The sequence below is a fragment of the Neofelis nebulosa genome, chromosome 15, assembly GCF_028018385.1.
Source record: "Neofelis nebulosa isolate mNeoNeb1 chromosome 15, mNeoNeb1.pri, whole genome shotgun sequence".
Classification (NCBI taxonomy): domain Eukaryota; kingdom Metazoa; phylum Chordata; class Mammalia; order Carnivora; family Felidae; genus Neofelis; species Neofelis nebulosa.
The window spans coordinates 63,669,560-63,957,917 of record NC_080796.1 but is presented as its reverse complement, the minus strand read 5'-3'; the positions used below and the strand labels follow the sequence as shown (position 1 = coordinate 63,957,917).

The window sequence follows — 288,358 nt, the reverse complement described above, 5'->3', positions numbered from 1 at the left end:
TTCTCCAGCAGACTGTCTTTGGACTTAATCTTTACCTTCAGCTCTCTTGGGCCTCCAGGCTGCCAGCCCACACTGCAAATTTGGACTGGCCAACCCCCGTAATCACATGTGCCTATTTCTTTTTCTTTTCTTTTCTTTTCTTTTCTTTCTTTCTTTTTTTTTTTTTTTAAGTTTATTTAGTTTGAGAGAGAGCAGGAGGGACAGAAAGAGGGAGAGACAGAGAATCCCAAGCAGGCTCCACACTGTCAGTGCAGAGCCTGATGTGGGGCTTGAACCCACGAACCATGAGGTCATGACCTGAGCCAAAATCAAGAGTCAGAGGCTTAACTGACTGAGCCACCCAGGTGGCCCATATGAATCAATTTCTTATAATCTATCTAATAATCTATCTATCTATCTATCTATCTATGTCTATCTGTCTCTTATTGGTTCTCTTTCTCTGGAACACCAACTAATACATCGTTGAATTAAGAACACAAGAGAAAAATGGTCTAGATTTCTCAGATGTTTAATCTCAAGAAGCCATCATTGAAATCCACTCCAGGCAATATATGATCTCAATATACACTAAGAAGAAAAGTCTAGGAATTCAGCCAAATGTGAATATGAAATTGCATCAGACTTTAAAACAAATCTAAGGTTGATGATACCTAGTGGTATCTTGCTTTCAATATGACTCTGATTCATGAACTTGACAACACATTTTTTAGAAATTAAGTGTATGATGATCAGAGCTAGGTGAGAATTTACAGGTTGTTAGTTTGACCCTATTATTTTTTAGTTGTGAAAAATGCCTAATTCCATCAGCATTTATGAGCACTGCCCAGGATTATATAGCCAGGAGGAAGCTCTGGGATGTAGCTGATGGCCAGCTTAGACTCGAGTATGGCCCTCCTCAGCTGCGTGTGTGGAAAGAAGGGACGTGGGGCATGTTATCCATGGTTGATTAATTAGATCAGTTCAAACACAGAATTAATGATGCTGATGTGATGGGTTTTAGTCTCATGAGCTAATTAACATCAGTTGTATTATTTTGTCACAGGCGGAGTTACTAGCCCTTAGTGGTTTGTTCCTCACTACTATGTGCTATGGGTCACAGTCTGCAAGAGAATGTGGCTGATTCAGAACAAGTTCATGCCACCACTCACAGAAATAATTACAATGAAAACGTGTAGATTTTTACTTGCTCAACATCCTTTCTTGCCTCTTGGAAATAAGTGACATTCTTACCTCAGAGGAATGCCCCTTCTGTTGCATGAAGTTCCAGTGGGGCCACCTATCAGAGTCCCTCTCATCACCTATGGTTGCACGGCAGACACACCGGATCCCAGCCAACCAGATCTCTCTTGGGAATATGAGTCTTGATGGGGCACAAGGACCTGAAAGCTGTTAGAGCTGAGTCATCCAGTGGTTGTGTCCTATGGTTCCTGTTGTCGACCACCATTGTAGTGGTCTGGGGGTTTCTACACTAGAAGTCCAGCAACCGACCTAGTTCTGATTTTTCCTGAGGTCAGGTTGCTCAACTTGTCCTGCCGTCGTCTTCCAGTAAGTGTCCATTTCTTACTTAAGATGAGTTTTTTGTGGCTTTCGGCCAAACATCCTGATGCAACAACTCAACATGCCTATTTTTCAGTGAACCATATCTTATTCTTTTATTCATTCATTCAATACAATGATCACCGGCCATATTTTGGCACAGTTTTAGATGTGTTGGATTCTTTTTATCAGAAATGTTATGCGTGCATATACACCACGCAGAAGGTACACGTGTCCTGGAAACACGCCTCTCTTACGGAGTAGTCACCGCATTGTACAGTTGATACACGGTAATCCAAAATTTTCTGAAAACGGGATCATACTATAAATACTGTTGTGAAACTCATTGTTTACTTTTAACGGTATAGCAATAATATCTCTCCACATCAGTGTCCATAATTCTACTCATTCTTTTAATTGGCTGCATATTATTTTATTTTATAGATTGTTTTAAGGTGAGGATGCGAAGCAACGGGAATTCTCATTCACGGCTGGTGGGGATTCAAGAAGACACACGCAGCCACTTTGGAAGATAACTTGGCGGTTACTTACAGAACTAAACATGTTCTTACCACACGATCCAGAAGTTGCGCTCCTTGGCATTCATCCAAAGAGCTGACAACATATGTCCACACAAAAATCTTCACACAGACATTTATAGCAGCTTTATTCGTAACTGCCAAAACTTGGAAGCAACCAACATCTTCTTCAGTGGATAAATGGATAATAAACAGTATACATCCAGGCAGTGAAATAGTATTCAGTGCTAAAAAGAAATGAACTATCAAGCCATGAAGAAACATGGAAGAAACTTAAACACGTGTTCCTAAGCAAAAGGAACTAATTTGAAATGGCTACATACTAAAGGATTCCAACTGTATGACCTTCTGGAAAAGGTAAAACTATGGAAACAAGAAAGACATCAGCGGTTGCCACAAGTTAGCAGGGAGAGAGGGAGGAATGGGCATAGCGAAGAGAATTTTCAGCAGTGAAAATACTCTGTATGATACTATCATGGTGGAAACATGTCGTTACACATTTGTCCAAACCCATAAAATGTACACCACCAGGAGTGAACCCTAATGCAAACCATGGGTTTACAGTCTGGATGGTTAGCGATGTGTCCGTGAAGGTTCATCAACTGTAACAAACGCGCCACTCTAGTGGGGTTGGTAATGTTGGTAATGTTGGTAGTGGGTGGAAGGAAGGAAAGAAGGAAGAGGAAAGCCAGCCAGCCAGGAGCCTGGTGGGGGTGGGGGTGAGAGAGCAGGTGGCACCATGAAGGCTTTGGTGATGCGTGCTCCCAGCTGTGTGGGCCTGCTGGTCTCGGTCACAACCACTGGCCAACGCCTTCTCCCAGCCCCATCTTGGAAATGCGATCCCTTTCACATGTACTCGGTGAGTGCACTAGATATGACCCCTTGATTGGAAGTGCTGAGATCTCCGAAAACAACCTAGGGCAAGATTGGACGCAGCCAGCCTTGGATAACGCCGTTTTCTAGCACTTGCCATTAGCTCTGTCTAAACTGACTCCATGTGGAAGACTTGGCTCCTGTGCTCCAGAGAAAGTGCCTCGAGTCTTGCTACTATTTGATATTCAGGCTCCAGAGATGCTGGGTCTGCTCCTAACATTTGGTTTGCATTACACATATGTTGCACAGATCTGCTTGAGAGAGTTACGGTCTCCCTTTTAGGGTGGCCTCGCTGAGAAGGCAGAAGGAGGCAAAAGAGGAATTGCTTTTTGGACTCAGACATGGCCAACCGGTTGCTGACATGGCAGAGAATACCTTAGGACCTGGTGACTCGGTCATCTCAGAGTGCGTGAACCAAGGAAGGGAATGCTGGGAATGGTCTAGCACGGAAAGTGGAAGTCAGACCCTCAGAGACAAGGCAGGTAAAATTCCAGGGTCAGAAATTCCTTTTCTATTTTATTTTGTTTTAAGTTTATGTATTTATTTTGAGAGAAAGAGCACGAGTGGGGCAGGGGCAGAGAGAGGGAGAGAGAATTCCAAGCAGGCTCCGTGCTCTCAGCACAGAGCCCGGTGTGGGGCTTGAACCCACAAATGGTGAGATCATGACCTGAGCTGAAATCAAGAGTCAGACGCTCACCTGACTGAGCCACCCAGGCACCCCCCGTGGCCAGAAATTCTAAAGGAGAGTATGGTTAATAGAAGATTTACGTTTTCCAGAATCATTTAAATATAATTCTAATAATGCAATCCCAAACAATCCCAGTGATGATTTCAGCGGGGCTGGGACAGATCATTTGCGTGTGATTTACTCAGTTGACATTTATCAAATTCTTAATGTGTGCTAGGAACCATGCAAAACCCTTCACAAGTATTTTCTCACTCAAACCTCAGATGATCTATTTGTTAGGTACCATTGTTCTGCCCATTTTACAGATGAGAAAACCAAGTTTCACATGGTTACATGAATCGGCCAACATCATACAACTGGTAGTTTCTCAAATCTGGATTTGAACTTAGACAGTCTGTAGAGTTTATGCTCTTGACCATTTTCTACATGAAAGAGAGGCCCAGACCTGGAGGGTAGTATCAGGATACACAAAGCCCAAATGAAGCTAGAGGTTATGAAAATACTAGCTTGTTAACAATTTATATTCAAAGCAGTACTAATGAGGCAACAACAGGCCCATTTTGGGGGGGAAGCAAATAATATAGCTCAGGATGACAAACAGGTTTCAGCTTGCACGACAATTCCGGGTGACTGATGGAGACTCTCTGGGACATGCTGTTGAAAAGGTTTCTGAGGCAGCGTCCAGGCTGAGGTGGAAAGAGTGCTAAGGGGCTCCTGGGTGGCTCAGTGGGTTAAGCCTCCGACTTGGATTTCAGCTCAGGTCATGATCTCACAGTTCAGGAGTTCAATCCCTGCATCAGGCTCTCTACTGTCGGCACAGAGCCTGCTTCAGTTCCTCTGTTCCCCACCCTCTCTCTCTCTCCCCCTCCCCCGCGCACTCTCTCTCTCTCAAAAATAAATAAACAGTAAAAAAATAAAATAAAAAAAGAAAGAGGGCTGAGATTAATTAACGATAGCTGCTAAGGGTGCAGGGGTTGGGGAGAGGCAGAAAGTGCTGTGTGTGCATCATTTTTTTTTTTTTTTAATTTTCCTTTTCATGTTTACTTATTTTTGACAGAGAGAGAGAGAGAGAGAGAGAGAGAGTGTGTGTGAGCTGGGGAGGGGCAGAGAGAGAGGCAGACACAGAATCCGAAGCAGGCTCCAGGCTCCAAGCTGTCAGCACTGAGCCCGATGCAGGGCTCGAACCCACAAACCGCGAGATCATGACCCGAACCAAAGTTGGACGCTTAACCGACTGAGCCACCCAGACACCCCATCGTCATTCTTGGTAGAAGCCCACAGGGGTCACAGAGAGAGCAGGATTTCTTCAAGGAGTTAGGCAAAAGTTGAAATAGATATGTGGCCAGCATCAGAGCGGTCTAACCATGACAAACGGTATCTGTCCTGATGCCACACTGCACGTGGCCTCAGGGGAGTCTGCACTTATGTGGATGCACCAGCTTGTTCTTCAGAGTCAGTGGCATCCAAGGGTTCTTCAGAGTCAGAGTATCCAAGGGTAACTAGTAAAGGTGAGATTCCTTTTCCAGAAGAACAGGATCTCGGAAGAAATTAGGCGGTGACTCAGTGACTTGGATTGTGGTCTCGAAGGAGAAAGCAAGAGCTAGAGGCATGGTCCCAAGAGGACACGTTGGAGTGAGGTTGGCAACATGGCTGTAACACGGTTCCCCAGAGCTATGGGGCTCCAGTCTGTAGGTATCTGTCCATCCAGGGTCTGAAATTGTTCTACAATACAAAGAGGGACAACTGGGAATTAGGAAGCCCTGTTTGTTTGTGAACCTTGAGAGAGAACAAGGCAAGAAAGCAGTATGCCCTCACACCCATTCCAGGGAGAGAAAACGGGGAAACTGGTTTGGCAACCAGTCAAGGGACAAAGGCCTAGAGGCTTTCAGTTGATGCTAAATTAAATGGAAGCAACAACTAACATGCTAATGCATTAAAAGCTAACGCAGGGCACCTTGGTGGTTCAGTCCGTTCAGCATCTGACTTTGGCTCAGATCATGATCTCATGGTTTGTGGGTTTGAGCCCTGCTTCGGGCTCTGTGCTGACAGCTCAGGGCCTGGAGCCTGCTTTGGATTCTGTGTCTTCCTCTCTTTCTGCCCCTCCCCCACCCACACTCTGTCTCTCTCTCTCAAAAATAAATAAACGTTAAAAAAAATTAAAAATTAATGCGATCAGCTCTAGCTCTCTTTTTGGGGATTGTGGCATCCAGATTAACCAGGAGTAATTTATATTTTGCATTTGTTTATTTTTTATTTTTTACAGAGACATAGCATAAGCAAGGAAGAGGGGCAGAGAGAGAGAGAGAGAGAGAGAGAGAGAGAGAAAATCCCATGCCATACAGGCTCTATGCATAGCATGAAGCCCGTTATTGGGGTTCAATCCTACGAGCCTGGGATCATGACCTGTGCCAAAATCGAGAGTCAGGTGCTCACTCAACTGACTGAGCCACCCAGGTGCCCTTATATTTAGCATTTGTAAAGCCACATCTGGGGGGTTGTGCCCAGGTCTGGCCACTTCATGGTAAGGAGGCCAGGAATATATAGGTACAGTTGAAGTGACTGAAGCTGGGTATTGATTTTATTTTTGTTTTCTGGTTAATAGCGGACCTTTGAGGAACATAGGGGCTTCTTCTAGCCAAAGGGCTGGCCTTTGGAGGAAGGATTTGATTTATTCATAGTAATTCCTAAGGAAAGAATTGAAAACAGTGGCCTACTATTACAAGGGGGCTGATTTCTGTTCAATAAATGAAAGAATTTCTAACCATTAACACAGCTTTCCTCCAGATTATTTCCCCATAGAGTACTCTTCCCCTGGATATTATTAGCATGCACCATGGGGTAAATTTAGGAATGTCTGCGTTAGACAAAATAAACAGGTTTCTTCCTGGCTGGACTCCTTAAATGCTTTAATGTATTAGTATTAATATGCTTAAAATTTCTCCAAGAAGAATATTTCCCAAACTTCACTGACCACAGAATCAAACTCAATCTTATTTATTCATTCAGTTTTCATGACTCATCTGTTACTATCTCCCAAAGCAAGTACTCTGTGAAACGCATTTGGGAATGCTGGACTAAAGCTATCAACAAGGAAATCGGTTGCTTAATGAAGAAAGTTAGCGGCCTGTCAGCATTCAAGCAGATATCCTTCAAATTCTAGGAAAACGGTTGGAGAGGAAAATACCTCACAGAGACACATTTGGGAATAGACCACTCTAGAGCGTATGGTTCTATGATGCCACTGCCAGCCTTAATGACGTTTGTCCCATAAATGTTTTCAAAGGTGGCTGAATTAATTTTGCAACCTCGACAGATCCCTATGACAATATAAAGGTCGTCACATGAGGCTACTCAACTGGTGATACCTCCTGAGATTTTGTGAGTCTGGCAAGAGCACGCCGTTGGCAAATTCAGGTTTGTGAAATTTTGCAAGGCTGTTGCTGCCCCCACAAAATGCCTTACTCGTAGAACATTCTAGCCGTCTTGTCCTGGCATCTCAAGTTGATCTCTGAAAGCTTTTTTTTCTGCTCTTGTTGCAGAGTAGCTTTTGTCTAAGTTGTATCCACGACTTCCCCTAAAAATGATTCCGCTCCTCACGCTTTCATACCATTATAAATCTTTTTAGAAAGAGAGAGCGGGATATACATTTTAAATAATTTAGCTTAAGAAGAGTGTGTCTGTCATGTTAAAAAAAAAACATTTTTAAAAAAACAGAAAGGGGCGCCTGGGTGGCTCAGTCGGTTAAGTGTCCAATTTCAGCTCAGGTCATGATCTCGCGGTCCGTGGGTCCGACCCCCGTGTCGGGCTCTGTGCTGACAGCTCAGAGCCTGGATCCTGCTTCAGATTCTGTCTCTCCCTCTCTCTGTCCCTCCCCGACTCATACTCTGTGTCTCTCTCTGTCTCTCAAAAGTGAAAAAATGTAAAAAAAAAAAAAAATTAAAAGAAGTATGTGTCTGTCCTAAGCATAATGCATGAGCATAAGCATATGACCAGTTAAGAAAAGGTGGGCCTGGTGTTGAATCTAACATCCCTGGGTTGAACAAACAAGACCCCAACCCTTTTCCTTTCGAGTAAACGACAGGGCTTTAGTTACACAATGTGAGGTTCTAGGGACTTCTGTAAACATCCCAAGCGGCCAAAGCCTATCGTCTGTCCAGCCGGTCAACATTCGGGGCAGCAAGGGGTGACTGCCTTGGGTTTCCCTGTCTGGGGATGTGCTGTATACACAGCCTAGCCTCACATGTGCTGCATACACGGGCCGTTATATCCACAGCCCTAGTCTCAGCCCCCACCTCTGGACAAGAGACAATGGTGACCCTTGTATATTTCTCTCAGTCCTGTGCACCCCCGGCTGCTAAGGAAGGGAGGGAGAACAATTTCTTACCACAGCCCCTGAGGCCTCCTGTGATCCGGCCCCCATCCAACCCTGTGACCTCATCTCCCAATACTCTCCCTTTTTTCCCTTCCAGCACCTGCCTTCTTGCTGCCTTCTACCTCACCAGGCTCACTGCTGCCTCTGGGCCTTTGCATGCGCCCCTTCCCTCCGACTGGAATTCTCTTCTCCCAGCCTTTTGCTTATTTCACTCTCTCACTTTTTTTTAGTCTCTGTTTAAAGGTCACTTCCTCAGAGAAGTCTTCCCAGATTACCCCGAAAAGCCAGCGATTGTTTTACTAGGAATCCTTCACTCGAGATCCCCTTACCCTGCTTGATGTTACAGTAGCATTTGCCACCGCTTAACACTTTATTCATTGATTTGTTGCCTCTGTTTACTTCAGGCAGGTCTAAAGCCTAGGTCTGTGAGGGGGATAATGTGCCTAGAGAATGGACCCTGAGGAAGTGGACTTCGATCCACTCACCCTGCAGCAAGCTCTCTGAAATGGCCCGTCACCTGGTTCTGGTTGACAGACGGGCATCAGTGACAGCCTCTAGCACAGCTGAGTGGGTCCCGGAAGACATAAAACCCTCATCAGAGTGGCAAAAAGACCATCTCTTAGCACTTCCGGTCTAAACAGTTCATGTGGTCATCAGCTGCTGGGGCTCCTCCCAGGGCCCAAAGCCCAGGAATACGGCCCTGTGGCTTGAACCCCCAGCTCTGCAGAGCTGTCTGCGTGGGTGAGTTGCATCCCTCACATGAAGGAGAGCCCCCGGATTTTGGCATCTTTCCATCAATCCTTTTACTGTCTCATTTGCACAAGTGAACAGAACTCAGTGCGAAAACAGTGTACATAAAAGGCGCTCAATAAAAGCTTTTTCATGGCTAAAAAGAGCAGTGGGAGACCCTCTAAGAGTGAGAGGAGAGAAAAGTATAAGATCAACAGGGAGGACTAGAGGTCAGACTTTTTGGTTTTTTTTAAAAAAAATTTTTTTTTAATGTTTATTTATTTTTGAAGGAGAGAGAGGCAGAGTGTGAGTGGGGAAGGGGCAGAGGGAGAGGGAGACACAGAAGCCAAAACAGGCTCCAGGCTCTGAGCTGTCAGCACAGAGCCTGATGCGGGGCTCAAACCCACGAACTGAGAGATCATGACCTGAGCTGAAGTCAGACGCTCAACCGACAGAGCCACCCAGGCGCCCCTAGAGGTCAGCCTTTTTGTTCAGAGGGGAGTAACCCCAGAGGTGCCCCTAACTTTGTGACAATGGTCTTTGATGCTGACCAGCAGCCTCCTATCTGGGTGTGCTGCGTAGCCTTGATGGGCCAACGGCCCAATTACAGTATTGCCTCGGTGGTTCAGCTGGGAACCACCTGAAGGCTCACACCTGTTTCCTGGTCCAGCTCTGCTCCTGGAGCGCTCCTCATCTCTGGCTACTCTTCTGGGTTCTTCCTTGCCCCCCCACACTAATGGGAGCTGGACTTGTGCCCCATAGGGTGTATATACCGCTTTAGGAAATAAGACCGTCTCTGGAAAATGGGAAGGACTCCTGGGGAAGCAGGCTGATTATGGGGAAATCATCAGGTTAGAAACGAGTACTCGAGCATCAGATGTAGAGGCAACGAAGTTGAACTCCAGAAGCTGTAAGTTACAAGCCTTCAATCAATACAGGAAACAGGAAAGACTTCTATTTGCTGCAAGAGAGCTTGTTTTTAAAAGACGCCATTGAAAACCACACTCCATTAGAGAGGGTTTGTGTAGGTGGGTTACTCTGAGAAAAATCCTGTCTCTCACTAACTTTCCAGGAGGGATAATGAGGCAAATAGAATGATCAAGCTGACCTTCCATAGTGAGGTCAGCAGAAGGGAGTTTTCTTTTCTTTTCTTTTAAGTTTATTTATTTATTTTGAGAGAGAGGGGAGAGGGGAGACAGAATTTCAAGCAGGCTCTCCGCAGCCAGTGCAGAGCCTGACACAGGGCTTGAACTCAGGAACTGAGAGATCATGACCTGGGCCGAGATCAAGAGTCTCACGCGTAACCAACTGAGCCACCCAGGAGCCTCCAGAAGGGGGTTTTCTAAGCCCAACTGAATTTAATTTTTTTGACGTGTATTTAGTTTTGAGAGAGAGGCAGAAAGAGAGAGAGAGCAAGCGTGAGAGGGGGAGGGGTGGAGAGAGACACACACACACACAGAATCTGAAGCAGGCTCCAGGCTCCGAGCTGTCAGCACAGAGCCCGAAGTGGGGCTCGAACCCATGAACCTCGAGATCACGACCTGAAGTCAGATGCTTAACCTACTGAGCCACCCAGGTGCCCCTAAGCCCAAGTGAATTTAAAAATAGATGGAGGTGATGCAAAGTGTCAGAGAGCGAAGAGCTGCCCTTCACAAGCTCCCTCATTGCCCTTGTGCCTGGGAGTCCCTTGGGGTCTGAGGGTATCACATGCCAGTCTGTCTTATCTATTCAGGGCTGGAGGTGTGTGCCCTTGGTCTGGAGGGACATCGGAGTCACTTGGTTCTGATGCGCCCCATCATGGCCCAAAGTCACTGGGCCTATTCCAGGGTGTTCCCATCACCCTACACGTGTGCACACCCACACGTACGCACCTGCAGCAAGATGGTGACTCCTTCAGGGGAAGGGACTGTCAACATCTCAAGAGGGGAGATAGAACCTGGTTTTAAAAAGCATGTTCAATGTGCTTCTGGCTTAATAATACAAAGGACAGGAAGTGGAGGTTCACAGAAATCTCTGTGTTGGTTTGCTTTAGCAGACAACAGAGCGAGAATACAGTAGGAAGCCACCAGGCTTTTTTTTTTTTTTAATTCTTATTTATTTTTGAGAGAGAGAGAGACAGAGCATGAGTGGGGGTGGGGGAGGAGCAGAGACAGAGGGAGACACAGAATCCGAAGCAGCCTCCGGGCTCTGAGCCTTTCAGCACAGAGCCTGATGTTGGGCTCGAACCCACGAACGGTAAGACCATGACCTGAGTCGAAGTCGGACTCTTACCCGGCTGAGCCACCCAGATGCCCTGGCTATTGGGCTTTAAAAAAAATCATTGAGAACCACTACTTGAGTCTGTAGCCTGTCCTTGGTGAGGGGATCAGAGATGGACAGAGCAAAGCAGGGTGCTTCAGGGCCTTCAGTCAGCAAATAGTATGTAAGCCTCTGTGTTTGGAGAAAAAAAAAAAAATCTGACCCCTAAGCAATGGAGGCCACAGGCAAATCTGCCTGCAGTAACCAGCTGGATGCTAGAAAGTTTTGCCTCTGCCTCGTAAAAATTTATTTCACTCGCAGATGTCTGATCTCCACCTGAAAGGATTACCGAGCAAATAGCAGATTTGCCTCAGACAACAGCTTAGTGAGTCATCACTGATGTCAGGCGACAACGCTCAGGCTCAAAACATCTGGGGACACATAGCTGGATGGGGGCCGGCTGCGGACTCTGGTAATGTGGCATCTCGAAGGGAAGACAGAGCGCTGGAATCTCTGTGACTGGAATTCTAATACATTGAGATTTTCATCAAGGACTGTAGGGTGTCCAGGCTCGTTCACTGCCAATCGGAGCATTGATTCTGGAGCTGAGAATAGTTCTCCCACCTAAAAAAAAAAAAAAAAAAATCGAGACGCTTCAGACCGTGACTGGCTTTGCTTGGCAGGCGACATACAGTTTAAAAAGAAAAAGTTTAGGCGTCAAGATTGAAAGGGACCTCAGACAGGATATAGTCTAAGCAATCAAGAGGCCAACCTCTCCAGCCCCCAAAGACATCGAATTTGAGTAAAAGAAGTTGAAGTGTTATTCTGTTTCAACGCTGGGGAAAAGATGTCTTGAACATATTCCAAACCATCCTAATATACACACACACGCGCACGCGCTAACACACCTCACATACATGTACACACATAACTCGGATTCTCCTTCTGTCAATAGCAGCACTTCTGCTTTATTAGATTTATCTGCGGAACTTTTGAAAATCCTGACACTTAGTCCATACTCCAGATCGATTATGTTGAAAAGCTCCGGGAGCGGGACCCAGACGTCAGTAAGTTTTAAAACCGCCACTGGGAGATTCCAATGTGCAGCCAAAGTGACGAACAGCTGCTTCAGAGGTTTGTTATTCAGTCATTCAACAAACATTTATTGGAAATTTAGTATGTGCCGGATGCTGGGAATTCAGGCATTGTTCCACTATACGACACGGTGGAGTTTTTCTATAGGCAATAAGACAAGGTCCTGCACTCAAGGAATTCACCCGTCTAATTAGGGAGACAATGAAGAAGTGAGCCCAGTGCAGTGGGTGCCATGACAACACCCTAACAAAGGTTGGCACAGGGCTCCAGTCTCCTCACATAGGTGACTGAGTTGACCGGACAAGATTACGTCCATTCATTCACCAAATAGTTGTTGAATGCCTACCATGTGCCAGGACCTGCCAGGAAGCTAGGGATCCAGGGGTGTCAAAAATAGACAAGGGGGCGTCTGGGTGGCTCAGTCAGTTAAAGCGTCTGACTCTTGATTTCGGCTCAGGTCACGATCTCACTGTTCGTGTGCTCGAGCCCCGCATCGGGCTTCATGCTGACAATGTGGAGCTTGTTTGGGATTCTGTCTCCCTCTCTCTCTGCCCCTCCCCTGTGGCTCTCTGTATCTCTATCAAAATAAATGAAAACTTAAAAAAAAAAAAAAAAGAAGAAGAAGAAGAAGACAAGTCCCAGGCCCTCACAGGAGGCGAGATCTCAGACTTGGAAGTTACAAAGATCTGGGCTCAGATTTCATCTCTCCTCTAGTAGTTAGGTTCCCTGGGGCAAAGGGTATAATCTTACCAAGCCTCTGTTTATCTATCAGGTGGGAGTAATAATAGTACCCAGCTCTTACCTCATTATGAGGACAGAATGAGAAAATGCATATATTTGTCGCCATTTTTGACACGTAGTAGGTGCTCCAATGCTTTTTTCCCCATTGTCCGTGTGTGTGTAAATAGAACCAAGGATTTCTCTTTGGACGTTGGCCTGAAATAAAATGGGAGGGTGGAAAGTTCCAGAGAGATGGAGGATGAGACAAGGTGTCTGTATGTGACTCAGCATGGGGCTCTGGATTGCTCAGCACCATGAACATAATGTTCTGTCCCCACGTGTGCATTTCCATTTGACTCACAGGGAAGATATGTTTAGGGAAACAATCTTTAAAATTATTTTTAATCATAGCCAGGAGAATACCAGAATCTAAATCTTACTGTTTATCTGTTTAAAGAATAAGTCCACCCTTGGGGTGCCTGGGTGGCTCAGTCGGTTGAGTGCCTGACTTCAGCTCAGGTCATGATCTCACAGTTCGTGGGTTCAAGCCCTATGTCAGGCTCTGTGCTGACAGCTCAGAGCCTGGAGCCTGCTTCGGTTTCTGTGTCTCCTTCTCTCTCTGTCCCTCCCCACCTCGTGCTGTCTCTCTGTCTCTCTCAAAAAAATAATCGCTAAAAAAAAAAGTCCACCCCCACCTCCAGAAGGCTAGAGGGATTTTTCCACATGGCACAGATAAGGTGGACAATTTCTTTTTTAAATTTTTTTTTCAACGTTTTTTATTTATTTTTGGGACAGAGACAGACAGAGCATGAACGGGGGAGGGGCAGAGAGAGGGAGACACAGAATCGGAAACAGGCTCCAGGCTCCGAGCCATCAGCCCAGAGCCTGACGCAGGGCTCGAACTCACAGACCGCGAGATCGTGACCTGGCTGAAGTCGGACGCTTAACCGACTGCGCCACCCAGGCGCCCCGTGGACAATTTCTTAAAAAGACAAATCAGGACATATCTGATAGCATGGCCACACCATACCAAAAAACAAAACAAAACAATATAATAAATAACCATTATTATACACATAGGGTGACTAATTTAGCATAAAAATATGAAAAATAGGCATCAATTTGAAGTTATATATTATTCTATATTACTTGCCTTCCTGTTACATAAATGTTGTTAACAAAACAGTAACAGGACTGGGTAAGAGTGAATTACTAGTAATTGAAAGTAGGAATAATTTGGGGCGCCTGGGTGGCTCAGTCGGTTAAGCATTCGACTTCGGCTCAGGTCATGATCTCGCAGTTCCTGAGTTCAAGCCCTGAGTCAGGCTCTCTGCTGACAGCTCAGAGTCTGGAGCCTGTTTCAGATTCTGTGTCTCCCTCTCTCTCTCTGACCACCCCCCCCCCCACCGTTCATGCTCTGTCTCTCTCTGTCTCAAAAATAAATAAACATTAAAAAAATTTTTTTAAAAGAAAGTAGAAATAATTAAACAAAAAATATGTGTAGGAAAAATATAACAATATTTTCATAGTGTTTCTTCCAATGCAGCAATTTATTTTAACTCGTCATTGGATAAATTTTATAGGCTTTTTTATTGTGTATTCTTAAGCTACATAAATGTAAGTCTTCTAAAAAAAAAGAGAACATAACTACAACAGGACTAATTAAACCACTATCAATAGTTGACAAAAGATGACAGTGACATGTTTCTTTCTGTCCCGTGATGCAGTAGGTTATTGTACACTTTGTGTTTCCTTTTCTTTTCTTTTAATGATTATTATTTAAAAAAAAAATTTTTTTAATGTCTATTTATTTTTGAGAGAGACAAAGACAGAGTGTGAACAGGGGAGGGGCAGAGAGAGGGAGACACAGAATCCGAAGCAGGCTCCAGGCTCAGAGCTGTCATCACAGAGCCTGATGCGGGGCTTGAACACATGAGCCATGAGATCATGACCTGAGCCGAAGTCAGACGCTTAACCGACTGAGCCATCCAGGCACCCCCAGCAAAATTCGCTTTGACCTGCAGCTTTGCTCTTACCAAAGTCACATTACACAGAGTCCTGGTGTCAATCCTATGTGCTAACATCCAACTGAATAGCCTCACGAGGAATGCATTTGAACTTGGAACTCATAGGACTTTACTTTTTAGCAACCCCACTTCTACAGTTCATTTCCAGCTCTTCAAACATGTCCACCCACTTTGTATTTACAGGCTTGTTTTGGTAGACCAGATTTTGTCTTTCAGGTCTTTGGCATCTATAAATTCCTCCCATAGGCTACCATGCCTAAAAGGCCCATCACTTGAGAACACTACAAATCACACTGTATGTCATTGTAAGTAAAACTTCTCCCTCTCGGGGAAGATGGTTTTACAGCACAGGGGTGGTTTAACCTTGGAAAGGAGAAGCTGGATTCTAAAGACATTGTAGTTTTAGTAAAGATATTGAGAAATTTCTGTTGAACTTGGTTGTCCTTTACTGGTGACTTTTTTTTTTTTAAGGCTCTGAAGCCATCTTATTTCCCCGAAATGAATCATATTTTAAAACTATGAGTTTTTTAAAAATGTATGTTTATTTATTTATGAGGGAGAGAGAACGTGTAAATGAGGGAGGGCCAAAGAGAGAGGGAGGCAGGGAATCTCAAGCAGGAGCCACACTGCCAGCCAGAGCCCAATGCAGGGCTCGAATCCACGAATTGTGAGATCACGACCTGAGCCTAAATCAAGAGTCGGATGCTTAACCAACTGAGCACCCCCGGTACCAAAAATTTATGAGATTTTTTTTTTTATCACAACCAACACAGAACATCAAGCATCGCAGGCACAGTCAGTTTATCCTCTTCTAGGCTCTTTGGACTCTTTAAAGATAATCTTGCTCTAGAGAAATAGCTTGTAAATTTCTGTTTCACTGTAATCCTTTTATCCACTCTCATCCTCAATGCTTTTCCCAACTGGAGGCCATTCTTGCACCACACTTTGAAAATGTGATTTTACAGCAGGCCAACATTTTAACATCTTTTCAATGGCCAGCACGAATGATAGCAAACCACTGGTAGGTACATGTCTAAGGATACCTCCTTCTACTTCTATAAAGTCAAAAATCTCATTAAGTGCTTTGGCATATCCTGAAGGACTTAACTCGACCAACGGCTTTCATGATGAAAGTCTCAATATCACGGAAAAGCAAATCATACCCCTTTTTTCGGCAGTTCGTTTTTTAATTTTTGAAGATGTATCTGGATTTATTAGACCATTCATGAATCAGGTGACAATCCATCTAGCAAGTAGAGAAATGCTCTCTGTAGCAGTGTTGCATGGAAGGTGTGCAGGACCTTTTCAGTAGGTAAAAGCTTTTCGTTTTATTTGGTAACAGGTTGATAACCTGAATGGAATTTGCCAAAACTTACATTTGCACCGTCTCCCGATTGCATGTGGATGAGTCAAGTCTAGCTTTTGTTTGGAAATCAGCAGTCTCAATCATGTTTTTCTGCAGTTTCATTAAAAACTTCATAGAAATCAGGAACACGATTTGAAACTCCAGTTTTCACATCAAAGTACCTGAAAGCTAGGGACAAAACACTTGTTGGATGCTGTGATTTGATGTATCACTTGTTCTACTGTGGAAAGCATGATGGTTGGTGAGTTCTTGCAAAATCAGTTCTACACTGCAAGATGCTGATGTATTTGTGGTCAAAACGTCTTCTTTTGTTCACCCAAAGGATATCCTAGTTGCAATCTCTGAATCAGAAAACTTATCTTCACAAAGTTTCATTGAGCAATCGAGAGAAGGATGGATAATGCGTGTTAGTGTTTTGCCCAAGCTAATTTAGTGACCACCGTTTGGGGCTGAGAATTAATGTCTTTTGGGGAGATGCAAAACGTTTTATTAAATTAAAAGTTAAAGCTGTGAGGTTCAATATCTATATGTGCTTTTTAAAAAAATGTGCTCTCAGCACAGAGCCCTGACACGGGGCTTGATCTCTAGAACTGATCTCTAGAACCGTGAGATCATGATCTGAGCTGAAATCGAGAGTCAGATGCTTAACCGACTGAGCTACCCAGGCGCCCCTCTGTATGTGCTTTTAATTCTCCTCAGCCATTCTCAGCCACAAATTCTTCTCTGCATATTATGTAGACGGTTCTCTTTGGATCACTCACCTCCCTCCTCCAGTTGCAAGCGTCCTTCCATCAATCATAAGAAGAGCACAGTCAGTGAAGTCTGGGTCATACTGGTGCTGGAACTGTCATTGTTCTCATTTTCATTGTCTGAACTTTTAGCAAACGCGGTCACAATATTCACAATGTGAAAACTTCAACTACCAGTTGATAGAAAGCATGACAATTAATCTGCAAGCAAAGCCAAAGGTGAGCTCTTAACACTCATGATTACAACGCCCTTGAGCTATACACTTAAAGTCACATCACTCAGGGGCACAACAAGGGGTGATCCTTTAGCGAGGACTGGAAATCGTCCTTGTCAATACTACAGCTCGGGTGAAAAAACGACAGTCACTTTGGAAGGTGGGTAATCTTTGTCGGTTCTTTTCACACCAAATCAGTGCTGCTTTCAGCTCCCATTTCTGGGGTCACCGTATGGGTTTCGTATTCCCTCCCTCTCCCGATCTTTCACACCCATTGCCAAAACCCTAGGACCTTTCACATTCTGGAAACGTTTTCTGGGAAGCGGGACTTTCAGTGCTAAATCCAGGCCACTGCTGGACACCGCAGAACTGTTGATCACCCTATAAGGTTGGTCCTGACAGCGGTTTCCTGGCTCTCCCGCAGCACGTCACCACAATGCTGAACAGTAGGATCTCTCTCGGCTCCAGACTCCAAGCTGGAAGTCACTCATGCCTCTCGGGGCTTCAGATGCTTCTTCCCTCTCCCCAGCTCTGAGGATCCCCGGAACACAGATGAAGAGCCCTGACTTAGAGAGACAGAGAGCCACAACATCTTGCAACCCGTCTTTCTGAGTGCAATGTCAGGCGATGTATTTTGAGGGAAAAGAAAGCTCCCCCTAAACACAATCATTAAAATCTTAGTAACCAGGACTTTAGCTTGAACAAATTCAGCAAAATCCTTTTGTAATTAATAGCTGGAGACCTGGTATAGAAAATCAGCATGCTATGTGACAAGGGGCAGGGATCTTCTGTGTTGTGTGCGTGTATATCCAAGAAAGTTGAAAACTATGTACCCCCTTACACATTTTTAAGAAAATTTTTAATGTTTATTTAATTTTGAGAGAGACACACACACACACACACACACACACACACACGTGAGCGGAGGAGGGGCAGAGAGAGAGGGAGACACAGAATCTGAAGCAGACTCCAGGCTCTGAGCTGTCAGCACAGAGCCCGACACGGGGCTCAAACTCACAGTGAGATCATGACCTGAGCTGAAGGAAGCTGCTTAACGGACCGAGCCACCCAGGCATCCCCCTCCTTGCACATTTTTAAGCTGACACAGAAAAATTATACATACTACAATGTCATTTCTGGTATACGATAAACAATAACATTTTAAAATAAAACAGTCACATTACCCAATGAAATACCATAACCATTTGATATACCACCTTTTACTTCAAAAATATGGGAGTTTGTTTTTTAACATTTGGAAATATAATATCTTTCCCTGCCCTATTTGAATTCATAATTCTGCTTCTCCACACACACACACACAAAACTGTCCTAACATCTTTTATGGTTAAAAGTCCTTCATGGTTAAAACGCTCTGATCATCTCTTCATACCTGTAATAAAAATCTGTATATTAATTGAAATTTTAATATCCGTATCACTTTTGGTGACCTAAGGTGTTAAATGTTTAAACAACATTTTAGATTACATTATCATTACACTGATTACTAAATGCAATTGATGAAGACAAAGTAAATATTTTTATTAATGTTAACTATAATGAAGTATAAAATTATATTTTATATATACTACATTTCCTTGACAGATGAATCATGACCAAACGTTTCCTGTACATAGGTGTGGCCACTAGCCCATAATTTTATTTTTTGCTAATGAGTTAAAAATAACTTAAACACCTTATGAAATGAAACAAGGATTGATTGTAACTGGAATAAATATTTAATAATATGATTTGATAATATAGATTTTAACTACTAGTTCTGTAAGAGAAATCACATAAAAGTTTTATCTATGGGTTTTAGCTAATGTATCCTGAAAAAGCTTCCTGTTACCTTTAAAAGAATTAATGACACTCCTTGTATTGTTCTTCAGAGTTGACTTGCCTCCCAGCCGTAAAGGAGTAAGCAGTACTCCTTTGAAAATGGCTGGAAAAAAGTTAATATTTAAATGTCTTAAGAAATCTGTTTCAGGGGCGCCTGGATGGCTCAGTCGGTTAAGCAGCTGACTCTTGATTTTCGCTCAGGTCATGATCTCATGGTTCATGAAACAGAACCTCACATAGGGCTCTGTGCTGATAGTGCGGAGCCCGCTTGGGATTCTCTCTCTCTCCCTCTCTCTCTGCCCATACCCTGCTCTATCGCTCTCCCTCTCGCTCTCAAAATAAATAAACTTAAAAAAAAAAAAAAAGAAATCCATTTTCAGCACTCTATATTTTTTTATTCATGTTCTCTGCTTCACTTTTACAAGACTTTCTCTCCATAGTCAGGGAATGCAAGGGGCAAAGCTATTAAGCAAATTCTTGCTTCCCCTACCGCTCCACACTGCCATATCATCTGCACCAGAGTTCCCAGGACGGAGAACGCCACCCTCCACCTTCATCAGAACCAAGAGTAAAACCAGGAAAGACAGGAAGCCTGGGGTTCGCAGTGCCTTCATCACCGTCAAAGGAAGCCCTCCTTTGGTTGGCACCCAGGCGTTTTTACATCCCAGGGCAATGTGCCCATAGCGAGGTATAAAATGAGTGAGGATACGAAGAGCTTTTTTTGTTTTTGCTTTTGTGTGTATGTGTGTGTGTTTTAGAGAGAGTGCATGGAGGGAGAGAGAGGGAGAGGAAGAGAATCCCAAGCAGGCTCAGTGCTACCAGCACAACAGAGCGGAAATCGAGAGTCCAACACTTAATGGACTGAGCCACCCAGACGCCCCATATGAAGAGCCTTTGTGAACACAGCTCTGTTCTCTAGGAAAGAATATCTCAGAGGGGGATTGAGTATCCGGAAATTCATTTCCTTAATACTATACACTTTATGCCTTAAAAAAAAAACCCAACTTCTTTCACACCCCAGAGGTGCACATATCATAGTGTCAAGACCACTGAATAGTAGAGTTTAGTGTTGTGGTAAGTCATACGTAGATCCTAATCTGAGCACTGTCATACTAGCTGTGTGACCTTAGGCAGCTTGTTCAGTCTCCCTGAGCCTGTTTTCTTACCAGTAAAATGGGCATAATGAATACATATCATAAAGTTATAGTGACAATAAATAAGATAAGATATGTGAAGCTACTTATATACTACCTAGTTAATACAATGGAAGGCAGGGCACCTGGGTGGCTCGGTCAGTTAAGTGTCCGACTTCGGCTCAGGTCATACTCTCATAGTTTGTGAGATCAAGCCCCGCATCAGACTCTGCACTGACAGCACAGAGCCCGCTTGGGATTCTCACTCTCTCCTCCCTCTGCCCGTCGCCCACTCGTGCTTGCGCGTTGTCTCTCTCTCTTGCTCTCGCTCTCAAAATAAAGACACTTAAAAAATGCGATTGTTGGTCCTGAATAAATAGTGTTGGGTTTTTTTTTATCACTATCATCATTTTGATTTCATTACATTTTGATTTCAGTACAGAAGTTACTATTATCCTTCTGCAGGTGGCATAGGATTACAAGCATAAAATGGGCACCCAAAGAGGAATCATAACAAAACTAAGTCTATTTTGCTAAAGGCTATAATGCCTTAAGATTTTACTATTTGACAGTGGAGAGGAATTAGTGACTGGAATCCGAATCTGTTGTAGAGCTATTTGGTATAATTTTTAGTGCCAGAGAATGGTCTATGCATTCTCAATAATCCTACTGAAGTCATTGTAAAGTCTCTTGTTTAATAAAAACCCCTTTATGATTCTACTTCATTATTATAATCAAGGTGCTGGTGCTTGTTGAGCATACAATTAGGTAAGTAAAACACTTTACAAAAATTATTCCTTAATGAGACACAGGCCTGAGACCATTCTTCTAGCCTATGGGTTTTGGAAGCAGATTCTCCAGGGTCGAGGTCTAAGGACCATCCTGGTTGCCATTTTTACCAGCTAAGATGCTTGACTGATTCAACTTCTTCCTAATTTGTAAAGATGGATAATAAAATTTCTTCAGGGACACCTGGGTGGCTCAGTTGGTTAAGCATCTGACTCTTGATTTCATCTCAGGTCGTGATCTCACAGTTTGTGGGTCTGAGCCCCTCATCAGGCTTTGTGCTCTCTCAAAAATAAATAAATAAATATTAAAAAAATAAAACTTTTCAGAATTAATGAGAAAGAAGTGTGTAAATCATCTAACAAAATACTTAATATGTGGTCGGTGCTCAACAGATGGAGGTTAGCATTACTAAAAAAGACAAAAGAAAAAACACGGCAAATCATCATATCAAGCAGAGTGTTAAATACAGTGAAAAGCAATTGAGGGGCTATGAGGGTTCCAAGAAGAGAGAAGGACAGTTTTAATTCTGGAGAGAGGAAATGGGGAAGGCCGCCTGAAAGAGGTGGCATCTGAGATTGCCCTCAGAGGACTGGTTGGGTTTAGATGAGTGAGTTGGGCAGAAGGGACATTCATGGGAAAGGGAGGGGGTGAGAAAAGGCAGAACTGGGAGATTCTATGGACAAATTTAAGGAATGAATAATTTAATGTGTATAGGTAGATGATAATGAGAGGTGCAGTTACGGCCTTGTCTGTTTCTATTCCCGCCTCAAACCTCAGGTGATAAAACGGGAGCGGTAGCTTGGTGAATCTGGAATGTTGGATCTAGGAGCTGACAGAGGGAGAGCTGGAGCCAGACTGACCGAGATCTCAGGCTGAGTGAGTACCAGCCTTTATCCACAACATGGAGGCAGAGAGAAACCACAGAGGTTTTTTGTTTTGGTTTTTTTTTTTTTTTTTAATTTATTTATTTTGGGGACAGAGAGAGACAGAGCATGAACGGGGGAGGGGCAGAGAGAGAGGGAGACACAGAATCGGAAGCAGGCTCCAGGCTCCGAGCCATCAGCCCAGAGCCTGACGCGGGGCTCGAACTCACGGACCGCGAGATCATGACCTGGCTGAAGTCGGACGCTTAACCGACTGCGCCACCCAGGCGCCCCTGTTTTGTTTTTTAAATGTGTATTTATTTTGGGGGGGGTGGCAAAGAGAGAGGGAGAGAGAATCCCAAGCAGGCTCCACACGGTCAGCGTTGAGCGCAATGCAGGGCTTGAACCCACAAACTGTGAGATCATGCCCTGAGCCAACAATCAAGAGTCAGATCTTAACCAGCTGAGCCACCCAGTTTTAAATTCCTCACCCATTCCTCCCCTGGCTTGGATCACATAAGGAGAGATTTCAGAATGCTGTTTGGGAAATGTACTTAGGCCAGCATTTCCCAAACCGTCTTTGGGGTACACGGAAAACTCCTAAAGTTAACACAGACACACCACGAAGTAGTCCACTGTGATCACACAGATTTAGGAAACTCTGATGCTGTGTCCCTCCTTGTTGGTTACACTGTGAATTAACATATTAAGGATCCCGAGAAGTCCTGAAGCCAGTGAACTGATCCCCCTTAATTTAAGTCAGCATTTTCCACACCCTTTACAGCAGGTCATACTGTCGTCTTCACAACACGGGTACTAAAAGCATGTGGAACAGGGTTTTGCAGAACCTAGTTTTGGGAAATGTATCTCAGGCTAGACCTACTTGGGCACCTGAATTATGATTTGAGCTTGGAGACGCAGGGAGAAGAGGGTGGGAGCAGAGGAGGCTGTTGGGGAGAGTACCCCACGGTGTATAAACCAGACTGATTGACCCACAGGTCACACAGATAAGCTTCCTTGTAGAAGATTAATGAGCAGACGAAAGAATTTGATCATCCTGAAATTTGGCAATAGTGACTAACACTTTCTTCCTTGAACTCTAATCCTTGTGAGTTTTTAAACTAACTCTTCTAATTCCTTTTGCTGGCCCTGTTAAAAGAACCCCAGACTGCTTTCTCCTGGTTTTGAAGGACAATTCCGTACCCTGCCCTAAATTGGGTGCGAAATAGGTAAACAGTAAAAATCCAAGGTCTCGGAAGCCAGAGAGATTTTTGATCATTTTGCTCCTGGCATCCCTGACTTCTTCCTGATATCGGAGGCCTTTGCAGTTCAGATTGGAGCTACGCGCATTTCTTCCCACTGAACATCCAGGGGCCATCAACGAGTCTCCCCAGGTCCTGTCACTCTGCCTTCCCTTCCTTCCTTCTACTTATAGCCTGTGGAAAACACTCACAGGCAGCAGTTAAAAAGCATTTAGAGAGAAAAAAAGTTGGCAAATGATAAAAATATAGAGAGATGTCCCATTTGAGTAATATGTATCTAGTAACAGGCACTTTTCACATAGTACTGAAAGATAGCAGCTCTTCTAAACTGCCATTCATATGTTTTCAGTACTTACAATCCGATTTGAGCCACTGCTGATAACAGAAACTGAAAATTCTCTATTGATAATATAGGGCCCTAAATATAAAAACAGCATAAGACATAAATAAAAGCATCTGTAGAACCTGGCCCAGAATGAGCAAATCAGAACACAGACTACTCTTATAGACATGGCTGGACAAGGACTTCAATAATTCCCACCATGGGGGATTTTGAGATGAATTATTTGAACCACAATAGTTTATATGGTTTGCTGTAGATCATTACGTTTGCTTAAGTTGATTATAAGGCAAACTATACATAGCTAATTTGTATGCAAATTCAGTCATTCTGAATTCATGTTGTCTGCTGTGTTTATGAAGTCTATAGTTAAGTAATCTCTTTAAATAGGTATATTGATACTTATATCTGTAGTAGTAAGTAGACTTTCTCTGACAATTGCAGACAAGATTTTGGCTTTTAGAATGAAGAACAGATAAGTTACATGTCTTGCGATGGGCTACCTTAGTCAGGCTTACTCTGGTGCACTTTTTGGTGGTATGGCTTTCTCCAAACACCTATGACTATACATGAGCTTTAGAAACTCTAAAACTGAGGGGTGCCTGGGTGGCTCAGTAGGTTAAGCGTCCAACTGCAGCTGAGGTCATGATCCCATCGTTCACGGGTTCAAGCCCCACGTCAGGCTCCGTGCTGACAGCTCAGAGCCTGCTTCGGATCCTGTGTCTCCCTCTCTCTGACCCTCCTCCGCTTGTACTCTGTCTCTTTCTCTCTCTCTCTCTCTCAAAAATAAATAAATATTTTTTCAATTAAAAAAAAAAAAAAGAAACTCCAAAACTGAGTGTTAGCTGTGTTTGGCTGAAATGAAACCCTAAAGGAGATCATGGATCTCCATCTGGAAACATTAATGTTCTGATCTAAAGGGCATTAAGGCCTCATCAGTTTCCTTCTATTGCATAGAAGGGTATGTCACAAGACTGGTTTTGATTTTGAAAAGTGGCACTGCTGTGGGATGCCCACTCTCCCTCATAAAAATGGAACTATGGATATACCTAAGAGCAACTTTAGTCACCAAGCCCTCAGAGCCGATGGCAGCTTTCATAAAGTACCAGTAAGAGCCAGAAAGGTGTTCTGTGGATATGAAGCATCGAGTCGATGTCCAAATAGGAAATAGAAGCAGCAACCACCACTCAAGGGTCTCAGTGTGCTGTTGACCACACAATACAAATCTGATCTCAGAGAAGAAAGGTCAGAAATAACAAGAGAATTTCCCAGAGGCACGTGACAATTCAGGGGCACAGGTGGCGAGAAGAAAGCTCTTCCTTCCCAATTCACTGTGCCGTCCTTAGTGCCTTACACTTCCCACAGAGTATTTTCTTTCCAGGTCGTTCACTTTGCTCAGAGAACGCAGGGAAAATACATTCACCACAATCGAAGCAGCATTTGTGAGGCGTGATTGCCCACTCTTGCTTCCAATGGCTTCTACTCGATGTAGGCAGAGAAGGTGAAAAACAAACAAAAAAAAACCAACCAAAATTGGGACCAAGACAATCACACTTTGAATGTCCAATGCTGAGGGCAAGGAAACCCTGCAGAAGTTCCATTGGTTTCTCTCCTTTCTCCCTCCTAGTAGAGAAATGTGGAATGCTGACCAGCTTCGTCGGAAGGTGTCTTTCCTTTAGCTCTTATCCAGCAGTGATTCCTAAAGGAAAACTTGTATTGGCTTTAAAGAAGGCTTGCTGCCCTGGACATACATCAGAAGCATCTGGCGAAGGAGAAAAAGGTGTATTTACTGTAAGACTTTCTTCCCACTCTGGGAGAATTTGATATACCCTCCTGGGGGCTTACTCAACATTCTCTGTCCACTCCTGTTGAGGGTCACTGTACTGGGGAGACACGATCACTGATGACATTACGCATATCCCTCAGCTCTGCTGAGTCAACAAAAGCAGACCATGAACCACTGCTGAAGAGACTCTTCCCTCAACTTCAAATAAGTTGAACAGTTTGCTCAAAGAGAAAGCTAAAGCTCTACTGGGAGGGCTGTGTCTAATGAAAACAGTTGAGTAGAGTCCAAGGTCAGGAGTGTCTAAACCAGACCACAGAGGACGCCAAAGGATCTGGTTGCCAGGTGGAGGAAAGAACTCAGAGAACACAGAGCAATGAACAGGCAACGAGGTTAGTTAGCAACACAAAGAGTGGTTAGGGTCTCCTCACGGGATTAACTTCAGAGCAGCGTCCAGAGTCAGACAATGGGTTGAGAGCCTGAGCTAGGGTAGATTGAGGCAGAGCAGGACCAGGAGCTGAGGGCCGGCAAGAAGGAGTATCAGACGGATGTAAATGCCTGGCTGCCTCAGTGGGGAGTCTCCCTCTTGAAGAGGCCCTTCTTCTTCGACAGTTGGGTGACCTGAACCCGCTCATCTTGGGGGCCAGATCTGCTCGCAGGACTACTGAATTACCCTCAGGCCTCAGGTGCCTCTCGGCATCCTTAAGAATATCCTGTTACTTAAAGAAAAGAAGGTACATTTTTCTGTTGTTTGCTTTTGGCCTTCTATGTGAAACCATTGCAAAATCTGTTGTGTTAAGGGCTGGTTTTTACGGCAGAATATTCAGCCTTTCCCTATGTTAGATTTGACCCCACGTGTAGAGGACGTTGGCCTGTTGATATACAGATTGTGTTTGTGTCCCCAAGTCCACATTAGCATCTTTCTGTGAGCTCAAGAGCAAAAAATGTCTTAGGCACCCGTTTTCTTCCTGTCCCCTGACCCTACAAATCTCATGCCTTGCCTGCTCTTTAGCTTTGCACCGATGTAAATGAAGATGAGACAAAACACCTGTTTGACAAGCACTGCCAGTCATGTGACAGGCCCCACGGATGTCTGATGACTGGAGGTTAATGTTGTGATAAGCCTAAGGAGTGACAGGATTCAACAAGGGATGCTTGGCTCATGTTTTTGCAATGGTACCATCGCAAGAACAAACGCAATGTTGTGCCATGTGTCTGGGCTTCCACTGATACTTTGCTCCACAAGGCAGATTTAAGGTAGAAGAGCTTCTGGGGTGCCTTGGTGGTTCAGTCGGTTAAGCGTCCCCCTTCAGCTCAGGTCACGATCTCACGGTTCGTGGGTTCGAGCCCTTCATTGGGCCCTGTGCTGACAGCTCAGAGCCTAGAGCCTGCTTCGGATTCTGTGTCTCCCTCCCTCTCTGCCCCTCCCCTGCTTGCACTCTTTCTCTTTATCTCCCTCAAAAATAAATAATAAACATTAAAAAAACAAGAAGAAGAAGAACTTCTGACCCAAAGGCTCTTGACATCTTATCAAGCCACACTGGATTTGGACCATTGCTTCTGGGTCTATGTCACTGAAGCTCAGTGTTACTTGTAATTAATTTACTACAAAGTATATTGGTAGATAAAATGATTACTTCTTCCTACTACAATGACTAATTATTATTAAAATAAAATGCAGTAGGGGCACCTGGGTGGCTCTGGCAGTTGAGCATCTGACTCTTGATTTTGGCTCAGGTCATGATCTCATAGTTTGTGAGCTTGAGCCTCAAGTCAGGCTCTGTGCTGACAGGATAGAGCCTGCCTGGAATTCTCTCTCCACTCCCGACCCCTCCCCTGCTTTGTTTCTCTCTCTCTCTCTCTCTCTCTCTCTGTCAGAATTAAGTAAACATTTAAAAAATAAAATAAAATGTAGTAAATGAAATCTGTCAACAGAAAGATGTCATTAGTTTTATATTGGGATTATCAACTTCTAAATGACTGGAATAGAATTGTGCTGAATGTAATTTGGCTTTTTTAATTATGTAAAAGGTACTTTAGAATTGTCATTATAAACACTCATTGAACTGAGGTTGGGTCAAAGCACTATTTGGAAAGTGTTCTTAAATTCAGTTTGTTCTAATATTATAAATTACTGCAAATGAAGAATAAAAGTTAAATATCTAGGAATAAAATAGATCAACTTGGCACCTAAGTGACAGCCCCAACATTTTTTCCTCAAATACCTCTAAGAGGTCTGATAAATATTAAAAAAAAAAAAATCTAACATTACCACCCAAAACTATGACTCTCAATTGTACTATTACAAATGTTTCAGAGGTATTTTTATTAATAAAGTTGATAAAATGCAATTTACAAAACAATCAGTCTCTCATATTTACTTTTGCTGAAAAGATAGCAAACTTGTCAATCTGAAAGAAGGGAGGAAGATGCTTTATGGTTTTTCTGACTACTAACTCCAGTTTGAAATGGCCAAATCTGGATTAATGAGAAAATTAGGTATGAAAATCCAGGGGTAGAAGGTTGGGGTGTTAGGACATGGTGAGTCAAGTCATGGGGGCAGGTTATCAGAATAGTGGCTGATTACAGACACAGTCCACACAATTCTCCATAATGCTTTTTAGAAACACAGTCGAAATTTATCAGAATTCCCAAGATTTGGGGGCGCCTGAGTGGCTCAGTCGGTTAAGCGTCTGACTTCGGCTCAGGTCATGATCTCGCGGTTGGTGAGTTCGAGGCCCTGATCGGGGTCTGTGCTGACAGCTCAGAGCCTGGAACCTGCTTTGGATTCTGTGTCTCCCCTTCTCTCTGCCCCTCTTCCACTCACACTCGGTCTCGCTCTCTCTTTCAAAAATAAACATTAAAAAATTAAAAAAAAAAAGAATCCCCAGATTTTTAGATTGTTAAGCACTGAACAGCAGGGATTCTGTTTCTTATTCACTGTGACATCCTCAGCATCTAGTAGAGTATCAGGCACACAGAACGTGCTCAATGTAAAATGAAAGAAAGAACAAAAAGGAAGGAGGAGAGAATGAGAGGGAGAAAGGGGAGAGGCAGAGAGGAGGGAGGAGTGGGGGAAGGAGGAGGGAAGGGGTATCGACTTGCTTGCATCCAAAGTTGGATTCCAACACCTCTTGGGAGAAAATCTTCTATTATTTCTGCATAATGGCTTACCTAACATGTGTGGGGCTAACTACACACCCACACAGCACATTATAAATTTATATTTGGAAAATATGCCCCTGTGCTATGCCACATTATCCTGCTGGTATTCTTGGATCTACTCAAAATATAACCAGGAGGCCAGGCCACTCCAACCTGATTCTTCCCGCTTAGCTCCTCTTTTCGGGGACATTCCTATCAGGAATAAACTAAAACCTCCCTGGCTCCTCCCTACCTCACTCTGCCTGCAACCTCATTTTAAGGGGAGAAATTCAAGAATGCAAGAGATATCAAGTCGAGCATTGAGCCATTCACCCCAGAGAGACCAAACAGAGGCATGTGGGGCTAATGAGAAGGCCTCTGTAAGAAAAAGGAAGTCAATGAATCTGTACTCTAATAAGGCCAGGATTGCTATTTTATAAGAACTCGGGTCAGGGGCTCCTGGGTGGTTCAGCTGGTTAAGCGATGGAATTTTGATTGGGGCACAGGTCACGAGCTCAGGGCTCCTGAGATCAAGCCCTGCATCCAGCTTCACACCAACAGTACAGAGCCTGCTTGGGATTCTCTCTCTCTTTCTCTATGCCCCTCCCCACTTGCAATCGCACACATTCTCTTTCTCTCTCTCTCAAAAATAAATAAACATTTGGGGCGCCTGGGTGGCGCAGTCGGTTAAGCGTCCGACTTCAGCCAGGTCACGATCTCACGGTCCGTGAGTTCGAGCCCCGCGTCAGGCTCTGGGCTGATGGCTCAGAGCCTGGAGCCTGTTTCCGATTCTGTGTCTCCCTCTCTCTCTGTCCCTCCCCCGTTCATGCTCTGTCTCTCTCTGTCCCAAAAATAAATAAACGTTGAAAAATAAATAAATAAATAAATAAACATTTAAAAAATAAGTAAATAAAAAGCTTTGCTTTGTAAAAAAAAAATGAAGAAGAAGAGGTAGGGTCAAAATCATGTTAAAGAAGGTTAGCGAAAGAATAAAACTAGTGAGGCTCCTGGGTGGCTCAGTCGGTTGAGCTTCTGACTCTTGATTTCAGCTCAGGGCATGATCTCAGAATTGTGGGATCCAGCCCCGTGTCGGGGCTCCATTGAGCACCAAGATTCTCTCTCTCTCTGTCTCTCTCTCTCTCCTTCTGCCTCTCTCTCCTGCTCATGCACGTGCTCGCTCTCTCTCTCAAAAAAAAAAAAAAGAGTTCTCTCCATGATGGGGTAAAACTGCTCTTGGGTAACTTAAGAGAAATTGGCTATGGTTCTTGCTGCTGGAGAGAAGCTGGAATGGTATTGGCTCACCCTGGTGAGCCAGCCTAGCCCCTCCCCCATCGCATCCCCCCCCCCCCCCCCCCCCCGCCACATTTGGCTAAGAGGAAACCTGAGTTCAGCCACACACCCCTCAGATCCCGCAGAAACCTATGGGAAGATTTTACTGACTCCAATTGAAGCCCGAGGAAGCTGAGTGTATGAGGCACAGAGGGATTGGACCTCGGATACTTTAGCCTGTAGGGAGGTACAGTGTACCCAAAGGAAGAAAGGGGGTCTTACAGAGAGCATTCCTCGTGCAAGAAGAACACAGGGAAGATTGGGGAGATGGAGTTAGGGAATGACAGACAACTCAATGAGGCTCAGCACTGCCCTCAGTTCACCCGACTTCATCTACCCCTGTGTATTCTAAGGCATCAAGTTAACTAAATAAATTCACAGCTTCTGAGCCTACACTCTGTAATTCTTTGGGACACTTGGTTCAACACTTCATTCACATTTCAGTGCATGAATTTGGTGTGGGGAGGATGAGAAGGGCAATACTGAAGGCACCTACGCGGTCACCTCCAGAAGACCGCACACCCCTACCTTATACAGCGTGCCAGCCTCAGCGTCTCTCAGGAGGAGAGTTAGTTGACTGGGGAGTCTGTCCAGGGTCCACTGGCAATATTTCCCCATGGAAAAGAAGAAGAGCATTCCCCACCAGACAGAGAGGAAGCTCTCTCAGAAACTCTTCAACACACCTTCCTGTGACATTTCACCACAAATAAGGGAGGGTTGCAATACAACCTCTAATGCAGTAGCTATTACTACGGTAACTCCCAGTGTTCAAGGAAAGATGCTCGTGCAGTCATGTGTGGGAGATTACAACCAGCCATAAATGCTCTCAACTTCTCACATCAAAAGATAGTGCGTTTTCTAACTCCTTAAATCTGGATTGGCCTTGTGACTGGCTTTAATCAACAGAATGTTGTGGAAACGATATTCTACAAATTTGAACTTAGGCCTCCAGAGGCCTTACAGCTTCTACTCTTCTCCTCCCAGAACGTGATGCTCTGTGAACAAGCCCAAGGTAGCCTCCCTAATGATGAGAAACCACATGGAGAGAGAAGCCACCGGCACGAGGAAGCCAGTTTGTATCATGTAGAGCCAAGACGACCCGTGTGAGTTTAAAAGAAATCTGGAAATTTTCTGATACTTCTCAGGTAACATGGTGGAGTTGAATTCCCTCTCCCCTTGACAATGGGTTGGCTTTAGAGACTCCCTGGTAAGGAATACAATGGAGTCAAGGTGGCACTGTGACTTCTGAGACTGGGCTAGAAAAAACAATACACTGCCCACTGGGCTCTCTGTCTTTAGACACACGCCATGGGTTCACCGAGCCAACATTCGAGAGGTCTGGCTACCTTGGAGCCACCACGCTGGAGAGAATACATGTAAATAGAACCGGGTGCTTGAGGAGTCTGCTCCGCGTCAACCAGCAGACATGAGTGAGTGAGTGAGCGGTCACGTGACACTCACTTCAGATGAGCCCCCAACTTGGAGACACTCTATGCCGACGCCGGGTGAAGCAGAGATAAGTGGTTCCTGCCAAACTCAGCCTGAATTGCAGATCTGTAAGCAGGATACATGTGCTCATCGTAAGCCACTGAGTTCTGAGATGATGCATCAGCTAACAAGATATAACAAACATGATATTGCATTTTCTTAATCTGGTCTGTCATAACTTGGTGAGTTCTGGTCAGGGGTGTGCTTAAGCCTCATCAGCATGAATCAGTGAGGAAGAAGCAGCTAGAACAGGAAGTGAGAGGGATGGAGGCTAGAGATACCGACCTTGGTCGCAGAGGTCGCTGCGGGTTCCAACACATGATGTTTGAAGGTCAGGGGTACTCAGGTGGAGGGGAGGGGAGAGGTCACAACCCAACAAGTGTAAGTACACATTTTCAGGGAGGCCAGCAGATACCACGTGGTAGCCATCCATTGGCGGGCCTCACAAGGTCTTAATAATTCTCCTTCCCCAAGGGGCTTTCCTTTTGATTTTATTACCCAGTTGGAAGGACAAAAGTAACACACGTGCAACTTTTAGAGGCAGAAGTAAGTGCTCAATCACTTGGACTATGTGTTCAGAGAACAGAAAGTTAAACACGAAAATCACCTTCACACCATACCAGTCGTATTCGTTCACCTATCACTAGCTGACCCTGTCGTAGTCAGCTAAACTGAAGGTGGGTCACTATGGCTCGAAAGTGATTCCAAACTATTTCCTAGAAATGAATGGAAGGGATTGGTGAAAATAAACCACTACTTTTCAGAAAGAGAAGGGTGTAGACTATGCCGTAGTTTCAATGTGAGAGTGAAATCTCTATCTGTCCCAAATCTCATTTTCCCTTCCAGCATTGGTTTTGGGAAATCCATTGCACGCTGTTGCCTTCATGGACTAGGCACTCAGGCACCAGCGTCATGTTTTTGTATAGGTTACGCTGCACCTCTACCCATGAGAGAATCTTGTGTACTGATCAAGCAGGGGTGGAAAATAATAATGGAAGGGAAACCACAGACACTGAGCATTTATCAGGGACTGAGGGGTAGTGTATCTTGTGTCTATGACTATCCGGAATAATCTCATATTCTCATTGTGGAATGTTACTACAGATTTTCTACCCATTTGCCAAGAAGAATATGGAGAAAGGCAGCCGTTTCAGAGAACTGTGTTCAAAATAATCTGTTGCTGTTGGTAACTAAGACTTGGAATAAATTGAACTATAGGAATCTATGCTCCTTTTTGATGTTCAGATGGTTGAAACTTTTAGAAAAGGGACTTAGTTTATTTTTGGTTTTTATGGCTCAACTATTTCTCAGAAGGTCAGTAGGCCTTGGGAAGGTTTATATCCCATATTTGGATTACTAGATCTATGTTTTAAAGAAGAATGTTTGGGACTTCCAAAAAATTCAACTTACAAAAAAGAATTGTAAGATAAATAAGATTTCAACTGCCGAGCCAACCGCTTCACGTCTCCATTCAAGGGCACCATCACACATCATTTCACTTCATGGCAGCTATTAGTAGATCACACTCCAGAGAAGTTTCTGGGGTCCTCCAGTAGCTTGTCTGTTTGTTTTTTTTTTTTTTCTCAATCCTCACTCTCTGCTCACCCTTTGGACTTGACAAAGGAATTTGGCTAACTCAGTGTATACATCGGGATTTTTCCAGTTGCATGTCACAAAGTATTTAAACCAAACTGTCCTGAACCAAAAAGGGAATGGATTGGCTCATGTGACTAGAAATTTCAGAAGTTCCAGGTACATCATGTTTCAGGAGCTCAAATGAGATCTCTCAGTCACATTTTTTTTCTCTGTCTCATGATTCAACTTCCATGTTGATTCCTTTCTCAGATAGCCGCCCCCCCCCCCCCCCGCAATGGCCCCCAAGTAGCTGCTACCTGCTATGGGAAAAGCTTCCTTCTAGGTTTAAATCTGGTAGAAATAATCTGATAGAAAGTCGAGAGATCCACATCAATTAGACCAGTCTAGATCTCATTCCCACCCTTGAACTGAGATAATATGATGTGCCAATTGGTTTAGGCACCAATCTAATACCTAGCCCCTAAGCAGGATCTCCACCTATACTGCAAGAAATGAAATGGGGGAGGAATGGGTTCCAAAATGAAAACAGGGCCTGTTGATAGGAACACAAGGTTGGATACCAGGAAGGCAAACAACAAGTACCCATTACATCTAGTTTGGGCCATTAGCTCTACCCAGGCTCAGATCCTAGGCTCTTACAACTCTCCAGCCATACGGAGCTCTCCACACCCTTAACTTGCTGTATTTTCTTTCTTCCTCTGCCTTCCTGCATGCTGGGAAACTTAGAATGGAGTCTGGCCTATTGCGTGCCTGTCATGAAAAAGTGCAAATGAAACTAAACTCTAGGACCCAGATCTGCAATTAAGGTCTTGGACTCAATCCAGTGAAACAACCTAGCAACACCAGGATTGCTACAGATGTATAGAAATGAGCATCATTGCTCCCAAAGTGTATGGATCATGTAAGCCAAAGCACATCTAATTTGAAAGATCTATCCTGATGTAGGAAGAAAGATGATAAAACATCTGTAGCTGACACCCAGTGCCCAGAAGCCCTCACCACGGTGGCCAATACACCCTGGAAGTGCTTCCATCTCTGTTGTCATCTTGAAAATATTCAAGACTTCTCCTCCAAGCAATTAATCCCTTTGAAACTACTAGACACCTGACATGGTCATTCATCCTAGAGAAAAGAAGTCTGACGTCAAATATATGAAAGACTGTGAGCTAAATAATCATAAAGTAAAATAAATAGACTTTTTTTTTTTTTGGTAATTTTTTTTAAGCATGTGACTAGAGCTCAAAAAACAGCACATCTCATTCAACGCACATTTACGAAGAGCCTTCCAGGGCCAGAGCTGGGTATACAACATTGAAATGACACAAGTAAGATCTCTGCCTTCGAGACTAACCCACATGAACACACACATGAATACACACATTAACAAATGCCCCCTCTCTCGCCCCAACCCCTGCTGGGGCAGCAATAACCCTAGGTGAGACCCACTGCACCCTTTCCACCTCTCTCCCAACACTCCCACCTGGAATGAAGGTGAGCAGGCTTGGGCTTTGCAACATTCTAGGCCCTGCTTGGCAGCCTCCAGCTGATGACTCCTCCTTCCCTGTTTTTGTCCTTCCCGTTAAATCCCTCTGTGTCAAGACCATCATGGCACTTTCCTGCTGCTTTCCCTGCTGTTGCGAAAGGGCTGTGAACTGGAGCAAGGCTCGCTGAATAATTTAAAGGCAGTTTCTCACTTCCCGAAGCAGTTCTCCAGTTACATAAGATAGCATCGGGCCACCCAGCTCTCGGCCTGGGCCTGAGGCAGGTGAGCCCTGATGGTGGCTCCAGCTGCAATCACCATGAATCAACAGTGGCACTAACTATCCCCCGACTTTCATGAATTATGGACGTCACTCTAAATTGAGGGATGTGGGTGGAGGAGAAGCTGCTGGGGTTGGTCAGCAACAGGATCGCAGGCAAAAAGGACCACCTACTGGTGCTATGACAACAGGTCATGTTTGTGTTAAAAAAAAAAAATTCAAGTCAATAAACATGAAGAGCTCACTGGCTTTATTAAAGGCTCCATGAATCCGGCAGCATCCCACCTGGCAAGTAGGGGATGTCTAGAGGAGTTGTACAAAATGGAAGGAGAGTACGGTAAGCAGGTTATAAGCAAAAGAAAAGAAAAGATCGTTCCAGGGTAAGATCACTTTCCCTTAGGGGGAGGAGCAGGCGGGGGGCGGTCTTCCTGTGCACATTACCTCACCTTCCTTTGGGGGATAGATTCCTTCAATAGTGCTCCCTGGAAAATTCCTGATTGTTAGGTTAGGACTTAGATTTCTGGGGCAAGGTGAAACCGCAGTTAGGGTAGGTTCTAACCCCCTGTTTGGTGATCTGGCCTGGCCCAAGGAATGCTCCTTTGGGGCCTGTGGTTTTCTTTTTAATAAGTGTTTACATTTTCTTTTAAGTTTATTCATTTTGAGAGAGAGAGAGCGTGTGCTGCTGAGTTGGGGAGGAGCAGAAAGAGAGGGAGACAGGGAATCCCAAGTAGGCTGTGCACTGTCAGCACAAAGCCCAACGCGGGGCTCAAACTCCCAAACCTTGAGACCATGACCTGAGCCGAAGCTGGATGCTTAACCGACTGAGCCTCCCAGGAGCTCCAACGAGTGTTTCTAGTTTACAAATCAAGTCTGGAATTTCACCTACTTCCTTCTTCCTGCCACCAGCATTCTCTGTCACTTCACTAAGGTCATTCCACCTTCTCCAGGGAATTCAGAGAATCACAAATCACCAGTGTACTGGAATCCTAAGTATGAACAGAAGTGAGACTCCTTCTGTGAGGAAGACAAAATGCAGGAAGGTCTAGGGTTCCCCAACTAGCTTTGTTAACTCAAATCTGCAACAAAAATTCGTTCTTAACATTGCTTAAATGATGATCATACTCGCAAGATTTCTGGGTGCGATGGTTGAAATGTGATTTTTTTAGTTTTTTTAACTCCAGTATTGGTAACATACAGTGTTGTATTAGTTTCGGTGACTCAACAATTCCATACGTTACTCAGTGTTCATCAGGATAAGGGCACTCTTGTTCCCTGTGCCTGTTTCACCCATCCCCCACCCACTCCCCTCTGGGACCATCAGTTTGTTCTCTATAGTTACGAGTCTGTTTCTTGGTTTGATTCTCTGTCTCTCTTTTTTTTTTTCTTTGCTCATTTGTTTTGTTTCTTAAATTCCACATATGAGTGAGATCTTACGGTGTTTATCTTTTTCTGTTTGACTTATTTCACTAAGCATTATACTTTCTAGCTCCATCCCTGTCTTTGCAAATGGCAAGATTTTGTTCTTTTTGATGACTGAGTAATATTCTATTGTGTAGGTATATACCACATCTTCTTCATCCATTATCAGTTGATGGACACTTGGTCTGCTTCCATAATTTGGCTATTGTAAATAACACTGCAATAACATAGGGGTGCATGTATCTTTTTGAATTAGTGTTTTTGTATTTGGGGGGAAAATGCCCACTAGTGTGATTACTAGACTGTTAAAAAAAAAAAAAAAAAGAAATATAATGATTTAGTTAATACTGAACAGAAGCTAAAATTGGAGGAAGAATGGAAACAAATCCAAGACATGGGGTCCTCTTTATATCCACCTTATGAAGGTTGCTCTTATTAGTTTAACTAAGCTCCTGGATTAATTTAGGTAAGCCCCTCTTGACTCATTCCTTACTCATGTAGGGATCCCAGCATGAGCCTAAGCTGGGTTCACTCTAGGACTCAAGCAAGTCAAGACATGTTGCAAAGATAGGTGGGGGTGGGAATGGGGGCAGTGTTCAGTAGGGCTTTACCTACGTGACAGATAAAGGAAGCTTCTGGAAAAGAACTTTTCAGGAAAGAGAGTTGTAAGGCAAATAAGTATGATCCAGAATGAGAAGGGTAAAAGGGCAAAAGGAGTGAAGTGGGAGGTCCTCTGAGAGGTTGAGGGAGCCCCAAACTCATGTTTTTGAGACTCCTAAAATATTACACCACTAAGAAACACCAATACTGGTTTATAAAAATGGGCACATTTTTACAAATTCACATTTACTATTTAAATTTACATTTGCATTTAACATGTTCATTTTTTAACACCAAAACAGAAGCAAATCACAAATAATTGCACTCTTCCAAGATAATGAAAGGATTTATAAACATTAGTAATTCATAATTCAACGCAGGTAGGGTGATCCAGTTCAGGAGCACCAGGGAAAGGTATGTTGAATGCTGTCCGGTTTCAGTTCTGACAGCATCTCTGAGACCGTATGAACGACTTCGTTTGGAGTCATCCCCATGGCTAGCCTGCATGGGGGACTCCTACACCGTCCATCTGTCCTCACTGACCCAGCCTACAGCTTTTGCCTAGGGAGCTGCAGGGAAAAGGCAAGTGGAAACCACAGGAGCTCTTTATCCAGAAGCTCCGAGAGACGCTGAGCTCGCAAACCTCTGGCGCCAACAACTTCTCCAGCGATTTTGCTGACTTTGGCAGCCACAGGAGTCGGCTCAGACATTATTGCCTCAACTGGGCGTCAGCAGCTTTGGCACAGGTGTGGCTGGGCCATCACAGAAGTGGGAGTGCCTTCTACTGACACCAGCAGTGGCTACGTCTTCCAGGCATACTGACACAACTGTCGCTTTCAATATTGGTTATAAGAAAGAACACCAATGGGAGCCAGATCACCAATGGCGGAGGCCGTGGCATAACCAGGCGGATGGTATTCCGTCAATTAATCCTTCCGTGTCCTCTCCCTTGGGGCCAGACTTCCCGCAGAGGGCACATATTCTGTTTCTCCATGGCTGATTTTCAAGGGGCAGACCATGTGGGGAATCACTGCCTGTGACTGGGTGTGTAGGTCTATTTAATTCTGGGGTTTAATATTTAGAAGCCTTCTTGTCCACAGAGAGAAGGTTCATTCTTCAATACAAGCTTTACTTAGGAATTATTTTGATGTTATAACTTTGAGTCTACATGCTGACTCATCATCAGTGTATTCTCGGGGCCAGGTATATTATCTGACCCTAGCAGACACATAAAAATATATTCGTGAGAATGAATGAATGAGAACATATGTACAATACTCACCCCAGGGCAATAGCAGAAATATCTGGTTAGAATTTGAAGGGTGTGCCATGAATGGGAAGAAGGCAGATCCAGAGAAAAATTGTTGGTTGCAACAGTGACTCAAGTTTTTTCCCTAAAGCTAGTATACCCCAGGAAGCATAACTTATTCATTTATTGACTTATAATTTCCAGAAACATCTTTTGAGCACTTCACTTGCACCAGAAAGAGAATTGTCACCTTTAAGCGGTTCATATTCTAGTTGGGTACACAGACCTGGATGCGAGTAATTGGGTTTCAGAATGACAAATGGTTTACCGACAGTGTAAAACCAGTTGCTACAGGGGCTTAGAGAAGGTGACAACCCTGCCTATCAAGAGAGTTAGAAAAGTTTTTAAACGCTGAGGACCAAAAAATATCAACTAAATTTATGGATTCACAATAAGGAAGAGAAAGAAATGCGTGTGACATTGAACAAACTTCCAAGTAACTGCTGAAAGGGTATGGAGCTTCTAAGGCCTCTTGGAGAGTGTCACTCTCCCCAAATCTCCAGGTGTTTGCCAACCTGGAAGCTCTCCACACACTGTCCTTTTGGGTTTGTATGGAGGCTTCAACATATAGGAATGGTTTATTAGATTAACCCATTGGCTATTGGTGATTGATTTAACCCCCACCCCCTCTCCCCTCCATGAAGGCCAGGGGGATGAGAGTAAAAGTTCCAACTCTCTAATCCTGTGGTTGGTTTTCTTTGCAATTTGCCCCCATCGTTAGGTGCCATCCAAAAGTCACCTCTTTACAAAACAGAGGACAACTTTATTGCTCTCGTTGTTTAGGAAATTCCGAGGGTTTTAGGACCTCTGTGCCAGGAACAGTAGACAAAGACCAAGTATATATATATTTCTTACTATAAATCACAGTATCACACCATTCAACCCACAAGGTAGATAATGGCAGAGAGGTTTATTGCACATAGACCCTTTCTACCTGGGTTAATAGATCAGTAAGACAAAGGGCAGCCATCTAAGATGGACGTCTGTCTCCAAAACCAGAATTGGGCCTAAGAGATGCTTGCAAATTGCTAATGGCTACAGTTCACACTGTGCTGAAACGAAATATCTTAATAACATTATAAACTTGTGTATGGAGAAGCAGAGGTCACTGTGAAGAGAGAAACCTGATGCACAATGAGAAAAAGCCAGAAGGAGCCTAGGTGCCCATAGCTTAGTCCCTATGACACGGCCTCACCTCCTACTCTTGGATCCTGTTGCCCCATAATAAATCCTTGGCACACCACATTTTTGCTTAAGTTAGTTTAGTGGAATCTTCTGTGTTACCAAAAGAGCTTTAGGCTTTAAAAAAAAAAAAAAAAGAAAAGAAAAGAAAATAGAGCAGAGACCCTCTTCTGGGATGAATGGTCTGTAACTCACTAGTTGCAAAAGTTTCAGTTGACTTACAGGGTTCTATAAAGTCTGTGTAGTTGTGGGGAGATAACTACATATGAACTTGGACACCTCACCCTACAAACTATTGCTTGCCTCTGGGAAATGCAATTGCTTAGGTAGATGGGCTGCTGAGCCCCCAACATAGAAAGGATATGCAGGCATGGATGTCACCTCCAAGAAGAAAAACTGAAAACAGACTGGACTGGGTTTAGTGATGTTACTGTAGACCGGACTGATTGTGCCTTGTGCCATTTATGTGGTGCTCTTTTAACCCAGCTGAGATAACACCAGAGTTTCTCTCAGCTGTGGGATTGGTTCAGGGGAGGGAGAGATGGATGGGGCAAACACAGGCACCAAAAGGAACGTTTGGGTTTTGTTGGTGCTCATGGGATCAAGATGGTCCCCAGATAGTGTCGCTGGTTTTCAGGGTTCTGGGATTGGTTTGTTGATTTCCCTGTGAAAACCAGGAAGAAATCCCAACTCCCCCAGTCACTGTTCTCTGAGCATTGCAAGGGCCTCTTCCAGCTGGGGTCCTAGCCTTATCTCACTGTCACCTTTCTAAAAGTGACTGTACCCCACCTCAGGCAAGGTCACCCCCACTGGTAGCAGAGCTGGGGGGGGGGGGTGCTGCGTGGCGGTGGGCCAGGCCAGAAAATGCTTGACAGTGCTCTCATTTTGTTCATAACATAAATTATTGCTGTCATTTTAGAAAATTTAAATAAAGAGTTTCAAAGCAATTAAACAAATAGTTATTTTCTAAAGAGACTCTGTTTCTGAGGACAGAGACCACCTTCTATGGGGCAGGGGTTGATCATTTTGCTAAAGGGAATGATAATTTCCAGAACCTGTCACATTGGGATCGGACGATCCAGAGGCAGAAAGAAAAGACTCAGAAAGCAGAGAACATTTAACCTTTGAGGAATCTGACGATACCGAGGCCGATGGCTCAACAGAGGGGGATGGGCTCGAGGTCTTTCCTCCCTGTGGGAAAAAGAAAGCTGCCATCTACTACAGTGAGATGGGCCAGAAACTATACAGGCTTCCATGGGTGAGCTCTGAGAACAGTCATATCTATACTGGTTTTACGTTTCTCTGCATTGTAATTTCCTTCTGTGATATTAAAGCCTTCAGTAAATTTTTGTTGGTACAGCCTGGCCTTGACCTAATTCAAGTAATGAATGGAAGGGTCTGTGTAGAGTAGTAAAGGGGAAACAGACTTTCCTCATCTTGAGGTCAGCTTCATGATGGAAGAGAGAAGTTTCTGGAACTGCATAAAGTGGCCATCAGGAAAGTTGAAAGAAAGCCCATGGTGGAGTGGAGTTCACCAGTCTGGAATAGTACAAAGCAGAGGCATGGGTACAGCCTGATTGGCCTGGGAACCAACGTGAAACAACCTTTTTCCACCCACCGCCTCCCAAGTATGCTACAGGGGAAGGAACAATTATGGCAGAGACTGGGTAGGTGCCAAACAATAACATTTCCCCCTCTTGAGCGCCCCCTCTTGAGCCCACAGAAGACTACATCTTCCAGCCCCCTCGTAACAGCCAAAGGAACATGACCAGAAGTGAAATAAACCACCACTTTCAGGCCTAGACCCTAAAATCTCCATGATACACTCTGCTTAGTTTCTCCTTGCTTGCTGGTCAGCTCAATTCAGACTCCGGGAGCGTTGTAGAGGACGGCAAACCCAAAGGATGGAAGGAAGAGGAATCCCTGAGTCATCGCTTGGAGGAGAGCTGCCAGACCTGTTTTGAGTTGCAATGTGAGTGAAGAATAAACATTTACTGTGTTCAACCACTGAGACTGTGAGGTTGTTTTGTTCCTGCAGCCAACATTCATTACTCTAACTGATACAACAACATAAAGAGATGCCTCAAGTCCTGTTATTACTCGGATGAGGGTGTTTGAGCCATCGGAGATCCAGGTTACAGAAACATGAATCAGGTATAGAGCTTTCCTCCAAAGAGCTTGCGATCCACTAAGAGGGTTAGACAAAAAGTGACAACAGAAGGGTAAACGGGACCTAATAAATGATGTTGTGATGAGGCATAAGGCCACCAGGAAGTGTTTAAGCAAAGATTCTTATAACACCATTCCTTTGTCAGAATCACTGAGAGTTTCACTAGTAGTGAAGTCAGGGAGATCCTACCCATTTTTCTCTCAGATGAGCTCATAGGGTTTTGTTTGTAACCTCTATTTTTTCATTGCCATGGTTTTATCTTTTACTTCTCCATGGTTATTGGAAAACAAAACAAATTAGAGAGACAGTACACTCAGTCAGTTCTCACTGAACCAAGAACCAACCTTTACTAACACAGTGCTTGTTAATGGCGTATATAACTACAAGCCCAAATAGGACTGAAACTTTTTAAAAACACTTTTAAATGTTTATTTCTTTTGAGAGAGAGTGAGCACATTACATGTGTACGCGAGCAGGGGAGGGGCGGAAAGAGAGAGGGAGCAAGAGAATCCCAAGTAGGATCTGTGCTGTCAGCACAGAGTCTGATGCAGGGCTCGATCTCACCACCGTGAGATCATGGCCTGCGTGGAAATCAAGATTTGGACACTTAACCGCCTCAGCCACCGAGGTGCCCCTAAAACTTTTTTTAAAAAGGTTGACCCGGCGTCCTTGGGGAAAGAGCTGTTCACATGGGATATATAGACTTTATTTCTTTTAATCTCCTTTTCCCGCTTCCTTGGGACCTAAATAACGCACCAAATCAGAGGTTTGTGATGGCAGTTCTTTCTCTCGTGGACTGCCAAGTAACACTGGGTGAAAGGAGAAATCCAGCCAGGTGATGTGGGTTGGTGACTTTTTAAAAATTTTTCTTTTAATCAATTTTTTTTAAATCAAAAGTCACTTACGATATCTGCTAACCATGGATGAACCTTGAAAACATGAAGCTGGGTGAAAGAAGCCAGACACACACAAAAAAACCCACATACGGTATAATTCCATTTATATGAGATATCCAGAACAGGCAAATCCGTAGAGACAGAAAGCAGATTAGCGGTTGCCAGGGGCTTGGGGTTGGGGGAGGGAGGAAGGGAGAGGAAAGGAGGAGTGACTGGTGCTTAATGGGTACAGGGTTGCCTTTTGGGAAGATGAAAATGTTCTGGAACTAGATTACGATGGTGCTTGCACAGCAGTGTGAATGTACCAAATGCTGCTGGATTACACACTTTTAAATGGTTAAAATGGCGAATTTTACGTTCAATGACTTTTACTTCAATTAAAGATATTCTGATTTTTTTTTTAAAGTTAACTTGACATAATCTGTCGCCTTCCTTGCCCCACATACTCCTGCTCTGTCTCCTACTCATCCTTCCTGAAGTTATAGTATTCATAATGGTAGCACTAATAACAGGAGAAATTAAATGCAACTCTCTGCAGCCACACTGGCAAAAGCACAAAAGTCAACTTTAGGGGAATTGACCGTCCGCCAAATCAATGGAAGCTCTGAAAGGCGAAATCACATGCTGTTTCATCAAGTCCTGGGGGAGGCGGTGCTTCCAGTCGGGGCGGACACACAGCTGTAGGTTCCTGGATGGGAGATTAATAACCAAAGAGTAGAGAAGCGTATCTGGGTCCCGTCTAATTCTCTCCCAAATGCATGTTGGTGTTATTTATGGCTCAATCATTTTTACAATCTTCTTCCCTCCCAGCACTGGTTTTTGTGGCAAACCAGACTCAGACAGAGAAGAAGAACAGAGTAACCGAAGGACAGGAGAGGATCTGAGGTTGGATTGTGATTGTCATGCTGCTCTCCCGAGAGCCACCCCGTCCCTGTCACCGATGCTGCGCCAGGCCGGGTAGAAAGCCATGTGGTTTGAAGAAAGTAGACTGAAGACGCTTGATTTAAACCCCTGCCCTCCCCGTGCACCTCGGCCACACCTTCTCCTCAGGGAGACGGCTTAGCATCTTCAGCTTGAGTTGGGAGATAAAGGGAATGTTGGCAGGAGGTTTGTCACTTCATAAAGAGGCTCATCTCCTTCGCAGAGGCCCCGGTCCGTTCTGTGAGATGGTTTCCAGGCATCTCCGAGTGTAAAGGTAGCATGATGGCAGCCGACCTTCCAGGGTCCAGCACAACAGAGAGCGAAAGCCACGTGGTAGTTTTGACGATTGAGCCCTGCTTTGAAGAAGACAAGAAGGGAGTCAAGCCAGGTCACTGCCAGCCTCAGAGACAGACGCATGCTGGGGCTGGCTTGGCTCGCGGGAGGCAATGATTACATTTGAGCGTATTTTGCAAGCCAGGTCTTAAAACCAGTGTTTAAAAAATTATATTACAAATATGACCAGAACTGAAAGAGCTCTCAGTTTAATGGTTGTAATTTGCATACAGGTGATTACTACTGGACAAACTGTAGGTGACATAGCAAATGTAATGGCAATCAACAGTGGGGAAAGCTTTAGCGGATTGGAATGTGACTCCATTTGTCACATCATGGTTGAATTGCAACCATAGGTTGGCTAGGGATATGTGAATGCAGCAAAAGTCAACAAAAGCATTTTGTGAAAGTCAATTGGTTGTATGGAATTTACAGTAAAGTGTGCCATGCATTGTGTTATTGTTTGTTAATTGTATGAGACACTCCCTTTATATCAGTGAAATTCGTAATAAACCCATAAACGCATTCTTTTTTGGAAAGCCAGTGGTTAAACATTACTAGCTCACCACTGCCCGAAAGTCGATAATCCTAGGAGACCCGAATCGAGTCATTTGGAAAATGAAGAAGTGAAATCAAAGAAAGAAGGAAGGAACAGAGGCAGGCAGGTGAGCAAGGAGAAGAGTTATCCTAAACAATCCTACTCCTTGCGTTTCAAATCTAAAGTAGTGAAGGAAATGATAGATATGAAAAAATAAAGGGCTCTCTCTGCAAAGGTAGAGTAGGTGGCCTCACGTCTGGTGTGATTTGAGAGGAACTCCAAAGCTTGCCAGCCCGGAGATATCTACCCCTCTGGCTTGCCTGAGCCTGCTTCTTAAAATTCACAGGATGTGAGTGTCCTTCCTTTGGGTGAGCGTTGCCTCCTGTAGCTTTCTCTTGCCTCCAATATCACTCATTAGCACCTTGCCCACATTTGTGTATAAATAACCACATATGACCTTGAGAAGCACCGAACTTCTTCCCAGGGAAAAGAGACATAATTAAAAGTTCTGATGTGGGGCGGGAGCTGGAAAAATCCCAGACCTTGGGCTTGCCTTGGCAGTACAGGCCACAGATGGGGAATCACGGACAGCCATGGATGTAGCCACTGAGGGGACCGGGGAGTGAGCATCAGGGTTTTGCAGAGACAGGTGCTCCAGAGGCCGCTTCATCTGTGGGTCAACTTGATGTGTATGCTGGCATTGAGCTTGCACGTTGGACCCCACGTGAAAAATAAGGAGGGTAGAGTGATTCCTAGTGTAAACAATGGACTTTGGGGGATAATAATGTGTCAATGTAGGTTTCATTGATTGTAACAATTGTACAGGTCTAGCGGGACATGTTGATGGTGGGGAAGGCTGTGTGTATGGGGACAGGGGTGTATAGGAGCTCTCTGTACTTCCTGCCCCATTTTGCTGTGAACCTAAAACTGCTCTAAAAAAAAAAAAAACAAACAAAGCCTATTTCAAAAAAATAAGGGAGTTAGGATTCCAAGTGTTTACCTTGTTTACTGTTCTAGTCTGAAGCTGCCCGCCCAGGAGTGTTCTTCTCACTTCTCAGCGCCCCTCACCATGTCAAGATCCTAAAGTGTCCCATTCCATGATGGCAACATTGACAGTTCTTGGAAAGACATAATTATAACTTAATAAATAAGCTGACATGAACGTGTAGAAATACATCCAAAGCGAGGGGAAAGATGAGAGAAAGCATGTCTCCTGCACTCCCAGCAATCACATAGCAGAACTAATAAATACTCTTGGGGTGCCTGGGTGGCTCTGGTGGTTAAGCATCCAGCTTCAGCTCAGGTCATGATCTCGCGGTCCGTGAGTTCAAGCCTCACGTCGGGCTCTGTGCTGACGGCTCGGAGCCTGGAGCCTGCTTGGGATTCTGTGTCTCCCTCTCTCTCTGCCCCTTCCCCACTCGTGCTGTCTCTGTCTGTCTGTCTATCTCTCTCTCAAAAAAATAAATAAATAAACATTAAAAAAAAAAAAAAACAGACCCTAAAACTCATGCGAGAATAGCCTGGTTGTTCTTTACTCCCTTGAGCTCTTGCTGCATGTATGGAAAAGTCACGTATTTTTAAAAAGGGGTTAGGAATGAATCACTGAGGCCACACAGGCGAGGGTAGCTTTTAGTGGTGATTACAAATGCCAGGGTCACTAGTGCAAGGCAAAGTTGCTCCATTGGTATGGGTCAAACTCCCTCCTGCTGGGCCTGACCTGTCCTACTTGCCACAGTGCTAGCCTAATGAGGATTAAACCTTCCTTTCTGGGTCTGCTTCAGTCCAAGAGAGCTCTGGGATGGCCCCGGGCCATCCAGATCCGTCTTCAATACCAAGGTCTCAGTCAGCAGCCATTGCCTCACCCGCCAGGTTTGGGCCTTGCTAAACCAAAAATGCAACCAAGTGGTCTAAGAAAAAAACTTAAAAACATTTTTTTTAATTTAAAAAAAATTTTTTTTAATTTATTTTTGAGACAGAGCATGAACAGACGAGGGGCAGAGAGAGAGCGAGACACAGAATCTGAAGCAGGCTCCAGGCTCTGAGCTGTCAGCACAGAGCCTGATGCGGGGCTCGAACTCACAAACTGTGAGATCATGACCTGAGCCAAAGTCGGACGCTTAACCGACGGAGCCACCCAGGCACCCCCTAAAAAAATTTTTAATGTTTATTTTTATTTGAGAGAGAGGAGAGACAGAATGAGAGCACGCATAAGTGGGGGGAGGGGCAGAGCGAGATAGAATCTCGAGCAGGCTCTGTGATGTCAGTGCAGAGCCCGACGCGGGGCTCGAACCCACGAACTGTGAGATCATGACCTGAGCTGAAATCAAGAGTCCGACACTTAACTGACTGAGCCACCCAGGCGCCCCTAAGAAAAATAGATTTTAAAAGACATCGCTGTGTCTTTTCTCACACAGGCCGTTGCCCTCATGCTTTGGCCTCCACAGACACTCGCACTCCATTGGCAGAGATGGGACCACAGGGCACCCAGCCCTTGCCTCCAGATGGCCATGACTTTCACAAGAAATCACCTTTGAGAAGTCACCTCCACGTTTCAGTCTGGGCGGGAATCTTTTTCCTTCATGCCTTCAACCCTCAGACAGAGCCAGTGAGTGGCTCTCTCTTCCCAGGCGTTAGCTCTCAAGTGGACGATCTCTGCTTGCTTCACCCACAACGTAGAGGAAGCAATCCGGTGTAAACAGAACACCCAGAAACTGAGTTGAGTTTCTGACACGTGTGAAAGCTGCCCACTTAGTTACAGGATAGCAAGGCAGACGATGGCCTGTGGGAAGGATTCTTAGTCAACAAATAGAAGCCACAAACATGATGAAATCATGATCACCAGTGTATCTTCTGCCGTCTGCACACGGTCAGGTGTCTCTGGGAGGCTTCCCGGGAACATCAGCCCTACAATTGCCACATAGAAGAATTGCAGGAAGCAGGTGACTAAGCAACTCCGTGCCTAGCGGCCTCGCTCCTCCAGAAGTAAAGAGAGGCAAGGGAGGACGAGACCAGGGAAGGGGCGCTGTGCTTTCATGGCTCTAGCCGTTTCCGAGCACAAGCTCTTCTGTGCTCAGCCCTCTGCCAGGCAGCGTTCACAGGAGCCCCAAAACATCAGGCGCATCTCCCTAGAGCAGAGCTCACCCTGAGCAAGAGTGAGAGAGGGCTGTGCCTGACAGCCATCCTTGCTGAGGTGTGGCTTCTGGGCTGTAGGGAGAGCCCGACGGCAGAAGCTAAACCAGGAGAGAGTTAACCCAGAGCCTGCAGATGGCTAAAAAAATACAAATAAAATAGTACTAAAGTAGCAGTTGACTGTTCGCTTTGTGGTTTGTATCTCTGTTCACTCAGAAAGGACTGTGTTCCCTCAGAGCTGCAATTAGCCCAGCTCACGAAGGATACGCCGAGGCCACTCCTGGCCGCCAACCATCGCTCCTGCTGTGACACCCTCCAACTGGAGAAGTTCACCAACGAAGAAGGGCAGGAGGCAACATGGGCTCAGTCCCTACTTCCAAGGCTGCTTGTCTTTGACCTTGTTTTTCTAACCCAAACTCTGGACATGTGGTCTGAAAAAGGATTTTTGTGTTCCCAGGGGCATGAGTCAGTTGGGAGAAACATGGTTTAGAAGGACAGATGTTGGAATTTCTGGTACATTTTAAGAATAGCAAAGAACAGTAGTTTTCAAATCAAAGGGATGTGATTAAAAATTCTATCTCCACTACTTAAAAACTGCAGTCTTGGACAAATTATTTTACCGTGACACCGCTTTCCTCTTGTAAGAGGGAAGAGTGATACCTATCGCGTACAGTGGCTCTAAGTGTTGAGGTAATATGTGCATTAGGAGAAGAGAAAAAGCGTCACAATAAAGTTGCCACAGATGCTTTCTAAGGAACTGGGATCCTGTTACAGACGGCCCTTTTATTCTCCTGAACTTCTTCATGGGTCTGCTGGCTTTTCTTAGTAAAGAAACAAGAATTTGGACTTTGGGAATAGTCCAGGAGTGATTCCCTGAGGAACGGGATGGAAATAGAGAAAGAAAATAGAATCTGGTGAGATGGTGTGGGGCTGGGGGAGGAAGCTCCAAGCCAGGGGCTTTAATGCTTGATAGACAGACCAGAGTCCAAATTCTGCTTCTTTTTTTTTTTTTAATGTTTAAATTATTTATTATTTATGTTTGAGAGAAAGAGCGAGCGAGAGGGGCAGAGAGAGAGGGAGACAGAAGATCCAAATCAGGCTCTGTGCTGACAATAGAGAGCCCAACACGGGGCTCGAACTCATGAACCGTGAGACCGTGACCTGAGCTGAAGTCGGATACTTAACCGACTGAGCCACCCAAGAGTCCCTCAAATTCTGCTTCTAACACTTGCCAACTGTGGAACGTTGGGAAGTTGTTTGCCTTTGCTTGGTTCAGTTTCCCCATATAGAAAATCAGGATCATAATTCTTCCCTCTCGGGGCTGTTGTGAGAAATAGATGAGATAAGATTGTGGAAGTGCCTAGTATGTAGCATCTGTTGTTGCTATTGTTGTGAATGGCACTGAGAATATATGGTCCGATCTCTGCAACAGGGGACAGTTTGGCAAAGGCACATTCCCTGCTTGTTCAGCTAAAACTGGGCACGTGCTTGGCCCACCTTCTCCAGAGTCCAGTGTCATATGGGATACAGTTGGGAGAGCCCAGGGAACATCTCCGGATACCGGCAGTAGCTACCACAGCCAAAGCCCTACCCGAATCTCAGATACGTACAGTCCACACTCTCCCCTTGGTATTTTATTTTTGAGCCAGGAAAGCAGCATTCTATAATGGGATGACAAATGAGAAAGGCCTACATTTATGCAAATAAAGTAATGGGGGCACCTGGGTGGCTCGGTCGGCTGACCATTCAACTCTTGATTTTGGCGCAGGTCAAGATCTCGTGGTTCATGGGTTCGAGCCCCCATTGGGCTCTGTGCTGACAGTGTGGAACCTGCTTGGATTCTCTGTCTGTCTCCCTCTCCCTCTGCCCCTCTTTCCCGCTCATGCTCGTTCTCTCTCAAATAAAATTTTTAAAAAGATTTTAAAAAGTAAACTAATGTATGTGAAAGTATTTTGTAAACAAACTTGGGTGGGTGTATTACGCAGAAGTAAGTCACTGGAATTATTTTATCAGAAGACAAGGGCTTCATACACACAAGGCTGGATATTCCTTTTTTATGTCAAGTATGGTTTTTCTCAGATACATCATCTAGGCATTAAGGAGTTAAAAAAATCATCTTGGGGGCACCTGGTGGCTCAGTTGGTTGAGCACCCCACTCTTGATTCAGGCTCAGGTCATGATCTCAACGGTTTGCGAGATCAAGCCCCACATCTGGCTCTGCACTGACAGCGTGGAGCCTGCTTGGGATTCTCTCTTCTCTCTCTCTCTCTCTCTCTCTCTCTCTCTCTCTCGATCTGCCCCTTGTTACCCTCCAGCAAATAAATAAAGAAACATTAAAAAATAAAATAAATAAAATCAAATAAATCATCTCTGGAGCTCCACTTAGTTTCTGCAGGGTTGCTGAGAGTGAGTGCCACTTCTGTGCATGGCAGAGTTGTGTGGCTTGTGCCCAAGCACAGGGGACCTGCCCGCTGTGCCTGGAAGGGCAACAGAAGTTGTGTCTGCCTCCTGTGTCCCTGCACTAACGCCTCCATGCTGGTGGCAGCAACTGTCTGCTGGGCCCATAACACAACAGTGAGTAAAACACAGTACGTACGAGTACACACAAATATCGTTCAATTAAATGTCTAAATACATGTATACAAGTGCATTGCAAAACAAAAGTTAGGGGTGCTTGGGTGGCTCAGTCGGTTAAGCATCCAACTTCGGCCCAGGTCATGACCTCACAGCTCCTGGGTTTGAGCCCCGTGTCGGGCTCTGTGCTGGCAGCTCAGGGCCTGGATGGAGCCTGCTTCAGATTCTGTGTTTCTCTCTCTCTGCCCTTCCCCTGCTCATGCTCTGTCTGTCTGTCTGTCTGTCTCTCCCCCCCCCCAAAAATTAATAAACATTAAAAAAAATTAAAAAGAAAAGAAAAACAAGAGTTAAAAGAAATATGTCAAAAGATGGGATTAAGGAAGATTTTCTTACAATGTGTGGTTGCTATCTTTAGAATAGAGGAAAAAAAGAAAAGAAACCAAGCTGTCTCTGGCTTATTAATTAGCATCTGGTGACAAATAAAGTTTCTTTACATATTCTCTTCCTCCATTTAGATTTGTGTACCTCAAGGTGCACCTGGGTGGCTGTGTCAGTTAAACATCCAACTTCGGCCCAGGTCATGACCTCACAGCTCCTGAGTTCAAGCCCCACATTGGGTTCCATGCTGACAATTCAGAGCCTGGAGCCTGCTTGAGATTCTGTCTCTGTCTCTGTCTCTGTCTCTCTCTGTCTCTCTCTCTCAAAAATAAATAAACATTTAAAAAGTTAAAAAAAAAAAAAAGATTTGGGTACCTTGAGACTAAAGACCCTCTCTGCTATTTCTCTTGTTTTCTCCCTCCTGGTACAGGGTTTTTTGCACTGAGGGGCAGTCAGCCAATAAGTCTAAAGGAAGGATAGGGGCAGCTGATATCATCAGTTCAGTGATCACTTCTGTAAAGGCCCTGTGGTCAATCTCTCAGCAAAAGGACCAGCGGGTCACTGGGTGAAATTCTACAGCATTGAAGGTGATGAAATACCCAGTGCAGAGGAATAGCAAAAAATAAGTAAACAAACAAACAAACAAACAAATAAGTAAATAAAAATAAATTAGGGTCAAGCACACCTGAGTTTCAATCCCAACTTTGCCACTTAATAGCTAAGCAAGCTGACTTGGCCAAGTTACCTACTTCTGTGAGCCCCAGCTTGACCACCAATGATAATACCGCTCCTTGAGGTGGTTGTACAAATTAAAGGAGGTACAGTGCCTGGCAAATTGTTGGTAGTTTCCCTCCTTCTTTTGGAAGCATGGATCATTTTACTAAGAAAAGGAGATTGTGAATAATTAAAATTGTCACCAGCTCTCACGGTTCATTAAATATCTTCTTTGGGGGAACTCAAAGGATTTAAAATGAAAATTTAAATGGTATCTGTGTGGACAGAATCCACCCACACGTGGAAAACTAGACGTTGAGCCTTTGTTCTTGCTGCCAGCAATTAGATTGTTCAGTATTCCTCTGAAAACCTCTTGCTGTTTCATCAAATCTGATTGGGGAGGGACACTCGATTCCCCAGGGTCTGAGGTTAAGCGTTAGACAGGAAAGTCGCATAGAGACCAGAAGAGATGAATAATATGCCTCAGCTCATTTATTTTCAAAAGATTTTTGAAATCTTTTTTTCAAAAATGAAAAGATTTTTGAGGCAGGAGAAGAGGCGGATGGGAGGAACTTTGAAAGACTACCCAGTTTGATGAGGCGAAAGGATATCGTTTTCATAATTTAATCCTGGAAAGCAGGATTATCTTTGAAGAAATAGATGTTGGAACGGGAGTAACTGTTACTTCTTTTCTGTTTCTCCAGGACAGCACAAGGACACCACAGTGACTGCCATAGGGCCATATGCAAGTTTATTTTCCTCCTACACCTCTCTCTGTCCTCTCTTTCCTTGTGTTGTGACTATTTGGTTAAACAGTGATTTTCCAAAAATTATTTTTCTTAGTTATGTGCTGTATACGTTTTCCATTATCAAAATAATTCTATATTCTTTCATTCTGGCTTATGAAAATGGAATCTTTGCATTGCCCCTACCTTGAAGGTGGTGGCAATAAATCGTTTGGTCTATTTGCGCACTAAGCAAAGCAGTCATTTTCGCAAAGAAAAATGGTAGCAATGATGATTGGATTTTGGTGTGTATTATTCAATGTTATCTAATGCCAATCTGTATAAATTCCACTGAAAATGACCCTATTCCCACCATCCTTTGGGAAACACTCCTTCTGTCATGGTATCATCCATGTTCCAGAATCCTTGACCCTTATACTGTCAAATCCTTAGAGCCTGGCTTTTGTTCTCATGGTCTCAAGATGGCTCCTCCACATGCTCCAGATACATCCTCATTCCAGCTGGAAGGAAGGGTCAAGGACCAACACAGTGAGTATAACGGCTAATCTTTGATTTTTCATTGGGAACCAGTACTTTAACTAGCATTTCCACCCAGTTGAAGGCAACTTGCCTCTCACTGGCCTGAGTGATGTTACATGTCCATTCCTCACTGCAAAGGAAGGCTGGGGCGTCGTCCTCATGAGATGTGTTTCCTGTACAAATGTATCAGATATTCCCAAATCTATCTTCATCCTTGGAGACACCGTTCCCGGTGTGCTCTAATGCCCGCCTCCAACCTGCCCAGGATACCAGGATATGCTCTAGGCTTGGTGCTCAACCAGAAACCCGGGACACTGCCATTATTTTCCATCCCGGGAACCGTATTCCTCTTGGTCCTGTGTTAGATCCTTTGTTTCTCGGATGATTACTTCTTGGGTTACTCTCCCTTTTTTGATGGTGTGCATGTTTCCCCGGTTTTGGAAAAGGCAAAGTAAATTTTTGAGAGCTTACATGTCTGTAAATATCTTTTATCCAGCGTCGTGGTTGACTGATAGCTTGGATGAGTACAATTCCGGATGGATTACATACCATTTTTTTCTTATTTGTTATTTATTTTTTTTATGTTTTGCTTTTGAAGGTATTGCTTCATTGTCATCTAATTTTCAATGATGTAATTGGGAAGTGTCATGCCATTCCTATTCCAGAACTTTTATGTATGTTCTCCTTTTTCTTTCTGGGGCTTTCCAGTATGCTATTTCACGTGTTCTAAAAGTTGGCTCGGTTCCTTATTTATTGTGTTAGGCACTTGTGAACCTTTCCATCTGGAGATGTATGGCCTTCAAGCCTACGAAAAGTTCTCATATTATCTCTTTGGTCATTTCTTTCTCTCCCTTTTCTCTGTTTTCTTTTTCTGGAATAACTGCTAATTAAATATTGCACCTTTTGGATTGCTCATTTTACGTTCTTGTTTCTGTTTTCTCTCATGAACCATTGCTTTTACTGTTTATTCTTCTTTCTTATGATTAGTGTTTGCATATAAATCTTTTTCCATCACTTCACTTTTAACTTGTCTGTGTCTTTCTGTTTAAAGTACATCTCTTGGGGCACTTAAGTGGCTCGGTTGGTTAAGGGTCTGACTCTTGGTTTTGGCTCAGGTCATGATCCCATGGTCGCATGGCCCTGCGTGGGGCGCTGTGCAGGTGGTCCAAAGCATCCTTGGGATTCTCTCTCTCCCTCTCTCTCTGCCCCTCCCCCAAACGTGCTCTTTCTTACTCTCTCTGTCTCTAAAATAAATATATAAATAGGCCTTAAAGTATATCTCTTGTCGGGGCACCTGGCTGGCTCAGTCAGTGGAGCATGTGACTCTTGATCTTGGGGTTGTGAGTTCGAGCCCCACATTGGGCATAGAGCTTACATTTTTTAAAAACAGTGAAAAATAAAAAGTCAAGTACATCTCTTGTAAACAAATATAGTAGGATCTTGCTTTTTATGCAGTCTGACAATATTTTTCAGATTTTGATTTCTATTTTGACTGGCTGCCCAGAGACTTCCAACATTTGCCAGAAAAATGATTCTGAATGTAGGAATAAAGAAAAGATTCTGTCAGAATAGATACACACAGAGGTGATTATTTTCTATTATAATTCCAACACGTCACTAAGTGAAACAGTTTGTTGAGCCAGAGAGCTCCGACAGATCATGAAAAGCAATGTTTAAGATAAAAGGCAACTTACTCGAACTCTGATATGTGCTGTGGATAGAAACACCATCTGGGCTCCTTTTCCAACAGCTGCAGAGCCTTATGAGTCCGTATTTCTTTGATCCAGAAGGTTATCCACGTACCCCTCATATGCCCCCCCCCCCCATATTCTGCTTCTGCCTTTCTCAGGTGTTGAAAGACCAGTGCTGGAGGGCCTGTCAGCACAGGAGTATGGCCTCTGGGAAATGATCCTCTCTGAGCCTCCGTTCTTCACCTGAAATATGGCAGAAAGCACTGCTTTTTGAGACATCATCTGCCTCTGTCCTGCCAAGTGGTTGACGCCAAAGCCGACTTGCGAGGGGAAGTGCATGGCCCAGAGGGGCATGTTCGAGACCCTTCCTCTCAGCAGGGGAGGCAAGAACTGATCTCCTGCACATACACCTGCTACCTGACTTGCTTAGAGTAAGTGGTAAACCACTGCGTGCCCTGTGGGTGTTAGCCCCGAGAGGCTGCACCTACTTCATCGCTCTTGTTCTGTGACAGTACCTCACCCGCTCTTTCCCTCAGGGCTCTGTACAAGCTCCTACTTCTGAGAGGAACGTTCTTCCTTCTCAGATCTTCACTCAGACTCGCATCCCCAGCTTGATGCTTCCTGGTAAACTCCTACTTTTTTTAGATCTCAACCCAAACATCCCTTCCCCAGGGATCACTTCTCTGACCTCGACTAGACTCAAATTCCCCTGCAGTAGGATCCCCTAAAAACCTGCCCTTCCCCTCATGTAACCTGCATCACAAACGAGAGTCTTTATTTAATATCTGTGCTCTCTGATAGGACGGAGAAACTCCCTGAGGGCAAGGATCGTGTGTGGAATCTCCAAGACTCGATCCTGATCCACAGAGAGTTGCCCAATGAACCGTTGCTGATGTGAGGGGTTAATTCTAGTTGAAACGCACCCCATATATTTGGAGCACGTTGATGTTTGAGGACCCAGGGTGGAGTAGCGGGGTGACTGGGTGGAAGCTTAAGTTGGGGTCCAGCAAGAAGATACTTTTGCAGCGTATCTTTTTATATTAAAAACTCCACACATTGAGGGAGTCAGATGGCAGAGGAGGAAAAGAAGGTTTCGGAGCTGAGCAGTGAGGCGCTCTGCCTGTGAAGGTCCTTGTGGAACATCTGCTGAATAGAAGACGGAACAGAAGATCTGTGTCACAAAAGCAACCTCTGCTCGTTGGTACAAAAAGGTGGAAACTGAAAGTCTTTGAATCCTGGCCAACAATGGCCAGGACCAGTTACATGCCCAGTGTTTCCCTTTCCTCTCTGGTGAAAATCAAGAGGCAGAAAGTATGTTTGTGGCCGTGATAGTCATTTTCTTTTTGTACCGCAGCGGTAAAAGTGCATCGCTTGTCTTCAGGCACGAGAGAACCAAACACGGGAACAGATGCTTCCATTAAAAAAAAAAAAAAAAAATTCTCAACAGCGGGGAGGGGATTAAGAAGCAGTGACATTTGCTTTGAATAATTTGGACAGTTTATCAGAACTCTTCAAAAAATTAGATACACATGAAAGAGAGAGACAGAGAGAGAGGGCACTTGATTTTTCTCTATGTACTCTGCGTGTATGAAAAAAAAAGAAAAAAAACAGATATGGAAAATGTTATTAATTGGCGAACTTAAGTGAAAGGTATCCATGGGTATTTTAGTATTCTGTAATTTCTCTCTATATTTGAAATTTTATAATAAAAAATATCACCATGATTAATAAAGGCGAAGCTGTGTATTTTTAAAATATTATATTTAGTCCATCCAGGGAGTTTGTAGAAGCTTTATTTGCTGACCCCCGCATTCCTCTCCCCGAGATTCTGTCTCTCTACCCACTTAGAATGCATAAGAATTTCTGCTGGATCGACGTGTCCAAACCCTCCCCCTAGACATCTAGCTAGTCCGACTAAGAGCCACTGCTCTAAAGGTAGTGACACTCTGGAGCCACTTACCAAAGCAGGTTATACGCCATCATTCTCCTGGAGAGTTTCACATGCTTTGAAGTTTTAGATATAATCTTCCTTAGAGGCAGATGGTTGAACCAGATAAGCCTCCCTAGGTCCTTTGATTATAAATGTGTCTGAATGCTGAGAGGTAAGGGTTTAGAGTCTCTGGAGTAAGTATTACAACTCCCTTTCTTCTCCCTTATGATTTGACCGCTCAGATTTTTGAAGCTGGCACATACCTTTTGTTTTGCTCTGATTTGTTTGCTTTTCTGTCTCCTGAAAGAGCTAGGAGCCAATCTGCCCAGCAAAGTTGCCAGTGGCAGCATTCTGGGAAGCTCCCACCTCCGGATGATGTCAGACTTCATGTGACCCAACCACCATGCATCCAGAAGCATTACATCATTCCAGGATGTGATCCCTTCTAAACGCAAAGCTTGTTGTCACCGTGCTGCTGTTGCCTCTGTGGCCACTATGAGCAGTAAGCTATAACCTCAAGTGGAGTCGACGTTGTGCAGGTCAGCAGTCAAGGCTAGGTCAACAATAGGTTCGCCTGAAGGTCAGAGTGTCCCCCACAAGATACAGTGGCTTCTGGGGCAGGCCACACAACACATTCAACGTACATGAGACATTCTACGATTGAAGATCAAGAAATGAAAGGAAGGTGGCTTTTTCCTGGCCAAATGTGTTAGCATGCGGTTCCTGTTTTGTTGAGTCAGTGTTTTGGTCTGTCAGGTATGGGCAAATCATGTAGGCAAATGTTAGAGTGAATCATCACTGTTGACTGTCTGAAGGGGATTGGCTCTGAGTCTAAAACTCACATACGGACAGGAATGGGAAAAGAGGACTTTTGAGGAGCATTAAAAGACAAGGCCTATTTTAGAGCCATTTGTGGGGTGTCTGGGTGGCTCAGTCAGTTGAGCGTCCCACTCTTGATTTCCATTCGCATCATGATTCCAGGGTTGTGCTATCGAGCCCCACATCAGGCTCCGTGCCAGCATGGAGACTGCTTAAAATTCTCTCTCTCCCGGGGCACCTGGCTGGCTCAGTTGGTTGAGCGTCCAACTTCAGCTCAGGTCATGATCTCCCGGTTTGGGAGTTCTAGCCCCACGAAGGGCTCTGTGCTGACAGCTCAGAGTGTGGAGCCTGCTTTGGATCCGTGTCTCCCTCTCTCTCTGTCCCATCCCCACCTGCACTCTATCTCTCAAAAATGGCCAAATGTTAAAAATAAAAAAAAAAAAGATTCTCTCTCTTTCCATCTGTCCTTTCCTCTGCTCACACATTCTCTCTCTTTCTAAAAACAACAACAACAACAACAACAGCAACAACAACAACAAAGTAAAGACGTCTGTAATCCATAGTCACCTCAAAATAATTAGAGACACAATCTGGGGTTGGAGGGAGAAGATAAATAGTTAACACCCATCTGTAAAGGTGAATGTAACTAGAACAATAGAATTTTAGCTCTTACCATGTGCCAGGTGCTGTGTCAAGCACTTAACCAGATAAGGAGGCCACCCTTTGCCTTTTAGCCTTGTGTCCCAGGGGGTTCCCATCAGTTCCCACCTCCTAACACTGAGCTCTATTGGATGAGCCTCTTGCCATCTGGAGCAATTCAAATACATCTGCATTTGGATGAGCTTCAGTGCTTCCCAGAGACAAGCTCAGGCCCAGGAAGGATGGCCTCAGTCATGTGGATCTCAGTAGCCACAAGCATTTGACCACCATGCTGGATCTGAGGAAAGCAGGGAACTGCGAGTTCCAATCCAATTCCCCAGGAGCTTCAATCAAAATGACTCCTTCTGCCATTATTTCCTCCGAGCAACAAGCCTTTGGTTTCTTTGCCATCTACACAACCTCATGGAAGTTACCTCGTATTGGTGCCTCATCCTGCATCTCTGCCTCTTATCTATAAGCTCTTCCCCCAAAGTTCTTCCTTTCTCTTCCCCAGCCAACCCCCACTTGTACTTGAACTCAGTTTTGAAAAACTGGATCAGGAGTCCAGGAGGGATTTGCTCCTCTACTTACTCAATGGTTGTGTTCATCCGGCTAGCTTCCCCAGTGAGCTGAGGCCCCTGGATCGCTGCCTGCTGCCTCAGCTCTGGTCTCCTAGCAACCGTCAGCCTTCACAGTTTGGGAGGTAGAGGTGTCAAAGGGAGCCAGGGTGGCGGAGGTGAGACTGTGAGGAAAACTCCTGCTCCCGGGCCCTGAAGTGAAGAACTGTTGATTCGCAATCATTGCTTATTACAGAAGGGATTGGCTTTCCCTGGCATATTTAAGAATCAGCCCTAAGGGTAACAAGTCGTTCGCCAAGGAGTGCAGGGTTGCACTTTGATGCCAGAAGCAGAAACTTCTATTTGAAAGATGTTTAATGATTCCTTACTTAGTCTGCCCTGAGGACCGATGAAAAAACAGTGGGGGTTGAATGTGATTTATCTTTTTTGGGACAAGAACAAGTTGGACTGACTTGTCTTCACTTGCTCTTTGAGAATAATGCCATTTTAAAGCCAGATGATATCTTAGGATCACACTGGTCAAATATCATAATTTTTGTAACCTGGTAAAATGAAGCCCAAAGAAGTTAAATGACTCACTTGGGGGGTGGGGGTGGGGCCTGTCTTCCAATGAGGAAATGCTGGAGTTGGAACCAGAACGCTATCACCCAAGTCTCAGTCCAGTGCTCCTTCTATTACCTCACTCTCCTTTCCGGAGATAGTGTCAATATGCACTGAGGCACACTGGTTCACAACATGGTCAAGGTCATGGGTTGCAAAACAGATGGATGTTTTTAGGGGTAAGTCTTATGCTATAGACAGAACAGAACTAACTGAACCACATGACCCATGCAACCTGGCCTCACTAACAACATGTTCTTCCTGGTTGAGCTAACCAGGACAGGCAACAGGGAGGAAATATTTAAAAATAAACTAATCACTACTTACCCATGAGTCTGGTATTGAAAGATGGGACTCTTGGCTTGATCTTTAGGTTAGGGTCAGAGGCATGGTGTTATGACCCTACCCCAAGTTTGCACAGTCTCTGTAGTAGTCAAAATTCTTCACTGTGACAAAAATCTAACTCAAACTACCTTTAAGCAACAAAAAAAAGTGGGAATTGATAGGCTGGTGTAGGTAGGAATAATAACTAAGGTGACTCAAAAGCCTGAGGAGCTGTAGGAGCCAGGGCTAACGGACTGAAATTAGGATTCGTTCCTCCATGTGGCTTTTGTCTCTGGTTCTATGCTTAACTCTCTTACCTCTTCTGGTTGCAAGTCTTCTCTATTTGGTTAGGAGGCTGTCCATGCTTGTCCAGTGCTTCTCATTCTTCTGGCGTCATGCCCCCCGAGACATGACAGCTATTCCTTCAATTGCAAACTCAGAAGTGTCAGGGAAAGGACTCTAACAGACCCGGCTGGATTTCCTAATGGAGCTCTCCTGAACCATCACGGTGTCTGGGAGGGACAGGAATCTGTGGTTAGGCCGACCTGTGTTGCTGACCCATGCCTCTGCGAGTAGGGGAGGGGAGGACAAGTGGTTACAAGAATGAGGGGTAATAGGAAAGGCTGCTCTTTTGTGGAACTAAAAGGCAATAGCTCGCACCGGCACCCTTCACTACATCTTGTTTTCTCTAAGCGCTGGCATTCAGCACGGTTGCCATTACATCATGCTACTCCTCCCTCCAGCCCACATGCATAGATATGGACCATTAATAAACTTGGATGATGACATTGGCAGTCCCAGGAATTCTTGGCAAGTTCATCAGCCTCGTCAGAAGTGATCTCTCGGTGGACCCCACACGAATCCTCCAGGGACTGGCGGGCAGGAGACAGTGTGCTGCAAAGAGGAATGCTGGAAGGAAAAGTAAGTGATCTGGGTTTTGCCACTGGCCAACTCTGTAACCTTAGGCAGGTCCCTTCGTCTCTCTGTTTGTTTATAAAACTGGAGAAGTTGGCCGAGGAGATCACTAAGAGCCGTTTAGCCTTCATATCCTACAGGTGCATTTCAGGTGCCCTAACGGAGCAGGTCACTGCCCCCTCTAGTGGCTAATGTAAAGTAGAAAACGAGTTCAAGTGTATTTTCATTTCAAGATGAAGACAGGAACAACTTTCTCCGTAGAGTTTGACAGGCACATTCCGGTGGAACAAGGTGGAAAGGCAAACTTCTGGGAGCAGAAGGATGCCATTGCTTTGTCAATGGCAGCCGTTGAGAAGTGCAAAAATGAGAGACCTCTCTCCTGCTGGGAAATGTTGTAGCCACTCTGACATCCATCCACCAACACACTATGTATCCCAACTGTAGGTAGTAGGTGTGTTAGAAAAAGGAAACTGATAGTAGAGAGAGGAGTAGACAGAGAAGGAGAGCGAGAGAGGTTAGTCTCACAAATGCTATTGATCAAAACTCACTTATTCCAGAAATGTTTATTGAACATCCACCGTGTCCTAGGCACTGGTTGTGATTTGTAGCACTGAAGAAAAGCCTAACACAACAGGGATGCAGCCCTTGACTTTGGGATCAGGGGAGGTCTCTCTGAGGAAGTTATCCTTAAGCTCACTTTTGAGAACACTAACACTGTGATATTGTGATTTATAATAAGAAATATATACATTGGGGGGCTCCTGGCTGGCTCAGTCAGTAGAGCATGTGAGTTTTGATCTTGAGGTTGTGAGTTTGAGCCCCATGCTGGGGATGAAGATTACATAAAAAATAGATAGATAAATAGGCAGGTAGATAGGTAGATAGATAGGTAGGTAGATAGATAGAATCTCTTTTAAAAAACATTTTTAAGAAATATATACATATATATTTCTCCAGTTTCTGACACGGGGCTCCTAAAACCCTTGTCATTTCCTAAATGATAAAAGCACTAAGAACATCTTTTGTTCTAATATTTGGTCTTTGACCCCAGTTCCTGACACAGGGCTCCTGAAACTCTCACAATTTCCTGGGTGATAGGTGTGTCTTTTGTTCCAATAAGCGAGCTCCTGGATGGCTTTTGGATGAGAGCTGGCCATTGGAAAGACCAAGCCATCACTAGAAGCTTGGAATTTTCAGCCCCACCTCACACTCTCTTGAGAGGGAAGAAGGGCTGAAAATAGAGTTAAAGACCTCTCATGCCTATGTGAGGCAGCTTCCGTAAAATCCCAGTAGTACGGTGTTCAGACAGCTACGTCTATTTTACCACAATTTAAAATTACTATTACTTTCCTTTTTATACAGCAGCCAAAATTCTCAACTATCTTGGTGTATATCTTGCCCAGAGTGTAAGAATACTTAGTTAGAAGAGAGAAATCATAAAAACAATGGCACAGAACCCAAATCATAGAAGTCCTTGCTCTTGGATGAGGAAAGGAAGGAGCTCTTTTTCCATTAACCCAAGGAATTTATCTATTCCTAATATATGTCTACTCGTATTTCCTATAACTTTAAGAATTCTATCTTATTCCCTACATCTAGGACAACAAGCTTGATCCAGGACATAGGGAATAAGATGCTCAACATAATTTAATCATAGTATTCTGTGAAGAGTTTAATCCAGCCTTTAGCTTTTCTTAAAAAAACCATTAGGGCTGCCTGGAGGGCTCAGTCAGTTAAGCGTCTGGCTCTTGTCTTGAGCTCAGGTCATGATCTCACGGTTCGTGGGTTCCAGCCCCGCATCAGGCTCTGTGCTGACAGCTCAGAGCTTGGAGCCTGTTTGGGATTCTCCCTCTCTCTCCCTCTCTGCCCCCCACCACTCTCAAAATAAATAAATAAACAAACTAAAAAAGAAAATATTAGCAACTGGGTCAGCCCAACGCAAAATTCTCAGAAACTTTCAATACACGAACTAGAAGTAAGTGCAATTCGCCTCTCCTGTTACTGTGTGAACATGTCTAGTAGTCACGATAATTTGCATTGTGTTCTACAGACCTCAGAAAGCTGTGACCTACTGCACATTATTTTATCTGACCCTCATAATAACCCTGCAAGGGAGTTAAACAAGTATCATTGTTCCCATTTTAAAGGTGAAAACGAAGTCTCTCAGGGGATAAATTACATAACCAGGGTTAAATAAAGAGTAAAAAGAAGGGCAAAACTCAAACCCAGAAGGCAAAAATCCATTTTCTTCCACCGCGTTATGAGGCCTCCCCTAGCACTTGGAGAGCAAACTGCTTATTGTATTAAGCAAGCCAAGGATTCTATCCCTTTTAAATGTATGCACTCATTTCATTTTCATTCAGATTTTCAGGCTTCGTGCTTTCATTATGTATTTTTCTTCAAAATGGAAAAAAAAAATACCTCAAAGCTTTATTCTGAATAAAAGCCAAATGTGAAGGTCTTAAAAAGAAAGACTTTGAGAGAGTTCCGTTTCCAGCTAGAAGGAGGACAAAAAATATCTGGCACTCTTTCAGCTCTAAGCATCTCAAAATGCTGGGTAAAATCTAAGAAATACTCTCTAAAATTTTTTTTAATGTTTATTTATTTTTTTTAAATTTTTTTTTTCAACATTTTTTATTTATTTTTGGGACAGAGAGAGACAGAGCATGAACGGGGGAGGGGCAGAGAGAGAGGGAGACACAGAATCGGAAACAGGCTCCAGGCTCCGAGCCATCAGCCCAGAGCCTGACGCGGGGCTCGAACTCACGGACCGCGAGATCGTGACCTGGCTGAAGTCGGACGCTTAACCGACTGCGCCACCCAGGCGCCCCAATGTTTATTTATTTTTGAGAGACAGAGAGAGGATGAGTGGAGGGGGGGCAGAGAAAGAGAGAGACATAGAATCCTAAGCAGGCTCCAGGCTCTGAGCTGTCAGCACAGAGCCCGACACAGGGCTCGAATCCACAAATCGCAAGATCATGACCTCAGCCAAAGTCAGACACTTAACCAACTGAGCTACCCAGGTGCCCCAGGAAATACTCTTTTAAATCATAGCTGAGGGAGCATGAAACAAAAGGAAAATTGCACGTGCTACAAACGAAAGAGAGGCTGAAACAGAGAAGCAAGCTTGCTTAGCTACACTTGAACAGCAGGCAGTATGCATCAGCCTTGGTTAATCAGGGCAACTCCAGTCCCCACCTGGTAAACGATGATTATGCCTTGGGCTTGTTCAATGCAGGGTATTGGCCCTGAGACTGCCCTCACTAAAACTAAGATTTTAAAAGGGGTGTCTGTCCTCTTAGCGAAGCACTAGTTTAGAAACAAGGCACCTTCCAGCACAGCAAGAGAGCTTATCTGAGTAGACCTGGTTCAATGTGGAAAAAAATCCTCCCTGAAAAGTTAACACCACTGCCACAAACAAAGGTTGGGAGCTAATATTTATTGTACCCTACTGTGTGCCAGTCACCGTGCCAGGACCTCCTCCTAAGTCCTCTCATTTAAGAAGCATGAACTTCATTCAGTGGGCACTGAGGGACATTCAGAAGCAAGGCAGTGACACAATTATTGAGGATGGAAGAATGTCACGCATTCATTTGTGTCTTCGAGCTTCCTTTCAATGCACAGAGTGGTAATATCTGGGAAATTGACTGAATTCTGGAAATGTGAAACAGTGGGGGTAGAACCACCCAAAGCTGGGGACTTTCTATGTTAACTCCAAACTTCGCTATTTTCCGAGGGCCCTCCAGGAAGCTAAGTACCATTTACTCCTTCATTTCCTTGAATAAGTGCAGTACAGCTATGGAAAAGTATACAGACTCGTTAAGAAATAGTGCACTTGGGGGTGGTCTAATCTGGAACCCAACCCAGATAACTCATGTCTAGTTATAACCTCCTTTAACAAACAGTATGATATCTTAAAATATAGGATTCCCTGGGGGAAGGTATACCAAAGAATAGCAAGAATCTTCTGTTTCTTCATCATCATCATCATCATCATCATCATCACCATGATATCTTCACATTTTATATGTAGATGTAGCATAGTATAATCTATCTATATAGTGTGGTATAACCTCTCTCTAGAGTATAGTACATTGTATACAAACCATGTACGCCTTGCTTGGCAATCCCTTTATGTTGCTGTAGTTCTACAATGGTTATTACATTATTCTGCCTCCGTTTATTCAATTGTGAGAGGAGAATATTGGGCTAAATGGTCTCTAGATTTCTTTCCAGGTCTAAATTTCTACACGTCTATGATTCTACTGCAGTCCATAATTATTTAATTATCTTTTGTTAATGGTGTTTTCGCTAGCCAAAGAAATTGTATTCAAACTCTATATGTTGTGTGAGCAATATTTCAAAGTAGCACACTGTATTTACCAACATCACTTCTCTCCACTGTGTTAATATCGGTCTATGGAGTTACTTTACATTGAACCATATACATTTACGCCTCTCCAGGAGAAACATCTCAGGACATTTGATAAAATAAGTGTTGCTTTTTAAATTTTTGATCATTTACAGTTACAGAGTCATTAGTAGTTATGTTGGGGAACGAGTGGTTCTTTTTTATGTGTAGCAACTATAATTTAGGATTATGCAGCCTTTCAGTAGGCAACCCATTTATATGGAAACCAAATAAATCTGTCTTTAGTTGGTTGCTTTATAAAAATAATCTCATAAAGACTTACTTCAAATAATGAAGTCCTCTAAATGCAATCTTTATGGTGCTTCTGTCACAAAAAGTCTATCTATCAAGACCAGGATAAACATATATATATACATACATATATGTATATATACATATATATATATATACACATACATATATATACATACATACATATATATATATACATACATAGATATATATATACATATATATATACACATACATATATATATATGCTTCGTGTGTGTGTGTGTGCATACAGACACATGGACATATATATACATATACACATACACACACATATGACAAAGTGCTTGTATCCAGAATATATAAAGAACTCTTACAATTCAACAACAAGAAAGTAACCCAATTCAAAAATGAACAAAAGCCTAAACAAAAACTTCACAAAAGAAGTTGCATGAATGATCCATTAGCACATAAAAATATGCTCAACATCATTAGTTATCAGGAAAAAAGCAAACTAAAATCAATGCGTTACGACTACAGAATCATGAAAACAGCTAAAATTAAAATGGCTGACAGGGGCGCCTGGGTGGCGCAGTCGGTTAAACGTCCGACTTCAGCCAGGTCACGATCTCGCGGTCCGTGGGTTCGAGCCCCGCGTCAGGCTCTGGGCCGTTGGCTCGGAGCCTGGAGCCTGTTTCCGATTCTGTGTCTCCCTCTCTCTCTGCCCCTCCCCCGTTCATGCTCTCTCTCTCTCTGTCCCAAAAATAAATAAAAAACGTTGAAAAAAAAATTTTTTTAAATGGCTGACAATACAAAGTGTTGAGGAGAGTATGTAACAACCGGAAATGTTATGCATTGTTGGTAAGAGTGTAAAATGGTACAACCACCTATCTTTGAAGGTAATAAAACACCTATCTTCTGATACAACAATGCCAACTCTAGGCGTTTACTAAGAGATATAAAAAATATATGTCTATACAAAGGCTTGTGCATGAAAGTTCAAAACAGTTTTGTTTGTAAAAGCCCCAAACTGAAAGCAGCCCCAAGTCCATCAATAGGTGAATGAATAAACAAGTTGGGTATAACCAAACAAATGGACACTACTGAGAAATAAAAGTGAACAAGGGCGCTTGGGTGGCTCAATCGGTTAAGCATCCGACTTCAGCTCAGGTCATGATCTCGAGGTCCATGAGTTCGAGCCCCATGTTGGGCTCTGTGCTGACAGCTGAGAGCCTGGAGCCTACTTTGGATTCTGTGTCTCCCTCTCTCTGCCCCTCACCCACTAGCGTGTTCTCTCTCTCTCTCTCTCTCTCTCCAAAATGAATAAAAAACATTGAAATATTTTTAAAAATTAATAAATTTCTAATATACACAACAATATGCATAAATCTCACAGAGATTTGGTTGAGTGAAAGAGGTCAGACACAAAAGAGTCCAAAAGAGTCCATACTTGCTTGTTCCATTTATATGAAATTCTAGAACAGCCAAAACTACTTTATTATGCTAGAAGTCAGTGCTTCTCTGGGAGAGGGGTTGGATTAGTGTTGGCTGGGATTGACAAAACAAAGTGGCAGGATGAAAACTCCCTAAGGTGATGGAAACGTTCTATATCTTTTTTTTTTCTTCAAATAGTCTCTATGCCCAATATGGGGCTTGAACTCATGACCATAAGATCAAGGGTCACATGCTCCACAGACTGAACCAGCCAGCCACCCTCCACCCCCAGAAATGTTCCATATCTTGACTGGGGTCAAAGCTACATTGGGTGTATATATTTGTTAGAACTCATCAAACTGTGGAATGAAAATCTATGTAATTTAATCTATGTAAGTTATATTTCAATAAAGTTGATCTTACAGGATTGACCAGTATAGACTACTAGGCACTTTCTGTTACAGTAAAGGATTTTTGACACTTTCTTGTGTTATGACTCCTAAGTTCCTTCTAGAAAAAATGTAACTGTAAAACCAGTGGTTCTCGACAGGGGATGATTTTTATTCCCCCAGGGGACATTTGGCAATGTTTGGAGATACATTTGGTTGTCACAGCCAGGGGCAGGAGCAGTTAGTGGCATCTGGTGTGTAAAGGCCAGGATACTTCTCAACATCCTACGGGGTACAAGACGGGACATGTTATGTTTCTCCATAACAAAGAATTATCAGGCCCAAAATGTCAAAGTGCCCGGCCTTAAAACAGTTTCTGAAATCATAGTCTGCTGTGCACACACGTTAGTGAGATTATCAGACTTAACTGATTGAATGTGAGCATGTGTATGGTAACACTAATGCGTGGTACAGTGACCCAAGGGACAGTTTGCAGTTGACAGTGCTAATAAACCCGTCATCCTACATGATATTGTCAGTTCTGCTAATTGGGAATGCAAGCTGGTGCAGCCACTGGAAAACAGTATGGAGGTTCCTCAAAAAACTAAAAATAGAATTACCCCACGACCCAGCAATTGCACTACGAGGCATTTATCCACAGGATACAGGGGTGCGGTTTCGAAGGGACACATGCACCCCCATGTTTATAGCAGCACTATCGACAATAGCCAAAGCATGGAAAGAGCCCAAATGTCCACCGATGGATGAATGGATAAAGAAGATGTGGTATATAAATACCATGAAATATTGCTCAGCCATGAAAACGAATGAAATCTTTCCATTTGCAACTACGTGAATGGAACTGGAGGGTATTACACTAAGTGAAATCAGTCAGTCAGAGAAAGACAAAAATCATATGAGGACTTTAAGAGACAAAACAGATGAACATAAGGGAAGGGAAACAAAAATAATATAAAAACAGGGAGGGGGAAAAAACAGAAGAGACTCATAAATATGGAGAACAAACTGAGGGTTACTGGAGGGGTTGTGGGAGGGGGGATGGGCTAAATGGGGAAGGGGCACTAAGCAATCTACTCCTGAAATCATTGTTGCACTATATGCTAACTAATTGGGATGTAAATTTAAAAAAATAAAAAATAAAATTAAAAAAATAAAAAATAAAAATAAAAACTGAACTGCTAAAGATGGAAGTAGTAAAAATAAAGTATGAGTTTATTTTTTCTTTTAATTTTCTTTAACATTTATTTATTTTTGAGAGAGAGAGACAGACAGAGCACAAATGGGGGAGGGACAGAGAGAGAGGGAGACACAGAATCTGAAGCAGGCTCCAGGCTCTGAGCTGTCAGTGTGGAGCTGGACCCGGGGCTCGAACTCACGAACCATGAGATCATGACCTGAGCCAAAGTCTGACACTTTACTGATGCCACCTAGGCATCCCTAAAACATGAGTTTAAAAGATCCATCTGAAGACAACGTTTCAGGGACATATATGCAACATAAAGAGAGGCTATAAGTTTATTGACATAGCAACAGTCCTCTTAATATTTGTGTTCAGAATTCACCCTGATGCTTTATTTTAAGTAAAAAGAGTCCTGGTAAGTACAATGAAATCAGAGTGAGGGTGTGATAAATACATGTCTTTGCCTTTGAATGTCTTCTACTACTGTTGAGTTCATTTATTAAAACATCTGTAAAGTGTTCTTTTCATATTCATTACTGACTTCTGTTAAATATTTTATCTATAGATCCATGGCCAGTAATACTAAATAGTTTAAGTTGTAACATATAAAACATTCAAAGAATTTCACTTACTAAGATATTAACATGCATTAACCAGGACTCCACTCAGCGCTGAAATATTTATTAATACATTAGTGAATTATTTATCCCCTTGCTTTATTCATTGCTTAACATCTCAGTACTTTTGAAATTTAATTTCTTTAGGAAAAAAGAATGTCGAAATGGATTTTTGCAGGTTTACGGAGCTTAATGTCATACCTTACAAAAAATATTGTTGTCCAAAGGGTAAATATGGGGGGGGGGGGGGAGGGAAATGTAATTTAGCTAGAATGGCTGTATATACTATAGAGTCATGAACTCAGAGAGTACACAGTCAGTGTGGAAGATGCAGTGATCAAAGTGGGGAGAGGAACGGGATAGATAAATGTAAATAGAATGACAGCAGTTGCCCAAGGAGTCATAATATGTGGCTAAATTAGTTAATAAAAATGTAAGATGAGATTATACATATTTTTAAAAAATAAAATGTAGGTGGCTCGTTTCCACACAACATCTATATTCAGTTCATAGCAACATTAATGATAGTAACTTCAAAAATCGACAATTATTCCACAAAGCACACAATACAAGTCTCTTCTCCGATTAAACGAAGGTCGGCAAATAGTTTCCTTATCCTAATGGTGAAACGACATTTGGTGTGCGAGACTCCTAGAATTACATAAAGCATAAACTACATAATAAACGCTCCTTGTTTTTACTTCTTTTCTATATTATCATCACTCATTAAGCATCTGGAGGTAATAGCAAAACTGTTTCATAGCTAAATTCTAAAAATTACTAGTTGCAAAGAAATTACTGGACAATCTAAAAGTCATAGCGTTGGTTTTTCAAATTCTGCAACCACAAATGATTTATTTTCCTGCTTACAAATGATTACTGGCCGTTTGTCTTTTCAAACACAACGTTTATTCAGAAGAAGTGGTTTTTAAAATGGATTCAACACTTCGGTTTGCTTTGACTTTTGATCTTTTGAAAACCAGTGTTTATTGTCTCCTTGCATTTTTGCCATGTACGTTGTTACTCATAAGCCACCATAAATTATCTGCTATTTGTATTTTGAATTTAATGAATGTGGAGTTCGTATAATCCCTGATCATTTTTTTTCCTACAATGTCACAATTAAGTTTCACCCTTTAAGTAGCAGGCAGACATATCAATACAATGGCTCTTTTCCCAAGAAGATATAAACAACCTAACTGGCAAGAAAGACAACCAAATAAATATGTAGCTCTATGTTACTGTTTTTCTGTTAGGAGCAAAGAATTTACCATGGCTCACACAGAAAATGTTGAAATATGTTTTAGTTTCGTTTACCTTTTAAATTCAGAAGCGACTCAGCAGAAAGAGGGAGGGCGTGATTATCGAGAAATAAATCATTGTAATCAACATCACTTGTGATTTTTTAATAAATTGACTAGCAGGCCAGAGTAAAGTATGGATGCAGGTGCTGCTACCAAAATTAATTCATTTAAAATACTTTTGACAATGTCACAGAAAAGTGTGGTGTTATCTGCATTAAAAAAAAAAAGAAAATGCGTATATTGTTCCAAAAGTTTAGCAACTAAAAGCACAGCAGTACTTAGATAAGAATGTGATCGAATCATTCCAACCGGATTTCTTTTATATCGGTTAGTCCAGAATGCCCCCTAAACTACTATTCCCACAATAGATGGAGCCTACCGAGAAAATTTCTCATTGTCACGTGTTCTCATTGTAGATAATGTTTGAGAGTTCATTGTCATATACCATTGACCCTAAGATATATTTTCCCACATTTTAACACCTCTGAAAGGGAGATACAATTTACTAAAATAAAAAAAAGGGGGCACCTGGGTGGCTCAGTCGGTTAAACGGCCGACTTCAGCTCAGGTCACCATCTCACGGTCCGTGAGTTCGAGCCCCGCGTCGGGCTCTGGGCTGATGGCTCAGAGCCTGGAGCCTGCTTCCGATTCTGTGTCTCCCTCTCTCTCTGCCCCTCCCCCATTCATGCTCTGTCTCTCTCTGTCTCAAAAATAAATAAACGTTAAAAAAATTAAAAAAAAAAAAACAAAACTATGTTATAGTTTAACTGACAATGTTTCTTATTCTTTGTGGTACATAAAATAATGGTCCATCCTTTAAGCAATGACCTCTTGGATTCAGTAAAACAGAGTCAATGCCAGGTAGAATTGTGCTGAGTGGTTTACATGCATTAGGTAATGTTAATATACCCATGGTACAGGAGATGACATTGCATTTAGAGAGATTAGAGTCACCTGGCTGCTTATACCGCAAATAATATTTGTGCTAGAGCTCACATTTAAGATGTTCTGACTTTACAGCAAGCCCTTGCTCTAGCCGAACGACAGCATCCTATGCATTCATAGAAGTCTTACCAAGAGGACCAGGAACTAAGATATTGTAGCACAGGATGAATTTTATGTAAACATAAATGTCCCATAATCACAAAAGCCTATTCGAGACATTTTTAAAAGCTCTATATTAAGAAAGCACAAACTACAGATCTATTTTTTTTTTTAATTACCTGAATGATAGTCAGTGGTGTGCTGGTAAATATTTAACAACTGGTTTTGGTAGGGGTAGAAAGAATGAATCCCAATTTGTAGGGTTTGCTGATTTCTCTGGTATAAATACTCTCACCATGGCAGATTTTAAGACACTAAGCTAAAAGCAAATGGTTTATAAATTTCTTCAAAAGTTAATAATAGCCAGCTATGGCAAGCTGGTAGGAGGCAGCTGGAGCATACCACGGCTTGTAAATGTTACCTAATGATTAAGAAATATTTTTATCATAGTCCTATTTTATAAAATCTTATTTGCAATATTAATTCAAACTGACTTGGAAAGGAGGATTAAAACCGCTAAAATTATCATAAAGCAAATATAACAGTATGTTTAGCCTGTTTAAAAGGAGGATGGGCAGGGAAATCATAAATCTGGTCAGGATTTGTCTGCAAGTATATTTTGAAATTCTAGAGTCAGCCCTCCCTTTTAAGTCATAGTCTATAAATAAACAGCATGAATGCGATGGTCAAAATTTAAGGATTTTCTAAGAGAGAAAGGAAGAAAAAGCTCAATAAGAAAATTTCGGGATTATTCTAAATTTGGGAGTATTGCAAACAATGGCCAAGACTGAAAAAGAATGCCGAAAATCTTTAAAGCCTAAAAGAAAAAAAAAATGAGGGGAAAATAAGTTTTAATTTCATAGAATATGAACCATTACATTCAGAGAAAATAATTTCACACACTAAAATTGGAAAAACAAAAAGTCAAAGACCTCCAACTGTGACACGCAAGTTGCAACAGGAATGTGTTTACACGAGGAGAGACAATGTGGCAGCACATCTAATAGAAGACTTAGCCAGGACAGTAGAAGTCAAATTCCATTACACAGGCTCCCAGGAACTATCCATAGACTTGTTGATCTAGAATGTTCTTGGTTAGCTATCTCTTGAAATTGGCAGGGTGTTGGTTGCTTTTGCAAAACCAAGATGATCCTGTTTGGAAAATGGTATTTTTATATTAGCTGAACAATGAACACAGAGCACATTTTGTATATCCGTGCTTCTTTTTTTTTTTTTTTTCTTTTCCGGAACACACGTCCATACTAGAAAGTGTGTTCACTTCAGGTCAAGTTTATGAACCTGAGTCTCTTGGGCTCTGATTCCATGAGCAGGTCTTCCTAGACAACCCCATGCCCTATGCGGTGGGACCTCTCTGCAAATGTGTTGCTATCCTCAAAGCGTCTCTTCGTTAGACAGAGGTTGACTGGAAGAGGAACCGAGAAAAATTTGCAAGGGATTTTCTTTCTCCTTCACCTTGTCTCTCCATGCCCTCACCTCCACGGGGTAAAATTCAGAATGTCCTCTTTCTTTTCTTCCTGTTTAAACCATACTCATCCCACAGATGCAACGGGTCCCGTTTTTTCTTGACGTAGGCTTCCTGGGCGTAGGCTTCGTAGGCCTTGGCGTAGGCCACGTCCTGGGGACAGCAATCTCTCCAGAGATAACCGTGTTTGCTGAATACCACTCTCTTTTGGTATTTAATCAAATGGGGCCTGGTTTTATTTACTTATTTTGACAGATGTGTCTTGCCTTTCCCATGGCCTTGAGGGCAAATGGGTCTGCATTTCATATCACGTATGCACCCTACTGGAGTGCTGGACCATCCCTCCCTTCCTCTCCTCCACAGACATCGGTCAGCTACTGGTTTGTCAAGTACTTTGCTAGGCACTAGAGAAACAAATCTGAATAAACCAGAGAACCCATCCTTGAGTCCTTTTATGATTTTGCCCCCTTTATGTCTCTAGCTTTATCTTAACACTTTCCTTTTAGCTCTAGATAGGCTAAAGGATGTTCAACCTCTACATACAATATGTCTTCTCCCCTCTGGGATTTGAGCTATTTCCTCTGTGTCTCAGAATACTTTGCCCTCCCTGTTCCCATTCTATTCTCCATCCACTTTATATCTGACTAACACCTACCCAATCCTTCTGGGCTCAGCTTAGATGATACTTCCTCCAGGAAGCCCTCCCTGGTCCGCAAGGTGAGGTACCCTTTTTATGTGCTCCTTTTTATGTTCAACATGGCACTTTCAAAATGGAGTTAAAATTACCTGTTTATCGATGTGTGTTGCTGGAGCCCGTCATGTGTTTCTTTTGTATATGGGGAGGAGATGTATGTTTAGCTCCTGATACGTAGTAGGTATTTTAAAAAAATATATTGAGGGGTGCCTAGGTGACACAGTCAGTTGGGCGTCTGATTCCTGATTTCGGCTCAGGTCATGATCTCGCGGTATATGAGTTCAGGCCCTGCATCAGGCTCTGTGCTGACAGTGCGGAGCCTGCTTGGGCTTCTGTCTCTTTCCCTCTCTCTCTGACCCACCTTCTCTCTTTTTTCTCTCTCTGTCAAAATAAAGAAATAAACTTTAAAAAATGTATTGAATGAATGAATGAATGTCACAAAGGTAAACAGGTCATAATCCCTGCCCTTGAGGACATCACCATCTAGTGGGGGAGACAGAAATATAAATAGTTAACCAGAATACAAAGTGCTAGGTTTTAGAATAGATACATAGCTACAAAGCTAGGGGGGGTTCAAAGTGACTGGTTTTGCCTGAGGAAGTCAGCTCTTTCACCAAGGAGGTGATAGGTGAGCTGAATTTGAAAGGATTTCAAAGTGTCCTGGGTAGAGAAGCAGCATAGAGCAGGTGCTCGATAATTAACTACTTTAGAATGCTCCAGCATACCTTTGTGCAGGTCTATGGTCCTGAATGGCTCAAATCTTCCAGGTGCCATCTGGTGCAAGAAAGAGAAGAATAGAGTATGGCTGAGAGCAAAAGATTCAACTAATTAGGATAGTGGTAAGGATTGGATTCGTAACAAGATTTGACAGATGTGTCCAATATAAATCAAATCCGTGGCTGCTGGCAGGACTATTCTCACTGACTACATCTAAGGGAACAAAACCACATCACGAAGAATGAGACACGGGGTCTCCCAATACCAGTCAATGTAAGGAGAAGAAATTAAAGGAGCTAAAAGAGGAGAATGCTTCACTGATCACATACGGGAAAGTTCTTCAACTCTAGACTCTAGTTGTCTGGGAAAGCTTTACCGAAGAGAAACGGAAAGCCAACATTCAACGCAAATCTAGCTTCTGGTAGAAATCGTCAAGGAGGTCATGTGGAGTTAGGCCTTATTAGCACATTATGACTCCAACCTACCAAGCCCTGTCCCCTCCCTGCAGTCCTTTAGACTGCAAGCAAAATATGAAAAGTGGCATTGATGAAGAAAATAGACAAAAGGAGACTTTTCTCACTTTTAAGCAAACTAAGCAAGGTTGATTAGTCCTTAATTTCAGGAGGAAGTGAAATCTGAAGATGTTTAAGGTCACACAGGCCACCTCTCTGGACTCACCCCCTGACCATGGCGTCACACTTCACATTCTAGAAACAGCTGCTTGTGTTTCTCTCTACACACAAGTCATTGGTGCTCCCAAGCCTTTGCTGATGTTTCCTTTGCTTAGGTTACTTCCTCCCCTCTCCCTTCCACCATCATCAGCCGGCCAAAACCTATTCTACGCTCAGGACTCAGCTCAGATATTACTTACAGAAAGCCTTACCTGAATCCCAGAGCTGTGCTGTCATCCCCTGCTCTGAACCCTTGTAGTATGTTAACCTGTTTGTGCCTTGGTAAGCCACCACCTGCGCTAGCACTGGGTCTAATTTATATTCATGTGCACAGGGCCCCCTGTTATTCACAGTACCTCGTGGGCATCTAGAAAATAGCTCTTGAGGGGCGCCTGGGTGGCGCAGTCGGTTAAGCGTCCGACTTCAGCCAGGTCACGATCTCGCGGTCCGTGAGTTCGAGCCCCGCGTCAGGCTCTGGGCTGATGGCTCGGAGCCTGGAGCCTGTTTCCGATTCTGTGTCTCCCTCTCTCTCTGCCCCTCCCCCGTTCATGCTCTGTCTCTCTCTGTCCCAAAAATAAATTAAAAACGTTGAAAAAAAAATTAAAAAAAAAAAAAAGAAAATAGCTCTTGAATGAATGAAAGTGTTATGGGAAGATTTATCAAGTCGCACTGTCAGGAAACAATTCTGGCAGCAACGTGTAGGACGACTGAAGAGGGAAGACACCGGAATCAGAAGTGAGACGAATCAACGGGCTATAAAAACTGTTCAGGGGAGTGGTCATAAGGGTCTGGATTAAGGAGAAGGAGAAGTGCAGAGCGCCTGGGTGGCTCGTTCGGGTAAGGGTCAGACTTTTGATTTCAGCTCAGATCATGATCTCATGTTTCATGAGATCGGTGAGATCGAGCCCCATGTTGGGATTCTCTCTCTCCTCTCTCTGTCCCCTCCCCTGTCTCTCTCTCTCTCAAAACAAATAAATAAACATTTTTTAAAAAAGGAGACGGAGATGAGGATGGAAAGGATGTCAATCCGAATGACATTTTGGAAGTTAAAACAATAGAACTTGGTGGCTGGCTGGTGAACAAGGGGAAGCAAAGGATATTTTTATTTTATTTTATTTTTAAAAATAAAAAACCCCAATTTATTTATTTATTCATTCATTCATTTATTTATATTCATAAAAGTTTATTTATTTATTTTGAGAGAGAAAGAGAGAGAGAGCATCGGTGCACATGAAAGCAGGGGAAGGGCAGATAGAAATGGAGAGAGAGAGAGAATCCCAGGCAGCCTCCACTGCCAGTGCAGAACCTGACACAGGGCTCGAACTTACCAACCATGAGATCATCACCTGAGCCGAAACCAAGAGTTGGATGCTCAACCGACTGAGCCAAGCAGGTGCCACTTTTATTTATTAAGTAATCTCTACCCCCAACATGGGGCTTGAACTCAAGCAAGTCACGTGCTCTCCTTGACTGAACCAGTCAGGTCCACCAAGGGTATTGTTAGTCTTTTTGTTATTAAATGATCCACCAACAGAAGGTTAATACTATTAACAGAAAGAAAGGAGTCTGGAATAAGATCGACTTTGAAGAAGGGACTGGAGGAGAGCAGAAAGATGAGAAGAAGATAATAAAATATCCAGAAATAAAATGATCAGAGGGGAAGAAAGGGGCCGTGAGGACACAGATTCATTGAAGCTAAGGATTGGGAAACACTTAAGGAAAGGATGAGCCAGGGCATGGAAGCCACAGGGAAGAAAGATGTTTGCCTCAGCTCTCATCATTCACAAATCCCAGTGTGATGTCCCAGGTTTAAATAGCACTCCTTCCAGCAGTTTGACCTTTTATTGACCTACCCTTGATTTTCCATTATGAAAACCATTGGTTGGAACTTTTCACACTGCTACTAATCATAACCTGGGGATATTTATTTCACAGAACCTTTTACGGATCTATTTGAGTTATACCAAAATAAGACAACAAGAGATATTTGGTCATCTGGGATATATTAAAATTTTTTTAATGTTTATTCTTGAGAGAGAGAGAGAGAGAGAGAGAGAGAGAGAATGAGCAGGGGAGGGGCAGAGAGAGAGGGAGACACAGAATCAGAAACAGGCTCCAGGCTCTGAGCTGTCAGCACAGAGCTCATGCGGGGCTCGAACTCACCAGCCGTGAGATCATGACCTGAGCCGAAGTTGGGATGTTTAACCAACTGAGCCACCCAGGCGCCCTGTGGGGTATGTTTTTATGTACAAATGAAACCAAAAGTATTTGAACAACTCAAAATGTCCAGGTAGTTGGTCTAATTTCTTCTTAACTACACTGGAGAAAAAGAACATCCAAGAAATGAAAATGTTTTTGTTTAAACAGGACATATGGAACAGACCAAGCTTCCTTCATGAAAAGTTCTTCTTGGTTATTTAGACCATACTGTGTCAGGATTAGGTTCTTTGCTACAATAACAGAAAACACAAAATAACAGTAGCTGAAACACATAAAATTTGATTTTCTCATGTAAAAGAAACCCAGGTGTGGCTCTCGAAACATGACATGGCATCTCCACAAAGCAAAGGATACACAAGCTCCTTGTGCTCTACCATAGCTGAGGTCATTTCATTGTCTAAAATGGATGTTGGAGCTTTAGCCATAAGGTCAAATTCTACGAAAGAAACAGAAAAGAAGAAGGAAAGATCAAAAGGAGTTTTCTTAGCTGTCTGTTCCTCTTTTAAGTAAACTTTCTGGAAATTCCTTCTGACAATTTTAACAATTTGTGCTCCATCTAATTGGTCAGAACTCAGTTGTATGGATACACTAGGAGTCCAAAGAGATTGGTAAATCTGAGAACCAGATTGGGGAACCAGAGAGATTTGTTTTTAAATCTGGGTACCTAGTTGCCCCAGTAATAGAGGGTTGTCTTGGTAAAGAAAAAAGGAGAATGGATAATTTCTTCCACAAATGCCCATTCTCATTGTTTTAAAGATGGTGGCTTACTTACTAGGCAAGTCCCAAATGCAGGAAGGTCAAGAAGTTGGAAACTTATATGTGGAATTAAACCAGAACAAACCAAAACAATACTGAGCTCACAAAGGGACAACACCTTGGTGGTTGCCAGAGATGGGGGTGTGGGTGAAATAGGTGAAGGAGGTCAAAAGGTAAAACTTTTACTTGTAAATAAGTCAGGGCGATGTAATGCACAGCGTGGTGACTACCATTAATACTGCGCTGCTTATTTGAAAGTGGCTAAGGGAGTGGATCTCAAAAGTTCTCCTCACAAGAAAAAAAACTTGTAACTATGTATCATGATAGATGTTAACTAGACTTGAGATGATCATTGTGTAATTAACATACATAAATATTGAGCCATTATGTTGTAAACCTGAAACTAACAGGTTACATGCTGATCATATCTTTAAAAAAATTTTTTTAAATGTTTGTTTATTTTTTGAGAGAGAGAGAGAGCGCGAGAGGGAGAGAGAGAGAGCGAGAGAGAGGGAGAGAGAGAGCGAGAGAGCGAGAGAATGAGCGGGGGAGGGGCAGAGAAAGAGGGAGACACAGAATCTGAAGCAGGCTCCAGGCTCTGAGCCATCAGCTCAGAGCCTGACATGGGGCTGGAACTCAGGAACTGTGAGATCATGACCTGAGCTGAAGTCAGAGGTTTCACTGATTGAGTCACCCTGGCGCCCCTATGCTGATCATATCTAAAATAAGTTATGAATCACACACACACACACACACACACACACACACACACACACACACAAAGATGGAGATTTAAAAGCACTATAACACCTACGTTTTTTAGCTAATGATGTTACTATATTTTCTTATGCCATTATAAAGTAGATTTTGGCCCAATATAAATACTGGAAAATATTGAAAATATAAACATTTTCTTACCTTCAAACAAGTCATAAAACACTTAAAGTTCAGTGAAGTTAGTTCTTTTTTCCATACTTGTTAAATGCCAGTAAAAACAAAATTCTTTCTCTCTCTAAAAAATTTCTCCTTTAGTCAAAGTTAATTAAAGACCAAGATGCCTTAGCTAGCTCCTGTGGCTGTTAGAAAAATAACCTACTTCTGAAGTTAGGTAACAACTTATCTGCCAAGGAAACAGGAGTTTGGCTGTTCAATAAGCTGGAGAGTCACCTTGTTACTTCCTACCTAGGAAATGCAATCCCCTCTTCTCAGACTTTGCTCCCCTTAAATTCTTTATTGAATTCAACACAATAGATTCACCTGGTCATGGAAATTTCTTATGCCTCCCTCGGCCTCTATGGATGGTTCACTTCTTTGCTTTTTTTCAACCTGTGGCCTAATTCCATACTTCTAACTTCTGTTTATAACCCCCTCCCTTTTTTAAAAATGTGTATTTATTTATTTTCAGAAAGAGAGAGAGAGAGTACTAGCAGAGGAGAGGGGTAGAGAGCGGGGTGGGGGAGAGAGAATCTTAAGCAGGCTCCATGCTCAGTGTGGAGCCCCATGTAGGACTCGATCCCACGACTGTGAGATCACGACCTGAGCCAAAATCAGGTGGGACACGTAACTGATGGAGCCACGCAGGTGCCTGCCCCCCCCCCCCCGTCCACTTTTAAAAACCTATAGGCACTTCAAATGTAACATATGCAATACTGAATACATCCTATTCCTGTTGGCCCCCAAATCCACTCCTCCTCTGTCATTCTCTCTTTTGGTTGCTGACATGACATTGCCGACATCTCTCTAGTTCTTTACACAATGCACTTGAACGTCAGTCACCTTGGCTCTCATCTTTTCTTCCTACCATCCGTATCTAATCACACACTGAAAATCCATTGATTTGGCCTCCAGAGTGGCACTGTCTTTCCACTGTCATTACTTCTCATTTAGAATATTTTTATGGTATCTTGAGGTATCTCTGTCTTTAGTCATGCTATACACTGCTACCCCAATGCTTCTAAAACACTTTTCAATTGGGTATACCTTGCATACAGAATAAAACTCAGATTGTAGTATTTGGACCTTGAGGTTCTCTAAAATCTGGAACCAATCTGTTTATCGCCTTTCATACGTCTTCCCCACCACTCCTTTTCCACTGGTCAAGCCCACCAACCAATATTAATCTCTCCCTTATATCTCCCACAGCCCTTTATGAGTACCAAAAGTCACCCATAGCACTCATCACACTTAGAGTCACGTGTAGCTGTCTCCCAGTTAGGCAGTGAGCCTCTGGAGGGCTCGTCCTCACCACCTCATTGTGCTCACATCGCCTTTACTGTGATAAATTAGATGTTATCCTCCGAGGATGCTGGTTGAATAAAAACTGGTTGTATATAGCCTTTGCTTCTGCTGACACTTCAATTCAGATGTGAATTCAAGGATGACTTTCTGCATGGCTCTGAGGTTTCAGTGTCCTTCCATTCTCCTTCTCTGCTCTCCTTTCTTGCACTTAAAGAGGCTCAGTGCCCTCATGTTCATTCCTGTCCACCCACGCCTCTTATCGGGGAGCCTACATAGATCACTCCTTTTAAGGAACTCCAGCTCCCAGACCCTTTCCTTCCTAATTTCTTGCCAAAACTACACAACCCTGAGAAAGACTTTGAGTCCATTCTCTTCATTTTACAGATGAAGAGACAAAGGCCTAGGAAGGTGACATGAATTGCCCAAGTTCATGCCACATATTAGTGGTCTCGCTAAGACAGACCCACGGTCTCCGGACCCTAAGCCATTGCTCTTTCTTTCGTACTTTGCCCCCCATTCCGTATCTCAACACCATCAGCCTCAGGCTGCCATTAAAGATGGGCAAGGACCCGCTTCTGACAACGTTCCGGAAGCATCTCTCTGTCACCAACAGTTTCTAGTGCGCTAACTCAGAATAATGGGTTTGGGAGAGTTCGTGTTAGTACCCTCCTGTGATTATTTTGGTCACAAAATCTGGATGATTTTGGTGCTTTTTCTAGCTCCTGAACTCATACCTCGGAGAGACACGGTCTATTCTGAGATGTGTAAAGCCTGCACATTTTCTGCAATGCGCTTCCTTGTGACCGCGTGGTTGGTGATGTTCGCTGTCTAACACAATCCTCCCACACTCGCAGAAACCATGGCAGGCAGAGCTACAGCTTTACAACTTCCTGGGGGAAGAGTTCAGTTCATGAATGTGTTGTAATTTCTGTGAAGGGTATCTCAAGTCCTTCAAAACATTCATGAATGAGCCTTTTCAATACCACTTGGAAGGAAGTCAGGGACTTCACCCGTTGAAACCCAGCAGTAATGAAATTCAAGGCAGCCACACAAGGGATACATGAATGCCTCGGGGCAGAACAAAGGCCAGCTGAATCAGCGGGGGGCAGTCACTTCCACAAAATGCGTTCACCTGAATAGGAACTCAGATGGTTTTCAAGGAATGACACTGTATCCTTCCCAAAAGTATCACGTGTTCTCTATTTTTCCTGTAAAGCTAGGAATATAGATTTACATTTTATTCTTGTTTGGTATTGGTGCCATATTTTAGGGTTTAATCACTAGGACTTGATGATCTGAGGAAGTGTTGCATTTTTTTTTTTCAGAGGGAAAACAGAAGCCCTGAAAGCTTGCTTTTTCTGCAAGCTTGCATCACAGAATTACAAGTCCCTGATGCTTCAGGAACCTTATAGTACATCCAATCCAACCATATATTTTGTAGGGTTAGAACTGACCCCGTTAACCTGATAGCATAGATTATCTCATTTTGTGCAAATCATTCTACTCTAGAAACAGGAATTGATCGAGTAGGAACTTGGGCACTAAATTATGGTTATATTATTAGGACGAAGTGTGTACACAGGCCTGACAGACAAGAACGCTCTGGACTTCATCTATTTGCCTTCAATTTATTTCCATCTCATTTTCTGTTGTACAAAATGGATGACCACTTCAGGTTTTGGGAAATTATGTGAGTGCCAATGGTGCTTTGCGCTACCATTAAAATCATTCTTTTTTGGTTTTTACTTTTTAGGAAAAAATAATGTAAATGAACTTCAAGATAACTTGAACTCAGTGACACGTCAATTTTTTCATTAAAAAAAAATGAGCTAAGACACACTTTCAAGATGGTGTTGTGACTATCCAGTTAAACAATGGACAGAAAAATACTTTAAGAAATATAAAGTGCCTTGTAAAAGAAGCAGGCTACTCTACTTACTTTACGTACGCATTCCATTCATTTCCTCAGCAAATGTTTATTAAGCACTAGGCGCTAGGTCCTGTGTTAGATACCGCCGACATGAAGGGGAGTTAAATGAGCTCTCACCTTCCTGGAGTTTGCAACAAAGTCTTCCTGATCCTGGTAACTCTCCACCCCCACTCCCCAAAACCAAAACAACCACCAGGTAAGGTTCCCTGTTATGTACTGTCTTCCCACTTCGTACTTCTTTCCTTCCCAGCATTGTCAGGATTTCAGTTACATAGTTGAGTAATTAATTGCCTACTACTTGTGTGCCACTAAAATTTTAGCTCCGTGGGAACAAGCCTTTCATCTTTTATTCTTTTATACTCAGCGCCTCACGTGGCTGGCATAAAAAAGACGAGCAACAAATACTTGCTGAATGGCTGGATGAACGAGAATGAATGAAAGGGCAAATGAATGTCGAAAACTTAAAGAGTATGTAATACATTATAACCCGTACTATATTAGGCGTGCAGAGTACTATGGGAATTTGCAGCAGGAGCACTTAAAGTTAGGCTTAATGGGGCTGATTTCCAGATGAGAAAGTAATCTCTTCAAACTCTGATGTTTGCAGGATACCGTTCCCCGCTGGGCTGCCACGAGTTTAACAGGGATTCTTCTCTGAAATACCAGGACCGTGCCAATAGTAGGACATCAATAAGATTGGTTAAATGGTTCAAAGGCTGGCGTGGACAACGTCCAATTAGGTCATCTCTGGCTCAAAGCCAGAACAAATAAAAGCGTTCGTTCCCGGCTGTAGGCGCAGAGCTGGGATTCAAGTCGGCAGCCAGCCTCCACGTAGACGTTGGCTCCCCAGGGCCGCCGCCGGTCACGTGACCCGGACCTCGCCAGGCCCTGGCGCCTGGGCCGGCCCGCGCATGCGCAGCGCTCCGGGGCGGCGGGCCCGAGCGCGCTGACAGCTTCCGGTTTGGTTTCCCCGCCCCTGCGCGGCTAAAGCAGTGCGGGCTCGGCGGCGGTAGCCGTGGGGCGGCGGGGGGGCCGGGCGTGGCGAGGTGAGGTGGGTGCCCGAGCGGGGTTCCCAGAGCCATGGCCTGCTCCATTGTCCAGTTCTGCTACTTCCAGGACCTCCAGGCCGCCCGGGACTTCCTCTTCCCTCATCTGCGGGAGGAGACCCCCAGCGGCGCCGTGCGGAGGGACCCCAGTAAGTGCCCCCTGCCTGGCCGCTCCCTTCCCCCGCTCCGCCCGCGGTCCCTGCTGGGCGGCTTCGGGTCTCCTCCCCGCCCCGCCACCGCTGCCCTCGGGGCTCCTAGTTTTCCCCCCTGCGCTTTCCTTCTTCGCTCCGCGCTGATCCCCTGCCCTCCTCGTCCTACACCCCGTCAGCCCTGGCCCTCTGGCCAGAACTGCGCCTTGCTTCCTGACGCGTCTGCCTACCCCCCTCCCCACCCCCTACCCCCAGCTTTCTGCCCGAGGGCCCTCTCCATCTCCCCCCTCCAGCCCGCGGTCCCCTGTTCCGCACGGCTTGCTCGGCGTTCGCAGCCTCCTCCCCATGCCTTGCCAGCTGTCAGCGCCTTCCCCGGGTGCTGCCTCAGCCCCTACCCCTCCACCCCCGGAACTGTGGCCTTTGGCCACCCTCCCTTCCTAAAGTGTTTATCTTCGCCCACCGCCTGCCTTCTTCCGGCCCCTTCCCCTCCATTCCCCCCCCAACCCCCCCCCCCCATTCAGATGTAGAGAATAAATGGTCTGATCGACAAGTGAGTGACTCCTGAGGTGGTGAGTAGGCGGCTCCCAAATAAGGAAAACCTGACAGGAAGCGAGGGCGAATCCACATCAGGAAGTAAAATTACCGTAACTTGGGCCAAGAAAAGTTAATGTGCTTTATTGAGACGAGACGCCCTCCCCCTGTTTATTGTCATCCAACAGTATGAAGTGAGTCCTTGCCCAGGTAGTATGCAACCCCGAGTCTGGTTTGTTAGAGACTGCAGAGTTTCTCGGAATTTCCCCACATTTCTCCCGTTGGAAGGCTGTGCGTTTGGTGTCTCCCGGTTGCTCCATATTTCCCACCTGGAGCGCCCGCCTGGTTTTGCGGTACCGTGAGTGCTGTCATTTGTGCTGTGCTGGAATGGTGACAAAAGACCCGGCCCCGCTAAGTAAACTCCTTCCCCTTTCTCCAGCGTGGAAGGTGTCAGGACTCTCTGTGCCAGTCAGTAGTGGCGCAAATCAAGGAGGGTAGTGTCTGCCGTGTAGGTAGGAGCTGGGACCGAGAAATGAACACGGAAAGAGATCTACATTAACACCCCTACGTGCATGTATGGCCATCCACACGTGCGTGTGCATGTGGCACTAGGACACTCCTTGAAGCTGCGCCCGCCTTTGAAGTAGTAGCTACGCGCAGAGGGGAGAGGTGATAGAATGTGCAGAGGAAGGGAGGCCTGAAATCACAGGGCAGCAAGTTGCATGGCTGAGGACGAGGAGGCGAGGGAAAGAGTGGGGGAGACGAGGCTGTGAAGGTAAGCGGGAGGTTGATCGCGAGAAGCCCGTGGAGGTACTGGGAAAGGCCTTTGAAAGACTTTAAGCAGAGAACTGACTCCGCCGGGCTTCTACTTAATGTATGCAGCAGAGTTTTTGAATACCTGTTACGAGCTTCCCGTAGCAGTGTGGTGAGATGGGAAGCAGGGAGGCTGTCCCAGAAACGCAGGAGGTGATGGGAGCTTGAACTAAAAGAGCCTCGGGGGGACTGGAGAGGAAGAGAGAGATTGGAAAGCTGCTAAAGGAGGTAGGATCTGCAGGACCTGGTGCAGATCTGGTGTTGGCATTGGAGCTGATGAGTGAGACGGAGTTGAGAATGTCTTTGGCTTGGGCAGGGGTGTGTAATGAGAGAATGAAGGGGATGGGTTTTGGGCCTTTTGCGTCTTACGTGTTTGTGGTACGTCCAAGGGAGGGGGTCCGGTCGGACGCTAGATCTGGAGGTCTGAAGCTTAGTAAGGATCCCGGGCCAGCGATGCTAACCTGGAAGTTACCAGCCAAAAGTGTCAGTTGAGTCTCAAAGATCACGTATGCAGTGAAGTGAAGTGAGTACTGCAGATGTTCCTTAGAGGAGCAGTGGTGTTCAAGAGTCATGTGGTGGGAAGAAGACTGAGAAAGGAAAACCCGGTGAGAGCATGCCCGGGAGCTGAGGAGGGACAGGATTTGATGAAAGGGAAGAGCAATGAGCAGTTGCAGGCGCAGCTGAGGTCAGCTCCGGCAAGGATGCAAAAATGTGGGGCGCCTGGGTGGCTCAGTCGGTTGGGCGTCCGACTTCGGCTCAGGTCACGATCTCGCGGTCCGTGAGTTCGAGCCCCACATCGGGCTCTGGGCTGACGGCTCAGAACCTGGAGCCTGTTCGGATTCTGTGTCTCCCTCTCTCTCTGACCCTCCCCTGCTCATGCTCTGTCTCTCTCTGTCTCAAAAATAAAGGTTAAAAAAATTAAAAAAAAAAAAAAAAGGATGCAAAAACGCTCGGTGGTTTTGGGCAGGTGGGGGTGAGTGGGACCTTAGGGCAGTTTCCATGGAATGTGGAGACAGAAAGCATGTTTACAGGATATTGAAGAGCAAAAAAAAAGAAGTTGACTCTTTCAAGGAGCCAGGTGTGAAGGATAGTAGATACAAGACTGTGGACCGGAAATGCGGCGAAAATGACCCATTCTGTCTATCCCGCTGCTGATCCCCTCTTTTTTCACCCGGCCAGTGACACCGGCCTGCTGATTGATCTTCCTGCTTCTGACCTTGATTTCTTGTCATTCTTTCCCCAAAGTAGTCAGAGCGAGCTTTTAAAGACATTTTAGATCATAGCATTGTCCTTTAGAACGCCATGGCTTTCGATGGCGCTTAATATAAAAATCCAAAGGCCTTACATGCTTTATAAGGCCCTTGAGGCCCTGCCTCCTGCCACTTTTTGGCACCTCATGTTACTCTCCCTTATTTCTTGTGCTTCAGACACGCTGTTGTTAAACCAGTCAGGCTCCTTTGTGCCTAGGGCCTCTGCCCTTGTTCCGGTCTCTTCTTTGGATGCTGTAGGCAGAGCTTTCATTCTGTCTGCATCTTGTTAGTCACGTCTCCCCTCGGATGTCAACATCTCACGGAGGCTTGTTCTGACCATCTCATCTAACGTAGTCACTCCTGCCCACTCAATTGCCTTTGTTACGCCCCATCATACCATTTATTTTTATCACTGTGTCCCGTCCAGTATGGTAGCCTCTAGCCACATCTGGCTCTTGAGCCCTTGAAATGTGGCAAGTGCTACCGAAGAGCTGAAGTTTTAATTTTACTTAATTTAAGCTTCAGATGTGCCAAATGTGCCAGTGGCCAGATGTGGCTAGTGCCTACCCTATTGTGTGGCACAGTTGTAGGTGCTAGGATTTAGGTACATACAGAGTGAATACTTGTCCAAGGTCGCACAGTGAAGGCTAGCCTTACAGTATCAATCTGGGCAGTGGGGATATAGAGTCATCTGGGGATATAAACATCTAGATTAATTTGCAATATGCTCATGACTTTACAAGGGTGATTTAATTTCTTACCCTTTTAAATCAAACTCTCAGGTTTGTGTGTGTTGGTATTATTGTGGCTACCATCAATTCAAGTAGAAAATAAATAGAGACGGAACCTCTTACCCAGTTGAGCCCATTTGCCAAGCCAATATTTTACCGCTAAAACAGTGCATTAAATTAAAAATCATCAAATATCTTGTCATACTGTTGATAGTTTACTTCAAATTCTTGGAATGACTAAGGCTATGGTTTCCATAATCACTGCAGGTGTTTTTTGTTTGTTTTTTTACAAAACCTCCAGTTTTGTGAAGAGGTCTTCATTAGGACAACGTGAACTAAGGTTTTGTGAGGGTGCAAATTTACAGAGTAAAAAGAGCAGGTAAGTAGGACCTGCCTTAACCTGCGGATGGTGTTTGGCTTTGCGTTTCTTCACTTTATTAGTGTTATAAATGATTACTTTATTAGGAAGCAGAAGTCATGAGATCATTTTATTTTCCTAGCTTATATAGTTGTAATTTCTTATCCCAGCTCATCTCTAGGGGGTATGTACAACCAAAACAACAATAATAACAAAAACCCCTCAACTACTTGTCATGAATTATCTGTTGTAGGTAAGTGATGATCTTGAAGGCTCATTAGTTGGTTCAGTAATTCTTTTAATGTGGACAGCTGCCATAGACGTAGTGATAACCTGGTGCCTGGAGACCCAGAACTCTGTACTACTCTCTTCTATGTTTGAATTGTCAGAGAATAAGAGTATGACTTCATGGTACTTTGTATCTTCAATTATGAAATGAGAATGTCTTCTATGGCTTTAAGAGAGGTCTTGAACCCTGGGGCACCCGGATGGCTCTGTTGGTTAAGCATCCAACTTCGGCTCAGGTCATCATCTCACGGTTCAAGAGTTCCAGCCCCACGTCGGGCTCTGTGCTGGCAGCTCAGAGCCTGGAGCCTGCTTTGGATTCTCTGTCTCCCTCTCTCTCTGCCCTTCACCCACTCACACACTCTCTCTCTCAAAAATAAATAAACATTAAAAAAAAAAAAAAGATCTTTAACCCTTCACTGTTTCCCATTGTTTATATTAGTGATAACTATTAGTAATTGTTTCTACTAAATCAAATGCTATTTCAGACAAAAATTTTGGTCTCATGCTTTGAAATTTCATAGATGGGTAGTAGTAGGGGTCTGCACATAAACTATGGTGGCATAATTTCCAGTGAGACTGGATTTCTGGACCAGAGCTTTCTGATATTTATAATTGAGTTGGGGGGGGGTAGAAAATAGACATACAGAGAGGGAGAATCAGAATATTTGGAGGTAATTTGGATATTACAGTATTGTGGATCTCATAATTACCTGATAATAAAATAATTTCCAGGTGGCATACTAAAAAAGTAAGGCAGCTTTCCTTCCTGCCTCTTTTACCGGAAAGATAGAAGATAAAGCAAGCAGGAAATTACCTTGGAGTCGTCAATTAAAGTCATGTTTTTATACAACTGCTGAGCAAAGTGTGCTTTTTAGGATAACCTAAAATCATGGAATCACTTTACATGATGGGATATTACAAAGGGCATAAAATACCCATTTTTTATACCTTGTGAAAATGCTTTCTCTTGTTTCAGATCATACTAGGGGTAGAGATGTAATCTGAAAGTGGAACGTTTATAGGAATTTCAGAAAACTTATGGGATTGCTGGATTTTGTTAGCTTTTTAAAATCGGAAGAGCTCTTACAGATAAAATGTGTCAGTGAGGAAATTGAGACAGGCATTGTCTTGTTTCATTAAGCTAGTATTTGTTGAGTACTTCCTGTGTACTAAGCACAAAGTAGGCATAAAATAAGTCCCTTTGCTCATGTCCCTTTCAGCCAGTAAAGGAAATAAGCATGTAAAAGGAGTGTTAAAGGTGTTGTGCTGTAACTTGGCACATGACAGTTGGAGAATGAAGGAGTGTTCATTCTATATAGGGGACTCACGGAAGTCTTCTTAGAGCAACTGTTACTTTCACTGAGTCTTAGTTGTTTAATGGATGTCCGTCAGGTGGAGAGAAATGGTCAGCCAAGGGATGTGAAACAGGATGAGGTTCAGATGCTGCAAATAGAAAATTGCGGGAGAGTGGGGTATGGTAAGGGATGAGCCTGCAGAAATTGTCAGAGGAACTTCAATTCTATGCATCATCAGATGGAAGTTAAGAGTACCTTGGGGTTACATGGAAATTTGCCCAAGAGTTACTTGGCAACAGATAGTTTTAAGTAAACTAATTTCTAGGTACTCTTTGAAGTGCCTTCCTTTCTACCCTGCCTTTCTCCCACTTTACTAAATAAAGGCTCACCTTTCATACATTCTGAATATTATTATAGTAAGTTGCTCCAGATTATTTAGAAAAAAGTCCCCTTTAATCAAGGCCCGATAAACTCTCCATGCATCTCGAGACATTTCCAAATGATTTTTGCTATTTAAGTTTAATAGTCATCAAAATTTGTGATATATGTATGTTGTTATTCTCTGTTTTTGGCTCCTAATAATAATTGAAATAGGTCAAGAAGAAAAATTCTAATACATAATTCTAATAAAATTCTTGTCACAGCAAAGATTTTTCTCAATTCATGTTTTTGCGGAGAAATTTTTGGATTAATAATTAGAATAGCATTCTGTGGAGGAAATGGAATGGAAATAGGCATTTAAGGAGAAGAAGGGAGTACTTACTACCTTTAGAGAACATCATTTTTTAATGGATATTGGTATCTTTTCCCTATAGTGTATGGAATCTACTGAATAAGTTTAAAAGGATGGTATACATTTATATGAAAATGTCCATGTTTATCATATATCAGAAATTGTATCTTTTATGCAAGGGATACATACCATTGAAAAACTCTTGGGGGTGTATATAAACAAAAAGTTTGAAGGTAATCTTCTATAGGGCTCAGTCATTCCCAGTCTTTTTTTTCATCATAGGACACATAAAAAATGAAACTTTGTATCTGAATAGTGAAAACAATTTGAAAAAGAAGAAAAAAGTTGGAGGACTCATACCTCTTGATTTCAAAATATTACAAAACTGCGCTAATCAAAACCATGTGGTACTGGCATACAGACAAATAGACAAGTAGAATAGAGTCCGGAAATAAACCCTTGCGTATATGGTCAGGTGATCTTTGACAGGGATACCAAGACCACTCAGTGGGGGAAAGGACAGTTTCTTCAACAAATGGTGTTGAAAAAGCTGCATATCCATATACAAAAGAATGAAATTGGACTTCTTAGACCATATACAAAAATTAACTCAAAATGGATTAAAGACCTAAATATAACACCTAAAACTATAAAATGCTTAGAAGAAAACATAGGGGGAAGCTTTATGACATTGAACTTCCCAGTGAGTTCTTGGATATAACACACAAAGCAGAGGCAACAAAAGAGAAAACAGGCAAATGGGACTATATCAAACTTTAAAACATTTGTGAATCAGAGGATGCGGTCAACGGTAAAAAGGCCACTTACGGAATGGGAGAAAATATTTGCAAATCATGTTATCTAATAAGGGGTTAGTATCCACGATATATAAAGAACTACTTCACCTCAACAGTAAAACCAAAACCTGGACAAAGGACTTGAACAGACATTTTTCCAGTGATGTCATAGAAATGGTCAATAAACATGAATGGATGCTCAATATCCGTAATCATGAGAAATGCAAATCAACACCATAATGAGAGATCACCCCACACCCATTAGGATGGCTACTATTAAAGAAAAAAACCCCAGAAAATAACAACTGCTGGCAAGGCTGTGGAGAAATTGGAGCTCTACGCTGTTGGCAGAATTGTAGAATGGTGCAACTGCTATGGAAAACAGTATGGAATTTCCTCAAAAAACAAATAGAATTGTATAATTCAGTCTCATTTACGTCTCATTTCTGGGTGTATATCCGAAAGAATTGAAAACTGTCTCAAAGAGATATTTGCACACCCGTGTTCATAGCAGTGTTGCTCACAAGAGCCAAGGAGTAGAAGCAGTCCAAATGTCTATTGTTGAATGAATGCATAAACCAAATATGTATACGTACAATGGAATATTATTCAGCCTTGAGGGGACTCATACAGCATGCTACAATGGGAATGAACCTTGAGGACATTATGCTATGTGAACTATTAGTCACAAAAAGACAAATGCTACATGATTCCACTAAAGTAAATAAATTCATAGAAATGAGAATTAGAATGGGGTTACTGGGACCTGGGAGCCGGGGGTGGGGGGTGGGGGAGGGGGAAAAGAGCCTTGTTTAACGGGTGTAGCATTTCAGATTTGCAAGATGAAAAAGTTCTAGAGATCTGTTTCACAACAACGTGAATATATTTTGTACTACTGAACTGTACACTTAAAAATGGTTAAGATGGTGAATTTTATGTTTTTTAACATAATAAAAATGTGTATCAGCATGGTAATAAATTGGTCATACAGAATAAATAAAGGTGCTCATGGTGGGAAGTGACCTGCCAGTAGTTCGAATAGCCCCAAGCCCTACCTGGCTGTCATAAGAGATGAGAGATACCGGTAGCCTATTTGTAGTTTACTAGGAAGTTCTACTACAGGCAGGGAGTCGACATTGATGGTTTTAAGCAAAAGCATAGCATTTCAGGATTTGAGTTGCGGGTAGATGGATTTGGTGGCTGTGAAAAGAATAGATTGGGTAGTTCAAAGCTAGAGGTAGATGACCATTTGGGAGATGTTTATAGAAGTCAGATGAGGGCCTTCAGAAGTAAAGACGGAACTAGGGCTGTAGCAGTGGTGATGGAGTTTGAAACTTGCCAGAGTTAGCAGTGGCAATCTATGAAAGGAATTTGAGCTGCGAAGAAGCATAACCGGCTAATATCCTGGCGACATTGTTTTGTCAGCAAAGAAGAGAATGGATGGGACTGGTGGGTGAAGTAGAAAGACCAGTTGGGTGGCTGTATTCCAGAAGGGGAGGTAATCTTCTTAGCAAGGTATTCCTCATGTGTTATTTAGTATTATTTAAAGTGGCCATCCTGGAATTATAAGACAGGAAGTATTTTTTTGCATGACTGCTATGCTGATTACCATTTGGAACTATAGAGACCCTAAGTGAACCTTCCTGATGGAAAGGAATCCTTGAATCTCTTAGGTGTGCGCCATGCCCATATTTCTCCTTGAAAAGAAGAACAGAAATAGTCTTCCAAAGACAGATCACTTTTCTTTGTGCCATGTGAGCCGAGGTCTCACAAATTTCCTGGAAGAGAGAAGGTTAAGAGAGACTTAGTTACTCATTGTCACATTGCCTTTTTTTTTTTTTTTTTTTTTTAAGTATATAAAATCAGACATGAAAGTCACCTTCTGGCTGCTCATATCCCACCTTCTAGGTGTTAAAACTTCAGTGCTGTGCTGTTCAATATGGTAGCCATTAGTGATATGTGGTACTTTAAGTTTAATAGAAATAAAAGTAAAAATTCAGTTCCTCCGTCATGCTAGCTATATTTCAAGTGCTCAGTGGCTACATGTGTCTAGTGGACACCTTATTGGAGAGTACAGATGCAGAACACTTCCATCATCAAAGTTCCATTGTAAAGTGCTGCTGTGGTAAGACTCCTCTGAGACTCTCTGCTTAGACAACACACATGCTGCTTGGGTATTTATTTTAATTTTGTATTATAGTCTCATTTTTGTCAAATATGTACTCTGGAACTTTTCTCTTGTGCTTATCTGATGTGAACATCTTTCCAAGTTTGTATACGCAACTCTATAGCATTTTTTCTAATGACCACACAGTGTTCCAATGAAGACTCTACCAGGCTATATTTATTCCCCTATCAATGAATATTCAGATTATTTCCAAAATTTTTGCTATAAGAAAATGCTCTAGTAAGCATCCTTATGCGTGTGTTTACGTATGATATCAGTATTTCTGTGTGTACATTTCTAGGGTTGGAATTGCTGAATGATAGACATTCACATTTTAAATCTTGGTTACAGTTGCCAAATTACTCTAAAAAGTGGTTGGGTTCACTCCTATCCGTGGTAAACAGAAGTGCCTATTTACACACATACTTGTCATCATTCTTTGTTACAGTTTCTTTGACTTGCTTTCCTGATAAGTGAAAAACGGTTCTCATGCGATAAAATAAGATCGTTATCAGACTTTATCTGTATTTTTTTAAAGCGGCAGGTAATAGCAAAGTTAATCTGGCATTAGAAGAATTTACTTCAAATACAAGGAAAATTTTCTCACTAGTACTAGTTGAATATTATAATGAGTTAAATAATAGTGTTGAATTGGCTTCTTTAGAATATGCAGGAATTAGCTATAGCTAGCAGTATTTACATACCTTCACCCATATTTCACATCCTCACCTTATTAGCCATGATTGTCTTTTTCTGAAGCTTTGGATATAATAAATCAGTAATACGTAAGTATGACATTGTAGGAAACAATTATAAAACATGTAAAAGTTTTTTCTAACATACACATTATTGACCTCATGATTTCTTTTGAAAAACAAAATGAATAGAAAATGGACTAGGGCAATTAAATCATGTTAAGTCTATGTAGATTTTGTTGTTTTTGTTAAGATGGGTCTAAAGAGTTCTTAGGATTTGGGGCAAAGGGAGCATATTTATTTTTATAAACTTTTTAGAGGAGGAGGATATTTTAGACCTTAAAGATATTTTCAGTTCTGTCATTTTGTGAACTATTAAGAGCATACACTTACTTGACAACAGAAGTCATTAGAATTCTAGAACTGAAAGGACCCTTGAAGAGCTAGTCTGATTTAATCATGGTGTTCTGAAAGAAGCTGCTTGTAGAAATGGGATGGCCTCTTCATTTTAGATTGCTGCATATTTTATGTGCTGAAAAGAATATGCTAATATGCAATTTATTTTACCATTTCCCTAGAAATAGAAAAAGATGAATAATTCTGAGGCATAGGAAATTAAGAAGCAGTTTCTCTGTTCTTTAGTCCTTTTTTTATTTCGTATTGCTCTGTGATGGGTTCTTTGCCTTGGCCAAGAGAGCCAGCTAATTTTGTTGAAGTTTCTGAATTACTTACAAGCTGTGGGTTCTAGAGGTTCTTGCTCTTTATAGAAACAAGTACATTCTCTCTTTTTTTCTTGTCTCAGGAAGAGTGGAAACGAATTTGCTTCTGTGCTAATAAGATCTTTTATTAGACCATGGAGATTAAATTAAGTTTTTCTTTTTCTAACATTTAATGATTTCAGTTTCTCATTTAGTTTTTGATCTTGACATGCTCATATTGGAAAAAGCAAATACTGCCAAATTAATTGCCCGCTTCAGGATTCAGTTTCCTTTCTAGCTTCAGGTTCTTGTTATATGAAAAACATACACTCAGTTTATGAGGACAGACTGTTCAGAAGCAAATCAGACTAAGGTATTTTTGGAATTAAAAAGAGCTACAGAAAGCAAAAGTTGAATTTCTTATTTGAGCTTTTGTTGGTAGAATAATTCATTCACTGGGAGTACCCCTAAAAAAAATCTATAATTTTTCATGTTTGAATTAAAATGTGTTTTCTCTGTGTCAATAACTATATCATTTATCAAATGAGGGACTGAACAGTTCTTCTATACCAGTATAATCTGATCTCTTCGGGGATAAATTCTCTCCAGAAGGAGATGTAGTTACATTTTACATTTTGAAGTCACTGGTTTTATTCATTCAGGCAAAGTGTTGAACTTGATCAGGATAAGACCATCAGTTTGTGCTTATGTTATCAACCCCTGTAGACAGTTCAAAATAGTCATCTTCAGTGACGGGTATAAAAAACTTCAGGACTGAAAAGTCAAGTTACTAATCACTGAAGAGGTAGTTGCTTTTTGTTACTATTATTATTATTACTTCATCTTACTTGTTTTTATTTCTCTCCACATTATATAAGTTGTGGAGACAAAAGAGATCAGCTTATGAAATTTTCTTTTAATGTAGAGAACAAGAATGATTCAAGATGTGGTATGAAAGCAGGAATGAAGGGTAATGTCATCAAATGAAGTAGACTAACAAAATATTTTAAGCTGGCAAACTTTTGCAAAGAATCAAAATCCTCAGCATAGTCCTTGATTTTCAGTGAATTTTAAGGGAAATTGGCTAAAGAGTGTGAAAATTTAAAGAAAGCTCACCTCTCCAGAAAGGTTCTTCCCCGCCCCCTCACCCCCACCCAAATTAAAACATTCAAAACTAAGCAGAACTGTCTCCTGTACTTGGAAATGCCAGTTTTTCAGTAGGTTGCTCGGGAAATGAAGTGGGAAAACCCAGTTAAAACATGAGCCTTTGAAATATTTGGCTTATAGACGGAGGCTATGCTGATGTAATACAGTTGTAAAATTATTGTTTTAGGAGCAACATCTGGTACATGAATCTCAGCATGAAAGTAGCAAGACGAGGGTAGGAGTTCCATGATCTATTTTAGATTTTTTTCAGTAGGCACTATTTGCCATTTTTAAAAAAAGTTTTTTTCCAGGTAAGTGGATTTTTATTATTTTTAATTCCAGTGTAATTAACATACAGTATTATATTAGTTTTAAGTGTATAATATAGTGAATAAGCAATTCTGTACATCTCCTTAATCCTCATCTCCTATGATCTCCCCCATCCCCCGCATCTCCCCACCTCTCCTCTGCTAACCATCAGTTCTCTGTAGTTTCTTGGGGTTTGTCTCATTTTTCCCCCTTTGCTTGTTTTGTTTCTTAAATTTCGCATATGAGTGAAAGCATATGGTATTTGTCTTTCTCCGACTGACTTCGTTTAACGTTACACCCTCTAGATCCATCCATGTCGTGGCAAATGGCAAGATTTCATTCTTTTTATGGCTGAGTAATATTTCATCGTTTATACCGCCTTTTTATCAGTCATCTATTGATGGACACTTAGCTGCTTCCATAATTTGACTATTGTAAATAATGCTGCAGTAAACATAGGGTTCATGTATCCCTTTGAATTAGTATTTTAATATTCTTTGGGTAAATACCCAGTAGTGGAATTACTGGGTCATAAGGTAATTCTATTTTTAATTGTTTGAGGAACCTCTATACTGTTCTCAACAGTGGCTGCATCCATTTACATTTTCACCAGTCGTGCATGAGGGTTCCTTTTTCTCCACATCCTCACCAACACTTGCTGTTCTTGTGTTTTTGATTTTAGCTGTTTGGACAGGTATGAAGTGATATCTCATTGTGGTTTTGATTTGTGTTTCCCTGATGAGGAGTGATGTTGAGCATCTTTTTATGTATCTGTTGACCATCTGTATGTTTTCTTTGGAGAAATACCTGTTCATGTCTTCTGCCCATTTTTAATTGGATTATTTGTTTTGTGTTGAATTGTCTAAATTCCTTATATATCTTGGATACTAGCCCTTTATTAGATGTGTCATTTGCAAATATCTTCTCCCATTCAGTAGCTTGGCTTTTAGTTTTGTTTGCTTTGCTCTGCAGAAACTTTTTATTTTGATGCCATCCCAACTGTTTGTTTTTGCTTTTTGTTTCCGTTGCCTCAGGAGACATATCTAGAAAAATGTTGCTTTGGCCAGTGTCAGAGAAATTACTGTCTGTGCTCTCTCCTAGGATTTTTATGGTGTCAGGTCTCACATTTAGGTCTTCAATCCATTTTGAATTTATTTTTGTGTATGGTGTGAGGAAGTGGTCCAGTGTCATTCTTTTGCATGTAGCTGTCCAGTTTTCCCAACACTATTTGTTGAAGAGTGTCTATCTCCCGTTGTATATTCTTGGCTTCTTTGTTGTATATTAGTTTATCATGTGATTGTGGGTTTATTTCTGGCCTCTCTATTCTGTTGACCTATAGGTCTGTTTTTGTGCCAGTATCATACTCTTTTGATTACTACAGCTTTGTAGTATGCCTTTTTTTTTTTTTAACGTTTATTTTATTTATTTTGAGAGAGCGAGTGAGCAGGAGAGAGGGAGAGGATCCCAAGCAGGCTCCGGGCTGTCAGCGAAGAGCCGATCAAGAGTTGAATGCTTTACTGTCTGAGCCACCCAGGTGTCCCTAGTACAGCTTTGTAGTATATCTTGAAATTTGAGATTGTGATACCTCATGTTTTGTTTTTCTTTTTCAAGATTGCTTTGGCTATTCACCGTCTTTTGTAGTTCCACACACATTTTAGGATTGTTCTAGTTCTTGTGAAAAATGCTGTTGGTATTTTGATAGGGATTGCATTAAATGTGTAGGTTGTTTTGTCTAGTATGGACGTTTTAACAATATTTGTTTTTCTAATTCATGCACGTGGAATATCTTTCTCTTTGTGTCATCTTCAGTTTCTTTTATCAGTGTTTTCAAAGTACAGGTCTTTCACCTCCTTGATTAAGTTTATTCCTGGGTATCTTATTATTTTTGATGCAATTGTAAATAGGATTTTTTAAAAACTTTTTTTAATGTTTATTTTTGAGGGAGGGAGGGAGGAAGAGAGCAAAGGAGACACAGAATCTAAAGCAGGCTCCAGGCCCTGAGCTGTCAGCACAGAGCCCAACGTGGGGCTCAAGCTCACAAACCTAAGCTGAGGTCAGATGCTTAACCGACTGAACCACCCAGGTGCCCCTACATAGGATTGTTTCCTTAATTGCTCTTTTGGCTGCTTCATTTTTAGTATATAGAAATGCAACAGATTTCTGTATATTGATTTTTGTATCAATATACTGAAATTCATTTGTCAGTTGTCGTTTTTTGGTGGAGTCTTTCAGGTTTTCTATATATGGTATCATGTCAATTGCAAATAGAGTTTTACTTTTTCCTTACCAGTTTGGATGCCTTTATTTCATTATGCTAATTGCTGTAGCTAGGACTTCCAGTACTATGGTGAGTAAAGATGGTGAGAATGGACATCCTCTTAGGGGAAAAGTTCTCACTTTTTTCCCCATTGAGTATGATGTTCTCTTTGGGTTCTGTCTGTAGGGCCTTTGTTATGTTGAGATATGGTCTCTCTAAACCTACTTTGTGGAGAGTTTTTAATCATGAATAGGTGTTGTACTTTGTCACATGCTTTTTCTGCATCTATTGGAATGATACAACTTTTACCCTTTCTCGTATTGATGTGATGTATCATGTTAATTGATTTGTGAATATTGAGCCACTCTTGCAATACCACTGGATGGAGAATGATAATTTTAACAGCCGTTAAGAGTGTCTATGTGCTAAGCACTGTTCCTAGTGCTTTGGCTATATTCTAACAACAGTATGAAGTAAATATAGTTATTCACTCCATTTTGCTAAAGACGAAGCTGAGACAGTAAGAGATTACATAAATTGCCTAAGGTCCTATAACTCTTTAGGGGGTAAAACTGGGTATCCAACCCAGACAACCTGACACCAGAGACCTAATAGTTGTTTTAGATTTGTGCTGTCTCATACTGTAGCTGCTAGCCACATAAACTTTTGAGCACTTGAAATGTGCCTCGTCTGAACAGATGTGCTCGAAGTGTAAAATATACATCAGATTTTGAAGATTTAGTGTGGGGAAAAAAGTAAAATATCTTCTGAATAATTTAACATTGATTACATATTGAAGTGGTATGTTGGCCATATTATATTACATAACATATCAAAATTTCACCTGTTTTTTTCTACTTTTAAAATATGGCTACTACTAAATTTTAAATTGAATGTGTGGCTCCCATTATATTTTTATTGGAGAGCACTGCTAAAGACTGGCCACCAATGAGTGAAGAGTCTAATTGGAGAGAATAGAAGGGTGGTGGCAGGCAAAGGAAAAAAGGAGAATTAGGATCAGATTAGATTGGCATTAAAGTTTATCTTTGAAGCCGGTGTTCCTCAGAGAGTGATGCGTGGACGGTCTGCTTCAGATTTGCAGGGTGAGGCCATCCCTGGAACTTCAGTCATCCCTGATTCATTATTTCCACCTCTTGCAGCGCTGCCTAGAGAGAGGAATCTGCAGAAGAGACAGTAACTCTAATTTTATAAGGCAGTGAATGTGAATCCCATTTTCTTAATTTTCTGATCAATTTTGTTGAATTAGACTTTAGCGTAATGAAAGGCATAGGCAGTTGCTGACAGTGTCATTTAAAGATTTGCTTTCTGAAGATTGGATGTTTGCTACTTATTTAATAAATGGGGAAAACATTTAAAATGACCTTATAATCTATAGTCTAGCCTTTGACTAAAATGAGTGCCACTTAGCTTAGTAAGCAAACTAGGTAATTGCCAATGGCTAAATGATTTGGTGAATTGTGGAGCGTTTGGAATTTTCATACTGGACCCTGACTGCCCTAAAGAAGTTGTATGTTCTGGTGTCCTTAGTCTAGAATACACTGTTAAATTGGCTTACCTCTTAAGTTATACCACAGCTTGGGCCTTTAAAATTACCCTGCCCCATAGAAGATTTTTGTCTATTTATTCTAAGAGACAATCATGGTGAATGATTTTTAGCTTTTCTTTATAGTAAGTAATAATGAAAAGTTAGTGTTATTTCATTATGAGTACATAGAATGTATAGATCTTAAGGTCCTATAGTAATGTTTCATATTGACACTGAATAGTGCACAGTTCTTTTTTTTTTTTTTTTTTTAAACCTTTGTGCTTTTTTTTTTTTTTAATTTTTTTTTTTCAACGTTTTTTATTTATTTTTGGGACAGAGAGAGACAGAGCATGAACGGGGGAGGGGCAGAGAGAGAGGGAGACACAGAATCGGAAACAGGCTCCAGGCTCCGAGCCATCAGCCCAGAGCCTGACGCGGGGCTCGAACTCACAGACCGCGAGATCGTGACCTGGCTGAAGTCGGACGCTTAACCGACTGCGCCACCCAGGCGCCCCAAGTGCACAGTTCTTAAATATATTAAATACGTTGGTTTTGTTATCTACAACTTTGATTAAGGATCATTTAAAAAAACGCTGACTACGGGATCACTTGTAGAACACCAGCCTTCATAGAAAAGTTACCAGAGGGAAAGACTGCCTGAACAAAACTATTCGCCTGAATGGCAACTTGATTAGACATTCATCAGATATTTTTTTAATATAAACCATTTTTTTTTTTTAAAGAATGTGCTTGGCCTGCTTGCACAGTTTGAGGGCATAAGAAATAACCTCAGTGAAGTGCAAGATTCCAACACTTTTTAACAGCTGACAGTAGCCGTCAGACAGCACTCTGCAAAATGGTATCAAATGATTTTCAGCAGACTTCAGGAGGCTGCAAAATTTACATCACCGGCACAGAGTAGAAATAGCCATAAGGGTAGTACCCAGTTTCCAAATGTCTCCCTTTAAAAAAAAACGGTTTCCACTTTTGAGTTGATGAGAATCAGAATTCATTTTCTTACAGTATTCTAAATAGGCTTAGGATTCTAGACCAACCTTCAGAAACATCTTTGACCTTCCTGAGTAATAGTTCTGTTTCACCTTCCATTAAGCTCTGACTTCTTTAGAAAGTATATTCCTACGATAGGGGGAGATGCCTGATTAAGTCCCCTTTCCCTCTTGTTAATAGAAACTTCTATCAGGGGCCTCAAGAAATGGGTAAACCTTCATGAACACAAATATCTCGTATAAAGAATTTGTCAAGGTCTTTCTCTTCTTGGATGTTTCTGATTCTGCTATGAAGAGATACCAGGTCTCTGCAGGGGCAGGAAATCCAAATTGCTGCTGTCTTGTGTTTGATTGTATGAGTCATTTTTGAATTGAGTCAGGTGCTTTTTATTTCAGTATGGAGGAGAAATAAGACATTTTTCATTGTTTTGTTCAGAAGTTATGTGCACAAACTAAGCTTTTTTTTTTTTTTTTTTTTTAAATTTCCAAACTAAGCTCTTTGAAGGCTTATTTGCTTTTGTGTCTCTAGCACTTAGCACAGTGGCCAACACACAAAAGATGTCATGTTTGTTGAATGAATCAGTGACTGACTGAGGGAGTGAACCATTAGCTGACCCCATTATGTGCTTGCAATTCTACATGGTCTTTCTGAGGTTGTGGTATTTCGATATATTCATTTTATAGCAGTATTAAAATTGAATTATGGACTTTAGAGGGATAAGCTTTTCAAGGTACTTTCCTTTCTTGAACAAGAAAAATAGTGCATTTTCTAAAACTCTGTAGATGGGATGGCCTAGTTGCCATTGGCCCACAATAAGGCAATTGGTTTTGGTCTAATGGAAAAATTAGGAGAGTAAAGAAATTGCCTAACTGAATTAGATTGCCAAAGAACACACTGTAATTTTCCAATTTAGAAAAAAATTTCCAAATCTTGATATCAAGGGAATGTTTCTATTTTAAGGTTTTTTTTTTAATGTTTATTTATTTTTGAGAGAGACAGAGACAGAATGCGAGTGGGTTGGGGCAGAGAGGGAGACACAGAATCGGAAACAGGCTCCAGGCTCTGAGCCATCAGCACAGAGCCCGATGCGGGGGTCGAACTCGTGAGCCGTGAGATCATGACCTGAGCCGAAGTTGGACGCTCAACCGACTGAGCCACCCAGGCACCCCTTCGGAATGTTTCTATTTTATGCATTTAATTTTTTTTAATGTTTATTTATTTCTGAGACAGAGACAGAGCATGAGTGGGGGAGGGGCAGAGAGAGAGAGGGAGACACAGAATCCGAAGCAGGCTCCAGGCTCTGAGCTGAGGGCTCGAACCCACAGATTGTGAGATCATGACCTGAGCCGAAGTTGGACGCTCAACCGACTGAGCCACTCAGGCTCCCCAGGAATGTTTCTGTTTTAAAATAATATGTCAGGTGGCTCAGTCGGTTAAGCCTCAGACTTCGGCTCAGGTCATGATCTCACAGTTTAGGAGTTTGGGCCCCGCATCGGGCTCTGTGCTGACAGCTTGGAGCCTGGAGCCTGCTTTGGATTCTGTGTCCCTCTCTCCCTGCCCCTCCCCTGCTCATGCTCTGTTTCTGTCTCTCAAAAATAAAACATTTTAAAAAATTTAAAATAATATGTCATCTTGCTTTTTGGCCTTAACTGTAAGCCCCACGTTTCCTAGTTTTTATGCTCCTTCATAAGCCATAGAAGAGTAGAAAGTAAGTATAGCAGAATATGTGTGAGCGTGGGCTTTAGAACTCCAGGAGCCCTGGTTTCAAACCCCACTCCACCACTTAATGCTCTGTGATCTTGGTCCAGCTATATAAACTAAGTGATCTGGTTTTCTCATTGTAGTAAAGGGAAGATAAAGAATCCTTGGCATGTGTAAGTGAATTAATATCTATAAAGCACTTAGACACATAGAAATCTGAATATGTTAGTTGTTATGTGATAACCCCTATATGTGAGTTGCCTCTTTTTGCCTTTGCTCATGTTAACCTTTTTTTTTTCACGTAAATTTGAAAAGTTCCTGGCTGCTCTTGAAAGACCTACGGTGACTCTTCCCTGCATTTTGTGACATCTCTCTCACTATCTCCTCTTTTTTATATTAAGTAGTTGTTACGGCACTCACCATGTACTATAGTTATGTGTTTGTCTGCATTGGGTCACACATCCTCTAAGGACAAGGAATATGTTTGAATTTTTCTCTGTTCCCAGTACAGGGCATGGCACATGCACGTGGTATTTAACAGCACTTGTTAAGTTGTTTATTTGACGTGTATATGGAGATCTACAAGCTATGCAGTGTTAATCAAATGATAGTGCTGCTTTAGGACTTATAATATGGCTAGGAATGTGCTTGGCAATTAGGAAGTAGTTACCTGGTATTTCAGTACCAAAGATGAGAATATTATCACAAAGCTAATTGAGCCATGATTCCAGGTACCAGACTGTTACTTTCTTATCATCTATATGTAATTGAGTTTAGCAACTTTTAAAACCTTATATATAATTGAATGTTATATATGTGTCCTTCTCACTGTAAGCATCCTAGATATCTGGTTTAGTCCCATCTTTTAAAATGATTCTTTGCTAGAAATATGAAGCTTGACTGGTTTAAATACAATATTTTGTTTATATTTTGTAGTATTTTAATAACTAAATCTTGATTAGCATTGAGAACTTACTATGTGTCAGGCACTGAGGATTTTAGTATGCTATTTGATTTAAATCCTTATAACAATCTGACGAGATAGTAAGCACTTCTGATTTACATGCTTTTACGGAGACAAGTAAAGTTTGCAAATATGGGCTAACTTGCTGGTAAGTCCTAGATCCAGGAAGTGAACCTAGGCAATCTGATTCTGGGGCCCAAGTTTATAGTTATGCAACTGCCTGCTCTTTTCACGTTTTCTTTGAACTTTATCTGTTTTTTAATTTAGTTTGAGGTAACATATATAAAATGTTTGTCTCAGAATAGTTGCTCAAAAGTAATAGTTTTATTTCTTCTGATGTGATATATCATAAGAGATAAATTCAAAGATACTCTCCATACCTTTTTGAGATTTTAATTCCTTGTTGCGGTGTTTCCTGAACATCCTATTTTAATCTGAGCAAATGTTCTCATGTGAAGGAAATCACAGAGTGTCAGAAAATATCAGAAATTATAGACCTCTTGTTTCAAAATTCAGTTTTTTTTCATTGATACTTTGTTTTATTAAAAAAAAAGTTACATTAAGGTATCCGTGTGAAATGGTAGGTGTGTTTTTTGTCACTGTGTGCATTTAATTTGTCTCATGTCTGAGCAACAAATATTTGTAATTTTAAAGATTTTTAAAATTCACCTTTGTGGTTTGGTTTAAATGTGGAAACTTGATATCCAGTATCTTAACATCCAAATAACTTGCACAGTTCTACATAGATTTGGAAATTCAGCCCGAATGTTTCCTAATTATTATGCACAGCAAAATTTTGCCATTGTATAGTTTACCTTTTTCTTCCTTAATGCCAACATTATATTTATATAATATGTATTTATATATATATCAGGTGTTCTATTATGTTTAGAGAAATGTTTTTAAAAATATTGTTAAGCTCTTTGTTTCATGTAAGCACTTTTCATCTTTTTTAATAATAGGTAAATCAACAAGCTGGGAAGATGATGGTTGGGGAGCATGGGAAGAAACAGAACCCCAAGAACCTGTAAGTCTTTATACATGTATGCATGCTTTTTTAAAGTGGCATTTTCCTTTTGTAATCATGGTGACACATTCCAGTGTTAGGTCGACATTTGAAAACCTTTGTCAAGGACATCTTTGTGCTTCCTTAATAGTACTTAAGCAAATATTTTTTTTTTTTTTTTTTAAATTTTTTTTTTTTTCAACATTTTTTATTTTTGGGACAGAGAGAGACAGAGCATGAACGGGGGAGGGGCAGAGAGAGAGGGAGACACAGAATCGGAAACAGGCTCCAGGCTCCAAGCCATCAGCCCAGAGCCTGACGCGGGGCTCGAACTCACGGACCGCGAGATCGTGACCTGGCTGAAGTCGGACGCTTAACCGACTGCGCCACCCAGGCGCCCCTGTTTTTATTTTTAAGGTATATATTTATTTATATTGAGAGAGGGAGCATGTGCACGTGTTAGCAGGGGAGGGACAGAGAGAGAATCCCAAGCAGGCTTCGTGCTGCTGTCAGCATGGAGCCCGATGGGGGGCTTGATCTCACAAACTGTAAGATCATGACCTGAGCCGAGGTCAAGAGTCAGATGCTTAACTGACTGAGCCACCCAGGCGCCCCAAGTAGATACCTTTCTTAAGGATTTAATGACTTTAAGTCAGCCAGCTAAGCAGGCTGAATGGAGAATAACTGTTTTAGGATTCTTTCTCCTTGATTAGTTATTATTTTAGACTCCTCTACTTATTCAACACATATTTGTTAAGTGCCCATCATAATCTAGGCATTTTTCTAGATGCTGGAAGTATAGCAATGAGTAAGTAGAGGAAGTCCCTGGATGTATTTTCATCTATCAGTAATAGACAATCTAACCTAAACTGGCTTAAATAACAAGGAGATTCATTAGCTCATATAGAAGGAAGTCAGAGGTAGTATGGACTCATAGGTTGTTTGATCAGGAGATTCAACTATGTCATCAAGGACTTAAGTTTTTTCCTTCTGTCTCCTCTGCATATACAGTACTGACTTAATCCTAAAGATTGTTTTTCTCTAGATGGAGTGTGGCACCATGTTTCTTCATTCGTGACCAGAGGGAGAAAACAGACTCTTACAGGAGCAGGGAACAACTTTTTCAGAAACCTCTAGTGAGCCTTGCCTGTGTCTTCTTGGCCAGAATAAGGCCAGACACTCATTTTTGAACTAGTCACTGGCAGGGGATAGATTTTTCATCAGTCAGTCATACCATTCCCTCGAGTTGGAAGATAAAGGGTCAACGTCTCCTGAGGCCCATGACTGAACAAAATTACAATTTTTTATGAAGAAAGAAGAATGAACATATATATTGGGTAGATCTTCTTATCATCCCTGTTCTAGCAGCTTATACTCTAATGGCGAGAGAAAATTTTTTTTCAAAAAGATAGATAAAAGTATCAAATGGTGGTAATCAGAGTTATGTAGGGGATTCAAACGGTGATGTGATGGCAAGTGATCAAGTGACTACTATAGCTTGGGTGGCCTAGGAAGGCTTTTTAGAGGATGCCACATTTAAGCTGTGGTCTGAAAGACAACAGGGAGTCAGTGACGTGAAGATCTGGCAAAGAACATTGCAGGCCAGGGCAACAGCTCATGCAGAGGCCCTGTGGCAGGACTGGGCTTGGAGTTTGGAGGACATAAAGAAGGCCAGTGTGGCTTGGCAGGACTGGAGGCTATGAGATGGGGTCAGAGAAATTGGTGGGCTTCATGTAAGGCTTTGTGAAGTTGGAGTTATTGTAAATGTGATAGGAAACCGCACATAGCTGATTTCTCACTTTTAAAATTCATCTTCGCTGCTTTTTGGGATAAGTTGAAATAGGGAGCGAAAGTGGAAGCAGGGAGAGCAGTTAGGAAGCTGTTGTGGTAGTGTAGCTGGGAAAGGATGATGGCTTCCACTAAGGTGATATTAGTGAAAATGAGATAGTGATGGATTCAGGATAAGTTTAGAGATAATAAGATTTTGCTCTCAGTTGGTTGTGAGGGATGAAAGGGAAAAAAACCCGAGGATTTACTTCTGTGATCCTGGGATGTGATGAAGAGTAGATGAAACATCCTTGGCAAGGTGTTGGTACTCCCTAAAGCCGGGTGAAAGGTACCAGTCTCTTCATTTTTGGCAGTGTTTGAAAATACCCACTACAAGTTTCTTTCTAAAAAGAAAACTTACTTTTGGTTTTTGGCTTGAGCAGGCGTTTGGCTTGAGCAGCTGGATGGATGGTGGGGAAAACTAGAATAGGTTTGAGGGAGAAATGGAAGAGCATTGTGTTGTAGGAAGCGGAGCCTGCTACGTCGTGCCAGTTGGTGGAAAAGCTCCGTGGGGAGATTAAGAACAGGAAACCAGTTCCGAAGGCCTTACGGAGAATTGGAATGTGTTGAATAAGATGTAATGCAGCTCGAGGAACTTGTTACACCGTCACTTCAGCAAACAGACACCTTGTTCCTTGCCCCTCTAGTGCGGTGTCATCATGGGGACTCAGCTGTACTCTGTCTCTGTTTTTACCAAGACCGACTGGCTTCCGCTTACTCACGATCTACACTGTTTCATGGCTGTTATTTGTGTCTTTCATTTGTGGTTGTCTTGGATTCTTTTCTCTTCTTTGTTTCACACCCAGAGCTCATATGAGGATTTGATGGAGTCTCTTCATCACTACCCAGTACAGGACACTTGCAGACGGTGGGGCGTAGTATTTATACCCGGCCACTCCGTGGGATGTCAGCCTGCCTCTTAATGCTGCCCTCTGATGGGGCATCCACCAGGGGTCTCATTAGCTACTATGGGGGCGGAAAGAAAGGCGAGGGGGTGTGTGTAAAGAGGGTTGGAGGCTCCGCATGACCGCGTGAGTAAACCCCTCAGGAGGAGATGGGTGTGCTTGGAGAACCTCTCAGAAAGAGGCAGTGTGACTGGTAGCTACTTTGCGTGTGGCGTTGGCTACATACAGTATTTGTTTTCTAGAAACCTATAGCTAAGTGACTGTTGTGAGTAATACAACAAGCTCTTGAGTAAGTTTGAGGTTTTCTGGAATAAACCTCACAGACATTGCGCGCTAAAGCGGACACACGCATTTGTGATCTCCGGGGAGGTTCCATTGGGACAGTTACTGTTAAACATCTAAAATGGTGCTGGTGCTGAGTTACGGTATTTATTTACAGACCTAGAGGCCTACATCTTACTGTGTTTACTGGGGCATAGTTGGTTCTTTCTGGAATGGATTTTTCCTAGTGAATGACATAGTTGGAGAGTTGTGTGTCTGTTACATTTTCTGTAATATTAAGTATTAATATTAATAAATATTAAATACTAGATGTAATATTAATTAAGCTGATAATATTAAGGGGGTTAGTTTACTGATAGTGTGTCATATCCCTGCTTTTTGGCTCACATGACAGTGTGCCTTCTCTAAGTGTGTACTTCCTCGTGGCATTGTAATGTACCAGAGTAGAAAATGACCGAAGCTACAATTTGGGGTCAGAGAAGCAATAGTCCTGATGTAAGGCTTTATGAATTTGGAGTTTATTATTTTTATTTTTTATTAAAATTTTTTTTTTAATGTTTATCTATTTTGAGAGAGAGAGCATGCAGGAGAGGAGCAGAGAGAAGTAGACAGAATCTGAAGCAGGCTTCAGACTACGAGCTGTCAGCACAGAGCCTGACACAGGGCTCAAACTTATAAACAGCAAGATCATGACTTGAGGCAAAGTTGGATGCTTAACTGACTGAGCCATCCAGATGCCCTGTGGAGTTTATTTTAATGTTTATTTTTGAGAGAGAGAGAGAGAGAAAGTGTGAGTGGGGGAGGGGCAGAGAGAGAGGGAGCCCGAGGATCCGAAGCGGGCTCTTGGGTGACTGCAGAGAGTCCAATGCAGGGCTCAAACTCCTGAACTGTGAGATCATGACCTGCGCTGAAGTTGGACGCTTAACTGAGCCATCCAGGCGGCCCTGGAGTTTATTCTTAATGTGATCAGAAACCACACTATTTCTGATTTAGAAAGCTCACCTTTGCTGCTCTGTGGAGTAAGTTGTAGTGGGTCTTTTGATTAGTTAGTTGTGTCTCTCATACTCATGACTTTTCTTGGGCTGGCTTATATTACAATATTTTATATTGATGTGCCACTGTTCCAGCTGATTCTGGGTGATGTGAACAATGATCGCCTGGTTAGAGTGTGTATATTCTTATACTTTCTTTGCGTCTGTTAAGGCGTGCCAACTTCTGTTTATTGGTAAGGCTATCCTAAATTTAGGAGTAAAACTTCTTTTAACTGTTTCAGTAAAAAGCTGAAATATGTTTCTACTCAGTCCAAAACACATTAACTTACGTGTAGCACATTTCTTCATTTGGATAAAATTTGGTTGTTTACAAATGGCCCTTGTGGATGATGGTAGCTTGTTCTCTTTGTCTTAACTGATTTTCTCACACAGTGGATTTGGCATACACGGCCAGTGAGACAGTTGACGACAATTTTGGGTGTACAAGTCATTCCTAACTGTTCTGATTATCCCCCTTTGAACTCTTGTGCCTTGTCAGGATCTTATATACATGGCAAAGGAGAAGGTATTTGAATGACAACAAAAGTGGGCCAGGATAGTGATATTGAGATGTTACCTGGTGTTAAAATGATCCTGCTGTATTTAACAGAGCTTCTTTGAATTTGGATCCTGTCCTTAAAGTAAGACAGCATCTTTGTGAAGGGAGACTGTTCGGTAGTGAGAACAAAAATGGCAGGATGGCCAGGCGAAAGGATGTGATTGCTGCCTTACACTGCAGCATCATCACTGTCCATGCATAACATCACTAGGAGGTGAGGTTTTGCTGAGCAAAATGTTTGATACCAGGGCTATTGGAAATGTTAACTGAGGTAAGAGACTTGTGTTATTTCTGCTACTGTCTAGGATCATGAAAATTCCAAAGGCATAGCCAGCTTTAGAGGCATAACAAGAATCAGAATAAATTTCGGCAGATGTACGAATTGCATGCCGTAGTCAAGGTAAGAGAGGTAGCCACCTTGTCAGAATGGAGAAGGAACTTTCTACTGTCTCTTGTTAGGAATAGACAGCAAGGGGCACCTGGGTGGCCCTCGATTAAGTGACTGACTCTTGATTTCAGCTCAGGTCATGATCTCACGGTTTGTGAGATCCAGCCCTGCAGCAGGCTCTGTGATGATAACACAGAGCCTGCTTGGGATTAACTCTCTCTCTCTCTCTTTCTCTTTCTTTCTCTCCCTCCCTCTCTCTCTGCCCCTGTCTTCCTCTCTCTCTCTCTCTCTCTCTCTCTCTCTCTCTCTCTCTCTCTCTAAAATAAAATAAAATTAAATAAAATAAAATTAAATTAAAATAAAGGAACAGACAACAAACTCAAAACCTGCCTTTCCTGAGAGTCTCACTTGTAGGTCTTGTCCACATTGAAGTTGAGACCAGTATTGGAATAAGAGACAAGTCTTGTAATCAATTTATGGCTGCGTCAAGGTGCTGTAACTGTAAAAACAATGGTAGCGTTCTCCACCACTGGGTTGTGGTCATTATGAACAGCAGAGGAGAATAGTCTGACACTGGAGAGGTGTTGTGTTTTGGTCTTTAGGGGGGCTGCAGTGGTGTGCAGATGAGCCACAGGTGGGGTAGCTAAGAGTAAAGCATAGCAACAGCCACCATGAGCACCAAATGCCGGCCTGGAGGCCAGCTGGCTGTTAGTGCGTCCAGCAGAAAACTAAAAACTTCGGGGTGCTTTTATCTCCATAAGTCTGTCAGCTCTTTGAGAGTAGGTTCTTATTTTTGGCAGAAGAGAGGGAAGGGTTTCTGTAATCAGAAAGATTTGGCACCAGTGTGGACAAAGCTCTTTTAAGGATGGGAGAAGCGTCTTCAGCTTTCTGTGATTCTGAGATGTCCGCTATAATAAGGGCTCAGTGAGGAAAGCATATTCTAATACCCTTTATCAGCAGTAGCCACCATGTTCAGGAAAGGATACATTTGTGACATGGGTAGGCTTAGGAGCTTTAAGGATAGCTTTCCTTAGAGGACAAATCTCTTTCTTCTGTAGGTATTTCATGCCTATGTGAGTCAGCTTGGCTCCTGTAACAGAGTACTACAGACTTGGGCTCTTAACAGAAATCTATTTTCTCACAGTTCTTTTTTTTTTTTTTTTAATTTTTTTTTTTTTTTAATGTTTATTTATTTTTGAGACAGAGAGAGACAGAGCATGAATGGGGGAGGGTCAGAGAGAGAGGGAGACACAGAATCTGAGACAGGCTCCAGGCTCCGAGCTGTCAGCACAGAGCCCGACATGGGGCTCGAACTCATGGACCGTGAGATCGTGACCTGAGCCAAAGTCGGACGCTTAACTGACTGAGCTACCCAGGCGCCCCTATTTTCTCACAGTTCTGAAAGCTAGAAGTTCAAGTTCAAGGTGCTGTCAGAGTTGGCTTCTGGTGAGACCCCTTTTCCTGGCTTGCACACAGCCACCTTCTCACTGTGTCCTTATGTGGCCTTTCCTCTGTGTGCAAAGAGAGAGCAGTGAGTCATGGTGTCTCTTCCTCTTATAAGGATAACCAGTCTGTCAGATTAAGGCTCTGCCCTTCTGACCTCATTTAACCTTAGTTACCCCCTTAAAGGCCCCATCTCCAGATAACCGTCCCATCAGGGATTAGGGCTTCAACGTGGGAATTTTGAGAGGACACAATTCAGTCTATAAAAATGCCCCAAATAACTCTTTGTGTACAAGTGCAAAAAATAAGCTTAAGGGACTCCTACTTGCCCAAAGTAAAAGAACATAGTTATACTATAACACCTACCGGTGAATGATCCTCTGATAGTAAATAGCTTTGCTGTATTTTCTACAGTGTGGTTACAAGGGCTTTTAGTTTAGATTATAATTTGTTTGCTTTGGGAAAGAAGTGATCAGGGGGGGTATTTTGCTCAGCCTCATGCAGTAATAGAAATGGAGGCAGTTAAGGAAGAAGCTGGACAAGGTTTAATTTTAAGGCAGATTTAATAAGCTTTCCTTCATTGGTGTATTAAGTCCAAACGGTAGGAAATAGAGAATCCAGGATTTGCAGGGCAATGGTTTCAGGAAGCACAGAAGCTTCTGGGTTGAGGCCTTCAGTTAAGGTAGGACGCGTGGAAAATTTCCATTCAGAAGACACTTTGGAATGTGTTTTGTCTATTTTACAGAAAGTGGTGTAGTACAGTTTACAATTTGATATAGCAGATTAACGAGAAATGAATGCATGCTGGCCAGAGAGAGGGCCCCAGAGAAATGTTTGTTTATAGACTGAGAAATTGGATATAGCATGACCTGATTAGAGAGTCTTAGAACATTAATAATCTGGGATAATACTGGAAAATATTTTGCCTTATTTTAGTGTCATTAGACTCTGGAGTCACCCACCACATAAGAGACCTAAGCACCAGATTGGCCACAGGCAGAGGAGAGCACCCAAGTTATACCAAGGTTATGTTTTAGGTTCTTTTACAAAAGGGGAAATGGCTACAGAAGAGGTTCTCCTTACTAAGGTGGGCTCTCATTGAGATTTTGGTGTTTGACTCTTAGAAACACTCATTTTGCCAATGACCTTCCTGTTAATGTTACTACATGCTGGGTCTAGCCTAGTGATTCTCAATTGGAGGTGATTTTGTCCCCTTGGGAGATATTTGGCACTGTCGAGAGAAATTTTAGGTTGTCACAACTTGGGGGAAGGTGCATCTCGGGGTAGAGGACAGGGACACTGCTAAACACCTTACAGTACACAGGACAGCATTCTAAAAGAATTTTCCAGCCCCAAATGTCAGTTGTCCTAAAGTTCAAAAACCTGGGTCTAGCTCATGGCTTTCAGTGTAACTCAGTCCTTCTTTCTATTCCTCCTGCCTGTTTCTAAAATCCCTTCGCCTCTTTGGGGGCTTCAGAACTTTTGACCTATATGGCCATTGATTTGTTTTTAATAGATTCTGGTGAGTTGGTCTGTTAGTGTGAAAAGTGCAGCTAAAAGATTGTTTGCCAGTGATGAAAGGTGAACATAAAGTTGTTCCTCAGTCTTTGGCCACAGGTCAACAAGTAGTCCAAGCTCTGTCTTGGTGGCCTTATTTATGCCTAAATGTTTGAAGGAGAGCTGCCTTTAGTTTCCCCATCACAGCCAGCCACCACTTTTTCCTGCTCTTGCTTATCGTTGGTTAATTTCATTTCAAATCTGTACTCCTCAGGCGTACCTGTAGGGTAGCTTGTACATTTTGGCTTAGTGATGGGCCCGTGGTCTTCAGCTGGGGAGGGTGGGACAGCCATCTGCCTGGGCAGTGGGGGGGAGGGGTCAGGAAACATGACTGTTGCTCAAACACACGTTCAGTGAGACCTCCAGATTTGAGCCACATCTTTGCCCTCCTTTCCCGAGGGACCTGGTACCGGTTCCTAAGCCTGTGGTCAGTTCTAGGGACTGTGAAATCTGTTGGCACCTGCCCTTCTGCTTTCTAGTGGCTTTTCTCCTCTCATTCTTTTTGCCCTTCCTGGTCTTTACCTTTAAGCAAACTCTGTAACTGCTGTTTTTAGTAGGGTTGAGGGCACTGGGGAGAGTAAGGGGAAAATTCATGTATTTATCCCTCTCTCTTTTTTAAACAAGTTTTTATTTATTTTGAGAGAGAGTACACATGGAGGAGGGGCAGAGAAGAGAATCCCAAGCAGGTTCCGTACTGTCAGTGCAAAGCCTGATGGGGGACTGGAACTCACAAACCATGAAATCATGACTTGAGCTGAAATCAAGTCAATCGCTCAACTAACTGAGCCACCCAGGCGCCCCTCGTTTATTTCTCTCTTACCGGAAAGTCCTTGTGCGTTTCATGTTCTACCTCTTTGTTTTTCTGCTTAATGTAATTTGGAGGTTTTTTCATATCTGCAGATATAAATCATCTAGTTCTTTTAAAGGAATGCTGAATATCTCATTGTGTAGACGTACTGAGATTTATTTAACCATACTCCTGTTGAGGGACATTTAGTTTTTGTTCTTTGTTTTTTTTTGTTTTTTTTCCTATCACAAGCAAATGCTAATCAGCTTTATATCTGCCTTACATCTTGAAGTTTTTTTAAAGTTTAAAATATGTGCACACTTGAGAAAGAGTGCAGATCTGACCAGCTCGTTTCACTGCTCAGAAACTCCTTCAGTGACCGCCCGTGTCCTCAAGATCAAGTGTAAGTACCTCAGCACAGTAGACGGAAGTTCTTCATCACCTGCCTGCTGCTGCAGTGGACCCTCTTACCTCACACTGTTGGACTTGTCCGTGACAGCAGCCCCTTGCTGGCTCTGTTGCCTGTAGGCCTTCAAATATATTGAATTCGTGGTTTTCTAGAGAACTAGGGCGCGGAAATAGTCTAGGAACGTCCACCTTCTCTTCCTCTCTCCTGCAGCCCCCAACCTGGCTACCTTCTACTCTCTCTGCAGGATTTAGCTTAGGAGTTATTTCCATTGTTGTTGTTGACACTCCACCCTGCCAGCCCCAGTCTGGTCTGGTGACCCTCCCATGCCCCCTTGTCTGACTACTGTGTACTTGTCCCTCTGTCTTCCCCAGAGGAGGGAAGAACGTGAAGCCCGAGAATTCTCTTTGCTCTTGTCTTTCTGTCCTAATACAGCGCTGGCACATGGAAGTGGGCAGCCCTTCTGTAGTGTGTTGTGTGGGATAGATCAAGGCAGGGAGAAAGGTGCGAGACATCGAGGATCTGGACCTCCTCAGGGGTTCTGACCCACAGACCGTTGCCTCGTTCTTCCCCCTTATCTGGACTATTCGTCCAGTCCCCGATTTTAGAGGTAGGGAACCAGACCTGCCAGGTAAAGTGTCCAAGGACTGTATGAATGTGTATTACTTTAAATTTATTACCTGTGGCATTCGTGTGGTTAGTGACAATCCATTTATTCTTTCCAAGCCTTGGTTTCCTTTTCTGGACAATGAGGATTTTGAGTCACATAGTCTCTATGGCTCCTTCTCTTTCTTTATACAATTGTGTAATCCCGTCAGCCGGCCGGGGGAGATTATGGCACAAGGGTGAGGGAGGGTGTTGATCCCATGGTAATTAAAAAGAAAAACAACTTTACAGTGTGTTTCTTATTCAGCTAAATCAGTGGTTCATAACATTTTGCTCTGCAGGGGACATTCAGCAGGGTTTAGAGACATCGGTGGTTGTCCCAACTGGGAAATGCTGTGGGTATTTGGTAGGTAGAGGCTAGTGGTGCTGCTAAGTATCTGCAGTGCGCAGAACAGCCCCTCCAGTAAAGAAGTTCTGGCCCGAAGCGTCAGAGTTGCTGAGGCTGAGAAGCCCGGAGTGAGCTATTAAACCACCCAGTAAGGTTTGAGTACTTTCAAGGCAAAGCTTAATTTCATACTTCTTAGCATTTATTGCAGCGTTCGTGACCTTTTTAATTTGATAAAGACTCTCGATATGTCCATTTGTTCAATGTTTAATTACATTGAATGGGACGGGACTATTTCTTGGCTCTCTTTAAAAAGAGACTAGTTAAACAAGATTATTAAATACATGACAAGCCTTTGCAAAAAAGGTCACCGTAGTCAACCAAGTGGCTGAATTGGATTAGGTTAGACCTCACTTGATCCACGTCCCTCCTTCTTTACTTCTTCTGTCACTGAGGGGCACTTGCCTCTCAGCCAGCAAGTGGGGTAGAGCTTCTCTTCATCCCTTTAGTTCTGGACACAGCGTCAGTCATTCTGCCTGGTCACTCCCAGTGTCGACAGCGAGGAGAGCAGTGGAGCAGGCAGGAATCAAAGGTGCTGTTGCAGATGTGCTTAGAGGGGACCAGCTTCCCTCAGCAGTGTCGTGTGGGAGCGGCACAGGGGAACTCCAAAGCCTGGGTTCCTATCTCTGCCCCAACTGTGTAACCCGGGAAGGGGGGTTATCTTCTTAAGTATCTGTTTCTCCATCTCAAAACTGGGGTACTAACATACCTTCATAGAGTTACTGTGAGAATTAAGATTTATGTGTAAAGCATTTAACCCAGATTCTGGCACAGAGTGAGTGAGTGGCAGATGTTGCAGTGAACATCTTCCAAATCACCAGGACCATGGCTGCTCTCTTCCCTGGAGTTAAGTGACCAAACCTAAAGTCACATCAGTGCCAAACACTTCTTGATAGGCCTGCTGTCCTCTACTCACAATGGTGCGGAAAGATTTCTTTATTGTGGGAAGAGATGTCACGGTACTGTGACCTGATTTCGACACGCCACATTGCTTGGGTACAACGTAGCAGACATTGTAGAACAATTTAGGACACGTACTTTTCCATCCTTCGGTTCTGTATTTGCCTTTGTAGATAGCATGTTCATTGTTGATGCGCCATCCTGATTTACCTGGAGATTTGTTTTTTCTTTTTGAGGTTGAGGGTTTATTGAAAGAAATTTGATTTACATGAGGTTTCTTCTCCCGCCCTCCTGGTGGCTTTCAGTTTCTAGATTTACTTCCTAATATTCTGGCACAGTTTACACTGTTTGGCAAAATAAATAGCTAATTAAGCTTAGAGAGAAACACCTAGTTATGAAGAAACAATGCATCTTTACCTCTGTTGGTAATTTTAAGGATATGGTTTATTTTTGGTTACTGTCCTTAGAGGCTTTTAATCTTCAGTCTGCTAACCTCGAATACTGTGTCTTAGGGACAAAGAATGTCTTTGTGTCTTTGGAATTACACATGACCAGGGGCTTGTGGTTCTGTAGGTCGAGATGCTCCCCCATGTTCCCCCCGCCCCGTGTGACTGCACATCCAGAAGCCACTGAGCTTGTACTAAGAGCTCACTGCCGTGCATTTCATGACAAGCTAGTATCATGCCCAAGCAGCAAGACTTGAGATCTAGAATTTTAGGGCATATCAAACCCTAATGATGATAATGTTATGTAATATAATCATACGATAGTATTTTCTAACCTGTTTTTAGAATGTAGGACTCCTGCTTGTACATGCCCCCCTCTGCCCTGACAAACAGGGCAGATCTGTGTCATAAGGAAAGATGGAGAGGTAAAGAGGACCTAGAAAAGAAAATGCAGTGAAGAGTGACAGAGCTTGGTTTTCTCCCTCTTGGAGTAAAACCTGAAAATGTTTGAAATGCCAGAAACTAGACTGCTAATTCACGTGAAGTTTCTTTTTCTGGCTTCATATTATTAGATAGGCACATTTATGAGATGGCGAAGCAGGGTTAGGCAGGTAACCAGTGGAGTAGTTTCTCTGAATTTGTTTCCAAGTAAGTGGTATGTTTCCCAAACTTTCATCTTGGCTAGTTCTTGCAGGGCAGAATTCATGCTTGCTTCTGGGATCGCTTGTCCATTTGCTGGGATGGTGGCAGACAGAGCTGAGCTCTAGGCTCAACTAAGAGGGTAGTACTTTGTCCCTTTTTACATCTTTCTAACTTGTGTTTTCCACGGGTATGGTCTATCAGCCAGAATCTTGAACTATTTAAGGGAAAACATTACTGAGGATACTATTACTTAAGGATGCTAGCTTTGAATCGGTTGTTTGTTGATGTAGAGTTTCATGTGTAAGAGTGATTTCTGGGTTATTCCATTATCTTTATGACTATAAGAAAGGAGGCATGGGAATGCCGTTATCCACTTGTCTGTGTGTCAGTGGGCCGTGTGACGTGTGGACTTGAGTCCTACCAGGCACGGGCTTGGCCAGTTAGAAGGCTTGGAGTCTAGTGTGGGACAAGTACCATCACAGAATAAATAGGTGGCAGTAAGTTTGAGAGAAGGTAAAGGAACAGGATGGAGGGATAGGACCTGGCACTGGGCACAGAAAGACAGAAATGAGAGGGGAAGTAGTTTTGAAGGAAGGCCTAGAGAGATGTCTGTAGGGTACGCTGGCTCACATGTTCAAGTAGTGCCCTGCGGTTCCAAATCGGTTCAAAAACTGTGGGAAGGTTGGCCTGGGATAAAGTGATAAGTAGTAGTAATCGTTTGAGAAAAGGCTTTCGTCGACTAGGAGAGTAGAGTCAGATCCCAGGGAAGACCCATCTTCTCGGAGGGCCGTTAACAGCTGTACCCCAGGATGACCGGGCAGGGTGATGAAATGGGAAGACCACCTGAATTAAATGTCAGGAGGCATGGGTTCTAGTCTGGGCTCCGACATGGATTCTGTTCCTCCCTGAGACTCTGTTTTCTTTATTATAAAATGAGGTTTTGAATCAGTTAGCTTTTAAATCCTTCCATCTTTGAATTTCTTTTACTCTGTCTTTTCAGCAAATATAAACATGTAGGTCTAATCCTTGTTAGTGGCATTATTTTGAAAACCTAGGACAGAAACATAGAAATGATGTGCTTTTGGGGCTCCTGGATGGCTCAGCCAGTTAAGCAGCTGACTCTTGATTTCGGCTCAGGTCACGATCTCCTGGTTTGTGAGAGAGAGTCCCATGTTGGCCTCTGACAGCATGGACCCTACTTAGGATTCTCTCTCTCTCGCCCTCTTTCTGCCCCTCCCCCACTTATTCTCATTCTCTCTCTCTCTCTCTCTCTCTCTCAAGACAAATAAACATGAAAAAGAAATAATGTGCTTTTTTTTTTTTTTTTTTAATTTTTTTTTCAACGTTTTTTATTTATTTTTGGGACAGAGAGAGACAGAGCATGAACGGGGGAGGGGCAGAGAGAGAGGGAGACACAGAATCGGAAACAGGCTCCAGGCTCCGAGCCATCAGCCCAGAGCCTGACGCAGGGCTCGAACTCACGGACCGCGAGATCGTGACCTGGCTGAAGTCGGACGCTTAACCGACTGCGCCACCCAGGTGCCCCAGAAATAATGTGCTTTTTAAAAAAATGTTTATTTATTTTGGGAGAGAGAGAGTGCGAGCATATGCACACACCCCAGGGAGGGGCAGAAAGAGAGAAAGAGAATCTGAAGCGGGCTCTGAGCTGTTAGCACAGAGCCCAACGTGGGACTCAGTCTCCTGAACTGTGAGATCATAACCTGAGCTGAAGTCAAGAGTTGAACACTTAACCGACTGAGCCACCTAGGCGCCCCTAATGTGCCTTAGTGCGAAGTAACTTTTAGAAGATTTTCAGGATCTGTTGTTTGAACCTCATTTTGGGAGTGTAATAAAAGGAAGAAACCTGTTTGTATAGAATTTGCTAAGATTGGACTGTATCACATTTCTGGAACGATGTTTTGATTCTTTCTTATTGCACTAAGATGGAAATTTTAAAGTCAGAGTTTCAGGCACCCCTGACTTCTTATCACAGTACCCAAACATCCCCGTGTGACTCACCCTGCTTCTAGCGGCCTGGCTGAAGGTGAGATGCTCCATCACTTGAAAAGTCCTGCACCTCGAAGTTGGTACAGTTGGAATCTCAGTTGTTGGGGAGGAATCCCCAGGGCAGGGTTGTCTTCAGCCACAGCTGAGCCACTCTGAGGAGTCCTGGGTGTGCGCTGCCTAAACAGAGACTGTATTCTACAGCAGCAATTGTGGGCCCAGAGAGAGGCGAACTACAACTAGCCTTTGCTATGTTACTTTCATCTTTAGGGGATGAATTTTCTCCCTAATTTACATATAGGAAAGTACGCATTAAGAACACCAAACTGGGTAGCAGAATTCCTTAGAAAAATAGAACTTTAATAAAACAAGGAATTTTTCCAGAAATCTACATGATTCCTATTTGCTAAGTTTAAAAAAAGTATAAATGTGTAGATTAAGAAGAAAGAACGAACAGCCTACATGTCATCCCCTCTCTCCCCATGTCCTGCTGTTTAGTTCAGTCTAAGAGCCACTGGGTGGGTTTGAGTAAAGCTTTGAAAGCTTAGAAACCAAAAAGAATAGATCGAAAATGTAGCTGCATAACATTGAAAAATGTCTACATAGAACACGTTAAACTACCATATTGACTGGGAAAAACTATTGCAACTCTTATGTTCAAAAGGCCAGTTTTGGGGCGCCTGGGTGGCTCAGTCGGTTAAGCGTCCGACTTCAGCTCAGGTCACGATCTCGCGGTCTGTGAGTTCGAGCCCTGCATCGGGCTCTGGGCTGACGGCTCAGAGCCTGGAGCCTGCTTCCGATTCTGTGTCTCCCTCTCTCTCTGCCCCTCCCCCGTTCATGCTCTGTCTCTCTCTGTCTCAAAAATAAATAAAGGTTAAAAAAAAAAATTAAAAAAAAAAAAGGCCAGTTTTCTTTGTATGTAAACAATATATACAAATAAATGAGAAAAGGAGTAGCAACCCATCAGGAAATGTGTAAAGGAAAGGAACAGACCATTCATAGAGAAGACTTGTAAGCATATGAGAAAATGACTGTTCTCATTAATAAGAAGGCAGTATACTGAGGTAGCATTTGTCATCTGTTGCATTGACAGAGATCCAGAGTTAAAGCATCTTTTTTTTTTTTTTTTTTTTTTTTTATTTATTTTTGGGACAGAGAGAGACAGAGCATGAACGGGGGAGGGTCAGAGAGAGAGGGAGACACAGAATCGGAAACAGGCTCCAGGCTCCGAGCCATCGGCCCAGAGCCTGACGCGGGGCTCGAACTCACGGACCCGCGAGATCGTGACCTGGCTGAAGTCGGACGCTTAACCGACTGCGCCACCCAGGCGCCCCCAACGTTTTTTTTTTTTTTTATTTTTTTTTATTTTTTTTTTATTTTTGGGACAGAGAGAGACAGAGCATGAACGGGGAGGGTCAGAGAGAGAGGGAGACACAGAATCGGAAACAGGCTGAGTTAAAGCATCTTTTGAAAAGTCTGTGGGGATGCAAGCACTTTCAAAACTTGCTGGTCAGATTATAAATTAATACTACCTCTGTGGAACACAATTTAGATAGCAAATTTACTAATACATATTACCTTTGACCTGGCAATTTCACTTCTAGGAATTTATCCTGCTAATATGCTCCCACACAAACTGACAAGTGTATGAAGTTATTCGCTGTATCATCATTTGTAGCAGCAGAAGAGTGTAGACATCACAGATGCCCATTAATAGGGGACTGGTGAAATAAATCATAGTGTATCTCTACAGTGGAGTATTATGCACCCTTAAGAAAAACTTCGTGGGGAATGAAGTCTCAGGCATATGTTAAGAGAAAAAAAGTAAAGAGGACTGTGTGTGTAGTGTGCTACTATCTGTATAAGAGAAGGTAAAGGAGAGTAATGTATTTGCTTGTATGTGCATAAAGCGTCCCTGGAAATACACCCTCACTGCACTGGTTGTCTCCAGAGTAAATAGGCAGCTAGAGTTCTAGAGTGTGAGAGAGACCATCTTAGAGAGAAGACCATTTTAGATCCTTTGAATTCTTAACCATGGGGATTTTCCTCTTTTTAATTATTTTTTAAGTAATTTTTCAATAAAAAATGAAAACATCTTTCAATTCAAATGAAGAAAAAAGTATCAAATTTATCCAGTACATTTACAGACCCTACAACATAAACATCAGAGAATTTTTTCTTTGCCATGTAGCTGCAGATACCTTAGCTGTCTCTCTGGAATTGGATTATTCACTAAAGCTTCTAACAGTGAGTCATTCTTGGAATGACATTCTTTTAATGTCTTACTAGTTTATATGTGCTTATGTTAAAACTTTCTGCATTAATATTCAAAACTGAGATTTGTTTGTAGTGGATATTTTATTTATTGGTCATCTTTGACGTGTTTTGATAAGGAATATTATTGAGACTTTTAAAAAGAAATAGGAAGATTTCTTTATCCCTTTTTCTTCCCCCTTGTTCCTCAAGGCAGATAAGCTGAGATGCAGTACTCTCAATATTTTTACATACACTGTAATTGAAGTTTTACCCACAGGAAGAAGAAGGAAATACTTGCAAAGCACAAAAAACTTCCTGGCTGCAAGACTGTGTTTTATCCTTATCTCCGACCAATGATCTTATGGTTATAGCTCGAGAGCAAAAAGCTGTTTTTCTAGTGCGTAAGTACTCTTATTATTTTTAGTGCCTTTTATTTCGATGCATAGAATAGGACGGAAATGGGTTAGCTAGAAAGAAAAAATGTTACTTACATTGTATGCATTATATGGTGGCGTTCTACAGTGTACTTTCATGTTTTGTATAACACTTATTTCCAGTTTTTTTGTACCTCTCATTCTCTTTCCTTCTTTCGATTCTGTTTGTTTCCTCTGCTTTTCTTTCTTGGCTGCAGATACTTTAGCTGTGGTTATGTGGCTCTTCAGAGGCAGAACTGGGCATTGCCCGGTTCTTGCAAGGGGCGGGCAGAGCTAAATAGGCCGCTGGCCCCTTCTTAGTCATAATGTGAATGGAGGTGATTTTCAACTATATTTTGAAAACTCATAGGACACTAGTTTCTCACTGTGGCATAAATTTTCAGTTCATAATTTTTGTTGAAGACTAAAATGAAGGTTGACATAAAATATGGAAAACCTCACTGATCAAAATCAGATCATACATTATTAAACGGCTGTGGAATGGTCTTCAAAGTAGATTTATCCTTCTGTAGCATAAGCCTTTTTCTTTTTTTAATATTTATTTCTTTTGAGAGTGAGAGAGAGTGGGGGAGGGACGGAGAGAGAAGGAGAGAGAGAATCCTAGGCAGGCTCTGTGATGTCAGTTCAGAGGGCTCCGTCTCACGGTTCGTGAGACCCGGGTCGAAATCAAGAGTTGGATGCTTAACCGATTGAGCCACCCAGGCGCCCCTGTTGCATAAATCTAATAGAAAAGTCTTCTTTGTCATCTGAAGATAAAAGTCATTGCATAAATACAACAGATGGGGTGGTACATAAGAATAGTAATTTTCTCCTGCAAGAACTGAGACATCAGATGGATTTAATTGGAGGAGGGGAGAGACTACGGGCCAGGAGACTGGGTTGAGTTTTATAAAAATCTTATAAAGTTTTTTAAATATTTACCTATAGAGACCCAAACCCACTAATATAGAACAATTACATTCTGTACTTATTCTAAAGGGAAACTGTGCAATTTATAAATTACTGTTTTAGTATGCTATAAAGTTATTTTATATGATAATTTTTTCAGCAAAATGGAAATACAGTGATAAAGGAAAGGAAGAAATGCAATTTGCTGCTGGCTGGAGTGGTTCTTTAAATGTCGAAGAAGGGTAGGTGCCAGTTAACGTTTTGTTTCTCAGCTTGTTAAATGTATGTGTGAAATTGTTTGACTTGTAGAGCAAGAAGTTTCATCACTGGAGTATTTAGTGAATGTATATTCATCCCAACTTAGAGGTTATGGAGCGTGATCTGGTCAGCAAATTTAAATTGTACTCACGTGATTACTTTTTTAAAAAAACTAGTTTGCAGAGGATTTAAAGAGAAGCTCAGAGAGAATCCCATACTTTCTACATTTTGTTGTTTCCCGTGTTCATTACTGATTTTATTCAGCCAAAAAGTCCAAGGCAGTCATTGTTTTCTCTGCTTTGGTAGCATTGGCCTTGTACTTAAAGGGGACAGTGCTCCATTAATTCTTAAAACTCACAAATACTTCAGAAAGGCAAGTTGGTAAATTCAAGTTTCCCAATGACCCAATAAGAGCGATTCTCTAGCCTGATTATTTGGTGGAGCTGCTAACCTGGAACCTGGTGCCAAAAACTGTTTTCACTTAAATTTTTATGACTGAAAGCTGTCTGATGAGGATGAGTAAGATACTTCAGACTTTGGATTCAGGTAAAAGACAACAGACAAGTGGAAGTCCATAATACGTGTTGGCACATTGTAGTTACTCACTGGAACGTTTTCTACTCTTATCAAAGTAAATGATAATATTGCACCTCAAGCCGTGTAGTCTAAGAATTTTTGAAGACATTTAATTTCTGTCAGCAGTGCAAAGCAAACACAGTAGTTCAGTTACTTTGAAGACAACAAACAAAAAGATTTTGTTCAGTGGTTGCATAATACGATGTATGGGGCAAGAGTGTTCACAGCTTCTTGAATAAGCTGGTGATGGGCCTGAGGGTTGACACTAAAATCAGTCAGGAGAAAAAATAAAATAAAATAAAATAAAATAAAATAAAATAAAATAAAATAAAATCAGTCAGGAGGAGTATTTTCATTTCATTTCATTTCATTTCATTTCATTTCATTTCATTTCATTTCATTTCATTATTTCATTTCATTTCATTTCTTAAATGTTTATTTATTTTTGATAGAGAGGGAAAGCGCAAGCTGGGGAGGGGCAGAGAGAGAGGGAGACACAGAATCGGAAGCAGGCTCCAGGCTCCGAGCTGTCCGTGCAGAGCCTGATGCAGGGCTTGAACTCACGAACTGTGAGGTCATGACCTGAGCCGAAGTCGGACGCTTAACTGACTGAGCCATCCACACGTCCCAAGAAGGAGTTATTTTAATTTGGGGGCTTAGTCTCTGAGCTCCTGAAAGATTTTTCAAGTCCACGTGTCACATTAAAAAAGAATCTTTTAGGGACACTCAACCTAGCATGTTCTTCGAAATGGATTATCAGGGGCAGTTTCTGCAAAATATCAAGGAAGAAGCCAACCAGGTGAAATGCAGTTAATCCCTAGAATAACATAGCCACCGAAGTGGGGTTTGCCTGTGATGTGACCGACGTGCCTCCCGTGCTGTGCCCCATGTGTAGCTGACGCGGAGGAGAGGGGGCCGGTAGGAAATGACCGCCCACAATGACCTGCTGTCCCTCAGTTCTGTGTATAATCCGTGCGCGCAGTAAAGTTTCGCTTTCTCTTGTACTTTTCGTGACGGTACAGAGTGAAGAATAGTGTTTTCATTAACCTCAAGTGAATGTGACCTTACCTTTTACGCAAATGATTTTTATGATTCTCCTTATGTGGAATTTTACTGTATTTTTACTTCTGCAATGAAGAAAACTGGTTCATGGGGCACAGCTTCCATTGGTTGCCCTTTAACATTAAAGTAGAGGGAAATAAAAGTACTTGCTAAATTCATTAGATAAACATATGATTTCGTTTTTGTTTTTAGAGAATGTGTAACCAGTGCTCTGTGTATCCCACTAGCAAGCCAAAAGAGGTAAGGATAAAGAAATTATTTGTTTTCTCTGCTTTGCTTTATGAGCAAAATTGGAACAAAAATTACAAATTTTGTCTGTGACAGGAGTTCCACCGGGCGTCCTGACTGGACCTGCATCGTGGTGGGCTTTACTTCAGGTTACGTACGCTTCTACACGGAGGTGAGCTGAGTGTTCAGCAGTTAGAAAGCACCGCTCGACGGGAATATCTAGTTAGGTGTCCCCATTATACTCGTTTGTGACTCACTGCCTGCTGCTTGGGAATGTGTAGTTGCTACTTCCTGTGGGGGGTGGGTGTGGAAGCAGGGACAGGGGAAGTCATGGTGGAAAGTTCTGGTAGAACCTATCGAGAAGAGAAGCTGTATTCTTCTGAAAGAGAGTGCCTGATATCCGTGGAAAACTGGTGGGGAAATGACAGTCTCTGCCTGGCCACACATGTTCGGGTCCATTCGTAAGGAAACGAGCAGAGCCCTCCTCTTTGCTTCCTTCTAGAACGGTGTGCTCCTGCTCGCACAGCTTTTGAATGAGGACTCCGTGCTCCAGCTTAAGTGCAGGACCTATGAAATCCCACGGCATCCTGGCGTGACCGAACAGGTAGTGTAGAAGACTGTGTTCAAAGTAACAGTGCCTTTACTTTGAAGTATTTTTTTTGTCTTTTTTGGGAAACTTAAAGGTATCTTGTGGCACAGTTAGCTGTGCTGGCATATTCTGGAAATATAACCTGTTTATAACTGAGTAAAGAATCCCATTCTTGCTTTTACTTATTTAATGAAATATCCTATGTTTTATTATATAGTAAAATAAAAGACTGTAGTCAGAGAACCTTAAAAGGGTTTCTTATTTTCAGAATTTAATAGTGACTTAAGGTAGACATATGGTATATATCTTTTTTATTTGGATTTAGCTGTCAAAATTGTACACAACAAAAGAAAAAAGTTCTGACCTATTATTAATACTACTATATTGTACTACCTATTTCTCAGGGGGTAAAGTTTTTATAGTGGGAAATATATTCACTGAACTGAAGATTTTGATAGAAAATAATATTTCATATCTAAGACTCTCCAAATGTACAGTTTTCACTGCCACCCAGGTGGTGTGAGAATTTGCCTCAGTCAAAAATTAATTGTAGAGCCGTGTAAACTAATACGCTCTTGTTTGACTCACAGTGTACGTAGTCAAAACTATGTAAATATGCCTTCCTCCTTTTTACTATCCTGCTTCCAAAAGGTTTCACGTGAACAGATGTGTGTATTGTGTACCTCTGTAGACTTAAATTGTATGAGAGGTGGCCTGGAGACTGGAGCTGTAGAAGAAACTTAATCTAGTAAGAGAGACTAGATTAATTCGTATTAATGCCTTTGAGCGAATTAAGCATCAATGCAAAGCAGTACCTAGTGATTTGCCATTTTATGTGGCCAGAATACATTCTGTACAAGTTTGGAGAAAGGGGCGCTCAATTAGAACGAGGACAATAAAAGAAACTTTCATTGAGGAGGTGAGATTTGAATTAAGCTGTGAAGAATGGTTATAGAACCTAATTAGTTAATGGTAAAAGAAGGGAAAGTATTTTAGGTAATCAGGAGAAAAATGAAGGGAGATTCAAATGTAGGACAGTGCATGAGACAACAAAGAAACCTATGATAGAAAATATTGAGAAACTGTCGAATAGGCAGAGTGGCCAGTTTTTTTCATAAATTTGAAAACCAAGTAAAAATCATAATGATTCAGGAGATGAGCAAAGCTACAAGGATTTATGAGAAGGAAGTGATATATCAAAGGGATACTGAAGGGATCTCTCCTCAGGAGGAATTGGAGTTGAGAGAGTCTGGAATCAAGGAGGCTAGTTAACTGATTTTTTGAAGTTCTCTGTAATAGACGTGCAGTGTTGGGATGGGACTCTGTAAAGGCTGCAAGAAGAGAAAAATGGCCAGGACAAAAATCATTTAAAGGAACAATCGACAGGATTTGGTTATTGTCTAGAAATGTAGATGAGTCAAGAGGAAAATGAGTGGTCTCTAAGATACCCACGCTGAAGAGTGCCATTGACAAAGTAGGAAGATGGGACTGCTTTGGCAGTGAATAAAGGTTGTTAAGTTTGGTTTTAGATATGTTGAGTTTGAGGTGATGGTAGGAAATAAAATGAAAATACTAGTATGGCTTGCCATACAGAATTTCTATACAGGCGCAAAGACTAGATTTGAAGAAGTTGGTTTAAGTCATAGATAATGAATTCTTCCAGGTATAGGACCTAGGAAAATAAAAGTGAAGACTGAAAATTTAAGTCTTCCTAATATTCACCACAAGAAAGTAGAAGAAAATGAAACCGTTGAAGGAAACAAAGAAGGAGCTCTTGGAAATCTAAGAAGATATTGTGTTCGTTGAAGATACTTCTCAAGAGCTGTTCTCTGTTTTTCTATTCTCTAGGTGGTGAAGGTTCTTTGAACATTTTAAGTTGGGTTATGTCTATACTATTTTTTAGAGTTGGTAGAAAAATATTTAAATACTTGCTGTTTGCGAGTCAAGAAAATCTATTGGTTGAAAAATAATTTTTATTGAACACGGAGAGAGAAGTCTTTGTTGTTACTCTATATTCTACATAAGCATCTTTGGATCTGATGTATCAATTTATATATCAAAAGTACATATTCGCTTCTTCTTGTACTCCCAGATCTATTACGGATCACAGAGCACATTCCCTCTGATTCAGTTTTCTGGGGTCAATGAGTGTAGTGGAAGTGACAGCAGGTCATTGTAGGAGAAGATTCCAAAGAGAGAAGATCTCTTTCTTGAATGTCAAAGGAACTCCTTCTGGGTCTTCTGCACAAAGATCTCTGTCATCCGGCATAATTTCTGTAGCTTTTGGACCATTGGTATTTGTATTAGTATCTCCTTCAGCAGGACTGTCTGGATTTGGAGATAACTGACTTGCTCCTCCAAGGCAGTGACAAGGCTCTTTCCCCGCTGTTGTGCTCAGTGGGCCGTACAGCCTAGCCTTGTGCATCTGTCATATGAGCACCCATGCCAGCTCCCTTCCTCTGGCTCCTATCCCTCGTGGCCCATAAATCTCTTATAAAAATGGAAACAGTCTACTGGTCCAGTAGGAAAGAGGGCAAGGCAGTTCTGAAAAGGAGATTTGTCGGAAAGCACATAACATTTTGAATGTAAATAATAATCTAAGAACTATAAGCAACTACATTTGGATAATTTTTCACCTTTTATATTGACAAAGATCAAGATTTACAAAACTGTTGGTTACAGTATGGAGAAACACATGTATTGGTGGAAACGTAAATTGACAGGTACTTTCTTGAGGGCAGTTTAATAATATGAATGAATATTGAGAATACTATACGCTCCAACAGACCCAGTTGAAGGAATTTATACTAAAGTAATGTGAAAAGATCTACACAGAAGAATTTTTATTGCAGTGGTGTTTATAATGAAAATGTATTAATTCATTCATAAATATTTATTTACTGCCTATTTTATGCCCCGTCCAGTTCTAATCACTGAGAATCCTTGGTAAAGCAGACACACAGAGATCCTCCTTTCCTGGAGCTTATAGTCTGGGGATGGCAAAGGGAGACCAGCAATAAACAACTAGAGATACAAAGATGGTTCCCGTGTCTGACAGGTACTAGGAAGGAAGTAATCATGTTGATGAGGTGGTAAGGAGGCAGGAGAATGGAGGTGCCTGCTTGACCTCTAGGGGCTCAGGAGCAGCCTCTGAGCAATTGCGTTTGAGCTGAGAACTGATTTATCAGAAGAATTAGGCAGGTGATGACCTGGGAGGTAAGGTCTAGGCCTGTTCAAAGCACTGAGATGATAATGGCCTTTGTTCAGGGAGCAAGGGGAGAGAGAGGTGAGATGATAGACAGGTGCCCCGTCCTCTAGGCCTGGTTAAGGAGGCAGGCTGTGTCCCAGAGTGCAGAAGGAAGCTGTTGGAGGGCCTCAGTCAGGAGAGTGGTTTCTAGGTCTCCCAAACAAAATTTCTATCACTAAGAACTAGTTAACTAAATTTTGATACATATGCTACCTACTGCTTTAGCCACAATAAAAAATGATTTGCTCACTTACTGGAGTGGAAAAATATCATTGATATATTGAGTAATAAAAAACATGTTATACTGTATATAGTATAACCTCACCCAAAGCGTATAAGGATGTGTATTGAGACACGTCTGGGATATCAGGTGAGTTTCTTTTTTTTCCTTCTTCTTCTTTTATATATTGTTGTATTTGCACAATGACTATATTTCAGTTTAATGCAATGTGTACATTTTTTGGTTAATCTCACCACCTACCCTGAATGCATTATACATCATTTACAAAAGCTCTTGTTTGAGAAGAATTGTAGGTCCTTGGCCAAAAGGCATTCTGAATTTAATTTTCCATTTATTTTTACTTTTCTTCTGCTTGATGGTGTTTTGTGTGTTGGGTGGTTGACACTTAACTTAGTTATAGTATTTTCTATTTTTCATTAATCCTGACATTCGACTATAATACAAAAAGTAGACATGCTTATTTGGTAATGGTGAGATGTATTATTTTCTTATTTCTTTAATAGAATGAAGAGTTGAGTATCTTATATCCAGCTGCCATTGTGACTATTGATGGATTTAGCCTTTTTCAGTCTCTTCGTGCTTGTCGAAATCAGGTAGCAAAAGGTAATTTTTGGCATGCCGTATCTGACTTCTAACTTCTCATTTAATTTAACCCATTTAGAGAATTAAGTATGTCCTCTAAATTAAAAGGCCGCCTGTACTAGATTTACAACAAAGACCCTGTGACTGTAAAAATGGGAGTGCATTGTTGAGTAGATGGCTCAGTAAGATAAAGGCAAGGACTGGTAATCAACGCTATGTATTGGGGTGGGAAATTTCATTGCATCTAGCCGAGGAACCAAGTTCTCACTATTTCAGCAGCTGTTGGGCTGGTTACTAGAATCTTGTGATTCTGCATTGCTTCCATTCTCACCGAGGGTAAGGATACCACTGTGTGCAGGGGGGATTTTATTCCCCACCCCGCCCTACCCACCCGTGGGCAAGGCCCAACAGGGAGTCCACATTGGCTTCTCTTTGCTAACCCGGAAAGCTTCTGAATGGAGAAGTTAAATGCCTGAACGATGTGTATATGGGCAACTACATTATTTCCAGACTTGGGGGTGAAAAGTGCACAAATAATCAAGAGTTCTTTCTCGTACTGCTCAGTTTACATTCTTGGGAAGAGGATGAAGAGCAGAGTTGTGTCCATCAAATTCAAGATGCCATTGTTTATAGATGCAGTAGTACCTGCAAAAATGCCGCCAGCAAGAAACATACCATCAATTTTAAGACCCCACTTTTAGAAAAGCCTTAAACTCAGGGAAAACACCAGTGCTAGACTTCCTCCTTTTCTTCTGGGCTTGGGTAGTGGGGCTTATAATGGCCCTAAAACCAAGTTTGTCTTGTTTGCAGGTTGATGAATTGGTAAAATTAGGAGGTTTTGGTTATGTACGTCTTTAATGGTACCTGCTTTTCTATTCAGTCAGAACTTGATGGAATTTTTATGGCTATTTTCATAATCTTTTAAATTATTTAAATTTAGGCATAATAAGCATCATTATCTTGGGGTCATTTAAAATAGTCATTAGTATATATACCTAAAGAGACTGGCAGTTTTCTGCAGGTAAGAATTCAGCCGGTGAAATAAACTAGAAATAGATGATTATTGGTATTGTCAGCCATTTAATTTTTATTATTGTTGAGTTCCTGTTTATCTTTTGTGTTTAAGACCATAAAGCCATTGGTCTCCTAGGAAGTAAGAAAGCCACTAAGTGCCCACCTAAAGTAAGCTGCTCTGAAAAGAATTCTGACAAATTGTTGTGTCTTTTTATTTCGCCATGTAGGAGAATTCTCTTTTCTTGGCCTTACTATCAAAATCTGAAGTGCTTAGAGGAATCTGTTTTTCCCTTATTAAAGTACTTCACTTCCCAGAATAAACAACCAGAATCCAGCTGTATTCTAATATGTAGCATGAAACTTTACTGATAAATAGGACCTTGTGCCTAAACCTATGGCAAGAGGTGTAACTATTGCTTTTCTGTTCATTACTCGCTCACTTGGTGGAAATACTGAGCAGATACAGGCATTTTATTCTTGTGATGCTATTGCTGGTTACATATCTTTCTATCAAGACTGGCCTAGGCTGTTGTCTTCGAGGCCTTGCTATATGTGTGCTCTTACGGGCATGTCATTGAGTTTTAATTTTTCACCAAGTTAAGGCACTAGTTGCCATTCTCAGGATTTTATCCACTATTTCTCAGCAGGGAGAGATTGTTTCTTTGTCTTCAACTGCAGTTTGAATTCGCCTTGAAGTTTAGTAATAGTCTAGAGTTTTTAACAGCCTTCTTCCAATTAATGAATGTTCCAAAATCTCTTGTGACGGTCAACTTGCTCTTTTAATGTTTGCGTTTTACATATACTGTCTTGGCGTGAATAAAGTTCACTTTAGCCTTGTTTATGTTGCCTTGCCTCATTATTATTATTGAAATTTTAAAGTAATCGAGTTATTATATTTTTAAAGGTTTTTTTTGTAAAACTTCGCTTCATCCATTATAGTTAAGTTTGGATTGTTTAATTTTTGTCTTTAACAGCTGCGGCATCAGGCAATGAGAACATACAGCCACCACCGTTAGCTTATAAAAAATGGGGTCTACAAGATATCGACACTATTATTGATCATGCTAGTATTGGTAAGCCTTACTCATTCAAATTCTTATGGAATTTACTTCTTTTGCTTTTGAATTGATGTATCTCATTTATTAGAAATGTCCATTTATTCTTAGGCGAAAGGAAATGCATTGTCTTTAGTGAGACATTTGGAAGTTACTCCAGACTTACGGATCATTGTAGGTTTATAAGTTTAAGAAGCGATAGCAGTTTTAATAATTACATCTTCAGCAGCAGTATTGTTCAGCTTTAGGTCTTTCACTATTTGACTTCATTTTTTTTTTTTTTTTTTTTTTTTTTGCAGACAAGTTTAATTCATATAATCACCATATAGCTCAGTCTTCTAAAAATGTAACCTTTAGACCAGCAGAGTATAGGTAAAAGCAGATTTCTCCTTGCGAGCATAATTGAAGACTCACTGTGTTAGGCACTGGGAACACAGACGAAAAAGGCAGAGGTGAGAAGGCTTGGTCTCATCAGGGAAGCGTGAGGCTAGCTGGAAGAACCATGTGGAAACAGCTGCAGTCCCCAAGTGCACCAGCTGGGGCGGGAGGCGGAGGAGAACCCCTGGCGCTGAGGGAGGTAGGGAGCAGTGGCGGACTTCAGTGTGAAATTGGAAGAATGAGTGGGACTTGATCAGAAGCAGCAGCACAGAGGCGGCATCCTAGCCAACGTGTGCTAGGCGTGAGGGGGGAAGTGCACCGCGTGCTGTAAAAATAATGGGTACAAGGAGAACTGGCAGGCAGACATGTAAATAGGAGTCAGATTTTGAAGAGCCTAGTGTGCTATGCGGAGGAATTTAGGTCTTCTCCCAGCAACACTGAGAGCCACTGGAGAATTCTGAGCGAAACAATGGTATTATCACTTAGCCTGTTAGAAGAATCGCTTTGGTAGTTTTTGGTGACTGTAATGTGGGGGTCAAGACTAGAAACTAGGTGCAGGAAGGATACTTCTTGGTAAGAAGTAATGAGTTTCTGAATTAAGGTAGTAGAAATGGAGTGGAGGAGAAAATACTATTTAAAAAATGTGTATTGTTTTCTGTTTACCAACATGTTATATGCTTGTTAAATTCAAATAGTATATAAGTATATAAAGAGGAAAAGAAAAAATATCCCCTTAAACCCTATACCATCCAGAGATACTCACCATTGGCATTTTGGTAAACATCCGTACAGACTTGTGTGTGAAAAGCATGTGTAATATGTATATGGTGATAGAAATAGGTTTTCATAAATAGGATTACATCATACCAACCATATTACAGCCCTTTTCTAATCAACATACTGTAAAGAGCCTTTCAATCAATTTTGCTAAATACACATTTTATCGGGGTCCTGATAGAAAACAGATGGCACCCCTGAAATAGGACAGCTGAAACGTGTTTTATTTACAGAGGAACCATTTGGAAAGATGTGGTGCAGGAGAACCACCAGGGATGGTACAGCATCTCGGGGCCTCGTAGCAGCCCAGCTGTTCGCCACTGCTAGGCCACAGGGGGCGAGGGCCTGGACAGTTCCAGAACTTGGAGGTAGTGAGTAGAATCAGCATCTTACGAGCAGGATGGCTTTTTTTTTCACGTGTCACAGGGAAGTAGGTGTCCTGACTTCACTTTCCTTTTCGTCTTTGATGTCCTGATGAGGCTTCCGTTGTTTGAAGCCAGGCGGATGTCAGCCTAATCTACACACACTGTGCCCTGGGAGTGGGCGGGGAGAGAAGGCAGGAGCGTGAGTCTGCAGGGTCAGACAGAAGATCCCTGACACACGCATCCCGTGGCTTGTTGCTGCGTCCTTCTCATGAGGAGTACTCTGCAATGAAGCACTTTCTTGTAGACGTTCAGTGTGTCTTTACTGTTTTGCTAATAACATAAACATGCTGCAAAATTCCAAAGTGTTGAGTTCGGTTCAGGGTGGCTTCCCTGTTCTGTTAATTGAACTTTGGAACATTGAAACGGGCTAGGAAAAATGATTGGATAGAAAATATTATTCTATTCATTTATCTCCCAGCCTACAAAATGATGGGAGAACAAAAAAGGTACAACGGACTTTATTTTGCATGTACATCTTTATGTTGAAGTTCTGATGAATTCATCCAACAAATAAGTGAACACCTGGTATGTCCTAGGTGCTAATATTGGAGCTAGAAATAGAAGGCCGACGGAACCCCGTCCTGATGACGCTTACATTCTGTGATAGGGAGATACACGATGGACAGTTAAGCCAAATGAATAAATATGGTCATATCACAATGTTAGCCTGCATCATGAGGAAAATAAGCAGAGGGTTATGATGGAGAGTGAAAGGAAGAGGCCACTTCAGGTAGACTGGTGAAGATAAGGCTCTCCAGAGAAGTGACGTTCAGACGGGACATCGGGGGGGAAGAGCAGCCAGCTATGTGAAGGGGTGTAGGAAGAGCATTCCAGGCAGAGGAGGCAGCAAAGAGATAGGCCTGTGGGGCCTCAAAGTCCTGAGAAATGGGAAGGAGGTCCCTGTGAGTCGACTGTAAAGAGTAAGGGGAGGGGCGCCTGGGTGGCTCATTCTGTTAAGCATCTGACTCTTGATTTTGACGCAGGTCGTAATCTCGTGGTTGTGCGATCGAGCCCCATATGGACTCTGTTGGGCTCTGTGCCGGGCATGGAACCTGCTTAACGTTCTCATTCTTTCTCTCTTTGTATTAAAAAAAGGGGGGGGGGGGGAACAGGACAAGGTAGGGTTGGAGATGGAGACTGGGGACAGATCACATAGGGTAAGGAGGTTGGATTCTCTCTAAATACAGGGGATGTCACTGATGGTGTCTAGCTATGGGGCATTTAAAATTATCCTGACTGCTGCTTAGAGGCTTGTGAAATAAAAAGTAAAAGCAGGGAGACCAGTAAGGAGTTTGTTGCAATAAGGGAGAATGGCGGCCTTGCCTGGGGAGGAAGCCGTGGAGCTGGAGAGGGTGGACAGATTGAGATATTTTTGTAACTGGTAAGGGGTGGATTTGAGAAATGAGAGAAAGGAAGGACTCAGGGATATCTGATTTTTTTTTATTTGAGCAAGTTGAGTGGATGATCTGTTTACTGAAATGAGAAATATGGAGAAGGAAGAGGTTTGAGGTGGACAGATCAAGAGTTACGTTTCTTACAGGTTAGCTTCTGACACAATTACACATTCAAATGGAGGTGGCAAGTAGGCAGCTAGATACGCATCTGAAGTTTAGGGAAGAAGTCCAAGTTATTGACACAAATTTGAGAGGGGGTGGTTGGCTGTGGGATGCTTCATAGAATGCAGGAAGGGAAAAGGTCCATCAGATTTGGCAACGTAGAGCTCTTCCTTGAGTCTGATGTGAGCACTTTAGGTGGAGCAGTGAGGAGGAAAGCCAGATTGGGGTAGGTTGAGGAAGAAACTTTTCCACCTCTATTTTCAGAAATTAGAAACACAAGAGCCAAGAAACTGGATCACAGCATCTCCATTTTTTATGTTCAGTCTTGACCTCTTCCTTAAAATTCATTCCTATAAAATTCATTTTCCACCAGGGTATCCAAACTTCACATATCCAAATCGGAATTTTTTATTTCCTCCCCCAAACTTGTTTCTCCTTTTTTCTTATCATCTCTTCTGTTGCTCACACCCGAAGATTCTGAGTCATCCTTGACCCCTCCTCTCAGGTTTTTCATCCAGCAACTACCCCCTCCCCACCCCCGCCTCTTCCTGCACAGCAGACCCTTTCTGACCACCGCTCATCTCCATCATTGTGAGCACCGTGGTCTAAGCCACCATCATCTCTTGCCTGAATGATTGAGGAAAAAACCATTCTAACTGGCCTTTCTGCTTCCTTTCTTCCCTCTCTAAAATCTGTTTGCCAGTTAGCAGCTAATAGCCTTTTGAAATGTAAGTCATGTTTTTGTCACTCTTCTGTGCAAAATGTTATTTTTATAGTGGCTTCCTGTCTTATTCCTAATAAAATCCAAAGGCCTTAGAGTGGCATACAAGGCCTGACATTGCCTGGTTTATGGTGTGTCTTTTGTCTTTTACCTTATCTTCTTTAGTACCTCACCCCCCCCCCCCCCCCCCCGCCCCCGCCCCCGCCCCCGCCCCCGCCCCCGCCCCGTGTGTTTGACCACATCTCCTAGTTGTTCCTCAGATACACCAGGCAGCCTCCTGCTTGAGAGCATTTGTGATTGTGGCTCCTTCTGCCTGGAAAATTCTACCCAGCTGGCCATGGCTCGCTCGCTCTCTCACCTCATTTAGGTCTCTGCCCAGATATTATTTTGTTAAAGAGGTCTTCTTTAGCCACTGTAACAGACCTAGAAAATTATCCGAGTTTGACTTTATGGAAATTTATATTAAGAGTTAAATTAATATTTATATTTTAATAATAATATTTAAAATAATAGTGGGTTAACATTTAATCATAAATTATATTTCAAAATAGTATTATATTTACATAAATAGATTTTAATATGTATTTTAACTGTAAATTGTAATTTTTATAATATAAATTATATTAATATTTATTTATTTATTTTTTTAATTATATTAATATTTATACTAAGTTTCAAAGTGTGGCAAGGCCTCAGATAAGATGTTCAGGAAAGACACAAAAAATTCACATCTAAGGAAATACACTTATAGTAGGCAGCTTGTCTCAGCAGCAATATTCACCTCATTCCTAATAATGAAAGCAGTGTATATTTAATAAGAAATTGAAATGTTTATATATTGAAAGGATATGGGGAGAAGAAGGGCTGCCAATAAGCTGTATCTTCATTTACCTTAAATCAATGAAAAATAACGCTCAGATTGGTGACTCAACAGACCACGGGTCTCTCGATTTCACCACTTTGCCGCAGTACAGAGAGCAGGACAGCACACTAAGACCTCAGGGGTGCAGTCAGCGATTCGTAGGCTGTGGGAGAGGAGTGCCTATTGGAGTATAGGGAGAAGTTATTTAAAAATTTTTTTAAAATTTATTTTGGGGGAGAGAGAGCAGGTGCATTTAGTGTAGGGGCCGAGAGAGGGAGAGGGAATCTCAAGCAGGCTTCTCGCTGCCAGTGCAGAGCCCAGCATGGGGCTCCATCCCACGACATGGGGATCATGATCTGAGCTGAAATCAAGAGTCGGACACTTAACTGACTGAGCCACCCGTGCGCCCCGAGAGAGGTTATTTTAAAACTTAAATTTCAGGGGCACCTGGGTGGCTCAGTCAGTTAAGCGTACGACTTCAGCTCAGGTCACCATCTCGCGGTCCGTGAGTTCGAGCCCCGCGTCGGGCTCTGGGCTGATGGCTCGCAGCCTGGAGCCTGCTTCCGATTCTGCGTCTCCCTCTCTCTCTGCCCCTCCCCCGTTCATGCTCTGTCTCTCTCTGTCTCAAAAATAACTAAACGTTAAAAAAAAATTTTTTTTTAAAAACCAAAACTTAAATTTCAATTTATATGTCACACAGTCCACCCTTTGATTTCATTCTGGTAGTGTCAGGCCAAAGTTATGCAGATTTTTATCACATAGTAAAAACATTTTGTATATTGAATCATGAATTTATTCATGAAGGTGGGACAGGTGTTCTGCTCTTTCAGAATAGTCCAGCTTTGACAATTATTTGATCACTTCAATCCCTCAGTCCAGCAAATGGCCTGCTCAGGCTCTCCCTAAAAGTATTTCCTTTCCCAGGACTCTTCTTCAGGAACATCGTGTTTTTTGACCATTTGCAGGTCAAGTCGAGGCAATACCTGTATGTGAAAATTAGGGTAACTCCTGTTCCAATCTACAGTGTATTTGAGTTTAGAACTTTCCAGCTGAGTATCTTCACGGACCATGTGAATACCCAGGTACCGCATGTGTGCCTGAGTCCACATAGGTTGAATCTTAGCAGCACATCTTGACTTCCTGGATCTCTCAGCTTCCTCCACCACCTGCTGCTCCCATCTCTCTCTCCCTGCCCCCAGGTGAATTTACATGGCCTTGGTTTTTCCTTTGCTACTCCAGACAAGCATGTGGGTGTCAGCAGTCTGTCTGCTTTGACTCTTAGAGCCTTGGGGAAACAAAAAGTTAACTCTTCCTTCGAAAAGGTTGGGGATTTCTGGACCACAGAGTAAAGGTTTGAAAGTGTTTTGTTTTTTGCTGTGTTGGGAGGGGTAGGATACAGAGCACAGATGCTCTCATCTTTTTGGTGGCCGTGTAAATTAACACCACCTCTATGGAATGCAGTGTAACAGTATGTAATAAAATGTTTAAAAATGTGATCCCCTTTGAGAATTTCTGTCTGTAAGAATTTTCCGTACTGATAGACGTACATAGGTGTCCGAAGACATATCAGAGATCTTTATCACAGCGTTATTGGTAGCGGCAAAGATGGGAAACAACCTAAATATCCATCAGAGGTCAAATCAGTTATGGTATGGCCGTCGTGGAATGTTCTGGGTGACTGAGAAGAACGTGGCACGTCTCTTTGATGTTTTATGAAATAAACGAGTAAGACACACATCCTTTTACTTGGTGTGCTGTCATCTGTTGTACAACATCTCCTGAAGGCGGCGTAAGACACGGTTTCACTTGTTGCCTCTAGGAACTGACTGATGCCTGGAGATCTGGGCAGACTGGATACCTTTTGTACTGTCTGAATTTGTATGTGTCAAAAAGTTAATATTGAAATTTTGTAGTATGTTATGGCTTAGAGAAACAGGTGACACTTTTAATATTTTATGACATTGGTTTTACAGTCATTTAAAAATGACTTTTATCTGTTATATAAAAGTAAGCAGTTTGCATCTTTGAATGGAATCGAAAATGTAATGACCTGAAGTGACAGTGTCATTTCAGTGCATTTAGCTCACGTGTTGTTGCTCTTGTTTCATCATTAGGTATTATGACTCTGTCCCCGTTTGACCAAATGAAGACTGCTTCCAATGTAGGTGGATTTAATGCAGCAATTAAAAACAGCCCACCTGCCATGTCTCAGTACATCACTGTCGGGTCCAATCCATTCACTGGCTTCTTCTATGCTTTAGAGGTAAGGGTTTTGTCACCGATCACGGGTAAGGCCTCTCTCGGTTTTTCACCTTGTCTGCAAATTGGATATTGTAAGTTAGCCTCAGAAATATTAGGCAGTTTACGTTTCTAAGTTTTCAATTTAAGCTAAAATTAGTCCCCACTGACTTCCTTCTAGATTCTTTAGGTGAACTGAAAAGGTACTAAAGTCAGCGTAAAACCAACACATTTCTCCATTTCAGCTCCCCCAACTTCCTGAACGGTTGATTTGTCTTTAAACACTGGTGCACTAATCAGCGTCTCAGGGTTACTTCTAGCCCACCAGAGACTGCAGTAAATCAGGAATTGTAAAGTTACCCGCTGTGGCGGATAGAAGGGGTGAAAATTGGTTCCTAAAAATAGGGGAAAGTTAGGTGCTGGACTTGATGGCTCTTATTTCTCGCTTATAAAACAGCCTTCTTAGAATTGTCCAAACTATTTTTTTACTTTAATAAAAATATACATTAAAAAAAAAAAAAAAAGAGGGACGGGAGCCAGTTGTGGGTAGGCAGGAGATCCACAGCCTTGCTAGAATAATGCCAAGTTAACGTCCTAGTTAAACTTTTTAAATTAAATTACAGTTTAAGGAGGCTAATCCTGAAGATAAAATGGACTGCTGGTGATTTTACTTTTAAACTGTAGAGTTAAAACTTCTGATTATATTCCTACTTCCTAAAATCATGTTTATTGTACTCTCTGAAAGATGCTATTTTTGATGGTCCAGGCTTTACAGCCTTTCAAAATCTTTAAAAGTAAGCCTTGTTTAGAAAGTATATTTTGGTTGTCAGCTATTCCCTGTTCTCTTTCAAATGTCTTGTTTTTCAGGGAAGCACGCAACCATTATTATCTCATGTTGCCCTGGCTGTTGCAAGTAAGCTCACTTCGGCTTTATTTAACGCTGCCAGGTAATTACGGAACGCTTGACTGCAAGATGATCTAATTTGTATCTCGCTTGGTTTTCACATCTGTTTTGATAATCTGCACATTAGAATGTTGGAAGCCCTGGTTTTATTCTAAATTCTCTTTCCGGTCAGTGGTTGGCTCGGTTGGAAAAGTAAGCACGAGGAAGAGGTGGTGCCGAAGCAGAAGCCGAAGGTGGAGCCCGCTGCCCCGTTAGCTGTAAGGCAAGTTGGCCGTGCTCGTCTCCCATTGTGGTGTTTGTGAAAATGTACCGTGAAATGTATGGCCTTTAAAAAAATTTTTTTTTTGTTTTATTTATTTTTGAGAGAGAAAGGGAGAGAGCATGAGCAGAGCAGGGGCAGAGGGAGAGGGAGACACAGAATCCGAAGCAGGCTCCAGGCTCCGAGCTGTCAGCACAGAGCCCGATGCGGACCTCGAACTCACAAACCATGAGATCGTCGCCTGAGCCGAAGTCGGGTGTTTAACCGACTGAGCCGCCCAGGCGCCACGATGGTCTTTCTATGAGTTTGGTTGATTTGTTGATCTCATGAGTTTGTGGAGCTTCTGAAAGTCATTAATGTGAGACTTTTTCTGTCGGAATATAAACTCCACGAGGAAGGTGATTGTCGTGTGTTTTGTCCACAGCTGTCTCCCTGTCATACAGTAGGCGCTCAGTGTGTGTTTGTGGAGTGTGCTTTCTTGCAAACACCTAGAACCTTAGCTTAAGTTTTAGGAAAATTAGTTCTGTGATAGCTGTTGAGTTTTTTGTTAGGTTTATTTATTTATTTGAGAGAGAGAGAGAGAGAGAGCATGGCTGCATGGGGGAGGGACAGAGAGAGAGAGAGAGAGAGCAGCGCGTCTGTGCCGGCAGTGTGGAGCTTAACATGGGGCTCGATCCCACAAACTGTGAGATCATGACCTGAGTTGAAATCAAGAGTCAGATGCTCAACCATCTGAGCCACCCAGGCGTCCCAGATAGCGGTTACAGTTTTTTAAAGAAAGTTTAGTTTGTCAATCAACTGTGTAAACTTAAAAAGTGCTTAGTAACTTCTTTAAAAAAAAACAAAAACGAGGAGTCTGTGCATTCAGGCACTCTGAGGAATGCAGGCTTGTGCTTTTTTGTTGACTTCACTGGTGCTGTAGGATAGTGTATTTGTCAGATTGTGCAGGGAGAGGGCATGATTTTTGCTTGATTTTTTTTTAAATCGTTTGTGTTACCTAATATAAAATACTACCATGAAGGGAAACAGAATTCACCCCCCCTTGTAGATATTCTTTAACTAAAGAGATATAACGAACTGTTATTAAAATTTATTGAAGATTATCCTCTAAGGTTGTTTCATATTATTTTAAAATACTGTAACACCTCACATTTTCTAAATTCACTTAAGAATCAAGAAGTAAGCCAAGCTGCCCTCTGCCTGCACACAGATGTAACAGAATTTAGACACTTTGTCTCAGGGGCTTTTCTCAAAGTGAGTGCACTTGGTCCTTTTGTAGTACCTCTTTACTTTTATCTTGCAGTTCTAGTAAGATTGGTTATAGACCAAGAACAGTTTAAAGGTAATTATTTAGGGGCACCTGAGTGGCTTAGGTGGTTGAGCATCTGACTTCAGCTCAGATCATGACCTCACAGCTTGTGAGTTCGAACCCTGCATTGGGCTTGGTGCTGACAGCTCAGAGCCTGGAGCCTGCTTCCGATTCTGTGTCTCCCTCTCTCTCTGCCCCTCACCTGTTTGTGCTCTGTTTCTCTCTCCTCAAAAATAAACATTAAAAAAATAATAATAATAAAAATATAGTTATTTAGAAGAGGGAGAGTTCTTCAGGCAGATTTGTTGGTGCCAGTAGGTTATGATATCTAGCAGAAAGTAGAGGTTAGAAATACAAACTTAAGGGGCACCTGGATGGCTCAGTCGGTTAAGCATCCAGCTCTTGATTTTAGCCCAGGTCATGATCTCACGGTTCGTGAGTTCAAGCCCCTCATGGGGCTCTATGCTGACAGATTGAGACCTGCTTGGGATTCTCTCTCTCTCTCTCTCTCTCTCTCTCTCTCTCTCTCTCTCTCTCCCTCTCCCTCTCCCTCTCCCTCTCCCTCCCTCCCTCCCTCCCTCCCTCTCTCTCTCCCTCTCCCTCTCCCTCCCTCCCTCCCTCCCTCTCTCTCTCCCTCTCCCTCTCCCTCTCCCTCTCCCTCTCCCTCTCCCTCTCCCTCTCCCTCTCCCTCTCCCTCCCCCACCTCTCTCTCTCTCTCCCCCCTCTCTCCCTCTCCCTGTCCCCCTCCCCCTTCCCTGCTTGAATGTTTGTATGCTCTCTCTCAAAATAAATATTAAAAAAAAATGAACTTAGGACAGATGAAATATGCTAGTATAGAAGCGTAGTATTCTAAAATTGGTCATGAGGGTACTGTTTCCTCTGATATAACACTTTATCAAGAAAAGATAGTTATACTTGATATTCTCAAAAAATATAAGATTATGGATACTTAGGTGGAAAATCTATGAAATAAAACTTACCTGTTTTTATTTTATAATGGAAGGAACTTCTTATGCATTTTGTGTTGCAAAATGTCTGGTACGATTAGTTAATAAATTCACCATGAATCCGTGCAAAGTTTATATTTCTTTACCTAAAAGCAGATTTTGCCTATTTTATTTACACATTTCATTATTCTGTTAACTTTTTCTAGATTGGAATTTGATTTGAGCTTTTTATTTTCTTTTAAATATCAGATTTGGACTTCCAGATTCTAGACGCCATGGTGAAAGTATATGTCTGTCTCCATGTAACACGCTGGCAGCAGTAACGGATGATTTTGGCAGAGTTATTTTATTGGATGTAGCTAGAGGAATTGCAATACGCATGTGGAAAGGTACTTCCTTATAAAAATCTAGAAAAAAGTTAATTTGCTTTTTACCCCTATAGTTGAGCAGTATTCTCATCCTTCAGCTTCTAATTAACAACACTGCTTAATGCATTACGTGTATGCTTTCTTTCTTTTTTTTTTTTTTTTAACAAGAACTCCCATCAGCCACACTTGATCCAGTCCAGTTGGTCTGTTAACTTTAAGTTTGATCAGTTTATACGCTTTTAATTTCTTCCTTATGTCCTTTTCAATTCTGTCCTTGTCAAATTCCTCAAGTCAGTTTCTTGCTCCTGTTATATTCATTCCACTTCACAAGGTCACGCTTAAGTCAAATGTTCTCTTCAAATCTAGAATGCTAAGTCTTTCAAACTAAAGACGGCAAAATAATTTTTGCTTATCTGACTTCCATATCCATATGCTGGGGTCAGTTTCTTGGTAAAATGTCAGTTAGGAGTTGTAGTTAGTTGCTAATAAACGACTCAAGTTCGGGATTGTAATGATATGCCCGTGACAACCTCAGGAGCCCAGTCGCCTTTTATGTAGCTTCCCTACTCAAGGTTATTTCATGGTTCAAATGACTACTGGAACTCCAGTCTTCTTGTCTGAGTTCCATGAAGGAAGAAAGGAAGAGGAAGAACTTCCAACTGAGCCAGTCCACTTTGAAGATGATTCCCTGCCAAGCTTTTTCCACAGTGCTTTAGTCAGGACTTAGTCACATAGTCATACCTAACTATAAGGGAGACTTGAAAATATCTAGGCACATTGTCAGCCTGAGAAAGGTAAAATCTCTTTGACCGAGGAAGAAGGGGAGAATGCATTGTTTTGGAATCCTTGGAATAGTAATATGTCAGTAATATGGTAGGAAATCCCAGCTGTGATGCAATGTGGTCTCTGCTTAGCAATGCAAGGAAAAATGGATTTGAGGAGATTAAAGTACTTTGGACAGATGGAGACCAGTATCACCTTCTTGCCAGAGAATTCCTGCAGTGTTTACCTGTTACATGTTTAAGTGTCTATAGAGGTAGGTTTCAGCGCCGCAGACACATCATTTCTTCTTGGTGTCTGTCTTCTGAAATAACATCAGGGGTGGTTCTCAGCAAGACTTTTCCAGAATATAGAAGACATAGGTGTCCCAGCGGGCCCACATCCACTACAGCGATGTTGTTGGAGGCATTGTGGCCTTCCCTTCTGCGGCTGGTGCTGTTCCCCCATATTTGGAAGAGAGGGGCCTGTGGCCGGTGGAAGGGGCCCCCCTGAGATGGAAGACTGTGTCGGCTGCCTCTTCTCAGAGGCAGGGACTTCCTGCTGCCACCTGGCACCACATCCCCCCTCGTCTGCATAGCACCACGGGATTTGAAAAGCACAAGATCAGGTTGATCTTTTTCTTACATTTTAATGGGACTTTTATTCAAATCCAAGCCTGGTAATTTAAAGGGAAAGAATTTTTTAAAGAGAAGGAGGGGAGAGAATGGGATCAAGGAAGGGACTCATGAAGCCTTAATGACAGCCGTTTTCTTTTTAAAGAAAAAAAGTGATCGGAAGCAAATTTAACAAAATTCTGGATTTAGTATGACTTGGTGATTGAGTCAGTATTTGTTACAATTATTATTATCTTTTCTGTTGAAGCCATTTCATAATAAAAAGGTAATGTGCTTTTATAGCTCTTCTTAAACCCCTGGCTAAAATATCCCAGAGTGCATCAGAAAGCTATGGTTGAACCTAGATTGATTAACTAATGAGCTTCCCTTTTCCTCTGTCTCAAAGGGTATCGAGATGCACAGATCGGTTGGATGCAAATCGTAGAGGACCTCCACGAAAGGGTACCAGAAAAGGCGGATTTTTCCCCCTTTGGAAATACTCAGGGTCCAAGTCGTGTAGCTCAGTTCCTTGTGATCTACGCACCCAGAAGGGGAATCTTGGAAGTGTGGGGCACACAGCAGGGGCCTAGGGTAGGAGCCTTCAACGTGGGAAAGCACTGCAGGTAAGCCGCAGACCCCGTCATTTTCCTGGTTACAAAAAGGAATGCTTTTGTTCAAGTAAAGCTTTTATTAAAGCTGCTTATTAGATTGCAAGTCGTTTGAGGATTGCAGTGTTCTCTATTATGGTTTTTCCCTGTGAGTGCCTGGTATATAATTAAGGATTAAGTATTTAATAACAACAACAAAAAATCTTAATGAAAAGGCCATGATATGCTACTGAATTTAATAAAGTGACCTGTGGTGTTGCCATTTGCCCCCATCCCTTGCTTATGCTGTGGGGGCTCAAAAGGAGAGATTCCTTCAGGTTCCCATGGTGATGATGTTAAGTGAGGTGAATGCTTTGTTTGCCATAGGCCTGTCGCTTAATTTTTCTAACACATTTTAACAAGGCGTCATTCTACCAGTCACCTCTGCTTTACTTGTGTTTTTGGTATCAGTTAGTGTTTATTTTACTTAGTGGTGCCCCCAAATCGAGACTAACGTAGGGGTCCCTAGCTATAATATAAGCACTTCTGGCATTTCTCCTTTCTCTAATATTCTTACCGTATTGGTATGTGATTTCCTCAGGCTTCTGTATCCTGGCTATAAAATAATGGGCTTAAATAATGTTACCAGTCAGAGCTGGCAGCCACAGACTTACCAGATCTGTCTTGTTGATCCAGTGTCTGGAAGTGTGAAAACAGTAAACGTTCCTTTCCATTTGGCACTGAGGTAAGATCAGGTATCCCTCTGCCAGCTTTTCCATCCTGTGTTTTGCTCTTGGTTTTGTAGTTACTGTTTTGTCGTTGCTGTTTTTTTCTCATTAGACAGAGATCTTTATTTTTTTTAACGTTTATTTATTATCGAGAGACAGAGAGACGCAGAGCGTGAGCAGGGGAGGGGTAGAGAGAGGGGGAGACACAGAATCCAAAGCAGGCTCCGGGCTCCGAGCTGTCAGCACAGAGCCCGATGTGGGGCTCGAACTCACGGACCGCGAAATCATGACCTGAGCTGGAGTCGGTCGCCCAACCAACTGAAGCACCCAGGCGCCCCTAGACAGAGATCTTTAAAGTTAAATAGGAAGAATATAAAGGAAAAGAGAGTTGGAGTGTGCCAGACTTAGAAGGAAAGCGATTTCATGTTCTGTAAGAATTTGTTGTGTTTATTGTTTTAGCGACAAGAAGTGTGAGCGAGCCAAGGACATGCACCTAGTGAAGAAACTGGCGACCCTGCTGAAAACAAAACCTCCCAATCTCGGTGGGTGTCCTTTAGTCAAAATAACAAAGCATGCTCTTTCATCATTTTCTAAATTAATAGCACATTATAAATGGAGCCATCGAAATAGTTCAGGGGCGCCTGGGTGGCTCTGTTGGGTAAGAGTCTGACTCTTGATTTCAGCTCCGGTCATGATCTCAGGGTCGTGGGATGGAGCCCTGGGTCGGCCTCTGCGCTGGTCGTGGAGCCTCCTTGAGTTTCTCTCTCCCTCTCCCTCTGCCCCTCCCCTACTGTTGTGGGCTCACTTGTGCTCTCTCTCTCTCAAAAAAAAGATTCATCTCTGAGCAGTTGCAATTCCTTAAAATAAGGTGAGCTGCAAGTAATCCTGCATATATTTTATTGGAATTGCTCTGTAAAGATGAAGCTTGCCACCTGGGAGATACTAACATTCATGTAAAGTAACAATGTGAGAGAAACCAGAAGTCCTTTAGACTGACTGATAGCTACAGATATATGCATTTTTCTTTCCACATAAAGTTTACCTTGTAATAATAGTGAAAAATGTAGTTTGGTTAATTTTCTCTTTGTAGATTTGGTTGAAACAGAAATAAAGGGACTACTTCTTGATATTAAGTATCCTGCAACGAAGAAACAAGTAAGTATGCATGTGAATTTTCCCGACGAGTGGCTGTAACCTATTTCTCTTAAGAAAGCCTTTGTTTTCCTCTTTCCCTCCAAACATGACAGGCTAACGTCTTCCTTTTCATGTTTTTATTCATGCAACCTTTTTATATTCATATATGGAAGTTGTGTTGTCTCTCTTTCTCCTTCTTTTTCTTTTAAAAATTAAGCAGTACTACCATACACACGGATGCATGTTTTAAACATAGACGCACGTATCTATACATAGCATCTATTCAGGTTAAAGAATAATAATAAACACTTATGTATGACCAGCCCCCTGAGGAAATAGAATGTTACCAGGAACTCTGACGAGCCTCCTGTCCCTCCTCAGTCCCCTCCCCCTCCCTAATGTGACCAGTGTTCGCAATTTCGTTTCTCTACAGTTGATGGATGTACTGCATGTGCTCACGTACTGTATGGATTCCACCCTGTGACTCTACTTTCTTCACTCGCCTCCTGTCAGTGGGCATTTAGGTTGTTGCCGGTGTTTTGGTTTTTTGCCATCACCGTGATACTGTGATTATCCTTGTACTGGGGTACTGTATCTTTGTTTCCTGATGCCCGGTGTGCAAGAGTTTCTCCTGAGTTTTATACCTAAGAGGGGAGTTGTAGGGCATGAGCTACGCTAGCTGTACTAGTTGATGAAAAATTGCTTCTCGAAGTCCTTGTGCTGCTAGTTCGCGTTCTCACGTGTGCTGTGTCAGAGGCCCTTGTCAGACTTCTTGAGTTTTGCCAGGTTTGGGATTCTGCTGTGACGATTCACTGTGATTCCTGTCCTCGCACCCTCTTATCAAAACCCTCATAATGCTGCTTGAGTTTTGGCTGTCTGAGTTCTTACACAACGCTTCAATTCCCGTGGACATCTCTGAACTCCTAGTCTGCCTTTAATCAGAACCGAATAGCTAACGGCTCCTTGTTTTCTAATTACTTGATGTACATGGGTTATAGCTCACCAGTTTTTTTTTTCCTTTTTACCTCGTTTAAGCCCCTTCAAGTAGGGTCTTCACCAAAGATGTGTGTTTCATAATCCACAGCAACTAAAGTAATGCCGATGTGTGGGAGAATTTAGTGAATACTGATTTCTTATCCCCTCTTACTGTGGTAGTCATTTTGTTGAGACACTTCTTGTTTTATTGTAAAACAGGCAAGTCCCTGTGACTTTTCATCCAGTTTCCATTCTGACAGGGCTAATTAGCTCTCATGTTCCTCAGGGCAGAGTCTTGGTTATGAAAGCTGACGTTCCTCTGACAAGGCGGGCACCCAGGAGAGGTAGTTCAGAGAATCTGTAGAAAGGGAGGGCTCTCACCCAAACAAGGCTTCTCATTTTGATACTGTCTTTTCTCTTACATCCTGGAACAACAAAACTGGGAACTTTAGCATATTACAGACTGTCATCTTGGCCTTTTTAAAAATTATTGCACTACTGAATTGTGTGTGAAACTATGAATTTTATTAAAAATGCTGGAAAAGCTGATAGTAAAAGTTGTGTATTGTTTTCAACACTAAGGGGGGAAAGGAAACCAGGTTAGGCTTGAGAAGACTGAACAAATAGGCAGCCAGCTGCCCCTCTGTGTAATAAATACCAGAACACAGGCGGTTACATTTTCTTGGGTGTTAACCTTTCTCAAAAGTCGCTTTCTTTATATCCACCACGTAGTGAGGCGACTACATCATGGGCTTGACCAACCTCTTGAGCCACCCTCTGAGCCCATTTCTTTCCCACACACACATAGAAGGGGTTGTGGTACCTTTTTTGTCTCATGCCGTATTCTCAGCCTGCCTTTGAAACTATTTAATCTCATCGACAAAAAAGCCAATTTAACGTGGTGGTAAGTATGAGCTTCAGCCGCTGAGTCTACCCATTGGTGATTCTGATGGTTGCTTCTTTAGGCACAAAGGGAGATTTTGGAACTATGGTGAAGGCTCTGGAGCATCTACTGGGGGAGGGCAGGAGAGGTAGCTGGGGTGAGGTGGTGCCATATGTATCTCCCATGGCCTGTAGGTTGACCTGGCCGTGCTCAATTGCAGTCATTAAGCAGTAATTAAGTTCTTGTCAGATTTTGTTATTGGCACGTCAGCAACAGCCTCTGCTTTTCATTTATGCCCGTGGGGTGTAGACTTACACTCTTCTTACTGGTGAATGGCTTTGTCTCGGTTTCTGTTTGTCTTGGCCGTTCTGTTAAACACCAGTTGCCTTCTAGTTGTCTCATTCTGAGTCCGGACTTTTTGTCATCCACCATATTGGGTATGCGATGAAATTCATTGATTATTACGTATGATGCAACCCTCATTCTCAGGTACGTATGCTAAAACGTCTTACCAATGGAGCTTCCCTTGGGAATTTGGGGCAACGAAGGTGTAGGCATAAATATAAAACTTAAAAAACAAAATCATTACCTTTTAATTGTTGCAATTGCTCAATATCTTTCTTCTAGGCTTTGGAAAGCATTTTGGCAAGTGAACGTTTACCATTTTCCTGCCTTAGAAACATCACTCAGACTTTAATGGACACTTTAAAAAATCAAGGTAATAGGGTTTGTACTGATTGGAGGTTCTGGTCTCGCTTCAGATTTTACAATTCTGATTATAGAAAGCTGTTCCTGTTAAAGATACCATGATGCTACTTCAGCGTGGAAATAATACATATAAGACATGGTATTTGGAGACTTTTACTCCCTATTTAGTATATGCGCTGATCTTCCTCTGAGCTTTCTCTGAATATAAAAATATTTCTCTTTCAAATCTCTCTACTGGGGGAACGACACCAGCATAGGATGGCGAGAAGTGATTATTCTGATACAGTTATACACATGTGAAAGCCATTGGCACGGGGAGGAGATGAGCTGGTGGTGTGCAAAAAACAGCCAGGTTCTCTTGCTGGCATTTTCTTCTGTTTACCTTTATGGGAGGAGAACGGTTTCTGCAGATGAAGAGTTCTTTAATTTTGTTTTGACAGGAAAAATGATAAAAAAATTTATGCTTTGAATTAATATTCTTTTAGTGTATAGAATCCACATTTTCTCATCCATTTCCCTCAGGAACAACTGAGGACTTCCCAAATCAGACTATGAGTAAATTATTAGTTCTGTTTTTGTTTGTTTGTTTTTGTTTTTTGCTGTTCAGAATTTGTCTGAAAAATAATTACATCTCTATCTGTAGGATTTTAACTCTGTACTCCAGCTAGCTAGGCCAGCAAAATTCAATTTATTCAGAATCTCTAACATCAATTAAATTGTAGTGTGCAATTTGCAGACTTCATCTAGTTGTGACTTTCTGCTTGTCATGTTAATTATATAAAGCCAGCTTTATATTTATATTTAAGCCAACGTAAAGTGGTTTAATTAGCAAATCATAGTATCCTCTTTCAACAGTTTCAGCATCCTAATTTTGAGATTTGCTTTCTCCACACGTATTTAAAGCTGCCTTTTGGAAGATAGTGAACTTCTTTAGTGCATACAACTTGTTGGAAATGTCTGTTAAAAAGCGTAGTTTGCTTCTGAAGCTCCCCTGTCCCTCAAGGCTTTATCAAAATCTTAAAATTTATTAAATCAGAATTTATCTTGCACTGAGGTGAGAATAAACCAAACACCACTGTTGGAGCTCTATAAAATCATCACTGGTTTCAAGTTATACCCAGAACTGGGATTCCTAAAAATTTTTACCTATTTAATAAGTTTTTTGTGGCTATAACAACTCTTGGAGGTAAAGTGTCTGTCTTTTGAAATAATGGTTGTTTTATATTAGGTTATATCTAAATTACCACGCAGGAGGGGCGCCTGGGTGGCTTAGTCGGGTAAGCATCTGACTTCGGCTCAGGTCATGATCTCACGGTTTGTGAGTTCGAGCCCTGCGTTGGGCTCTGTGCTGACTGCTCAGAGCCTGGAGCCTGTTTCAGATTCTGTGTCTCCCTCTCTCTCTTCCCCTCCCCCACTTGCAGTCTGTCTGTCTGTCTCTCTCTCTCTCAAAAATAAATAAAAGGTTAAAAAATTTTTGTAAGTTGCCACGCAGGCATGTTTTATACAGAGAGGAGTATTTCTCTGGTATTAAACTTTCTTCAAAAAGCCTGATGGACGGATGGGGAATGTCACTGTGGTCTCTGCCTCCCTTGAGGGTGGGCCTGTCACAGTCACAGTTGGCAGCAGGCACCATGGTAACGGGAGCCAGGCAGCTTCCTGCCGGCCGTCCTCCGTGTGTGGGCACAGGAGGCAGCGTGTGAGCTCCGGGCTGACGGAGGATACCTTCAAGGCTGCTTTCGGTTTAGTGTTTTAAAAATTGAGTATTAGACTCAGATAGCTCTTTCTGTTTTTCCCCACCTCCCCCCCACTACTAGTCTGCCTTATTTCATTTAAGAATTTGGACATTTTTCCATGATGGAAAATATATACTTGTAGCTTATTAAGTACCTCAATATTTAATAGAATAAAACATCAGGCTGGGAATGCCAGCTGGTGCAGCCACTCTGGAAAACAGTATGGAGGTTCCTCAAAAAGCTAAAAGTCCAACTACCCTACGGCCCAGCAATTGCACTACTAGGCACTTATCCACAGGATACAGGGGTGCTGTTTCGAAGGGACACATGCACCCCCGTGTTTATAGCAGCACTATCAACAATAGCCAAAGTATGGAAAGAGCCCAAATGTCCATCAATGGATGAATGGATAAAGAAAATGTGGTGTATATATACAATTGGGGTATTACTCAGCAATCAAAAAGAATAAAATCTTGCCATTTGCAACTATGTGGATGGAACTGGAGGGTATTATGCTAAGTGAAATTAGTCAGAGAAAGACAAAAATATGACTTCACTCATGAGACAAAACTCCACTTTAAGAGACAAAACAGATGAACATAAGGGAAGGGAAACAAAAATAATATAAAAACGGGGAGGGGGTCAAAACAGAAGAGACTCATAAATATGGAGAACAAACTGAGGGTTACTGGAGGGGTTGTGGGAGGGGGGATGGGCTAAATGGGGAAGGGGCACTAAGGAATCTACTCCTGAAATCGTTGCACTATATGATAACCAATTTGGATATAAATTTTTAAAAATAAAAAAATTAAATTAAAAAAATAATAAAACATCAGGGAAGTATATAAGACTATGAATGTTAATGAGAGAAAAGTCTTTTGTGAGTCGGCTAACTAGATCTCTTTAATGTATTTTTCCCCTCCACCTTTTTAGAACTGGAGTCTGTGGATGAAGGATTGCTACAGTTTTGTGCCAATAAACTGAAACTACTCCATCTTTATGAGTCTGTCAGTCAGTTAAATTCCCTTGATTTTCATTCAGACACACCATTCTCAGATAATGTAAGTAATTCTACTCCTCATCATACAAAATAATCTCTTGGATTATTTTTAATGTTTTAATTGATAGTAAAGTAGAAAATTAAGAATTTTTAGGAAGTATAAAGGTGTATTTCTTTACTAGACCCCCTGCTGGCTCTCTGTGCCTTAATGTTAAATTTATATTATTTATGCTAAGATATTACATTTTATTATTAATCTATTTTTACTACCATAGAAGCATTGTTCTTTTCTCATTTTTTTAAGGTTACTTCATACCACATAAGTTTGACAAGATTTGCCAATTATAATAAATTTGGTTTACTAAAGTAGGAAAATTTTAATTTCTTTTAAAGAAAAAAAAAAAAAAAAAAAGATTCTGCCAAACAGAAGAGATTGGTTTTTGTGTGGTGGTCTTGTGAACACATTCCTACAGCTGGCTCTATTGTATACTACATAATGCTTTAAAAAATTCTGTCTTACATCATAGTGTTTCATTATAGTAACTTCTATGTTTTTATTCTGTAAAACATTAAAAAATGGCAGCGCCTTGTAATCTTCATTATGGTGCAGTATTACTCATTTCTGGGGCATGTATACAAATTGTTACTTTCCATACAGAGAAATCAATAGGGAAGGAAGTAAATAATAAATAAATAAATTTCTTAATAGGGAACAGAGGGAAATATTGTCCTGTCTTTCTCTCAGATTCGTGTGTGACTGGGCACAGGTCGCTTGCCCTGAAAGCCTCTTGTCTTCCACTTCTCTCTCTAAAGGAAAATTATCTAAGCGATTTTAGTTATTTGTCAAGTCACTGATAATGCTTTTAGAAAATTACCAGGTGTATCTGAAACTTAATTGAGGTTTAAAGTGGAAGCCTTTTATTTTAAATATACGTATGTGAATAAAAAATTTTTAAACAGAAAAACAAGAAGATTTTTCTCTATTGGAAACCACTTACATATTCTTAACATCTTTTTAATCTTTGGGATTATAGATGGATTTCATAAAAGCATTTTAACAGTCTTCATCATTTTCTGTGATTGCCATTATAAACGACAAAGCCATTTTTGGGGATCTTTTTTCTTTCTACTTCAGCAATAGTATAAAATCTCTCAAACAACAAAAAGGTCAGGTTGATTTAATTATGTCTGTAGGATTGCCTAGACGTTTCATAGATTCTTAAGTGCTTGATTTTTTTGTAAGATCCAAACTCTCCTACTTTGCCAGAGAAAGTTAAGTATATGTCATTAATAATCCCTTATAGAATTCATTTCCACTTAATAGCCCCAGTATAGTCTGTAAATAGAAAAGATTCAGAAAATCTAAGAAATCAGTTTCTTAACTGATTGTTCTTTTTTTAAGTTTTAAAGCACTTTTTAAGAATTATAAAAATTATAGGGGCGCCTGGGTGGCGCAGTCGGTTAAGCGTCCGACTTCAGCCAGGTCACGATCTCGCGGTCCGTGAGTTCGAGCCCCGCGTCAGGCTCTGGGCTGATGGCCCGGAGCCTGGAGCCTGTTTCCGATTCTGTGTCTCCCTCTCTCTCTCTGCCCCTCCCCCGTTCATGCTCTGTCTCTCTCTGTCCCAAAAATAAATTAAAAAAAAAAAAAAAAAAAAAAAGAATTATAAAAATTATATTTTGCTGTGGACTTTTAGATCCTTCAAAAATATACAATCATTTTCTAGGCTGAATGGCCAATATTGTACATGTAAAACTAAAATTCAAATTTGAAATCATTTTTGTTGTCTGTGGGACATCGTTCATATAAGCTCATATCAATTCAGTATAGAATTGAACTGCTGGTGTGTGTTCAGTGCACTTTGCAATTTACTGCTTGTTTTTAAAAACAACAGCCTTAGTAAATAGAAAGCTGCATTCTTAAACAAGCGCAGTTTTATCAGGTAGCATGGGGGGAAGAAAGTTGTGCTTGCTGTGGCAAAATGGTCTCTTACGTATGTGTGTGTTTGTGTATGCTTAATCCTAATTTAGAAAAATAATAGTATCAGGAGATGTTTTTGCACATATGGGATATAAAAATAGTTTGAAAGGCTGGCAGGATGTTATCTGTGACTTTTCAATCCCTGTGTCCCTAAGAGTTACATAGAGGATATACATGTAAATACAGTGATGATTGGTTTCCAGTATTTTATTTTATTGTGTTTTTGCTGTTTAATAAATATTGTTTCAAACAGACCTTTAGTTTTCTTAGAATCACAAGGGTTGTAGTTGATACTCTTGTAATTTTTTTTCTGATTATACATTAATACAATTAGGTGTAATCCGAACATTTTAGAAGAGAATATTCTCAAGACATTATATAAAAATGGTACTTTTAGTTATATGTAGTATTTAAGATTAATTTATTTAAATAACACCCCACTCATGATTTGAGAGTAAAATTTTAAGCGGAGTACATTATAGCCGTCTTTTGCTTATAGCCTTGAATTTCACCTCAGATAATGGGGTCGACTCCTTTGGCAGAGTCAGAGAAAGAGTCATGGTCTAGTCAAGACTTTTTTTTTTTTCCTATTTTTTAAGGACTTGGCTGTGTTACTGAGGCTTGATGAAAAAGAACTGCATAAGCTCCAGGCATTACTAGAGAAGTACAAACAGGAAAAGTCCAGAACTACTACCGTCCGATTCTCTGATGATAAGGATGGTGTGTTGCCTGTAAAAACATTCCTGGAATATTTAGAATATGAGAAAGATGCGATCAACATAAAAAAGATGAGTGAAGAGGAGTATGTGGCTTTAGGTAGGTGGCATGATAAACTGCTCTTTGAAACCTGCCTCTTCTGGATGAAAGCCTGGGAGGAGTTCACAGCATCTCAGAGATTCAGTTTGTTTCAAAAGTAAATTAATGAGAAACTTTAATGTATGTTTTTCAGTTAACATAAGATACTCTGGATATGTAGGCACTATGTCATAAAGGTTTTATTGATTATTACTTATACTAAAGAGACAGTGCTAGACATGGAATGATTTGCCTTCTGCTGTAAAGTCAACAAACCGAACCATTCATTTCTCTTCTCTCGTGCTGTATTGCTTCTCTGGGGATCTAGATTGCAATTCAGGAAGAATGTTAGTCCAAATGGTAAGTAGCTGTTGGTTCATGCATTTTGCTTTTGTTTTACTAGGCAGCTTCTTTTTTTGGAAGTGTCTGCATGGAGAAAGCTCTACTGAGGATATGTGTCGTACATTGGAGTCAGCTGGACTTAGCCCTCAGCTGTTGTTGGTAAGGTTTCTTCGCATGCTCTTCTTCCCTGCTGATGTCATCTGGAAGTGTCAGTCTTTTGTTTAAATGCCATTGTCTAAAGCATGTCATACAACATACATCAAAACCTCCCAAATATGATCAGAGAAACTTATAGTTACCATATTTGAGTTATAATTATTTCTCTAATTCTCTATAAACTGTAGCATGGTTGGCCTAAAATAAATTTAGAATCTGACACATATGCGTGCATTTATAGTGCGTTGTGATCATCAAGGAAAATGTTCATATTGGAACTAAAAAAGGTCTTATTTACAGAACAAAATCAACTTCCCTTAAAGCAATACAGAGTTGTTATCAAACATTCCCAAACTTTGAAAATAGGTTAGGGTTTAGTCTGTGTGCTATAACAAATGTAAAACAAAAGAACCATCCAGTAGAGAATGACAACACTAAATGTTTGCCCTTCTGCAAAGGACCCTATCGTCATCCCTTTTCTGTTCCCTCCTCCCTTACATGCACAAGTACATACTTTTTCACATCCTTACTAACATCTCCTATTTTGGCCAGGATTTGGGCAATCTCCCTCCGTAAGCCTGTTGACTGTGGTCATGTATTGTTTTAACTGAACATTTAATCTTCTAAAAACAGATTCCATTCTGTGTCACTTTGCAGTATGTATGTCAGAAAGTAAAGCAGTTAAAGATGCATATAGATTGTACATGGATTTTCATAAGCAGCGTTTTTTGGTTTTGTTAGAGAGCATGTGCGTATGAGCGGGGGAGGGGCAGAGAGAGAGAGAGAGGGAGAATCTTAAGCAGGCTCCATGCCCAGCGTGGGGCCCAACACAGGGCTCTATCCCACCATCTCATGACCCTGGGAGCATTTCCTGAGCCGGAATTGGGTCAGATGCTTAACCAACTGAGCCACCCAGGCACCCCAAAACCAGCTTCATTTATAATAGCCCAAAATTGCAAACTACGCAAATGTCCTCCAGTGGGGGAATGGTTAAACTGTGGTACAGCTTTACCAGGAATACTCCTCAGCGATAAAGAGGACCGAGCCATTGATTGACACAAGACCTCTAGTGAACCGCAAGGAAGATATGTTGAGTGGAAAAATGCCAATCTTAGAAAGACGTGTACTGTGTGATTCTGTTTTTGTAACAGTCATGAAATAGCACAGTTACAGAGATCGGGAATAGATTAGTGGTTGCCAAAGGTGATGGGTGAGTGAGCGGGGAGGGACAGGTATGGCTAGAAGTGTTAACACAAGGGAGTCTTGTGCTGATGTATAGTTAAGTGCTTATAGTGGTAGTGTGTTTGCAAAGTTACACATTTGGTAGAATTGCATGCACACACGTATGGGTGCATGTATTACTGGTGAAGTTTGAATACACTCTGTGAATTTTACCAGTGTTAATTTATTGGTTTTGATATTGTGTAAGATGTTAGCATTAGGGGAGACTGCAGGAAGGGTGCATGGAGCTTCCTTGAGCGGTTTTTTTTTTTTTTTTTTTTTTTTTTTTTTTTTTTTTTTTTGGTGCCACTAGTGAATCTTTCACTGTTACGAAATAAAAAGTTAAAAAGAGAGGAGGTAAGTATTGCTTATTATTCAAAGTTGAGATGCTTAAATAGGATGAGTACAGAAGACTTCTTATTTCACACTGTGTTTAATCAGTATCAACAAATTGTTATTTGCATTAAGTCTGGGGTTTAAGAAACTGGGAAAATACGAACCTCAAATCTTACCTCACTCCATATATAAAAATTAACTCAAAATGGAACATAAATATAAGAGCTAAAGCTACAATACTTACAGGAGAAAACATAGGGGAAAGCTTGGATTGAGCCAAGATTTCATAGGACACAAGAAGCATGAGCATAAAAGAAAAATGTTGATCATTTGCACTTCATCAAAATTCAAAACTTCCATGTTTTACAGCTGTTAAGAACTGAAAGGCAAGCCTCTCTTTCAGAATTTATACTTGATAAATGAATTGTAGCCACATTAGGAAAGAATCTGTACAACTCAGTAATAAGACAAACAGTACAATAAAAAAAAGCAAAAGATTTGAACAGACCCATCACCAAAAAAGATACATACAAATGGCAAGTGATCACCTGAAAGGTGGTCAGCATCATTCGCTGTTAGGGAAATGCTAAACAAAAGTACAGTAGCCTCTTTCTCAAGAGGGTGACTGAAGTGAATTCTGATGGCATCAAGTGTTGAAGAAGTTGTGGACTGATCGGAGCTCTCAGCATGGCTAACGCAAACGATAGCACAACAACTTTGGAAAACAGTTTGAAAGTTTCTTCTTATAACGTTGAACATAAATTTACTATAAAATCTAGCAGTCTCACTCCTGGGTATTTAAGAGGAATGAAAATAGATGCTCACATAGGTTTGGAATCAGATATTAACAGCAGCTTTATTCGTAACAGCCCAAAGTTCAAGCAACCCAAATATCCGCCAGCTGATAAATGGATAAACGATGGTATCCATACAGTGGAGTGAACTACTGATACACAGAATAACTGTGGAATGAATGAATGAGTGAATGAATGAATCTCAAAAGCATTATACTAAGTGAAAACATCCAGAAACAAGACTGCCCACTGTATGATTTCAGTTGTATGAAATACTAGAATAAGCAAAAATATAGGGACGGGGGAGATGGGCGTTTGCTGGAGAATGAGGGTGGGGGTTGGAGACTGACTCCAGGAAGCACAAGGGAACTTTGGGGAATGAAGATACGTTGGCCACCCAACTTAAAATCAGTGAACTTTATTGTAAATATATAGATGTTGTAAGGTAATCAAGTGACACATATTATGTAGGAAATCTCCCTGCTTTAAACCCATAAAGCTGTGATCTATAGAAATACTGTGCTGTAGAATTTATAAAATGGGATATAATTTGAAATTATTTTAAAAACTCATCCGAGAGATTGTATTTCACACATTCCAAATGATTCATCTCTTTTCCCTTGTTTTTCTCAGACAAATGGTTTACGGCTAGATTTTTTTTTTTTTTAGAAGTATTTTATCAATAGCTGAAAGCTGTTAAGCAGCCGTGTAATTTTTAAAAATCCTGCCGTGAGTACAGAGAAATAAACAAGGCATTTTCACTTAAAGTGTGTAATTAAATAGTATGAATAGGCAGGGAAGGGGGAATGTCTTTAAAAAAAAAAAAATACAAAGCCCAAGAGTTAAGAGTAAGAAAAGGAATATACAATTAAAAAAAAAAAAAGAGAAGCTTTTCAAGAAGGCTGCTTGGTCATTGTGGTCACGTTGATCAGAGAAAATAGTGGCCAGCACGTTGAGGCCGTGACTAAGCCATCTGACCTCGGGGAGATAAAGTGCAGGGGTTTTGTGTCCCCATGTAAGTAAGTGTGTGTCCTGCTTCATCCTGCTCATCCCCAAAGAAGTTAGTGCCAGTGTCAAAATATTGGCCAGTGATATTTCTAGGCTATTAAATTTTAAAAGGTTTTTTTAAAGAGAATAAATGTCTATTATATTCAAGGAGTAACAGACTTTTAGGAGTTAGCCACATAAACATTATGAATAAAATGTGTTTGGTCTTTCAGCAAAATATATTATTACTGTTATAAAGACACACTATTTGAAATGCTAATTCTTCCTATTTTTCTGCAATATTTTCATAATAGTTTTATTGGAATTATGTTCATGAAGAAATTTGCTACTTGTAATCTAGGTTGTATGTGTTTAGGCGGTATATATTTTTAAATTTAGAAATATTTCTAGATATACTTAGCATTTTTTTTTTGTAAAACTTACATTTGATTTAGTCACTATTTTACTATATTAGTGTAATTCACAGACCGATAGCGCGATAGTTTTTAAATGCTTAAAACGATAATGTTTAAAACTATAATTACCCTCAGTGGAATTTTATCAAGTTTTAAATCTGTAACCCAAAACAGATCTAGTTTTCAGCAAAGACTGGAAAATAAGGCTCCTCCAAAAAACTGACAAGAGAAGTTTCTTTTAAGTAGAGACTGGACTTAACAGATGGCTTCCTCACATTCTGTCTGCTGGCATTTCTGCTGAGGGAAGGGTTTAAAACATCTGGGGATATTACTGTTACAGGAGGACACTTAGCAAGAGGTACAATTCATTAAGCATTAGAAGCAGCTACCAAGGACTCCTGGGATTTTCTGTTTCATTCTTAGGTACAGGTTTTACCAGGTCTTAGATCTTGCTTGACTTAGAAAAGAGGAATTAACTGAATTTCCTCTCAAGGTTTCTCTTAATAAAAATCTCATACTCACATATCATCTGGTAGTGTGTCAAGATGTGACATTTGTGTGTGAAATAACATAGTATACGTTTATAGTATGAATATCCACGTTGTAAATAAGCTGACATTTTTTACTGTGATGTATTGAAAGAATATTTTGTATTTACTAGTTATAGCTACCTTCTGTATACTTACTCTGTTATGTATGTTCATGTGTATGTTTTTATGTGGTATCTTATCTCTGTATTCTCTTCTTTATTTTTCTCCTTTTATCTTACTTTTTTCTGATGCTTAAAAAATTTTCCTATTGCTTGTAAGTGATCCTAAAATCGTGTCATTGTGTTCTGGTGACTCCCATGGCATCCTCTCTTTCATACTGACTTTTTACATGCAAACTAAAGCAAAGCTGATTGGAATTTTTAAAGTTTATAAAAAAAGGGGAACACCCACTATGTCATAAGCAAAGATTACCTTGGTGGAAGAAAGTTAGAAAAACAGGGCTGACCGAGAGAGAGACAAAGAAAGAGGGTTCAGTAGAATAGTTTTTTGTTTTGTTTTGTTTTAGAATTTGCTAAATAAAGGTGGTGGTGGATAAGGGGGAATGGTTAGTTGGAGAGAAAACTAGAAGGGTTTATAGTATGAAGAAAGATTCAGGGTATGGCATTTACTTTGTCTAAGTATGATTTAGTCTGCAGTAACCCCTTGGGTTGTGTATCTTTTTGAGCACTTTGAAACTTTGTTGCTGATGAGGAGATGAATCAAGCTTGAAAAGACAGGCTGTAAACCTGTGTGTTTAGAAACCTGCGCGGTGCCTGGGTGGTGCAGTTGGTTAAGCTTCTTACTTTGGCTCGGGTCATAATCTCTGGTTTCATGAAGTCAGGTTCTGTGCTGACATCTTGGAGCTTCAGTGTCTGTGTCTCCCCCTCTCTCTCACCGTCCCCTGCTCATGCTCGCGCTCTCTCTCTCTCTCTCTCTCTCTCTCTCTCCCTCTCCCTCCCTCCCTCCCTCCAAAATAAACATTAAAAAAAGAAACCTGATGTGCTCTCAAAATACCCCTGGGGCCTGTATTTTGTGCCTGAAATTATTCAGAGTGAATCTAATAGCAACTTAACAGTGAAGCTAAAAAAGATAAATTGTGCCAATTCCCCCATTTCCTTTTGATGTGCTTCATAGCACGTGTGTTCATGGAACACTGACACGGTTAAGTTCTGGATTTTGGAGTGTCTTTGTTGTCTTTACAGGCAACTCTTTTTTTTTTTTTTTTTTTTAGCCTGCCTAGGGGTTATAAGTAGCACTGTTGTATGAGGTTACGAGAAGATCTGGAAGAGAGGGAATAACCTTGATAAGTGGGTAAAGTCAGTCAAAACTTCGTGGACTACATAGGATATTGTGTGGCAAGTGGAGTGAACGTGGCATAATATGACCGTGTTTTTATAAAGCAGTGACCAGCTCTCTGCTATCCCCCCTGCCTGATGCTCTCTGGGCAGCTATACTTAAAACACTACTAGTGGCTTGGCACGTGGTAAGCTCTGTATAACCATTAGCCCTTATTATTGTTCACATTGTCTTATGAATACGCAGGCAAATATGAAAGCACATATTTGGTTGTAAAAAAAAAAAAAGTTTTGGGGGCGCCTGCATGGCTCAGTTGGTTGAGCGTCCGACTTTGGCTCAGGTCATGATCTCACAGTTTGTGAGTTCGAGCCCCACAGCAGGCTCGGTGCTGACAGCTCAGAGCCTGGAGCCTGCTTCGGATTCTGTGTCTCCCTCTCTCTCTGCCCCTCCCCTGTTCACACTCTCTCTCTCAAAAATAAATAAATGTTAAAAATAAATAAATTAAAAGGTTTCTGGGTAGGATGAGGTAGAAAGGCTGACATAGGGAGAGACATAAGAGTTAAAAAAGGGAGACAAGTAAAACCAAAAGAAAACAACAGTACTTTTAAAAGTGTGTATTTATTTTTTTTGTAAAAATTATGTAACATGTAAGTTTATTTGTGCATGTACATGCCTGTGCACATGTATAATTTTTTTTTTTTTTTTTTTTTAAATTTTTTTTTTCAACGTTTTTTTTTTATTTATTTTTGGGACAGAGAGAGACAGAGCATGAACGGGGGAGGGGCAGAGAGAGAGGGAGACACAGAATCAGAAACAGGCTCCAGGCTCCGAGCCATCAGCCCAGAGCCTGACGCGGGGCTCGAACTCACGGACCGCGAGATCGTGACCTGGCTGAAGTCGGACGCTTAACCGACTGCGCCACCCAGGCGCCCCAAATTTTTTAAAGAGAAAAGAAAACATGCGTGTTAGAATCCAGCAGATCTAGGTTCAGACTTTAGGCCTAACTCATTAGCTGTATGGTACCGGGTAAGTTACTTTTCGTTGTATGTACAATGTGGGAGACTATCCCTGCCACAGGGTTGTTGGAATTGAACGGGGTGATGCCTGGCAGGTACTTCCCTCTCCTGGCCCTTAGGTCGTTCTCATAGGTTAATTTCTTTCACACACTTCTTCAACTTCCTACTCTTCTGAATTTTTGAGAATTACTTGTACTAATATATTTAAAGTGATAATCAACCTTTTATTTTCAAGGCTTTTTTTTTTTTTTTTACACACATGAAGGTCCAGGCTTTTCACAAACACCAGTACCGACAGGTGTGGTGCTGTGCCTTTGAACTTCTCATTATCTCAGAATTATCTGTGTACAAATTTTATACATCTTCAAATACTTGAGTTTTCAGTAGGTATGCTGGTTCATAGGCATCTTAAAAGTCACTTATGTTGATTTAGGTGTTTTTGCTTAAAGTCTGTTTCTCATGCCTTTTTTAAAGACTAGAATCTGATAGTTGTACATGTCTGTTCACCATTGCCAAGTCCACAGTGCCTCGTGGCCAATGTGGGGTAAGGTCCACAGCCCCAGATCCTTCCTTTCCTCCAGTCGGCTGAGTGGCTTCTCACCAATCCACAGCGATCTATGCTAACTTGGTAGTGACCTTTCTGGTAATGTCCTCCGTAATCAAGGCTCAACCTGGAAGGCAATGCTTAACCCAAAGAAGAGATGGAATCGGTGGAATTTAGTTATCTGACAGATGATAGAGAATCTCTTAAGTAGACAAGGCAGCTTTTCTGTCCCTCATGTTATGTGATACAATAAGCAACCACTTCTTTCTCCCTCGGAAGGACTGAATCGCTCATATACGCACATGTGCTCTCTTGAAAACTGCAACCTTTTGTTTATTTATTTTACTGAAAATTATTTAAATTTGATTTCAGGCTCTGCTGCTAAGTGTTTGGCTTTCCAAGGAAAAAGATATTTTGGATAAACCGCAGTCTGTGTGCTGTCTTCACACGATGCTGTCCCTCCTGAGCAAGATGAGAGGTAAGGTAGATGCCGGTGGAAACCGTGGTTCCCCAGGCCCTGAGATGCAGGCTGCTGCTTTTGCAAATGAAGATTAATTACCATTTGAAAACCACAAAGCTGGGAAAGGAGGATGCTTTCTCGAAATAAAAGGAGACTACAGTGTACAAAACGTTTCTCTAGAGATTCTTTTATGTATGAATAGCTCTCAGTGAGTTCAAAGCATGCTTTATGGAAATTAAATTTATATTTTGTGTCATCAAAAGTAATGTGATGTGTACAATGCGTTTTCTTAATTCATTGAGGTAAGTCATATGGTCTTTGGTGGAGGTCATTTTTTAAATTATTTTTGGCCTCATTAGAATAATAATCCGTTACATCAAAACATTCAGTAGTAGTGGGGCACCTGGGTGGCTCAGTCAGTTAAGTATCCGACTCTTGGTTTCAGCTCAGGTCAGGATCTCAGGGTTCGTGAGTTCAAGCTCCGCATCGGGCTCTGTGCTGACAGTGCAGAACCTGCTTGGGCTTCTTTCTCTCCCTCTCTCTCTGCCCCTCCCCTGCTTGTACTCTTGCTTTCTCTCAAAATAAGTAAAAACTTAAAAAAAAATTCAATAGTAGTTTTCAGCAATGATGAAAATATTCCACAGAGTTACAGTTGATTCAGAAGCAAGACCACTAAAGGCAGCCTAAATAAATGGGATATAAGTATTCTGATAAGAGAAGTTATGGATTTGTTTTCTGAGTCATTCAGAAATCTACCAGTGCATAACTGGGGAATTTAGCTTCTGCATTACATTTGATGTAAAGATTGGACCAGAAAAAATTGACCAGCTCCGAGTCTCTTGTTTAACTTTCTCTTTTTGCCTGCAGTGGCCATCGACGAGACCTGGGACTCCCAGTCTGTGTCCCCGTGGTGGCAGCAGATGCGGACGGCTTGTGTTCAGTCTGAGAACAACGGGGCCGCCCTGCTGTCTGCACACGTCGGCCATTCTGTTGCCGCACAGATCTCGAACAGTCTGACCGAGAAGAAAGTAAGTGGGCAGGGGCGCGCCCATGTTGGGATAGGCTGGGTCTGTCCCTGTCCAGCCTGCGTCGGGGCTGCGGTGTCTTCAGTGTTACGGAACATCTGGAATTTGAAATGTGTGCCCAGCAGGTTCTTATTTGTCTTGTTGGGAGTGAGGGGTGCTGCCCTTAACTTGTTTATTCAGATGACATGCGTATTTGAGCTGAGCCGCCACCTCATGGCATGAGGGGTAAAGTCCTGCAGGTGGAGGGCAGAGGTCTTACCCCTCGTGTGTGGTAAGTCCCTTAAACATGTATCTCCTGCTTTGGTTCCGTCTGCAGGAGGTCAGGGTTAGACTGCGTTATTTCTGAGGTTTGTTGTAGCTCTCAAGTTCTGCGGTTGCATTTATAACCTCTGCCCCCTCTTTTATAAACAGAAGTTGTTTTAGGGGGTGTAGTGTTGAATGACACATAAAAGTTTCCTATTGACCCTTTTGCTTTGTGGTTTCTCCTCATCTCTTGAACACTCAAATTTATTTTAAAAATCTCGTATCTCATGGTAGATCAAATAATTTATTTCTAGGGGACGTTGCATTTAATTGGATGAGTCACTTAAATGGGCCTGTAGACGTTCACTTAACACTGTCGGTCTGAGTATAGTTTCTATGCTAAATTTAAGAGTACTGGCTTAAGATGTTTATAATAATGGAAAGAGAAGAAGTTTGAGATACGTTTTGTATGTTGGTGAGTGCATTTTGAAGAGATACCAGTATCCGGTACTGACAGAAGAGACCCGGGCCCTTGTCAAGGATGGCCCTGCAAACGTGTTGAAGTACACACTGGATGAATCGGGCGTTACTGCAGATCTTCTTGCAGATGTCGAAGCAGTGAGTCCAACTCACTGTTGCCCCAGAGTCTGCCGTCTCCTGTCCCTCCTGTTCCATCCCAGTCAAGTAGTAACATTTGTGAACCAGCATCTGTGTGCTGCTTTGTGATGTATCCTGACGGTCTGTCATCAGCTCTCAAGTTAAAAGCTCATTCAAGTTAATGTCGATCCACATTCTTTGCCAGAGTATCACCAGTGCGTTTTCTGTTAGTTTTCCCAAACAGTCTTGGGTGCTGATTCCGAGGCCCTCACCGACTCCTGGGAGGCCCTCTCTCTTGACACCGAGTACTGGAAGCTCCTGCTGAAACAGCTGGAGGACTGTCTCATACTTCAGACACTACTTCACAGCAGGGCAAACACGCCAACCTCCAAAGTGTCATCGCTGCAGGCTGAGCCCCTCCCGAGGCTTTCTGTCAAAAAGTTATTGGAAGGAGGAAAAGGTGAGCTGGAGTGTATTTGAGCGTTGCACCTGTATATCTGCATGTTTATGTCGTGGGCGTTTCTGCTGGTTTTTATAGAAATGACTGAAAGAATAGGGAAAGAGAAATACACTCAGATTAAAAGAATTCTAACTAACCCACCACGTACTTCTTCTCAAAGTCTGATCCTGTCAGTTCCCTGCTCAGGAACCCTCCTCCCGCTTCCCCCACCTAGAAAATCAGCTGTGGTTCTCGAAGAGTGGAAAGAAAGAGTCAGAAAACCCTCCCTTTTCTGACTTCGTGTCTGTGGGAGGCTGGATTTTCCTCCTGTACTTCAGCCAAAACAACAGATCACGGTGGATGGAGAGCAGAAACTGATGGGAGAGTCCAGATACGAGCTGCACAGTTGAAGAGATTGGCAAAGACGTAGTGTTACCCCTCTTACTAAACGTCTTTTGTTGCTTTGGGGAATACAGCTATTTTCATAAAATGTTATTAACACATAATAGGCTTATTATTTGTATTTAAAAATGAATTAATAAAAATATTTTAAAATTTTGTTTTAACTTATAATACCATAAATATCAGTAAATATAACCCATAAACTCAAATTCTTTGGGACTGTCAGTAATTTTTTTTTTAATGTTCATTTTTGAGAGAGAGAGCATGAGCAAGGAGGGGGCAGAGAGAGTAGGGGGGACACAGAGGATCTGAAGCAGGTTCTGAGCTGACAGCACAGAGCCTGACATGGGGCTCGAACTCACAAACTGTGAGATCATGACCTGAGCTGAAGTCAGACGCTCAACCGACTGAGCCTCCCAGGTACCCCTGGGATTGTCAGTATTTTTTAAGCATTTAAGGAGATTCTGAGACAAGAGTGTCAAGAACTTCTGGAACAAATATAAACTCTTAAGTCTTTTCTCTAAGAATTTTGGGCTTTGAATCCAACCCATTTTTCCATTTCTTGCTGCTTGATTGTGGTTCTAATGAAGGACCTGTGATTCCCCATCTCTGGATCTGAGCCTGCCCCCTTCCTGCTCCCCACCTGTCCCATTCCAGATTCTAAATTACATGCCTTTCTCAAGACCCAGCTCAAATGCTACCTCCTCTAAGAAACTGCTCATGATCCACTAGCTGCAAATTTTCTCTTCTTCCTCCTAATTTCCACAGAACTTTACACCCTCTTCTGTGATTTATTACTTTCTACTGTCCTAGAGACATTGGGTTCCTTTGACCACAAACCTCTTGAATTTTTAACTGTCATGGTATAGTTTCTTTTTACCAGCAGCTGTTTCAGGCATTTGATACTGGAATGAATATATTTCTGGATTTATAAATACCTGTGTATTTATAGATTTTTTATTTAGTTAACTTGTTTTCTCGGGCTTTGTAAGACTTGTAAGCTTTGACCTGAGAGGCAGGCTTTCGGTTTGGCACATATTAAGTGGCCTATGGAGCTGCTCTGAAGGAACATAGGCTGTGGATGCCGTCTTGGCACTCGCCTCCTGCCTTGTCCCAGTTTGTCATTATAACCCAGAAAGAGCTTATACACTCATGAGCCCTAAGTTTTGCAACTGCCACCCGGGGGACATCTCAGGTCTCCTAACTCTGGTGGCCGGTGGGGTTTATGCTTGTGGGCCTACAAGGCTATATATATTTGCGTACTTTCAAAAGCTGATACCTGAGGTTCTGGCTTCAGTCAGCCTGAATCGAGGTGTTAAGATTCTCCCTTTTGGGACACTGGCATGTCTCAGTATGTCCTCCACTACTAGAAGCTGTTAAAAATATAATAGGCTGCTTGGATAAGCACAGAGGCTTGAGAGCCAGCCAGGAGCCAAGGCAGGATTGAATAACAAGTTTCATCTCCTACACAAATCCACTCCTTTAAGACTAGGAGAGGTGGTTCCATCTACTGTATAGAAACCACAGGGAGTCCAGCAAAATGAGGAAATAGAGATATTCCAAAAGAAGAAAAAGATAAAACTTCAGGGAAAAAAAGCTTTAATCAAATGGAGATAAGTAATTGACCTGATAAAAGGTTCAAAGTTATGATTATAAAAATGCTCACCAAACTGGGGAGAAGAATGGATGAATACAGGAATAACTTCAAGGAAATGGAAAATAAAGTAGCAAGGAGAAGTCACGAGGCTGAATAATATGGTAACTCAACTCCATATCCACTACAAGGTTTCAGCAGCAGACTAGATGAAGCAGAAGAAAGGACAAGTGAACTCAAAGACAGGGCAGTGGAACTCAATCAGAGCAAAAAGAAAACATGAAGAAAAAAAAAAGGTATAGATAGCTTTAGGGACTTAGGGGACAATATCAAAGGGGCTAACATTCATACTGTAGGGCTCCCAGAAGGAGAAAAGAGAGAAAGGGGCAGGGATCTTACCTGAAGAAAAAATGGCTAAAAACTTCTCTAATCTGGGGAACATCCAGGTCCAGGAATTTGACAAAATGCCAAGTAAGAGGAATCCAAGGACTCATATTAAGACACATTATTATTAAAAATGGGAAAAACTAAAGTCAAGGAGAGAATATTAAAAGCAGCAAGAGAAAAACAACTTGTTATGTACAAGGGAACACCCATAAGACTGTCAGCAGATTTTTCAGCAGAAATTTTTCAGGCCAGAAGGGAGTTGCATGATATATTCAAAGTGCTGAAAGAAAAAAAAATTTTCAACCAAGAATACTCTGTCTGGTAAGTAAGTTATCATTCAGGAGTGAGGGACAGAGTTTTGCAGACAAGCAGAAGCTAAAGAAATTCTTCAGCCCTAAACGGACCTTATAAGAAACACTAAAGGGACTTCCATAAGATGAAAAGAAAGGGCACTAATTCTTAACAAGAACACATGTGAAAGAATAAATCTCACTGGAAAGGTATATATATATATATATAAAAGGTAGCGGATTAATCACTTATAAAGCTAGCATGAAGGTTAAAAGACCACTATGAGGGGCACCTGGGTGGCTCAGTCAGTTAAGCATCCAGCTCTCGATTTTGGCTCAGGTCATGATCTCACCATTCGTGAGTTCGAGCCCCATGTCAGACTCTGCAGTGACACTGCAGAACCTGCTTGGGATTCTCTCTCTCTCCACCCACCCCCCACCCCTCTCCCATTGACACACGTGCTCTCTCTCTCTCTCAAAATAAATACACATTTTTAAAAAATAAGTAAATACAAGGGGCACCTGGGTGGCTCAGTCAATTGAGCATCTGACTTCCGTTCAGGTCATGCTCTTGCCATCTGTGGGTTTGAGCCCTACATTGGGCTCTGTGCTGACAGCTCAGAGCCTGGAGCCTGCTTTGGATTCTGTGTCCCCTCCTCTCTCAACCCCTCCCCTCATGCTCTGTCCCTCAAAAAATAAAATAAAAACATTAAAAAAAAAAACACAAAGACAACTATGATTATAATAGTTAAGGGATATGCAAGATAAAAAGATGTGAAATGTGACATCAAAAATATAAAGTGTGGTACCGGAGAGTCATTATGTTGAACTTTCCAACAGGATCAAACTTGTTATCAACTTAAAATAGCCCACGACAGACACAAGTTGTTATATCTAAGCTCATGGTAACTACAGAGCAAAAACCTATAGTAAATACACAAAAGAGAAAGAGAAAGGGGTATAGACATATCACCAAAGAAAGTTATCAAGCCACAGAGGAAGAAAGCATGAAAAGAACAGAGGAACCATGAAAACAGCCAGAAAGCAATTAAATGCCATAGGCATACACCTATCAGTAATTACTTTAATTATAAATGTACTAAATTCTCTAATCAAAAGACATCAGGTGTCTGAATGGATGAGAAAACAAAAAAAGAGACCTATATACGCTGCCTAGAGACTGACTTTAGATGAAAGGACACAGAGACTGCAAGTGAAGGGATGGGAAAAAATACTTTGTGCAGATGGAAACCTTTCTTATTTATTGTTTTAAGTTTAAATAAATTAAAAAAATTTTTAACTGTAACTCATTATACCCTATGCTGTCACCTGCTGATAGTGTAGGACCATCACTGTGATATTAACCTAAGCAATATAATCAAGGGCTTGATTCTAGAATGAAAATTACCAGTTGATTTGGAAATCAAACATAAGAAATTAGACCACTCAGCCTACTGCTGTCATTTATTTTCACTGATAATTGTGATGTTACTGTAAAGCTTTTGTTTTTTTGGAAAGGTTGTATTTGAATCCAAGTGGGAAGAAAGAAGGGTTTTGGTGAATTATAGAAGAGTGTATACTTTGTTTTAAGTAATAAACAGGACTCTTTGTCTTGAGTGTTTTTCAGATTACATTTATAATTTTTTTGAACTATATTGATGACCGAAACTTGGGATAGCATCATGTTTCTTATACATGGCTAAGTTTTGCCCATAAATATTCCATATAGGCAAGTTAGTTGACTATTAAAAGTAATATGTTATGCTAAGGAACCTAGGCAAGTATTAATGCTGATCAGTTTCACTTACAATTAAGTGAAAGTGTTTTAAAGATATATTCATCCCTTCATCTGTGTCTGTTAAAGTATACTTTGAATTTGTGGACATAGAAACCATGTGGTATATAGCCACATATATGTGAATGCATTTACATTTCTCTAATATTTTATGAGAGTATAGAGATGCCCTTAGATAGCAGATATCCCACCTGCCCTCACAAGATGAATGGTAGGTATTACACTGGTGAATCTCATGGCTTTTGGGGGTCACTCTCAGGTGCAGAACTGAATGTGGCACTTAGATCTCTTTATAAGGAAGACCCGATCGCGCACTGTGTTGGCTCTCTTTGGTGAACACTGTAAGTTTTCATTTTCTTTCTTGTCTCCAAACTGTAGGTGGCATTGCAGACAGTGTAGCCAAGTGGATATTTAAACAGGACTTCAGCCCTGAAGTGTTAAAACTGGCTAATAAGGACAGAGATGCAGAAAACCCAGATGAACCCAAAGAAGGTATTAACAGAGGTTTATATGAGGTGCCAGAGGTGGAGACGAACCTCGGAACTATACCAGGTAACACAGAAACATGGAGAAAACACAATCCAGAGAGGAGGAGATGTGGCTGAGACTTTGTTAGGGAAAGAATACTAAGAACGTCTCTCTCTTCTGGCTTTCAGACTTGCTGCATTCAGCCTATAGGCAGTTTCCCTGTAGCCTTGAGCTAGATGTGCTCTACGCGCATTGTTGTTGGGAGTATGTTGTTCAATGGAATAAAGACCCAGAGGTAAGATTCCTGCTACTTCTGTTGATTCTGTCGTCGTGCTCATGCTGTGCACCTGTGAGAATGTGTAATTCGGTAACTTACTGGGAACACTGGACTTTCCCCTTTGGAATGCCTCCACACTAGGAGCGGTGCTAGGCCTTTTTCATGATCTCTTACAGTCTTCACAGAAAACCCGTGTGGTGCGGACATTGTCGCGATCCCCACGCTAGAGAAAACGAGAGCTCAGAGAAGTTCTGTTCCATGCCCCGGCATACCTTGTCAAGTTGGGGTCTGGGCCCGGATTTAAGCCTGGGTTTCTTTGTCTTTAAAGCCAGTGTGTTTTGCCCCACTCCTGGTTAGGTTGTGATGAGTAAAGTTATTTCCTTTTGATTTCATACAGGAGACAGCACCTACCTAATAGAAATTTTTAACATTGTAGTCCTTGTGATGAAAGCCAGGGTAAAGATCCTGACGTTCACCTAGCGTCTGCTTATTTAGAAAGCCCGTGTTTGTCACTTCTCTTATGTTTGTCTCAGAAGAAAAATCAAGAAAGTCACGTCCAAGGCTGACTCAGTCCAGGGTTAGCCTTGCTGCCCTTTCTCCTCTCTGCTTGGACACTCTTTTCTCCCACTCGTGGTAGCCACCTTCTCTCCTGGCACATTCACAATCCAGAAGCAGAACGGGAGAAGGGCCCGTCCTGGGGGCAAGAGTCCTAGATTTGGATCCCAGATGAATGGCTGTGACAAGTGTCTGGGTTTGGGCCAGTCACTGAATCTCTGGACCAGTTGTTTTCTCCCTTCACCTTTTTTTTTTAATAAAGGTGCCAGTCCTTCAGGGTTGATGCCAGGATCAAGTAAGATGTCCAAACATAGGATGGATATTCCTCTTTACCAGTAAGTCCTTCACGTAGGTCCCCCTTGTCAGCGCTCCGGGAAATGATCCTCCTCAGGGCAAAATTAACACCTTATCGCCCTTGGATCAGGTTGCACTTTTGAAGAAACATCTCACTGATGAACTCATTCACACCAGTACTTTAATGGTAATCATATTCTTCCTCCAAAAAAAATGGTCTTTGATACATAATCATACATATTAAAGGAAGAGCTTTAGAAAAGAAAGTGCTTTAAGCAAAGGAATGGCCTTTGATCAACTAAACCTTGACCAAAAAGTGATTTTAGGACAGCGGACCCTCTTTTTTTTTTTTTAATTTTTTTTTTTTTCAACATTTTTTATTTATTTTTGGGACAGAGAGAGACAGAGCATGAACGGGGGAGGGGCAGAGAGAGAGGGAGACACAGAATCAGAAACAGGCTCCAGGCTCCGAGCCATCAGCCCAGAGCCTGACGCGGGGCTCGAACTCACGGACCGCGAGATCGTGACCTGGCTGAAGTCGGACGCTTAACCGACTGCGCCACCCAGGCGCCCCAGGACAGCGGACCCTCTTGATGACCCTTGTGTCACCCTCTTCTGTGGACTCCCCTGCAGTCTGAGTGATAATTGTGTTCGGGCTCTCCCCTTACATGGAATATTTTTCTTACATGAAACAGAATGTTAAGGCTATAGTAAGGACATAATAATTTCTAAAATCTGGATAAATTAATTCCAGATTCAGGTCTAAGAAAGTGATACTTAAGAAAACTGTTTTGGGGTGCCTGGGTGGCTTAGTCAGTTAAGCACTGACTTTGGCTCAGCTCATGATCTCACGGTTCGTGAGTTCGAGCCCGTGTTGGGCTCTGTGCTGACAGCCTGGAGCCTGCTTTGGATTCTGTCTCTCTCTCTATCTGCCCCTCCCCAGCTCACCCTGTCTCTCTCTCTCTCTCTCTCAAAAATAAATACACATCAAAAAAAAATTAAGAAAAAACAACTGTTTTTACATCATTCATTATACATTATTCATTATAAACCAAAGGCAACTTGCAGAGTAGACACAGAATTGAGGTCAAGCCCATTGCCACTATTAACAGCTCTGTGACCTCTGGGAACATTTCTGAACCCTTTGTTCTCGCTTTTCTCCTAAAAGTACATGAGGACTAGGGCTACCTCAGAGGGTTGTGGCAATTTATAGAGAAGGTGCATACACAGCGCCTGAGGCTTTGATTAATGTTATCATTGTCTATTGAAATTGTTTACATTTCGAATAAATGGCCGCTTTTCTCATCTTTTTTTTTTTTCTTATCAAATAGCCCTCCCTCCTTACCCCATCCGACCCCTACCCTTCTTCCACCATTTTATGCACACAGCTTTATTAGGATCAAAACAACTGAAATTACTTTGGGGAAATTTTTTTTTTTTTTTTTTTTTTTTGAGAGAGAGCGTGAGAGGGGGAGGGAGGGGGAGAGAGAGAGAGAGGGAGAGGGGGAGAGAGAGAGAGAGAGAGAGAGAGAGAGAGAGAGAGAGAGAGAGAGAGAGATCTTAAGCAGTCTCTGCACTTAGCTCAGAGCCCGATGCAGGGGGCTCAGTCTCACGACCCTGAGATCATGACCTGAGCCAAAATCAAGAGGTTGAACACTCAACCGACTGAGCCACCCAGGCGCCCCACCTTTGGGAAGTCTTGAACACCAGTATGTGTTGGCAAAGGTAATATATTTAATCTTTATACAGGCCATACAGTTACTGAGCAAAGGTCCGGATAATTTCATCGGTTTCGCATGCTGTATTTGAGTGTTTACTATGTAAGCAACTGCCTCAATTAGAAGGTTGAATTGTTTCTCTTCACTGCTTTGGTTTTCCTCCTTGGCTCATATCACCGACATACTGTATAATTTACACACCACATTTACTTGGCTCCCTCGCTGGAACGTAGCCTCAGTGGTTACGTTCCCCAAGGATTCGGGTCTGTTTGTTCGTGGCAGTATCTCTGGCGCCTCAGACACCCTGATGTATAGTAGTTGCTCAGTAAATATTTGGTGAATAATGAATGCATGATATTCGCAAAGAGTAAACCCACTGTTTTCACATCCTTGTGAAATTCGAGTATTAGAGAAAATACTGCTGTTACATACAGACCACAGAAAATTTTGATTCCAGATGTCAGCATATATGACCTGGGGGTTTCTAGGAATCAATCATTGTGTAGATCATGTGAATTTCAAGATACCATTGACACTCTCCTATGAAAAATTACTTCTTACCTAATGATTTTATGTTCTTATCACAGCATTCTTGGGTAGCTTTATGCAGAAATTTATGTAAAAGTTACCATTTATATTGAAGCACCTGTTAAATGATACTTCTGTTTTTTTTTCTCTCTCTCTTTTTCTCCCTGTATGTAAGGAAGCACGTTTTTTCGTTAGGTCAATAGAACACTTGAAGCACATTCTTAATGCACATGTTCAGAATGGTAAGTGAATAGGTGTTAAAAACATAACTGGTTGATTCAAAAGAAGCAGGAATCTTTTAAGTTCGCATTCTGTTACACTTTCGTTTGATAGTTCAAATCTCACCTGTAACTGTGAGTGTGTGTTGTGGTGTGACAAGTACCGGCTGTTTGAAGTGCTGGGAGAAATGCGCTCCAGGAGGGGAGGAGGGGGTGGCCACAGTTCTCCCCTCTGTCCCCGCCCACCGGTGTCCCAGCTGTTCCTAGTGAGTAAGGAGAATGTTAGACAGAAATCACTGCTCTTCTTTTTAGGTCACAGGTAGATGAGGAAGGAGGGCTGGGCTTCTGAGGACTGCAGTTCCTGATGACAAAGTTAGGGAGCCAGGAGCCTAATCATATATACCCTACAAAATAGCTTGTGCTTTTTTTTTTTTTTTTTTTTAAGTTTATTTTGAGAGAGACAGTGCACAAGAGAGCAAGCGAGGGTGGGGGGAGGAATGGGGGCGGGGGGGGTGGGGAGAGAGAGAGAGAGAGAGAGAGAGAGAGAATGAGAGAATATATCCCAAGCTGGCCCTGCACTGTCATGGCTCGATCTCACGACCGGGGAGATCACGACCTGAGCTGAAATCAAGAGGTGCTGAACCGACAGCCACCCAGGTGCCCCTGGTGCTCCTTTTAGCACCTGTGAGTACCCTTCTGGTGGCTGCCACACCGTGGGGACTGCTGATGTCTCCTTGGAAAAATGTCACACATTGTTGTAGGAAAATTGTAAACAGGCTGCTGTTTCCATTAAATGGATGGCTGGGTTTCCCTGGAAGAATTAATGGCACAGCTCAGAACGAGGCTAGTTATTTTACTAATAAGTAAGCGGGGAAACTAGAAGTTGGGCCACGCAAGAGGGAGGCGTCATCTTGATGTCTGTGTGGTGAACTTTAGAGAAGCTCCTTGTCTCTTCTAGAATGGTACCGCCTTCTCCCAGTGTGACGTCAAGTTGCAGAAGTTCTAAATTGTCTCGCTTTATGTGAAGAGAACTTGAAAATTTTATTTACTCGTCTCTTAGATCTGACCTTCTTCCAAAGAGAAAAGAGAAATGACTCATTTGGAAAACAAGGTCTCCATAGAATTCTTTCCTTCTTGATAAAATTAAGTCACTGCTAACTTCCGGCTAGTAGTTAAGTAAGAACTTACCCGTTTGTCAGCTTCCTGGCTTCTCACCCTTACATCCAGAAGCAGACAAGGGGGTAGTGGTGACCGCATGGGAAATGTCACGTTTAAGTTGCCTAATTGACCACTGTTTCTGAAAGTTTGATGCCATGGTTTATTGTATATGGAAGTATAGAGCCCAGATTTCTTGCTCGGTGTCTTTTGTATTCCGTTTTGTTTTTTTAGTACTTCCTTACATGACACTTTATTTGGTGGTTGCTTATGAGAAAAATCAGTTTTAGACACGGGGCTGTTTCTCCTGTTTGGCTGTTTTGAACAATGCTGTTCTCAACACGCCTGTAACGGGTCTTCGTGTTCATCCCTCCAGTAGAGTCCCCGGGCCATAGGGCAGACACGCGGTTAGCTTAGTAGATGTGACCAAGCAGTTTTGCAACTTGTGATGCCCCCAGCAATCCATGAGCATTCCAGTTTTTTCCACATGCTCCCCAACACTTGGCACTGTCATTAAAAACAATTTTAGCCTTTGTTGGCGTCTGGGTGGCTCAGTCGGTTGAGCGTCCAACTTCGGCTCAGGCCATGATCTCACAGTTTATGAGTTTCAGCCCCGCGTTGGGTTCTGTGCTGACAGCTCGGAGCCTGGGGCCTGCTTTGGATTCTGTGTCTCCCTCTCTCTCTGCCCCTTTCCTGCTCGTGCCCTCTCTCTTTCTGTCTCTCAAAATTAAACATTAAAAATTTTTTTTAAAAATAAAAACAATTTTAGCCTTTGTGTTGTTTGTGTAATGATATTTTCTTGTGATTTTAATTTGTATTTCTCTGATAACTAATGATGTGGATCTTTTCTTATGATTATTAGCCTTTTGGATATCCTCTTATGCAGCTCAGTTCTGTTTATTGTTGAAGATCAAGGTTTTTGGTAATTTCATAAGTATTCCATAAGATGTAAGAAATGATATGTAAATAGCCCATATAACTTTATAAGTTTAGGGAAGACAGTAATTTATTAGGTGTGGTGAAAGGGAAAATCGATCCGCTCTCTACTTACCACTTTTACTTGCTGTCTAGGTATTGCACTGATGATGTGGAATACATTCTTGGTTAAAAGATTTTCTGCTGCTACATACTTGATGGATAAGGTAAGGTCATTTTAAGTGTCATCTACTTGTTTATTTTGTTCCCTTGATTAATATTAGAAAGATTATTTACAATGGGCCTTGTTAGACTTTTTTGTTTGGTATTACATTTTACTAATGCTCAGTTAAACGTAATTCCCATGCTGGCATCTTGATGACCTGGAGAAGAACCTCAGGTCCTTGAAAGCAATTTACTTTATTTTTTATTTATTTTTTTTTTTAATTTTTTTTCACCGTTTTTTATTTATTTTTGGGACAGAGAGAGACAGAGCATGAACGGGGGAGGGGCAGAGAGAGAGGGAGACACAGAATGGGAAACAGGCTCCAGGCTCCGAGCCATCAGCCCAGGGCCTGACGCGGGGCTCGAACTCACAGACCGCGAGATCGTGACCTGGCTGAAGTCGGACGCTCAACCGACTGCGCCACCCAGGCGCCCCGAAAGCAATTTACTTTAAAAGCTCCTTAAGCAACGAGAGTAAGACTCGTGGTTGAATCGGGGATTTGCACTTTTTAAAAAATGTTTATTTTGAGAAAAAGAGGGAAGGAGTGGGATGAGGGGCAGAGAGAGGGAGAGAGAGAATCCTAAACAGGCTCTGTGCTCAACACAGAGCTGGACACGGGGCTCGATCTCATGACTGCAAGATCATGACCTGAGCCGAAATCAGGAGTCAGACGCCTAACCAACTGAGCCACCCAGGTGCCTCGCACCTTATTATTTTTTTTTTTAATCTTTTTTAAGTTTTATTTATTTTGAGAGAGAGAGTGGAGGGAGAGAGAGAATGAGCATGTGAGCAGGGGAGGGGGGGGAGAGAGAGAGAGAGAGAGAGAGAGAGAGAATATCTCAAGCAGGTTTAGCACTGTCAGCACAGAGCCCAATACGGGGCTTGAACCTACAAACCGTGAGGTCATGACTGGAGCTGAAGTCGAAGTGTACAAATGTACAGTTTCTCATCAATCTTTGGATGTAGGGCTAAGATATTTTCTTTGAGTAGGACTGCCACCCTACTTTGGTTTTCCTGCGTAAACCTCAGCCCTAATGCCTGGCCTATGATTTCTAGATCCTGATTCTTTAACGTTGTGATGCAGTCTGAGTGCAAAAGGTTTAGATTTTAGAAGCTCTGCCCTCATCTTTGTAGCTGTCCCTCTGTCTAATCCAGTAGACATCGGTGTTAAATCTCCACAAATGTTTTGAAAGCCTTCAACCCGGTAGTTAAATAAACAACTCCCTTTGTTTCCTCACGTTTTATCAGTTACTTCATTAAGTTGCATAATTGCGACATTACATATGACACCCAGCGTGAGCAGCTTGGGAGCAAACCCAGCACCTGGGCAAAGACTGCAGCCGGTGGGGCCCTGCCCCCAAGCTGGGCGCCAGGCCGTCATCACCGTCCCCAGGCCCGTCCAGAGGGAGGTTCATGTGGCTCAGTTAAGCGGATGTCAGGGGAGTTACCGCTGTAATTACAACATGTTCTTTCTGATGTCGGTGACAGACGTTCCTAAGCCATGAGCAGCGCTCCATTCAGACCCACTTTGGGCCACAGCTCCTGTCACCGGTAACATGTTTTTCTAGTTACACCTGTTTTTCCCTGTGTGCTCACCTTCCTTGCCTGCTTAAATGTTTCTTTTTCGAAACTCACTCCTATGGCCTTTCTGATCCTGTTCTGTTCACCTGCACCTCCGACCGCTGCTCTTTTGGGAGAATAGTGACGCGAGAGTTCTGCGTGTATGTTACTGCTTAGTGTTCTAGCATTCTCCCGTCCCCGGTCACGCTTGAGCCTCACAACCTGGATTTGAATTTTTTGAGCAGTCCTGAACGAGGAGGCAGAGAATTTTGATGAGTCATTTGACAAGTATTGATTATGATGAGTATCTCTTCTGTGCCAAGAACTGTGCTAAGTTCTATGGCCGCAGAGCTAAAAGCCCCAGTCCCTGCCCTCGGAGGACTCCCAGTCCACAGGGTACATAGGGCTGCCTTTGGAGTGGAGAAGAGGAAGTAAGTAACAGACCAGAGGGAGGGCTCCTGGGCTGAATTTTGAAGATGAGAGAAGAAGAGGCGTAACAACAAAGTCGTGGACACGGGAGGCTGTGTTTTTGATTCAGAGCTGCGAGTAGCTTCGTGTGCTTGAAGCGCAAGCTTAGGAAAGTGCAGGAAGCAGGGCATGAAGTACTTCCTGGGTAGGCTCTGGATTTGGGGTTTTCTAATGGTACGTGTAGACCATTCAGCGTAGGGCACATACGGCAGGGGGAGGGTTGTCAGTGGTGGCCCTTCTTTGTCTTGAAGACACTGGGGCAGCTGGACGCAGGGGAACGATAGGTTCAGATTTGCATTTTAAAGGCAACAGGGTGAAATGTTGGGATTGGGACGGGCTGGGCTTGGTCGTGTGAAGGCCATGGCAGTGATCTCAGGAGAGGCAACCAGGTGAAGCGGCCTTTGTGCTGGAGTCCCATCCCTGGTACTTATCACTGCCTCCTGTGAATTCTGATCAAGGCATGTTCCTGAAGAGCAGAACTTTCCGCTCCCACTTATCACCTTGGTAAAGTGCACGGTGGAATCTCAGTGCTTACGGAATCGAGAAAATCAACCTGTTTTCTGAGCTAGGAATTTAACTTTTGTCTGCATTAGATTGTCTCTCCTTACCATTTAAAAAATTATCGTGTGTCTTTATCAACAGGCAGAATTCTTAGCTGCTCTTTATTCATAACCTTGAGTTTTGTTCTGGGTTTGAAGGCAACACAGTTACTTGATTGTACAAATTGATCACCAGATTTTTAGAGTTTTTTTTTTTATTTAATAGTTCAAAAATATTTATTTTTGAAAGGATTGTTTGGGGGCCCAGCGTGACATATTTTCATAATATATGTTTTAAGTTCTACCACAAAGTTAAATGAGCAGAACCAGCATTTATTTATAGCTCGATTTAGGTTTTTTAAATTTCGTTACTTTTTATTTCCTATACCATAGTAATGCCTTTTTTTTTCAATTGTTAAATAAATATAGTATTCTGTGTCCTTTTGCCTTAGGTTGGAAAATCACCAAAGGATAGGTTATGCCGCAGGGTAAGTGAATCTCCTTTAACTGAATGTATAGTTAATCCTGTGCTTTACGTAGGTACCTTATTAACTTCAGGCAGGGGTGAACTTTGCCTTTGTTACCGTTTTGGTGGCCTGTCAGGAGATAAAGGTGAAAAGAGAGTGTGATACTAAGGAGACTGGTCACGAACTGCGGCCGATTTTAATTGACCTTTCCAGGTTGTCAGATGCCCTGTGTCAGGTGAGTTTTCACAAGGTGTCTTCAGTCTGGACCGTGGATAGGAGGGCGCCAGGCTGCCTCGGCTTTGCCGCACGTGGTTTCTGCGCTTCCTGACGGCGGCAGCCAGCGTCCGGTCGAGGCAGATTCACGAGCGAACGTAGCCACCTTTATGTAACCACCATTGTACGAATAGTCTTAAGCAACATTCCAGCCCACGGATACTGGGCTTCCGTTTGAGGCCAGTGATTAACAGTGCAGACTTTTGCTTGAAGCTTTGAAGTATTCTTATTACAACACCTTAGGAAGTAACGGGGCACGTGCACGTAGCCGTTCTAGGCCCACAGCCCTGAAGAGCCGCCTCCGTCGAAGATTCTTCCGCTGTGCCCTCGAGAGTGGCTCTGTGGCTACGGTTATACCTGTGTGCGCTCTGGATCCCTTAGATGCGAGGGGCTTATTGGTTGGTTGTTTATGTTGACTCCAGGCAGTGGTACCTCGTAGGTCAATCTGGAGTCGGGAGGAACGGTCTGGTGCCCCACAGCACGGGTCTGGTGTTCAGTTCACAGGCTCGAGGATTCAGGTTTTGTTCGGAGGGTTCAGCTCCGTCCCTGAAGGATGCTCCAAAACCAGAGCAGGTTGTTTTCTCGTGACCTGACAGATGGGGCTTCCGTGTGTGCGTCTTCCCGTGCCAGGGTCGTGTGTGTGGCTGTGAGGTCTCGCGCAGGTGGCCGTGACGTGCCTTAGCGAGCCTGCCCGCAAGCAGAGTGCCACCGTCCGTGGCGTCTGATGACACCGTGTCTTTCAACACACGAAGAACACTAACTTTCATAAGGTTGATAGTGGTACCATAAGTTTTAAAGCCCGATTTAAAATTAGTTGACGCTCAAGAAAGGAATAAAATGTGCCCGTGTCTTCCTGTCTGTGCAGTGCAGTTACATAGGCCTGTTTTTTATTTTTCTGATAGTAAGTGTAGCAGCTTTGCTTCTGGCACTAATTATGTTCCTTTTAAAAAAAAAAAACAACAGGATGTGGGGATGAGCGACACGGCAATGACCTCTTTCCTCGGCTCCTGCTTGGATCTTCTTCAGACTTTAATGGAGGTAAAAGAGGTGTATTTGCATTCTGAACTGTCTAAGACAGTAAAGGTTTTTATTTTTTTTATTAATTTTTTTCAGTGTTTATTTTTGAGAGAGGGAGCACGAGCGGGGGACAGGCAGACAGACAGGGAGACACAGAATGCGATACAGGCTCCAGGCTGAGCTGTCAGCACAGCGTCTGATGTGGGGCTCGTACCCATGAACCATGAGATCGTGACCTGAGCCGAAGTTGGACGCTTAACTTACTGAGCCACCCGGGCACCCCTAAATGTTTTTAAAATCATTGGACTAGAGAAAAAAGTTTTTTCATTTATTCATTTCTTAGTTTTGACTTAAGCCCCCCAAATGGTGGTTTCTTATAAAGGATTAGATTTGTTGTTGTAAATCGGAGGTGCGGGGACAAAAGGGGTTTGTACTTCCCACTGGTAAAGCTCGTTAACGTGTTTGCAAGCTGTTATCTCTCCGGTTCTGAACACAGTTCTCTGTTCTGAAAACACGTAGGCTGACGTTAGCAGGGATGAAATGCAGGCACCTGTCCTGGATACGGAGGACGCGTGGCTCGCCGTCGAAGGACCGATCTCGATCGTGGAGCTGGCCTTCGAGCAGAAACACATCCACTACCCGCTGGTGGAGCACCATTCCGTCCTGTGCTCCATCCTCTTCGCCATTATGAGGTTTTCTCTGAAAACCGTGAAGCCGCTTTCACTCTTTGATAGTAAGGTAAGTCCCTCCGAGGACGCCCGAGCCACCTCGGAGCCGAGGGTCTCGAGACGCAGGACGAGGAGCCAGACTCCTCTTTCCTACTTGAAGTTGCTCGGTACTTGTGTGACTCAGGGGGATCCTGTCTCTCTCAGAATGTGCTGTGCGACCCCAGACACTTCCTATCTAAAATCTGTCTCGACCCCTTACCCGCACTCTGCCCTTGACCTACGCTGCTGTCCTCCTAATCCCCAGCTGCGCCTGGGCGGACGGGAAGCCGTGAAGGTCTCTTGCTGTCTCCCCTTCGAGCCCCTCTCGTCGATTCTTCCTGAAACCGCCTCCGTCCGTCCCTCCCCATCACCCAGTTCAGGCTTTCTGGTCTTTCGCTTTCTCTCCATCCAGTCAGTCCCACGCTGCCACAGTTCCCTTTCCAGAACGCACATTTACTCAGACAGGATCCAGACAGCTGGAGATGAAAATCAGAAGTCAGGCGGTTGGCCAGCTTTATTCCTTAGCCTTTCACTGACAGAAGCAGAGTTGGAGAACACAGCTTAGCCTTGTGGGAAAGTGGTGTATTTCACCCTCAGTGACTCATGTGCCTGGGGCACGGCTGCACTCGCGCGGGCTGCCCTTCAGGCTCCTGCTCCCTGCACAGAGGCTGCCCCCTGAAGAAGGAACGCAGGGAACGCTCAGCAGCTTGTCCCAAATTCACAGGTCCCTTTAGCGGGGAGAGCGCGGGTGGGGCGGGAGACGCCGGCCCATTACTGCGCTGGAGGCAGAGGAAGGCTCCCCTCACCAGGAGCTGCCTCTCTTCCCTCCACCCGTTCCTCCGTGCACCTGCCCCGCCAGCGACTCCTGATTACCCCCTCCCCGAGAGCAGGCAGACACTTTGCCCTCTTCTCACTGCGGTGGTCCGTTTTCCTAGACCGTGGTTTTGCTGTGGCCACAGCTTCTGCGTGTTGTCCCTTTCTCACTTAAGTGTCACCTTCTCCTCCAGGTCTTGGTCTGCACTCCCTAACTTACCACGTCTTCGCTGTTCCCCCGGCTCTGTGCCATGCCTGGCACGCCACAAGAGCCCAGTAAATGTTTAATAAATTTAAAATTAAGGAGACGTTAGAGAAGAGTCAGCGTCAGCAGGATGCAGAAGAGGGGAGACGCGGCCGTGGTCTGGGGAACCAGTGACAGCGATGAGTCGCTGAGGGTGTGGACTGGGGAGGAGGAAGTCGTGGAGGGTCTGGGGGAACCCGTACCATGAGGACGGGCTGGGAAAAGTGCCGCAGGACAAGAAGGGGCACCAGTTCCATGAGCTCCCAAGCTCGGAAGGCTCGTGGCTTCCCAAGGAAGCCCATGTAGAGGGGTTTTGGATGTGTTGAGTTAGGGGGTAGATATAAACAGAAGTAGCTATGTTTTAAGAAAGTTATTTTCACGTTTAAATCTCAGTAGTTGACCTTTGAAAGGTAGAAGGCTGATGACAAATTTTCATCTACCTCATAAAGTAACAATATAGTTTTTACGTTTGTGAACATAGATTCTGGATGAACGTTTATAGCTTGCATTGATGTTTGTAAAAGCAGAAGGTAAATTTCTTTTCTTTAAAGAAAAACTAAAACCGCGTGCCCAGCTCAGTAGTCCCCTCAGGGAGCTTGTGAGACCAGAACACGTATTGGACAAGCCCGGTGGTGATGTTAGTCCCGGCCCAGGTCATGCCGGGATGCCCCGAGACAGCTGTGGGACTCTCACGTGCAGAGGCGGTGGGGTTTGGCTGGTCAAACCGAATCCTAGCTCTGCCATTTCCTGGCGAGTCTTCCTGAGCTTCTCCTGGCCTCCGTTTTCTCATTCAGAAGTGACGATTCTAGTACCTGCCTTATGGTGGTTCTGAGGGTTACGTTCACTTAACGCGAAGTGCTGAGCGGTGTCGAGAACGTGGTAAACAAATGGTGCTGTGCTAGCTGTGCATACGTGTTCCCCGCCCAGAGGCTCTCACGTACGGTAGACCCTCATTAGAACTGAGACCACCAGGCGGAATCTAGAGAGTAACAAATTGTGCGTGAGTTTGCGGGAAAACCTTGAATCAGTGATGTCTGTACTGCAGGGCCTTGCCCTAGGGAGTCTGCTGTTTCTCCTCACTAAAGGATGAGTAGCTTTATCCTCACTGGCAGTCACGCTACGGATAACCTTTGAGTCTAGAACATACGTTAGAAGATACCCGATGACTGTCTGCAGGTGAACACACAGCAGCCTGGGATGGTGGGGTCGTTTGTCCAAGATAACATGGTGGCAGGTGTGGGCCTGGGACTAGAAGCTGGGTCTTGGCAACGTCCGGAGGCCAGTGTTCTTGGCTCTGTGTTACACTTCCTTCCGAGGAAGTTCTGAAATCCAGCTTTCTGATGTTCTGCTTCGCCTTTTCAGACGCACATCCATTCTCTTAAAGATGTCTTCCGAGTTGAACAGGTGTTTTTAAAAGAATTCAGAGTACACACATGTCTTTGTTATCTATTACTGCATAACAGATCATCTCAAAATTTAGTGGCTGAAAACAACAAACATTTACTACCATTTTCCTGGGTCAGGAATCTGGGTTCTGCCCGCCCTCCACCCCTTAGTTAGGTGCCTCAGGCTCAAAGGCTTTCAGGAGTCTTGGGGTAGGGTTTTAGCCGGGGCGGCAGTCCCATCTCGAGGCCGAAGTGGGGTGGAGATTGGGGGATCCACTTGCGGGCTTCCGTGGTTGCTGTGGGTGCTGGCTTCCCTCAGGGCAAGGAGCGCGAACGTGAGCACCCAAATCTGGAAAGTGACACGCTAACGTCTCTGCTCTTCTGCCGGCACCAGGTCCAGCCCCCACTCAAGGGCAGGGGACTACCCGAGGCCTGCAGAGCAGGGGGAGGGGGATCATACCTTAAAGGCTGCCTACCGTATACTAGATAATTATTATAAAAATTAAGTGAATAAAATTCTGAACTGTTACTGTTCAAGGAGAAGAAACATCAACCGTGACTTATCCATTAAATGACTAAATTTTAAAATCTTTTGTCTTGCCTTTAATAGTAATGTACTCATCAGTTTTTCTGGTCTTTTCTTTCTCTTCAGGGGAAGAATGCATTTTTCAAAGACCTAACTTCAATTCAGTTATTACCTAGTGGGGAAATGGATCCAAACTTTATTTCTGTACGACAACAGGTAAATTACAATTACTGGATTTTGTTTGTGTGTCTCAGAAAAGAATAGTAAATAAAAAACGTAGCAGGTCTTAATTTGACGACCACTTCCAGGGTATTCTGGAGAGCCATTTTTCCTTTCAAGTGTATATTCCTCTTTGATCATCAATTTTAATGGAAAAGCTACCCTGATTGAGAGGAAAGCCAACAATTACTTGATTTAGACATTTTAAAACGAGATATACTAACAGTGCTCTGTGTCCTTCTCCATTTTTGAGTTCTTACTGAAAGTCGTTAGTGCAGCCGTCCAGGCCCAGCATTCAGTCATGAAGGACAGAGAGTCCTCCGAAGAGGCACCGACCGCTCCTTTTGGGAAAGACCAAGATTGGCCAGTTCTGGCCGTGGATCTGGCTCATCACCTTCAAGTTAGTGAAGATGTTGTTCGAAGGCATTATGTGGGGGAACTCTACAACTATGGAGTTGACCACTTAGGAGAAGAGGTAATATCACCCTAGGAGCGGGAGGTGGGGCTCAAGTTAGAACACGTATAGTTGGAGTAAAGAATCAGAAAAGTCTCCAGTTAAGCTTTTTGCTTTTCTTTCTGTTAGAACTTCTAGGCCCCCAAATAAAAGAATATTAAAATATAAAACTGTAATCAGTTGCCCGTTTCTGGTCTGTGTTAACAGACTGCTCCAGTGTGTCAGGCCTGTTCTATGCAAAGGGCACACGAGTAAAACACACAGACCAGATCCCTTCCTCGTGGGATCAATAGTCTGCTGGTAGCAGAAGAGCACGCTGACTTCTGTACTGAGAAACGCTGTGACGAACAGCGGTGCTCAGAGGTGACATCTGAACCGAGCCCCCGAGAAGAAGATGCAGCCAGTAACAGAAAACTGGGGCAACAGAGCTCGCGGCCCGAGTAGCGACAAGAACAGAGGCCCCGTAGCGGGACTAGCTTGGCAGCGCGCCAGGCCAGAAGGGCCCGCGTGGGGGACCGTACGTAGCACGGAAGACGAAGACGTCAGAGACGAGGCGGGAGGTCGGCAGGGGCCAGGTCCTGTCTCGTAGCTCGTGGTGATTCAGAGTGTGCTCGGAAGCCACTGGAGGGTCGTTAGCAGTCATGATGCGATTTTAGGTCCCCTTCTTTGCCGGAAATTTAAAAACTGACTCTTCCAGTCATATTAAATTAAAAAATTAGGGGATAAGAAAAATTAGGTGAGGAGGAGAAATCTGAATTTTGAATGCCAAATTTGATTTGGACTTTTCTTCTTTGGTCGTATACATGGCCACAGCTCAAAAATGAACGGGCATCTCTTCACTGGCAAAGCCTTTCCTAGAGTAAGTAAGTCTGTTAGCTCTTACCGTACGTTTGTCCACGTTCATCTCCTCAGGCCATCCTCCAGGTTCATGACAAAGAGGTCCTCGCCTCTCAGCTGCTGGTGTTAACAGGGCAGAGACTGGCACACGCGCTTCTCCGCACCCAGACGAAGGAAGGCATGGAGCTGCTGGCCCGACTCCCACCCACGCTCTGTACCTGGCTGAAAGCGATGGTAAGTACGAGAGCGTGGGATCGATGAGGCCACTGGATGCCTGCCGTCTACCTGTCTGTCTGTCGGTCGTCTATCAGAGACAGAGAGTAAGCGGGGGAGGGGCAGAGAGAGGGAGAGAATCCCAGGCAGGCTCTGTGCCGTCAACGCAGAGCCCGACGTGGGGCTCGATCTCACGAACCGGAAGATCGTGACCTGAGCTGAAATCAAGAGTGGGACGCTTACCTGACTGAGCCACCCAGGTGCCCTTGGGTGTTTTCTTAAATGCATATTTAATGACGGTTAAGGAGAAGATTTACAAGTTTAATTTAGGTCCAAAGAAAAGCATTCTTACTAGGAAATAACTATTCTGATAACTCTGAAGCGACCAACAGTTACCGTTGTGTATGACTGGTTATTTTTTGTTCCATTTGCAGAACCCCCAGGATCTTCAAAACACGGAAGTGCCAATCGCAACAACAGCTAAACTAGTACATAAAGTAATCGAGCTGCTGCCGGAAAACCACGGGCAGTATAGTTTAGCCTTACACCTCATTGAAGCTGTGGAAGCCATATCGAGTCCTTCTTCATGACACTCAGCCAGTTGTGAACCGCCTACAGTTGTGAACAACACGAATTAGTGCATGGTGATTTTACATAGTAAGATCTGGAATTTTCTGGAGGGAGTGTATCTTTTTTCTTTTGTAAAATAAAAACACATACTACTTTTAAAAGTGCAGTTCTGGCTAAATCCACTCCTTTCGTTAATATTGAAGAGAAAATATAAACAGATATCAATGATACCATTAATTACTAACAGGTGTTTTACTGTTTATTTCTAATGTAAGCACTTTAAGTAGCTTTATTGGTAAACTTTGCTATTTCAAATGGGTTATAATTTACAGATTATGTTATTATCAGAGTCTATATTTTGTACTTGAAATGTTATTGTAATTAAATTTAAACGTGTTCATGTGTAGTCCCCGTCAGTAAAATGAGGGAAACGACCCACTCGCTTTTGTCGGCATGCTCCAGTCCCACACCCGGGCCGCCGCCTGGAGTCAGGACGCGGACAGGCTCTTTCCCAGAGGTTACGCTGCCGCCACCGGAGGATGACCTTGCTTTGGAGGAAGAACGGGTTCGAGATCATCACATTCATCAGAAGGGACGCCGAACAGAACCTTAACCTGCTGTACTTGCCAACTTGAGAATCCGCGACGCAGGCACACGGCAAAGTTAATTACGGTGTAAGCTGAGATTTCCCTTTGCCAAGATTCAAAGTTGTATCCCCATCAGGTGATTGTAAAACTGTACTATCTTGTAAAATTTATGTTTTAAAAAAAGGGCAACGATGCTAAAAATTTAAGTCCCACTGTATTTTTCCTACAAGTGTTTAGAAACGTCTGCTTCTGGGATATGGTAATGTTCTCTGTTCTTGGGAACAGCCCAGAAAAGGCTCGGTGATAATTACGGCTCCGCAAACCTACCTCACAGCTGGGTGGAGAGAATAAGATGATCTTGTGCCCTAGAGTGCCTGTGCAGTCCAAGTGCTGAATAATTACTTGTTGAGTAAAACCAGATTAACCAAAACTCTGTAAAAGCTCCACAAATACCAAGTATAACGGTATTATTTTTGGAATGTAGCCATATAGTGCAATTACTGACCTCTGTCCTGGATCACAGGGGGTATTCATAGTAACTCATTGTGATACAGAAGTTTGTTTCGTACTTACTTGTGAGAAGCCAACTTTAGCGATTGGAGAATTGAGGAGCATGCCCCTCAAGGACTAAAGAAAAAAGTCTTATGTCTGAGGATCCTCAGAGGATATCCTAATTCTTTTTAACTAAAAGATAACACCCGAATATGAACTGAACAGTCTAAGACTTAATAATTACTGTCTAATTTAAAAATCTTGAAAGGTAAAGTTGGAAGACGTCTCCACTATTTGGGCGAGGGCCTGTAAGCCTGGTCGAAGGTCCCGCTGTACCGTGGCAGCACTGAGAAGGACCGAAAGCTAGCCCAACGTCTCAGCCTCTGCTTGGATCTCCGCTGCCCCATCCAGACCCATTCGTGTGATTTCTTGTGAACCTACCTAGCTTTATGTAGTCACTTGTTACATGCATCCCAAAAGCTTAGTCTGAAAGTAGTTATGAATTTTGGGGGCTGGTCAAAGAAACTTTAAATCCTGACTTTGATCCAAGTGTCATTTCTGGGGGAAGGGGTACCTAATGAGCATTTTAGAGAATAAACCTGGTTAGGCTAATTCTGGTAGGACTCATAATCAAATTTGGGGGTTGTTGAGAGTAATAAGCTAAAATATGGCTCACAGAACTGTAACCCATCGCTGAATTACAAATCTCTCTAGTTACATTTGTGATCCTAAAGTGGACCATTCACAGAATTTTAAAATTGAATCACATGGTTAATTCATGGTTACATGGTTAAGAAAAGCAGCTAGGGGCGCCTGGGTGGCTCAGTCGGTTAAACGTCTGACTTCGGCTCAGGTCGTGATCTCACGGTCTGTGAGTTCGAGCCCCGCGTCGGGCTCTGTGCGGACGGCTCAGAGCCTGGAGCCTGCTTCCGATTCTGTGTCTCCCTCTCTCTCTGACCCTCCCCCGTTCATGTTCTGTCTCTCTGTCTCAAAAATAAATAAACATTAAAAAAAAAAATTAAAAAAAAAACAGCTAAATATTTATTACCTGTTAGCCACAAATAAAGGAATTAAACTGTATGTAGACTAATGGGTGGTTTCTGGAACAAAGGTCGGCTGCACTTAGTGATGGGAAGCCAAGAACTAGTCGTGTTTTCTTAGTTAGAACTGCCACCCCCCTCTCTTCACTAACATTAAATAGGCATTCTGTCCCTTGTTAAGTCCCACTATATAATGCTGAAGGAAAACAGGAATGTTCAAATCGTCGTAACTTCTACATTACAGGTTGTGTTTAGACGCAGACCTAGAAGAGCCAGGGCAAACCAGGTGGGGAAGAACATAGCACTGACCTCCTAAATGCTTCCTGCATACTATTGCAAAAATAAGAAAGGAAGTTTCACCTTTGTTATAAAAACTCACCTAAGGTCAAACTAAGCACTGTTAAATTGTCTTCTTTAAAAAAAAAAAATGGTTACAATTTAAAATCAAAGGAAAGATTTAATAATACGAAGCTTACGTGGAATATACCGTTCACTTACAAGTTGCTGCGGCTCCTTCATTTGTAAGAGACAAATCTTTTTAACGTATGCCGTAGCAACAGTGAAAGCCCTTTCCCACACTGACAGGAATGAGTTTGTTGGGCTTCTAAAAGTTAGATTTCTGCTGATAGAATTAGCCATCCCTCGCAAGGTTTTAATCCAATACTGAATTGTGTATAAAACGCTCTTCTCTAATGTACTGTAAGTAGTGACCCTCTGTATATACTTCCATTTTCTGTGTCTGTTCCTTGGTGTGAACTTACGGATGTTAGTGAAATAAATTTTCAGCTTTCATGTTTCAACATTCATAAATACAAGTATGAAGTTTTTTTCCGCTCTCGTAGGAGAATAACAAGTTTGGTGGCGATGTGTTGTGACAAGGTTGACGTTCACTAGTGAGGCAGAACGAAATCACTCTTTTGGTCTCTGAAGGGGAACACGCACCTCTGCCGTTCGCCTTCAAAACCGTATTTTTTACTTGATTTTTACAACTTCACCAATATCGGTAATTTTCCAGATGCCTTTATTTGTAGACATTAGAGAACTTAAATCCTGAGTCAAGATGATTTATAAAATATAAAACATTTTCCGGTCAGCCACCTCTGAAGGCAAACATACTCAGTGTCTCTGTTCTGAATAAATCCATTATGGATACGTCCAGATCCATCTTCATACGTGTATTTTTCTGCATGTGTGTATATACGTACACGTTACTTTTCATCAAACGCAGGACAGACTTACAGTTCTGAATCTGCCCCTTCTCCTCCACCGTTTCCTCTCCCACTCATTACCTAAATCTTGGGTTTCTTGCCGGTGCTGTAAACGCTCGACCGTGAGCAGCGGCGTGACCTATTCCTTCCCAGCGACGACCTGTGCGCACCGGGGGCAGAGCGCGTCTGAAGAGTCGGCGGTGTACTTCCAACAACGGGGGCATTTTTCTTTGGTGGTCGGCATGACGATTACTTTATAGGAAGACTCTTCCCGAATATCCCCACCTGGGAGAGAAAGGACACCAAGAGGCTCTCTGACGCGCCAGTCCGCTTGTATCCCTAGCTCCCGATGGCTCTGCCGGCGCTCCTTTTTTGAAACTTCTCCTTCCCCTGGTAAACCGGCCGTTCCCACTTCATTTGCCTCACACGCGAACGGCTATGACGGGGGACTCACGATCTGACGACTGAGGACGGCTGAGGAATCGGGAGACCCTGAGTGAGAGGTTAACTGCTTTTTCTACAAGTCACTGAACTGTTCTCTCCTCAGGCAGAGCAGAGCAGGCCTTCTAGCTCTTATTTAATCCAGGTTTAGTTCTGACAAATTACTTGGCCTCTCTGGCTACACAAGAATTTGACTTAAAAAAATTTTTTTTTTTTACATTTATTGAGAAATAGTTGAGACAAAGCGTGAGCGGGGGAGGGGCAGAGAGAGACAGAGACACAGAATCGGAAGCAGGCTCCAGGCTCCGAGCAAGCGGTCAGCACAGAGCCTGACGCGGGGCTCGAACCCACAAACTGTGAGATCATGACCTGAGCCGAAGTCGGACGCTCAACCGACTGAGCCACCCCGGAGCCCCTACGCAAGAATTTTTAACAGTTGAAAAATTCTAGTGACGACTGCAGTGTGCCCACTTAAAATTTCTTGGTTTGACCAAAAGAAAACAAAAATTTCTCCATTATCAGTGCTCAGACGTCAGACTGAATACACGTAAGAAAGTTATTTTCTAGCCATGATACAAACAACGTACGTTAACATTTTGAGAAGCAAGTGAGAATCTTTACTACGTGGTCAGGGTTTCCAGGCCTCAGATTCACACTGATGCCCATAAATTAGCCTCACACCTCCCGATGGCACCTGACAACTCTGGAAAACACAGGCAGCATCCCCTTCCCAGAGATCCCGCATGTTATTCTCTGTTAATGTTGCTGTGCCTCCGTCGCATCACCGACAGTACTTGCTTGGGAGAGAGACCGTGGTGGGCACGAGTTCGATAAGACATCTTCCTTAACCCTTCATTAAGAATGCCTACATCTTGGGGCGCCTGGGTGGGTTGAGTATGACTCTCGATTTCGGCTCACGTCCTGGTCCCAGGGTCGTGGGATCGAGCCCCGTGTCGGGTTCTGCACTGAGCATGGAGACAGTCTCTCTCCCCGGCTCTGGCCCCTTCCCCCGCCCGCACTCTCACTCTCTCTAAAATAATTTTTTTAAATGGCTAAATCTGTTAACATAGGGTGGGCAAAATAAGCAATTTCAGAGTCAACGCTGGAGAAGGGCGGGCTAGGCAGTACTAGGGTACTGAGTGTCAAAGGACAGGAGCACAAAAAGCCAACGGGAGTGAGGCCAACTAACTTCACACACAATGACAACTACAATTATTCACAGGACAGCAAGGGAAGCTCTCTCCTCTCCCTAGTCCTGGGTTCCCAAGGTCATCATGCAGGACGCTTCTGAGAGCTGGCTTAGAAACTTGAGCCACTTCCCATAAAAAGATGTATTCCAAGAACATATCTGCCTTTAGAATACACCTAATCCACGGGAAAGCTGGAGATGACCTTCGATTATCACTCAGTTCTCCAGGTCCCTCTCGTTACTGTGGCCTCCTCCTTACCTTCCAAATTGATCAGAAACGTCCCTTTGCGTTCAATCACATCTGTCGTTAGTGTTCGTGGTTCCTCAGGGAGTAAAGTTGTCTGGGAAGCCATCATTAATTCATTCAACTGAGAGGTGCTGGAAGTCTCCTCAGCTTGTAGCATCTGGGAACGAGCATGTCAAAGTTACCGTCTCAATTTTTACTGCCAACGGAGGTCGTAAGAATAAATGCTACAGACTCTTGTGTTTCGTGAGTAACCCTTTGGTACCAATACCTCCTAAATCCATTCTTAACTAGAATGAAACGCTTCAGATAAAATCTTCCAGTCAAGGGGCACCTGGTGGTGCAGTCGGTTAAGCGTCTCTCGGTTTCTGCTCGAGTCATGATCTCACAGTTTGTGAGTTCAAGCCCCACGTCGGGCTCTGTGCTGATGGTGCGGAGCCTGCTTGGGATTCTGTCTCTCATTCTCTCTGCCCCTCCCCGACTTGTGCTCACTCACGCGCTCTCTCTCCCTCTCTCTCTCTCAAAATAAATTTTAAAAAATTAAAAAACAAATCCAGTCAGTAGGTACCTCACTATGCCAGATGCTAAATGTCCCTTATGATTAGAAACACAGTGTTTCTTATCCCCATTTTCCAAATGAGGAAAGCCACTCGGAGGGGTGCACTCACCCACGGTTCTCAGGCAGCAGGTGGGGAGCTGCGATTCCAGCCCAGGTCTAGTGGCCTCCCGGCCCAGACTTCTTTATCCTGCCCCTGCCTCCCGCTTTAGGAGAGGGGTCAAGACGCTACATGAGCAGACCTGCTTTCAGCAACACAGACCAATGGAGGCAACTGAATTACCCCCAGAACTCTTCTGAAGTACTAGAAAGCTGGGTGTCTGATAAGAATTTTTCCATTTTTCATTGTAATTCTGCTTTTCAAAATGAGTTAGTAAGCTAATATGGACATTCCTTTAAAAAAAAAAAAGCTCAAGAGAAAACAGGAGCTTTGAGGAAATTAATTTGGTTTTAACAAATTCATGTAATTAGCAACTGATAGATCTAGGACTCCATTGTCTGACAGCTACCTAACGTAATTCCTAAGAAAAATACATTCATATTTTTTTAAATCCCTAAGTTTTTTCCAATGTAAATGATCTAAACAAGGTGTATTTTTTTTAACTTACTACTCAGAACTAATGAAGTCAAAAGAAACATGACATGCAGGAGAAAAGCCCAGTACTAGGCTGTGTAGCCTTAGCTCGCTCACAGTTGCAACGGTCCTCAGTTTCCTGCTCATAAAATAAAGGAGTCTGAGCCTGCCAACTGGTAGATTTTAAAACGTATCTTACTGAAATTCTCCGCTATGGTCAACGATCTCCTAGAGACGAGCTGTTTCAAGCCTCAAATCTTAATTTAATCACATTACTAAAAACTTAAAGTGAGCTTACCAACCAAATGAGATGGTCATTTTTCAGAAAACTATGATAGCAGTAAGACTTCTAAAATATAGATTATCAATTCTCTTCTCAAGCATTGAAAGTAGAGAAAAATCTTGAGCCAGTATGTTAACATAAAAGTCAATCTGGCCAATGAACCCCTAAGAATCCCAAGAAGAAAATTCTGATGGTCCTTTTGGAAATAAAAATAGGATGAATGCTTTCAGAAAATGCATGCTGATTTGCTACAGCAAATGAATTTTCTTCAGATTTCCTGAGAAAAAGATTGAAATCCGTTCTTGGATTTGTTTTGACAAAATTCGCAGAAAACTAAACCCTGAACACAAAACTCTCAATTTTTATGTACTGGAAACTAATGTCATCGGTTTCTGTCACATCCAAGTAGGCCCAAGGTTTTGCATTTCAAATAGGACTTTATTGCACCTTCCCTGCCCCTCTGGTAAAGTACATACTTTGTAGAAGGAGGGAAAGGAAGCACAGAAAAGTAGGAAACAGAATCTGTGATAATATCAGGGTTACAAGATTTGGAAACTACAAAATCTTACTTACACGGAGATTTTTAAAAGCCAAATTTCAGGTGAGGCTGTAGGATCCTAACATCATTTTCAAAGGTACAAACCACTCCTCACCTCTATTATCTCAAAAAGCAGCCCGGGCTCTATCACAATGGTAACCTTGTACTCGGCGGCATTTTTACCAGGGATGCTTCCAAGAAATGAATCTCTCATTGCACAGGCGCCCTCTATTGCTTCCTCTAATCCTGGCTTCTTCCAGATAGAACTTGTTCGAATCCACCCAGTACGAAAAACACTCTTGGGTTCTATAAAAAAAAAAAAAAAAAGGTGAAGTAATTCACATATAGCCATTTTAAACCATACGCAGAGCTCTAACCATGAAATATTTATTCACAGAAAATAAGAATTGTTATTTATGGTAAATATTATGGAGCCATTCTAAATGTTTACCAAATATTTATATTCACATTTGGAAATTTAAACAAAGGAAAAAATATATAGTAAGACCTCAAAAGGAAAAAAAGGATGCCTAGAAGAAAATAAAATCGAAAAAATAGCCCCAAATTAACAGTAGTTGTCCTTGGACAACAACAAAAGCGAGATTGTGAGTGACTTTTTCTCTTTGAATTTCCGTAGTTCTAATTTACTATAAGCTTACTAATTAACAATCGGGGGAAAAAAACCGTGATAAAAATATTCACTAAAGGCACCACAGTTTGTCTTAATAAAACCTAAAATATATTTCACACATTTAGAGAGGCATTGAGGAAAAACTGATTTTGCGGTAATGTCAAGCTGCTCGTACGTTTCAGAAAGCACTCCGTGGTGGCTTGAAGGCCATCCTGAAATGCATCGTACGCGGCCCCAAACAAGGGCAGAGACGGTTGAAGGGCCAAGACCTGTCCTGCCACCCGCGCGCACCGTGGACGGGAAAGCGCCCCTTCCACGGAGTAGAGAAAACCGGAAATCGCATCCTCACCAGGGAAGGGTCTTTCTCATCGTGAGAACAAATCGAGTGTTCCTTACCTTTGACGTAAGGTATGTGCTGGAACGCTTCCTCAGCCAGGTGAGGAAGAATGGGAGCAAAAGAACGAACCATCACGTCCAAGATTTCAGCCAGGGCGGTCTGGCAGGAGCGCCGTCCGGGCTCGCCGGCGCTTTCACAGTAGAGCCTGGGCGAGAACAAAGCGCGCGGCGGGGCGTTACACGCACGCAAGTGCAAGCACCGAGGCAGGGCCTGCCTCGGGCTGGGTCTCCTCCTGCGGTGGCCGATCCTCCGGCTCTAACCACCCTCCGATTTTCCGAGGCAGATGTTCCATCACGTAACTTTACTGACCAACCCGCTGTCCCGGTTCGCCCCTTGCGGGTGCGCTCGCCTTCCCCCAACACTCCCCGCAGCGGCGCGCGCGTCCAGGTCGGTTTTCCGAGAGACGACGGCCGGAACCCTGACCGCTGATACGTCGGTTGATGGTATTCATCCTCCTGTGTTCGGAGGACTGGGGTTACGATCCCCGTGGGTAAGGTCCCTGAGGTGCTCACGGGTCGGGGCTGACACCTCACGGTGGCTCACCCGCCATCCAGGAAGACTAAGCACCAAGCCCTCCTCTGAAAGGATACTGGACAGTACTGCTCTGGCACAATGTTCGTATGGCAACAGCCGCCTGCCTGTCTCTTGGTCTCTCCTCACAATTCATAAACTCCTCTGAGAACAGGTACCAGATTCCTTACCCCCACTGGCACCTATTGCTTAGTGAGCGCTCACTTTACCACGCAGAGCACAAAGCACGTTCCTTGTATTAGCTCTTCTCATAATCGCATTATGAGGCCGTATTAGCCCTGAACTCAAGAACCCAACTTCTTCATGACTGCACAGTGCCGCCCGTCTGGCTCACCGATGTACGCCCGGGGTCTGTCAAGCAGAGGAGACACTCAAGAAATGTTTGAATATTCAGTCCCACATACCTGTCTTTGATTATGCTGAAATAAAAGTTCGAGAGTTCTCTGGTATAAAATGCTCGTAACAGCCGAACAACTTTTCCAAAATCATACTGTTTGTATGCATCGGTGATCTAAGGAACAAAAGCCAAAACAAATTTGGAAGATGGGATAAGCGAGCAAAAATGCAAGTCCTGTGAGCTTGCATTATCCTCCCTGGATCCCTCAGTGAGCCCAGCCCTCGCCCTATGAGCAAAATGTGTTCTTTTCAAAATCTGTTCAAAGGCAACGGATACAAAACAAGAGATACGCAGTAGTGACAGGATCTTTCAAAACATTTCTGGCTATCAAATTTGACTATCCTCAGAAAACACTGAACATTCTACTCTGGAAACTACAAAAGAATACTCGTCAAAGGAATCAAGTTTTTTTTTTTTTTTTTTTTTTAATGTTTAGTTTTGAGAGAGAGAGAGAGAGAGAGAGAGAGAGAGCGAGCATGAATGAGGGAGGGGCAGAGAGAGAGGGAGACACAGAATCGGAAGCAGGCTCCAGGCCCTGAGCTGTCCGCACAGAGCCCAATGCCAGGCTCGAACTCACGATCTGTGAGATCACGACCTGAGCCAAAGTCGGATGCCCAACCGACTGAGCCACCCAGGTGCCCCAGGAATCAGGTTTTAAATGATAAACCACACTATTTTAAAACAGCAGAGACTACAAGTTACCACTGTTCCCTCATTTTCGCCAGAAAAGTAAAATTGGGCAAACGTCTGCAGGGACATTTCTGACACAGGGTACGTGGAAGCAACCACATTTCCAATTTTTGAGAAAACACAAATTATCTGTGTATATATAAATGAGAGAATATCTTACGAAACACAGAGGAACAGTTATTTCAGTTCTTTCTGTTCTTTGAAGAGTACATCTACAGATAAAATATAGCTCCACTTTAGTCCTTCTTCTTGGGGAAATATGTAAGGCAGACCTCGAAAGAAAAACGTGGTCTCAGGGGAAGTCTGGGCCTACCGTTCCCACCAGGTACTGTGAGTCTCCTGAAAAACCACCAAAGAAATCCCAAGACTTCACTACCTCAAGTGAGCCTAAGAGTGTGTGCACCTCACCAAGCATGACTTTTCTCAGTGCCACGGCTACTGTTTCCAGTAATGTCTGTTCTGCTTGCATGCAACTCCAATTTCAACATTCCACGGTGCTGGTATTTCTATTTGCCAAAGGCTTATTAGTTCATACTTACCTTGTTTGCTAAATCCTGTAGTAAGTGTAGCATATACTGGTCTATGACATACATATCGTTAACAGGAATGGCATCTGTTTCTGGGTTGAAACCACTGACATTTCCCAAAAGAAAGCGGAGCGTATTCCTAAGCTATCGAGAAAAAAATATGCAGTCAAAACCAAACGTGAGCCTTTAATTCTTACTGAAAAGTTTTTTCTGTAATTTTTCTCCAACTCGTGACTTTCTTAATGGGATATTTTTTTATATATAGATCATTCCTAAATGAGACTACAAATGTCAAAAAACAGACTCTCATTTCAATAGCCCGGGTACAGAAACCACCTCTGGACTCTACACATGAAGACTGAATTTTCATTGTTATTTCTTTATAACCTTATAAAGGCAAATCCCCCTTCGGTGGCCCAGTGTGTTCCTCTGTATAGGTAAGAATGTTATTTTCACCTGCTTCCCAGGCAAAAATAAAGATAAATGGAATGAATGTGAAAGGTCACAGAGCACACAAAAAGTATATAAAATTAATATAATTTTGTATTATCTTATGCTAGGTTATATTTTATAAAATATAAAGACAGCATATAAAATTATTATATTTTATAAAATATAAAGACAGCATATAAAATTATTAGGATTACACTATGTTTTCACTGTTTTGAAATGCCAAATAAAATGTACTTCATTTTAAAAAAAAGTCATTTAGCTCACTTTTTATTCGGAAATGGGAAGAAGTGACGCTGACCTTGTTAATATCATCTCTGGCAGCATTAAGTGCAGCTGGACCAATGGTCACTTCAGTGAAGACGTTGGACTCGGCCACCCACCAGCGAAGGACATCAGCACCATAGGGAGGCTCTTTGCTTTGATCCTTTCGGTGGAGGGAAAAACATATTAACATACAAATGGTGAACGAATGTTTTCCATATTCTTCCTCCGACACTTTGAGCTCAAAGTGAGCATAAGATATACTTGCACTGTAATGAAATAAGGGCTAACAATCTCAGAAATCAGCTGTGTCTAAAAACCAACACTGGGAAAAAGTATGCTCTGCGATCTTGTTTCATGCGCGGATGCGGGCATTTCTGTATCCATCCATCTGTGACCGCTGGGGTCGAAGCAGCGCCCTGATGCCTCTCTGATGGTGGAGGGGGTGCTCCCTAGCCACTCCTTACACAGAGCAGTGATTCCTGGACATTAGGAGGGTGGTACAAAGCCAGAGGAGTAAGGGGTATCTGGGTGGCTCAGTCGGTTAAGTGTCTGACTCTTGATCTCAGCTCAGGTCTTGATCTCAGGGTCGTGAGTTCAAGCCCCACTCTGGGCTGTGTGCTGGGCATGTAGCCTACTTTAAAAAAAAAAAAAAAAAGCCAAAGGAGTAAAATGACAGGTGATTTCTTTTCTGAAAGCAACTCCAAAATAAACCAAATTATTAGCAACTCCAGATATGATGCTCATTAATGACCCACGGTAAGGGGCGGAATTTCTGAGAATGTAATAATGAAGCACGAATGGTAATCTCATTGTTTTCTTATACTGATTCCACTGAACTGTACATTCTTATTGTATTTTGAAATAAATTTTTACAAATTCTGAAGTTCAGTTAAACAAAGAGATAGCATGGTTCAGGACCCAATCAGAGACTCAGACCTGAAATGAGTCAACAGGGCCACAACCCCAGCCCTTCCCTTTTTCATTAAAATCATGTATTACCTAAGAGCCTAGATTTAAAACACAGTAAGGCACCTGCTATCACCTGCTATTAGCATAAAAGATAGGTTTTCATTATTTTTTTTTACATCGAAGTAACTACATTAAAGATTTTGGCTGCCAATTTAGAAGCCTTAAAGCAAAAATAAAAAGACTTTTTAGAGAACCACCTACTTGTCCTCCATTGATGACCACATCAGGATCAATGACATTCCCAAGAGACTTGGACATCTTTTCTCCCTTTTCTCCAAGGGTAAAGCCATGAACAACCACTGTCCTAAGAAAACAAATCAGCTATTATGATAACACAATTCCAACAGTCTTTTTGAAGGTCACTTATAGTTGAAAAAGAGTTCTCTTAGCTTGATCCAAAAACTAGGATTTTTCTTGACAGATTATGCATGAAAGCTTTTCTTGAAAGCCTGATTCTCAGCTGCTTATTTGTGATGACTGTTAGATAATAAGCTCTCTACTTATACACAGAAATTACTTTTTTGAGAGAGAGAGAAAGCACCAGCAAGCAGGGGAGAGGGGCAGAGGGAGAGCGAGAGGGAGAGGGAGAGCGAGAGCGAGAGCGAGAGAGAGAGAGAAAATCCCAAGCAGGCTCCACACTCAGCACGGAGCCCGACGCAGGGCTTGATCTCATGACCGTGGGATCATGACCTGAGCCAAAATCAAGAGTTGGACACTCAACCGACTGAGCCACCCAGGCGCCCCATACCTAGAAAAATTCTGATGTTTACATTCACTATACAAATATTTCCTGAGCATCTATGATGTTTTCATTTTGGTCATTAAAACTAACCAGGAAAAATGTCTTATTATTATGTATTGTTATGTCTTAAAAAGAACAGATTATCACCTCAAAATATTTTCAAAAAGACAATGTGAGAAAACTACATCTGCTGTTCTACTGGCTTCTAACAGCAGGTTATAGTAGTGTCTGGCCGGCTCAGTCAGTGGAGCATGCAACTCGATCTCAGGGTTGTAGGTTCAAGCCCCGTGTTGGGGGTAGAAATTACTCAAAAAAAAAAAAAAAACCCCAAACAATCTTTAATCAATCAATCAAATAAAAGCAGGTTATACAAGAAACCTATACGTGTAAATTGTTCTGGGATGGGTTTTTGTTGTAAGATAGTAAAAATCTTAAGCTATTCAAAAATTTTTCTGATTCTCTATCCACACACTTGAATAAGGAAAACCAATTATCTGTAACTTAATACCTAATTCAACAAAACAAGAATGTTTCAGTTAATTAGCCACTGGTGGACATTACAGACACAAGGAGATGTGACCTCAGGCCGTCTTCAAGCATCGCAGAGTGCCATCCTCCACGTCAAGTCTTCCCATATTTCAAGATCTAGCTCTTCGGGGATTTCCCCACTCCTCCAGTCGATGCTGACTTTACCTCTTGTGGGAATTACAGTCTGTGTCAGTGACAAGACTTCTCTGTATTGCTGTTTTTTGGTTTTTTTTTTAACTTCAAACTCATTTCTCATGAAATAAGAGACTAAGCTAATAAAGGAGGTGCTTTATCATATCCAGGCATAACTCGGACATATTGCAGGTTTGGCTCCAGACCATTGCGATCAAGTGCATATAAAAGTTATGTCTCCACTACTGTATTCTATGAAGTGTGCAAAAGCATTACGTCTAAAAAATCTAGGTACATGTCTTAAGTAAAAAATACTTTATTGCTAAAAAATGCTAACTATCACCTGAGCTTTTAGCAAACTGCAATGTTCTTGCCGGGGGGAGGGTCTTGCCTCGATGCTGATGGCTGCTGACAGGTCAAGATGGAGGTCGCTGACAGCGAGGGTGGCTGTGGCAATTTCTTAAAGACAACAGCGAAGTCGGGCACGCTGCCCGACCCTGCCTTTCACACACCACTTCTCTGGGCACGCAATGCTGTCTTACACCGTTTTCCCCAGAGAACAACTCCTTTCAAAACTGAGCCAAGGCCCTCAAACCCTGCCACTGCTTTACAACTAAATTCATGTGATACACCAAATCCTCCACTGTCCTTTCCAACCATCTGCACAGCCTCTTGGCCACGAGTAGATTCCATCTCAAGAAACCATCTTCTTTGTTCGTCCGTAAGAAGTGGCTCCTCACTGTGAAAGCTGTGTCACGAGACTGCACGATTCGGTCCCGTCTCCAGGCTCCACTTGTGACTCTGCTTCTCCTGCCGTTTCCACCACGTCTGCAGGCACTTCCTCCACTGAGGTCCTGAGCCTTCAATTTGTAAAAAAATGCAGCATCTGCGAAGCGCAACACGGCGAGTTCTGCCGGGATAACTGCTCGGCACGGGGCTTGGCACCGGCCAGGGCGCCGCACAGGTCCTCACGGCGTGAGGACACCTTTAGCTCAGCTTGAACACTTACTTAAAAGGCGCTTTTTTCCTTGTTGCCACACTTGTTAATAGAGAAGACTGAAACCAACCACCAAGCTGGTCTTTTCCTTCCAAGTACAAATCTGCTCTTTGGTCAGTACCTCAAAATAAATATTAAAGAACAGAGAAATTTAAGTTAATTAAAATGGGAAAATGAAAACAAATATGCATCAAAGTGTTAAAATAATAAAAGCAATCACGTCATTTATTTCATGCATCATGCTACCAGTCACTGGAGCTATTACCCTCTCGCTGCCCATTTATTAATCAAGAGAAACAGAATAAACGTTGGAGTATGATCTCCCAAACTAGAAGTAACTAAAGCACTACCTAAATTAGGGACTGATTGGGACGCCTGTGTGGCTCAGTCAGTTGCACCTCTAACTTCAGCTCAGGTCATGACCTTGCAGTGTGTGGGTTCGAGCCCCACAACGGGCTCCCTGGTGTCAGTGCAGAGCTGCTGCAGACCCTCTGGCCCCCTTTCTCTCTGCTCCTCCCCCATTCAGGCTCTTCTTTCTCTCTCAAAAATAATAAATAAAGATTTAAAAAATTAAAAAAGAGAGTGACTGATTAATAATTACCGGTATCAATATTTCCAGTTGTCTCTTATGAAAATGAGCATCTAGCTTTATGTTAATTCATTTGCTTCTCATAGTAACTCTATAAGGTAGGTATTATCATCATCCCATTCACAGATGAGGAAGGTGAAGCACTGAGATGTTTTAGAACTTGTCCAAATTTATGGGACAGTAAGCGGTAGAGAGGGATTCTGAATCTAGATAATCTGGCACTGGAGTACATTTAACCAAGAAATTAAACAAATCGGAAAAAAGAATCTTTTAAAAAGGGCAAGTTATAAACTTCTAATTTGACAATGACCCAGTCAAAGATGGACCAACTATTAAAAAGCCATGTGAGGCAGGGGTTGGGGTGAGCGATGAGGGGTTGGGGTAGGAGGGATGAATGGCAGAGCACAGAGGATTTTTAGGGCAGTGAAAATACTCTATGCGATACTATAATGATGGATACGTGTCCATTATACCTTTGTCCAAGCCTATAATATGTACAACACCAACAGTGGACCATAACGTAAACTACGGACTTTGGGTGGTCATGATGTGACGCTGTAGGCTCATCTACTGTAACAAATGTCCCACTCTGGTGGAGGATACTGATAATAAGAGAGGCTATCCATTTATGGGGGCAGGAGGTATATGGAAAATCTCTACACCTTCTTCTTAATTTTTTAAATATTTATTTTGAGAGAGAGAGAGAGCATGCAAACAGGGGAGGAACAGAGAGAGAGGGAGAGAGAGAGAGTCCCAAGCAGGCTCCACACTGTCAGCACACATCCCAACGTGGGGCTTAAACTCACGAGCCGTGAGATCATGACTTGAGGCGAAACCAAGAGTAGGTCATTTAACTGACTGAGCCACCCAGATGCCCTTGAGTGTTTATTATTTTTGAGAGAGAGAGAGAGAGAGAGAGAGAGAGAGAGAGAGAGAGAGAATATGCGCTGGGGAGGGGCAGACAGAAAGGGAGGCAGAGGATCCAAAGTGGGCTCTGCACTGTCAGTACGGAGCCCAGTGTAGGGCTTGAACTCACGGACTGTGAGATCATGACTGGAGCTGAAGTTGGACACTTAACTGACTGAGCCACCCAGGCTCCCCTCTTCTTAATTTTGCTATAAACCTAAAATGGTTCTTTAAAAAAAAAATAAAGTCTTTTAAAAGAAGATGTAGTAAAAGGAGAAAAAATGTGGGGCCCCTGGGTGGCTCAGTTGGTTGGGCCAATGACTTCGGCTCAGGTCATGATCTTGCGGTTTGTGAGTTTGAGCCCCGCATCATGCTCTGTGCTGACAGCTCGGAACCTGGAGCCTGCTTAGGATTCTATGTCTCCCCCTCTCTCTACCCCTACCCTGCTCACGCTCTGTGTCTCTCTGTCTCTCAATAATAAATAAATGTTTTAAAAAAAATGTTTTTTAAATAAAAAATTAAAAAAAGGAGAAAAAATGCTCTATGAACAACTTAGTCTCAAATTTGTTAGGACATATACATAAGCAAGCTTCAGGGCTACTTCAGCATTCAACAGTTAACCAGTTAATTCAGGAGTTAACAATCTAAGATAAAAGACCATTTGGCAAACATCGTAAGTAACAATCATTTCAGCCAAGACTCATCAAGGGTGAAAATTTGGTGAGAACACAGGCTATTTCCATAGTTGTCAAGTGTCTCTCTATAAGACACTTCCTAACGTAACAATCCCTCTGGCGAGATGGGGGTAAGAAGTCACCGTAATGGAGAAAACAAGCAGACACCACTTCCAAGTGACCAAAGTTCAACATCACACTGGTCAGTCACTGTGTGACTTCTGTTACGATGTGGAAAAGGACACAGTGTCTCTTCCGTGATATTCCTGCCCAAAACGCATAGTCTAAACCACATCATGAGAACGCATTACACAAACTCAAAATGAGGGGCCATCGACAAAATAACCTGTACATTCATGTACGTCAAGGGCATGAAAGACAAGATCAAAGTAAGACTAAAGCGACGTGACACCCACGCCACGTATGGTCTTAGACCCTAGGACACTTATTTTCCCTCATTCCTGAGAAAGGGCGTCACTGGGTGAAATGTGAATAAGGTCTGTAGATAGGTGACAGGATGGTGACAGGATGGAATCAGGGTCATTTCCTGAGTTTGATACTCATATTGGTGATATAAGAGACTGTCCATGTTTTTAGAAAACGTACACCGAAAAATTTAGGGATATAACAGCATCAAGTCTGCAACTTACCCTTAAATGGTACAGGAAAAACTGTATATACATAGCCATAGGGAAAAAATATATAAAGCAAACACAGTAAAATGCTAACTTTGGAAAATCTAGATGAAGGGGAGATGCTACCTCCCTTACACTGCTCTGTGACTTTTCAGAATAAAATGTTATTTATTTATTTATTATTTTTTTTTTTTAAAGAATATGAGGGGGCGCCTGGTGGCTCGGTCGGTTGAGCCGAGACTTCAGCTCGGGTCATGGTCTTGCAGTTTGTAGGTTCAAGCCCCACGTTGGGCTCTGTGCTGACAGCTCAGAGCCTGGAGCCTGCTTCAGATTCTGTGTTTCCCTCTCTCTGCCCTTCCCCTGCTCGGGCTCTGCTCTCTGTTTCTCAATAACAAATAAATGTTAAAAAAAAATTTTTTTTAACAAAAAAATAAAAAATAAAAAAAAGAACATGAGGTCTTTGGGAAAGATTATTCCCATATTTTGAATCTAAACTCACAACTTTAAAAGCCCCTTCTATTTGTGAAATGAAGATCGGTCCTTATGCCCTAATATTGAGGATTCAGGGTTATAATCCTTATGTGACAATGCGGGTCTGGGGAGAGGTGGGAGACAAAATTAAAATAATTAAATCAAGCCAGTTCCATTCATTCAACATTTCTGAGCACTTATCACCTGACAGGCACTGTACTAGGTCCTGGGGCAGAAAATGCAAAGAAGTCTGGCATCTGTCTTCTTGGAGCCGGCAGTTAGGGGGTGAACTTTATGTTAAATAACAAATAATTGTGCTGGTTGTTATCATGGCAAAACTGCACTTCAGCCTAGTCTACGCAGCTAGGAAAGTCTAAGAGGGTAAGAAGACAAATGCATATGCAGTAAGAACAAAATGTTTTAGCCTCAACATCTAGAATGCTACACCTACAACCTACTTTTCTTCTCCCTCTACTGACTTGTAGCCATTTGTAACCCTAACCTTCTTTTTTTAATCTTTTTTTAATGTTTGTTTATTTTTGAGAGAGAAAGAGACAGAGACAGAGCGTGAGCAGGGGAGGGGCAGAGAGTGAGGGAGACACAGAATCCAGGCTCCGAGCTGTCGGCACAGACCCCGACGTGGGGCTTGAACTCATGAGCCTTCAAGCTGTGAGATCATGACCTGCGCTGAAGTTGGCTGCTTAACCTACTGAGCCACCCAGGCACCCCTGTAACTCTAAACTTTTATAAAAGCCGGCACTCAAATCCTCTTCCACCCAAGACGTTAACCTCCTACTGCTGACCACTTTGGGGATGTGGCAGTAATCAAGGAGATGATTGATAACAGAATGCTAGTGGAAATCTTTTCCTGAAGGAAGGAAGGAAAGAGCAGAAAGAATCACCAAACCCTCTTCCTCCCTGAAAGCTGCCTGCTCAGGGGCTGGTGAAACAATCACTGACAGTAACCGGGCCTCAAACCGAAGTTCTGTCACCTTACTGCCAACACCGCTTCTGAGCCTTGATTAACACACCTCTCAAACAAGGGGTTTAAATAATCTCTAAAACCTTTGCCCTAAAAGTTTAAAAAGCTGGCTGCTGCCCAAAGACTTACAGTCGTCAGAACACCAGCAATCTGACTGCACGGGGGCGGCACTGAGGCTGCGGGAGTCCCAGTCCTGTGTGTGGGACGCACCAGGTGTGGGGTCAGAGCTTAACCTTCCCACGTGCCCAGGTCTTTACTAAGATGAGGACAACACCAAAATGTATTTACCTTACGAGGCTGTAAGAGAGATTAAAGAAGCAATAGGACATGCTGTGTACACAGCACATTATCAGTCAACGTTAATTATTACAAAGATTTATCACCAAGGGCACTGACATTTCCTGATGGAAAATTAAGAAAGGTGTATTTTTTCAAATCATTTTTATATACAAGAATACTTGTGAAAGTATCGTTATCCTAAACTATTTTAAAAATCCGTGGTCTCTGATTCTGTCCTAGAAATATACGTTGCAACGCTCTAATAAAATAGGAGGACATCAGCCTACTAATCACAGCACAACAAAACAGCTCATACTTGGCAGGGGTCAAGTCTCAATGCCTTTTCCATTCTCATATAGATACTGAATTGCTGGAACTGGGAAGGAAGCAAAATACCATCCTAGAAGAGGAAGTGTAACCCCAGAAAACCTGTGCAAGCCAGAGCCTTTCAAGGTGGTGTATGAAACCAGTGGAAAAAGATGGACGGGGTAGTGGGGTGTTTGGGCGTAGCAGAGCTCTGGACAAGAAATGAAAACAATAGAGCTTGTAGGAACTTTAGAAACAAAGATGAGCTCAGTCTTAAACGGTAAGAAATAGGAAGATCTGTCAAACTAAGGTGCTGGAATACTCTGGAATTACTGGACAGCTACAACCACATACGATGAATTATTGGGACTATTCCCTATTTTCGTGAGTTTATTTTTAGTAATGGTTGTTTTTCCTAGCAAATGTACATTCTCACTTTAAGAAATCTGTAAAACACTGGGAAGTTAAAACAAAATAAAATCACCTATATCCCACTACCTAGAGATAACCATTTCATTACAGCTCATCTCTTTCCAGTCTTTTGTCTGTGCTCAACATTTCCATGAGTTGTTAGCAAATCACGATATTTGCCTATATCCTTTTATTTTGTATTCTGTACTTTTTCAAATTTAGCATGCCCTTAGATAATACCCATACCCTAAATTATTTTTCAAAAACATTACTTAATGGCTGCATATGATTCTGATGTATGAATGTAGACCATATTGCTTTAGTAATTTTTCTACACATAGATAATGAATTACTGTGCCAAATCACGTACTATTAAAATAGCATTGGAAAGAAAGAAAGAAAGAAAGAAAGAAAGAAAGAAAGAAAGAAAGAAAGAACACTGTAATGAATATCCTCACACACAGTTCTTCATCCAGATTTGATCACTTGAGAGAGTGCAGGTGTGTGAGCAGGGGAGGGGGAGAGGGAGAGAATCCCAAGCAGACTCAGCATTGTCAGCACAGAGCCCGATGCGGGGCTCGAACTGACAAACTGCAGTGAGTGAGCAGTGCGTGAGCTCATGACCTGAGCTGAAACCAAGAGCCAGACACTTAAATAACTGAGGCACCCAGGAGCCCCACATCTGACCACTTGGACAGGAGAGATGCCCATAAATAGAACTTTTTGGTCAAACGACAGCAAACCACTCCAAAGCTTCTGAGGCATAATGCAAAAATCCTTTCCAGTCCACCTGTGCCACATTACATTCCAACAGCAGTGCACAAGAGGGAGCAACGGTGCCAACTTTTTCCGCCTATTTTTTAATCTTCTTTCCTCTTTTTCTTCCCTCAATAGACCTTCTAGTAAAAGAAAAAACTAGAAATAAACCTGGGTGTTGTAATATTCCAGGAAAAGTCGCAATCAACCATGTGGCAAAAGGCTAATATTTCTATTACACTAACTTTCTTTCTTAGGAAAATTATAAAAATCATAAACTATTCAGTACCTCTAAGATTATGATTTAGGCATGGTAGTAAATAAAGAATAAACTAATTACAGCGTTAAAAAAATCTCTCAAAGCAAAATCTGCCAAAAAATTGAGTAATCTATAATTTCATTACTAAATTTGTTTAACTTAGCTGAACTGATAAAGTTTGAGCAAGATTATATTGTATTTAAGAAGGCAAGTTATACAACTAGCACAAAACATATTTATCACAACTACTGCTTAACTAACGTAAAATAATTTAAGACAAGAGTAATTTGTCAAAAATGTTAGGATACAATTATTAATTTTAAAAATTAGGCTATTTGTAAACTATCATCTATGTTCTTAATAGGGTAATCCTTTAAAAAGGCTTTGTAAATCTAAACTGTAAATAATAGTTTCTCTTTCAAAAAATGATCTTTTTTCTATTTATTTCTCTTTATTTGTTAAAAAAACAAACAAATGAAGTAGAATAAGTATTTTCAAACACTAATTCCTTGATAGGTGAAGATAAATAAGTTACGGCACACGCAGACGAGGGAACGTTACTTAGCACTACAAAGAAATGAGCTATCAAGCCAGGAAAAGACACGAAGGGACCATGGATACATGTTAAGTAAAAGAAGCCAATCCGAAAAGCTACATACTGTGTGACTCCAACTATATGACATTCTGGAAAGGCAAAACTATGGAGAGTACAAAGATCAGTGGTTGCCAGGGTCAGCTGGGAAGAAGGGATGAACAGGTGGAGCAAATTTTTAGTAAAATTTTAGTAAAATTTAGTAAAACTGTTCTGTGTGATACTACAATGGTGGATACATGTTGTTACACATTTGCCAAAACCCACAGAGCGCACAACACCAAGAGTGAATCCTGACTATGGACTGTGCGTGATCATGATTTGTCAATGTAGGTCCATCAATAGTAACAAATACACCACCGTAGTGTGAGTTGAAGGCAGGGGAGGTTATGGGGAAATGGAGGCACAGTGTATGGGATCTCTGTAATTTCTGCTAAAACTGTTCTAAAAAATAGAATTTACTTAAAATTTTTGAAAACATTATTGTTAAATCACTGCAAAAATTAATGCCTTCGGTAAATGTTGAAAGAATGTTTTAGAAATGATTCACTTAAAAACGCCATTCCCTTTCAGAAAGCGTTCGAGTTTCAGTTTAAGTACTATTGACCTTGAACTCACAATCAAAGAGGTACCTGACCTGGTGTTCAAATTCTTAAGCCAAATCTTTCACTGTTGTAAAACGTGTCAACGAAAAGTAAAACCAGTCATGTATGCCATAATCACCAAATTCATCTTGTTGAACATCAACAGGTACTGATGAAGCCTAAGTAGCTCAATTAAACTCAAAAGTAAGTTGATTTTAGTTTGCAGTAACGTACTCTGAGGGAAATACGCAGACGTTGAATCATTTATTAGAATTAATGTAAGCATTTGAGAATGGAAAGTAAAATACCCTTCTCGAAAAAGACTTCTCCCTCTTGTTCTTTCTCTCTTTTAAGGAAAGTTTGTTTTATGGATTTTCAAACCGTGAATTCACTATATCTTGGCTCTTTCCCACTTCATTCTTTCTCCCTGTCTTTTGAAAATTTTCTTATCAAAAAAGAATAAAAGCTCAGAGGTAAATAGGATAAAATATAAGCCAATTAATCTAATTCTTTGACTAACCTCACACCATGTTTGACTGATTCAGAGGAAGAGGAGGAGGAATATGACAGCTCAGTGAAAAAGAAGAAATTACAGTCTAAAATTAGTCTTGTGCATTTATCTGTGAAGGTAGTTTATTTAAGTTCTGGCGGCCTCTATGCAGGCAACATACAAGTTCAAATGACAAATCAGTTCTCCTTCTTCGAGTTAATTATCTAAATATGACACCTACTGCTTAGGTGTAATTCTACCACTAACTTCGTTTAATAAACTATTTCTTTCCCAAGTATTTAGTTAAAAACACCATCAACTAGAAGGAACGTGACTATACTTTTACCAGCACCGCCGGCAGCAGCACAGATGGGTTTTAACGAGCTTTCATGCAGTTTCGCGAGGTCTCTAAGTAGAACACGACCTTGCTGTGTGGAGTAACGTGAAACCACTTCTGAAATTAAACTGCAACAAGGCTCGAAGCAGCCATTCGTGCCAAGGCCAGAAAAGTTAATGAACTTTGAAATATATCATATAAACGATTTTGCACATGGCACACTTTTGCTGAAATTCACGATGCTGCCCCAATGCGGTAGGAGACACGGAACCCTTCTCTCTATTTATAACACTGCTCCTACCTACCTCATGTAGTGGTCCTTGCCTATATTTTCAGTATAATTTAGGGAAACAAAGTAATCGAACTTGCGGTATTTTCTCTTAGGTGTGGTGGGAGAAACTTACGAAATAGTAATTCTGAAAATTATTAAAAACTGTAAAAGATTTTATTAATATGTAATTTATACGAGTCATTATGAATTACTATTTGTATGTTAGCTGTAATATAGAGGAAACATGAATTTACATGGATTAACTTCCTAGGCTACTAGAAGGGGACAAATGATCATATTTACCTACCAGGAATCAGATATATGTCCTCTCAATAGTGAGGCCCAGTACCAAAAGGATATGTCAAGTCACACTCGGGGACAATCCCTCTCAATCCCGTAATAATGGCCAGCTGCAAAGATAAGTTACTTTCCCACATTCTCTCGCTCCAGAAAGCAAGATCTCTTGGGCCCAGGGTGGCGCTTAGCAGCAATGTGAAGAAGCATCTGATTCATCCTTGTTCCTGTCTTTAACCTCACGGAGATGATGGGCTTTGCTCTTTGTTTTCCCTCTGGTGTTCGCCTGGTGTGCTTAAGGATATCCTCTTAAGCTGCTACACACAACCTCCAATGTGTGCCTTCTCCGACTTCTCCCTGCTACTGCCCACCAGGTCTCTCCCTTCTCACAGTGTGCCCTGTGAGTGAGTGTAACATTAGTCAGCTGCCTGTGTGGAGGGGGGAAGAGCTGTGAAATGACAAGGTCGTATAAGAAAAATAAGAACCAGAGATCAGGGTACCTGATTTCTGGTCTGAGACTAACTAAGCTATGTAACCATCACCTAAATTGGTTCTAATCTAATCTCATTTCCTCTTCTGAAAAATGATGGGAGTCAGACCGTTTCGATGACTTCTAAACGTTACAGAGCTAATGCCTTGGGTTGCTAAGTGTGTCAAGAAGAGCTGGTTGAGAGGAGGAAGAAATGTCCGTTTTTATCTACCTTATGTATTGTGGGTCTATATAAAATTTCATTTGGAAAAACAAACAAATTTAGACATCATTGGATTAAATGATCTCCAAGAGCCCTTCCAGATCGAAAATCGTATCGTGGCAGATTTTCTCCCAAATAAAAAAAAATACTCCCAGATTATGGATTTCTTCTGAGTAACTTTTATGTATTTTCAAAACTGCTTGACTGGTATATAATCTATTGTTTAAAATTACCTGGAAGAACACAAGACCATGAAGTTCCACTATCGAACCAGATGTCCAAGATATCCTGACCAGGCACATATTCCAAGGCATCAGGACCACCGACCTAGTAAGATAACGTGAAAACATCTGAATTATGCAAAGATAGCGATATACACAATAAAAAAGCAAAAAGAAAAAGTCTTAAGAAAATAAAAGGATGGGGAGCCAGGGTGGCTCAGTTAGTTAAGTAGCCAACTCTTGATTTCGGCTCAGGTCACGATCTCACAGTTCATGAGACTAAGCCCCGCTTCGGGCTTTACGCGGACACAGCAAGGAGCCTGCTTGGAATTCTCTCTCCCACTCTCTCTGCCCCTCCCCCACTCTCTCTCAAAATAAATAAACTTAAAAAAAAATAAGAGAATCAAATGCTTACAACCATTAAATTCACATTTTAAAATGAAATTTCAAACATTTCTAAGTATTTTGCAATTTAGTACAACTGCCTCATTTGTATGTGAAAGTGATTGTGGCCACTTGACTCTACACTTACTAACATAAAGTGTTTTCACTTCCTGAAATGATCTCCTAACTTGGATTCTGTTCATATGTGATGGAATCAGTCAACTCCAGTGCAGATCCTACAAAACCCTGATGTACCAAGTTAGGCTCCGCTCTCTCATGGTCAACACCTACATCTGCTTAGTCAACTAAACCCGCTAAAAATCAATCTTGGCCCTCAATAAGTAAACAAATAACCCTCATACTCCACTACTATATTAAACACCAAGCTTCTATGGCTAGGCAAAAACGTCTACTCTCAAACTGCACTGGCTCCTGATTTATAGTGAAATGAACTCATCAACTTTACACAGTGACATAAATACTTTTTAACTCTCAAGAATCCCTTGTGTTTTCATTAAGTCATGCAATGCACACGAAGGTTGTTAAATACACACAGAAATTTACCTGAGATAAGACTTCCTGAGGAAGAAGCTGCTCAGGGGGATGAGTCCACCAGACATCGCTGCCATGTTGTTCCACTAGTTTAATAATATGCTCTGTGGTTTGGCTGTTTTAGGTGGGAAAAGGCAGAACTGTTCAATTAACTACAGAGAGTAATAGTGAACATTTAAAAAATAAGAAAGAGCTAAAAGAAAAAAAGAAAAACACAGAATAGTTATTTTCCCCTATCCACAGAATATTTTATTCAAAAATATTTATTGAGAACCTCCAGTATCTTAGAGACTGTCCTAGGAACTGGAAATATAGCAGTTGACAAGACAGATAAGATTCCTGCACTAATGGAACTTACACTGTACGATCCGAGATACCTCCCTCAGAATGCCATGTAAACGAAGTAAGATGATGCACAAAAAATGCAGCACAGAGCCTAATATGCCGTAAAAAGCCAGTAAGTGCACATCAAATGAAATTGACCATATCTTTGGGAAGACACACAGTTATAAATTATTTGAAAACTAAACTCGGGAAAATTTATACTACATTTTCTCACAGCAGTAACAAACTTTTGATTTATTATCACAGCTTTATTGACGTTACAACTTCCTCTAGTTGCTTTCCATGGGTCAGAGTACATGTAATGGTTAAGAGCATGGACCTTAGAACTAGACAGCTTTGGTTCCATTCCTGGCTCTTCCACTTATTACCTAATGTGACCTTGGGTACAGCACGTAACATTTCTGTATCTGTTTTTAAAATGGAGATAATAATATCATCAAGATGGCTATTAAGGATATTAATTAAGCTTATATATATAAAATGCCTAGGACAATGTCTGGCACATACTAACAAGTATTATATAAGTGTTATTATTCAAACTGATTTTGTGAAGTCAGGTAAATTTAGAGAGTAATTAATGTTAACCAATCACCAAAATACAAATCCGTATTAATATTTACAGATTAAGACACACATACAAAAGCTAACTTTTGAATTATGCTCATTTCCACCACATTCCATTAGTTACTAATTCTTAGTAACTAAGAATTAACTACAGGCCCATGAGAGTTAATGGAAATGGAAAGACTAGTGAACGGGAAAAGCTTTACATTCTTTAAAATTGTTTAATGTTTATTTATTTATTTTTGAAAGAGAGCGAGCACACAAGTGGGGGGGAGAGAGAGAGACAGAGACAGAGACAGAGACAGAATCTGAAGCAGGCTCCAGGCTCCAGGCTGTCAGCTCACAGCCCAACACGGGACTCAAACGCATGAACTGTGAGATCCTGACCGAAGTCAAAAATCAAGACTTGGACCTTAACCACAGAGCCACCCAGGTGCCCTGAAGTCATGAGGTTTTATATTCCTGACCCGTTCCTCACTCGGGTTGGATCACATAAGGACAGGTTTCAGAATACTGTTTGGGAAATGTACTTAGGCCAGCATTTCCCAAACCATCTTTGGGGTACATAGACATACCATGAAATAGTCCACTGTGATCACACAGATTTAGACAACTCTGATGCTGTGTCCCTCTTTGTAAGTTATGCTGTGAATTAACACATTAAGGATCCTGAGAAGTCCTGAAGCAAATGAACCGATCCCCCTTAATTTAACTCAACGCCCTGAAAAGCTTTACATTCTTAATCTGGATCTGATTCTTATTAATCATGACTATGCAAGGGCAAATCATCTACCTCTTTGGGTCTGAAAATTCACAGATGTGTATGAAAAAATTATTAAATTATTTTAAATTATTAAAAAATTATGAAAGTAAAAATCAAATGGGTATTACAAATTATTTAGATAGGCTCAAAAAATTGAAATTTCAAATACCTAAGTTGGTATGCTAGGAAGGATAGACTGAAAAAGTATAATGTTATCAGCATCTATTTTAAAGAAGTTACAAATAACAAGAATGTTAAAACGGGCACAAGTCCATATTTCTTCTAGTCATACATTTTCGATGGACTTTAACAGTAAAGATAAACTTTTGTGATAGGAGACCATAAAAACTTTGTGCAATACCTAGTTATATGACAATATTTAGTTACATATTACTTTTTTATATAGTTTGCACAGAACATTTTAACAGTTAAGAAAATATGAACATACTATAAAAGAAAACCTAAATAACCTAATGTTATTTTTCTAAAGAAAACCTAAATAACCTAATGTTATTTTTCTAAAGAGATACTAGCAAAGTACATTTACACGTACCCAATTATAGTAGACATGATGTTCATACCAATTCTGAAATTGTCATAAAAAAGAATGATTCTAAACATGAGTGTCATTTTGACTCCTTACTTTTACAATGTTATTAGACTAATTTTAGGTAAATGGTAAAATAAAACAGTAAAACCGTTTCAAAATTGTTAGAAATAAATAGGTTAAAAAATAACACAAAACTAAGAGCAAATGGTTCAAGTTTCATATCAATGTAGGAAATACGGTACAGCGTATTAGGATTAATATTAAAATAAAAGCATTTATGTATATACCACACATTGTACTTTTCAAAGCAGTTTACACGCACTTTTAAAAGTTTATTTATTTTTCACACACACACACACACACACACACACACACATACACACACACACACAGAGTGTGAGTGGGGGAGGGGCAGAGAGAGAAGGAGACACAGAATCCAAAACAGGCTCCAAGCTCTGAGCTGTCAGCACAGAGCGTGACGCAGGACTCGAACTCCTGAACCGTGATTATGACCTGAGCCAAAGTTGGATGCTCAACCGACTGAGCCGCCCAGGCGACCCTAAAGCACTATCTAATTGGATTCACAGAAAAACATATTTAGTAGCTCCTGACAGATAAACCCTGTTCCCTGCCTCGGGGTTCCTTAAGTCATGAGCCTAACTAAGTAACACCGGTAACGCCAGGCCTTAAAACTGTCTCCTAAATCATGGTTCGATTCTGTTTTTACTTCTCCATTCAGCTTCTCTAACTCATCTACAAAGACAACCACTGTACCTGTGAATTCACACTCCTATTCTCTTGCCTTGCGAAGCAAAGGCAACAAAGAGTCTTATTACCCATGTGTAATGAAACCCTCAACTGGAGATGAAGTGAGGGAACAGGGCAGTCCCAGGAGATTAGTGTGCTGACAGAACACACACCAAGTCCAAAGACCGGATTCTACCCATGAATTATTAGATACTGATAGGAATACATCATATTATTTTTCTGAGCTTCAGTTTCTGTGAACACTGGGAACAGCTGTCAGAAAGAAGGCCATATGAACCTTATAATTATAGATGACGCATATCCATTTTAGGAGACCAAATTCACCTCTAATGTGACCGACAAGTTCTTTTTTTATATCCCTAAATAGATAATTCAATGAGGTTTTAGAACTATAACTAAAAATAACAAACAATAAAGATTCCCATTTTGGAGCAGACAAGTTATTAAGACAACTGTAAAGTCCCCCCAAGTTTAGTCAACTATCTCTAGTCTAAAATTATAGTTTTAATTGTTATATTTTCTTATAAAGATTAGTAATTCGCTCACATAATCTAACTTTTCAGTGTAAGAAGCATTTTATATACACTTTATTTGCAAACATACTTTTTTTAAAAACTCGTAAGTCTCTTGCTTCAGTGAGGAGGAAAGTTTGATTTTGTTTTTTAGTTTCCCTAATACTTATTAAAAATGAAAAAAAAACCACACAATGTCATCTACACTAATGAAAATAATCCAGTAGTAGTCAGTTTTTAAAATCTAATTTCAAAAAAGCTGTCATAAGTAAAACTACACACTTTAAAAAAAATAAACCAATATTTTCCCTCATAACACATGCATATGAATCTGGACCAAAGAATAATTTTTTCAATGTATTCAAAAGAAATATGAAACATTTTATTTTATTTATTTTAATGTTTTATTTTTGAGAGAGAGAGAGACACACACACACACACACACACAATGTGTGTGCAGGGGAGGGGCAGAGAGAGGGAGACACAGAAACCGAGCTGTCAGCACAGAGCCTGACGCGGGGCTCAAACTCACGAGCCATGAGATCATGACCTGAGCGAAGCTGGATGATTAACAGTCTAAGCCACCCAGGTTCCCCAGAAATATGAAACGTTTTAAAAAGGGAGAGAAGAAGCTCTGCCTCAATAATAGGGCAAATCTCACTAGTATTTAGAGCAAGACTTGCTTCCCTACATCATGACATATAAAAATATCATGAACCAAATATACTTTAATAAGCATTGTGCTCTGCAACTCAGTTCCATCTTGAGATCTTACAACACTATATTACATGTATTTTTGAAAACAGGAAAAGACGCTAAAGACAATTCCGGAGCTCGGGGATAAAAACTGAACAAAATTTATGATAAACAAGAATACAGACGTCAATGACAACACCCTCACAATCCAAACAAATAAAAATTTAAGTGCATGGATTTGGTACCACAAAGTAAGAACTTTCTCTTGATTTGTACTCTGAGTCTCTGAATAATCTTAAAAAACTGTGGCAGAGAGTTTTAAAAACACAATTTTCAATAAAAATAAACCTACACTGGCAATCTACAGACTTGAGGTAACTATCCTAGATTGTAAAATAAAGATAGATTTAACATTAGTTCAAACCAAATCTGGAAGGATAACTTGGAAACAAAACAAAACAAGTGAATGCTACACTAGTGCTTAAAGGTGGTCATTGTCACTAGAATACTGTAGCAAAAACCTAGAACAGTCCAATGTCCTTGGTGGGCTGCACGGATTGGATTTTCATTCAGAGGGAACCAGGCGACCATTAAGAGCTAAGCCAGCATTTTTAATGGCTGTATACTCAGTCTTCCAAAACCAATTTAGATTATTTCTTTCTATCACCATGTTCCTTTATTATCAATATATGAGACACCCTTATATACCTGTCTTCATATAAGAGATGTTCATCTTCTTATTTAAGGATAAATATTTTGGAAGTATAATTTGTTCATAATGAAACTGAAATTATGCTTCAATGAGTTTTTAAAACAATTTTAAACAATATTTGTTTTAAAACAATAAACATATCTTAGTGATAGTGAATATTCTTCAAGAAAAAATACAAGGAAAAGTCAAAATCTGTCTTTGGAAATTTAAGAATTCTTCCCTTGTGTTAATAATATCCTATACTTAACACAAACACATGGTTAACTTATAACCTAAAGATCAGTATAAATTACTGTTGATAAAAGTGGGTGAAACCACTTATCACTACATAATATATGCTTCCATTTTAATGCTGCATTTCATAAAGCAATAAATCCATCATAAAACTTTGTACTTTATGCAAGGGCCTTATCTAAACACATGTATTACGTGTCCCTCCTTAGGTTTCAACCAGTGAAAATCCACTAGGTTGTATGAGCAACTGAAACACCATCCAATCATTCTGAACTTTGATATCAACTGTGCTGAAGGCTTATTTAGCACATTATCAGAAATTAAGCAGCATTAGGATTACTAAGCAAGGAAGAAACCTGCTGTCATTCGACTGTCTCCTGTGCTTTGTCTTTATTAAAGGAACAATATTAAGGCCTATAAGACAACTTTTCTTCTGCAAGTTACTGGAATAAGAATGAGGTAAGAGGCTAAATGTTTCCAATTTATTTACTAAGTTTATAAATTTATTCTAGAACACAGTGAAATGTGAAGCGGGGGGCGGGGGGAGATTCTATTTTTAATTTAATCCTACACTTATGTATTAAAGGTGACAGGAAACAATTTTAGAGAATTTTTTAATTGAATGATTATAAAATTTTTTCACCAAAAAGGTCATTGTTATATGAGCAAGAGGGAGGGAGAGCTAGCACTCAAAGTGAACTGTAAATTCCTTGGCTATTTCTAGTAAATTTCTCATAAGTTCCAGAAATCAAGGGCCAAATTTCCTAAATGCATAGATTATTGTATTAATAGTGAATTGATACAATAATCTGAAACAGAATTTAAAATTTTTTTTTAATGTTTATTTATTTTTGAGAGAGAGAGACAGACAGACAGAACACAAGTAGGGGAGGGGGAGAAAGAGGGAGACCCAGAATCTGAAGCAGGCTCCAAGCTCTGAGCTATCAGCACACAGCCCAACGTGGGGCGCGAACCCACAAACCATGAGATCATGACCTGAGCTGAAGTCGGAAGCTCAATGGACTGAACCACCCAGGCGCCCCTGAAATAAACAAAATTTAACAACTTCTTTTCCTTCCTAGCTAGCAAATGCTTCTAAATGTTACCTTTGTATTATGTTAAAAAGTATTTGTCTTTATTAACTAGGAGTAGATTTCTACCTAAATTATAATGGCATTCTATTACAGATTCAGAAAAATCAATGATGTTAAGGTCAGAAACACAATTATATCTTGAGCAAATACAAATGTGAATATGAAGTGCAGATGAGAACATTAATTCAAATCAAAGTTAAACATCAGAGTTTCAAATCTACTAGTCTCTAACCTTATTAGCAATGTGAATCAATCAAGATTTTCTTCTGTGAAACAAGTATACTTAAGACTTGAACTTACAGACTTTGGTCCAGAAAAGCAGAAGGAATGTTCTGGTATGCTTACTGGGGTTATCAAGTGTAACAGCAACTCCATGTGGACTGTGTACCAATGTCCAGTGGAGATGCTGTTACTTTTGATGATTACCAACTCACTACAATAGAAAGATCTATCCAAGAAAGACAGAAAATCGTGGTCACTTGATTCTGACTTGATTAAGGAGGAAAAAAGATAAGCCTTCACGCGGTCTTAAAAAAGTTACTTACAAGTAAGTAATTAAGAATTAACATCTATCTTCTTACATTAAGTGCAATGTCACACCAAGGAACCAACAGTGGAGGAAGATTAATCTTGGGTCATCACTCAGAAATGGTGTACAGGAAAATGACCTATGAACTGACAGACAATTTGGCTAAGTCTGTCTGTCATTTCTGTAGGCCAATATTCTGTATATCTCTTCTACTTCAAAATCAGAATTCAACTAATATGATGCAAGCAACACAATGGGAGATGCACAGAAAAAAATCTGCAACATAAGCATGTATTGACTGCAAGTAGAAAATAAATTATACCTGATGAAAATCTGCTTGTGTTTTTCTGACAAAGCTCACATTTATTTCACCTGGCTTAGTGACCAATCGACCTATGTACCGTTTTATTGTCATTATTGTCAAATAAACTAATTTCCTCTTCTTACTAATATATACATATGTCCACCTCCATCACTTCAAGGAAATTCCCTAAAAATCTTGTTGTCTAAACACTAAAAAAACCCCAAAAAACGAGGAACAATGACAACGGCTTATTACACATTCCTTAAAAGAAAACTGTACAGTGTGGAATTTTAAATAATACCTGTGTAAACTTATGTCAACTTTAAGGTATTAAGGTATCAGCAGTCTATATCTGACCAAGCTCTCAATTATAAGAACAACATGAACAACACTATTTAGCCCAAAGAGCCTTAGCTCCAATCTGTAATAATACTGACGAAGTCTTACAGTGACCTCCTGGCCTCCAACCTCTAGCTTTTCTTCCTAAAATATACTCTCACTCCTCATGCCTATTTAAGAATTTAAACTGCTTAACCTAGTATTCAAAACTCACTACAATTTGCCCCCACAAACCTCTCTCAGCACTTGACTTTCTAAAACCCCCCTCAACACCGGACAGTCCCATTATGGCTCCTATACATGTGCTATGCTTTCCCTGCTCCACACCCTCAGCTCCTGCTAATTCCTCCACTTGCAAAATACTTTCCTACCTAATCCTCAAGGCCCTACTCAAATGCCGCATCCTCTGTGAAGGAAGCAAATGAGCTGTTTTATGGCGTTATTTGCCCAAGGCAGAACCTGCAGTTCTTCTCGGAGCCATGTTGCCATAAGGTGTCAGATTCCCCATGAAACAGTGACAGAATATATATTTCAAATTGAAAAAGAACTTCTACACAAAAAACACTAAGAACTACCTAATATGTGGCTATCGATGAGTAAAACAAACAAACAAACCCACTTTAATCAACATTTAAAAAAAACCCTGAAACACATGCATTCATAAAAGGACCACCTAAAGAAATATTGATAACATTGATGATGAAAACTAGGAACTTTTTACAAAAATTCTGATGAACCCCAAAGTAGGAACATGCAATTCTACGTCTACAGTCTCTCGAACTCCCCGTCATTACTTAGTGGCCTCCATGCCCTCAAAAACCTTACTGGATCCTCAAATGATAAAACGTGAAAATATTTATCAAAATGGGCTCAAACTTTTCACTCATGTTAAAACATAACTTAGTAAAATTTCCATTAACCAGATTAAAACAAATTACTCAGTGGTGCCTGAGTGGCTCAGTCAGCTGAGCATCCAACTTTTGGTTTTGGCTTGGGTCATGATCTCAGTTTGTGAGTTTGAGCCCCACATCAGGCTCCATGCTGACAGCCCAGAGCCTGCTTGGGATTCTGTGTCTCTCTCTCTCCCTGTCCCTCCTCCACTCGCACTGTCTCCGTCTCTCTCAAAATAAATAGATTTTAAAAAATTACTCAAAAAAAAAGGAAAACTTAGGATGTATTCTTAAAAGGAATGATTACTATTTCCCTGTCCACATCTGTTAGTAAAAGCTATACTGAATACCGAAAACCTCCCTAATTTACTAGAAGATAAACTAGCCAGACTGTTCCCTCATGAAAAGCAGGGACAACGTCAGTCTATACACTGCCTCGAGAAGAGTCTAGTGTGTGGATTAGGAAAAAAATCTTTCCACTGTTTAAGTTTTTCTACCCTGCATTGTCGACTATGTCCATGTATTATCTTCTCAAAAGAAAAAAAAGAAAAAAACCTTAAAGAAAAGAGAAGAAACAGTTGGGAAGGTAATCATCACTAAAATAAACGTTAATTTTGTGCATTTAACTATATAACAGTTTCTTAAATTTTAAAGGATCTATAAATCATTATACAATGTCACATCTATTGAAACAGTAGCCTGAAGTTAAGAGAGGGACTCTGATTCCTAAAGAAAAACTGCATACTTGGATCCCCTCCTGAACGCTGTTCATCTTTGGATTCCTGACACTGGATTCTGGCACAATGCTAGGCACACAGTCAGAAGCCATGGATTCCCACAGAAAAACTATCAGAGCCTCTGCTTCTAAGTATCTATACTGAAAAACTGTAGTTGTTAAAATTTCAACCACATGAAAGGATCTTTGTGAAATCATATTTTATTCCCCCACCGAAGACTGTTATTTTATAATATGTGACTTAACATATATCAGTTCTCAACAATCCACTAATTTTCTACTTTTGAAGAAAACACAGCTCACTTTAAAATGCGGGGGAAAATTGGGACACCTGGGTGGCCTGGATGGTTGGGCATGTGACTCTTGATTTCGGCTTGAGTCACAACCTCACGGTTCATGGAACTGAGACCCACATGGGGCTTTGTGACAACACTGCGGGGCCTGCTTGGGATTCTGTCTCTCCCTCTCTCTCTGCCCCTCCCCGGCTTGTTAGCTCTCTCTCTCTCTCTCTCTCTCTCTCTCTCTCTCTCTTTCTCAAAGTAAGTAACACTTAAACAAAATGTTTCCATTTAAAAAAAATGCTGAAAGAAATGCAGAAAGAGTTCTACCTGTTGATCAAGAATTCATCTTTTGTCTTGTGATGAAACACAGGGATTGGAACACCCCAAACTCTTTGCCTTGATATACACCAATACGGCCGTCTGTCCATCGTTTCAACCATGGCATTCAGTGCTGATCCAGGAATAAATTTCACTTTTTTTAACAATTCCTGTAATTGATGCACAAATCACATCCAGAGAGAGTAAGCAGAACAAATTTTCCACAACTTCCACTATTTATTCTCATAGCTCTTTATTTTGGATGTTTATAGTCATTTACATGTCTCCCTCCCCACACCCAAAAAATTAAACTAAAAAACAGATTTCAGAGTAAATGAAGCAAAGTTAAAAGAAGGCCACAAAGGATCTAATAAATAACATTGAGAACAGACTTCACCTTTAGAGGACGGGACAAGAGATTTTCTACTGATTTCCAAACACCCTAGATCAAAACTGGTAATACTACGGTTAGTAGAAGTATTACACTTAGTTAAACCACAGTTAAAATACATTCAAACATGACTGCAACAATAATTTTTAAGTACTTACTTAAAAAATAAGCTGCTGTTTTAGGCTGATAAACAAGGGCTGCAATATAACCTAATTTCACATACTATGGTTTACAACACAGAAAACATTCTGAAAATCACAGTCACTTTCTATTTATTTGCTCTCTCGCAAGAACTTCCTCTACCTTCAGCCCCCCAAAAAGTTGTTTTTTATTTCATTTCATTTGTCAGTTACCAAAAGATGAGTTATATAAGAAAAATGTTTGGTACTAATCTCAAGAAAGGACAAACATGTCAACTTCATTTTTAAGAATCGAGCCATTAATTAAGCATTTTTCTGCTTGCAGAGCGATTTAAATATTTTCCTCACTTAACCTCAACTACAAGAAATCCCCTCCCTCAAAACCTACCGGAAGAATGGCAACATATGCGATTCAATTTGATTCATCCTTGGTTTGAAAATGCAAGAAATATGAATACAGACTGAATATTTGATTTTGTTAAGCAATAACTATTACTTTTATAAGATGGTAACAATGGCAGTTCAATTATGTTTAAATAGTCTTTATCTTTCAGGTATACAAACTGAAATCTTTATGAAGACATAAGGCCTGAAATTTGCTTCACAATAATCCAATGGGTGGAGAGTGAAAGGAAGGTGGTAGGAGGGGTGCAGACAAAATAAAATTGGCCAGAAGGTGATTAATGTTGAATTTGGGTAGGAGAAACATGCAGTACATTATTCTATTACTGCAATGAGAAACTGAAAATTATCTGTGAAGGAATCAAAACCAAAACGAAACAAAACAAAACACTAGGCTCCAGCATTCTGCATCAGACTTAGATGTTCTTCAATCAAAAATCTGTGCAGAGCTGAAGTTACAAAACTTAACATTTACAACAAAGGAAAACAGGCTTCACGGGAATGCAAACAATAAAACAGTCCGTACGATAGTTGTCCACTCTATACAAACACAGAAAATGTAAACTGCTTGCCCGGCTTTGGCAAGGGCTTCAAATTGCCAAGTCAACAAATAAACCAACTGATTACAGTTATATGTTAAGATGAAAGCAGTAACGTAAAGTATCTTCATTATCAGCCTGGCTAACAAATATGTATTTGAGCTCTTTCATTCAACAGAATTAAGTTGTTTACAACACACACACACACACACACACACACACACACACACATACACACAGAGATACATATACTATGTGGTGAATGAAGGAGCTCAAATATATATTAATATTTAGAATACCCATTTTAAAGTATTTGTTAAGTCAAAGCAACAATTTTTTGAATGGACTGCAATTTCAATCTTAAGGAAGCAAAGCGTTTTTAAAGAGTTTTACTGAAATGTCTACTATGTGCCAGACACTGGTCTGGAACCCTCATTCACTTACCCCACGAGGTAGGCATTATTATCAACTTTATATAGATGAGGAAACTGAGGTTCTGAGAGGCTAACCACCTCCCGAACTCACATCTGTCCTAACTCTATATTACTTTCACTATACTGGGCAGGAAATTTGGGCATGTCACTTAACCTCTTTAAGCCACACGTGTATAATGAAGGAATGGAAATCCAAGATGCTTCTAAATCTAAAACTATAATTTTATGAAACCAAATCACATCACCAAATCATAATAGCAGCAATCCCTTCTATTCCCCAAATCCTACTTCAACCTCCCATGCAATCCTTTCATACTGAAGGAATTAAAACCCAATGCTCACAACAGGATGTCTCGTATACCTTGGCTGTAGCCTTGATATCCGTGATATTTACAAACCACTGCTTGCTGGCACGAATAACCACTGGTTTCTTAGTCCTCCAGTCATAGGGATAGCTGTGTACCAATTTCTCCTCTTTCAACAAATGTTTTGAAGCCTGAAGCATCTTTATAACTTTTAAAAAATCAATAACAATTTACATTAGAATTAAAAAGTACTATGAAAATCCTAATAGTTCTGTAATTCCCAGGGAGTACTAATCTGAACCAGTAGGTACCAGTTGGTAAGAGTAGCTATAGAGGCATAATCTGGGAATCTCTTGGCAAAAAAAAGCAGGGACTACAAAACCTTAAGTAGACTCTAAATTAAGCCATTCCCATGGCTCTTCATTCCAAAGGAAAGATAAATAGGATATATCTAAAATTCTACGTTTGAAACTCATAGCCATAATCTTTCATACCATGAATCTTAAAATGGTCTCCAAAGAATCCAAAAGAAACCAGCTATAGTGGGTTGAATTTATCCCCCCAAATGATATGTTCACATCCTAACCCTTAGTACTTGTGAATGTGACCATATTTGGAAATAGGGTCTTTGCAGATGTAATCAAGTTAAGATGAGGTCACATTGGATTAGAGTAGGCCCTGAATCCAATGACTAGTGTCCTAATAAGAGGGGAGGAGAGACACACAAGAGCAAAGGACTTGTGACAACGGAGGCAAAGATTAGAGTGATACCAAGGAAAGCTAAGGATAACCAGAAACCATCAGAAGCTAGGAAGAAACAAGGAAGGATTCTTCCATAGAGCATTCAGAGGGAGCAAGGCCCTGCCAAACCACTGATTTCAGACTTCTAGCCTCCGGAACTGTGAGAATAAATTTCTGTTGTTTTAAGCTGGTAGATTTATGGTAATTTGTTACAGTAGTTCCAGGAAAGTAATACACCATGTTTAATTAGCCTTAGTCTTAGTGTGGGCGAAGAAAGGTCTTAACAGTACCTGGTCCTTGGGTCTATAACTATAAAAAGTCAAAAAGACAAGTCAAGGCTGGAGGACCCCGAAGATCATAGTACATAAACAGCGCTGCACAGGGGATCAGTGATTTACAAGAGGGTTAGAAAAACAGTAGTGTCTGATACACGGTCAGCACCTAGCCTCAAGCTTGATTTTATTTCTCCACAAAACTAATACAGCCATAGCCATAAAATAACACCACTCCCTGTTGACTGCCCTGCTTTGCTTAAACAGAACAATTTTAAAGCAAAAGATGAACAAGTCCCAACTTCCATTTTAAACCATGCAGTAAAATAAAATACAATTTCAGATTTTTGTTACTAATGAGAGTGTAAGATGGGAGAAGAACCAGCAAAGCTTACTGCTGGCTGCTTTTCAGAAAATATCTATTTATCATAATAACACATACAATACTCACCCACATCTGTGCCCTCTTCAAGGACAGCCTTGTTTTCAAGTTCAGGACCTGCAACTTCTGTGAAAACTCCACCTTCATCCACTAAACAATCCTACAAAGGGTTATTTTCAACAACAAAGTACCAAGATATTTTATCTTATGACACTACCCGGCAAAACAATCTATATAAAACATGTCAGTACAGTCTTTCACTGCACTGAAAATCTGGATGCTTCTTAGTTAATACAAATTTGTGGATTCACACATTTAAACCACAAAAGGCAAATGTCTTTTTTGTTTTTGAGACACAGGGCGCGCACAAGCACACAAGCAGGGGAGGAGCAGAGGGAGAGCGAGAAAGAGAATCTTAATCAGGCTCCACGCAGCGGAAAAGTCTGACACAGAGTCTGACGCAGGGCCTTGATCTTACAACTGTGAGATCATGACCTAAGCCAAAATGAAGAATCAGATGCTTAACAGACTGTGCCACTCTGGCACCCCAAAAGGCACAATGTCTTATTAAAACAAATACCTGAAGTTTAATTAAAAAAAAAAAAGTAAGATCCTCAACAAAATATTAGCAAACTGAATCTAATAATACATTTTTAAAAAATCACACACCGTAATCATTTGAGATTTATTCCTGTATGCAAGTGTGGTTCAAGATTCACAAAACAACCAACATGGTGTCACATCAATAAGAGAAAGGATAAAAACCATTATGATCATTTCAACAGATGCAGAAAAAGCATCTGACAAAGTACAACATCCATTCACGATAAAAACCCTCTGTAAAGTAGTAAAGAAAACATACCTTAACATAATAAAGCCTGTGTATGAAAAACTCACAGCCAACAATGTACTCAATGGGGAACAACTGAGAGCTTTTCTCCTAAGGTCAGGAACAAGACAAGGAAGTCCACTCCCACCACTTTTATTCAACATAGCACTGGAAGTCCTAACCATAGCAATTAGACAACATAAAGAAAAGGCATCCAAATTGCTAAGAAAGAAATAACACTCTCATTATTTGCAGATGACATGATACTATATATATAAAACCTTAAAGACTCCACCCAAAAACTGCTAGAGCTGGTACATGAATGCAGTAAAGTCACAGGATACAAAATCAATGTACAGAAATCTGTTGCATTCCTATACACTAATGATGAAGCAGCAGAAAGTGAAATTAAGAAACCAATCCCATTTAAAATTGTACTAAAAATAATAAATTATCTAGGAATAAACTTAACCATAAGTGAAAGACCTGTCCTCTAAAAACTGTAAAACAGTGATGAAAGAAATTCAAGATGATGCCAAGAAATGGAAAGACATTCTATGTTCATGGGTTGGAAGAACAAATATTGTTAAAATGTCTATACTCCCCAAAACAATCTACAGATTTAATGCATTCTCTATCAAAATACCAACAGCATTTTTCACAGAACAAAAAATATTAAAATTTGTGTGGAACTACACCTAAGACCTCTAATAGCCAATGCAATCTTAAAAAAGAAAAACAGGGGCGCCTGGGTGGCTTAGTCGGTTAAGCGTCCAACTTTGGCTCAGGTCATGATCTCATGGTTCATAAGTTCAAGCACTGCATCGGGCTCTGTGCTGATAGCTCGGAGCCTAGAGCCTGCTTCGGATTCTGTGTCTCCCTCTCTCTGCCCCTCCCCCTCTAATGCTCCCTCTAATGTCTCTGTCTCTCTCCCTCTCTCTTAAAAATAAACATTAGAGGGGCGCCTGGGTGGCGCAGTCGGTTAAGCGTCCGACTTCAGCCAGGTCACGATCTCGCGGTCCATGAGTTCGAGCCCCGCGTCGGGCTCTGGGCTGATGGCTCGCAGCCTGGAGCCTGTTTTCGATTCTGTGTCTCCCTCTCTCTCTGCCCCTCCCCCGTTCATGCTCTGTCTCTCTCTGTCCCAAAAATAAATAAAAAACGTTGAAAAATAAATAAATAAATAAATAAATAAATAAATAAAAATAAACATTAGAAAAATTTTTAAAAAGAAAAACAAAACTGGAGGTATCACAATTCCAGATTTCAAGTTATGTTACAAAGTGATAGTAATTGTATGGTACTGGCATAAAAATAGACACATAGATGAATGGAATAGAACAGAAAACCCAGAAGTAAACTGACAATTATATAGTTAATTAATCTTCGACAAAGGAGGAATGAATATACCATGGGAAAAAGTCTCTTCAACGAATTTTTCCAGTTGGACAGTTACATGCAAAGTTATGAAACTGGACCACTTTCTTCCACCATACACAAAAACAAACTCAAAATGGATTAAAGACCTAAATGTAAGACCTGAAATCATAAAAATCTTTGAAGAGAACATAGGCAGTAACCTCTCTGACATTGACTGCAGCAACTTTTTTCTAGAGAGGTCTCTTGAGGCAAGGGAAACAAAAGCAAAAATAAACTATGGGGACTACACCAAAATAAAAAGTTTCTTCACAGAGAAGGAAACAACCAAAAAAAACTAAATGGCAAAATACTAAATGGGATAAGACACTTGTAAATGACATATCTGATAAAGGGTTAGTATCCAAAATATATGAAGAACTTATAAAACTCAACACCGCAAAAATAATCCAATTAAAAATGGGCAGAAGACATGAACAGACATTTCTCCAAAGAAGACATCCAGATGGGCAAAAGACATGAAAAGATGCTCAACATCACTCATCATCAGGGAAATGCAAATCAAAACTACAAAGAGGTATCACTGCACAACTATCAGAATGGCTAAAATCAAAACACAAGAAACAACAAGTGTTGGCAAAGACATGGAGAAAAAGGAACCCTCGTGCATTGTTAGTAGAAATGCAAACCTGTGCAGCCACTGTGGAAACAGTATGGAGTTTCCTCAAAATGTTAAAAACAGAACTACCCTATAATCTGGTAATCACACTACTGAGTATTTACCCAAAAACATTAAAAAAAAACACGAATTCAGGAGCGCCTGGGTGGCTCAGTACACACACACACACACACACACACACACACACACACACACACACACTGGAATATTATTCAGCCATAAAAAAGAATGAAATCTTGCCATTTATAACAACACGGATGTATCTACAGTATAATGGTAAGCAAAATAAGTCAGTCAAAAAAGACAAATACCATATGATCTCACTCATATGTGGAATCTAAGAAACAAACAAAAGGCAAAAAGAGAGAGAGACACCAAGAAACAGACTCTTAACTACTGAGAACAAACTGATGGTTACCAGAGGGGAGGGGGGAGGAGGGGATGGAGGAAATAGGGGTGGGGATTAAAGAGTACACTTTTGATAATGAAAAATAAAATAATTTTTTAAAAAGTTAAATATACTAAAAATACCTTTAACTTGGTCTCTATTAATGTCCAGATCAATTGTAATGTACATATATTGTGCTGACTTTGGGACTCACTTTTAACTAAAGGAAAAAACTCCCTAAGTAACTGACATGTATAACATAAATTTAAAGAGGACTGTTTAAAAACAAACTGCTCTTTCAAACAGAAAGAGAAAAAATTCTCCCCATTTAATACGTATTTTTCAATTCTAATTCTGTGATTTTGTGTTAATTCTCCAAAACCTTTCTCAATTAGTATGAATTAACGAGGCATTAGGGTACTGAACAAACCCGAGCATTTCACAACTTAATTGTGACAAAAATGATTGCTTATCACCAAAACATAAAGATGTTAATTAGGATTTATCACTTTAATTCTACAAAAGCAACAATTAAAAAGGAAAGAAAAGAGGAAAAGTACCGTGGACAGGTTGTGTTGAGAAGCTACACTGTAATCTTCCATACCATGGGCTGGGGCTGTGTGAACCAACCCTGTTCCTTTTGTCATGGTCACATGATTTGCAGGTAAAAGAGGAGAGGCTTTACCAGGAATTAAAGGATGAGTACAAGTACCATTTTCCAAATCTACACCTGTGGGGAAAAAAACCATAATTAAGAATTATCTTACGTAACAATGTTTCTACCCCTTTAAGAGTAGCAAGAGAGTAGCAAGTGAAAAGTGCAGGATCTTCCAGGCACCTGGGTGGCTCAGTCAATTAAGTGTCCGATTCTTGATTTTTGGCTCAGGATATGATCTCACCATCGTTGAGAATGAGCCCCACGTTGTACTCAGTGTGGAGCACAAAGCCTGCTTGGAATTCTCTCTCCTCTCACTGCCCCTCCCCTGCTCATTCTCCCTCTCTTTCAAAATAAATAAATAAACTTCAATTAAAAAAAAAAAAAAAAAGAGGGGTGCCTGCGTGGCTAAGTCAGTTAGGCTTTTGACTTTGGCTCGGGTCATAATCTCACGGTCCATGAGTTCGAGCCCCACATCGGGCTCTATGTTGACGGCTCAGAGTCTGGAGCCTGCTTCAGATTCTGTGTCTCCCTCTCTCTTTCTCTCTCTCAAGAAAAATAAACATTAAAACAAATTAAAAGAAAAAAAAAGAAAAGTGCAGGATCTGGAACAAGACTGGCCTCAAACTTGGCTTCCCTTTTTACTTGCACTGTGACCTTTAGGAACCTATAGTATGTAGAAAATTACAGTTCCCATCTCAGAGGGTTGCCATGAGGATAAATTGAGGTAATACATTTTAAGTATTTGGGGCACTCAGCACAATAACTGCCACACAGTAAATGATTTAAAATATTAGCAATTATTGGGGCACCTGGGTGGCTCAGTCGGTTAAGCGTCCGACTTCGGCTCAGGTCATGATCTCGCCGCCTATGGGTTCGAGCCCCGCGTCAGGCTCTGGGTTGACAGCTCAGAGCCTGGAGCCTGCTTCAGATTCTGTGTCTCCCTCTCTCTCTGACTCTCCCCCATTCATGCTCTGTCTCTCTCTCAAAAATAAACATTAAAAAAATCAAAAATAAATAAAAATAAAAATAAAATATTAGCAATTATTATAACAGACAACACAAATGAGCCCAAGATTTCTCTAACTTATGTACAGCTATGCACCTTTTGGAATATAAGGACAAAGAAATTAGAACAGATCAATGACCAACAGGTTCTAACACTATCTCTATGGGAATTAACTGTTGTTGCTTTTCATAATGTTACCCTAAAAAGGTAAGAGATGATAAATAATACCTAACAGTCAGTAGGTACCTACCATGTACTGGGTTCAACATAAATTCTTACTTCATCTTCATAATACTACCAAACACCTAATATTATCTGCAATTTATAAATCAGAAAACAAGAAAATGTAGGCAATATGCCTGGTGTTACATGGCTAATAAATGATTGAATCCAACTTCCAAAGCAAGTATGACTCTAACATTCTGTATAACCTCAGCCCTTTTTTTTTTTTTTTTTTTTTTTTAAATTTTTTTATTTTTTTCAAGGTTGTTTATTTTTGGGACAGAGAGAGACAGAGCATGAACGGGGGAGGGGCAGAGAGAGAGGGAGACACAGAATCGGAAACAGGCTCCAGGCTCCGAGCCATCAGCCCAGAGCCTGACGCGGGGCTCGAACTCACGGACCGCGAGATCGTGACCTGGCTGAAGTCGGACGCTTAAGTGACTGCGCCACCCAGGCGCCCCGACCCCAGCCCTTTTAATAATACATCGTATCCACCATCTGTCAATTTTTCCACACTATCAGTAATGTTTCTCACCTTTACTGCTTCTTGACTTGGATTCTATAAATTAATCTTTCATATGCTCTAAAAACAACAGAAATAATTAAGTCCCCAAACTTTAAAAAGATTACCTGGTTCTACTTATGTATTTACCAAGATGTACTAGGTAAGTCTGTTAAGTCTATCTACTCTTCAATAATTAAAGAAATTTCAATGGTCCCCTTACTCCTAAGATCTTTCCCACAAATCATCCTTCATCTTTCTAAACTAAATAATATTAACTTAAAAAAAAAAAAATCTGTCCTCACAGAGCAATGTCTCCACTTTTATGATCCTTCCTTTCTGGCTGTAGAGGAATAAGACGTAACCGATTCAATATCACCAAAAGAATACAAATCTTTTAACTTTAACATTTCATAGATAGCCCTGTTGCTGATTTCATTTTGATTATAACAGAATACGACTAAAAAGGCTTGAGAAAAATTAACATTCCCTTATAACTGATGGCAATGAACTCCCTTTTCTGAAAATAAATCACAAGTTCTCCTCACTGTTGGACTTGGATGACTTGGCATTTTATTCCTAGAAAATACTTAAATTACTAGGAAAAACTTGAATACTTCAGGATACATGTTTTCCAAGATAATTCATAATGCTGTCAATGAAGAGAATTGTTAATATTGATTTTTTCACTTTGATTCCTTTCTTTAAGTTAGATTTGCAAGTAAGACAAGTCCCTGTGGCCCTACGTTGTACTTGTCAAGCATTTTTAGTATGGAAATGAAAGGTTTAGGGCAAAGTAAACTTCACCCATTAACCTTCCTTTATCTCCATCCTTAGTGTATCTGCCAGTCAATATTCTCTCTCCCCTCCCAACAAAGATCTTTGGTCAATAAGGAACAATTTATATTTTTCTGTAAAGAAAAGCTATCCTACACAAGTTATTACATTTTAGCTGTTCAACATTCCTCCCACTTTAATAAGTTAATAAGCTATCCGTCATCAGTTTATTTGCCGCAGATGAGAAGTGTACCTACTCCTCTAAAATGTGGTGGCTCAAAACGGCAACCCAATAATTCTCTGACGTAATAATTTGAAACAATTATCCAATCTAACCTGAGTACCTTCAAACACCTCATGGGAATGCCATTCAGCTTCTGCAACAACATCTAACTTTTCAGTGAAATCTGTACTACCTTCTGTGCTTAAAAAAGGGATAGGAGAGGGTTATGGGGTAAAGAATATGCTGGATCCTCTAACTTACTTACGGCACCAACAAGGACCAAATAGTATTAAATACCAAACATTTTGTAGCTTCTTTCCTGCTTTTGACATAAAACCCTCTTATTTTTGTTAAGACCGCTTCAACTTCTAATTGGCCTGCACCTAAAATGATACATTTAGGTCTGTGGCCATACCACCCTGAACACGCCCAATCTCGTCTAAAATGATGCATTTAGAGGGCTTCTTTATTTGACTAGGCAATCTTTCCATTTCGGGGTATCTCTACTCATCCTACTCATGTGATTTTTCTCTTTAAGTAAGAAATTCAAGGAACGCAAAGATGTATCATCCCTAAAGATAAAAGGTAATTTTAAACTTCCCTAGATTTTGGGGTGCCCTGGGTGGCTCAGTTGATTAAGTGTCCAACTTCGGCTCAGGTCAGGATCTCACAGTTCATGAGTTCAAGCCCTGCATTGGGCTCTGAGCTTTCAGGAGCCTGCTTTGGATTCTGTGTCTCCCTTTTTCTCTGTGCCTCCCCTGCTCATGCTCTGTCTCTCTCTCTCTCAAAAATAAACATTAAAATAAATTAAAATAAATAAATGGACTTCCCTAGATTTTAGTAATTATATTTCAAAATCAATCAATACTTCAGAAGTTACAAATTACAGCTTACTAAGGATTCTTTTGACAGAAGAACAATCTCAGGAATAATTTTCTGAATTTATTAAATTTCCTCATTAAAATCATATACCAAAAAATAAACATATTTAATTCCTTCCCTGTGTCTCTGATTAAATCAGATAACAAGAATTTTTGGTGACTCGATTTTGAGTAAAATTTTATTTTTTTGTTTTTAATTTTTAAGAAATTTTTATTGTAGGTAGGCTCCATGCCCAACGTGGGGCTTGAACTCATGACCCTGAGATCAAGAGTCACATGCTCTACTGACTGAGCCAGGAGGCATCCTTTGAATAAAATTTTAAAAGGATACTTGTACATTCTACATAGTACAAAGGACATTTATCTAATTTTTCTTTAGGTGTTTGCCAGATATACTGTTAGTGTTTTTGTTAATGTTCATATTTTCTAGACTCTTATCACATTTAATATATATTTTCCTTCAGTGTAATCAGTGTGAAATATATTCTACAAAAACAGAGGCCATATCTGTTTCAATTTAAAATGAGAAATGTTCAGCCAAATACTAAACTCAAATCAAATGGATACTCTGATGACTGTGATGGTCAGAGTATCTATAAATCTTCACCTGAAAATGTTGAAATAACTTCAAGTGTTGTTTCCAAAACAGAAGCAATGGATGTTACTTTATCTGCAGCAAGTATGTACAGGTCCCCAGATTTGGAACATTTCACAACAGCATACCTAAAATAAAATTTTAGGAGAAAATTACTAATAATGAAAAAGAAAAGCCACAGGTATTTTATTTATTTATTTTTTTTTTATTTAGTTTTATTTATTTATTTTTTCAACGTTTTTTATTTATTTTTGGGACAGAGAGAGACAGAGCATGAACGGGGGAGGGGCAGAGAGAGAGGGAGACACAGAATCGGAAACAGGCTCCAGGCTCCAAGCCGTCAGCCCAGAGCCTGACGCGGGGCTCGAACTCACGGACCGCGAGATCGTGACCTGGCTGAAGTCGGACGCTTAACCGACTGCGCCACCCAGGCGCCCCAAGCCACAGGTATTTTAAATGTTTTACATCATTTTAGGAAAACTAACTTCAAAATTAAAAAAAAGCACTACTTTCAAAGAACTTCATCCCTTACATTTGTTTTCCAAAAAAGCTGCACGTGAGGTCTTAAATGGAATCATCTAAAGCTTAATAAAACCTATATGAACAGGGGCGCCTGGGTGGCTTGGTCGGTTAAGCGTCCGACTTCGGCTCAGGTCATGATCTCACGGTCCGTGAGTTCGAGCCCCGCGTCAGGCTCTGTGCTGACAGCTCAGAGCCTGGAGCCTGCTTCCGATTCTGTGTCTCCCTCTCTCTCTGACCCTCCCCCATTCATGCTCTGTCTCTCTCTGTCTCAAAAATAAATAAACGTTAAAAAAAAAAAAAAAACCTATATGAACACAATAACTATGTTATAATTCACCGAATTTTAAGAGAACAATGATAAAATAAATCCAAAATAATGCTAATGATGAAACTGCTCCTATTTGTGGATAGAACAAAAAATATAGAAATAAACTTACTTTGAGTCTGGCATATAACAAACAGCTTGATTGGCAGGAATTGTCCAAGGCTGGGTAGTCCAGACTAAAAAACTAACAGGAGATGAACCATCTGTGAAAACAAAATTTTAATTTTTTTTTTTAATGTTTATTCATTTTTGAGAGAGACAGAACATGAGCGGGGAAGGGGCAGAGAGACAGGGAGACAACAGAATCCAAAGCAGGCTCCAGGCTCTGAACTGTCAGCACAGAGCCTGACGCGGGGCTCTGACGCTTGAACTCACAAACTGTGAGATCATGACCCGAGCTGAAGTTGGACGCTCTACCGACTGAGCCACCCAGGCACCCCTGTGAAAATAAAATTTTAAATATGCTACCAAATGTTACAATTCTGTAACTTGAATAAATTTCAAGCAATGAATAAATCTTACCTATGAGAGATACCAACTTGGGAGAAGGTTTCAAGAGAGGGAATTTTACATATATTGAGCGACTGACATGTTCAGGATTATACTCAAGTTCTGCTTCAGCCAATGCAGTCCTAAGGTTTAAGAATATTACGTATAAATATTTGAAGGCCTCACAAAATTCTCCACTTTCACTACCAAAAACACATACATACCTTGATGAAGGAGACCAAAACACAGGTTTGTAAGATCGATAAATCAAGCCCTATGAAAGACAAATACATATGAAAGCTGGAATTTTGTAACACATTATTTAACATACTCAAAGAAAAAAAATACTTCATTACCTTCTCATACATTTGGTAGAAAAGTCTCAACTGTTTGGCCTCATATTTTCCATCAAATGTATAGTAGCAATTATTCCAATCTGCCATTATTCCCCAACGAATAAATGCTGATCTCTGTTTCTCAATTGCTGCTTCAGCAAATGATCTAGCTAAAAAACAAATTTAAGAAAGACAAAAAAAAAAAAAAAAAAAAGCATCTGAAAACCAATAAATTCAAACTCTTTTTTTTTAATGTTTATTTTTTTTGAGAGAGAGAGAGAGCGAGCAAGTGAGCGAGTGAACAAGCCGGGGAAGGGCTTCCAGTACAAAGCATGATGTGGGGTTCAAACTCACGACCGTGAGATCACGACCTGAGCCAGAACCAAGAGTTGGATGCTCAACCAACTGAGCCACCCAGGAGCCCCAATAAATTCAAACTCTTAAAGATGGTTTAGTATGTAGGTCTCTAAAAGCAGGTATTGTACATAGTATACAGTACAAAATGTATATAATAGGGAAATTATTTTGAAAGTTAAAGGTGTCTAGACGATAACTAAAACAAATTCTAGAATTAATTAGAATTTCAAAACTATTCTTTAGACTTTATACAATGAACTTTACATTTAGAAAAAATAAACTGGAAAAATTATTTTTCGTATTTCTTAATTTGGGAAAAGGTAAGAGTAATTTTTATTTCATTATACACAGAAAAAGTAATCAGTACATCTAGTTTAGGCCATTAACACGAAGATGTTTCACAGTGATGTCAAAAATCTTCACCATCATATCTAAATACATGATAATTTAAGAACAGAAGATTCCTCCCTCACCCAGCTACTAAAGGATCAAATAAGAGATTAATTTAAAAAATATATATGCATTTTAGAATTGACTTTTAGTCTAGCACCTGAAATAGGTCAACAAACTCCAGCTAGGAAAGTAAATAAAAACACTGACCACAATAATTTCACAAAATATGAACATCAAAAAATTGGAAAATGTACGTGGAAATGCTCACAAACCTTTCCTCAGTCTCTGAACGTAAGTTCTCACAAAAGTCACTTAAATGAGATCTGAATTTTCTGTAACAAAAACTGGTTTCTAATAGATACCATTATAACCAAAAAAACCAAAACCAAAAAACAACAGAAAGTCTCTTTGATTAAGTCCTGACTTTTCCTAGGGACCAGTGTTTATGAATAACCATTTAAAAAAAGAAATAGGGATTATTTACCTTTTTCCCTAATTTCTACAGCTGAAAGATTCTGAGCTTTTCCACCAAGTTCTGACAATACTTTTATTTCAATGGGTAACCCATGACAATCCCAGCCTGGCACAAAATGTATTTTGGAACCTCTCATCATATGGTATCGATTGGCTATATCCTTCAAAATCTGCAAAGATAAAATGATAATCATCATTCACACATAAAGCACGTGGCCTACCATTACATTACTTTAATGTCATTGTAAAACACTGGGAAAGCCCAATTTTAAAAAGATTTACATAAACAAAATAACCTATTAAATCTGTTAACTCAAGTTCTACATAAACACAAAAGTAACAGATATTTGAAGTTTAAAAGTGCCATTAACTCCAGAAAACAAATCACATAAAAGGTTTCAAAGTGAAAAACATTATGCCCAGAATTATTAATTTGTCAAGTTGGAATATGCAGAAAAGCAGGCTATACCACCTTCTTAAGAAACAATTTTGACTTCTTAAAAACCAGAGGGTAAAAGTAAGTCAGTTATAAATTTGCTTTACTCATACTAAAAGCATTAACATGAAAAATCCAATATCATTTATATTCAGCTTAGAAACAGTATATAATCAATGCAGAATTTATAATGCACCCAGAGTATGGAATATCACAGTTAACTCTTTCTTTCATTGACAGAACCCTTATTAAAACACTAGACCTTCACTAGGTATAGTTCTATAACTGATTTCTCTTCTTAGTTCATTTTAGATACTAGAGGGCAGCCTTTTAAAACATGTATTACCATTACAAAATGGAAGATCAAAGGCAAAGGATAGATTTGGCTCCAAACTCAATTTCCTTCTTCCCAAAAGGAAATAATGCAGTCGTCCAGAAAATTACTTCCTCCTTTCCACATTTATCAAAATTAGAAAAGATATTACACATTCCTCCCACACCTTCCCCCACTTAAAACTCTAACTCTCAAACTTCTTACCTAGGGGCAAGAGGAAGACCTGTGATCTGGGTGGTTATCACTGGACATAAAAAGTCATCTAATTACATGCACTTAAGATTTGTGTACTTTACAGTAGGTATATTATTTAAATCAACCAATATATAAATAACCCCCTTCCCACTTATTCTTTTTTGAAATTATTTTGATTATCTGTCCCTTCCCAGTAAAATATAAACTCCTTAAAACTCCATCTGTCTTCTTCACCAGTAAACTCCCAGCATTTAGAATGGCGTCTGGCACCATTCTACAAATATTGGTTGAAGAAATATTGGTTGAATGCATGCACATATGCTCTAGACTCTATGTATGTCTTATATAGTAGTCACTAGCCACCAGTGGCTACTGAGCAATTGAAAACATTGCTAGTCCAAATTGAGATGTACTGTAAATATAAAATATATATCAGATTTCAAATAGTACAAAAAAAGAATGTGAAATATCTCAAAACAAGTTTTAGAGAGGCTGTATGTCAAAAGATACCTTAGATATGTTGACCTAAATATAATATTAAAAGAAGGTTCATCTGTTTCTTCTGACTTCTTTTTTATGGGGCTACTAAAAAGTTTTAACTTACCTATAGAGCTTACATTGTAGCTTGCATCACTTCTAATGAACAGTGCTGTTTTTGATCATATTAACACAATAGAATCATTTGGGCTACTAATTAAGAATGTCCCTATTAAGGAAAGGTCTATGTGAAGCCTGTGGTAAAAGGAACAGCAGGGACGCAGTAAGAATGTTTTACTAGTTCCTCAGTATCAGATTACGCTCCTCTCCAAACAAGTTCCTCCATTATGTTTAAGAACCTTCGGACCCTTTTGCTCATGATAACCCTGTCCTCATTTTTCCTTTTGTTTTTCATTTTCCTTTCATAATATTCATCTATTCCTTTATTTAATAAACAAAGTTTTGAATGCCTACTATGTGCTAAGAACTGTTCTGGGAACCTAGAGTAGGATAACAAACAGGGTCCTTCCAACGAAGGAAGACAGAAAATAAATACATTCATATTAAGAAAAAAGCAAGGTAAAGGTCAGAAAACAGCATGTGAGGTGGGGGAGGTGGGGGTGGTGGTACTATTTTAAAGGAAGGTCAGTAAAACCTGATGAGATGGCATCTGCACAGAGACATGAAGAAAATGAGAAAGTGAGTCATTTGAGTATCTGGGAAGTGCATTCCATGGCGAGAAAGCCAGCAAGACTACACAGGGGATGTCTGAGGAAAAACAGGAACTGTTCCTCCTCCAGGTCTTTGACGGAACCTCCAACTATGCACATAAGAGGTGGATTTGCACGGTGCCTCAGGTTTTTAGAGAATAACTCCTTCTCTACCCTCAATCCGTGTGGAGCTCACTCGCCTCTATTCCAGCTCCAAGGGTGAACACATAATCCATTGTGGCCTTCAACATATTCTATCCCCACCTCCAAAATGACTGATTCAGGGATAGACCTGTGCCTCAAATCAGGACAAGGAGATTCAATTCCAGGACTTTTGTAAGAATTACTGGGGAAGAGAAGATAGAAGAATGTAATCCTATAAATGCTGGGAAATGTGTGGGGTGGAAATGGGGGTATGGGGACCACCAAAGGGGGATACCATGCTTAAGAGTGAAACACAGAGAGAAACCAACTCTGATAGTATCTGAGTCCCTGGGTCCGGCCATGAAAGGAGCTAGAACTATCTCTGAACTCTACAATTAAAATACCTAACAAATTCTCTTTTTTGCTTAATACCATCAAGAGTTGTCTTTCTATCCCTAAGAACCCAAACAATGTGGAACAACAGAGTTTTGTTTTGTATTTTTGTTATTACAACTTATGATCTTACTGGGGATACTAAAAACAGGAGATTAGACTATCTTTCTTAAATTAAAGTGTCTTAATTCTTTGAGCATATGCAGCAGAAAGTTCCACAAGACAAATGGATAAATAATAAATGGACAAATTTTTAAATATTTAAAACAGAGAAAACAACCTAAAAGGAGTAACTTTAAAACAAAGATAATACCTCTTGAAGCTTCTGTGTGATAAATAACAAGACTATATTAAAATAGACAAGACTAGTCCAGATACCTATTTTATTGATCGGAACCAGATAATGCTGCACTATATTCCTATCTGGGAGAGCAATGTGTTCTTTGACCTTTTTTAAAATTTTGACTATTCAAACACATTGACTTTCCAGCGTTACTTTTTAGCCATTAAGTACATTAAAATTTGTAAAAAATATTTTCTTTGCTGTTTGTGATTATAAGAGTAATACAAGTTCTTTCAAGAAAAAAAGAGTAATACAGGTTCCTGGTTTAAAAAAAATTTAAATGGGGGGCGCCTGGGTGGCGCAGTCGGTTAAGCGTCCGACTTCAGCCAGGTCACGATCTCGCGGTCCGTGAGTTCGAGCCCCGCGTCAGGCTCTGGGCTGATGGCTCAGAGCCTGGAGCCTGTTTCCGCTTCTGTGTCTCCCTCTCTCTCTGCCCCTCCCCCGTTCATGCTCTGTCTCTCTCTGTCCCAAAAATAAATAAAAAACGTTGAAAAAAAAATTAAAAAAAAAAAAAATTTAAATGGGGGTGACTGGCTAGCTCAGTTAGTAGAGCACACAACTTAATCTCAAGGTCATGAGTTCGAGCCTCACGTTGGGCATGGAGCCTACTTAAAAAAAAATGCTATAGAAATAACAAATATTAGGTTTAAATTTTGTGTGTGTGTGTGTGTGTGTGTGTGTGTGTGTGCAAAATTAGATTCTAATGTAACACTTTTAAAACTTGTTTTACTTCCTTCACTTAATAATATTTGTACATCTCTCACGTCAGTACAGAAATATCTACCTGATTCCTTTTAAGATTCCATATACTTCATTACCAAGATTTATTTAATCAAGTCCCATTAAGGACACTCAGTATGGGCTACCAGTGTAATACAGCATTAACACAAGACGGTTAACGTTTTCCTTTTACATATAGCATAGTCACTTTTTCTAGCAAAATTTCAACCAACCAAAGTGCCATAAGAATAGATGGCTCAATAATCAGAACATAGATAGCCCCAAAATATATCTAATTTGTATGATTTAAGAGGGACCACAGAAACATGGCAAGGACATAAATGTACTAGATACATTTCTGATTAGATACATAACTGATTTCCTGTCTGGAAAATAAATCAATTTAGGTCATCCCTACCTCTTGACATCAACCTAAAGAAATTACAAATGGATTAATAGTAATAATAACATTAATAATAAATCAACATGAAAATCCAAACGTATACAAGAGACAAATTAAAACATTTAGAGATTACATTTGTCTTTCTAATCAGTAATACATACTCAAATTGGCAATAAAATTCAGTGTCAGTGGAGTACAATAAGGCAAGTTTCCTAAGTCGCCTGTAATATAAAAAGTGATATAATCTATTGAAAAGTAATTTACCAGTAGGTATCCAGAAATTCCTGTCTATTAAACTAACTCAAGGAAACAATCTGAATTCTTAAGAAAGTTGTAAGTATAAAAATATTCATTATATCATAATGTTATACAATCATGAAAACACCTATATAGGATATTATAACAATTTCAAAATACATTTATGTCAAAAATATCAGGAAAAAAAGGCAAGACAAAATCTATTCATAAAAATATTATCATTAACTATTTTTTTAAATATTAAAACTAAGGAAATACCTCAAAAAATGTTAAGGGCATTTACATTTGTTTGATAGGATTATGATAATTTTAACTTTCTTTTTTCAACTTTTTTGTATTTGCCAAATCCACATTTATAACCAAAGAAAACAATTAACTTTTAAAAATTTTCAAAATGTACCCCCCACTTCTTAAAAGATGGAGTAAATTCTTCCCAGTAAATAAAAATTTAAAACACTGGACATTATATATAACACAAACAGAAAGGTAAAGAGAGGGCACTAAGGACCTTAAGACCAAGAATGGACACAGTGGTGAGTTTCCAGGGTTTTGATTTGCCTCATATATTCTAGACATGGACACAAGAGGCCAGCCATCTGGAAATGCCAAAGGCTACAGAAGAAAACCCATCGAAACCTTTTTTCCCCTCTGTCTCTAGCCAAAACACCAGGAAAGGGACAGCCTAACTGCTCTTCTCCAGTCAAGCACCACAAAAAATCTGTGGCCTCCATTACACTCCTTCAAGCAAAAGCTGAGTAAAGAGCCTAGATTTCCACCTTTGCAAATTTGTCACGAGGCACCCTAAGCCCTCCTCCCCTGTCAGGATGGTGTCAGAGAAAATCAAGTAGCGAGTAGGACCCACACCTCTGCTGGGTAGTAATGAGACCCCGGTCTGCAGCGGCAGTGGAGACCATGTAGGGAGCCGGGACCTCATTCCTACCCAGCACCAACGAGGCACCCCTACCTGTCTCCCACGGGGGTGCTCGAAGGAGGCTTCGTGCAGAGTGGGGATGTTCACCGCTGCCCAGTGGTAACAAGGCCACAGGCCACCTCCTCCTCCCCTGGTATCAGTAGTGGCCATGCGGGGAGCTAGCACTTTCTGGCCAGCAGTGACAGCCGAGGTTGGGGGGGAAGCACAACTTCTACGGGGCGGAGCAGTAAGAAGGAGCACCCCGCCTTCGTGTTAAAAGAGGCTGAGTGGGGAATCTGGACTTCCGTCCCCTCCTTGGAGTAGCCAGACAGCGACCCCCTTCCTCTGCTGGAGAGGTGTCAGTGAGTGAAAGCTGCTACAACAGAATGTTTAAATAAGATCCAGGCTCTCAAAATACACAAAATGTCAAGGTTTCAATAAAAATTCACCCATCATACCCACACTAAACATCTGACACTGAAAGAAAAAAGACAGTCAGCAGACAACACTGAGATGACAGAGATGTTAGAACAACCTGAAAAGGATTTTAAAGGAACCATGATAAAAATGCTTAAGCAAACAACTGTAAACACAACATGAAAAATATGAAAAAATAAAAAGCCTCAAAGAACGTGTAGAGATAAAGTAAACGGTATTTTTTAAATTGGGATATAACTTAGTATATCAAATGTAAATTTTAAAAGTGAAAAATAACTCAAGTGACAATAACTTCAAAAGTGAAGCAGTAACTGAAATAAAAAGTTCAGCAGATGGGCCTGACTGCAGAACGGAGAGGACAGAGACAGGAACCGCTAAACCACGACTGAATGAGAAACTACTCCCTCTCAAAAGCAGGGTAGAAACAGAAGGCAGGGAAAAACATGAAAACCAGGGAACTGTGGGACTATCACAAAAGACCTAACACAGGTGTCACTCTGTCCTGAAAGGAGACTTTCTCAGCCAGAAATGGAAAACTACATGAAAAAATAATGGCCAGAAACTCCACACGTTGGTCAGAGACATAAACCTACGAATTCAAGAAACTAAATGATGTCCAACATGAAAAATCCAAAGAAATCCACACCGAGAGTCATCATATCATTAAACTTTTGAAAATGAAAATGTCTTCAAAAAAAAAGAAAAGAAAGAAAATGAAAATGTCTTACAGGAAATCAGAGAGCAGGGGCACCTGGCTGGCTCTGCTGGAAGAGCATGCGATTCTTGATGCCAGGGGCGTGAGTTCAGGCCCCACGGGAAGTGTAGAGATTATTTAAATAAATAAAACTTTTTAAAAAAGAGAAAAGGGGACACCTTACTTATATGCAAAAAATAATTTGAATTACAGGAGAATTTTCATCAGCAAATATGAAGATCAGAAGGAAGTTTTTCAAGTACTAGGGGAAAAAAAGTCTATCTGAAATCGTAGACCCAGCAAAAATATACTTGAAGGACAAAAGGAAAATCAAGCCATTATCAGATAAGGGAAAGCAAAGATGACTGTCGACCAGCAGACCTACCCTAAGGAAAGGCTAAAGGAAATTCTCTATAAACAGAGAGAAAACAATAAAGAAGGAATATGTAAACATCAAGAAGGAAGAAAGAACATAATAAACAAAATATGGGTAAATATACACTTTCTATCTACTCAGTATTCTATTTACTCAAATATTCTAACCAATGTTTCACAGTCGAAAGAATAACTATCAAACAGTGTCTTGTGGGGACTGAAACGTGAGGGATGTGTAAAACAAGTTACAAATACAGGAGGGTAAAGGGATGGAAAGGCATACTAAATAGTCCATGGACCAAAGAAGAATTCTCAAGAGAAATCGCAAAGCACAATGAATTGAATAAAAATGTAAACTAAGTACATGTTAAAATTTGCAGAACACAAGCTACAGAAGTACTGACAGAAATTTACAGCAATAAAATACATGTGTTAGAAAAAGAGGAAAAGTCCAATCAATCATGTAAACTCTCACCTCAAGAAACTACAAACAGAACAAAGGAACCCAGAGCAAGCAGAAGCAGGACAATGATAAAAGGCAGAAATTAGTGAAACTAAAAACAGAAAAACAAGAGAGAAAATTCGGTGAAACAGAATTTGACCTCGGGTATGACAATGCAAAGAACCACAGGGACACGCTTGGCACTGAATCTGGGGGAGTAATTTTAAAACCCAACCTTTAAAGCTCCTGGAAATGGCCCTACAGGTATGCAACAGATGAAGCAACATCCATACGAGAAACAATTCTGTAAAAATTTGGTAGGAAAAGTGAGAGTCCGCGGCATCCGAACCAAGACCATTCCCTCCCTCCAGCCTGCCAGCTCAGCACAGCAGAGAATCCACTCCGGTCTACTGCTGCCAACACCACAGGGCTCCCTCTCCAGTCCCCCCCAGCTCCTGGGCTGCAGGGAGGTCTTCCCCAGAGAGGGCAAGCGTTTCTGTCAGCACTTCTGACCCTGCCCCAGCTCCCTGCAGCTGGGGCTCTAAGGTCCAGGCAAGGGCAGTCGAGAGATGGGCCTCCCTCCCTCTACTTGGCCCCCACTCAGGGAACACGCTCTACTCTAGGTGAAAGTCCGCTGGGAAGACTGGGACTCCAATCCCACTCGTCTAGGCTCATAAAATGGTGGTTCTACAACAGGAAAGGCAGGTCAAGATCGCAGACTAACTGACTCTCCCACGAGTGCTCAGCTCCTAAAACGGGGGTGTCTCTCACAGAAAAGTATACAGTTGTCCCCACTCTTGGCTCCAGAGCCCTGGCTGGGAGACTGTCCGTGAGGAGAGGAACAAGCAGTAAAAAAAATGGCTCTTACTCTCTTCCCAGCAACAGAGCACAGAGAAATCCAGGCCTAAGGAGGCTGTCGAAACCAGCGGAGGCAGTGGGGAAAGGCAGTTGGAAGAAGGTTCACAGATTCAAGATGACACGGGCTAAAATCTAGGTCGGCTAGTTTGCAGGAGAAAACCAGAAGACACAGCTGGGCGGGACCCTCCTGGGATGAGAATAAATGTCAAACACTGACTCCAGGACCTAATACTTCGAAGGATCCCCCAAATTTGATGGATTAGTCTATAGAACAGATTATGCCCCAGGGCACTTTTGAAAATAAGAGAGAAAACAGTAGGAAATCTTCAGAGTAAAATAGATGGGTTTTGTCAGGGAAAGAGGATGGGCATCCTGCCAAAACCACAGCCAACCCAGGGTGACTGAGCATACCCAAAGCTGTGCCTCCCCGAGAAGCAACATCAGAGGCTTAATGCTGAAGAAAAATAGGAGAGGGTGGAAAGAGACCTCAAAAAAAACCAAAAAAACCAAAAAAACCAAAATCCATGCAGTCGCTACACATATAAACAAGAAAGTCGTAATAAAAAGCCATGAGGGGGGAAGGTGTCCAAGAGGTAATTATTAAGATTTATTAAAATATATTATCTAAAATGCCCAGTTTCTAACAAAAAAAATCCCTGCAAGACACATAAATATTTCTCATCACCAGCATCTACTGCTGTGCACATGCACGAGGCTAACCTCTGCAGTTGTACAACTACGTGCCGACAATCAGGGATCCCGTAGCTGCTGGCCCACAGGCACGGAGCCAACCCTGACTCCCGTCACTGGCCTGCATAGCTTTGAGGGCCTGCAGCTAGCTCCCGTAGTCACACAAATGCATGCTGACAGCCAAGGCCCCCCCAATTGCTTATGGGTCTGACTTGGCCCTGATTCATTTCGCTGACCTGCATGCCACCAGCCCCAGCGTCCATGACCACCCTCCATTATCGTGCATAGGCTGTGGCTAGCCACAGCAGTCACAGGAGTACAAACCAACAGCCAGGGTCCCTGAGCTGACTATCTGACCAACGGTGGCCCCGGACACTGCTCCTGGCTCTGACCCTCCCCATTGCCTGTGTCTGCGGCTGGCCCCTACCACCACATTGGCTCCCACGGCAAGGCATCAGGCCACCACCACCACCTGCCCTGGTCCTTAGCCATTGGACCTGAAGGCACTGCTGAGGACCCCAGCAGCCCATACGCCCATGGTGGACCATTCACAGATCTAATCAACGATCACACCATTGTTGATGTCGTGCTCCCAACTGCCTGAGCGGACAAGATACTACACCAGCCCCATCCCTAACCTAGAATTGCCAGGGGGAGGAAAAAAAGTCAATCGAAAATCCTAGATGCAGCAATCCCAGTTACACCCTGCACCACAGCACACTCCAGCATGCCCCCATCTATATGTGAGTTCTTTCCATAAAGTCTCGAAGAGGTGATTGCTTCTTCAAATGCATAGTCATCTACACAAGGCTGCAGGAATCATGAAGAATCAAAGAAACATGATACTGCCAAAGGAACAAAGTAAACTTCTAATAAAACACACACACACACACACACACACACACACACGCACACACAGAAATTAAGATCTATAAAATGTCTGACAAACATTTCAAAATAACTGTCCTAAAGATGCTCCAAGAGCAACAAGAGATCAGACATATACAATTTAACAAAATCGGAAAAATAATGAGAGTAAAATTAAAAGTTCAATCCAAAGATAAAAAACAATGAACCAACAATACATTTGGGGGCTGGAGAATACAGTGACTAAACTGAAGAATTCAATGGAGAGCTTCAACAGCCCACACGACCCATCAAAAGAAAAGAATCAGTGAAATCAAAGACAGATCATTTGGAATTATCCAGTCAAAGGTACAAAAGATACAAGAATGAAAAGGAATAAAGAAAGCCTACAGAACTAGTCTGAAACTACTTTTAAAAAAATATATGTTTTATGAGAATCCCAGAAGGAAAAGAGAGGGGGAAAAGAGTCAGAAAACTCAAAGAAACTATAGCTGAGAATTTCTTAAATCTGGGGAGATACATGGACATCCAAGTTCACTAAGCTCATACATTCCCAAACAAACGCAACCCAAAGAGATTTCTGAAAGACACATTACAATAAAACTGTCAAAAATCAAAGACAAAGCAAGAACCTTGAAGAGCTGCAAAGGAAAAAAGCTTGTCAATTTTAAGAGATTCCCCCACACCCTCCCATGAGGCTATCAGATTTCTCTATAGAACCCTTGCACACCCAGAGTGGAATGACGCATTCAAAATGCTGTAAATAAACTTCCAACCAAGAACACTTGATCCAGCAGAGCTGTCCTTGAGAAATGAAGGAGAGAGACCTTCCCAGACAAAGTCACCACCACTAGACCTGCCATATAAGTCAAAATTTCAGAAATTCTTAAAGGAGCTCTTCAAGCTGCAATAAAAGGATGCGATTTACTACCAGAGAGCACATGAAAATAATCAAGGTGAGTCTACAGTCAGATTCAACATACCCCAATAGTGTAATATGTTGGTGCGTTTATGGTGTAACTCTAATATAAAGACCAAAGGACAGAAGAATTGAAGATAACTACAGTGGGGAGCGCAGCTGGCTCAGTCAGTTAAAGCGTCTGACTCCTGATCTTGGCTCGGGTCATGATCTCACGGTTTGTGAATGTGAGGCCGGCACTGGGCTCTGTACTGATGGCACAGAGCCTGCTTGGGATTCTGTCTCTCCTTTTCTCTGCCCCTCTCCACTTCACACACACGTGGTCTCTCTTTCCCTCTCTCTCAAAACAAATACATAAACTTATTGGTGGACATTGAATTTGCTTCCAGTTTTAAAAAAAAAAAGATAACTATAGCAACAATAACTGGTTAGTATATACACTGTATAAAAAGATGTAAATTATGACATCAAAAACATAAAATGTGTTAGAGGCAGTAAAAGGATAGAGTTTTTGCATGTGACTGAGGTTAAGCTGCTATCAGCTTAGAGGACTGTTATATGTTATGTAAGCCTCATGGTAACCACAAAGTAAAAACCTTCAGGAAATGTATAAAAGAAAAAGAGAAGCAAATCAAAGCATACCACTATGAAAAAAATCATCAATTCACAAAGGAAGACCGAGAGGAACAAACAGAAAACAGTATATTGGGATAAGTCCTTGCCTATCGATGATTACTTTAAATGTACATGGATTATATCACCCATCAATAGATGAGGGGTGGCTGAATGGATGAGAAAACAAAACCCAACTGTGCTCCCTAGAAGAGACTCATGTGTAAGCTGTAAGGACATATGTAGGGATTAGGTGAAAGTATGGAAAAAGATTCCACAAAAATGCAAACCCAAAGAGAAATATTAGACAAAACAGATTTTAAGCCAAAAACTGTAACAAGAGATGTGGTCATCATCATGATAAAGGAGTCAATTCACCAGGAGGATACGACAGTCTTAAAAACCTATGCATCTAACATCAGAGCACCTGAATACATTAACTACTAACAGATCTGAGGGGGAAAAAAAAGACAAGAACACAATAATAGTAGAGGACTTCAATACCCCATTTTCAACAATGAATAGGTCAAGTCATACAGACAGAACATCAGTAAAGACACATTGGACTTGAACTATACTTTAAATCAAATGGACCTAACAGATAAACACTGAACATTCCATCCAATAGCAGCAGAATACACATTCTTCTCAAGCACACAGAGCACCATCCAGAATGGACCATATATTAGGCCATAAAACAAGCCTTAACAATGTAGAAAGATTAAGATCACATCAAGTATCTTTTCATACCAAAATGGTATAAAGTTAGAAATCAATAATAGGAAAAAAATGGAAAATTCACAAATATGTGGAAAATAATTAACACATTTCTGAAAAACCAATGGGTCAAATAAGAAATCAAAAAAGAAGTCAAAAATATATTGAAGCAAACAAATATGGAAACACAACATACCAAACAAACCTTAGGGAATGGAGCAAAAGCGGTTCTTAGAGGAAAGTTGATAGCAATAACTGGTTACCTTAAAAAGCAAGAAAGAAGGGGACCTGGGTGGCTCAGTTGGTTAAGTGTCCAACTCTTCATTTCGGCCCAGGTCATGATCTCCCAGTTCATTAGTTTGAGCCCTACATCTGGCTCTACGCTGACAGAACAGAGGCTGCTTGGGATTCTCTTTTTCCCTCTCTCTGACCCTCCCCACCTGAAAATAAATAAACTCAAAAAAAAAAAAAAAGCAAGAGGGGCGCCTGCGTGGCTCGGTTAAGCATCCGACTTCGGCTCAGGTCATGATCTTGCATTCGTGGGTTCAATCCCCATGTCGGGCTCTGTGCTGACAGCTCAGAGCCTGGAGCCTGCTTTGGATTCTGTGTCTCCCTCTCTCTCTGCCCCTCCCCTGTTCATGCTCTGTCTCTCACTCTCTCAAAAATAAACATTAAAAAAAAAATTTTTTTTTAAATAAAAAGGCAAGAAAGATCCCAGACTACTCAACTTTATAGCTCAAGGAAGTAGAAAAGAACTTAAGCCCAAAATTCGCAGAAGGAAGTAAAATGACAAAGATCAGAACAGAAATAAATGAAATAGAAAACAGGAAAACAACAGGAAAGATCAACAAAACTTAGTGTGGGGTTTTTTTTTTTGAAAAGATAAACAAAATTGACAAGTTGTTAGCTAGACTTACTGAGAAGAGAAAGAACTCAAATAAGTAAAATTATAAATGAAAAAGGAGATATTACAACTCATACATGAAAAAGACAAAGAACCGTAAGAGACTACTATTAACAATTATATGCCAAGAAATTGAATACCCCAGAAGAAATGGGTACATTCCTAGAAATATCCAGCCAACCAGGGCTGAATCATGAAAAAATAGAAAATCTGAAGAGACCAGTAACAAGTAAGGAGATGGAATCAGTAACTAAAAACCTCCCAACAAAGAAAAGCCCAAGACCATATGGCTCCACTTGTGAATTCTACCAAATATTTATAGAAGAATGAATGCCAAACCTTTTCAAACTCATCCAAAAAAATGAGGCCAGCACTACCATGATACCAATGTCAGATAAGGGCACTATAAAAAACTATAGTTGAAAATCCCTGATGAATATAGATGCAAAAGTTCTCAACAAAATGCTATCAAACCAAATTTAACAGTACTTTAAAAGGATGATACACCATGAGCAAATGAGATTTATCCCTGGGATTCAAAGATCAACATACACCCAAAAATGATACAATAAGTTAATTGATGGAAAGATAGAAATCATAGCATCATCTCAATAGAAGCAGAAAAAGCATGTGACAGAATTCAACATCCTTCCCTGATAAAAACTCTTGACAAAGTGGGTACAGAAGGAACGTACCTCAACATAATAAAGACCAGTGGCACTTGGGCGGCTCAGTTGGTTAAGTGTCCAACTTCAGCTCAGGTCATGATCTTGCAGTTCATGAGTTCGAGCCCCATGTCAGGCTCTGTGCTGACAGCTCAGAGCTCGGAGCCTACTTTAGATTCTGTGTCTCCTTCTCTCTCCGCCCCTCCCCTGCTTACGTGTGCTTGCGCTCTCTCTCTCTCTCTCAAAAATGAAAACATTAAAAAAAAAAAAAAACATATAAAGACCATATATGATAAGCCCACAGATACCATCATATTCAACAGTGAGAAGTTGAAAGCTTTTCCTCTAAGATCACAAATAATACAAGGGTGCCCTCTCTCACCACTCCTATTCAATGTAGTATTGAAGGTCTCGCCAGAGAAAATAGGCAAAAAGAAAAAAGAAAAAGAAATAAAAGGCGTCATCCAAGCCAAAGGAAGCAGTAAAATTATCTGTTTGTAGATGACATGATCTTATACACAGAAAATCCTAAACACTCAATCAGAAGCTATTAGAATAAACAAATTCATTAAAGTTTCAGGACACAAAATCAACATACAGAAAGGAGTAATATTTCTATACACTAACAATGAATTGTTAAAAAAAAGAACAAAAAAAGGAAAACAATCCCATCCCATTTATAATAGTGTCATAAAAACCACAACGAATAAATTTAACCAAGGGGCTGAAAGATCTGTACATACACTGAAAACATTTTAACAATAAAATGTCCATAGTACCCAAAGCCACCTAAAGACTCAATGCAATCCCTGTCAAAATTCCAGTGAAGTTTTTACAGAAATAGAAAAACAATCCTAACATTTGTAATAAATTACAAAACACTCCAAATAGCCAAAGCAAATGTGACAAAGAACAAAGCCGGAAGCATCACACTTCCTGACTTCAAACTATATTATAAAGCTATGGTAATCAAAACAGTATGGTATTGGCATAAAAACAAAACAAAAACCTAGATCGATGGAACAGAATTAAGAACCTAGAAATAAATCCTTGTCAATTAATATCTGACAAGAGAAACAAGAAAACTCAATGGGGATAAATGGTGTTGGGAAAATTGTATATTCACATGCAGAAGAATGAAAATGGGTCTCTCTCTACCTTACACCACTCACAAAACTTAACTGAAATGGATTAAGAACTTAATTATAAGATCTGAAACTATGAACTACTAGAAGAAAACATATGAAAAAGCTCCTTTACCTAGCAATGATTTTTGTTACACAAACAATAAATGCAAAAATTTAAAAAAATGCGACTGTCACCAAACTAAAAAGCTTATTCCTCACTTCAAAAACAAACAAACAAAAAAGAAACAATCAACAAAATGAAAAGCCAACCTAAGGAATAGGAGAAACTATTTGGGGATCATCTATCTGATAAGGGTTTAAGATCCAAAATATAAGAAACTCATGCAAATCAAAGGCAAAACAATCAAAACAACAACAAAAAAAATCTGATTTAAAAATGGACAAAAGACCCAAACGTTTTTCCAAAGAGGAGATACAAATGACAAACAAGTACATTGAAAGTCGCTGCAAGTATCTAATCATCTGGAATATCAAAACCACAATGAGGTATCACTTCAGCCTTGTTAGGATGGCTGTTATCAAAAAGATAAAAGATAACAAGTGTTGGTGAGGGTGTGGGGAAATGGGAACCCCTGTGCACTGATGGTTCAAATGTGAATTAGTGCAGCTGCTATGGAAACAAGTATGGAGGTTCCTCAATACGTTGCAAATAGAACTGGCATATGATCCAGAAAAGATCCAGCAATTCCACTTAGTGGGTATATATCCAAAGGAAACAAAATCACTATCTGGAAGAGAGATCTGCGCACCTGGGTTCACTGTAGCATTGTTTACAACAGTCAAGACATGGAAACAACCGAAGTGCCCATCAATGGGTGAATGGATAAGAAGCTGTGGTGGACATATATAATGGAATACTATCTAGCCATGAAAAAGAAGGAAATCATGCTATTTGCAACATGGATGGACCTTGAGGGCATTATCCTAAGCGAAATAAGTTAGAGAAAGACAAATACGGATGCTCTCACATATATATGCAATCTTAAGAAAACTGAAGTCATAAAATGTTTCTAATTTTGATGAAGTCTAATTTATCATTTTTCCCTTTTTAAATCATTTTTGTAAATAAAACAGAGAAGGGGCGCCTGGGTGGCTCAGTCGGTTAAGCGTCTGACTTCGGCTCAGGTCATGATCTCACAGTCTGTGAGTTCGAGCCCCGCGTCGGGCTCTGTGCTGATGGCTCAGAGCCTGGAGCCTGCTTCCGATTCTGCGTCTCCCTCTCTCTCTGCCCCTTCCCTGCTCATGCTCCGTCTCTCTCTGTCTCAAAAATAAATAAAAACATTAAGAAAAAAAATAAAAAAAAATAAAATAAAACAGAGAAAAGATTGATAGTTGCCAGAGGCAGGGGTTGGGTGGGGGGAAATGAATGAAGGTGGTCAATATATACAAACTTCAAGTTATAAGGTTAATAAATTCTGTGGATATAATGTACAGAATGGTGACTATAGTTAACAATACTGTAATGTATATTTGAAAGTTGCTAAGACAGTCAGTGGTAAAAGTTCTCATCACAAGAAAATCAAAATTTGTAACCGTGTGCCAAGATGCACTGTGGTATTCATTCAGCAATACATACATACATCAAACCACTATGTTGTACACCTTAAACTAATACAATGTTATATGTCTCTTACACCTCAATAAAATGGTAGGGAGGGGGGTCAAAATTAGTTCTCTCACAAAACTGCATACTGTTTACTATCCACCTCGCACAACTGACCTGACAGTACCTGCTAGTACTCTCAAAACTCAGCTTACCTCCTCTGATACTGCAGTCAAAAAATTATCCTAAAACCTATATGGAAAGGCAAAGGAGCTGAAATTAACACAATTCTGAAAAACAGTAAAATGGGAACATAGAGACTACCCAATTTGAAGACTTATTCTATAGCTAGAGTCACCAAAACTGTGGTATTACCAGGACAGACACATAGATTAATGGAACAAAATAGAGAGTCTAAAAATGGAGAATCATTTGCCAAACCATTTTTTGACAGTGGTACAAAAGCAACTCATTAGGGAAAAGAGTGCCAAGAAATGGTGATAGACATCAATAGGGAAAAAAACAACCCTCAGTATAAGTCTCACATCTTATATAAAAGTTAATGCAAAATGTATCACGGACTTAAATGTAAAATGTAAAAGTTTTAGAAAAAATATGGGAGAAAATCTTCAGGATGGAAGGCCTGGGAAACAGTTCTTAGACATGACACTACAAGCATGATTCATAAAAGGAAAAACTGATAAACTGGACTTCATCAACATTAACAACTTCTAGGGGGCACCTGGCTGGCTCATTCAGAACAACATGTGACTCTTGATCTCCGGGGTCATGAGTTCGAGCCCCACATTCGGGGTAGAGATTACTTAGAAAAAATTAAGAACACTTACTCTTCAATATACCTTGAAAAGACAAGCTACAGACTGGAAGAAATAGTTGCAAACCACATATCTGACAAGGTTTAATACCTAGGCTATACACATAAAGAACTCTCAAAACACAGCAGTAAGATAAATAAACAGTCCAAGTAGAAAATGGACATGATCAAGGTGCCGGCAGACTCAGTCTGGTGAGGGCTGCTTTCTGGTTCACAGACCAATATCATTTTGCCGTACCCTCACAGGGCTAAGAGAGACAAGGAAGCTCTCTGAGGTTTTTTTTTTTTTTTGTAAGGGCACTAATCTCACTGATAAGGGCTCCACCCTCATGATCTAGTCATCTCCCTAAGGCCCCACCTCCAAGTACCATCACATTAGAGATTATTAGGTTTCAACATATAAATAGCGGGAGGAGAAGAACAAGTATTCCATCTACAGCAACTATCTAACATTTATATATTTTACTTCTTTGTGTTATTATGTCTTTTTCATTAGAGCATAAGCTCTGTAAAGACAAGATTTATCTTTATTTTGTTCACTGCTATTACCTGAGTCCAGAAAAATGCCTGGCACATAGTAGGTGCTGAATAATTATTTACTGAATAAAATATCTACTAATCTAAAATAACAATAAGCTCAAAGCAAATACCAGGGATGTTATTTTCCATACGGCACTAAAACTATTGCTGCTTTCTATTAAGACAATTTAGTTTTATGGAAACTAATTTGACAATAAATTTCATATAATAAAAAATTAAAAAAACAAAACAAAACATGTTTTTCACCAAAAAAAAAAAAGACAATTTAGTTTTATGCATCAATGCAAATTTACTTGTCATAAAAGCAAAATACACTTTGTAAAGTGTACTTACATAAAGGTTTTTCCCTCAGGTCTTATAACTTAAATTACAATTACCTTATTTAAAGCGTGTCCAACATGTGGGTCACCATTTGCATAAGGAGGTCCATCATGAAGACAAAATTCTGTCTTTACTTTTCTTTCTCTTTGCCATGAATAAAGTTCTGAAAATCCACATTTCTGTTTAAAAAGAACCATAATATCTGAACATCACCCAAATACATACTCCTGCATCTTACCGTAAGTAACAGCCAGCATTTGCTTATTTCTTATCCCATGCCAATGTATTCAACTCTAAAAGCTGATGGTGAAGTTTCTGAAATGCACATCTGAGTCCTCATCTTTTAAAACTTTTTAATAGTTTCCCTATAGGCTTCACACTGAGGTCTGAGCTCTTTATACTGTAAACAGGGCCCTGTTTAGGAGCACCAAATTCTGGCCAGTCTCTCGGCACTCTCCACCCTTCACTCCTCAGTCCAGCCATGCTGAAGGGCCTGTACACTACCCACCCCCCCCCACACCCACACACTCTTATCCTTGCTCTCCTTTGGCCTCAATACCTGCTACTGTCAAAATCCCAACAACACTCACTGCAGCCCTACCCCCCTTCTCTCACCTACTGTGTACACTTGGCCCAGTCATTTTGCCCTTATGGGCATCCGTGTTCCCTCTTTTGAAAAAATGTTAACAATAACCAATTCACAGAGCTGGTGTGAAAATTACACGAGAAAACATCTGAAATTGTCACAGTTCCTGGCATAACAACAGTATTGAATAAGACACTTTAAAAAAGTAGATGGCAGGGCAGCTGGGTGGCTCAGTCGGTTAAGCATCAGACCCCTGGGGGTCTCGGCTCAGGTTATGATCTCATGGTTTGTGAGATCAAGCCCCACACGGGGCTCTGTGCTGACAGTGCTGAGCCTGCTTGGGATTCTCTCTCTCCCTCTGCACCTACCCTGATCCTGCTACCACACTCTCTCTCTCTCTCAAAATAAATAAATAAACTTAAAAAAAAAAAAGTACATGGCCAGAACAGGTTTATGAGTCTAGAAGTCTGATAACTGCCATAAAAATATCTAGGCTAAGCAAATTTACTTAACCAATATATGCTAAATACGGAGAATTTTTAAAACTCTGGAAGTACAGAAACTGAGAAGTGAATTTTCTCTTAGAAAACTCAGTCTAACACAGGAGAAAGGTGCACAGTTTAGGAAGGGGACTCTGAGGAAGTAAGTACAGCTACTCTGTTCTGCAAACAAGTCAGAATTCCAACTAGGCGCCTAACGACACCACAAAAGTAAGCTTCAACTTTCCCACATAATCGAAAATTTTATTTACAAGTGTCCATGTTAATTTACTTTTCACAAACCACTGGAAAAGTGTCCAAATTCGACTTGTTTTTGCCTAAAAAATGGCACTTATATTCAGCGCTGCTATGCGAGCATCCCTCTTTAATAATATTCTGCTCTGGAACCTGCTTCAACTGAGTAATTCACCTAGAGGTTTTCCAGCAAGAAACCCTGTTGGGAGACCCACTCGTCCGGTCACAACGTCGCCGCCCAAAGGAGTCTAGAACCCGCGGCCCTACCTGCCGGGGTGTGTGGGTCACCCGGAGCGGCTGCCGGCGAGGGCCCAGCTCCCCTCCGCCCCCAGGCCGGCCCGGGCCTCCCTGCCCACCTGCTGGATCTCCAGCTCCGTGTCGGGCTGCTGGCGGCCCAGCAGCTTCATGGGGAAGCTGGTCTGCGGCAGCAGCACTGTGTCCCGATATCTGCCATTACTCGAGTTCTGCAGCTGGTTACTGGCCCCGGTGACTGACCGCACCAAAAGCCTGCTCGTCGTCCCTCGCCATCCCGGGTGACAACGAAGATGGGGCGGCACCCACAGATTTCGGGCCGTGGCCAGAGCCGCCGCCCCCGGCCCGCGCGGGTGCAGCCCCCAACGCATGGCGGGCTAACCCCGACCTCCCCGTGAGCGCCAGGTCCTCCGCGGGAGGATCCCTCCCGGGGTCTGGAAAACACGGACCCCAGGGAACCTCCACGAGCTCTACCGGAGTGCGCACGCGCGCGGGGCACGGAAGAGGCCGGGAGCAGGTCCCTCCCGGGGGCGGAGAGAATCAAGCCATCTCGGGTCTTGGCGGCAACCCCGGCGGGGGGCGGGGCTAACTCTGAGGGGCGGGGCAAGGTGTGGCGTGCCTGAAGGGGCTCAGATTTCAATCACACTGCCCTGTTTAGATATTTTTTATTTAACGCAGTATATCCAAGATATTATTACTTCAACATGTAATTAACATAAAATTATACAGAAGATATTACATTCTTTATCTTCATACTGAATCTTCAAAATTGGGTATGTATTTTACACATATAGCATATCTCAGCTTGGGCTAGTGATTTGCCCAGCGCTCAACAACCATAGGGAGCTAACGGCTACTTTAGTGGGCAACGCCTCCTTAGCTGAGTGCAGTTAGGGACCAATATTATAAACCAACCTAATTATGTTACTTTCAGGTCCTCTACTATCCCTGTTATGTCCCACTCCTACAGAATAGTAGTGTGTAGGACTTCAGCTCTGGTTTCGGAAAGAAACCCACTTTTTTCTTAATGTTTATTTTTTTTAGAGAGAAAGAGAGATAGCGAGCAGGGGAGGAGCAGAGAGAGAATGGGACAGAGGATCCAGAGCAGGCTCTGCACTGACAGCAGAGAGCCGATACTGGGCTAGAACTCACGAACCATCAGATCATGACCTGAGCCCAAGTTGGACGCTCAACTGACTGAGCCACCCAGGTGCCCCAGAAACCCATTATTCTACCGCGTTTTTGTAAAGTTTGTGTTAGGTCACTTCAGTTTTGCGCGCGCACGCACACACACACACACACACACACACAAAGGGGGGTACTAATGCATCTGCTGCATTAGTACCTGTTTTCACTAACCGAAAGAAAACTGAAAAGGATTTTTGCTCAAAATAGCATCAAGTATTTGTTTTGCAGCAAGCATACACCCAAGCAACCAGAGTGGCCCCCCACCAAGCTCCTGCCCTGGGAACTACACACAGCGGCTAACCCTTTGAACTGTGTTGTATGAGCATCTGTGCTCTATCTCCCTTTATTCTGTGCATCTGTTAGCAACATGTGTCCTAAGGTATCAGAAAAACTTAAGAAAGGTTATTTTTGGGTGACTTGGAATGCTAAAGACATTTTTCCATATAAATTAATGGTAATTGTTTCTTTGCTTTACTCCATTTAGGCTGATGAAAGGTTTCATAGGAACACTCTACTTTCAGAGGGAAACCTGTATTCGGTTGTCCAGGTTATAGTAGTTCACAGTTGTTACTTTTTCATTGTAGAGTATATCTCTTCCTATTGATAAGACACAACATCTAGAAGATTTGGCTTAAATAAATAAAAAGACTGATTTTCTACAAAAAGAAAAGGAAAATTTTATATGGAAAAACATGCCACAAAGTAAGAAGGCAAGTGGCAAATAGTAAGCATTCAGTGTCAGCTTTTCACCTTTTGTCATGCTTTTTGAAAGTTTGTGTTAGGCCGCTTCAATTTCACACACACACACACACACACACACACACACACACAGTGAAAACAGCATTCATTACCTACATTAGTACTTGTTTTCACTAATTGAAACAGGTCAGCTCCTTACCTCTATTAACTCATTTAATCATTAAACCCTATAAAGTGAAGAGATAACATGCCAAAACAACCCTATGAGGTGAGGTAGGTACTATGGTTATTGCCATTTTACAGTCAAGGAAACTGAGGCACATAGTGTTGAGTAACTTGCCTAAGACCATAGAACTAAGAAGTGAGAGATAGGATTTAAATTCGGGCAATTGGGTTCTAGTGGCCATGTGGATAATCATTATACTATATTACCTCTCCTACACTGTACTGTGGGACAAAACATTTGCAAACACATTTTAAAAATTAATATCCATAATGTATAAGGACCTGCTACAAATCAAGAAAATAAATATCAACAGCCAAATAGAAAAAAAGGTCATAGGATAAGAATAGGCATTCACAGAGAAATGGAAACAGCCAATAAACAAACATACTCAAAGATACTCAACTTTAAGAATCATCAAGGACAGGCAGATAAGACAAGATACCATTTCCATCCAACAAATTAAAGCAAATATTAAGGCGTTTGATAATAAGGCGTGGGAGGGCATATGAAAGTGGCCTCTCTCACATTGCTGGTGGTAATGTAAAATTTGTACTGCCTTTTTGATGTTTATTTTTTCTACTTTTGAGAGAGAGCAGAAGCAGGGAGGGGCAGAGAGAGCGGGGGACAGAGGATCCAAAGCAGGCTCTGTGCTGACAGCAGTGAGCCTGATGTGGGGCTCAGACTCACAAACAATGAGATCATGACCTGAGCGGAAGTTGGATGCTCAACCAACTGAGCCACCCGAGTGCCCCTATACTGCCTTTTTGAATGGCAATTGGCAATATCTGTCACCATTTCACTTTTGACCTGCAGTTCTGCATCGGGGAAACTATCCTGTGAGCTTCAGTCTCACGGGAGCACAATGATGAATGTACGGGGAAGCTCTTCTAACCAACCTCTACATAACCCATTGCTGAATTCAACAGTGTTCTCTGTCTCCCCATAAAACCTGAGGGTACACTGAGCCCTCAGAGCAGAAGGCTACTCTCTGACACCTGCAGACTTCCCTTCTCACCTGTTGAGTTTACAGTCATGTTTATCTTTAAACTTATTCAAGCCAGTTGTACTCGTTTTGTATTACATAATTATAAAGACCAGCATATGCTTAAAATGGTAAATTTTGTTATATACCTATTTTACCACAATAAATGATCTGACTTAAGTCTCAAAGTTATTACGAAAATCAAATGAGACTGTATAGGTAAAAGATTTCTCGGGGCACCTGGGTGGCTCAGTCGGTTAAGCATCCGACTTCAGCTCAGGTCATGATCTCAATGTCCGTGAGTTCAAGACCTGCGTTGGGCTCTGTGCTGACGACTCGGAGCCTGGAGCCTGTTTCAGATTCTGTGTCTCCCTCTCTCTCTCTGCCCCTTCCCCGCTCATGCTCTGTCAAAAATAAATAAGCATTCAAAAAAAAAGTTTTAAAAAAAGATTTCTCAAACTAGAACTCCTGTAATGGTAGCCATTTGTTGATATTCTCCGATGAGTTGTTGTTATTTTTTAATGGAAATTATTGTTTCTACTCATAAAAGTTTGGGAGTTACAGAAGAGCACACAGAAACAAAAATGGTTCACTGACTACTCTCTTCCCAAAACCAATGCGGTTTTTTTTAATGCAAAGGTAATTGCTTTTATGAAAATCAAGCTGAATGCTCTAAAGAGTCCAGTAAAGAAAAATCTCCAAAACACAAAACAAACTGCTGTTAAATCAGGTGAAGATAAAACAAGTGCATAGTAGTGGAGAAAATATCATAAAAAAATTATAAGAATTCTGCAGTTAGAATGTGTCTACGTTTGGGGGCGCCTGGGTGGCTCAGTCGGCTGAGCGTGTCCGACTTTGGCTCAGGTCATGATCTCAGGTTTGTGAGTTCCAGCCCCGCATGGGGCTCTGTGCTGACAGCTCGGAGCCTGGAGCCTGCTTCGGATTCTGTGTCTCCCTCTCTCTCTGCCCCTCGCCTGCTCACGCTCTGTCTCTCCCTCTCTCTCAAAAATAAATAAACATAAAAAAATTAAAAAAAAAACAAAAACGTGTCTAAGTGTCTAAACTACACTTATGTGCATTATGGCTCTGCATTCTCAGGAGACAGAGAGCAAAATTCCAATCCCAAAACACATGCTCTAAGAAAAGGCCTGGGCAGATAGTATCCTTTGCATTTTTTTCTTTTAAGCAATGAGAATGTCATGAATTACTTATCTAATTTAAAAAGAAAGTAGTGCCTTTATTAATATGAAGGATACCTTTAAGAATACAAAATCATAAGCAGGTTTTCCTCCCTGCCGCCGAGAAGCGAAAACAAAACCCCCAAATCGTTAACAAGGAACATCTAGCCAGGAAAAGAGACTATCCCCAGGGCTTACTGTCAGACATATGAAAGGGTCACAGACCCTTTTAAGAATCTCATAAATGCTGGGGCACCTGGGTGACTCAGTCGCTTGAGCATAGGATTTTGGGCTCAGGTCATGAGGCATGATCACACCGTTGGTGAGTTCCAGCCGGCATCAGGCTCAGGTCAGAGCCCGTTTTGGATTCTCTGTCCCCCTCTCTCTCTCTGTCCCTTCCCCATTGTGCTCTCTCTCTCTCTAAGCGAATAAACATTACAAAAAAAAAAAAAAAATCTCATAAATGTTTAAAAAAAAAAAAGGTAAAAGCTAGTGACCATTTCGCAGAGAGCCCCACTGCCATTGCGAGCAGAAGTGCAGGTGTTGTGGACCTCCTGAAGCCACTTCTCGAACAACTGGGGTTCGAGGTTAAGCAGTCGCTGGCCGCCGCAGGGCGATATTACTATCTAACATTACTACTAACATTTTAAGAGTGAAACATACATACAAAGAGGACTGGAAGACCCCTGAAATCAGAATGAACCTTTAAAAGTAGACACACCCCTCGCTGTGACCCGAGGCGACATGGCCGCCGAAAAGTTCAGGGAAAACACGGAGAAACGGAGTTACCCTGCAGGTCCGGAGTCTCCCGCGGTCGTGGGAGCAGCTGTTCTGCGCCTGCGCCGAATTTCCCGCATGCTCAGTAGCTGCAGTAGGTTGTCCTGCATCCGCCAACGTACGACCTACTGCCGGGGAGAAGGCCAGGTACTGGAAGCTACCAGGGACCTGTTGCTTGATAGCTTTTAGTTGTTGTTGTCAACCTTCCAAGTGTCTTTCGTCTAGCTTTGTTCCAGGCTTGTCACTGTAAGTTTCTCCCCTGCGGGTCAGAGCAAGGGCCTTGGGCAGATCTGAGTCATTTATTGGTCCCCTAACTCCACCCCTTTGCAGAGATATAAGGAGATTTCAGGGATTTATGTTAAAAAAAGAAAAGAAAAGATTGCGGGAATCAGATTGCCTCTCCAGACATTCCAATTTTGGACCTAGATTCTTGAGTGTCAACAATTTGATTGTTTGATTTGTTTTTGTGCTCTGGGATCTTTTCATGGCAATATATTGTAGAAATAGCAAGGCAAACCTAGACAGTGGGTTCGTTAGAGACTGCCTTACGCCTAAAATTAAATTTCGTTAAAATAGCACACATTCTTCCTACTGTCTTTGCTGCATACTTATAGACTTGCTTGAATGCATCCTTGCTAACAGTGCTCTGGAGGATGTTCCCTCACAGGCTAGCCCACATTGGTCATATTTATCCATGCCAGTCTTACACATGAACAATCATCTTTTGCTGTTTTAATTTGCATTTCTTTCATAATTAGTGAGGTTGAGCATTTCATGTAATTAACTAATGGCCATTGCTTTTCGTTTTCTAGGAATAGACTGTGTCCTTTGCTCATTTTTCTACTGGATTATTTATCTTTAACATGATGATGTAAAAAGCCCTCTACATAACCAAAGTTAACTCAGATGTCTAGGCTGTGATACAAATTTTTTTTTTCTCATTTTGTCACTCATCTGCTTTGTGGTAAACTGGCTACATAGATATTTTAGTTTTTATGCAGTCAAATTTGTCAATGTTCTTTTATAGATTGTTAGTTTTTCTCATGTTTAAAAGTCCTTTACCAAATTTATAAAATATTTAATATAGTTTTATTTTCATACTTTTATGGTTCATTCTTTACTTCTAAAATCATTCATTGATCTGGAGTATATATTTGATACAAAGAATGCAGAAAGTTTTAACTTTTAAAAAGATTAGTAATTGTTCTTGTCATTTTTTTGCACAATTAACTTTCCCTTGTGATTTGAAATACCACCTGTAGTATCTATTTCTGGAATTTAATTCTGCCCAGGACTAAACTCTTTAATTACTATAGTTTTATATCGTATTTTGATAACTGGTAAAGAGTGTATCTCTGCTTGTTGTTCTTTTTTCAGAATTTGCTCTGTCGTGCTCATATTTTTATTTTTCCAGATGCCTTTGCACCTAGCATCATTTGATCAGGTTTCAAAAGATATATAATCTTTGTATTTTGATTGGGAACTCATCATTCATTTAAAAAATTGTTTTAATGTTTGGGCAGGGAGAGCGGGAGACACAGAATCCAAAGCAGGCTCCAGGCTCTGGGCTGTCGTTACAGAGCCCAACATGGGGCTCGAACTCATGGACTATGAGATCATGACTTGAGCCAAAGTGGGATGTTTAACCGACTGCCAGCCAGGCGCCCCGTCATCATTCGTTTTTGGATCCTAATCCTCATGTGCTCACCACCTTTATATCGATTCAAGGTACATTTCCCAGGCTATCAGAGGAAATGGATCATTTGATTCCTGTTGTGTTTATCCTTCCAAGTTAGCCCTACTGGCAACTGTAAAGATTTCTTAAAGAGTGGGATGTCAGGTTGATAGCCTTAACTGGCATGCAACCTTTTTCATACATACTCTAAACCTCAACCTCCAAATGTTATGAAAAAGAATCTGTACTGTGATTCAGGGTCGTATTGGTTATCATATTACATTGATTACATATTATCATACTACATATTACATTGACCCCAGGGTCAAAATAATGTTGCAGAAGTTATAGGAATTGTTTTGCCCTTAACACTGCCCTGATGTCTCTGCAGGAGAGCCAGTAATGAGGACAATTATTACAATAATGGTTAGCCAGTATCATTTAGTGCTTACTTTGCGCCAGGAACTGTTACAAGTGCTTTGCATGCAATCCTCATTTAATAATTACAGCAACCCTATGCTATAGATGATATTGTTAGCTCCGTTTTACAGCTGGAGGCACAGAAAATTAAGTGGCTTTCCCAAGATCGGACAGCTAACATATGCCAGAGCCAGGATTTGAAGACTGGCAGTGAGCTCCAGTGCCTGTGCCTTTAGCTACCTCATGATGTTTTGAGTAAGCTTTCAGAAAGACGTGTTCACAAAAGGCGGTGTTTTAGGACCCAGAAGGTATAAAACTGGTAGAGAAGGAAGTACAGTGTGTGTAATTTGACCTGCTATAAGGAAGTTAGCAACTTGCAGGTAGCTTTTCAGACTTGCTCTGGCGCTCCAATACCTTCAACGAGTGATTCTCCAACAGGTGATTCTCGTTTGGGTTCTGGGAGGGAACGCAATTAAAAAGGCTAACAGGAACCTCTTTTACAGATGTATTTTGATACTGTGATTAGATTAATTTTCTTTATATTAAGGGCCAAAGTTGTATTCATTTGTTCAAGAAATATGTAAGAATATTAGACAGGGATAATAATTTTATTAATTATGTTTGGATCAAAGTATTTCAGAGAAATTGGTTGGCATATTTTCTTACTTGCCAACTAGAAGTGATTTGCAGGATCTCTTTAAAAATCAAACCTAGGGGCGCCTGGGCGCCTGGGTGACTCGGTTAAGCATCAGACTTCGGCGCAGGTCTTGATCTCAGGATTCGGGAGTTGGAGCCCCACATGGGGCTCGCTGCTGTCAGTGCAGAGCCCGCTTTGGATCCTCTGCCCCCCGCCCCGCGCCTCCCCCTGCTCATTCTCTCTCTCTCTCTCAAAAATAAACATAAACAAAATTAAAAACCAAACCATTCTTATGAAACTGATGTTAGCTTTAAATGGCAGTTCATGTAGTATGCATTTTATGAGGAATGTAGTAAAAAGACAGCCTGAAAGCTTGTCTTTATGAAAAAATACTGTGAACTTGGCAAACATAAAGGGAAGTGGTTTATTTAGATATGAAGCCTGATAAGTCTAGAATGATTGCTTAATTAGCTCAAAGGTAAATGATATCTTGAAAAGTTAGAACACTACCACACAGTGAGGGAAAAGGATCTGACTTTCATAAACGTCATTTTATAGAAGATGGGGACTGAACAAGCATACCAACACATAGTACCACAACAGCGGTTAAGACATTTGGGCAGTACGTAATTAGTTGCCTGAAGACTACCTTTTCCAGAGTAGAATAAATCAGATAGGTAGCCAGTCATGGATACTAAGGGAGTAGAGGTAAAGTCCACAAAGTATTTGCTGAATTATTTCTCCTGTTTTCAATTTGAGGTGTTCCTGCATGAGTAATTTTCATGAGCAGTTTTTCCACATGTAGTACCTAGCATGCCAAGAAAATGACTGTAGCCTGATGATATAATAAGATAAACAGGATTTAAATACATAGGAATTTGTTTTATTTTCATCTTAATTCCCGACAGCTACTGGCCACAGGATGGTGTTCATTACCTTACATCAAATTCAATTATGTTCTCCTTCTGAAGGGTTTCAAACGCTTCACTTGTTTTTTGTCTCAATTATGTTCATAATGCCTGTGAATAAAATGTGGATGACAGGAAAAAGATGTAAAAAAGAGCTTGAAAGCCTCATCAGATCAAACATGCAGTCAGAAATTGGTGGTAGGATGATGGCTGTTGCTGAATTGAGGTTTATAATGTCTTTTCTGTTCTGTTTTGTGTTCCTTTAATGCATTAAAATAATGTTGACCTGATTTGATTGGGGGAGGGGGGAGGGGATCATCGGGCAGTTCCCTGTAAGCATTCTGAGACAGAGATAAAGCCCAAGAGGTTTATTAGGGAGTGTTCTTGGGATCACTTGTGGGAAGTGGAAAGTAAGCAGTGATGCCTTGTGGGGGGTTGGGAGTTGGGCCAGGACAGAGTCCCAGCCAAGGTCTCGGTCAACCAACCGTGCTGGGCATTCAGAAGCTCGGATGAGCCATCAGAGTTAGGGTGGCACCCAGCTGGAGTGTGGAGTGACCTTTAAATCCATCCCCTCTGTTGACCAGTTTCAGGTGAAGTGACTCATCTTAGCAGATAAATTCCCAAAGAAAGGTGGCAGGTAAGGGCCATCTGTTCGTGGCACTCTCAGCAGCTGGGGAAATGTCCTTCAGCCCTGAAGGGAATCTGAATGGTACATTGCAGCCTCAGAACAGTCACTAAAATTGCAGAATTTGTATTTGTATTTTCAAAGAGGAATTTACTTTATCCTAAAGGCTGTTTTTTTCCACATTTTTCATTGGGCCAGGGGCTATTCTGACACTCATTACTTTTCCACATGATTGGTCTTTACCCCAATTAATTATGTCACTTGTTCTCTTTATCTGGTAACTGACAATGGTAGTAATAAATAACCAGCAGGTTAAATTTTATTTAATCTGTAATGGACTATTCTGTGTTTTTTAGGAACTAATTATCATCACGAGCAGTCCCTCCTCTTTTTAATTACTGCACACATCCATCCACATCCCTTACGCTGTCCATACCTCTCTTGGCACCTACTAGTTTTATGTTACAGGCTTTAGGTTATAATATTTTATCGCCAATCCACCAAAATATTACCTCCTCGGTGGCAGATGTTTTATCTTATTAGTCTCTACAGCACCTTCCATGGCCTTTGCACATACATTCATATATCTCATACATCCAACTTTTTCACATGCTCATAGGCCTGGGCCAGCTTACCCTATGCTTCAAAATGTACCATCTGCAGAGAGAGAGTGCTATAAAATTTATTGAAAGAATCAATGCTGAAATGCAAGTTTTTCCAAGTCTCTTTTAGTAAATATTTATTAAGGAATCTGCACAGTTAGGCACTCAATAAATATGTGTTGAGATGAATTCAAGTAAATAAAACCAGTAGAAAGTAACACAACTTTCTCTTCATTTCCCCCCCAGGGCTTATCATGGCTTCCAGTCACACTGTGTTGATGCGGCTGGTGGCCTCGGCGTATTCTGTTGCTCAAAAGGCAGGAACCATAATCAGACGTGTTCTTGCTGAAGGAGACCTGGGTATCGTGGAGAAGGTACTGAAAGTCTCATCTCATTTCATACCAACTTTATTTTTGTTCCTTGAAGTTTAATTTATTTATATTTTTGAGAGAGAGAGTGCGAGCAGGGGAGGGGCAGAGAGAGAGGGACAGAGGATCCGCAGCGGGCTCTGTGCTGACAGCAAATAGCCCCATGTGGGGCTCACGGGGCTCGAACCCATGAACCATGAGACCATGACCTGAGCCAAAGTTGGACGCCTAACCGACGGAGCCACACAGGTGGCCCCAAACATTTCACTTTAATTCATGTTTCATGTCAACCAAGAAAAGATCATTGCTGATAGATCATAAGACTCTGCTTCTCTTTTTCTCTAATGATTAACTTAATACAGTTTTAATTCATTGAACGCATCTTCTCAAAAATGTTGTGGAAGAGGAAGACATGAAATCATACTTATCTGGGGCCCATGGGTGGCTCAGTTGGTTAAGTGTTGGACTCTTGATTTTGGCTCAGGTCATGATCTCACAGTTCGTGAGTTTGAGCCCCACGTCGGGCTCTGCACTGACAGCAGGGAGCCTGCTTGCTTGGGATTTCCTGTCTTCCTCTCTCTCTATCCCTCTCCCGCTGGTGTGCATGTGTGCTGTTTCAAAAATAAATAAACATTAAAAAAAAAGAAATCACACTTACCAAATTTATCAAAAAATGAACCTGGTAAGAGTAGTTAATATATTGGTTAGTTAATATATTGGATCACAGAATAAGTATTCAAAAAGTTACAAACACTGAGAAAAGAGGGCCAAGTCCAACAGGATATTATATTGGGAATAATTATAAGGTCCCAAAGTATTAATGTTCAAGGAATAAGAAGTAAATCTGATTTATAATTGTTTGAAAAAGAGGTTTTAGTTGAAAACATACTGAGTGATAAATCAGCAATGTAATTCGGCAACTTTCAGAAGGCTACTAATCTCACTGCCTTTTTTATAAAGTGTTTTTACTGTTATGAAAAATAGGAAATAAAGAAAAATAGCAAAAATAAAGAAACGTTATCCATCACACCACCACTGCCAATACTTATGATCATTTCTTTTCAGATAGTTTCCTTACGGCATCGCTTATTTTTACATTGATTTTATATTGTCATTGTGTTAGATGTACCACATTGTAGCCTGTAGCTCAGAAGTAATGGAAACACAGTATTCAAGTTAGGAAAAAGGTAATAATCGCACTGTCAGACGCTTCGAGTACTTTATATCTACTTGTTGACAGCTCATTTTAAAAGAGGAAGGGCAAAATTAAATTTGTCACACAAAGTATCGAGTACCAGATGAGGTCTGGCACTATGTCAGTAGAAAGCACAGGAAGTATCCTGGAGAAGAAAAGAATTGGGATAGCTTTCCTCGTATACTTCATGGCCGTCAGTGTCTTTTCTCTAGAGAGCAGTGTGTAGACTTGATTGCTGTATGTTATCTCCAAATTTAACAAATCTTTTCAAAGTTTCAGCAGATATTTCTAGAGCGGCTACCATGTGCCAGACACAATTCTTTAGGAAATAAAACAAAGATCTTTGTCTCAGTGGCCCTATATTATACAGTTACTTTGTATTGAGATGACGAGCAGACTTCAGTGTGGCGTAAGAGTCTTTGATTTTCATGATCGTTCCCTTGTCTCACTCTCACTCAAAAGTATTATAAAATTTCTGCTATTTGAAATAACATAATCCGTAAACCCACCTAACCAGGCATATGTAAATTGCAACATTTCATAATTCTGTGAAAGCAAACTAACAAAAGAGGTTGTAGCTGTCAATTACCAGATTTTCCACTGTCTTGCACTAGAATGACTATCTGACATACGGCTTGAGTGAGAATATTGTAGATGAGCTATACATGTCGAATATTATTGCTGTTCATTTTCATATTTTTTATATTTGAGAAATAGGAATTCTTTGTATCATCCTGAGGACCTATTGAATTATTAGGGAAGCAGATGAGTAGACTAGTAGAAGATTAGTGAGTAGAAGTTGTAGAAGGATCCATGTAAGGAATACCTTTCAAATAGCTAAAGATAAAGTTTTTAGCTCCGATTGCCATGGAAAGTTATCAATTTCCTCTCTCTTCATCCTTTTTAAGTAAAATATTGATGTAGAGGGGCGCCTGGGTGGCTCAGTTGGTTAAGCGTCCGACTTCAGCTCCGGTCACGATCTTGCAGTCTGTGAGTTCGAGCCCCGCGTCGAGCTCTGTGCTGACGGCTCAGAGCCTGAAGCCTGCTTCGGATTCTGTGTCTCCCTCGCTCTCTGACCCTCCCCCGTTCATGCTCTGTCTCTGTCTGTCTCAAAAATAAATAAACATTAAAAAAAAAAAAAGATTGATGTAGAGATCTTATGAAGAGGATTTCTCAATTGGGGGATAAAATGGTCTAATAATCTAAAAACTCCTTTCCAAACTTTAACCACTATAAATCCCATGAGAAAAACCAAACTGGGAAACTAGTTGACTCCTTTGGTGTTAAGTTCCATGAATCTAAAAGTAGACAGTGTGATTTAAATGATATGGACACCCATGTGTTAGGAGTCAGAGGACAACTTATTTCATACTAGTTCTGCTGAAATTTGCATTCTTTGTTGCAGACCTGTCCCACAGACCTGCAGACCAAAGCTGACCGGTTGGCACAAATGAGTGTATGCTCTTCACTGGCACGTAAATTCCCCAAACTAACAATTATAGGGGAGGAGGTAAGACTTGTGTGAATCTGTGAATTCAATGTTGTGATACAATATGTGTGATGCAATATGTTTTTAATGACTGTTCCCCATATGGATTTACAATTGCCCCTTAAAGACTTATATACCACTATTCCTATTTCAAAGTGTTGTATCTGGTGTTTTAACACCAAAATGATTTGTCATATTCCTTGGACTTGAAGGAAATGTCTGATAATAAAATATTTTGGTCCATTTTTAGGCAGGTATCTCACTTCTAGACCGTAAAAGATAGTTCCTGTTGTAATAATCAGCAGACAAACTATAAGATGGGATGAGTTCTAGAACTTTGGAATAAAAATGGATTTTGTTATTTCTCGTTGCGTTTTTTGTTTAAAATTAGGCGTATTTGTGCACTTACCCAAAGACTATAACACTGGAAGTGGTGGAGTTTGCCTGTCCTGTGTTTGAGAGGGAGGTATCAGATGTCAGAACAACTTTACTTAAATACATTTATAGCACTGAGGTATATATTTTTTAATTGTTCAGGATAAGAAGGATGGGGTTTTTTGTAGTCAACTTTGCTCAGCCATATGTGGTCATTTTTGCAATTTGATTTGATTTGCTTTACTTTCTACTCGGTTAAACTCTAAACATAAAGGGCAAACAGGAAGCCCTCGTGACCCACGGTGCTGCAGTTGTTCTGTTACGAAGACAAAGGCTGCTCTGTAAACACCAAATAGCTTCAGTGACCATCAGTGTTCTCTGCCCTAGGATCTGCCTTCTGAAGAAGTAGATCAAGAACTGATTGAAGATGGTCAGTGGGAGGAGATACTGAAGCAACCGTGCCCATCACAGTACAGTGCTATTAAAGAGGAGGACGTATGATCCAGATCATTATTTCGTTCTTTGTCAGCCTTCATGTTGTTGCTCTAGTAGATAAAATTTGCCAGTAATGTTGAGAAGTTGGTAGATATAAAATAGGGCCAACCAGGAGCTTGAAATCTTTCAGGGCCAGCATAGAAGTACCAGGCAACCACATGGAATGTATGATCTGTTAAGTTAGGGTTTAGTTTCTCATCCTCTTGGCTTCTTCTCTAAAACTATTATTAAAAATACCTGAAGGAAGAACATCTAATTTGTTAGATTTGGGTAAAACATTCCATTGCTAGAAGGAGATGAAATAGATCCCTACGTTATATGTTTAGAAGGCCGTAAAAATCCCCTTACTTACTTATTTTGATTTGTTTAACATACGTTCATCAAATACCTACTATGAGTAAGGCACTTTGCTCTGTGATTTGGAGGACAGAAAGAAAATGAAACATGGTGTCTTCCATCCGAAATATGCCTCATTCACAAATTCACATCAAGCATTATAGCTCTAGTGGGTAATGGCTACATATCGTGAATCACGTTAAAATCCTAAGGAGAAGGGATTTCTTTTTAATGTACCATCCGTTCATAAAACATTCATTTTTCTTTGCTGTATATTATTGGTATCCTTAAGTTAAAGTCAGACTGTCGTTATTTTTTTAAATCAGCATTATATGCCAAAGTGAGTACGAGCCACATGTTGTTCAAAATATTTTGGGTGCCACTTTAGTTTTCCCTGTATTACCACATAGAGCTCAGTGTGTTCATAGCATTGTGTTTAGTGTTCAGGTGACAGCAAATTTATTAGTTAAGCATTTTGTATTTTTTTTTTTTTAATTTTTTTTTCAATGTTTTTTATTTATTTTTGGGACAGAGAGAGACAGAGCATGAACGGGGGAGGGGCAGAGAGAGAGGGAGACACAGAATCGGAAACAGGCTCCAGGCTCCGAGCCATCAGCCCAGAGCCCGACGCGGGGCTCGAACTCACGGATGGTGAGATCGTGACCTGAGCTGAAGTCGGACGCTTAACCGACTGCGCCACCCAGGCGCCCCTAAGCATTTTGTATTTAAAAGTCTTTGTTTGAGAGAGTGCGAGTTGGGGAGAGGGGCAGAGGGAGAGAGAGAGATAACCTTAAGCAAGCTCCACACTTGGCATAGAGCCCACGCAGAGCTTGATCCCACAACCGTGGGATTATGATGTGAGCTGAAATCACGAGTTGGACGCTCAACCGACTGAGCCACCCAGGCGCCCCACATATTTAAAATTCTTAGGTCAGGGGTGCCTGCGTGGCTCAGTAGGTTAAGCATCCGACTTTGGCTCAGGTCACGATCTCACAGTTCGTGGGTTTGAGCACCCCCTTGGGCTCTGTGCTGACAGCTCGGAGCCTGGAGCCTGCTTCAGATTCTGTGTCTCCTTCTCTCTCTGCCCCTCCCCCGTTCGTGTTCTGTCTTTCTCTGTCTCTCAAAGGTAAATAAATGTTAAAAAAAAAAAAATTAAAATTCTTAAATCAGACTTTTCTCCAATTTAAATGGACGTTTTCCATGATTACAAAATATAAGGTTTTTTACTATCACGAAACTGATGACATTAGCTTAAGCAATTCATAGTATAATTTTGAAAATGAAAAAAGTATTTTTAATCTACTTAAACCTATTTTTTAAATGCTGTATACTTACTTTGGATATTTCTCTTATTTAGCTTGTGGTCTGGGTTGATCCTCTGGACGGGACGAAGGAATACACTGAAGGTTGGTATTTCTTTGGTATTTGTTCGCAACAGCAATAGGTCTAGTGTATGATATTTGGTCGGCAACACTTAATATTTCGTCTGCTGCGTGAAAACCTGGTATCCTATCTCACGTCCATGGCCTGAAGCTATATTTGTGCTCATCCTCGCTAACTGTTATTGTATATCAGTGAGTGTCAAGACAGCGAGGGAGAAAATTCATCTCCTTCAAATACCACCCCCCCCCCCCAACCGTCTAACAGCCGCACAATTCTAATGTCCCCCAGGTGAGGATAGCTGACACTAAGCCAGTGTCAACAGTGACAGCGCTGAACCCCCAGCTCTGTTGGGGTAGAAAACAATGTAAAGCCCAGCTGCACTGCTGGGCTGTGCCGCCTCTGCCCTCCCACACCGCTTCCACTCACCCTCCCCTCAACTGTGAGCTGCCTTCTCACTCACAGCCTCACCTTTAAAGATGAGTTTGGAGGGGCGCCTGGGAGGCTCAGTCGGCTAAGCGTCCAACCTTGGCTGAGGTCATGATATCATGGTTCCTGGGTTCAAGCCTCACACCGGACTCTGCGCTGACAGCGAGGAGCCTGCTTTGGACCCTCTGTCTCCCTCTCTCTGCCCTTCCCCCACTTGCTGTCTCTCTCTCAAAATAAATAAATGAACTTAAAAAAATTAGGAAAAAAATAAAGATGAGTTTGGAAACACAGTACAATATTTCTTTGTGAAATTGTCTACAATGAGAAAACTCAGAAAGCAGCAGATTAAAATAAAATGGACAGCATTAAAGTAAAAAGACCATGCTCCGAGTTTTAGGAGCTTAGGTTTTAGGAGCATAGTGTACATACGCTTAGAGTTTTATTTTTGAAACAGAGATCTACATAGGTTTTCTGATACTGGCTCTCAGCTTTATAGCTTAAGAAAAAGAAGATTTCACATCATTATTAGAAAAACTTTCTCTGTCTTTGGATGAGACATACCTGTAATGAGTCTGTTGCACAGTGTATATGCAAATGTACATATGCACACGCAGTACAACTTCTCAATGATCCGTTGAGAAATAGAGAAGCTCTAGATAGCTTAGTACATATAAGAACACCCAGATAGATTGTTTAGATCTTGACCCCCACCTCCAGAGAATTTGATTCACTGGCTCTGGGAAGAACCCTGAGAATCAGTGTTAAAAATTATGCCAGTTAAGGGGCACTGGCTGGCTCAGTCAGTAGAGCATGAGACTCTTGATTTCAGGGTCGTAAGTTTGAACCCTATGTTGGGCATCAAGCTGACTTTAAAAAACAAACAAACAAACAAAAGCATGCCAGTTAATTCTGATGCTGCTTGACAACGCACAGACCCCACTTGGAGACATGTTACCTTAGAGACTTGAAATGGAGGTCTAGACAGTAATCCTGGAACAGGGAGTAATCCAGCAGGCAGGAGTGACATGGATGGTGGCAGAAGGTCACAGCAGTTTGACAATAATGGCTGTGGAGTTATGGCTGGTTTATTCAATTGGTTTACAAATTGTACTAATGAGACCATGCCTATTGATTCAGTTAAGTGGCCATAGATCCTTCTTCTGTCTCTGGCCAGCTATCTCTTATAATTTGTGCATTTTGCCAGCAGAGGGATTGATCGTGGATGAATCATTACAAATTTCTTACCTTTATTCCAAAAATAACTTGGAGCAGTTGATGTGCTGATGATGCATTATATGTAATATGAGAAAGTTATATAATTGATATTCATTTCTTCCTCATAGGTCTTCTTGACAACGTGACAGTTCTTATTGGAATTGCTTATGAAGGAAGAGCCATAGCAGGAGTTATTAATCAGCCGTATTACAACTACCAGGTATTACTATAAATGATATAAAAATATTTTATTAGATACAGTGTTATATGATTCCTGATGTTATCTAATCCAGTGATTTCTAACTTCATTGCCCATGCAGTTATTAGGGAAGTCAACAAAATACAGATTCCCAGGTCATACTCCAGACCTGTTGAATCAGAACCCCTCAGGGCACTGATACGAGGAATGTATACGTATGTATTTGTGTGTACAGAGGGACACTATGTATACTACATATACTTTTTTATGTATGCCTTATTTGAATGCCAAAGTTTGGGAATTACTGACATGGTTCTTGATTAGCTTGGTTATTGAGACACCTGATTTACAGGTGATTCTTGAAGCATATTGAAGAAATGAGCCATTTCAACCAAGAAAAGATGCTAGCCATGTTGTTTTCCAGGTAAAGCTATATAATCCCTAAATTGCAGTCAGCATTGATAATAGAACTAGCTATGCTCTTGCACTCATTTCTCCTATTATGTCTCTCTAATCTGCTTTGACTTTCTATTATGCTCCCAAGAAATTGCCTTCCTTAGAAACAAGAGAATAATGTAATTCCAAGGCATAAATATACTGTGAAATCACATTAAATGTTGAAGGAAATTGTTGAAATGAAACAGTTGAGGTATTTGCATTACTGTGACCTTGATAGAACTTGGAGAATCAAAGTAACCAGAGTGGGGACTATTACTTCTGAATTGCTAGCTTGAGTTTAAGAGCAGGATTAATCTTTGCTTCTAAGATATTTTTTCATGTGTATGATCATAACTTTTTATTTATAATTATGTGCCTCTTAAAATTATTTAGCAAAAATAGTTCTGCATTACTGAACAACTCTCTCGTATTACTTTGCTTAAGTGTCTTTTAATTTTTTTAATATGACTTTAACGTTTATACAGTACTATACGCAGACACAAGTTTGTGGTTTTTATGTAAACTTTAAAGTAAGTTAATACCATTACTCAAAAGAGGGGTGTTTAGTTCACAGATGATGTTGTAATGCATGGCACCTTTCATCCAAAGACGATCGCAGTGCTTAGGGGTTGTTGATAGTTTCCATCACTTCTTTCTGAGATTAGAAAACTTGTATTCATTTTCCACAGAACAATGAAAAACAGAAGTTAAGGGAACACGGGAATGAAGCAAAGGTGAGAAAAAATAGGTAGGGTTTTGGCTCCACTAGTAGGTAGAAAACAAGGCAGGCTGCTTGTGGTACCCAGGTGGCCATTGTCCCTCTCGTGTGTCTGTTCAATTCCTCCTGTCCTGCTTCTCCCACTGCCACCTCTGTCTCCTCTACAGTCCCTTCTGTACTCTCTTTTTCCTCTCATCCTTCATGCTTGCATATGCCTTAAAATTTGTTGCAACAAGTGGAAAAGTTGCCCAGCTCTGTTGATGGTATTCAAGGATGGATATTCAGCTTCAAATAGTCATCAGTATAAGAATAATTGCTAAAGTTTATCAAGAGCTTACTGTGTGCTGCCAGACTCAAGAGATTCACAGGCTTTATCTCATGTAATACCACAGTCCTATAAGGAAACCTTTATCCTTGTTTTAAAGAAGACGAAACTCAGGCAAGTAACTTGCCTGTCATGGACAAGATCTGGAGACTGAAACCGAGGTCCCGGCTCTTACCATTACTCTATATTGCCTTCTTGAGCTAGATAGAAGACTTCTAACAATTTGAACTTTAGTATTACTTCTAACAGGTACTGAGCCTGGTAAGCACTTAAAGGAAGCAGGGTGGCTTAGTGCAAAGAAACCTAACTGGTCTTTATGTCAGAGATAGCCTCTTAACCATTATGAACTGTAATTAACCATCATGAAGCCTTTGTTACGTCCAGAAAGTTGGTGTGGTGCTTTTGAAGGAGATGGAGAGATCAGGAGCACAGAGGAAGGCTAGCTGGCTGCCTCATGGGATTGCATTATCGCACCCAGGTGCCAGATTCCTTGGTCACATCCTCTTTGCCTACATACTCATTTATGGAGTGAATGTGACATTTTAGGAACCAGAATACCCATGTCTGCTCTTTTAGTATGATTTCCGTTCTTTTTCAGAATAAATGGAGATGAATTGATAAATAAGTTTCTTGAGAGCATGAGATTTATCTCAGCAATCAAACTGAGGCCCAATGAGCACCAGAGCCCATCTGTACTTTTCAGGTTCTAAGACTCTCCTGTGGTGTAGATTCAAGAATCTACAGAACAGAGGAAGCGCATGAACATATATTGAACACCAAGTGCTTATTCTTTGGTTCCTTTGTTGCCCCATACGCAGGGAGAGCTATGCACAGACCGCCTTCAGCAGGCAGCCTCTTCAAGCATTGTCTCACCTGAAAAGAGCTGCCTCACCCAGTGACGTGCCCTTTTTCAAGGCAGTCCATTTCCAATGACTGATTATTGCATGAGTATAAATGCCTGGTATTTCCTTCCAATTTTTACCACCCTGAGGGCCATTCTAGCTTCAGAGCTAATCAGCTGAGGCTGTTGTTGGATCTGCATCACAGCTCGGTTTCTCCCTCTGCCCACTCATGTTTCCTTCCCTCCCTTGCACAGGTGTTAATCCCAAGGGTCCTCCCTAATGAACACCCTCCCTAATTCAGAGTCTGCTTCCCACGGAATGCAACCTGCAACATAAGCATATTTCACTATAACAGCACCCAGGATGCCGCCAGTGGACAAATAAGATGATGTGTTTCAAAGCATTTTGATAAGTAAAGTGCAGTATAATTTAGCAATGAAGGATATATCAGCTTTGAATACAGATGAGCCTGAGTTTGGTTATGGTCTTCCCAGAGTCCTTGGTCAGGTTACTTAATGATTCCACATCTCATATTTCTCATCTGTAAAACAAGGATGGTAATACTTGCTTCATGGAGTTGCTTGGGGGGTTAAATGAAATACTACATGTAAGGCACTTAGTATAGTGCCTGGTATGGTACTTGCTTAGAATTCAGTAACATATATGTCTGTATGTCTCTGGTATATGTTTAGTATATTAACATAATGGTGTTTTGATGACTCTGTGCTAATGATTTTATGCATCAGTTTTACTTTCCATGAAATACAAGTTTTGTTTTTCTGTATAAAGTATATAGCTAAAACAAAGTTCTTTGAGCTCTGCAAAGGAAAATGCAGGTGCTAAGATTGCATTATCATTGCCATTTTACCACCACAATTGTCAGTAAAAATGTTAACCCTGACCCCATTATCCGTGGCTACTCTTCAGTATCAGCCTATTCAGTTGCCGTGTCTCCATAGCTGCAAAATACATTATCACTGTTACTTATTCCCATAGTAACAAGACCCTTGCTGTTCCTTAGATGATGAAAAGTAGTAATCAGTATATGGTGTTTCATTTCCTGGGTACTTTAGTACCTTTTGCAAACAACCATTTTCAGATACAACAACGATATCATTGGCTGATTCAGAGAGAGACACGAATCGGTATATGATTTTTCCTTGCCTGAGGACTTCAAGGAATAACCATAAGTTCCCTTCAGTGCCTCTTAAACCCAATTATTAGCCAAAACAACAAGAGAATAATCCTCTGATTATCTCAGGAAAATTTCATTGTCGATGATATTGTTCTGGTTCTTTATAACATTATCATATTTTTATTTCAAAAAAATCATGATGCTAACATAACTCAGCATTCTATTTATGGCTGACATTTTTCTCCAGACTATTACAAGCTTTTCTGTTTCACTCATTTATATAGGCAGGACCAGATGCTGTGTTGGGGAGGACAATCTGGGGAGTTTTAGGTTTAGGTGCCTTTGGGTTTCAGCTGAAAGAGGCACCTGCTGGAAAACACATCATCACAACCACCCGGTCCCATGGCAGCAAGTTGGTGATGGACTGCGTGGCGGCTATGAACCCGGACGATGTGCTACGAGTGGGAGGAGCAGGAAATAAGGTACGAAAGCGTCTGCCGTTCCGCTGAAATGCAATTGAGTCTTTGACAGAAATCCCAAGCTTTACAAAAAAAAAAAAAAAGTGAAATCAGGGTTGGGGAGAAAGAATTAGAGATTGTAACTGACCATCAAAGGCACATTTCAGCAACATTTGAATTTTTAAAAAATGTTATGGTTCAAGTCTTTTTTACCTAAGAGTGTTCAGTGCTAATGGAAGTCACCAGGATAAGATCCTGTGCCTCTTGCCAGCCCTCCTGTTCTCGAGGACTCTCCGGGGTTACTTCTAGATCTTTTATTCTGCAGACTCCAAGGATGGGCCTGCCTGCCTTTCCTGGATGCTTCCCCCATTCTTTCATCTAGGCTTCCATCCTCCTGAAAAAATTGTGAAATGGAACACAATTTGATCTTCATCCTTCCCAGCCCTGATCTCTTCTCCTCTGATTGCCCCCCTGGATATCATCATCCTGACATCCTTCAGGTATCTCAAAGTCAACATGTCTAGTTGGAGCTCTTCCTTTTTCTTCCTGCTCCATGTGCGTTCCTCCTATTTCCTGTCTGCTAAATGGCACCACCATTTTCCTAACTGCTCCAGGCAGACACCTGAAAGTCTTCCTACACTCCTTCATTCCTCACAGCCTATCTCTGTATCTTCTTAATTCCTCCCTAATGTCTCCTCTTGTCCATCTTAACTGCCCCCACCCTACTTGAATCCTATTATCATCCTTCACCCAGACTTTACAGCTTGCAGTGGTCTTTCTGTTCAGTCCCAGCCCTCACATTAACAAAGAGCCGTTAAACATGCAAAACTTACCATCTGCCACTCCCTTGCCCCAGACCCTTGGACACCTCCCTGCACCACAATTGAAAATCCAAGCCTATAAGAATGGAATGTAAATTCCTCTATATCTTGTTCCTTGGACACACCCAAGCCTTATCTCACGACATCCCCCAGCTCAGAAGCTAGTGATACTGCCCGTGGTTCTGGATGCATGTGCATTGCACACTTGTGTGCCTGGCACAGGAAGGCAAAGAATAAATACTTACCGAACTGAGTGGATTTAATTTTTCTTCACCTACCCTTTGGAAGCAATAATCAACCATTTTTAGATTTTTCAAAAGCACTTACTGGTATGAGGATGAAAATAGGAGTTTAAAAATAATAATGTTTTGGAAAGAAACCTAAAACATTTCAAAGTAAAAATATATTCTTGGTATTCACCAAATATAAATAGTGACAGGTGTGATTGCTCTTTGCCCTTACTTTTATAACCACAAAAATCCCATTACATCTTTTATTCCCAAGGAGCACCATACCCCTTAGGAACAAAGTCCCCATCCTGCACATTCCCCACCTTTTCTCCTATAAAAAGACCTTGTTAGGCAGTTATTCACTTTTTTTATATATATCAAGGACTTATTTAAGGATCTAATGAAGGCTATAGCCCTTCCTCCCTCAAAAAATATACCTGAAATAGTTCTTGGCCCATAATAAGACTTGACACACAGTTGCTAAATGAAAGGAAAACCGTTTACTTAAAAGTCTCCAGGAAGGTTTAATCAAGTTTGCTGGCGTTCTTGAGCATCAAGAAAAACAATTGAATGTGACCAATTCCTTTCCTTCAAGAATTCCCTGGATTTTCCTCATTCTGTCAGTGTGGCCTCCTCATCTGAATATTTGAAATCTGAATTTTATAGTACTGATTATTTTACAGCATAACCAAAAAATAAGTAAATAACTAATGAAAGCTTGATATAATTGCTCTTTATAGAATCATGCAATTTCTATCAGTGACCTCAGTTTTGTTTGAGAGTTGTAAGAGTTACTAAGATGACAATTTAAAAATTCATATTTTGGCATTAGAAACCGCAATGCATAGGATTCCCAAGACTTCAGAAGCTACTTGTTAGACTAGTCCGCGCTGCGTATCTGTTAGGACTTACTATAGTTTATACATTAGCGCACTACTTGATATTCTTCTATCCTTTATCTAACAATGGTCACTTCCTTACGAGATTGAAAAACTTTCATTTTTCTATAATATGCAATATGTTGATTTTACAGTAAGAGAAAAACAACATAATAAAAAGAAAATTAAATCTATCTGACTAGGACTATGAAGACTGTTCCGATAGACTCGTAGCTTATTAAACCACTTTCCCCCCTCAGGTCACTATATTCTTCTATATTCTATAGTATTCTATATGTTTCTCCCTAATACTCATATCATTTAAACCTGCTAAAAGCTTTAACCTAAGTTGAGTTGGACAGAGGAATTGAAGTATACTTGATAAAAAGCAATTTCTCTGATTTGTTTTTCAATTATTTCATGGTCCAAGGATAATTATTATGTCTAACCTTACAGATTATTCAGCTGATTGAAGGCAAAGCCTCTGCCTATGTATTTGCAAGTCCTGGATGTAAGAAATGGGATACTTGTGCTCCAGAAGTTATTTTACATGCTGTGGGAGGTCAGTCCCTTTTATTTTGGGGAATTAGAGTTTTTATAGTTTTTATGTTATGCTAAGATATAATTTTTCAGTATGTTATTTTACCTAGACTGTGAGGATATAAAAGCTAGAAGGAATCCTAGAGATTAGCCAGTGCAACTCCTGTATTTCATAGAGATAGAAAATAGATTTTCAGTAAATTCCTCTTTCCTTAGTAATTGTTTACCTTTTGGACTTTGATCTACATACAGTTGATTTGATTTGATTTGATTTGATTTTTTTTTTATTTTAGAGGGAGAGTGAGAACAGGAGAGGGGGCAGAGGGGGAGAGAGAGAGAGAGACAGACTGAGAGAGAGAGAGAGAGAGAGAGAGAGAGAGAGAGAGAGAGAATCTTGAGCAGTCTCCACGCTGATTCAGGGTTCGATCCCACAACCCTGGGATCATGATCTGAGCCAAAATCAAGAGTCAGACACTCACCAATTGTGCCAACCAGGCACCCCTACATACAGTTGATTTATTTTTTTAATTTTTTTTTTTTTTTTTTTTTTTTTTTGAGAGAGAGACAGAGCGTGAACAGGGGAGGGGCAAAGAGAGAGAGACACACAGAATCCGAGGAGGCTCCAGGCTCTGAGCTGTCAGCACAGAGCTGGACGCGGGGCTCGAATTGCAAACCACGAGATCATGACCTGAGCCGAAGTGGGCCACTTAACCAACAGAGCCACCCAGGTGCCCCACATACAGTTGCTTCATTTAAGCCCTTAATGATTTATGGCTTTAATGCTACTAGGGTTTTTTTTTTTTTTCCTTGAAGAGTAAAATATTCATCACCATTGTCTTCACTGCAATTTCATTTAAGCAAATATTGGTAAATATCTTAGTACTAGTGCTTAAGATCATAGAGTTAGAATTTTTTTTAATCTGACTGAAAATATACTACAAATATATACATAGCAAGATGATTTTTCAATTTCTAATAGACATCAGTTCACTTGTACTCTTGAAACACTTGATTTTTTTCTATCATTTCTCCTAATATATTATCAATATCTCATTAGTATATTACATGACAAGGAAGTTAGATTCATCACAATCCCATCTCTTTAAAGTATATAATTAAACTGTATTGTAACACAATTATATTTGATGAACATACTTCACTTAAACTCTTATTAAATAAAGTATTAATATTCAATGGAAGAATAAAGAAAACACTTCTGAAAATGGGAATCGTTGTGTTGGAGTAGAACCGACAAGAAATGTAATCACCTCAGGATAAGAGAAATTAATTGATACTGAGAAATATAAATTAAAAATGCTAAGTGAAATTAGTTTTAATCAGGGAGAAAAATAGTTTGTTATCTTTCAGTTAGTCAAAATTGCTCTATAGTTTTAAATTCAAGTGAATGAAAACTTAACCTTTCTAGTCACTCATTTATCTTATCCAGAATGAATTGATATTATTGTACAGGGAAGTAAAAGGAACTTAAAAATAGGTAGAAACATAACCATGTGGTCAGCCACTAATGTCGTATTGATGTTTTTTTGCTGTAGGCAAGTTAACCGATATCCATGGAAATGCCCTTCAGTATAACAAGGAAGTGAAGCATATGAACTCCGCAGGCGTCCTGGCCACACTGCGCAATCACAACTACTATGCAAGTCGAGTTCCAGAATCCGTTAAAAGTGCTCTTGTTCCTTAAAGGAAAATCTCATGGACTTAGCTAGGAGAAGAACTTGATTCTCAAAATACTGTACTTTAATTAGATGGAATTAGAGTTCCACTTTATTCATTGTTGATCGGTGATTTATATTTACTTAGGAGTAGAAAAAGGAATTAAAGAATTTCTTGATTAATTATTCACCCAGACCAGTTGTGACAACTGAAGGGTTTATCAAGTAAGTGTGTTGATGGTTCTTTTCCTCCTTGTATTTGGATAAATGAAAGGAAGGCTTAATTTCAACTCCCTATTCTGGTCAGTTGTATAATCAACATTCCTGTTATTGTGAACAAGATTTCTTTAGGGCACAAAACCACAAGTTGTTACCTGAATCTCATTCTTGTTTTTCACAGTAGTTTTAAAAGTTGTCCTTATTCCAGGGGCGCCTGGGTGGCGCAGTCGGTTAAGCGTCCGACTTCAGCCAGGTCACGATCTCGCGGTCCGTGAGTTCGAGCACCGCGTCGGGCTCTGGGCCGATGGCTCGGAGCCTGGAGCCTGTTTCCGATTCTGTGTCTCCCTCTCTCTCTGCCCCTCCCCCGTTCATGCTCTGTCTCTCTCTGTCCCAAAAATAAATAAAAAACGTTGAAAAAAAAAAATTTAAAAAAAAAAAAAAGTTGTCCTTATTCCAGTGATGAATACACTAATACTCCAGGGATGAATACACTAAAATGTCATGTATGTGGATGAAACAGATTTATGGGAAGATTCTTTATAATAAATGAAATCATTTAATTCTAGTTCTTGGGGCGCCTGGGTGGCGCAGTCGGTTAAGCGTCCGACTTCAGCCAGGTCACGATCTCGTGGTCCATGAGTTCGAGCCCCGCGTCAGGCTCTGGGCTGATGGCTCGGAGCCTGGAGCCTGTTTCCGATTCTGTGTCTCCCTCTCTCTGCCCCTCCCCCGTTCATGCTCTGTCTCTCTCTGTCCCAAAAATAAAAAATAAAAAACGTTGAAAAAAAAATAATAATTCTAGTTCTTTATGTTCTTTACCATCTTTTAAAAATTTTGAGTAGTATTTGAAAATTACATATTCTCTACTGTGCACATTATTCTTATGGCATCATTGTAATGACTATGGAAATTTAGGTAATTACCTTAGTTTTTTCCAAGGGGAGATTATAACATAAGCTATCAAAATCATTCTGACGTTCTGCCCAGATTTTTCTTTTTTAGGTCTCTTTGCAGTGCTTTTAAATACATTTCTCTGTTACTGGATTAGAGAAAAGTGGTTTAAATTAATGGTTCTCAAACCCAACTACATCACCTAGGAAGCTTTTCAAAAATACGTTCATAGGCTTCATCCCAGCAGTTTTGATTCTGTATATTTTTAGAAAGCTATTCTGTGGACTTTGATAATCATTGAAGTTTAGATAATAACTTCACAGCATCTGTAACATAGCCTGAAGTGTGGCGTCTTGACATTGACACCTTTGACCACTCCAGTCTCTTATAACTCTCTTCTCAGTGATTTTCTTCTTCCTTCTCCAGCCATGCCCACCTAGTCTCCTTTCTTGGTTTCTCTTTGTCTCTCTTCATTTCAATGTCAGTGGGTTCACCAAGATTCTGCTCTGGGTTCTACCTTTTCACTAGATGATCTGATCCACACATATGGCTTCACCTGTTTACCCTTAATTCCAAAATCTTTGTCTAGTTTAGAATTCTCAGGGGCACCTGACTGGCTCAGTCAGTAGAGCATATGATTCTTGATCTGGGAGTTGTGAGTGCAAGCCCCACTTTGGGTGTAGAGCTTACTTTAAAACAACAACAACAATCCTCTCAAATTTTAAATTGCCATGCCCAAAAGCCTGTTTTGGTGTCTCACAGGTATCTGTGAATTACTATGTCTACAAAGCTCTTCATTCTTTCCCATCCCTCCTTATTTTACCAGTCCTCAAGGTGATTCTAGTAATTGAACAAATTTGGAAATCGCTTCCTAAATCCATTTACTTCCCTCTAAGAGTAGAGTTCTCTATCTATAAAGAGGAGACTAAACCTAATTTTCTTAATATGAAATTTATTGTCAAATTGGTTTCCATACAACACCCATTGCTCATCCCAACAGGTGCCCTCCTCAATGCCCATCGCCCACTTTCCCCTCCCTCCCACCCCCCATCAACCCTCGGTTTATTCTCAGTTAAACCTAATTAAAAAAAAAAAAAGCCCAAGTGCAATGTGAGAATAACTTCTGAAGCCATTTTCTACAGGCTCCTATTTAAATTTTTTTTAATGTTTATTTATTTTTGAGAAAGAGAGACAGAGATAGAGCACGAGCAGGGGAGGGGCAGAGAGAGAGGGAGACACAGAATCTGAAGCAGGCTCCAGGCTCTGAGCTGTCAGCACAGAGCCTGACGTGGGGCTCAAACTCATGAGCCATGAGATCATGACCTGAGCTGAAGTCAGATGCTTAACCAACTGAGCCACCAGGCACCCCTATAGGCTCCTATTTAAAAATGAGTTATCCAATACTCCTGAAATCATTGCTTCACTATATGCTAACTAACTTGGATGTAAATTTTAAAAAATAAAAAATTAAATTAAAATTTAAAAAAATGAGTTATCCAAGAGACATATTTGAAAGTCTACATTCTCTCTTCAATCCCATCGCTTATACATTAATTTATACCCTCATACACCTTTATTTCTTCCATGGATCACTGTGATATCTTCCTGACGAATCTGCCTGCCTGTGCTGTAGTTCTTCTTCACTCCACTTATCATATTCTCTAGGGTGATTTTTTACAAAGTCAAATCTAGTAGTGTCACTCCCTTACTTAAAATCTTTTAGAGCTTCTTATTGCCTTCAAGATGAAATACTAGTTTCTTATCATAGCATGTAAACTCTGATGCCTTCTTTCTCCAGCATCAACTCTGATCACTAGCTTATATTCAGCTGTGCTCAATCATTTAGAGGTCTCCCCAAATACCATGCTGTCTCTCACCTTGGCTTCCATTCATTCATTCATGCAACAAGTGTGTATGTGTGTGTGGGGGGGGGCGGTGTTTAAAGTTTATTTATTTTGGGACCTTGGGACACCTGGGTAGCTCAGTCAGTTAAACGTCTAACTTTGACTCAGGTCATGATCTCACGGTTCACGAGTTTGAGACGGCGTCAGGCTCTGTGCTGACAGCTCAGAGCCTGGAGCCTCCTTCGGATTCTGTGTCTCCCTCTCTCTCTGCCCCTCCCCTGCTCATGCTCTGTGTCTCTTTCTCTCTCTCTCAAAAGTAAATAAACATAAAGTTTATTTACTTTTGAGAGAGAGAGAAAGAGCGTGCTCAAGTGGGAAAGGGCAGAGAGGGAGAGTGAGAGAATCACAGGCAGGCCCTGCACCGTCAGTGCACAGCCCGATATGGGGCTCAAACTCCCGAACTATGAGATCACGACCTGAGCCAAAGTCAGACACTTAACCAACTGAGCCACCCAGGTGGCCCAACAAGTATGTTTTGAGTACATATGTGAGTCACTGCTCTAGGTACATACAACAGTGGACATAACGCTGACCTCTAATCTTTTCCTTTGTTGAGCTCATGTTCTTGTGAAGCAAATCAGATAATGAACAAGTAAATGAAATTATTTTGATTGTGGTAAATGCTGCAGAGGAAATCAAGTAGGAAGATTAGCTAGAAAGCAACTGGGGCAGGATGGGGGGCTGGAAGATGATCTCTTTTACATAAAGTGGATATCTTCTCTGTGGAGGTGATGTCCAAGCTGAGATTTCCAGTAGGAATAATGAGCACAGTGTCTCTGAGGAAAGAAAGAAAAACAAAGCAGGAAGGGAGCCAGGATAGGCTGAAATAAAGTGAACAAGGAGTGAAGAACGTTATAAAATGAGGTTGGGGAGGCAGGAGCCAGGTCATGTACAGTCTTAAAATTTTTTTTTGTTTAGTTTTAAGTATTTAGGAGAAATGAAAATGACTATTAAGAGATACAGGGTTTCTTTCTGGAGTGATGGTTTAAAATCGTGTTAATGATTGGACAACTCTGAATACACTAAAGGCCATTGAGTTGTACACTTTAAATCAGTAAATTGTACGGTGTATGAACTATACTTCAATGAAACTGTTAGAAAAAAATTAAATAGCCCTGCGTGGCTAGTGCCATCATATTACATAGGACAGCTCCATATCCTCTTCCTGGTTTATCGCCACAATTTCGACAACCACTCAACTCCAGCAAGATGTTTGAACTAAGCCTCAGAATTATATTATGCAGTTGCTATGGGATATTTTCATCTAGATACCTTTTTTTTTTTTTTTTTTTAAGTAGTCTCCATGCCCACCATGGGGCCTGAACTCACCACCCAAAGATCAAGAGTCGCGGGTTCTACCGCCTGAGCCAGCCAGGCACCCCTTTGTCTAGATGGAAGCATCTCAAAAAATCAGTTTGGGGCCAAATACTTGGCCAACCTGTTTTCTCTCCTGTCTTGCTTCTTAGACGATGACAACCATCCACCCAATCATCCGACCTGAAGCCTGGCTATAAACGCAGGCACACCTGCTTCCCTCCCACCACCCCCTTCCTCAGCATCTCACCAATCACCACTGAGTCGACCTCTCAAATATGTCTGGAACTTCCTCTCTGTTCTCAATTCTGATTTTTATTGCCTTAGTTTAGGCCTTCATCTTTTACCTCCTCTCTGATAGATTGCTGTAATGACATTTTTTAACTGGTCTCTCTGCCACCGTTTCTGCACACAGCAATCCACCTGCCATACTGTTGTCCAAACGGTCCTTGTAAAATGCAATCCTAATCATATCTCTTGCTGCTGCTTAAAACTCTTTACTGACTTCCTATCACGGGATGAACTCTAGTTCCTCAGAACTCTTTATAATTTAGTATCTGCTGACATTCCAGCTTTTTAATCTCTCATTGCAAAACATTTTACATTCTGGCAGTAACGAACTGGCCGGTTTTCCAAATACACACAGCTTCACAACTCCAGGCTTTAGCCCATGTTCTTTCTTTGACCTCTTTTTTTCCATCCCTTAGATATGCCATCTCTTACCGGAAGCTTTCCTTTACTATTCTCTCTTCCCTCCCCTACTCACCGTGAATAATCATTTTCCATCTTCTGAGCTACTTTGTACCTTGTGTAAGCTTTTACTCATGCATTTATTGTTATTACTCTTATTTCCAAAATGTTTTTTTATTTTTATTTTTTAGTTTATTTATTTATTTTGTGAGAGAGTGAGCATGAGCCGGGGAGGGGTGGACAGAGACACAGAGAGAGAGAGAATCCCAAGCAGGCTCCGCACTGTCAGCACAGAGCCTGATGCAGGGCTGGAACTCAGAAACGGTGAAATCATGACCTGAGCGGAAACCAAAAGTGGCCTCTTAACTGATTGAGCCACCCAGGTGCCCCCTCCAAAATATTTTTAAGGTGAAGGTATTTCTGGGGCACCTGGGTGGCTCGGTCGGTTAAGTGGCCAATGTCGGCTCAGGTCATGATCTCACGGTTCGTGAGTTTGAGCCCCATGTCGGACTCTGTGCTGACAGTTCAGAGCCTGGAGCCTGCTTCAGATTCTGTGTCTCCCTCTCTCTCTCTGCCCTTCCCCCACTTGCACTCTGCATCTCTTGAAAATAAATAAATGTTTAAAAAAAAATGAATGTATTTCTGTTGCTGCATGTATCCCATTGTATAGCAAATTTTATTTGTCCCTTTCATGTATAAGACTAGGTCCCTTTATGAAGGGCAGAGTTTTTTTCTTTCACCTCTGTATTTCCTGTTAATTTACATTGTAAGAAGGGTTTAATGTGTTGTTTGAATCTCAGTAGATGCTGAAAATGCCCATTTTAATTTTTTTTTAAGAAAAAATACTGCTAACCTAAGAACAGAAGCAATTTTCCTTAATTGGATAGTGAGATACCAGAAGGAAACACTATTCTTGATAGTGAAACAGCTACATTCCCACAAAGTCAGGAGTAAGAGAAATATGTTTTTGCTCAACATAAACATTGCCCCTTTGACAATGAAAGAAATAGGAGGTAGAAATATTGGCTAGAAAGAAAAAAAGTACCTAGAAAATTCAAAATGTCTAAGAAAACGATTGGAACTAATAAAATCATCCAACAAGATAATGGTCCTAAGACCTGAGACTCTTACTGCTGTAGTCCTACTTTCCCGAAAGCAGGTTTCTATTTGTGTACCACAGTTGTGCACTCTTTTTGTCATTTCTATTGATGACATCAATTTTCTTGATGATTCCATGCTTCTCAAAATCAAGAATGATATGGTTTCGACTGGGAAGAATAATACGATTGCAGAACTCTATAAACAAATAGAATAGTTATCATTACTTCTTAGCACTAATCTCTTTCCTACTCCGTAAACAATCCCACTCTCTTCTGAATTGTTAAGGCATTTCTGGACTCATCCAGTCATTGGGCACTTGGAATGTTTGTACCTAAGTCTTTTCAGAACCGTCTGTATTACTTTGACAGTAGTCAATGTGCTGAATGACATAGATGGAACTAAATCTCAAAAGTTAAAAGTTAGCAATGATATTTAAAATGAAAATGTTAGCTCTATCAAATCTTCTATGGATCAAGACTAGGCTAAGTCAGTGCATGCAACGTCTTACATTAGTTAAGCAGAGAATGGGGAACTCGAGGGATTTTAGTTGTTTACAATCTTTCTTTTTTTTAACTAAAATCCCTATGCTGTACTTTTCTTGTCTCCATGACTTATTTATTTTACAAATGGAAGTTTGTACCTCTTAATCCCCTTCACCTAATTCATCTGTCCCCTCCCACACCTCCCTTCTGGCAACTACCAGTTTGTTCCCTGTATTTAAGAGTCTGGTTTCTTATTTGTTCATTTATTTTGTTTTTTAGATTCCACATATGAGTGAAATCATATGTATTTGTCTTTCTTTGTCTGACTTATCTCACTTAGCATAATACCCTCTGGGTCCATCCATGTTGTTACTAATGGTAAGATTTCATTCTTTTTCATGGCTGAGTAATATTCGTGTGTGTGTGTGTGTGTGTGTGTGTGTGTGTGTGTGTGTGTGTATACCATATCTTTATCCACTCATCTATGGATGGACACTTGGGTTGTCTCCATATCTTGGCTATTGTGAATAATGCTGCAGTAAACGTAGGGGTGCATATATATTTTTAAATTGGTATTTTTGGTTTTTTGGTGGCAGATACCCAGTAGTAGAATTAGTGGGTCATATGGTATATTTCTTTTTAGTATTTGAAGAAACTCCATATTTTTTTCCACAATGCTTGTACCAATTTACATTCCCAACAACAGTGCACAAGGGTTTCCTTTTCCCCACATCCTTGCCAACACTTGTTGTTTCTTGTTTTTTTTGCAACTAGCCATTCTGACCGGTGGTATCTCATTGTGGTTTTAATTTACATTTCTGTGATGATTAGTGATGTTGAACATCTTTTCATGTGTGTGTTGGCCATCTGCATGTTTTCCTTGGAGAAATGTATATTCATGTCTTCTGTCCATTTTTAATTGGATTATTTGTGGGTTTTTTTGGTTTTGAGTTGTATAAGTTCTTTATATATTTTGGATATTAACCCCTTATCAGATATATCATTTGCAAATATCTTCTTCCATTCTGTAGGTTGCCTTTTGTTTCGTTGATTGTTTCTTTTGCTGTGCAGAAACTTTTTATTTCGATGTAGTCCCAACAGTTTATTTTCGCTTTTGTTTCCTTTGCCTTAGGAGACATATCTAGAAAAATATTGCTAGGGCCGATGTCAGAGAAATTACTGCCTATGTTCTCTTCTAGGGTTTTTATGGTTTCAGGTCTCACATTTAGGTCTTTAATACATTTTGAGTTTATTTTTGCGTATGGTGTGAGAAAGTGGTCATTCTTTTACATGTAGCTGTCCAGTATTCCCAATACCATTTATTTAAAACACTTGTATATTCAAGAATTGTATATTCTTGCCTCCTTTCTCATAGTTAATAATAGTTAATTGACCTTATAAGTATGGTTTATTTCTGGGCTCTCTGTCCTGGAGTTGTTTACAATATTAATATGAGTCAACAGTTTCTTGTGGCTGTAAAGAGCTAACGTGAATAGCATGGTGATGGGCAAAACAAAAGACAGTGCTTCTGCCTGCACTCTGCCCTGATCACACCACACCCAGAACCTTTTGTTCAGTTCTGAGTATCACATTTTAAAAGACACATTGAGTAACAGAAGCATGTTTGGAAGAGGGAAGGTGGGATAGATTAAAACTATCATTTGAAGGATTGTTGAAAGGTCTGGAGACATCTGGCCTAGAGAACAAAGACATGGGAGGCATCATGACAACTTCCAGTGTATGAAAAGTTGCCATGTAGAGGATCCCAGACCTGTTCTGAACAGCCTCTGAGGGTAGTGGGCAGATGTACAGAAAAGCAGATTTAGATGCCTCTAGTAGTAATAGGTGTTTAAAAACAGAGGGGGCTGTCTTGAGCAGTATTAAGTTCCTCATCACTGAAGGTGTTCAAAAACAGGTTATTTGGTTATTCATCTGTTGAGGAAGTGATTTCAAGATTCTCTGTATCCCTAGTACGTCATATGGAAAAAGACACTCAATATGAAAAGAATTTTTAAGAGAGACCCAAGAATTCCTCAGCAAATAAACACTGATCTTTTCCCTATATCTCATGTACGATTCAATCACTGCATAATATTTAGTGAGTGTACATCGGCGATGTGCAGGAAAGTCTATTGGACCCTTTGTGAAACTTAATAATATCAAAAAAATCTTAAAAATCACTTTGACCAAGAGGAGTATATTTAGAAGAGGGCAGCTTCAAAGTATCAGTGTAATCTATCACAGTATTAGCACTCTGTGAACACATTGCTTACTACCTAGATGGAAGCTGTGACCAAATCTGAAACAGCTCCCCGAAAGTTACGTGAGGTATTGGTTGATGAAGTGGAGGGGCCCATAACTAGGGGGGAATGTGACTTTCGCCTTGGAGTTCTTAATAGTCATAAAATAAATGCCGAGCATGACAATACAAGTTTCCTTATCTTAATGGCATCACATTGCACTTTATAATTCTCTTTTTCCTACCCCCTCTAACCATTATCTCATTTAAGTGTTTCCACACATTTAGAAAAAGATACATATTGTCCCTTGGCCATTTATGATATTGTGACCAGGAAAAACGAAAGCCTCTTCCATTGTTTTGTTTGAATGAAATTATGAGTCTATAATCATAAAAAAAGCAGATATATAATAAAAGGGCCAAAACATAGAAGCTTGAAGTGGCAGCATAAGGAGCTCTCTGCTAAGCGATTTTAAAAGGATAAATATAAAACAGAAGAAGTAACAAAAGACAATCTAAGACTACACTGACTTCAAATAGAACATTCTGTCTGATTTACTAGCTGAGAGGGACCATCCATGGAGAATACGAGGTTAAACATGTTATGGAACCATCTTTACAAGGCTAAACAGGTAACAATTCCACTTCTCACTTTTGTGTTTGCAAGTTAAAAAGACCTTAATCTGTAAATATTATGTCTGAAAGGCTATAGATAAGAAATGCAATATTAGCAAAAATTAAAAGCTAAAGACATCAAAAGGGACGTGTGAAGGTACATTCAGATCTGAAATTTGAATAAGAAGTCAGTCATGAAAATCTGGGGGAAAATAATTTCAGGCAAAAGGAAAGTGGTGCAAAGATAAAAGATGTACTACTATTTTTTTTTTTTTTAGTCATTGGTTTACTGATCATGTATTTTATAAAATAAAATAAAATAGACATGTAAGGGTCCCAGATATTAGCTAAATTCAAAGAAATGGAGGAGTCTGGGTTAATAAGTTTGAAGAGCAGGTATAATTTGGTTTGATTCATGTAAACAGTTCAGAAACAATATTTCAACTTTAGAAGATGCAGTATTGAAATATCCCTTTGTCTAATCTTGAAGCTGAACATTTTGTCCAAAGGGAATGTTATTTTAATGTCCAAAGGGAACTTTAGTGGGAAAAATGTAGGTTTACACATTTGTGGAGCGAGAGAAATAGGCAGACATGATATTCCAACTATTAAATTCTTGATTGTGACTGATACTAGAAAGGAAAACAAATAGAACCTGTTATTTCTAGCAGTCAATTTCCCAGAACAACTCTGTGAGCTTTTACCAAAAGTAGTGACCGGCTGACAGCATCTAGGGAGGGGAGGCTCTGCCAAAGAAAAAGATGCCGTTGGTTTTAATGTGCTCAAAGAACAGAAAAGGGTGATCGCAATGGAAATTTTCATAAAAGGGCAATGACGTCGGAAGTTTCCATGCCAGTGGCAGCTGCAGATTCTGTGCCTTGCTCAGCCACCTCCACAAGGGACTTGTGTAGGACTTTAGACACCTCAACACCCTGGCTCCTGATCATGCTCTGTTGACTGAAAGCATCCACTATTCCCATGGCTCCCAGCATGGCCTTGATACCAGAGCTCTCTTCCGCTTTGAACTGACATAAGTACAAATCTACATCACTCTTGCTCACATTCTGTAAGTTGCCCAGGCTATCAATTTTTCAGGAGTGAGTTTATCTTCAAGCTTCTGCAGACCATTTACTTCATTTGGCAGCAGCAAAATCCTCCTTAGATCCGCATGATCAATCGTGCTTAGATCAGCAAAGCCATGCTTGCCTTTTTATGGCATTTCAGAATCTTGGCTTGCACATCCTTAAGGAAGGCAGAATTAAAGACCTTGCTCAGCTCTGCTCATATTCTTGTTCAGTCCAAATTCTCCCTCTTCAGTACGTTCTTTATCAAATTCCTGGTCCCACTGCTCTTTGAAATAGACTGTGTCCACCAGAACCAGATTTGCTAAGATTAGCACAACAGATTTGCTAAGAGAGCCACTGGGAAACAGTCCTTGATGTTCTTCATTTGTTTGGCTTTTCACTGAGGAATGAACCTTCTTTACGTTCCTCAGCAGCATTTACCTAATCAGCAGAACCCACACTGGCTAGGTACAGTTTGTTAACTTTATCCAAGTCCTGAAGAAACTGATGCATCATTT

General features: G+C 41.3%; 3 protein-coding genes, 1 long non-coding RNA gene and 1 other non-coding gene across 14 annotated transcripts; 3 read left to right on the top strand and 2 right to left on the bottom strand.

Moving 5' to 3' along the window:
• The first annotated feature begins 81,715 nt into the window (after window positions 1–81,715).
• Window positions 81,716–185,959, top strand: RAB3GAP2 (RAB3 GTPase activating non-catalytic protein subunit 2). Of its 5 annotated transcripts, XR_009254011.1 has the most exons (37): window positions 81,716–81,935; window positions 102,185–102,249; window positions 118,978–119,113; window positions 120,195–120,276; window positions 122,123–122,170; window positions 122,255–122,330; window positions 122,661–122,762; window positions 126,739–126,838; window positions 128,806–128,904; window positions 135,720–135,868; window positions 136,711–136,790; window positions 136,920–137,009; window positions 139,512–139,651; window positions 141,410–141,626; window positions 142,192–142,335; window positions 142,778–142,860; window positions 143,409–143,473; window positions 145,938–146,028; window positions 148,685–148,812; window positions 151,329–151,545; window positions 151,928–152,025; window positions 159,535–159,640; window positions 160,490–160,650; window positions 161,719–161,947; window positions 166,773–166,946; window positions 167,051–167,157; window positions 170,410–170,476; window positions 172,679–172,749; window positions 174,237–174,299; window positions 175,768–175,803; window positions 177,019–177,093; window positions 177,592–177,810; window positions 180,874–180,963; window positions 181,220–181,441; window positions 182,333–182,491; window positions 182,905–183,114; window positions 183,448–185,959. XR_009254011.1 is itself a non-coding variant. In XM_058700592.1 (36 exons), exons 1-36 carry the CDS (start codon window positions 81,821–81,823, stop codon window positions 183,058–183,060), a joined length of 4,248 nt encoding a protein of 1,415 aa, XP_058556575.1. In that variant the 5' UTR covers window positions 81,716–81,820; the 3' UTR covers window positions 183,061–185,959. The 5 variants fall into 5 exon arrangements, 4 of the variants coding, with proteins under 4 accessions (XP_058556575.1, XP_058556574.1, XP_058556577.1 ...); XM_058700592.1 differs by having other exon boundaries at window positions 118,990–119,113; window positions 182,905–185,959; XM_058700591.1 differs by having other exon boundaries at window positions 182,905–185,959.
• LOC131496667 (small nucleolar RNA SNORA36 family) lies at window positions 130,762–130,893 on the top strand. The gene has a single exon (XR_009254605.1). It is a non-coding gene; the product is annotated as a small nucleolar RNA SNORA36 family (small nucleolar RNA).
• Window positions 158,876–182,399, bottom strand: LOC131495601 (uncharacterized). Its single transcript, XR_009254012.1, has 2 exons — window positions 182,304–182,399; window positions 158,876–162,031 (listed from the first exon to the last, which is right to left on the bottom strand). It is a non-coding gene; the product is annotated as an uncharacterized LOC131495601 (long non-coding RNA).
• A 204-nt stretch (window positions 185,960–186,163) lies between the features above and the next one.
• IARS2 (isoleucyl-tRNA synthetase 2, mitochondrial) lies at window positions 186,164–252,363 on the bottom strand. Its single transcript, XM_058700595.1, has 23 exons — window positions 251,973–252,363; window positions 250,353–250,475; window positions 232,416–232,575; window positions 231,203–231,351; window positions 231,071–231,120; window positions 230,880–230,989; window positions 230,470–230,560; window positions 229,523–229,638; window positions 225,207–225,376; window positions 221,446–221,536; window positions 220,038–220,189; window positions 217,780–217,940; window positions 208,148–208,250; window positions 207,212–207,305; window positions 197,463–197,571; window positions 195,253–195,355; window positions 194,117–194,242; window positions 193,378–193,509; window positions 192,156–192,262; window positions 191,220–191,365; window positions 190,308–190,498; window positions 188,257–188,401; window positions 186,164–186,652 (listed from the first exon to the last, which is right to left on the bottom strand). The coding sequence occupies exons 1-23, from the start codon at window positions 252,237–252,239 to the stop codon at window positions 186,507–186,509; spliced, it is 3,042 nt and encodes a 1,013-aa protein (XP_058556578.1). The 5' UTR covers window positions 252,240–252,363; the 3' UTR covers window positions 186,164–186,506.
• Window positions 252,364–256,938: 4,575 nt separating this feature from the next.
• Window positions 256,939–277,703, top strand: BPNT1 (3'(2'), 5'-bisphosphate nucleotidase 1). Of its 6 annotated transcripts, none has more exons than XM_058700447.1 (10): window positions 256,939–257,065; window positions 262,032–262,159; window positions 264,754–264,858; window positions 265,600–265,707; window positions 267,401–267,449; window positions 269,196–269,287; window positions 270,394–270,438; window positions 273,009–273,206; window positions 275,568–275,673; window positions 277,205–277,703. In XM_058700447.1, the coding sequence occupies exons 2-10, from the start codon at window positions 262,040–262,042 to the stop codon at window positions 277,351–277,353; spliced, it is 972 nt and encodes a 323-aa protein (XP_058556430.1). In that variant the 5' UTR covers window positions 256,939–257,065; window positions 262,032–262,039; the 3' UTR covers window positions 277,354–277,703. The 6 variants fall into 6 exon arrangements, with proteins under 6 accessions (XP_058556430.1, XP_058556428.1, XP_058556433.1 ...); XM_058700445.1 differs by having other exon boundaries at window positions 257,029–257,164; XM_058700448.1 differs by lacking the exon at window positions 256,939–257,065 and adding an exon at window positions 258,442–258,646.
• Window positions 277,704–288,358: the final 10,655 nt, after the last annotated feature.

What these genes read in the sequence shown, in the direction of transcription:
- RAB3GAP2 (XM_058700591.1), top strand. Translation starts at nt 81,821, where the DNA reads ATGGCCTGCTCCATTGTCCAGTTCTGCTACTTCCAGGACCTCCAGGCC. An exon ending in TTAGCCCTCAGCTGTTGTTG is followed by an intron (nt 152,026 to 159,534) that starts GTAAGGTTTCTT and finishes ATTTGATTTCAG; the next exon opens with GCTCTGCTGCTAAGTGTTTG. An exon ending in AATGGAATAAAGACCCAGAG is followed by an intron (nt 167,158 to 170,409) that starts GTAAGATTCCTG and finishes CCTGTATGTAAG; the next exon opens with GAAGCACGTTTTTTCGTTAG.
- IARS2 (XM_058700595.1), bottom strand. Translation starts at nt 252,239, where the DNA reads ATGCGTTGGGGGCTGCACCCGCGCGGGCCGGGGGCGGCGGCTCTGGCC. An exon ending in TTTTGGTCTCCTTCATCAAG is followed by an intron (nt 230,990 to 231,070) that starts GTATGTATGTGT and finishes CTTAAACCTTAG; the next exon opens with GACTGCATTGGCTGAAGCAG. An exon ending in ATATCAAGGCTACAGCCAAG is followed by an intron (nt 217,941 to 220,037) that starts GTATACGAGACA and finishes CATCAATTACAG; the next exon opens with GAATTGTTAAAAAAAGTGAA.
- BPNT1 (XM_058700447.1), top strand. Translation starts at nt 262,040, where the DNA reads ATGGCTTCCAGTCACACTGTGTTGATGCGGCTGGTGGCCTCGGCGTAT. An exon ending in GTGCTATTAAAGAGGAGGAC is followed by an intron (nt 265,708 to 267,400) that starts GTATGATCCAGA and finishes TCTCTTATTTAG; the next exon opens with CTTGTGGTCTGGGTTGATCC. An exon ending in TATTTTACATGCTGTGGGAG is followed by an intron (nt 275,674 to 277,204) that starts GTCAGTCCCTTT and finishes TTTTTGCTGTAG; the next exon opens with GCAAGTTAACCGATATCCAT.